This window comes from Carassius gibelio, chromosome B9 (assembly GCF_023724105.1).
Source record: "Carassius gibelio isolate Cgi1373 ecotype wild population from Czech Republic chromosome B9, carGib1.2-hapl.c, whole genome shotgun sequence".
Lineage (NCBI taxonomy): Eukaryota > Metazoa > Chordata > Actinopteri > Cypriniformes > Cyprinidae > Carassius > Carassius gibelio.
The window spans coordinates 19,388,660-19,677,017 of record NC_068404.1 but is presented as its reverse complement, the minus strand read 5'-3'; the positions used below and the strand labels follow the sequence as shown (position 1 = coordinate 19,677,017).

Below are 288,358 nucleotides of genomic sequence, written 5' to 3'. Positions count from 1 at the left end.
GTATTTCACCTGATTACTGTTAATTGAAGCCAGTCCTGATTTTGGCCCAGAAGTGTGCCTCTTTCTTTTTCTGTGATGTCCACTTGAGTGAAGATGATGTTTCACCATCTAAAACAAAAAAGGTAAGTCATTTTCTCTCAGAAATCGTACAGAGATCCCATGATTCTGGTATAAAAGACAAGGGAATTGTGATCATTGAATCGACACATGCCTGCAATATCCTTTTAATTTCTCACAAGATACCAACATGAGGCAGTGTTGTATTCTGTCCTTTCACGTTATTAAACTGAAACCAATATCAGCTGCAATTTTTCATTACTTAAACTGAAATTATTCGCTCGTCCAATTTACTCACGCTCTTCTGTGAAACAATCCTCCTTTACTGAGCTTGCACACACAGCTAGGCTACTTGCAAAAAAAATATGTTGTCAGAAAAAAATAAAACATTGTATGTTTTACACATTGTAAAAGGACGTACATCATTCCTCTAAAAATGTTGTTTTACATTTAACCAATGATAGAACAAGGAGTATGAAGAGATATGCTAAAGTCTTGATATATTAGGTGCGAGTTGAGTTTCCATGTTGAACACTTACGTAGCAATAACGCCCTCTTGTGGCCGAGATAGTTGCTGGCCTGTTCTGGGCTTGAGCTCTCTATTCTTTTTTTACATTCTATAGAAAGATATTATTCCTTCTTCTGGGGAGCACTACAAGAGATACTATAAAGAATGTTCATGAAGTTACCCACAATGAAAGTATATATGAGAGCTATCAAGCTCCAAAAATGTCTACACAACAAAAGTCTAAAAGGGTTTGTTCACCCAGTAATCAAATTTATGTAATTAATAACTCACCCTCAGGTCGTTCCAAACCAGTGAGACCTCGGAACACAGGTTAAGATATTTTAGATTTAGTCTGAGAGCTCTCAGTCCCTCCATCTTAATGAAGGCCAGCTTTCCTACACCATAAATGACTCTCATGTTTTAATGATTTTCTGATAAACATTTTATTAAAGGTATATTAATCTGCCAAAAGAAATTCGATATAGGGCACCATTAAAAAAGCGTTAGCTAAATGAAAATGAATATCTTTATATCTTTCTAAGGGCAAAGATATGTTCTTGTGTTGAGTCTGGGTAACATGCTTACTCAAATAAGATCAACAATGGATTTAGATTATCTATACTTATCATGGACATTATCATGTATGGCCTGACAGCCCCATCCAGAAGTAAGTGAGGTTTATGATATGTCTCTGCCTGAAGCAATGTGTGTGAATCTACAGGCACACCCTACATGAATACATCCACCAGATGGCAGCAAATTCTATAAGAAACAGTGGATGCAAAAAACACTAAAAATCCAGTTAGGGTACACAACAAAGTAACAGACTTGCAACTAACAAGCCCTTTCTTAAACACTAGAAAGGTGCCTAGAATGCCCTAAAGAGTAAATATGGAGTGTCTCAAAATCTGGAATACTTGCACATGCTGCACTGTACTGTATTATAGTATCCGATAAAAAAAAAAATATTTTGTTTATTTTGTATTGCATACAACAGTTCTTTCAAATTAAATAATATTGAGTAACTTACATTTCAGTGAAAAAAGGCCAGTTTATTCGCAAAGTTGACTTTGCTTGATAGCAAACACTGAACAGAATAAAAGCAGGTCTGGATCTCCGTAAGTGGAGTTTCCCGCTCAAAGCCTGCTCTTGTCAGTCAGCTTCAGATCCACTCCGGATTTTCCATTTTCTGTTTCATGTGCACCAATGAGTGAAACAAACACCACAATTATGAAAACGTTTTTATAAATTGCTGACAGTACAATACTGGACAATGATGTAATTTGCAGAATTTACACTTCAATTATGAGACTACAGTCTTTCACATACATTGATTTATTTGTGGCGCCAGCCACATCTTGCAACAAAATATAAAGCAGTGATTGTGAGCAGCGAAAACCTCGATCTCTACCACTCCAACAGCACCTCCTGCTGGCAGAGAATGAATCTGAATATATACGTACATCGGTACATGCCACCACTGAACTATGGTCACTAATAAATTCAACTGTATAACAGTTTCAAGGCAATTCATGTTAGAATTAAACCACAATAAATATAATACATATTGCCGTTACACTTATCTATACATAGTAAATGAAGTTATTCAAGTGGTTGTTGACATCCTATCTAAAACGTGATTTAGCCAAATAATAATAATTATAGTAATGCTGCCACTCTAATATGTCTTGCAATATCCGTATGTGTATAAGTTCTGTGCAATCCTCTTGTTCAATATTCTCGGGGTCTGAATTCGGCTCAGATTGATATATCCTAAAGCAATAGCGAAGCTATTGAGTATCACAGTCCCACCCACAGCCCGAGAGAGCTCTGGTGCCGGAAGTAAATTTCCCATTCATTTCTCCCATTGACTTTCGGAAAAATCTGTATCTAAAGAGTTTTAGAGCATGTGTGAGGAAAACCAGCTACAGCTGAACTCATAAGCATATAACATATCATTTCGAGTGAAAAAATTAAGAGAAAATCCCAAAAAAAGTCAAAGGTACAAGACTGTGTACATATTTTCATTTCGAGCGCAGGAACTACTCATCCCATAAACCACCGCGCCTCATTGAATTCGACTGAAGCCACAACCGCGAACGAGCTTCCAAATGCTTATGACGGCATGGATGACGGCCGCCCGCGCGAACTTTTTCCTCCAGTGAATTTTCTCATGGCAGCCATGGAGATCATGATTGTACTGATAAGTCTAACGTACAAAAATGCAACACAGGTTTTTTTTTTTTTTTTTTTTTTTTTTTTATTAATGATCTTCAGTCTTAAATTATCTGCTGAAACGGGGCGGGGCTACAATGAATAGTCTAAATTAGTGAGCAATTTCAGACGCTGCAAAACGAATGTTGAGTTCTGGAACTCCGGCTGACCAATCAAATTCGAGGGCCATGAAATAACACTATTATATATATATATATATATATATATATATATATATATATATATATATATATATAACATTTGTTTTAATATTTTTAATATTTTATTAAAATTGTGTAATCGAATGTAAATACATTTTTAAATATCTATTTGTACAGTAATGTTGTACTGTTAAAATAGAAATATGAGCTCCTCCTGCTGGCACTCTTTACATAGCACGCAGATGGGAGCCTCGGTGCATTTACCCCAGTGTCAATCATGATAGGAGGCGGGGGCGGGGCTGAGAATGCTTTGAACACAGATGCGGAGCGGCTCTTCTGCTGTGAGCGGAGCGCCAGTGAGACGAACAGAACCATGACTGCGAACGCATACGACGTGATTGTGATTGGCGGAGGCATCTCAGGTTAGTGTCATCAAAATAGCGCATAAAACTTAAGATAATCTCATTGCAATTAACCCACTGTTCAAGTAACTTTATATCACTGAATATTACAGGCTCCTGGTAGTAATCCTGAGTTATGATCTTGGTTATTGAGTAAAACGAGGCGCGCGACAGACCCGTGCAGAACCACTATTCCATTTCCTAAGAAGCTTAGACACCTTATAACAACACTGTACCATTGCTGCGTTTAAAATAATTATGTATATTTACGTTTTAAATAGGACTGTGTTAGTTTGTCAAGAGGACAGGGTTAGTTCGCGGTGTCACCTGAGCTTGCTCTTCCACTTCCGTGACATGATTATTTCATATTCATAACGCCAGAGGCAGAGGCAGTTAAGTGGCATGCAACAGTGTAAGCTTCTAGTTATCTATAACATGCACGTATGTGTGTAAGAACAAGTGTATATTTTTATAAATCCCTTGTTTACCTTCACTAGCTCATTTAGAAAAGTCCTGCAATATGACAAATAATTTTTTGAAAGAACTATTAGTTCAGAATTTCTACTGTTAGGCTAGCATCTAGCATACTCTGCATGTATAATAATTATAAAAAATATGTATTTTTGTTTATAATAGGTTAATCTAGATATCATTAGTTGCTAATTTTTTAATGTAAACTACCCATCCATACTGCACTTGCTCTGCAATACTTGATTCTGATTGGTCAATCACTGCATTCATCAAATATTTCATCATAATGACCAGCAATCTTGCATAACTGATCATTTATCATTGTGATCTTGTTTTATGTCTCCAATCATTTTAACTGTGCATTTGAGCTCAACAAATATTTCATGTCCACTTATTTATTTGAAAAAAATCTTTAGAAAATCTTGTTATATACAACTTTTTCTGAAGACATGGGCATTTCACACCTAAAACTATGTTTGAGGTTATTTCATGTGTGACGTTGTATACTCAATTTTTTTTTCTCAACTATTTTTTATCCTTCATTATTTAATAATCGTTTTACATACAGTTTTAATCACCTTATATTCAGATATTTCTTTAAAAAATGTAGAACAAGACTGTTTAAAAGGAACTAGAAAATGCCCAAATAATGTTTAAAAATTAAGAATGTGGTTAACCCAGAATATAATTTTTTCTTTATATATTTATATAAATGTTAACGTACAGAAAATTCCTTGAACATGCATCAGCTACACACATGTGTTGCAGTCCTTGCATGCACATACTTGCAATGCTCTGGTGCTCATAGTCTCAACCCATACAAAATCAGTGTGAAACATTGCTTTGAAGAATGTGTATGCAACTCAGAGTTAAATAAGATGAAATAAGTGTAGTGTTAGAAAACTAGTTTGCTTTGTCACTGGTGGAAATTGTGGTGTTATACCTAGGAAGTTTATTTTACATAGATTTATGAATATATTGCACTACAATAGGATGAAGTATTCATTAGAAAATTCTTATGTTGTAAGGATTCTGTTTCAGTCAGTCCTAGAATGTGACCAATTTTGTGTAGAGTAGCATAAAAGTGCAGCATAATGTCCTTACGGTAATGACCTGACAGGAAATTGCATTTACTTTGTGCAAACTGACTTGTTCCCACAGTGAATATTCATTATTATATACAGGCATGACAATTTAAACCCAGCTCAGAGGAAGTGCACACCGGATGAAATATTGCTTGTGTAAGAACAGCATTCTTGAAAACAGAACTGAGAAAAAACTGTATCAAGATGTCCTACCGATAACCGATGGAAACTTTATCTCTATGCATACAGACCGAATTGATAGTTTTGATTTTATATGATATGCAAGAAGACCTCAAAATCAAATCAGATGTTTTAGACTATATGCTGTATGTATGTAGCTCACAGTTTATTAACTCTTCATCTTAATAAGCTACTGATTAATCAAACTCAGACTTTGTTTCAGAAAATAAAGGTGTTTGCTGTGCACTGAACCAATCATACTACTCTGCTTGAAAAAAAGCTAATAAATGTAATCAGTCACTGTTATGTAACAAGGCCACACATGGTGCACCATGGACCCAATCCATCGATGTAGAACCTTTTCAACCTCAGAACTTTGATTCCCTGCCAAGTTTCTAGGAGTCAGTGCTTAACAGACTGCACTTTTGAGTCTGTAAAACATTTGTCGTTTATGCATGTGTGCAATATTGCACGTCATCGGTAGTGTGAAACTAGTTACACATTCACTCTCTGGCCAAAGGTGCAGTTTAATTAATGCAATGACATGTAAGTTATGTCTTATGTTCTGATTTGTGCAGTAATGCATTAAAAATGTTTATGTAAATATGATCCAGGACTGTCTTCTTTTGACACATGGAGTAGATAGAAAGATAGTTGTTGTTTTTTCCCCACAAATTGGCTGTCATCGTACACCCATTGAATACGTGGAGGTTTTTCACCTGTTGGCCTTTGAAGAAAATCACAGTTTCTTCTTATTCATAAAGAAAAGAAAATAAATGCAACATTGCTTCAGGGACCTTTTAATAAAGACCCGGCACTCCCTGCAAATCCATTTACTCTTTGCAAAGCCACTGGAGGTGCTCAGAGAGACACCATGTTGGCAGAGGTGGTAAACAAAACTGACAACTCATTTTTATGCTCTCTGGGATCCAAGAACACCTGACAGCAAAATGTGTATTTGTGTCTTTTGTCAAGCGCCACATGGGGTTGTGCTTGACATAGAAGAGAGACAACCGAAGCCTTTCAGCTAAACAATGGAAATGACATCTTTACTCTTGTGACCTTATTGTTTCATGTCATGGACTGAATTAAATTGTTGCAGTTTACATTTTATTCCCATGTTTAGAGTCGAAGTGTGTCATTCAAACAGTAGAGTGCTAGCAGCGCCAAGGTCATGGGTTCTATTTCCTAGGAACAGATAAAACTTGAATAAAATGTTTAAGTTGCTTTGGATAGAAGGGTTTGCTAAATACATAAATGTCATACATTTAAGCCATTTCTGCACCACTAGTGTTACCAAACAAAATTGGAAAATGAACTATATTTTCTGAAATATTAGTTGCTCTTTCCTGTGCAAACGTTGCTGTCAAGATCCTAAGATGTTTTATATAGTTGTCAACATGTTACAATGTAGTTTTTTGGATGTTCTGGTTACAAGGGCAATGTTTGGTGTGCCTTACTTGCCCGAAACAAAAGTCTGTTTTGCAGTTGGTTTCTAAAGGAGTCTCAAGCTATATATAATGTGATTCTTTTTTGTTTTTTTGCTCATCTTAAAATAAAAATGAGCACACCTATTTTCAGTAAGCCAGGCAGTTTGAGTTACCATCCAAGGTCCATAGCGCAAATTGCTTGGCTGTCACTGGTCAGAAAAACAGATAGTCCTGGCATAGACTGAACCAGTGCTGGACTGGTCCTTGATAGCACCACAGAACCACTCTCTGTTTCAACCCATCTGAGAAATCAGCCTGCAAATCATTTAGGGTTGTTTATGGTTCAGCTTGTATATCTGCAAAAACCAAGTGATCTCAGACCCCCCCTAAGAGGACCCAAAAGAGAACCATACTCAGTCCACTTCCGGAGGTGCAATGATGTCCCAATACACTTTTGGTTTTTATGGAGGTAATTTCCATATGTTCCTCTTGTTAGATTAAAACATATTTAAAGATAATAAATAAATAAATAAATCGACCAACTCTTAACTCTAACATTATAAAACAATTCTATTGTCATTTATGTAATCTACCAAGTCTAGCATTAAATGACAAAGAACCAACTAATGCACAGTGGAGATCAGACGCTTTAAATCAGACACAGATAAAATAGTGTTGTAAGATAATTTGATCATCATTTGAAAGCATAAATTCTAGCCTTGATTTGAATTAATTATCCACACAGAGAGAGAGAGAGAGAGATGTATGTTGTGTTTATGAATTACCTGCATCTGTGCGTCTCTCTCTGCAAACAATAAAACTGTGAGTTTAGTTACTTCAAAAACAGCAATTAGCTCCCCATCGATGAAAGAAATAATGTAACAGTTCAGTATCAAAGCTATTATTTTTAAAGTTGCAAGCATCGCTGACAATAAGTGTCCATGATCCTGTATGTTACTGTGTGTGTGATCTGCAATTTCTCTTGCTCACTCTGTGTGTGTGTGTGTGTGTGTTTGCATGCATCAATAAAAGCGACGCATTAATATGATGATTAAACTGACTTGTACAGTTTTAATGCACACCTGCCAGCCAATTAGAATCGAGTTTTCAGATAAACCATATTGTAATATTATATAATTCTTTCGAAAATCACTAAAACACAACAATTATGACATACAGCTAATGTTTTTTTTTGTTTTTTTAGTTAAGAAGCAACAAAATGTACAACTTATCTTCAAACTTGTCTGAGAATTAAAGGAAGTTGAATTAACCTAATGCAGAATGTACGTATTTGAAACTTGACTAAAAGACATTGTTAAAGCTCTGCAAATGTCTTTACCGGGGACATGATCAGGGATTGCCAGCTTTCCTCCTTCAAGTCCACTTTGTATTCCTCTGCTGCGTATAAGCTGGGCTCTGAGTTCTTATTTAGTTGTGGTGTGAACTAGGAAGGGTCTGAAATGATCACTTCCCTGCTGAAGATTACAAACAAACAAACAAAGAAAAAAACCTGGTTCTCTTCTGAGTCCACTATATTGTGAACACAAAAAGGACTGAGGTCACTTTCAGCTGGTTCCCTTTCTGGTACATTTTAGGTAAACACTATGTGAAAATAAACCTTAATGATAGTTGAATGTGCATATCAAGCTAGGAATGGGGAAAATATTTTTTTTCACAAAGTTAATTTATGTCTCTTTGTGCTTACATGTAGAAATAGCTGTCAGAAACATAAGCATTGGGAAGTTGTTTTGCTCAGAACTCTAGAAGGAGTTGAGCTCTCATGAGTTGTGCAAGTGGAGGGCAGGAATTCCACATCTAATTGTGGAGGCTGTTGACGCTGACACTTCCTGGAGAGTGTCCTGCCCTTGCTAAAGAACTTTGGCATTCCTGTTTTGGAAGACAGCCAGGAAAGGCCGGAAGCATGGATAGTCACAGGCCATTTCTGTGGAGTGTCAGAATGCGTGACTTTACATCAGGGTTTTGTGCTTATTGTGCATTGTGTGTTTGTGTATTGATGGCTTTACAAAGATATATGTGACCCTAGTCCACTAAACCAGTCTTAAGTCACTGAGGTATATTTTTAGCAATAGCCAAAAAACATTGTATGGGTCAAAATTATAGATTTTTCTTTTATGCCAAAAATCATAAGTATATTAAGTAAAGATCATGTTCCATGAAGATATTTTGTAAATTTCCTACCGTAAATATATGAAACTTAATTTTTGTTTAATAATATGCATTGCTTAGAATTCATTTGGACAACCTTAAAGGCGATATTCTCAGTATTTAGATTTTTTTGCAAATAGTTGTATCTCGGCCAAATATTGTCCGTTCCTAATAAACCATACACAATGGTAAGCTTATGTATTCAATTTCGAAAAAGACACTTAAGACTAGTTTTGTGGTCCAGGGTCACATACTGTATACTACCATTCAAATATTTAGGGTCAGCTTGTTTTTATTTGTTTATTTAGAAAAAAAAAAGAAATAAAAAAAATGCTTTTATTTAGCAAGGATGCATTGCATTGATTATAAGTGACAGTAAGGACATGAGGTTACAAAAGTGTCTAATCATTTTTTGGGGAATCTATTCATCATCACACAATATAAAAAAATGTATCACAGTTTCCACAAAAAAATATTAAGCAGCGAACTCTTTTACACACTGATAATGTAAGAAATGTTTTAGGATATTTTCAGGGAGTCTTCAGACCATCACAGGAATGAATGACATTTTACAATACCTTAAGATAGAAAACAGTTGTCAACAACATTGCACAATATTATACAGCAATGTTATAAGTTTTGAACAATTGAACAGTTTTGAATGTATTTTTGATCAAATAAATGCAGCCTTTCTAAGCAGAAGAGACTTCTTTAGAAAACATTAAAACCTAACCAAACCCCAACCTTTGAATTTATAGTGTACAAAATGAAAATACAGTTAGACATTGCACAGAATGAGCTGTAAAATAAACCAGACTTGATGCTGCTTCATTTCCATGAAGTTAAACTTTTCTCTACTTAGACCCAGCCACATTGGAAGTGAGTGCAGACACTCATGTTCCTGAACCTGCCATCTCTCTTAGACAAGACTTCGGGTTGCTTTTTCAGTTCAAAAGTGTGTCAACACCTCTTCAAAATATAGGAAACAATGTTTATTCTAGTAATAAATACAGCTGTGGATCTCTGAAAGTCGGTGTAAACAGACATTACAAACATTGATTTTTAGAGCTCGGGAACATTTTGATGAATTTGTAATCATTTTTTTTATATCTCCAGTCACTCTCTTTATGGTCCTTCTTTTAATACACCGTGATAAACCAAACATCTGAACTTGTATAAAGATGTCTACATAGTCCTAGAGAGCCAGGGAAATACACAAATGCCTTTTTGCAGTGTCCTCTAAGCTTGTGTAAACAAATGTCATTGGCCTGTTTTTTTTTCCCTCTCCGAGCCATGCAGAGACTGGCTTCGTTATGCAACTTAAGATAATACTGCTCTGTTCCTCTCTTAGACGAACAACTGTCCTTGGGGTTGCCAGGAGAACATGCCATTTCGCTGATCTCTCTGTAATTGCTTTTCAATAATGCATCTAAACATCGATGTTGCAGCCTGTTGGAGAAAGTAATTGCTTCTAGATGAGCATGAAGCATTAGGAACTGTGCACTCTGTCACATACATGTTTTTCCAAGTGATTATTTGCTGCATTCAGTTTAAGAATGGCTTTCCTTTCCTTTGTGTTAGATTGACTTGGTGCATATTTAAACCACGTAAAGGAATTAAGCATGCTTTAATGTTAACAGGAAAATGGATTAAAGTTCTTGTTTGCTGTGTTTTCAGGTCATAGGCCCAAGCATGTTGCAGCTGCACAGCTGAGGTTAGAGAGCAAACTTAAGAAAAAACTAAACTAAAACTAAAAAAAACTAACCACAAATATTGCTTCTCTAGTTTATTTCCCCTGATTTATGAAAACTTAGATATTGTTACAACCATGTGTAGTCAACAGTGTGACTATGTAGTCTATGATATCTAAAGTATGGAGATGTACATTCTTTCATTATATTTCATGCTTTTAATGCACTTAACAATGGTAATGCACTACAAATTAATACCATTGGTTTTTATTTAATAATGTATTTTTTTATTAATAATTTATATATTGGCTGCTATTGTATTTTTAATTGTTAACAATATTTTTTACATAGATTAGATGTCTTATGTTATCCAATGTTAAAGTGAATCTTTAAAAACACTAATAATTGCAATAATTCTGTTTAATCTAGCATAATCTCTATCATTTTTATACTGTGCATTATAATACCTAAATTCATGTGTAACATTTAAAACAATATATTTTAGATAATTTTTCGGTTTTGATGTAAATTATTATGTCTGTCCATTTCTATCTAGTCAACAATACTCTCTCAAAGTTCTGGATACTTTTGTCTTGTGCGATTAAATGATGAATGAGCTGCTTGTTAAAGCTGACATTAGTATTTTAATTGAGAAATTCCTTGAGGGATGAACCACAGACTTAAAGGTGGCTTGTGTCACATCTAATCTATGGCTTGTTGACTGATAATCTGTTGTGATAATGTGATTGTGCAATTACCACTACAGCTGACAGACATAGCCTCTTAAATGTGATTCTTCTTGGCCTGTAATTGTAGGTTTTATCAGGGTCCGTAAGAGTGCAAACAAAGCAATTAAGTTTAGATTGTGGTATTAATACAAATGGCAAATTGTAATTTGATAGAGTTCTAGACCTGACCTTTCAAAGGTACAGAGTTGTAAACTAATCCGGGACTATTTTGGAAAGACATACTGATGCAGAGCAAAGGTGTATGCATTGGTATAAATCAATATTCCTGATTTAAGGTAAGTTGTTATAAGATAACAATGCTTTTGCCAATGTCCTGAGAACAAAAATGTAAATAACATCAGTCTTTTTTATATTACTTGTTTGCATTTTCGACAATTGCATGCATTAATATGTAAAATATGCATGCATAATTAGTTGTGGATTTCAGCATGGAAGCAAACGGTAGACTTTTCTTTATAAAAACTACTTTTAATGCTCATTTTAGTTAAATATAGAAGGTTTGGTGGTCAGCTGCAGCACATAGTATTTGTGCAACAAGAGAAAAGTGCATAACCCTGTTCTTACAGGACAAACTGATGCTTCATAAGATCCAGTTCAGGCCTATAAGCTAGTATGTTGTCTGATTTACCGTCTTTACCTTTAGTTTGATGTCTTATTGAAAAGCCTAATCTTGTTATGTCATGTCAATTAGAGCAAGAGTGCACAGCCGATTCTTGTTCCCAGAGAGGTAATTGGTATAGATTTACCATGCCAAGCGACTGCATCTTTATATGTACTGTTGCTACGGAAACCCCATCCACCCTCAGACTCGTGTTTCCCAGTAAATGGCCCTCTGAACCGGCACCAACCAAAGGAGTGAATCCTAAATATTTTGTTTTATCATGGTCAGCTAAGTCTATATAAAATTTTACGTGATCAGAGGAAGTTTTTAGACCAAGGCACAACACAGTTGCATGTTATTCCATACTTCCACAGATAAAGTATAATAAAGCACTGCTTGTGAAATATAATCATTAGAAAAGATGTATTTTGTTTGTTTTTATTCATGTATAAATGCCACTCTTATTTTAGTTTCATGCTGCTTAACGTGTTGTTTAGTTCATATGCAACACCTTAAATGAAGAAATACGAGTGGATGTGGAAGGAGAAATACATTTGGTGGAAAATCAAAGAAAAAAAGGTCAAACTTTACTTTATCTTTGATTCTGGGAGATCAAAAAGAAAGGAAAGTTGTGAAAGTTCTGATTATCACGTCTATCATGCTGAAATCATGCGTTTTAAACCATATTATAATATCTTCTGATAGGCCTACGCATTTTGTGAGTAATAAAGAACTAAGTTCTTTTTCATGTCTTATCAAGTCAAGTCTGCTTTATTGTCAGTTCTTCCACATGTACAGCACATACACACAGATAATTGAAATTGCGTTACTCTCAGACCCTTGGTGCATACAGATAACACTAACAGAAGAGAAAATACAGACAGATACAGATTAAATGTAAAATACAACTATACAAATAAGGGCGTGTTAAAAAAAATTAAATACAGTTAAATTAAGCAGCATACAAGGCACATGGCAGATAGAGTCAAAAGCAATGAAGTAAACAAACAGTGCAGATAAACTGTTAGATACACACAAGGTTATGTTAAAAACACACATGAGTTACAAAAACAGTTGGTTATGTCTGTGAAGGTAAACGGGAAATAAATTATACTAGATCTGTGTGAGAACACTAATATACAGTAAATAAATCAATAAATCCACTGCTCTCTTGTGTCCTCTGAGGCTGGGACTTTAAATAGTATTCTGTTCTCATCTGTGCAGCCAAAGACTGAACAGTTAGCATGCTTTTATTGAACTTTACCCATGGCATTAGAACTGATACATCATTGTCATTTGCGAAAAACACAGTGGCCGTGGGTAGAAACATGCAGATTAAAGGGTGGTAATATTATAATAACTTTCGACATCATGGTGGGAGTGAAATCTGAGCTGAGAAATTCAATTTTTCAGAAGCTTGTAGAGAAAGGCTTGCCAAAAGAAAATTTACTGTTTTGTTCTTTTTCACGTTTTCTGGGGTGGTAGATGTACTGCAGACCTTAAACATTGAAAAAGTCATATTTTCTTGATATGTCATCTTTAATGTCTCCACCGAATCTTTGACCAAACGTAAGTTTTTTGCTTGAATGAGCATGAGTAACTGCCACTGTTACTTAGTCTGAAAGCATTTTGCCATTTTTTTACTCACATGTATGTCTTTGCATCATACTTGTTATTTCCTGGTGTTTGTAGAAACTATAGAACAATTATTTGTGTTATCTAAAAGGTTTGCAGTGTGTTTGATTTTGGTTAAAGTTGCAATAAAATTAAAGTAAGAGTAGATCATCAGCAGAACAGCTTTCTGTATTATGACCTACATCCAAGTAACAAAATAAGAAAAAGTAGGCCTAAAGCAGACTAAATGATCGGAGAAGTATGTAATTTCACTTGAAGTTCAAGATAATATTTAAGTGAAAAATTATGAGGTCATCAGTTTTTTATTTAAAAAAATCTTATGTATGGATGAATTGTTCACACTAAGATCAATAAAGTACATTTACTTTTATTCTTAGAAATCTTCTGCACAAAAAGGCTGAAAACAGAGCAAGTTTAATACTGAAATACTTGAATCAACTGGCAGGATGTCCAACTAAGAGACACAGTTGAATGACTGATGCACAGATGTGGGTCCCTACTGAGAAAAACATGAATGTAACCGGATATATGTGTACTTAGACCAACAATCAAAATATTTTGCAGTCTGAACACGAGAGTGTGACCTGTGTGAACGGCACCAAGTCTATACTGTGATCTTATAAAAGTCAAGCACAAATCTTTCTTAAGCTTGACCACACTTTGGGATGTTTACTGTGCTTTTACTGTTACTGTGTCGCAAGAGTTTATTGTAAAAGTTGTTTTTAGCAAACTGCAAGCTTTTTGTATTCGGTTCCACATGTGTTTGTGCGTGTTTACTTGGCAGAGTTCAGTCAGTGCTGCACTTGAGTGACAAAGACCACAGCTACGTTTCTGCCCACTTCAAGATTTTTTTCTTCCTTTCCTGACCATTTAATGTCTCGGAAAGAAGAAAATATCCTTCTGAGCCAGCCAAACATGCAAGACCAAACTTTCTCTCATAAGAGCTTTTTATTTTAAAGAAATATTTTCAATTCAACTGAGCAGTGACAAATAGATCATATAGATCATATAATATTTTATAGGCATCATATAGACAACCCTCAAATATGTGTGTTAGCGAGTAGGACTTTGCACTGTCCTTAACATGGTAGCATCAGATTAGCTGGTAATTGCATACACGTGTGAAATATGAGGTTGTACTGAATTGGTTCTTGGAGTATTTCTATTCTTTATCTCTTTGGGGTGAGATTGAATACCTCCTACTCATGCCACCTGGTTAAATAATCAGGTTTCACTGCAGCGTGTACGACAGTGAGCTCATTTATCATTCACTGCCTTGTTCAGTTCAAGTTAAATTTTTTTAGTCTGAGCACTAAAAACACATTCATTTCCAATATTTACAAACCTGATGAAAAGTACATTCTTCGAAATGCGTCTCTGTCTGAATGGTGGAAATTTGTGTGTTTTTCCAAATATTTAGATTTTGCACACCTTGTCCTTCTGCGGTAATTGTTTTTGAAGACTGTATATGCATGAAGGTGTAAAACTTTGTGGTGAAATGCCATAATGGACATGTGTAAACCAAATGGGCAGGTTTCATTTTCTTTTTCCTCACTAACAGCCACATTGTGCTGACACATTTCTATAATAACTGATTTATACATGTAATATTGGCTATGCTGTCTGAACAAACAGATCCGATTTCATCACTTGCTAAATGGACAGTCAGTCCTAAATACTGGATATGAAAATCAAATTGCCTTTGTGCGTAGTGTGTACAAATCCTTAGCGGTTTACATTGGATTTCTTTCTAGCTCTGTGGCTCGGCCAAAACATAATTTAGTAAAACAATCACTTCAGACCTGTCAGATATCAGACTTCATATTTGTGGCCATGGTTTGCAAGCCTCTGCAGTTTCTTTTGTATCTGTGCTGTTGCTGAGAGCATAAAGTGTGTGTGTGTGTGATGTAGATCACTGTTGGCCACAGAACCCAAATGATGGAGAGCATTTCAGATATTCGGCCTGTGTGTTTGGGTAAGCTGTTTGTCTGGGAGTCTGCCACTTTCTCTGTTTATCAAAGACAGTTTATAGTATTATATAAGCTTCAAAGGTCATGCTTTGACCTCAGATGTTCTTTGCTGCATTGTCACTTCACTGTGGCTGCAACAGAAAACAGTTTTATCTTTTTATTTATTTTTTGTTTGACAGGCCATTTTCAGTAGTGTCAGCACTATCCAATTTTTCAGATCAAATTTTAATCACATTAATTGCCATAAGGGCAAAAGGCAAATTATTATATATTTTTTTATTAGATGTGTGTGTGTATATATATGGTTTATATTTCCAGCATGGTGAAAAGTCATTATGCCATATAAACTTCACAGGAGCAGTAGTTTTGATTCCTCTGTAAGGAGAGGAAGTGATTATGTTTGTGTGTTCAGACAGGAAACTCCTGAGAGTTGGTGTTTGACTTGCGATTTCTTCTTGTAGGGAACCTAGTTCTCACTTGTGGCTTCTACAGTAGTTTTGAGCAATGCATTGGAGAAAACTGTTGATTTATTGCTCTGACACCATAATCACTGTGTAGGGGTTTTAATGTAATCTCACTGAAAGATGCAAAGATTTATTGAAAAATATTTTTAAAAAAAAGATTTTTTTTTTTTTTTACGAATGACACAAGGCTTCAACAATAGACTCTGAGAGACTTTCAGGCTGATTAATGGAGATGTCATTGTATTATTGGTTCAGTGCTGTGTAGTCACACAAATATTTTACATGTGTTGATCAGACAGGTACATGGGTTTTTATGTCTTGAAACTTCAGCATTTGGCTTTCTATGATAGACTACACCTTGCTGTTGTGATATTGGACTAATTATGTATTCATCTAGCAGGCTGTCAGATAAGGTGTTGTTGAATTTCGAGAATGACTTGTGATACTATAGCTTAGGAAACATCATATGAGACTGAAGTAATAGCTGATGAAAATGTAGCTCTCCCATCAAATGACATATTAAAATACATTATAATAGAGAATAGCTGTTTTAAGTTGTAAAAAGTATTTTACAAAATTATGATTTTAGCTGTATTTTTGATTAATTAAGAAGAGCCTGTCTACGATATATCGGTATTGGCATAAACACTATTTTTTACAGAGCATATAATGCAGATAAAATACTTGAAATCATATAATTATTTAATAATTACGCTCCATTGTTTACTACTGGCGAGCTGGATGAAACCTTTTAAAGCTTAAATCTATGGAAAACCATTAAAACTGAACCATATCTCTGTAACTGCATGGCGAATCCGCACCAAATTCAGGGGATCCCTTCAGCTCGAGGACCCCTCTCGAATGCAATCAATTGTATGTCTTGAGGCTCTCTTACAAATGAGACCACCACTGCACTGATAGCCCCCAGGGTTCGAAATTTACGGGTGGTTTAATTCAGGGTCTGGCGCCAACCGATCTAGTGATCTCAGGGGGTTACCAATGCACAGAGGGTGGCATTCAGGAGGGCTTCTCGTGCTGAAGGGATCCTCAGAATTTGGTGAAGATCTGCACAGCGCATTTGCGAGATAGTGTCGCCAGTCAATACTATGTTCAGGCAACATTTAAGTGTTGTCTTATTTGACCGTAATGCCCTGCGATGTGGACTTCACATGAAATTCTGCCACGATTCAAGTTTCAAGGGAACATACACATGATATTCAAAGAGCATTAAAGTGCTCTAGACGTGAATTTTTATTGTATTTATTTACAGAGGTAGCCTATATCATGCCACACTTCACACTACTTTAGTTTTTGTTTTCCTAACTGTTTTGTGGCAGTTCCTGCAAAAAGTTTGCAGGGCAAGTGAGAAGTACAGGCCAAACAAGGTCTTGTATTCAAAAAAAAAAACTTGTTGGTTAACTCTGCAGATTTCCACAGAATTGGAAACGCCCACTATTCAAAAAGTTAGATACATCATCTACTTCTTGCATGTTCATTACGTGTTTTGGCTAATTTGATTTATATTTTCAGTTCCTAATATGAATATACAGTTTGACTAATTTTACCAAGCCAGAATTCTGCATCATTAATTTATAAGTTGAGGTGAATGGAAGACATATGCTACAAATAGTTTACACAAAAGAGGTTTAAATATGTTGATGTTATTTTTAGCTGGTCAGTCATGATATCACACACAATAGAAAGCCAACAACAGCACTGTCATTGGTAACTACTCTACACATTCAGACAGGAAGTAAGTTGTCAAGACAGGAACAACCTTTAATATTATCAGGGACATGAACAGTTTGAAAGAAAAATAAATTATTTTTAGACCACAGACTGCTGGCATCTCATATGTACTCTAAATCTCTGTCTTAGCAGTTATCCAAAGTACCGAGCTGTGCTGCTTTTGACACAAGTCCAAATTATTTTCCCTGTCTCTCTTCATCACTTCCTGTCATCTTCTGAATAAACATGTTTTGACAAAGACCAGTCTAGCAGATATTTTTGCATATACTATGTCTACAGAATATTACAGTCTGCATTTTTATATTCCCAATTCACAGGTCTGAGTGCCGCCAAGCTGTTGGTGGAGAGCGGCCTGAATCCTGTACTCCTGGAAGCCAGAAACCGTGTTGGTGGAAGAACCTACACTGTTCAGGTGAGATATCTGAAAACATCTGAAGCAAATTAAATTACTTCATTGCATGACACACGTTCTGTGTCGGCCACCGTAGCTTCTCTGAAGGGAGGGATGAGCGGGGGACTGAGACGTTGGCTGCAGTTCCCAACCTCACCACTGGTTGCAGCTAGAAATTACACAGTGCACCTTAGGGCTGTCACTTTTGAGAAAAATCTAAATCGAATGGATATCGAATATCATGCAATGTATTTACAATGTTCCCCGCGGTGGAGAACACACGTTCGGAGCGCACAGACGTGCCTGTCTACTAGATATTATTCGCTTGATTTGATCATGGGGCTACGCTACAATACGTCTAGAGTGCCCTCTACTGGGTAAGATGGCAAAGAATAAAATAAAAAACAAACGGTCTAATCATAGACTGTAAAAAATGCGCTAAACATGGCATTTTAAAAACTGGGTCGTTTATTTATAGTTTGATTACGGATATTTCACGTCATGTTCGAATGCATATTCGAATATCAAATAAAAAGTGACAGCCCTAGTGCACCTTTAACTGATTTTAATTGCAGTGTAAATGCATTTATGCAACGTTTGCATTCAACAATCTATGTAAATACATGTAAATGCCACTTAAGATGCAGTTTCTGTGCCACTTTTGCACTGCAAAAATGTATATAGTTAATAGTAGTTTATCTGGCATATTGGATTAGTAACATATTTATTGATTAAATGAAAGAATTTTTGACAAAATGTGATGTATACATCTAATGAAATTAGGGGAAAAAATGCCCCTAAAGTTAAATACACTGTTTTTCAAATAATTTGGCTCAAGTCAGTTGTTCACAACCACAGCGAGTATGTCGAAAGAAAGGGGAAAGTCAAAACTGAGTTTCAAGTTGCCAAGTGGGAGGCTGTCTTCACATGGAAGGGAATCTGCTGTCTTTGCACACATATTCTAACACTTCCTTTTTTTTGTTTTTCCTTTTTATTTTTTGCTCTCATCGTGGCTTGTAGAAATTGTTGTTACTATGTCATTGTGAATCTGTGTGCTTTCAGAATAAGGAGGCCAAATGGGTGGATCTGGGAGGAGCGTACATTGGGCCCACTCAAAACCGCATCCTGAGGATAGCCAAACAGTACGGCGTGAAAACATACAAAGTCAACGAGGAGGAGTCTCTGGTTCACTATGTGAAGGTAAACCTCAGTGAAGGCCTACACATGTAGCAGCTTAGACTTCTTACCGAATCAAAAGCAAAACACCTGCGGAATTCAAACAAGATTTTTCCCCTGCCTTTAAATCCAGCTCTCTTCACAGCCTCAAGCAAGAGCTTCGACTAATAATATGGCCTTTTGTTTGAGCACACTCATGTCTTAATGCACAGGAAGTCAGAGCTAGCCCCGGTTTGCTCAGCTGAACAGGGCTGAATACAGAGTCCCTCCTTCACATTAGTGTGCTGCGCTCAAGCCAGGAGATGCTAATCGCTGCCTGAAGGAAATCTGTAATATGGTTTCAGATGTTAGGAGTGGGTAAGAAGGGTGGAACTCAAGAAACCAGCCTTCTCTTCATTCTGCCTTTGAGTAGACACATTGCTGCCCCTAGCACATGCACGCTGCATGACCTTATTAGATTTGGCTGTATACTCAGTGTCTTCTTCGCTCTGGCCCTGCTATTACAGGTATAAATCACTGGATTCTTAGTACTGCTCTTTATCATGTGGGCTTTACTGCTTTCTGTGGTCATATTTCATAAGGAAAATACAGGTTGTTTTGAAGTTATCATGGTAAATCAAAGGGGTTCTTGAGATGGAGACCAGGAAAACAACTAGCTGACTCATACTCCAGAAGGCGGTGTGCACGAAGGGGAAGGTCATGGTGGAGATTCATTGGAGTTTTCATTGTAGATTGTGTCAGGATGAAACTGGATTTCAGTTGCTGTGGAAAAGACCCTTTGGCATGTTTCCCATGATCTTTCGATTTTTCCCAGTAGAATAGTCAACTGTGTTACACCATACCATCAAATCTGGACATTATCTATCTAAATAGTTGCTTGAAGCGAAATATTTATAAGATCTGAAACTTTAACTTTGCTTTCCGGATCAATATCCTAAATCGTCTGAATATTTTAAAATCATGAATGTGAAAGTACTAGAATCTTGTTAATGAGAAAGTTCACTCAAAAAATAAAAAAATAGTTGTTCCAAACCTATATGACTTTATTTTGTCCATTGAACACAAAAAGAGAAATTTTGCAGAATGTGTTGGTTGTGCTTTTCTGTGCAGTTACAATGAATAGTGCTTTCTAGCTTTAAAAAGCAGCAAAAACATATTATAAAAGTGGTCCAAATGGCTGTTCCGTAATGAAACATGATAGCTTGTTGTTTCAGTGATCTCTTAAATTTGGTGACCTCGCTGAGTCAGTGAGTTGAATTTGAGATCAGTGAATAAGTTATATAGACTTTCTGAACCGATTTTGTGTACCTGAACCTAATGAGTAAACCATTCAATTATGAATCAGACAGGTTTTTTTCTCAATATTTCCTGCTAATAACTTTGACACAGAGCTGTTATCATAACTCATAAACAGAACACTTCAGATTATAAGTGCCTTTACTGTCAGTTTTGATCAGTTTAATGCATGTTTCTTGAATAAAAGTATTCATATCTTTTTAAAAATCTTACAGACCCCAAATTTGAACTGTGTTTTTGATCTTTTGAGTTACAATTCAGTGCCTCGTATTCCTGCTGGAGTCATTTCTGAAAAAATGCAAACCCTTTGAAAAACAATCCTTGGTTCCCTTTCCTTGGTTTGTGCAGTTTGACAGCACAATGCCCTGTTGAAAAAAAAACAGCATATGCTGGTTAGATATGTTTTGAAGCATAGCTGCTGCTTTGAGCTGGTTTAAGATGGTCAAGTGCTAGTCCTAAAATGGTCCTAAGCAACTACTGTAGCTCCTGTTCAGGACTAGCACGAGACCAGCACTTGATCAGCTAAGGACCAGCTTAAACCAGCAGCCATCCTTCAAAACATATCTAATTTTTCAACAAGGGTCATTGTCAAAGTCAACATCAAACCAGCATTTCCTTTTTTTTCAGGTTTTGTTAGAATTAACACAAAGGCAGTAATGCAGAATGAGGTAGACACCAGTAGGAGGCTATAAACGCATGTAGGCATATCTCATTGATTTCAAGGCTTTATTTGTGGAAGAATGCATCAGCATGGATTCAGACATCTGTAAGAAAGATGCTGTTCAGAGGCTCAAGGATACTGCTTGAAAATAAAGGAGAGTGTTGTGCTAACATCACACTTTCATTTGGCTTCTTCATGTCAACTGAGACTGTAATGGTCTGTCTTGCTAAAGGCTACTTGTTGTGGTTTAAATGGAATGAATGTGAATGTGTCTGTCCTAATGATTAATGATGTGTGTGTTTGTGTTAGTGTGTGTTCTGAAGGAGCGGTCCCCTCTCTCACCATTATCTCCTGATCGGAGCATCCCTGTGGGTTACCATGGCAGCACTCCTCATCAAAAGACAGTCGCTATCGGGATACACTCTCTGTCTCTCTCTCTCACACGTTTTCTCACACCATGATGTCTGGCTCGTCTTTTTTATCAAGGGCGTTTCCTTCATAACCAAATCGTTTCAGTCCACAGAGGCACACATGCAAATGTCTGGTGACAACCCACTAATTAATAAAGCTAGTGTACAATTTCCAATCAAAACTGCGGATTGTTCAGCAAATTTTGAGAGGAGAAATCCAGTCATTTTAAATAGGAAGCCATGCAGTCTGTAATTAAGTGTCAGTGTGAAAGATTTTCGCAAAGGTTGTGAGCAACGGAAAGAAATTTTGCACTTTAATTGTTATAGGTCACTAATACAATTATGTTTTGTCACTGAGGAATGAATGAATGAATCTCTATTGAGCTAGTCTGTTGACTTAACAACAGAGGTGCAATTCACCTCTTGAGTTTGTGCTGGATATTATCATTGTTTCGCTGAACTTTGTCCATTTTTCTGCATAGTTTTATGAAAGAGGCTCATATGGTAGTTTTATCAGCCCCTCACGTAGTCAGTCCAATCTGCTCCTGCACGCTTTGTTGAAAGTTTTACAACCGCTTTTACAGTATCACCTGTTACTCTGCAATCACGTATTGGCCTTGAGCCAGTATTAGCCAATAAGGGCCATACAATGAGCAGACCATTTTATAATTAAGGTGAGCGTGCGGACAAGGCGCCCGTGTAATCAGCTTTTCTATAGCTGTAATCCTAAAGGCCAGACCCAGTTTCCCCTGCTCTGCTCTTTCTGGCAGTCTTAGCATATCAGTATGATTATGATTGAACAGTTGTGCAAAGGCAGTGTTGTTAAAAATTAATACAGCCTATTGTACAGTGTTTGCATTACTGTGCGTTTACAGTAGTGGTTTCTGAGCAATACTAATAAACCACATTATTGCAATTAATTATAATGATATGTAATATGTGTATAGTTTTACTGTTAATACCTTAGTATTTTCAAATGTAAAAATACTAAACAATACTAATACTAAACAAATTTGCAAAAAAATAGGCATTTTTCTAAGAATGAACAATATATAGGAAATGTTTTGGATGTTGGTATTAGATATTTTATCGGTAGATTTAGCTTAAATTTTGCCTTATATACCTTATATAAAGGTGCTTAATATTATTTATATATTATTTTAATTATTTAGACAAAGTAGTGTAGTATTTTTTAAATCAGCCAAAATTATCACCATAACAAAAAAAACAATTGTAAGCTGTATGTGTATCGGTCAATATCGGTGCAAAAAAATGCAAAACATTGTGCACAGCTGCTTATAATGACTTCTATTTCTTCAAAAGAATATATGTTCATTCTGTAAAAAGTGAGGATGATACATTTGCGTTAGACAGGATGTGGTCTCATTTCATTGCTTTGTAACCGAGGAGGGCAGTAGAGCAGTATGAGGTTAGTGATAGAGAGGCTTAGGGTCTACTCTGGGTGAAAAGATATCATAAGAGATGCACTCCCATCTCCACCTCAATTCTGTTGCCATGGGAACAGACCTGTTGCTAGATGCTGAGCAATCCAGTGTCCTCTCCTGCATTGGTCTGGCAGGCTGCCAAATGATATGGAAATGTCACAGTCCCTTATTTAGCTGAACATGTTTTCCTGGTGTTAGTTGGTTTGCAGATGCAGATGGCTAAGTCACATGAATTATACATACTGTATGCTTCTTTGAAAACCCAACTTAGGCCAGGGAGACCATTTCTGTAAGATATACCAGTTCAACTGACATTTCTGGAGAAATCTCATGCATGTTTCCCATCAAAAGTGTAATGTAAATTTGAACTGAAAAGGTCATGGGTTCATGGGTTTGATTGCCAGGGAACGCATGAACTGTATGAATGTAAACCTTGAATGCAATGGAAGGCACGTTGCATAAAAGCGCAAGCTAATGGATAAATGTAAATGTATAATAAAGCATGGTTATTATAGTTTATAAATATGTCAAGTTCAGTTTCCTTTTGTTATTGTTAATATAATAGGCTAGATTTGAACCTTGTAATACTGGACTGCTAAGTTGTGATGTCTTTCTTTGATTTTGATCATGTTTCATCTTCTTTAGAGCTCCACGAGAGCCAGAACTGCCTTAGTGCCCACTCAAAAAGGAGCATGTTGTCCCTTAGTTGTTGTGCGGTGGTCTGCCATTTGAAGTCTTCAATCATTTATCTGTCCTACTAAGTGCATTCTAGTCCTACTCAGAAACCACTTTGGTTCCCATCAAATCAATTTCTGCGAGCAATAAAATAACAGGGTTTTGCGAAACGTTGTGTTGAAAATGCACAAATCACTATGACATGACAAATTGCTCGGAAGTGAACGCTGGACATCAAACCCAGGGTTGCGTGTGAACCGTTCTAGGTGACAGGTTTTTGATTTTGTCAGCAGTTTTTGACTAGGTTGCCTGATTCAGTGCTAAAGTAATAACCTTTAGCACATTTTCAACTGTCCATCTCAAGTCTTCTTTATCAGAGATTTCATTTTTATTATCATTATGGGTTGAGCAATCTTTAGTGGCTTTATGTTGAAGAAAAAAAAAAAATTGAAACGCAGTGCTTCCTCTTTGATGTGTAGTTAAACATTAATCAATCAGCCCAGTGGTGCTTATTTAAGAGCCCCACAGCAACAGAGCAATCCAGGTATGAAGTAATGTCTGCATATAGTTACGCCATTGGCCAGCCGCAGAGAATGATCATACTGACTAAGCGTTTCCACTACTGTGGGAAACAAGCGATGTGTGAACAGCTTGTGTCATATAGCTGCTGTTTGCCAAAGGCTAATATTGTCATTATCTGTGATTATGAATTTCACTGAATTAGCATTATCATTAATGTCTATTTACCCCCTAATGAGCATATACATATTTTTCCTGGTCCTAATGAAGAAGATTGTCACATTTTTATGTGAAATTCATAAAATCTTACTGAGATTTGATAAGGTCGAGTTGTTTCTGATCTTCTGCTTGTATTAACGTAAACTGTAAAGGCTGTGAACAGAGGCCCTCCATTAACTGATTTGTTACCAAGCCAGGCGAAATGCAGTTACGTATATTTTAGGCAGCAAAAACCATTTTCCATTCCAGACTGGTTACACTTCTAATGATAATGAGGTCATGATGGCTATGATAAAGACATTACGTCAACAATGACAAAATAATAATGACAATTTGCATTATTTGGCGCTAAGGTAGTCGATTTCTTACGGACACTGTTTCTTGTTTCCAAGGGCAAATCGTATCCGTTCAAAGGGTCTTTCCCTCCAATGTGGAACCCTCTTGCCTACCTGGACTACAACAACCTCTGGAGGACAATGGACAAGATGGGAATGGAGGTAAAGGCCATTTTAATTCAGACTCAATCTAAAAAAGTCCTTTTACTGTTCCGTATACACGATACTTACCTGCAGTACTTATTGAATGCAGCCATAACACTGCTGTTATATATACAGCACATCACAAAACAAACACTCAACCATACAATGCAACACATGTAATCTGATTCCCAAATGAATGACTCATGAGTCGATTCATTGTAGTGAATCAAACACATACAGTGTTACCAGTATAGTCTGATTTCCTGAATAAATGACTCTCTAGTGAATTGAACACAGACAACACAACAAGTGTCTGTAAAGTCTGTATTTTTTGTGAATCAAATGCAGTGCAACATCTGTAATTCTTGCTCTGCATTTAAGCCATCCAAAGTGCACACACACAGCAGTGATCACACACCCGGAGCAGTGGGCAGCCGTTTATGCTGCAGCACCCGGGGAGCAGTTGGGGGTTCAGTGCCTTGCTCAAGGGCACTTAAGTCATAGTATTGCTGGCCCGAGACTCAAACCCACAACCCTAGTGTTAGGAGTCAAACTCTCTAACCACTAGGCCAAGACTTCCCACAATTTTTTTTTAAGTAAATCAAAAACATACTGTGTAACCAGTGTAGTTTTATTACTGAAAGAAATACCCTAATACAACACTTCTTTTTATTGAATCAAATGCATACAGTGCGACAAGATTTCTGAATGAAATACTGTGGTTAGTTAGCTCTTTAGTTAATTGAATTAAAACAATGTAGTCCAATTTATGAATAAATGATTCTAATGCATCCTAGTAAACAAAATACATACAGCTTAGAAGTAACTGAGAAGTAAATCTGGGAAGTTGTTAATACAAGTATGCACTTTGTCAGCAGTATTTTATAAATTATGGATGAAATATGTTACTACATTGAGTTCTATATTGTTTAATAAAGTGCCCCTATTATGGGTAATGAAATGTTCATATTTTGTTTATTTGAGTCCCTGAACAACAGGGTGACATGCATGCAAGGTCAAAAAACACTTTCATTGTCTTATAATATGCATTTATTTTTACCATACTTCTTCAACGACACATTTTTCCAAAATCCTCCTTTGCTTGACACTAATCTGCAGTGATTGGTCCGATTGGTCTCATTGTAATTTCATCATGCCTGTAATGCCTGATAAAGCTGAGTTTCTGAGTGCAGTGCTGCTTTGTGTACAGTGTTACCAGGGAAACAGCTATTTTTACTGCTCCAAAAGCAGCACCTAGTGGCAAAAAATAAATTAGCATTTTCATTCATATCGACAGAAAAAAACAACAAGTGGGAAGGCAAGTATGCTAATGTCTCATGTTGACATCAACATAAAATGGCTTGGGATTAGTTTTTAAAAACAAATAATTTCAATGATTCAGAGTGGACTCTTTCTTTTGAGAGACAATGGGTCTTATCATACATGGCGCAATGCGCGGCGCAAGTGTTTTTGCTAGTTTCACAGTTCTCATTTTCCCATCCTGCAATGCATTGTTTAAATGACAAATGCATTTGTGTGCCCATGGGCTTGCTGGTCTAAAAAAGAGGTGTGTTGGCACGTTGCTATTTTGAGGAACTAGAAATACCCTGCACCATAGATCTACTCAAACCTGATCTAAAGTCTGGCGCTGTCACGCGGCTGACGAGACGCAATATTGGCGCAAAAATTTGCAGGATGTTTTCATTCGCTTTAAGCTGTGTTACACACACTGCATAGCAAGGTAATTTTAAAAAATCCACAATAGGGGCAAAAAATTAAAAAATGAACACCTTTTACCAGAATTGTTTTATATTTATTTTTGAATTAAATTATCTCATATTTTTGGCAATATAATTTAGTTGTTTCTTAAAAATAATCGTTATTGGAACTGGAAGCAGAATTAATACAAGTGAATAAACAGACTGAGTCCCTGATCACAACTGTGCACTTTAGATTCCTAAAGAAGCTCCATGGAGGGCCCCTCACGCGGAAGAGTGGGACAAGATGACCATGCAGCAACTCTTTGACAAAATTTGTTGGACCAGGTACAGAGAATGGACCAATTAATATCAGGTATTGTAGTGGCATATTGGCTGTTGATGGCATATCTCTTCACCCACGGATTACTTGCAGCTCTGCTCGTCGCTTTGCCACTCTGTTCGTCAATGTGAACGTGACCTCCGAGCCCCATGAGGTGTCTGCTCTGTGGTTCCTTTGGTACATCAAGCAGTGTGGAGGCACCATGAGAATCTTCTCTACCACAAATGGGGGCCAGGTAAGCCTTTAAACAACAGATTAGCTTCAAGAAACTGTTGGCCTGTTGTGTAATGTTTGTATACTGTTATCTCGGTTGGTTATTTCTCTGTCGAAGACCAGAGTTAATTATATGCCAACTCCACGACATTAATGTTTTTGCAGCATGTTTGTGCATATCTCTATGGCTTTTTTACTGCACCAGTGCTTGTGTTTACAGTATAATTAACATCTGTGGGAGAGTGAGAGATTGGCAGGCCGAGGGAGTTAGAGATGGGGGGGGGGGGTTTAGTGTCCTCACTCAACAGCGTCTTTTTTTTTAAATATTGGCAGGCCAGGAAATCAGGTGATAGAAATAGTGATATAAATCAAGCTGTAGATGTTCAATCCAGTGGTCCTGCCAAGTCCAACAGTCATTGTCACTGTTCAGTCTGTACTCCTAATTTAGTTAACCACAGCTCTCAAAATGGGTATGTTGAAAGGCAAATAATGGACTTTCTGTGGAAGAAAGAGAAATGTTTTGCTGTTACAGGTAGAGAGGAAGGGTTACATAAAATTAAAGGAAGCGTTCACTTAGAAAATATTCAAACTGCATATTTATATATATTCATGTCAGACATGTCATGCCAGGTTTGATGTCTGTGATAGATTGTAGCTTTTTGTTCTCAACCAATACTTTATGACAGATACAATACAGTGTAGTTTTTTTTTGTGTGTGTTTGTTTATATTTTTGTAAATTTTTTATTTTTTTTGTTGCTTTGTGACACAATAACTAGATCATTATACAAGATTTTATTTAATATTTTAGTATATTAATATTACTATTTATTATAATTAAAGAAAATATCACTTGGTGCCATCTACTGGTAGACCTCACATTAAACAACCAGTAACAAAAAGTGAGAATAATGGTAAAACAGTATTGACCTTAAAACAAACTATCATTGTTTCTCCCAGTCATAATGTGTAAAGTATTCACTGTAATTTTTCAGTTAAGCCACTGCAATACTCCTTATAGGGGAGTATATTCAATTTGTTTATTAATCCATGATACTTTTTTTTTTATTATTTATTTGATTATAGTATATAATTATAGTATACACATCTCAAGAGAGGCTGCCTTGTGTCATACCCATTCATTCCTGTGTCACTGAACTGATTATGTAACAAACCAAAATAGTGGCCACTGTATCTGGGTCACATTTATAGCAGGATATTTCTAGCAAATGTGATGGTACACAAATAAAGCAAATACGAGTTTTGTTTTATTAAATTGATAACAACATGTTACGTCTTTGATCTTTAATTTCCTATGGAATGACATTGTCAATAAACTGTTCTGATCTGCCTGTTACTGCTCTTTAGCCTGTTTTATATTCTTAATGTGTCTGGTAAGATACGTGCACGGTGGGCAGTATTATACAACGCTGTCATAATTCTATCTCTGAGAGACAGAGACCCCTATTGGCGAATTAATGAATTGCAGTCCTTGTTTAAATGTGAGTGTTCATTTGTGTTAAACTGATCATTTCTGTTACATTTTAAAGTCTGGAAACTGTCCAATATGACAGGAGCGCAAGTTTGCCGGAGGTGCCAATCAGATCAGCGAGGCGATGGCGAGAGAGCTGGGTGACCGTGTGAAGCTGGGCAGAGCTGTCTACAGCATTGACCAGACTGGAGACCTGGTGGAGGTCAGGACCGTTAATGAGGAGATATACAAGGTGAGAATGTGCACAAATCTCTCCATGGCTGTGTCCTATTAGGCATGGACTATTAACATACTGCTTCCAGCATATTACAAAGTTTATAATGCATACTAATAATCAAAACATAGCATGGAAAAGAATGCAAAGCTAAGAAACAAATTGCACGTTTTTCCACTCTGTAAGTAGCAAATCATACCCCATATTTGCAAGTACAGAATTATTTATAATATACACACAATATACATACCACATAAATGGTAATATGGTAGTGTGCTAGTGACAGAGCTCCTTCTGAGTAAGTAGCACTTTAGATTATTTCATGCTAAAACAAATGTCCCACTTTTGGAGTATGTATCACCATGTATGTGTATAAGCTTGGTGGATTGTAATCAGTAAGCCACTCTTCATCCCTCTGTCCTGGCCACATCCTCTTTCCTGTGCTGAAAGCTTATTAAAGGCTGCTGTAGAGCTGCTTAAACCTCTGGGGAGGAACAGTGGGGACGACACTGGAACCACTATATTCAACTATATATATATATATATACACACTACTGTTCAAAATTGTGGGGTTTTGTAAGAATTCGCTTAGACAGACCAATACTCTGTGTATTATTAATATTTTACCATGCAATGTATTCGTGTTATGGCAAAGCAAATTGGTTCCATGCAATTTCAGAGAGGTTTTGATCTTTTGAATCCATTAAAACTCTTTTTGTTATATACAAAGGTAACAGAGACTGATGTGATTTCAGTGAAATCCATCAGATAGAAGGGACCTTTTAATGTGTGGCATTCCCAAAAAAATCACTTTAAATACGTTGTTAATGGACACAGTGCTGATGATTTCTAGGGTTTGATCATGCCTCCTATAACTTACTGAAATAGTCCTTTTAACACTTAACTATCTGAAATGATGATGAATTAGCAAAATAGGTCTTTTTTTATGGATTTTCTTTTTCTCTCTTCTTGTAGGCCAAATATGTTATACTTGCCATACCACCAAGCCTGAACTTAAAAATCCATTTCAACCCTGAACTACCGCCTCTGAGGAACCAGCTCATTCACAGAGTCCCCATGGGCTCCGTCATCAAGTGCATGGTGTACTACAAAGAGAACTTCTGGAGGAAGAAGGGTCTGTATCACTTGTCCACTTTCCACTACATAAATCACTTGAAAGCCAATTACAAAAGAATCTTGGGACTGAAGTGGCATTGACTATTGAAATAAATCTGAAACAAGCTTAATAGATAAATATGATATCGAATATGATATAAAAATAATATAAAAGCACATTCAATGATTCATAAAAACAAAAAGAATAAAAGGAAAACTGAAGATATAGAAATAAAAGCTCATTCAAAATATTATTAAAAACTATGTATGTAAACAATGCTAACACTGGCTATGACGTGTGTTTGCTAACCCAGGTTATTTTGTTTTTTTCAGGATACTGTGGCACCATGGTGATTGAGGAGGAGGAAGCACCTATTGGTCTCACTCTTGACGACACTAAGCCTGATGGGTCTGTGCCTGCTATAATGGGGTAAATAAAGCACTGAGCTTTCTATCATAGGATGAACATAAATGACTAAAAATATAAATGAGATCCTTCTCTTTACAGTTTCATCCTGGCACGAAAATGCAGGAAATTAGCCGGCCTGACGAAAGAGGAGAGGTAGATATGTAAACTGTCACTGCACCTGTGCACACTTTGTGCTGAAATGCTTATTCTTACCAGAATGTTGCCAATCATTTCAGAAAGAGAAGGATCTGTGAGATTTATGCTCGTGTGCTTGGCTCAGAAGAAGCATTAAATGTGAGTCTTCATGACCAGTCACAGATCTCTGTTATCCTCTAGTCTTATCATTTTTAATAACTTTTCATGCTTTGTTTTTGTGGTGGTGTCTCCTTTAGCCTGTGCACTATGAGGAGAAAAACTGGTGTGAGGAAGAGTACTCTGGTGGCTGCTACACGGCCTACTTCCCCCCTGGTATCATGACACAGTATGGCAGGTTAGTGCACCTCCAGATGGTTCGACAGTATGCTAGCCTGATGGATTGACACGAGAAGTGACCGTTTGTCTCTGTTTTAGGGTTCTGAGGGAGCCGGTGGGCAGGCTGTACTTTGCAGGAACTGAAACGGCCACAGAGTGGAGCGGTTACATGGAGGGGGCCGTGCAAGCTGGAGAGAGAGCCAGTAGAGAGGTGATACTAAGATCCAAGAAAAAAAACATTTCTGCCCAAACTTGCTGTTTCAACAGGAAATATATCAATGCAGGAAACAAAAAGCTCTCGAGTTTGAAAATCTGTCATTGAATTCCATTATTTGCATGTTCAATAGGATCTATCTAAACCATCTATTTAACAACGTGTCGCAATCTGTTTAGTTCTACTTCATTTTTTGCATATATTCATGCTTCATTTTCTATTTCCAACACATCTGTCAGTACTTGGATTCTTATGCATAATTGTGTTGGATTGTTTTATTACCACAAGGGTTTCTCGTATCTGTATTAGCTTGTCCTAATTTAGCTCTTGTTTGTACAAAGGTTTAGGGGTCACTTTTTGTCATTTGCTCTAAATGCTTTTCATGTAAATGTTAATTTCTGATTTTAAATATTGCCATCTGTTACTTAAAGGAAAAACTCAAAATGCCGTATGCTTTTCTTTTCCAGATTTTGTGTGCAATGGGAAAACTCCATGCGAGTCAGATCTGGCAGTCAGAGCCTGAATCATTGGTAAAAAAAAATTGCACTTTTGAATGCACTTAAGAAACATGTTTTCATTAAATCCATAAATATAATTCCGTTTTGGATCTCAAACAAATTCTACACTGAACACTTTTCCCCAGGATGTCCCGGCCCGGCCATTTGTCACCACATTCTGGGAAAGGAACTTGCCATCGGTTGGGGGATTCTTTAAATTCATGGGCGTGTCCTCCTTCCTGGGTCTGGCCACAGCAGCAGGACTGGTCGCTTACAAGAAGGGGCTCCTCCCACTTTCTCCACCTGTTCTCTGAGCTGGCCTTGTGATTGTGGCGTTTACTCACCTGATCACGGTCATAACGCTGCCTCGGTGTGTGGCATGGTTACTTAGATGAGAATTGACATACAATTGCTCAGTCATAGTTAAAAATTAACCAAGTGATTATTATGGAATAATGAGTAGCTACTAATTGTTAATGTGGGAATTTTTGCCCTGTCAAAGAGTTCACTAGCCACATTAAAGGAACCGAACGTGTGACATTCCACAACCATTCATTATGTCTGTGAGAGCGTGTGTGTTTTTCACCAGTCTTATTGATTACCTCTGCTAATTTCAGGTGCTGTTCTCAGGAACTCGTTAATTAACCTTCTGAAATATTGAAGTTAACATTACAGAGATTAGATTAGCATTTAGCAATGCATTTTATGGTACTCTATAACAGAGACTTTGAGAATATCTTCTCTAGATCACTACACAACACAACACAGAAGCTGTATTAGCTTCAGCACAATTCACTATATCATTTGTGAGAGAAGCAGAGGCTGTTCATATCACATGCATTATTGATTCTCAACATACAGTGTTACACAACAATTAGTACATACTGGCTTTATGTGTCTGTTAGTATAACGAAGTGAAGTCTATCAGTCGTAGAGACCTGATTTGAAGGTTGTCCCAGTGTTTTATATAATTTCTAAAAGCTGCTGTGTGATTGAATCATATATGAAAGCATTTGAATGTACTTTTACATCGTCAATGTTTTTCATGTATACTTGAAATATAAATTTGTTTTCAACCATCCATTGTTTAATAGTTCTCCAATTCCATATATTATTAATAGTAAAATAAAAATGATAAAATGTAATTAAATGTTAATTTGGAGAGAAATGTAAAACCTGTTTATCTCAATGGTTTGACTTTTTCTTTTTTTCCCTCATCTATCAATCTTGAGATAGATAGATAGATAGATAGATAGATAGATAGATAGATAGATAGATAGTGTCCCTCACCTTCATAGTAGTAACCTGTGCAATATTATTTACAGAGTAATTATACCATCATGTATGATGATTTATTAAAGTATATGGCATTCATACACTCTTATATATATAATTGCAATTAATTGAAAAGGTCATGCAGCCCCATACAGATTAGAAAATAAAATGTATTATGTGTGTAAACCTGAAGTGTGTACATTTTGTTGTTCCAAAGATGCATTGTAACTGTTGTTTGTGGTGCCTTAATCTGATGTAGTATTCCTCATTTCTCAAGTGCCTCTGTGCTGATGAGCTTCTCCAGTCTTGAACATTGTCTCTGGGTCAGTCACCGGCTGCTTTAGGTGATGCTTTCTAAAAACGAGCTCCTTTCACAAGAGTTAGAAACAGCATTTTTGGTCAGAGCTTTGTGAAGCTCTTTGACTGATAAATCTGCATTGAAGCACCATTCAAAAACCCACAGTCATCAGCATACAATGGAAGGCTTTCACAACTGCTTCCTGAAGGAGCCACAGATGATCCAGGACTGACAGAATCAGAGGCTCCTGACTGTTGACTAATGTTTGATAAGAAAGCTTTCTATCTGTGACCTACATCTTTGGTTAGAATCTGGTCCACTGTGAACTTGTAATGATGTGGTGACACTTTTGTCCTGACATGTTGTATTTGCTGTAACTCCTCCACCTGGTGTGCTAGTGAATTGTGCCTCTGTGTGTGTTCTGATAATGCTTTTCCGAAACCACATAACATGGCCCTGTTTACCTAAAATATGTCGTTGCCTGCTTCAGTTTGCATAGCTGCCCTGCTTCGATCAAGCCCCTTTTGTGTGTGAGTATCACAATGTCCAATGGTCCAGTCTTGTAATTGCATTATTTGATCTCTTTGTATAAATTCCACGACTGATAATAAAAGTGTGTGATTTACCACCAGACCATGCATATGCCGTTCTTTTGTTATTGGGATAATTGCTATGTTCTCATCTGAATTACTCCCCTTTAAAGTCACAAGCTTCTTGATTAGTGTGATGTCCTCCTTCAGGGTAAAAAGCAGATGAGGCTCTTCCAGCAGAGATGAGCTCATTTCCACCACAGCAGGACATGAACTTATCCACTGATTTAAGTTCCTTGGGTTACATATGGAAATACAAGTTAATAGGCAATGCACTTCCTTTTTTAACATCTAACAAACTGTTACAACGTTTGCGATAGATAGATAGATAGATAGATAGATAGATAGATAGATAGATAGATAGAATCTTCACCACTTATTTTGACCCTTAGAGGGTGCCAATGTCTCACAGTCATAACTAAAATTGTACCTACCCCCCCATGTGTGTTTCTGTCTTTCTTTTATATTATGACTATTGTTAAAAATGCTTAAAGAAATATTTGTTGTTTTCTTCAGGCAAAGAACTTTTTTGAGCACGTGCTGAAAATTGCCTTCATTCGAGTGTGTCCTTTGTCTCGTTTCGGCAAGGAAATGCAGATTATCAATGGCCATATGAATAGAAAATCGAATAATATTTGCTCTATGAAAACACTGATAAGCGAGAAATTAGGAAACGAGATATTCGCCTCGCCAATCTGCCAAATGTTATCGCTTCGTCGTCACTCCCTACAATGTCTCTCACCGTCACAGCTAAGAAAGTTCAAAAGGAGCGAAGCATCAGTGTTGTGTAGCGATAAGGGATGCTGCTGCGCCTAATGATACTTTGAAGTTGTGAATGCTGAAAATGGGTTGAAGTGCAGAGGGGGGGTGGAGGGGATGAATATATTTGTGCGATAAAGCACTGGATAAGACTCTCCTCCAGAATGGAAAGGAGAGAGAAAAACAGAAGCTGCAACACCAAATATCATCAAACGGGGGAGAGCAAATCCCACATAAAAGGAGTAAGAAAATTTCCCGGAAGACACAATTTAGAGATGACCTGGGGTCCTTATAAGAATTTAGCCTTCATGCTAAACTGTTATTTGCTACTGTATTAAGGAATAAGGTACGAGGCGCTGTATAATTTCTTCAGAGAAAAGCCTGAAACCCCTTCAGCTGTGACTATTGTGTGTCTATTCGGGATTGTGGGAAATTATAAGCAAGATGCATTAAAAAATGACCAGACAAAGACATAAAATTATGTCATTAATGACTCACCCTCATGTCGTTCCAAACCCGTAAGACCTCCGTTAATCTTCTGAACACAGACTACCTTGAAGATCTTTTTCTTACCTTTCTGGACATGGACAGTATACCGTGCACACATTGTTAATGGAGGGACTGAGAGCTCTCGGACTAAATCTAAAATATCTTAAACTGTGTTCAGAAGATGAACGGAGGTCTCACGGGCTCTGAACGACATGAGGGTGAGTCATTAATGACATAATTTTAATATTTGGGTGAACTAACCCTTTAAAGGATGTTACAAAAGCACGAGCATCATTGAAGCATTTTGAGTCTTGCAGCCTATATCTCATAGATATATAATTAAATAAATACTGTAGTTCTTCTGACTCTGATTGGATGGGAAATGTTCTGTGACCGACTTTGTATAAATTGATGTACTGCAAAGACTACTGTTCTGCTAATTTATTATTTGCTGTTGGAATAACAGTTTTTATTATTATTATTAATGATTAATGCAACTATTTGACATACTATTTGATCAGTACTAACTGAACTGATGCTGAGATTGCTGATTAGTTCTCTTGATGTCTTGGAGGGCTTCTAAAAAAGTTTGAAAAACTTAGAATTAGAGTGATCTTCGAGAGTTCATATCAGTGGAAATGCTCTGAATTCTGCCACCATCTTTTTAACAGCATTCACAATTGAGTCATGCATTATTTATTTGCTGAATAAGTAGGCAAATGTCGGCCATTCAAGGTCTATTAAAGTTCAATTGTATGTTCAGTGGATTGATTTTATTTAGGCAGTGAATTTAATTTAGGACCGTGAGAGACCACAAACCAGCGTCTGATTGAATTGAGACTGTTCATTTTTAATGCCTCTCACGTCCTGATTGACCGGAGAATGTAAAACTTGCCTCTAGCATTCAAATGATGTACTAATCTTTTGTGCTGGAATAAGATCTCCCAGCTAGGTGAGTCTCTTTGAGGATGAATCCTCTGTTTGTTTGTGTGCATGGGTTAGGCACATATGAATATTTAGAGCCTTAAAAGTGCTGTCTAAATGTCCCACTGCTGAACATTAGGACATTTACCATCTGCTGTTGGATCAAATCGTGTGCTGTTTGCCGAGATAAATGGATGATATCACACTAAATGTTGTGTTTCAGTTCATCTTTTCAATGGCTCCTAGATTATCCATACATGCCCCACAACATACTGTATATGACGCCATTTGAGTATGAATTATTTTCATCAAGTATGGAGTGAAAGATTCTGTTTTCATTCGTTTAAGCGATATGATCAAACTTGTGTCGTAAATCCAATTCAACTTTAAACTAAAAAGTCTCAAAGAGGTATTTGGTAGACTTCAAATTCTCTTTCAGCTCCATTTTCTTCTTGATCTATGCTTGTACAATTTTTGTTCTGAAATGTAACAAGAGTATTTTAGGGCTTTGTGAGGAACAGGGCTAAGTATTAGTCAACAAGTGGTTTTAACCCATAGATATGGAGTAAAAGCCGCAACACTTAGAAATTGACTGAAATTTGGATTTAATTTAATCTTTACAGTAAAATGCAGAATCATGTATGTACGTACATACTGTTTATACATAAAGAAAAATCAAACCACCTGTTTCTCATACTATAATAAATAAATCAATAGGGATTTTTCAATTAAACACATTTTGCCATACTTAATTAATTCAATAATTAAATAACTAAATAAATCGTACGGCAAATACGCTTTATCCCTGGTTCATGGTTGGATACTGTACAGTCCATTCTGCTGGATATACACTGAAGGCATGCTTTAAGTCACATTATTGCTGGGCTAATTAAGTCTTTCATATTTGGTGTCTCCAGAGTGATTCTGAATGAAAGAGGCAAACAAAGGAGGTCGAATGTGACGTGCAAATAATTTGGCCCATAATGAAAATGTGAGTTCTATAATAAAGAAAACAGAAGCTCAGGCACTGGACGAACCCACTGGGGAAAGGGTCAGCAGTTCCACAGACAAACTGAGATGCTGCTTTAGAATAAAGTGTGTCAAAAGAAGCTAGCACTAGGAGGGTACCTGCTCATTCATTTTTGTCTTATATGTTATCATATTAACCAGAAGACTCTTATAGACAACATTAATTCATAATGTTCTGTCATTGTTTTTCCCACTGTTTTCTAGTTTTATTTTAAATTATTGTTCTGGGTCATTTACAAATTAAATGCGCTATAGTTTCTTGATTTGAATGTGTCCACAAGTTAAAACTGGGGCAGCAATTCATTGTGTATCCGTTACACATATGTTTGAGCAAGTCTTAAGCGGCTCACTGACAGATGAGAGCTGTGAGTGGGAGTTTAGAAGTGACAAGACAGATAGAGATGTGTGAAGGCAGCACCAGTGAGGAGTTAATCACAAGCACAGTGTGAGTTCAGACAGCTGAACATTGGCCAGCGGCTGCAGGGGGGATCCTCACTTCTTCCCTGGACTTGCTATCATGAGTCTGCATCTATATAACAGAGATGTTGCCAGAATCTGTCAGAACAGCAGGCCATAGCAACATGACCATACACACAAGAAATCATGTTCACATACAAACACTGAATGCAAAGACAGAAATCAAATAATATTTATAATCTATATGAGAAAACAAAGGGTTAGTTCCAAAAAAAGTTTTACTGACCCTCAAAGCATCCAAAGTACCATGTAAGGCACATTTTATTATGAATGTGCTTGCTTTATTTGAATACTTTTGGACTGTTGAACAAAAAACACCTGCTTACTCCTATTCTAACGCTTGGAAGAGCAAGGGTACTTTATAATACACACCCGATTCCAAATAAGTTGGAACACTGTACAAATTGTGAGTAAAAAAGGAATGGAATAATTTACAAATCTCATAAACTTATATTTTATTCAGAATACAATATAGATAACATATTAAATGTTGAAAGTTTGACATTTTGAAATGTCATGCCAAATATTGGCTAATTTTGGGTTTCATGAGAGCTACACATTCCAAAAAGTTGGGACAGGTAGCAATAAGAGGCCAGAAAAGTTAAATGTAAATATAAAGAACAGATGGAGGACCAATTTGCAACTTATTGGGTCAATTGGCAACATGATTGGGTATAAAAATAGCCTCTCAGAGTGGCAGTGTCTCTCAGAAGTCAAGATGGGCAGAGGATCACCAATTGCCACAATGCTGCGGCGAAAAATAGTGGAGCAATATCAGAAAGGAGTCTCTCAGACAAAAATTGCAAAGAGTTTGAAGTTATCATCTACAGTGCATAATATCATCCTGGAACAATCTCTGTGTGTAAGGGTCAAGGCCGGTAAACCATACTGGAAGCCCGTGATCTTCAGGCCCTTGGAAGGCACTGCATCACATACATGAATTCTACTGTAATGGAAATCACAACATGGGCTCAGGGATACTTACAGAAAGCATTGTCGGTGAACACAATCCACCATGCCATTCGCCGTTGCTGGCTAAAACTCTATATGTCAAAAAAGAAGCCATATCTAAACATGATCCAGAAGTGCAGGAATTTTCTCTGGGCCAAGGCTCATTTTAAATGGACTGTGGCAAAGTTGAAAACTGTTCTGTGGTCAGACAAATCAAAATTTGAAGTTCTTTTTGGAAAACTGGGATGCCATGTCATCCGGACTAAAGAGGACAAGGACAACCCAAGTTGTTATCAGCACTCAGTTCAGAACCCTGCATCTCTGATGGTATGGGGTTGCATGAGTGAGTGTGGCATGGGCAACTTACACATCTGTAAAGGCACCATCAATGCTGAAAGGTATATTCAAGTTCTAGGACAACATGCTCCCATCCAGACATTGTCTCTTTCATGGAAGACCTTGCATTTTCCAACATGACAACGCCAGACCACATACTGCATCAATTACAACATCATGGCTGCGTTGAAGAAGGATTCAGGTACTGAAATGGCCAGCCTGCAGTCCAGATCTTTCACCCATAGAAAATATTTGGTGTATCATAAAAAGCAAGTTGTGACAAAGAAGACCTAAGACAGTTGAGCAACTAGACGCCTGTATTAGATAAGAATGGGACAACATTCCTATTCCTAAACTTGAGCAACTTGTCTACTCAGTCCCCAGTTACAAATGATGGTGGCTTCTCTCGCTCCTGACAGAACGGTGTTTTCATGTTTTTTTGTCTTGTGAGTTGCGTCTACTTGTATTTAAGTGCACACACAGCTGTGAGTTTCTGCTGGATGTCAGCAGAACCACATTTTTAGAGTTAAACTCTGTGCACGCCGAAGAGCTGCAGGGCCTCGGTCTGCTCCAGAGGCCTTCATCATCACCGACCCCTACTACTGCATCTCGCCCACAGCAGAGGTGCCACAAGCATCAAGCATCAAGCACAAGTGGATGTATATGGGCTTGGCTAAATGCTAACCCACACAAGCCAGCTATCCCCACCAATGTACTGGCTAACATATGCTCTTTGGACAATAAACTAGACTACCTCCGATTACTACGTTCAACTCAGAGGACTGTAAGAGACTGCTGTGTTTTTGTGTTCATGGAAACATGGCTTAGCAACAGCATTCCAGATGGCGCTATTCAGCTCAATCAGCTGACATGCTATCGAGCGGTGCTGCGATGCTGTCGTGTTCTGCAAAAAATGCTCACCCCTGGTGGAGTTTATGATTATTAAGTACCAGCCATTTCTGTTTACATTGCCCCGAACAACAACAACAGCAACAGGAACAATGCACTAAATGAACTTTACCAGCACATCAGTGAGCAGCAGCTGGCGTTGTATTCTGAATAAAATATTGAAATTTTAAACTTCCACATCATTGCATTCTGTTTTTATTCACAATTTGTACAGTGTCCCAACTTTTTTCGAATTGGGTTTATAAAACTCTGATTGGATTTGTCTGAAAGAAGAAAGTAATATAATGTATATGTAATATATACATATAATGTTCTTTAAAATGCTTTTCATGGTAAGAAAGAGCAAAAGTTTTTTTTCTGCATACATTTTTTTTTTTTTTTTTAAATGGATAAACATACTGTAGCTACTTGCCGTTTCAACCATTTTGCATTTGTGCTCAGAATAGAAAAAAGTATCATCTGTGAATTCTCATATTTAGTAGTAATCATCTATGCGTGACATACTGCACAATAGGCTATGATTAGCTTTCATTATTGGAATGCATTTCATTGAAACATGTGTCCCCACAGTTTAAACTTTCTCAAATGCATCAGAACTCTTGTGGCTGCTAATGTGTCACATATGCACCTGTCTGCCATCTGCAATAATTTGTTTGATGTCGAATTAGTGAGTAAAGCTTAGAGCTAGCAAGTAGAACAATGGTTTTTCAGTTTTTTACTTATGCACAGTAAGTTGATTTGATTTTAGTGTTTGCTAAGGTGGCTCAGTGCACAACACAAAGAAACAAGTCACAACACAACGGAAACATCCTAATGAAAAAAAAATATATGGTAATATACTGCAAAATGCAATATATTACATAATACATTTCCATATATTGGAAACTAGTGTTTATATTTTTCAATATACATTTATATATGTACACTTTGTAAGATATTTGAAGTAAAATATCCAAAAAATCACTAGGCTAGTGTTATATATTTTGTCCAGCTGATTACTAACAATATCTCTAATGTTTTCAACTGCTTGTAAATCATGAGAAAATTCCCATTCTAAACAGTGACACAGGGCAGTGCAGTCGCCTGTCAATGACGTTAGTTACCCTTTGTTTCCGCCTTTACTGACGTAGAAACCACATGATATTTGTATTATGGACTAATGCGGAAGTAGCTTTGCGACAAACTTCAACTAGAAAGAGATGCCGATCTCGCTTGTGTTTTACTCGACAGGTGAGTTGTTTTGATTCGTATCTTTACAGAAAACGTATGCTATTATAACGATCAACAAGATTAGTATTATGGGGCATAGACGCCAAACGCAGGGCATCGCATCTCTAGACCCGCACGAGGACGCGTCTGATGCATAGTCTGATCCTGTCTTTGCATTGACTTTGTATGTAATCTACTCGCGCAAATTGTTGAACTCGCGTTAAATCCATGATTTATCTTTCCGTCTGCGGTTGGGTAGAAGACAACGAATCCCATCATTCCACGCTCCTTCTTAGCTTCATCAAACCACGCGATTGTTATTGTTTGGAAGTGCGCCCTCTAGTGGCAGGTCATACAACCTGTACCTTTAATTAACCCTTGCATTGAGTTCCTCAATGAGGTTAAAATTATATTAGATACACCAGTATAGATCAGAGTCTGGAGGTACTTGCATTGCCTGTGTAACAGGGGCTCTCAGAGCTGTGGGCTGGTTGTAGTTGAACGGGCACTCGAGGTCAGACTCTGAGACATGGCGATACAAAACTTAACTCAGAACACGAAACTCTCAAATGGAAAAAAAAAGAAACTAAAGTAAAAGAACAGAAGTAAAGTTTGACGAGACTAGGTGGTGTTTCTTTTCATCGTGGCTACGTAGCAGCAGGCGTGCAGGCGAAGCACACTGGAACTGCGCTCAGAGAACGCTAAAAGTCATGACTAAAAGCAGCAGCTGAAAAGCAAATGCTGAAAGCTAAAAGCCGAATTTGGTGGTGTCCTGAGTATTTAAACTGGCCTTTTGGCCACACCTCAAATGTTGTCTTGACCAATTAGATATTGTTTTTTTTCGGGGTATCATAAATCAGATGTTATCTTATCAAGCACATGGGCTGAATTTTTCTGCTCTTGCACGGTATAATTTTGGACATGATTCCTATAACAAGAATATGATACATTTGACAAAGAACTGATGGTCAGAAACGTTTCAAGCAACCAGATTCAAACACATACATACTAAACATGAATATGAATCTTTAAGTTATTCAATAGTTATTAAAAGACACACACAATAAGTGATTATAAACATGAAAGTCAAATGTGTGGGTTAAATATAAATGAATATGGAGTTAAGCAAAGGACTGATATTCATTTCTAAGTAATTTTAAGTACATTTTGGTCTATCTACATCTATAAAGGACAGTTCCTGTGCCATTCTCTGACAACATAAGGATGTTCTGTGGAGACCAGTGGTTAAAAGGTCCCCTTAGGAATTTCAGTCTGGTTCTGCTAGGTGCTCAATCCAATGACATTGTTTACTCTCATGAGTTCACATGTGATGGTCTGATGTGCGTCTCTTTGACCACCAATCTTGATTACTTGCCCCAAATTTGATCTTTTCTCCGAATTTAAATAATTGTTCTAGTGGTGTTAATGTTGAAAGCTGTTCTGTGAAAGAGTTGGTTGGTTTGTTATCTTGCTTCTGACTTGTGGCACTAGGAATGATTTACAACATCCTGTTGCCTTTCTGAGAAATTCGGCTCGTGTTTCAACCACGGCCCTGATCGACTCTTTAATTTGTCTGGTTCGGGACTGATACGCTACAATACCATAAATGATTGTTAAATATAAGCGATATCTATTTCAATATGTGTGTGTATATACTGCATGAATATATGGTGAATGTATTTTTACACATGCCATATATACACGTTCCATATTTTATCACATCCTCATATATATATTTATATATATATATATATATATATATATATATATATATATATATATATATATATATATATATATATATATAATGACATATAATTTTTATATATAAGTAAATATTTTGTCAAATATATTTAAATATATGAAAAGCAGCTATTTTATATATTGTAATATATTTAAACAATATATTATTCTGTATAATTCTAATATACCATTAATATATTACTATATACTATATTTACTATACTATATTTAGTCTACAATATATATATATTTATATCTAGCCTATATTTGGCCATTTACCCTCCCAATAAACATAACATTGATCATTTATTTCTTAATCAGTCATTACAATTATTAGTTTCAAGCATCAAGCTCCAGTCAGGACTCATACAAGAAGTGACAGCACCAGCACATCACTTTCTGTCCACTGCTTTCTGACAGCAGTAGCAATTTCATGCTAAATGCTCCTCTCATTAGAAACGTTTATTGTTTTTCATCAGGAGTTTGAGGACTTTTTGAGAGTAACCCAAAAGAGAGCGAAGTACATCCAGTGAACAAATCTCACTGTAAATGCGCTTGTGCACCCCCGGAAAAAAGAGTGATTTGTACTTTCTGTAAAACCATTCTAGGGATATCCACATGATGAACTGAAACAAACGTGTGCTGCAACATCAGATAGAATACTCTCAAAGGGTAAAGCCTCCTGAACAAAAGAACATTACTGAAATAGAGTGGGTGAATCTAAATTAACAATGCATGACATTGCCCTGGGGATTGGATTGGTCTGAACAATGCAGATTCACAAGGAAACAGAAGTAATCAAAGTGAAAAAAAAGAAGCTGGAGGAACAGATTTGCTCACGAGGACAACGACAATCTCAAACAAACAATAAAGCAGTGTAATGCAGGCCAAAACATTGAAAATAAAAGAGCAGAGCAGTGAAAAGCCTACTTAAAACAACATCCACTGCTGCAAATGGAAGAACCATGCAAATACTACATTGTATAAATAACATTTAGGCATAAAATATGTCTTAATAAACACATTCAAGTCTTTTGACTCATAATGTGAATGGCCTGTGGTTGCACTGCTTTTCATTTGGAAGCAATTACGTCCCGCTCCATTAGTTAGATGTTTTTAGCCTGAATTAGATCTAGCAGTAGGTGAGACCCTCCTGATCATCAGAGAAAAATGATCAACATCAATCAGGATGAGTTACATGTCAGACTCATTTATTTCTCAGTCATTAGCATCAGCATATCAGTGGGTGGATAATTGGTTTTCTGTTGATGGGTTTTTATGTCAAAGGACAAACAGAAGTGTACAATTCATTGATATTAGAGAGGGATGTTCATTTTCAACATGCCACAAGAAAATGCATTTTTCAGTTTTTTTGAGCAGTTCAGGTTACTAATTCTCTAGGTGTGCTGTTAGTGTATCAATTATACAATGACTATACGGGGACTGACTATTTTTAAAATAATTTGAGCTGTTTTAAAGGAATTTTAAATGCCTGATAATTGGTTTCATGTAAATACAGTTTTCACAGGGTAATCTTATCAGGTTTATCTCATTTGTTAAGTTATTGACTTATTCGGTTTTCTTATATTTGCTATGATTTGCTATGCCACAGCAGTTTATCCTACTTTTTCCAAGCCCTCTAGCAACTGTGACACTTGTTTGCTTGCATCTATTTATGACAGGTGAAATATTCCAAAGAATATTCCTTTGATAAAAAGAGCACTGAGCTTTCAAACTCTGTCTCTGAACTCTGTAAGAGATAAGCAATGAAAATAAGTCAGTAGAGAGCAAGAGTGCATAAAAGCATGCCTGCCTATAGTTCACCAGCTGAACATGCTGACAATGTCTGAGCAATATGAAATTACAGAGTCTAACAGCGTTTTGGATTTTAGAGTGGGGAATAATACTTGAGTAATATTTGCAGAGCAATCAATAGCTGATTGTTTAAAAATGTTCAGAGTGGGGATTAAAATACTGCAGATTCAAGTCAAAGAATTCATTTCATATTAAGAGATGTGCACAATAACCAATGAAACTGATTTTCAAGGAGGCCTTGTAATTCCTGGAGAACACCATCTGTTAGCATTTGCATTATTCTCAATGGCAGCTTGTCATGAAACAAAACCAAAAGTGTATGGATATGTCTCTATGTCAGCTCCAGCTGCGGTCTCCATTCTGAGTTTAGCTAGTTGAATTTACATAAGAGATAAAGACAAGAATGTTTACTGCAATAGATAATGCAACAAAGATCATGTTTTTCTTACTCATATTGAGTTGGCTGTTGTCGGAAAAATAATGATTTCTTAAGGGGGTCGTATGGTGTGATTTCAAGTTTTCTCCAAAATGGCGCTACAGTGATACAGAGGGACACAGAGGAGACAAATTGTTGAATAAAGTCATTTATTTGGTTTTCTTTGTGTTCCAAAGACGAACAAAGCTTTTATGACATGGTTGGTGAGGGATTAATGACAACATTTTCATTTTGGGGTGGAGTAACCCTTTAAGTGGGATTTTTTTTCTTATTAACTTTGTTTAGAGTAGAGTGTTCGCATGAAAACTATAAAATTTCACTTAAACTTAATTGCTTGTCTCCTAACTACATTTTGTCAACTCTGGCCCTTGCTTTAAGGCCCTTGTCTGTTAGCCCCGCCCACACAGAAAACGCACTGGACCGAAAAGCGCTATTCATGCAGATTAAACATAAAAACATGGATGAGAAGGGGCTGATTGTAAACGTTAAAAATAGTATGTTGAATTAAAAATTTCACAGGTTCCATAAGGGAAAACATAAACATGGCAAAGGATCACAAAAGGCAAGAAAATACGAGGTTTGGCTGTGCTTTGTGATGGGTTGTGTTGCAGACCTTGTTAGGATGAAGCGTCTGTCAGAGAAACAGGCCTGATTTCTTAGTTTATCTATTTCAGTGATGTCTGTCAGGTAGTTGAGACCTTTAATGCTTTGTATTAAGAAATGGTTACAATCAAGAGTTTCAATAACCATTTATTTTAATATTCATTCTGCAGTGAAAACACATCATTATGAGTCCATGGTTACTGCATCCTAGTGAATCATCTGTGTATTTATGTAGGCCTATATTTACATACATAGAAATAATCACTTTGCATTACCCAGGCCAGCACTTCATCTCATGTTGATATGTTATAATTGTAAATCATTCTCTGGAGTGCCAAAGAACATGATTACAGCTGTCTAGTATTTAGTAGGACAACTGGGTAAATGTTTGACACCTATAGCAGAAACTCTAATCACAGCCTGTTTCCGATGGAAGTTTAGATTCAGAACATATCATAATTACCTCAGAAAGATAAACATGGACATGTTATTAAATCCATCTCCCACATAAACAGCCTAGCATGTCTATTTCTCCCTCGCCCATCAGCTTATCACAGAAAACCAGGCTTATGAGGAAAAGTGTGTGTAAACTGTCAAATGTGATTCAAACATATGTGGGATGAGCCTTGAAACAGTTTGTGATAGCTTATTCATTTATTTTAAGTGGATCATGAAGAAGGTGCAAGTTGAACCTTTCCCCTTCAAAATAAATATAATTAATTAAAATGCATATAAGGAAATATACAGGTGCATCTCAAAAAATTAGAATGTAAAAGTTCATATATTTCAGCAATTCAATTCAGCAAACTTGTGTATTACATAAATCGTAACGAGTGGTTATTTGAGTTACTGTTGCCTCTCTATCATCTCTTACCAGTCTGCCCATTCTCCTCTGACCTCTGAAATCAACAAGGCATTTTTGTCCACACAACTGCCGCTCACTGGATATTTTCTCTTTTTCAGATCCATTCTCTGTAAACCCTAGAGATGGTTGTGCATGAAAATCCCAGTAGATCAGCAGTTTTTACTCAGACCAGCCCGTCTGGCACCAACAACCATTCCATGTTCAAAGTCACTTAAATCCCATTTCTTCCCCATTCCTGTGTTGGTGAAAGTTACTTTTAGAAATAATGCATTACAATATCGCGTTACTCCCTAAAAAAGTATCTAATTATGTTACTTAGTTACTTTTTATGGAAGGTAATGCGTTACATTACTTTCCATAAGAAGTTTTATTTATAGCAGATGTAAAAGCCGTTTCACATAAAAAAAAAAAATGTAATGAATAAACCTCAGGATGAAGGAAAAGTAAATTCATGTCTGTATAATACAACGCAAGTGAGGAAGGTTCAACATTCATCAGCAATAAAAAAAAAAAACAATGAAGCACAATTATTAAGTTTATCTAAAATCATTTTTTGCTTATTATGGTTGAACTGGATCATCAAACATTGGCAGCAAAGACATTGGTTAATAAAATGGGATTAGTTACATTTGTGTTATTTAACATTTTATTATTGCGTCATATTCTGAGTCTGCATTTTTTTAAATAAATTGTAATGAATACTAAATCAGTTTTGGTGAGGGGGTTGAATGAATATATATATATATATATATATATATATATATATATATATATATATATATATATATATATATATACATATATATATATATATATAGCCATTTATATACACGCACATACACACACACATATATACATACATACTTTTAAAAGGATGATCTATAGAGAGTGTATTATTAAAGACTTAATTTAGTTTTCTTCCCACATAATTGTCAATAATGTAAAGGTATCTGTTATGAATACTGAAAAACCATGACCAAGAAGAGCAGTTTTATAATGTCATGAAATAAACCCAAAAGATTGTCGACTACAGCTCTGCAGTTCACACAGTTCCAGAACAGTTGGTGTCTTCATGCTGGGTTCTGAAACTTGAGTTCAGTCACAGCTCAGCGACTAGAGGAAATCTCTGCAGCCTCACCAACTGTTCTCCTGCTCTGCAGTCAAAGATCTGAGGTTTATAGTTGTAAGTGGATGTGCAAATAAAATGAACATTTGAAAAGACAAGTACTTGTGAAGCAGACACACACACACACAAAAAGTGAAAAGTGGGGACATCTCATAGGCGTAATGGTTTTTATACTGTACAAACTGTATATTCTATCGCCCTACACCAACCCTACCCCTAAACCTAACCCTCACAGGAAACTTTGTGCATTTTTACTTTCTCAAGAAAACTAATTCTGTATGATTTATAAGCGTTTTGAAAAATGGGGACATGGGTTGTGTCCTTATAAGTCACCCTCTCCTTGTAATACCTGTGTCATACCCATGTCATTATACAAAGTTGTGTCCTGATATGTAACAAAAACAAGAGCACACACACACACACACACACACACAAACAAACATTGATATGCCCCTTCACTATTTTTGAATGCCCATGGGATCATTGGGTTATTTTTATTCTTATAATACATAATAGGCTATTGTTTTTTCTTGCTCTGTGTTTTGAGTGACTCCTATTGTAAGTTACATGGATTTGTCAGCAAGTTTGTAATAATTGCCAGCATTAAAGATTGAGTAAGTGAAATTCCTTCCACCCATTTGTTATTAAAGCCAAGTTTGAATCTCGTCCAATTACTTTTTTTAAACATTTTACATTTATTCCAATATAATAACTCAAGGCATTAACAACTTAAATAATATATTCTATTTGTGAACTTATGTTCAGCTATTCATTTTAATAGTTAACTTTTAAGCTGTTTTTTGTTTCAGGCCATTTAAAGTATTATTTTGAAGCAACAAAAATTGTATATCTAAGTGTGTGAGTTGTTTCCTTATTTTTAAAATTAATCTTTCCTTTAACATCATTATATTGTTCATTTAGACTGATTTGCAAAAGCTCACGAACAAAATAGGAAAATTTTATCGCATGAACCAATCACAGCTGATCATAACTAGTCAGATTCAGTCATATCACAATGGAGGCATTGTGATAATTGTATCTCCATTAGGAAAATCAATCTTACTTATGTTTCCAACTAGGTGAAAAATAGAACTATAAAATCTCTACCTTAAACAATTAATCTCCCTTTACTTAAATATATTCACTAATAACACATTACTGCTCCAGCCAATTAAAATAAGAAGACAAACTGTACCTGTCTAATACAGCGATCTTCAGTGTTTGCAGTTAAGTATAGAATGATTATTATGGGGAGTATAAGTATGTTTTTTGCTGGTGCCATTGTGCAGTAGCAGGTGTGAAATGCATGAGTGTGGGTCTGCTGTGTGAAGACTATTAAGAGCTCTAAACACATCCCTGAGTGCTTCTTAAAGTCTTAAATCCTCACCTTTAACTCATGATGCTGGTCCTTTACTGGGATACACCTGTTTTTCCAGACTGGAGGGGAATGGTTTGCTGAACAGTTCATCTGTTAGCCGTGTTCAGTGGATGACTGTCATTGACTGAGCATTCTGTCTCAGTGATGTTTAATTAAATGTCCTAAATATTAAGACCAGATAAAGAGAGATACATATGCAGCGTTTCTTTACTAACCGAGTGAGATTATAAATGTAATCATTTTCAAATTAAGCAGTTTGCTTACATTCATACTGGCACTTAAGATGCTTCACTCCATTGAATGTCTTTTGGTTCTCACATGTGTTGTAACAAGTTTGTTGAATTTGAATATCCAGAATCACAAATAACATTTGAAAGCAAAAAAGTCTGTTCCTCACACAAAGCTATTGAATGGCTGGAGAACACTTGGAATAGAAAGCACATGTGGTTTGGACAGCTCCCCCCCCCCCCCCCCCCCCCCTGCATTTGTTGTTTGAGGAAAAAAACAGTTTGTGCAGTTTGAAAAAAAAAGAAATAGGTAATAGTTCAAAATTGTGTATGTAATGAAAATCTCACTTCACAGCCTTTGATGAACTGTTTTCTTTAGTTTTGAAGGTGTGTAATTTTTCATTTTTAGAATCTGATGGCTCTCTAGCTCCTCTGGCATTATGGGATGGAAAAGTGCCATCCCTGCTGCTGCTTTTAGATTCTCAGCAAAAGCATTACATCATTTGGGATTATTGCTTACCGCATCATGTATACTGCATATGGATACACTTATTCATATGCATTTCTAGTCATCTTTTGACTTAAAAGATATTCAGATATTATGGGAAATGTATAGTGCTGTATGTGTGAAGTAGCAAAGAGTACATAGTTCATCCCAGCTGTTCATTAACTGTGAGTTTGCCAAAACATTGTATATGTGACTTATTTATACTTTTTTTTCAAATTAGGCTGAATCGCAGGAGTAGCAATTAAATTTGAGTTGAAACTTTCTGTTGGCCGACTGCCAGCACCATTCTCCTACTCAACTGCTCTCTGAGTTGCTATGGAAACTGCTCTTCTCTCTTTTCCCCTTTTCTATCCCTCTTACCTTCTTTTTACCCACATCTTCCACTTCCAAGAAAACTGGGTGGGTATATAGATTGGTGGCACAGGCTGTGTACAGAACAGGAAGAGTGGAATGTATCTCTATACTGCCCGCTCCCAAGGCCACGTCACTGGCCTGGCTGTTCTGAGCTGATCTTGTCTCCATTCTCCAGAAGCCGTTGTTGTCACTGACGAGGTGAAAACCACTTGGGGAGCTCTGACATTTCTAGCGCTGGAAATGTCCCTTCAAACCCACACAATGGAAAGCTCTTGACATTTTGTATTTACGTTCTGCATAATCTATCAAAAGTCAGTTCAACAAGACCCAGCGATGCAGTTCTCAATGGGAGTTAAAATGACAAAGAGAGTCAGAATACAAGTGGTCTGTTGTCACCTTGCATTTTGTTCTGCATAAAATCTGTGTGAGGCAGCTTTTGGTGCCAACCTGCCAAAAACACACTTGCCTTGAAATTTCTAGTAATCCTGAGCTTGATTAACTAATTCAAGTGTGTTTATTGTATTATGATTGGATTTTTCCTGTCCTGAGTTCAACTGAAGAGTTTAGGAAGGGTTTTCTGCTTAAGGTTAATGTAAAGAACGATAAGTTATTTCATGTATCACACCTACAGCAAAATGGAATCGTGGTAGGGCAGAAGTATAAGTGATTCATCATGCAGCTTATATTATGATGAAGTACAGAAGTTTTCTCTTTTTCCTGCTCATATTTTAAGAACTTTAACAGCATGTGGGATACACCTATAGTAAATAAAATAATGTGTTACTTATTTTATAGCATGACAAAGCCTCTGTGCATTTTCAACATCTTTCTTCATTAACAGGGGATTTGTTACTGAAATAAGATCTCATGGGTAAGGTGGTAAGGTACTGTGTGATAATGTTCCACAGCACCATCTGTTACACCACTCGCTTTGTTTGAAAATATTTGCAGTATTTAGTGAAAAAGTGAACTTGTTAGGTTGTTTTGATGGAATAAGAAAGCAAATGTTGTCATATCTCATTTTTAAAGGGGTAATCAGATGCCAAATTCACTTTACATACATAAACATAAATTTTGCATAAAACATAAAACTAAAGTTTACAGTCTGCTCATCACCCCATGAAAAAGAGAGGGGAGGGGTGAGCAGAGCTCATTAGCATTTAAAGAGACATGCAAGGAATTGGCTTGCTATGTACACAGCTGATTTTGACAAGGTAAAAGGGGTGTTTCGCTAACACTGAGAAATTTTAAGTCTATTATAGACTTTTCATAAAGACCCTAAAGAATCATATCAACTTGTGGAAAAAGGACATCCAATGACCCCTTTAAATGCAAATACTTTGATATAGCCTTTTCCTTCTCAAGAAAAGAAATATGACATCAAGTCATGAAACACCTATATATAAGCACACTTACTTTTCAAGGTAAGAGAGAATGACGTCAACTTCATGATAGCAATGAACCTGCCTTTATCATAACAATAGATATTCTCACTCTCTCTCTCTCTCTCTCTCTCTCTGTGACTATTTTCTCTTTCATTTCTTATATTCCATTATATAAAAAAGATTGTAAAATTGTATAATTCATAATCACTGAAAATCTATTTAAAGAGGGATTCAAAAGTCTGTGATCAATAGTGCTACTGTTCTAATTATTAATGTATTTATTTGCATTTGATGTGTTTAATGACAGCAGTACTCAAGCTGCATGAACTCCACAAATTTGTTTAAAAGCTGATGTTTTTGTTGTTGTTGTAGTTGTTGTTCTAAACCCCAGTCTTATAATTTCCAGGATTTCAATTTGAGTTTGAATCTGTGATTTTATGGGTAATCTAAGACTTTTTTGCCCTACTGTATATTAGGACATTCTCTATACATGATATTATGCAAATAGAACATGATCCAACACTACAGAGAATTATTCCTTTGAAGGACGACACAAGGCCTGTTGACTCATGTTTTAATTGTATTATAATCAGTTAAGCTGCCAATTCAGACTTCAAAACTGGGTTTTTCCCTCTCTGCAGTAAATTTCCCACATGTTCCTTTGTCATATTCAAATCTATGTTAATAGCACATTATACCCAATAAGAAAGCAGTCAGAGTGCCCCATTAACGTATACAGTAGTCACTGCCAAGCAGACACAGGCAATTTCCGTTAATTAGCACTCCTTGAAAATGAAGCTATAACGATGAGAACGACCAAGTGTTTTATTATAAGAAGCATCAGTGGGAATTGAGTCTCAGTTGAATCGTGCACCATACGCCGGTGTACCTGAGGCTGTATTACGTGTGCCTCAACCATCGAACACAAAATCATACTGCATGATAAATACATAATGTATCTTCGAACAGTCTGTTTTAGCATGATTTTTAATGACACTTAAAACATTTACAAATGTATTTAAGCTTATTGTGAGTGATCTGATGAATGACAGTTCATGTACAATGCTGTGGGAATAAAAACACTTTGTAATGTCCTAAATTAAGGACACTACCTTAATTACTCCCTCAGGAGCCTGCTGCTTTGGGGGAGAGTCTGTAAAATGTATAGTATGTGACTGTTTGTGGTTTATGATGTATAGTCATAATCAGTGGAAAACATGAAAAACTCTTTTCAATTTCTTTAAAGTGTGCAAATCTTAATAATTGAATAATTGAACATTAATAATTGAACATTATTTACAGCATTATTACCTGTAAACCACAGATATCCTCGAGATTTCTTGTTCCTGCTTTTTTCCCTCAGAGACACAGCACCTGCTGACTTTCACATTATGAATCACCAAGGACCACAGGTTCAGCTAAAAATCATATTTTAGTGTTGCACCAAAGAAAGAAAGTAACCTACATCTTGGATGGCCTGAGGGTGAGTAAATCAACAGCTAATTTTTATTTTTGGGTGAACTATTCCTTTAAAGGTTTCCCTTTCTCTTCATGAACAGACGACTGTTGTAACTGAATTCTTTGTAAGCGGATTCCTTTTTTGTAAATCAAAAATATGAAGCATGACACCATGGTCAGGTTCATGAACCAATGACTGTTATGGGGTAGATTTAGTGAATCAGAAACATGCATTGTGACCCGATTCACAAACAAAAATGACTCTTATTTAGACATTTCACTTTAGACATTCTGTTGACTGTAGTAACTTTGCAATTGCATGTCAAGGAGTCAGTTCTTTTTAAAAAAATGATGGTGACTGGGTTGAGTTCCTAAGATAAAAAGAACTGAAATATTTAGGTACTAAAATGTATCTTTAATTTAGGCCTAATATTTTACCCCTTTAGGTGTAAATAAAGTAGCAAAGGTGTACCTTTTAAAATAATTCTGGCCCAGGGACAGCTTTTGTACTATTTCACTTAGAGTATATTCCAAATCAATTGAGGGGTGCAAAGCAGTTTTTAGGGCATCTGTGAGGTAGGGCAAAAAGTTCACCTGTTCAAAGTCCCAACACATGAAATACAGCTTGGACTGATGCCCAGTAGAATTCATTAAAACATCACCGGCTTTCCCATGAGATCATTTCTTATGCTTGTCTGTTCCCTCACTGCTCAGTCCCTCTTATTTAATTAAAAAATGTTCAGTGGACGTCCATTTAAACACCCTCTTGTCTTTCATTACTCTTTTCATCTAATCTTGATTTCTGCCCTTTCTCAGCAGGAAGTGTCAGGTTTTGAAAACACTATAGTTTTGTGATAGACAGATTCTCAACACTCAACTCTGAAATGTGCTGTGATAGTCAGGCCACAGGAGATTTGGACTGAGACCAGTTTGGCAGCATAGGTTTATCTTGATGAGCAAGTAAACTCTGACTCTAAAGGCAGACCTGAGGGAATAAGCACGATTATAGTGTACCTGAACTTCCTGAACCACAAACTCAAGGAAAATTGCAAAACAAAACCAAAAAAAAACAAATTCTCAACAAGAAACATGAACTTACAGCTATGGTTTTAGATCATGCTGAGTGAATTAAGCTGTTGATGAAGCTTTTGTATTTGTTCCTAATTTGTTCTTGAAACACACTGAAGAAAATAATATTAATATTTGCAACTTAATAAGGACTTGATCCAAACTTGTCTTTTTGTTGGACGTTCAGTTACTTTCAGACTGGTGTCCAAATAACCTCATGTTTCTCTGTGGGTCACATAATAAATTGTGCTCTTAACAAATATTTATCTATAGCTTAAGTTGACTTTAATAAATGTGCAATATACCCCTCTAACAGGGAATGTTCTGGCAAGGTTCTCTCATGAGTAAACATTGTTCTAGTAATTTTAATAGAATATAATATTCTATATAAATTCAGTAGAAAAAATAGCAAAAAGTTGGATGCATGTAGCTTAGCTAACCTGTGCAAAATGTATTCATCATTATTTTATTTATCTATTTAAAACCTTTTAAATTATGTTTTTTTTTAAGTAGTAGTGTAATTCTTGTAGTGGCTGCAAGTATATACTATATTTTCTGCTTTTAGATGCTCCCTCATATGCATTTTACTAATTTCTCTTACCTATATAATAACTTCCAGGGTCTGTACTGTATTTTAATAGTGAGGAGACATGAGGTGTGTAATTTAATGAAGCATCATTGTGACATGGGCTCTTCAATGCACCATAATTTTGCACAAATGCTGCTCTGTCATTTTAATCTATTACACTGTTTTGTTGCAAAACATTATGTGGTCTTTAGACTTTGAGATATCAAAAAGATGCACAGAATTACACTCAATGTTTGGTAATCTGCACAGATTACCAAAGAAAAAACAGCATTAAGGGACCAGTGGACGGATTTTATTTTTTACAGAGCATCAACGGAGTTGTGTAAGTGTTTGTTCCCTGCATTTCGAAGATGCTTGTTTTACAAACAAGGCCCAGTTTGACGCCGGGTTTGCATATCGTTTATTTCTTAAGGATGATGCAATCCCAACGAAAAAGGGTCACAATCGTGTGTTGGAACCGCAGGCGGTGAGTAAAACTGCTTAAAATATCTCTACCTCCTTGTTAGTGCATCCCCTCCCATGCCGGAGACCCGGGTTCGAGCCCCGCTCGGAGCGAGTCGTTGCTGCTGCTGCTCTCATTCAGTTTCAGCCTCTGGATCTGATTCTGGATCATAAATAAACGGCTGAATCTGACTGTTAGCCATGGTTTGTTTTGGATGATGTTTTTTTCCTCAAGGTAATGTCTCAGCTTCCAAACGCTCTCAACTCAAAAGCCTACCGGCGCTCGTGATTCTTTAGCTCCGCCCACACGTCACGCCTCCAGCCGCTCGTGTTTTTCCGGGAAAAATCGGTACAGACTATCTTTCTCTTATGAATATAATATAACTAAAGACTTTTTGGAGTTATGAAGGATGCAGTACTACTCTATAGGTACTCAAGATTAACAGGATATTGAGTGAAAACGAGCATTTCACCCCCCCTTTAAATAGAGGGAGTTTATATCTGTTTCTTTAGACTATTTTGTGTTTTTAATACATATACCCCTAAATGGTAACCTAAAAACTACACATTAGCACTAACACACTTTCAGTCATATCCAGAACATTTCTTTTTCTTGATCCAGAAGTAGAAGTAGGAGGTCTTTTTTCTTCTTCTTTTTTTCAACTGTACTGTTCATAAGGTCCTCAGCTCTGGTAGATCTGTCTTTTAAATATCAATGTAGGTTTTTTGGATATGCTGTAACTGGTCAAATATATTTTTAATTGGTTTGCAGTACTGAAGGAACTCCCAGCCTCTAATGTATTCTTTTTTTGATGGTCTTCTGTTGAGTTGGAGCTTCACAGAGGCATTACAGATGAGATCCGTTACACACTGCTCCAGATGTTCATGCAGGGGGAGTATCACCTGTGGGCCAAACACAGACATGCCAGACACCAAGACTTGTTTTTAACAGTTTAATGTTAAAACCTTCAGTCTGAGTTCAGACTGTGGTGTGACTCCCTCAGTAACTTCACATAGAGCTTATGGCAAATTAATCACCATTATTATCAGAGCAGCATATTTGAAAGAAAAATGTGGCAAATCATGAATGGCTATTCTACTAATGTACTATTTCTTTAGCCACTGAAATAGAGGTCAGTGATTCATTGATTATGCTACACTTTAATTATCCACAGCCAGTGCTTCTAAAACAGGAATGATGTGCTGGTAGTTTTCTGACATTCTTGTAATTGATGTGATTTGATTGATCTCTTCAGTCTACTGACAGATTCTGGGGAGCAATGAATACCTTATAATGTACAAATTCTCACTGGAGTAGATCAAGGCTACAGTGTAAATTTACCAAAGTCTTTCCTCACAGATTAACGTCTAAACACTGGATGATTCCCACAGCATTTTTTGGCCATTTTCTATGAGATACATATAGAGCCATGGGGTTCAGAATCTTCTTAATGTCTTGTAAACCAGATTGTTTGGAAACCATCTGTGATATTTATGCAATACACTTTTGATGTATAGAACTGGAAGTGATATTTATTCAATTTCCCCACCTAAACTTGCTGTGTATATTTACACAAACATACACAAATTTTTATGATTTAATTTTTGAGAATTTTTAAATCTACACTTTAAAATCTCATATTGGTTGTTCATTCAATGCATTGCTTAGTTAAAAAAAATCTATATAAAAGTGTCTCCTGTTTGTGGAACCTTTAAAAGCTATTACAATGCATTCCTCAATGCGAATAAGAATTGTAAAGGATATTGTGATGGAAGCATAGTATATGTAATTTAGTAGTGACCACATGGGGGCAGCACCCATATGACGCTCCATTAATTCAACCTTTGGGTCACTGATTTAGTTTCTCACAGTTAATCCCCACTTTTTCAGGCCTATTTATTGTGCCATAGAGTTTTGTATTGTGCCTAGCCTTTCAACTGCTGCAGAATTTTAACAATATTACTTACATTTAGCAAACACTTTTATACAAAGCAACTTACAGTGCATTCAGGATATAGATTTTTTTTCTTACTAATTTGTGTGTTCTCTGGCAATTGAACCCTCAATCTTTTGCGCTGGTAACACAGTGCTCTACCACTGAGCCACAGGAACCACATTATAACCTGTAAAGTGAAATGATTACATTTTCAGGGGGGGTTTATGTTGTTTAATCTACCGTATATGCAAGAGGGCGCTAGCACATGTCAGGTCAGTCTCTCCTGAGACCCTGAGCATCAAAAGTGGTGATAAGCTTATTACAGCAAGTCTAATGAATTTATTATTATTAACCCTTTAGGTTACAGGCCACATGACTACTTTGCATCACAGAGGAAGGTAAAGTGATGCAAGAACTATCCTCTCTTATTCAATAAAACATCACAGGATGAGTCTTATTCATATATTTTTATCTGTAATTTTTTGTATTTATTTTCCTCCATATCCACACTCTAAAGGCTAAACCAAATGCTGTGATAGGTCTGTTTTTATTATTATGTATTAGGAAGGCTACCAATTATTTTTAGTAAAGTCATTGCCACAGAACTCTGGTGTGTGAAAGTGTATCTTTATTTACACAGTGTCATGGAAACAATCAATTAATAAACATAATGACATCTTTAACACAACAGAGTAAAAAGTTGGTTTATTTGGAATCGAACATAATTGAAAAACAACAAAAACAATCATGCCTGATTTGTGAATCAGTTTGATTGACACACTAAAAGATCTGGGTCTTAAGAATCATTTCTTTGTGAATCATATATCACGACTTGTGCTGTGTTTGGAAATCACTTCAGCGCACTCTTACAAGGTGGTATCTGGTGCAAAAGTTTGCTCCAACAAAGGGCAAATTTAAATTCAATTGAAATTCTATTTTTGCGGTAAGTTGACGTTACTCGAATGGTTGTTCCAAATGAAAGTTAGCAACTGCAGTGTCTTCTCCTTGCGATAAAAATGTTGAAAACCAAGGTAATATATTTGAGACTGAACCTATTTAATCAAAACTGATAATCAAGCCTGTAACGTTAACTGAATTTAAATATTTTCTGGTAGTCTTTTCGATATTCAACTCAAGGAAGTCTGATGTTGCAGGCACAGATTTCAGACACATTTATTCCCTCATGCTTTCTAACATTAGACACTTGGGTAAAGGCTGTGAGGGTAGAAAAGATTAGAGAATGATGATGAGCAGCAATGTTTCTCCCCAAGTTCATTTGGCTAAATGAGAATGAAACATTATTGAGCACATCAGGAAAGAGGCTACAGAATTTCCATAGCAATGCAATTAGAAATACTCTGCTTACTAATAATTGTTGCAGTGTCTTCATTATACATGCCAGAGGGCATAATGGGCTTTGAGGGTTTGTTTTCCATTTTCTCCCTTCAACCGTGTGCAGTGGTCCATCAAAATCAAGTCTGAAAAAACCCAAACGCCTGTCTTGTAAATTGGCTCTCCCAGTGTTGTTCTTCGGGGCAGCTGAAATTGAGCATATTAAGAAGGTGTGCTTTTTCCCACAATCCCCTGTCTTTGGAGACTGGAGGTGGTTTAATCAGATTGTAATGATCTCCTTGAGTGATAGTAGAGAGCAGCACAAAGCATACACCTAGGGCACTCCACAGTGTGAAACAATCCCTTGTGACAATAAAACATTACCAAGGCCTTGCTACTCGCCCAGTGATATACAAAGCACCAGAAAAAGAGGTCATCCCTGCCTCTGGAGACTAATTTGAGCTTTCTGTATGTGTAGACACGTACTGTTATAAACACCAACAAATTTTTTCTGCTATGGTAATTCTAGCTAGATTGACCAAACATGCCTTTTATAGAGGTGTTCAGGTAATGAGAATTGCTGGATACATGACCACTTTTGTTGCCACAGTTGGCTGAACATGTTGAAATATGTCTGAGTGATTTAAGTTTTAATTCAGAGGATTCCATTGTGGGACATTTCTCAGGGGAGGTGTAACAACAATAGAGGGGTCAGTAAGTCTTCCCTGTGGTGACTGAGGACCTGTTTTCCCTGTTGATGAATCTTTTAGGCCTCAAAAACACTGTTACCCAGTGAATATTTAAAATAGCAATGAACCATTACATCACAAGTGTAATTGTTAAATACTGTGGGGAATACATTTATTTGATCCTCTGCTGATTTTTCAAGTTTGCCCACTTACAAAGAAATGAAGGGTCTGTAATTTTTATGGTAGGTTTATTTTAATGTATAGAGACGGAATACCAACCAAAAAATCCTGAAAAAACACATTACATAAGGGTTAGAATTGATTCGCATTTCAGTGAGTGAAATAAGTATTTGATCCCCAAGCAAAACATGATTTAGTACTTGGTTCAGAAACTCTTGTTGGCAAGCACAGAGCTAAGACGTTTCTTGTATTTGGTCACCAGGTTTGCACACACCTCAGGAGGGATTTTGGTCCACTCCTTGTTCCAGATCCTCTCTAAACCCTTAAGGTTTCTTAAGGTCGTTTGGCAACTCAAAGTTTCAGCTCCTTTCACAGATTTTCTAAAGAATTGAGGTCTGGAGAATGGATAGACTAAAAGACCCATCCATGACCCATCTTAAATTTTCTGGCTGAGGGGAGAAGATTCACGTCCATGATTTTTCAGTACATGGCCCTGTACATTTGCCCTTCAGTTCAGTGAAGTGGTCCTGTAGCCTTAGCAGAAAAATAGCCGTAAAGCATAATGTTTCCACCTCTGTGCTTTACTGTAGGGACGGTGTTCTTGGGGTCATAGCCAGCATTTCTCACCCTCCAAACACGGCGAGTTGAGTTAATGCCAGAGAGCTCAATTTTGGTCTCATCTGAACACAGCTCTTTCTCCCAAGCCTTCTCTGAATCCTTAAGATGTTCATTGGCAAACTTTAAACGGGCCTGTACAGTGCGGGACCTTGCGGTCACTGCAGGATTTAAGTCCATTGCAGCGTAGTGGGGGAAGTCGTGGCCTAGTGGTTAGAGAATCGGACTCACAATCAAAGGGGCCAAGTCTCGGGGCCAGCAGGAATTGTGGATGGGGGGAGTGCAGGTACAGTGCTCTCTACACCCTCAATACTATGACTTAGGTGCCCTTGAGCTCCCTGGGTGCTGCAGCATAAATGGCTGCCCACTGCTCCGGGTGTGTGTTCACTGCTCTGTGTGTGTGCACTTTGGATGGGTTAAATGCAGAGCACAAATTCTGAGTATGGGTCACCATACTTGGCTGTATGTCACTTCACTTTTTTTTTCCACTTTTTAGTGTTTTTTAGTGTTTAGTGTTGCTTGGTGACTGCCTTAAGATAATTTACAAGCTCCTTCTGTGTAGTTCTTGGCTAATCCCTAAACTTTCTCATGATCATCCTTACCCTGTGAGGCAAGATCTTTCACAGAGCTCCAGACCAAGGCCGATTGATGGTTATTTTGTATTTCTTCCATTTTCGATTAAAATCACCAACTGTTTTCTCATTCTCATCAAGCTTCTAGCTGATGGTGTTGTAGCCCATTCCAGCCTTGCGCGGATCTACAGTCTTGTCTCTGATATACTTTGACAGCTCTTTGGTCTTGCTCATTATGGTGGGAGAGGTTGAAATGGAAGATACAGTTTGTGTGGACAAGTCTCTTGTACACCTTATGACCTGACATTAGGAGTAACTTCTTAAAGTGACAGGACTAATCTGTGTTCCACATGGGCACACAACCACATAACCAACCAACCAGAATTCTTGCTGATTGGCAGGGGATCAAATACTTATTTTACTTTCTGAAATGCAAATCAATATCTTATCTTTATATAATGGGGTTTTTTTCTGGATTTTTTGGTTGGTATTTTGTCTCCTTTTATCCTTTTATTATTTTATAAATTTCTTTGCAATTGGGCAAACTTACAAAATCAGCAGGGGATCAAATAAATATTTTCCCCACTTTAGATCTATTTAAAAAAATATTTTTGCAGTTAAAAGCTGAAAACTAAAAATTTGATAAAACTAACATAAAATAAAGCTAAATAGAAATATAAAATATTAATAAAAATGACACAACAAAATTATTAAAGTCAATAAAATTGAAATAAAAAGTTTGTTAGTTAGTTAGATGACTGAGTCACACCTTCATTAAGGACTGCATTACCCACACCTGCATCAGATCCCCAATCACTACACCTGCCACCATCACCTCATCACCCTCTACTATATATAAACATTCACTTTTCACACCCTTATTGTCTGGTCTCGTCAAGGTTTACCCATACCTTATTCCAGTGGTGTGCACAGCATCTTTAATCGCCAGTGCCCTTTTTGGTCCAGTCTGTGCCCTCGGACAGTGATTTCTACTAAGGGGGATCTCCCAGGATGTTACTTAGCCCCTGTCCCTCTGGAGGTCTGTGGATGCCACTGCCTTATTCCTTTCCTACTCACCTGCATTCTCATGTCTTGACATCTTGTCAAGTGGAAAAGAAATGTTACTCCTTACCTGATTCCCCTGCCTGTCTTCACTGTCTGCGACAATAAAAGTTGTTGTTTGTTTTACCTTTAATACTTAAAAACATAAATTTAGTACTTTCTTGTGCTCAAGTAAATCTTTGAATTACTTTTGAGTAAGAGTAATAGATTTAAGAATTAAACGATATTTAATATGAAACGTAGTGCAGTAGAAAGTACAATATTATTTTTTGGAATGTTATGAAGTAAAGTTTTCAAAAAAAAAAAAACCCACTCTGATAAAGAACTTGAAAAGTACTTTTACAGCAGAGTAAAAATGCTTCATTACTGTATGCCTGTAGTCCGCACCAAGCTGTCTGTTTCTCCAAGGTCTCCTTCTGTAGTGTGACAGAAGACTAGTTCGTAAGATTGGATTTACAACATGAATACCCTCCCCCTTCTATCGGACCAGCTATACTCTTTTTCTCAACATGGCCTACCTTTAGTGGAATATGCCCAGGAATTCTTGGAGCTGGCCTCTGCAGCTAATTTGAAGGATGAGGAGTTGATGACTTTCACGTAGGTTTGGATGGACCATTTCACTCACTGTTGCCCTGCAACACCACTAATTGCACGTTGGAACAATATGTTCTATGCCCTTCTACTAAGCCAGTCCACTTTGGAAAAAATTGCTCAGCCTTCCGGTAATATCAGCACCTGTCATGGCTACCAGTCTGCTTGCAACAGGGCTGCTGACCTTCAGTCATTATCCGCCATGGCCGCCGACCTTCAGTCATCACCTATCAGGGTCTCTAACCACCAGTCCTCACCCATTATGGCCGCCGATCCTGAGTCCTCACCCATTAGGTTTGTTGAACTTCAGTCATCAACAATCATTGCCTCTGATATCACACATTATGGCTGCTGTTCTGAAAGCATTACCTGTTAAGGTCACTAGTACCAAGTCAGAAGTCAAAATGGCTACCATTCTAGAGCCTTTCCAGTGTCCAGTCCAGCCCGTGGGTTCGTTCCAGTCCCAGAATCCAGAAGTGAATTTGCAACAGTGTCAGCTCCAGTCCATGAGTCCGCTCATTTGATCAAGTTCAGTCTAGAATCCACCACAGTCAAAATAATTTCAGAGTCTGTTCCTACCCCAGAAATAATTTCAGAGTACGTTCCTACCCCAGAATTTAGTAAAGAGCCCGCTCTAATCTAACCCTTGAATCTGCACCAGAGCCCATTCATACCAGTGAGTAGACGCCAAGTTTACCTTCAGTCCAAAAGCCTGTAAGAGAATCGCATCCAGACAATACACCCGTCTCAGAGCGCAGCTCCAGATCAGTTCAAGCTCCTGAGCTCCTGTCCAGATTCGAGCGTGGGCTCCCGGCCCCAATCAGTTCCCAGTAAAGGCTCATGCCCCTAACCAGAAATCAGAGCATTCTCCAGCCCTCAACCAGAGTTCACTGTCGGCCTCAGCCTCGGAACAAGGTTTAATGTCGGCTTTCCCTTATGAAAGAAAAATATATTGCAGTATATTGGAAAATATCATGTAATATATTAGGCATATATTCTTATATATATATTAATTTTTTTCCAATATATTGCAATATATTGAAAGTGGCAATCATTTGTATATTTTGCAATATATTATATAATATATGTATCATCAATATATTATTAAATGTATTCAAATATATAAAATATTAGAAAATAAAAAGGGAAAATAATATATTACAATATATCACAATATATTTTCCTTTCGTTAGGGTTAGTCCCTGACTAAGTGTCAGTCAAGTGTCAGCTTAAGCCCCCGACAGGTGTCCAAAGCAGACTGTACAGTACAGACTCCTCCCAATGATCTGAGTCCTACATGGCCAGGACTGCCATTCTCTCTTCAGTTGGATAAACAACATCTTTGCCACGGCCAGGAGTGCCATTCCCATTGCTGTAAGAATCAGCCACCCTATCATGGCCCGCAGTACCATTGCTTCTTCAGTCGGATTGAATTTAAATTCAGTGTTCCCAATTACAACAATACAATTAGCCTCAAATGTGCCAAACAGAAGACTCGTAGAGTTTGCGTTTTTCACTGCCAATTGCAATATCAACGTAATTATTAAGTTAACTGCTGCAAAAAGTCAGTCTTTCTATTGACATCTTTGCATGTCACAAAATGGCTTTCATCACAAATTGCTGATCATTCACTGTGGTTTCAAGTGATAATTGTCTAGAACGAATCTGTTCAGCTGTCAGAGAGAAATAACAGAGAAACACTGAGACAAGAGCAGAGAGACAGTTGAATTATAAGGTATAGGCAGTCTTTAGGCTTAAGAGGATCATGTAAATCTCAAACCTTAAAAAATTTGTACTAAATCCAAATAACCATATAATTCTACCGAGGGAGACCCCCCCCCAAGCAATGTCGTTTAGACCCTGCACCACTGGAGCAAAGTCATCCAGGAGCTCAGACAAAACCAGCCTCTGGCGCACACATACAATTCCGCTATTTCTGCCATTCACCTGCCACCATTGGCCAGGAAAAGGATATCAAATGCACTGGAGGATACCAAATTTCCTCTGTCCATCACACTCAGTGCCTGAAACGCATTGTTTGAAAATCAGCTGCCTTTTCAGTGTTGTATATTAATCTCAAACTCAGTGTACTAGTAAAAAAGTAACAATTTGACATTTAATAAATCGGTATTCTATTTAGCATTTTAAATACATGCAGTCATGTGGTCATTGTGTGCGTGTGTGTATGACTGTGTGTGAGTTAGTAGTTTAATCTTTGAAAATTACTGCAGCTGAGTCAGCTGACTTTATGCCAACATCAATGAGGCTATGATTCAACTGTTTTTTTAGGACTCTGACTATAAATTTACAATGAGAAGTGACTGAATGATTTCTAGACTGAATGAATGGACTCAATGTAGAAAATCCAATTAGCTCAAGTGTATCCCACCAATCATCAGCTACAGAAATCAATGCAATAATTCAAAGGCACTAATGTAAAAAGTGCAGACAAAACCCAGAGTAATGCATTTCAATCTGCTGCCTTTGCCAACCTTAAGTCAGCTTCCTTGAATTGGACTACAAATACACCGTGGTATACCATGAATTTATATTTGTAATCTTTATTCACCTGTGTATTAGAACCATTAATTTTATTTAATTTGGCCATTATTAAAAATAAAATGACACAGTATAGCCTACTAACTAACTAAATGATTAGATTTGGATTAGTATGGTTCCAATACATCTAAACATTATTATTAATAGCTATTAGTAGGCTAGCCTACTTTAAATTCGAATTAATTTATTTTAGATAAAAAATAAAATTTCACTCTTCCAATTACTTTTAAAGATACTTTTTAAAGATTACATTATATTCATATACTGCACATTTTCTGTATTGACGTATAGCTAGTAAATAAAAGGTTTCCAAAAGTAGAACGCTTCGCATCTATCAATGTACACACACTGTATTAAGAAACGGTCAGTTTGGCAGACAGTTTCTGAGACGCCTGTTCGTCATTTTGGCTCAAGCCGTAGTGATGGGTTATGCATGAGTTCCGGAATACAAAAGTCCTGCAGGAGCCATTACGGCGTGAAGGAATCCAGTTTCATAACCTTGAGTGGGAGGAGTTTGGGTTTTCGGGAAACTGGGAGCAGCAGCGCTGGAGTCAATGTTGCCAGGTTCGCGGTTTTCCCGCACATTTGGACTATTTTGAAAATGCAGTCGCAGGGAAAATTGCAGAGCCACATGTTGCGTATTTTTGGGCTACTTTTATCATGTACCGCGGCTGCCTAAAGTGTATCTATATACAAATAAACATTAAAATAGATCCTACTAATGTGTATTATACTTGTAATATATACCTGGCAACTTAAGAATGGAGAGGATGCCATATCACAACTTGAGTTTCACCCAGAGCACAGCAGATGTTAAAGGGGGGGTGAAATGCTCGTTTTCACTCAATATCCTGTTAATCTTGAGTACCTATAGAGTAGTACTGCATCCTTCATAACTCCAAAAAGTCTTTATTTTTATTATATTTATAAGAGAAAGATAGTCTGTACCGATTTTTCCCGGAAAAACACGAGCGCCTAGAGGCGTGACTTTTGGGCGGAGATAAAGAATCACGAGCGCCAGTAGGCTTTTGAGTTGAGCGCATGTGGAAGCTGTGACACAGATCCAGAGGCTGAAATTTAACAAGAGCAGCATCAGCAAAGGCGGTATGCTATGTGGTATGTACTGAAACTGTATATATATGCTTAGCGGTTTTGGAAAATGACTAAGTTCCACTTTATGGCGTCTTTTTTTTTTAAGCTGTACATGTGGAAAGTGCAGTTTGATGACAACATTGCATGTTGTTTACTTGATGTGCTTATGCGCTGAGAGCTAAGTTAACAACACAGAGATATTTGAAGCAGTTTTACTCACCGCATGTGGTTCCAACACACAATCGTGACCCTTTTCCGTTGGGACTGCATTATCCTTAAGAAATAAACAATGTGCAATCCGAAATGCAGGGAACAAACAAAAACACTTGCACAACTCCGTTGATGCTCTGTAAAAATAAACTCCATCCACTGGTCCCTTAATGCTGTTTCTCTTTTGGTAATCTGTCCAGGGTTGTCTTGCCCTGGCAACCAAAAACACACTTCTTTTGTGACTTTTCGCGACGCTCTCGCTCTGATCAGGCTGTGCTCAGCCTCTCAGTGCTCTGCTATACGGGAGCGCGCGCTCTTCCGGCAGAAGAGCGCGCACTTAGGACCCATATAAGGAAATTCCGCTCCATCTAACGTCACACAGAGCCATACTCGAAAAAAACTTTCCGAAACTTGTGACAAACCAGAAGAGGTTTTTTTGGAACAAAAATACTCCTTCAAACTTACAACTTAATTTTTGAAACTTTGTCCATGTTTAGCATGGGAATCCAACTCTTTAACAGTGTAAAAAACTCAGTATGCATGAAATAGCATTTCACCCCCCCTTTAAGTTTTCTTTTTTAGACATCAGAATTAAACACGACAACAACCAGTCAAAACATGTCGCTTATAAGTCTGCTTATAAGTTATAGTTTTGTCTACAAACTAAACACACGTGAAGCTCACAGTCATTTCAGCATTTGCCTCGCACTTCATGAACTTCATCTCCAAAGCCTCTGCGAGAGAGCTGCTCACCGTATCTTCCCGACAAACGTGCAATTTTTTTTTACAGAAATATGTTACCATTATATAGTACTTCTCAAAATAATAGGCTAATACTATTACTATTATTTGTAAGAAATATAATTCAATCAAAATAGTTTTCATCCATGCTTTAATATCAAACATAGGCTACCGTTTTTTCGTGCATCTTATTTGAAAATAAAGTTGCAATGTTTTTGTTGTAAATTAATTAATTGTTATATATTTTATTATAAAAAAGTCATGCCTATATGCATTCTCAAAGCATTTCCTTCCATAATAATGGTAAATGAATAGTGTGATAATACATTTTAATATGAAAAAAAATATTGTCATAATATTTCTGGCCATATCACCCAGCCCTAATTTTAAATTTTATCATGAATGTGCTGGGAATTAAAATGAAAGAAAGGTTAAAATAAAAATAATAAAATACAAATTAAATAATATGCACATACTACATATTATATGTCAAAGTCTCGCTAAGATTCTAAACATAGAATAAATAAAATCTAAAAGTTTATTTAAAGGGTATTTATGGAATAAAGCAGCTCTCAGCTGTGATTGGACAGGGCAAAAATTGGGCTAGTTTTCGTTCCTTTTGGTCGGGTTTTGAGAAAGCGTTGGCTGGAAATTTCTCTAGGACCTGGCAACCCTTGGCTGGAGTTGTGCGGGGAACTAGAGCAACGGCGGCGAGCAGGGAAAAGCCTCGCGCGTCTCAGCGAAGCCCTGCGCGTGGGTAGAATGAGTAGAATCAACTGAACTGCGCACTTTTAATAACAGCCTACATTTTTATCCCAGAAACGGCGTGTAGTTCTTTTTTGGGCTCGACAGAATCGAGTTAGTTAGTTTAGCGTTTAGTCGACTTAACCCACTCGGTTCTCTGACTTCAACAGCGATTATTTTGGAGTTGTTTTTAACGTTTGAATTCCCCCAGCCTCGAGTGGAAGCGGGATTAACGTTAAGGGGGCCTGGAGAGAGGGAGGAGAAGGTGGGGCACAGTGAGTCAAACGGACCGTGCGCTCACTACTGTCCGTCCGCTTCAACCGAACCAACAACGGATATTTTTCCTTTCATTAAAACTGACAGGAATCAATAATTTCCTGTTTGTCGGAATTTGGAGAGCGGTAACGTCGGCTGTCAGCGTTTCTTGGCGCCGCACGTTCCTGGTACTCTGAAGTATCTACGCTGTAATCCTCTGATATATTTACCATTTGGACGGATTTTTCTGGTGGAGTGTAAATTCCCCGGTCTTGTTGGACCATGGCCGACGACGACGTGCTCTTTGAAGATGTTTACGAGCTGTGCGAGGTCATTGGCAAGTAAGTGTCACGGTTTGATTACTTTTATAATGCAACACAAGCAAATGTGCATCTGCAATTCGAGCTTCGTCTTTTGCATTTTGTGTCTTATGTCAGATGAGCATAATAGTTGTCACTGCACTTTCGGTTGTTGTGGTGCAGTGCTGCTGTCGAACATACATGACAGATACATCCAGTCTTAACTCTTCAAAAACGGCATGTTGTCTGAAGCAGGAGGAATGGGAGTGGCGTGTGTGAGAGATGAGATAAGTCTGTACTTTCAGCATTCATGCAGGTAGATCATTCACAACCAGTGTACAAAACAGGAGTGATTTTGCATAGCTACACTTATTGCTGTCAGCACTGATGATATCTGCAAAGGATTGTGATGAATAAACCGTGTCATATGCATTTTTAAAGGAGATTTAGGTGTCACCTGACATTTGGGGTGTTAACTTACATCCAGAAATCAGGTTTGTGCTTGTAGTCATGCTAGCCTGTGGTTATGTTATTGGTCATTGTTAATAGCCACTGCATGTCTTTTACTTTGAATGGTCAGTATTGGATGTCTTTTGAGTTCTGGCTATCATAATGAGTTGTTTAATTTTTAAAATGCAATAATGTCCCAAAATGGGCATTAATGTTTCATCCAATGTAATGTAATTTGCTCCAACATTCGGTAGAGATGGACTGCTTTTTTATGACATATAAGAAGCAAATTAGTTGCTTCTTAACTAATTTAGTTAAGAGGAGTAAGTGTCTAAAAAAAAGTATATTCAGTACTGATTGTAATATTTTCTTTTGCTCTTTGACACAATATATATATGTGTGTGTGTATGTGTATATATATATATATATATATATATATATATACACACACATACATATATATATATATATATATATATATATATATATATATATATATATATATGTATATATATATATGTATATATATATATGTATATATATATATATGTATATATATATATATGTATATATATATATGTATATGTATGTATGTATGTATGTATGTCTATTCTAATAATTAAGTTTTATATTATTTGTTTTGCTCATTGTTATGGTCATTATTGTTGGACTCAATATCGAACAACAGATAACAGATTTGAGAAGTTAATAAAAATCAGTCACACCAATTATCTGTAACATTTAGAAACACTTTCTTTCACACAAAATAAAATATATTTTTGTTAGTGGTACCTAGTTGACCGATATTTGTGGTAAGTGTCACATCAATGCAATAGTAGTACAGCTGTAGCCAGGCTTAAAGTAATAATAAATGAACCTTTTAGGGAATAAAGCTATAGGGATCTAACACCATAGAGATTAAAGTTGTTTCTGATTGAATGCTTTGTTAAGCCACATTACGAGTTTGGTGACTTTTTGATGTGAAGGGCACTTCACATGTATCAGCAGGCCTGGATCCTTTCATATAAAACCGAAACACAGTTATCTTCAGGTTGTAGATGTATTTGTGGAACTATTGTTGTTATAAGACAATCTCATATTTTTGTGTTATATAACCAGGTTTTTCTCCAGCTGTCACTGATATGCAAGTGTTTGCTTGAGTTTTGATGTAAAGAATATAATGCATGTACTTTTCCAATACCATGTAATTAGAGCTCCCAACATGGCACTCTGGTACTCAGAGTTTGTAATTAGAAGCAGTTTGGTACATGTAGCTGTCTCATAATTACAAAACAACATATAGTTAGCATATGCATTGCGGTGGATTCTGCTTAAACTATATTTAGGTGCATATTATAAAAATTTGGGTTTAAAAATATTCAGGCAATCAAAATTTGCCAGTGAAAAAAAGAGAAACTCTGTTGATGGACTGTTTTCATATCGTATATTTAGATACAAGGATATATTTACCTCTGCCTTGTTTAAAAAAAAAAAATACCTGTAGTACTGTAAGTTTTGTTTACAGGGCCTTACAAGGTTGTTCTGCCATGGACCGATTCATTTTCTTTCAAAGTGATGCACATACAGTACACACACAAAATTGAAATCCTTTTTATCTGTCTCTGTGGCTTGTCACTGTCTGTGATCCACTTTCTTGTTTCGTGGCTACCCTGAGGCCTCATAATGGTGTTTGGAGGTAAAGAAAGGAAAGAGGATGCTGTCCATTAAGCAGGTACACTCCGACTGACACTGCTTCCCTCCCTAGGCCAATGTGAAGCCATGCTCACACCACAGGATTTTGGGCTGGATTTAGTCACGGACAGTGACACGGATTTTGACCAAATCAGTGCTCGTTAAGTATGAGCAGGTCAGCAATGTGATCCAAACCTGTCTTGAACTATAACAGACGCTATGACATTTTCAAACCTGTTTGATATTATCGGCACGTGAAAAATAATAAATAATGAAAACAAATTGTTATTTTTATGTAAGGCTTATTACTTATATAAGCAATACATTTTACTTAAAGCATCCCATTTTGTCCCAGGGCTTGAGAACCTGTGCCCTAGTTAGGTACACGCAGAAACTCGTGACCGATGCTTGTTGCGGCGTCACCATTTAGTAACATCATTGAATGCTCCTGGAAAACGTATTGTCAGTGTCAGTCACAGCCTTTTAATTGCTGTTTTGAATCCAGCAATGATTTATTTACAAATTATAAGCTCTGATTATGACAAGTGTGGTATAAAAGCTTTGTTTATTAGAGGAATAATAGGTTAACTGGAAAATATTAGATCGCGACCATGCCTCTGGATGCCGTTCGAGCCTATGGCCTTCACTTATGTCGTTTTGTTCTGGTTTGCCGGTTGGTCACAAATTTCCACAAATTCAATAACATTTAGGCATTGTTTCTGTTCCTAAATCTAAATCTTTACAGTCTAACCCTCTAATTTCGCAGGTTTATTTTATTATCTTTCACTTTTAATCACTGTTTTCGCACAATGTTTTCGCATCTCTTTCTGTGGTAAACATGGAAAGGCAAATGAAAGATTTCATGAATTAAGAATTTGCTCGATTTATTAATTTGTTCCCTTATTTCAGTTAAATCATGGGTTATTTAGGGAGCAAAATTAATGAAACATGGACAGTTGCCACAAATTAATAAGTAAAAGGGATGAATTAACAAGGATGGCCTTTCTGTCCTGTGTCCCGCAGCCCTACAAAGCAATTATCTGGGGAAATTATTTAGTTACTACATTTCCTTTGCTTTCCATGTTGAATAACTTTTGTGTTGTTTCTATTTTAATGTACTTTTAAAGTTTAAATCACATTAAAAGCTTCATTTGTACATTGTGAATGAATGTGCATTTATATACCGTCACATCACTCACAGCCTCTCGCATTTTTGTAGTCGCTGTTGCGTTTGTCATAAAGCCCTTTGTGTTCAGACACCTATGAGACCAGGAGCTCTACATTCATCTTGCCTCAATGTATCTTTGTCTACGTTTACTTCCTCTTTATAGTTAGGTATCAATGTGTGCGCAACAAGACCATTTTGTGTTTGAGCGCCACCAAGTCGTGTTTTACTGTAACTCAGCAGCTCCAGGCATGTGAACAAAAGCAGCAATCTCATTGGTCGGCCAGTTTTTAACTCGGCCAGTTTTAAATAAGGGTGCTCCGATTGATCGGTCGCCGATCATAATCGGCCGATAATAGCTTTTGGATGTTTGATCGGCCGTCTCTATAAAGGCCGATCCAGAAAAGCCGATCAGATGACGCAAAACTCGCGAGACGATTTTTTTACGCGGTGCTAAAAATGGCTTCACCGGTCTGGCAATTCTACGTGGTGTGCGAAAAAGATAATACATTAGCAATCTGCAACGTGTGTACCAAGCAAATCCCACGAGGCGGAAAGCACGCAAAACATTTTAACACCACCAACCTCATCAGACATTTGAAGGTTAGTCACGTAAAGGAATATGAGCAGTTTTCAAAGTTAGCTAGCGCAAAGAGAGAGCGAGACTGTTCAGCAACTCAAGCGCCACTCACTCAGCTGTCAGTAACAGAGACATTTCAAAGAAAGCAACCCTACAGCAGGGACAGTAAGAAGCATAAAGAGATATCAGACAAAATAATGGAATTCATTTGCCTAGATCACCAGCCTCTGTCTGTTGTGGAAGACGAAGGTTTCCAGCGACTCATGTCCTATTTAGATTCACGTTACACTCTGCCAGGGCGTAAATATTTCACTGATGTGTGCCTGCCGCAGTTATACCAAACCGTGTTTACATATGTCGACAGCCTTATGAAGGACAACATAACATCGATTGGTTTCACTAGTGACATTTGGAGTGCGAGTGTATGCCCCATGTCCATGTTGAGCCTCACTGCGCAGTTCATTAATCAAAACTTCGAACTACAAAAAGTTGTTCTACATTCTCAAGAGTTTTCAGGGTCACACACCGCAGAGGCTCTTGTTGCTGCATTCAGCGACATGTTTCAAGCATGGGGAATCCCGAAGGAAAAAGTGCATGTTATTCTAAGGGATAACGCAAAGAACATGGAAAAGGCCATGAGGGATGCCAATCTACCCAGCCTGCCGTGCATGGCGCATTCACTCCAGCTCGCCGTGACCGAGGGAGTCATGTCACAACGCAGCATCGCTGATATAATCGCTTCTGGAAGACGCATCGTCGGTCATTTCAAACACTCCCCGCTTGCTTACTCACGACTTCAAAGTATTCAGAAACAACTGGGCCAGCCTATCAAGAGACTACAGCAAGATGTACCTACCAGGTGGAACAGTACTGTATACATGCTGCAGAGTCTGCTGGAACAGAAACGTGCCCTGTGTGCTTATGTAGCCGACTATGACTTACCCTCCATGTTCACCAGTAGCCAGTGGAAATTAGTTGAAAACATGATTTCGCTACTCGCCCCATTTGAAGAGCTCACGCAGCAGATCAGCTCATCCACTGCATCGGCTGCAGATGTTATACCATCCATCAGAGCTTTAACTCGTCTTCTTGAGAAGACAGCAGAGACTGACCACGGTGTAAAAACTTCAAAAGCCACGTTGTTGGAAGCTGTCCAGAAAAGATTCCGTGACATTGAATGTGAGCGCCTGTATAGCATTGCTACAATCCTCGATCCGAGGTGAGAAAACTTATTTTACACATTTGTTTGTGTGAGTGTGTGCGCGCGCGCGTCAGAGCGAATTAAAGAGCATGCAAATGAGTATTTCAAACGTTTTAATTCATAACTGATAAAAATATATATATTTTTGACTATTCTAGTAAGCTCCTTAATTCATATAGCAAGAATAGGCATATTTGGTCTAAATGATTGATACAAGAAGCTATTATTACTGAAATAGTGTAATTGTGTTATTTTGGGTAGGCTGGTATTTCCTTCAAATTCTGTTAAATTTGCTGTAAACATGAGCATTTAGAAGAGTTATTAATAATATTAATAATAATAATAAAAAAAGCATATTTTTTGGAGTATGCTAGGCTGACTAATCATAGCAAGAGCCAATCATAACCTTCAAAATTAAATAATAGAACATTTTCTTAGTATAGATTTTCCATTTTTCTTGTAATTTCTCTGTGCTGTTACATATTTCTTTTCTAACATGTAGCAACTGTAACCCAATAATTAAAGTATTTTTGATTCTGATTTTTGACAAATTCAAATTCAATTTAAATAAATTAATGAATGTTTTGTTTTCTTGTAAATAAAAGGTACAAAGACAGATATTTTTCTGACGCAGTCAAGCCCCAGATACGTGGACTGCTTTCTAATGTCCTGGCCACTGGATTGGAGCAGCAGGATGGTGAGGCGAGTTTGGCTGCAAGCGGGTCCGGACCCCCAGAGAAAGTACCACGAACCGGCTCCTTGCATGCTATGTATGCTGAGTTGTTGGGTGGAGATCAGGAATGTGGTAGCAGTGAAAACAGCAGCTCAGCATCATTGCAATTGAATTTCTACCTGTCAGAGCCAGTTATCGCTCAAAGTGGACAGCCACTTGTTTACTGGCAGAACAATAAAAGCCGCTTTCCCGCTCTCGCACAAGCAGCACGCACCTACCTCTGTGCACCGTGTACAAGTGTTGATAGCGAACGACTTTTTAGCACAGCAGGGAATATTATTGATGAGAAGAGGAACAAGCTGTCAGCCAAAAATGCAGAGATGCTTATATTTATAAAGAAAAATCTGCCATTGATGCTTAAGAAGTAAGCTTTGGGCAATCTAATAATCTCTATCCCCCCTCTCTCTTTTTCTACCTCTCTCTTCCTCTCTCTACCTCCCTAAATGCCCACAAAATCTGAATGAGCATCTCAGAAAGCTGTTATAGATATACAGATAAGGAAGTTGTTAGTTATTAGAATGTTTTGTTGCTGTGCACTTTACTACCTGTGCTCCTTGAAATGGTGTTTTACAATAACCAATGTCTGACTGACTTAAAACAATATTTTGGTTATAGCCTTTTTTGTTGCAGTTTTAAAAGTAGCCTAAAGCTAAATTTAAAGACTCAGATGTTATGTCTTATCTTATTTTATTTATATATTTTCCAGGAAAGTTGTATTAGTCAAGTCCTAAGTTGTTCCTAATAACCAAACACATGCTGCTAAGTTAATTTGTTGGAAATGTTGCTTCCAAATAAATACACAGTTGTCAATTCATGATGCGTTGTCTTCTCTTAATTGTAATACTTAATGTGCATTGTTGTTAAATATTGTTAAAAAAAATTATGCTACATGATAAATAGAAGGCTTCAAATAGACCCTGTAATCGGTGATCGGTATCGGTATCGGGGGATACAGCTTCCAGCAATCGGGGATCGGTGATCGGCCCCAAAAATCCAGATCGGAGCACCCCTAGTTTTAAAATATATATATTTTTTAAATTATGCTTTTACGCCTGGCATTTTGCACATCTGTCAGTGTGCACACTCACATTGGCACCCTTTGATTAGTCACAAGTAGGGCTGTCACTTTTGTGAAAAAATCATTTTCGATTTTTAAGACATAAGTGTTCATTGAATCGATTGTAAAATCGATTTTGCATGACTAAAAAAAAGACGTTTCCTTTTTCAACGTCAAATAAGGGACGAGCGTAAAGAGAGTGCTGCAAACGCACAAGTCAGCAATATTTATTATTTATTGGCATGACGTTTCGTGCAGAATAACAAACAGCAAAAAGCAAAAAGTATATGTGCAGAGGGGACGGCTGCCATAACAAAAACATCAGTGCAGGCTTCAACCCGGCTGCATTTATGATTTAAGCAATTCAAAAATCTCCAAGACTATTTAAAAAAATGATTCAATGCATTTCAAACAACTGTTCAAAAAATTAAACTTTAAATGGACTTGAGAATAGGCCATGTGTGTGTTTTTTATTGAACGTAACCGACACCATTACAAATTTATTGGACAGGAAAACAAGTCAATCAACATTTTCGGGGTAAAATAAGTGCACAGACCAATTGAAGGGCCAGTTGATCGTCCTTGCTTGAAGAAATGGCCTACAATCGCTGTAATTTCTCGAGAAAATTAGAGAAGACTTATTTTCACTGATTATTGGGAACGCCTCTTTACTGAATGTTTTGTAGTGTGTGCACCTTGTTAGCATTGTGTTGTGTAGTATGCACGCAGCTATGACAAGATGACGACAGGTGAGAAGAAATCTTGTTGCGTAGCGTGAGCAACACAAGTGATTCGGCTAGTCTTTCAGTCATTTAGCATGAGCTTGCCATAAGCTCAATAAAAGATGTGGGTGTGTGCACGTGCTGTGTTTATGTCTGTTATTATAAACGGCACAGATTGCTAATACAGCACAGGACAAAGAGTCAGGGTAAATGAACCAGCCAGCAGTGCCATATTTCATTGTTATATTTTGTCTGACCTCTCGGTATGTTTGTTAAACACTGAAAGCTGCTACCTTCCAAGTAGCCGTTTATATTGTGTTATTCAAAGCAAAACTGACATTTGTTTATTTTTTACATTCTCATGTTCAGGACAGATGTTTGGAAATCTATTCATTGTTTTTTTACAGCCATGGCAGATGGCTTTGCAAACTATTAGGTGCGGACACTAGTAGTATGCCAAAGCACAGAGCTGGATAAAGTGACTGAATTTGGCTCTGTATATATTGTTACTGGTCATCTACTGTAATGTACTACTTCCAAGTGGTGGGCTTTAAGTCCAGAGTGATCGTGTTTAGGGATGCACGATAATATCGGCACAACATCGGTATCGGCCGATAAAAGCTTAAAATGACCATCATCGGTATCGGCCGATATAAAAATTTCTGCCGATGAGCCAAACCGATATTCTCCAAGTGAAATAATTGACCTGTTTTTCAGGTGTGAATGTCTGTCTACATTTGTAAAATAATACATTTATGGTAGAATCAATACAGAAGAGATACATGGATTTCTCTTCAGTAAAATTAAAGTTTAAATATATCAGGCGAAAATGTTTATATATATCGGTATCGGCATCGGCCAAAATTATTTAGAAAATATCGGCATATCGAATATCGGCCAAAATCCAATATCGTGCATCCCTAATCGTGTTGTTTATGCTCTATTGCTTTAGTAGTCTCAGAATGGTGCCAGAGCATCTTAGCAGTCTGATTGAGATTTGCTGATGCATGAAACCATCATCAAGCAGCCTGAACAAGAGTTTTAGGCCACAGTGTGCTGCACAGCAGATTTAGCTCTGTTAGACCTGGCAGTGCAGCCTAGCAAAACACGCTTCAAGTGTTTAAATTCTAAAGACTACTGTGTGAGTCTAGGAAAGTTTTAACATCCAGGTATTTGATATAACATATTTGTCCTTAAGAAACCTTTTCATACAGTTTTCTTTTGTCCACTGAGAGTGAGAGCCATAGATAACTTTGACACGGTTTCCTGCAGGTTAGTCCCCACTGAGAACAAATCAAACTATCCCGGTCTCATAAACCCCCAGGATTCTGCTGGATCCTGTTGTGAAAGCACCACAAACCATAAGTAATTGACCTTCATTTATCCCTAGCTGCAGAAGAAAAATCTTGTAATAAAGGCAAGCTCCCCCCACACTTCACCTCAACCCCTCAAAACAAGTGTTAAAATGTAAATTAACAGCATGCTTATAAGCATGTTGTCTTTAATAGTGTTTTTTTTATGAGCGTGGGAAGGGGGGTAATGAGGTCAGTAAGAGTGTGTCACTGACTTTGTTTCAAGGCTGACTGACACACTGACCCAGATGAGAGGGTAAGATCACAGAATCGGCTTGCTTGAGCATCTAGCTTTGAGCAAAATTTTGGGAGTGTGATTAAGTTTGACAGTGTTGTGACTTATTTCAGCTTTATGTTGTTATGAGTTGAGTTTTGGCAATCTGTGCCATGGTGGATGCAGACAGCAGGTTGTTATTTAGTGAAGGCATTGTCCCTCAGGTTTTACCAAATTTTACCTTCCTTTAATGTTGTTAGGATGCACTGTGAAATTAAACGTGAACGGAGACGGTTTCCTCTGCATTTCGTCATATTCCTTCTTCAAGCACACTATTTTTTGTACCATGTATTGAATTTTAATTTCTTGTGTTTTCATGGACATTCTGTTTAAACTGCATTGCTTAATGTAGTTTGTTTAGAAGACTTTGTAACAGAAATGAGTCGAACCAGACAAATCAAAGAGTCTATCAAAGCAGTGTTTGGAACACGAGCCGAATTCCTCAGGAAGTCATAAAACATTCTGTGCCACAAGTCCCAAGGAAGATAACCAACCAACCAAACAACTTGTTCACACAACAGCTTTCAACATTAACACCACTAGAACAATTATTGACAATTTTAATTCACAGAAGAGATTGTCAGATATGTTGTTCGTAATCGAAATGCAACGCTGGACATCACATGGAAACCCATGAGTTAAACACTTCCATTGACTTCCCCCCCACCTAGCAAATCCAGACTGAAATTCCTAAGGGGGGGGGGGGCTTGTATCCTCTGCTCTCCACAGAACATCCCTATGTCAGAGAATGACAAAGAAAATGTCTTTTTGTACATATATATATGGACCAGAATGAACTCAAAAAGACTTCTAAATGAATCAGTCCATCGCTTCACTCCATATTCATTTATGTGTAACCCACACATATGACTATCATGTTATAATCACTTATTGTGTATGTTTTTTAATAACTATGGCATAGCTTAATGGTTCATAATTATGTTTGGTATGTGTGTGATCGAATCTGCTTGCTTGATATTGTCCTGACAATCATTTATTTGTCAAATATATCATAACCTGGTAATAGGAATCATGTCCAAAATTAGACCCTGCAAGGCAGGAAAATTCGGACCACATGCTTGGTAAGATAAACATATGATTTATGATACCCCCGAGCCAAGACAATTTCTGATTGGTCAAGACAACATTTGAGGTGTGGCCAACAGGCCAGTTTAAATACTTAGGACACCATAAAATCTTTGCTTTTAGTCTCTAGCTGTGTTTTCTGCTATTAGCCATGTTTTTTTTTAATCACTATTCTTTGAGCGCGGTTGCAGCGTGCTTCAGCCTGCAAGCCTGCTGCTACTCAGTCACGATGAGAAGAAACACCACCTTGTCTCGTCAAACTTTATTTCTTTTCTTTTCCGTTTGAGAGTTTCGTGTTCTGAATTAAGTTTGTAACGTCGAGTTCAACTTCAACCAGCCACACAACTCTGCATCTTCAATCAACGCCCAAGCACGGGCTCCCCAAGACGTAATTTCAGCGACTACTGAACTTCTAGCCAATCAGCGACATCGGAAACCAAGGCAATGTACCCTCAGACATTTGTACTGGTGTATCTAATATAATTTTAACCCCAATGAGGATCTCAATGCGAGGGCTAATTACATGATTGATGGTTGTTCATGTCTATGCAATTTAACGTATTGCTGTAAACTTGGGATTCCATATTTCCATTCTCTTAAACTCATCTTTCCCTAACTTTCGATCTTCCTGCAACTTGTGTGAATGTGTGAGTGCGTGCGTTTATGTGTTCGATTAGTTTATATGTCTTAGATTTATCTAATAAAGCCTTATTCATATTGAAAAGAGAAGTATCTTGTGTTTTGTGCTTACAAGTTAATGTCTTAAACTGCCGATCTTGTTACTGTGCTAATTGATAGTTTTCACTATAGTTTGGATATAAATATCCAGCGCAGATTTGATGTTAAACGGCTTGTTCAGTGAATCGCAGGGCGTCTCAGTGATCAGCCGTGAAACAGTGATTCTGTTCAAATTCCCTTTAAATTATTAAATGATTCCCTTTGAGCTAAATTGACCTGTTTCCGTTACAACTTTTAAGCATCACCTGGCGAGTGTAGTTTGGGCTCCTCCTCAGTGCATCTTATAAATGTTGTCTTACACGCTTATAAAGGGGCTTCATGATGCCACAGAAGAACCTTTTTTGTCTAAATGGCTCCATAAAGGACCTTTAACATCTAAAGGACCTTTACATTTCACAAAAGGCTATTTGTGGAGAAAGAAGGTTCCTTATATTATAAAAAGTTGCGAAAGAGATGGTTCTTTGAAACATGTAGACAACAGGTTAAGTAAAAATATTAAAATGCAATAGCGCATAACTATAGCAAAATGCTCCTCGATATAGTTATTTTTCTAGCTGACTGATGAGCGAATGGACACCGAAAGGTTATTCTGAGGCCAATTTATATTACATTGAAATGTTTATAAGCTTTACACGTTTCCCGCAGTTTAAAACATTGAATGAGCTTTTACACACAGCATTTCAGTAAGTTGTTCTGTAGACTCGCTTATAAAATAGCCTACCTATTTTGACAGGGAAATGCAACAAATAATATTGTTTAAATGTTCTCTCTCTCTCTCTCTATCTCTCTCTTTCTCTACGTGAGTGTGGGAGAAAGCGACAGCGATTTCACACTAGAGTTTACGGTACATTAAATACAGGTGCGCTGCGCATTATGGCTGCACGATATTGGGAAAAAATTACATTGCAACATTTTATCTTTCTGCGAAATATATTGCGATATGAAATCAAATGGAATATATTTTTTTTACAAACAAAAATGTGGTGAGCACACTTACATTCTCATTTTAAATGATTTAAACAGAGTATTATTTAAATACGAGTAAATTATTTTATGATATGGTTTGAATTGTTAACTAACATGAACTTACCACGAGCAATACTTTTGTCACTATATTTATTAATCTTTGTTTATCTTCATTTATAAAAACACAGCTGTTCATTGTTTGGTAATGTTACTTCACAGTGCATTAACTATGTTAACAAATACTGTACAACTTTTGATTTCAACAATGAAGGCTATAGCCTAAATGTTGAAATTAACAATGTTGTAGAAGTGCAGTTTAGTTATAGTAAATGTTAAATAATGTAGTTAAATTGTTTAATAAATAAAACATTATTGTAAAGTGTTACAGATTTTTGTATGCACCAATTCAGACATCTCGTGAGTTCAGTTTTGGACAGGTCAGTTGTTTAAACCATTCATTAAACTGAATCGGTTCAAAGGAGTTATTAGTTCGCGAATCAGACATGTGCGGCACGCATTGTGTAATTATCTCTGCAGTTTAGGATATCGCACAAGATTTGACAACACAGAAAACATTTCATCACTGGATAGTTTTTTTTTTTGACACCATCGTGTCAATTGATTTTGATTAATCTGCGCGAGGGAGAGAGAGCAAGACAGCGCTCGTGTTGTTTGAAGACAAGGTGAGCGTGCGCGCGCGGCCGGGGCTCTATCGCTCTCTCTCTCTGCTCGTTCTTATATGTGCCCTGTTAAAATGACAGAACTTAAAAACACATGCAAATGATAAACTTTCACTCTATGATGGTTAAGCTGTGCATTTAATCCGCGAATCACATTTGTCAAGGGCCGGGGAGCAGCTGGCACGTACAGTTAATGAATAACAACTACGACAGCCTACATCACACATCCTGCGATGTGACTATTGTGGATTCATACATCGCGATATTGATGCTTAAACGACACATCGTGCAGCCCTACTGCGCATCCATTTAGGAAAAAAAGTACAGATCGCCTGACGGAGAGTCAGTGTTCGCGAGTGAACATATATCTGTGCTAAACTTATGCTTAGCCTCCAACTAACACACTCTCGAGTAAAATCTGAGAATTTATTAGCCATTGGCTAATATTCGACATCATTTAGTAGCCAAAAGGAAGATATAGTCGCATGTGCGAGTGATTTACTAGCAATGTAGAGGGTTGGCCTGTGCTCTTAACATTATTTGTTATTATTTTCTGTTGAATTGTTTAATTGGCCCTAGTAAGCCTTTTGCACTTGATTTCCTTGATAATATATACCTCTGTTTGATTATAATGTCTCCAACTGATGAGACAAAGCCCTTCATATTATATTACTAAAGAGGATATTTCTAGCTCACCTGTGAGGGCCGTAGTCTCTCTCTGACTGCATCGGCTTTAGGCTCATTCTTTCCCCCTGTCAATCACTGCTGTGTCTACTGCCCCTGAAGCTGCTCTCTGATAGACCCCAGCCCTTATCTCAGTCTGGATGCTACACAGGACATTTGCCTTATTGACTCTACACAGACATACCAAACTGACCCACTGGAGCTGCTGAGGCAGACACTACAATTTTTTTGCTTTTATAAACGTCTTTTCCTTTTTTTCCCCCCTTTCTCTCTTTCATGGTGGGCCTTTTGAACTGAAGTCATTTCCTGCTGCTTTGCCAAGATACACAGCAGCCTGGGCCGTCAGCTCAAAAACGGCTGGATTAAATTTAACTATATTTCCTAGGTAACCACTCAGCACTATTTTACTGCGGCAGTGAGTCAGAGGCAAAGTGAATACAGTAGTCCCTGACCTGAAGTGGTGCTTGCTTTGATCTGGTATCTCACAATGACAAAACAATGTGAAGGATGTCAACTTCAGGACATCTATAATGGGGAATGGTTCTTTATGAGGGTGACTCTTGATGTTCACACATTACCGGGAAAGTGGCCTTTATCCTGTGTATGTGTGAATCATATTATTATAATTATGACTTCTCTGTGGACCGTGATAAGAGGAAGCACAATAATGCTGTGACTTTTTGCCAGCCACAGCTCAGGGGAAGTTGGTAAATCAAATATATACAGACCTCACACTTTTGCATGAGAAAGATTAAAAATGCTAGGTTTTTCATATATTTCATTCATATAGTTTACACTTGTTTGTTTCATGCATCTGAATTGTTAAAACATCTCCATTTATACTTCACACATAAATGTGTCGTCGCAAAACCGATATAAATCCGATCTTCAAATCCTGCGCTATATGTAAATTTAGCGTAGTTTATGTCAACATGATCAAAAGATAAATGCTGCATTCTATTCATTAACAGCTCATTTCAAGATCAAAGCCTGCAATAGGAGAGCGCGCAACATCAGCACTGGAAAGATAGGTTAGTTACACTTCTTTTAGTAAAGTTGATTGTGTGTTGAGCATCTGCGTCTTTCAGTTTCATTCACGGCAGTTTGCGCGTCAGCTTGCTGAGGATGAGCTACTCGTCCATGGCAATGCGCATTGCATTAGCGCTGTCATATGACTATAATGTCATACAGCCTATAACATGCTCTCACACGTTTATTATTTTAAAGTTTTGGGAGGAGTAAAATTAGCATTTGTGGTTTCAACAACCAGATGCATTTACACCGTCCTGGACCACCTCCTGAGGTGGTTTGAGTGATCGGATTTGTATCCATTTAAATGCGTTTCGGAGGGCATTTACATCTGGTCTTTTCACGATGGGATAGCTATATCAGATCAGAAAAAACGCATGAAGTGACGAGGTGTAAACAGGACCATAGTGTTCATTTAGGGCAGGGCTGGGCAGCTTCGTACCTAGAGGCCACTGTCCTGCAGAGTTTAGGTCCAACCCTAATCAAACACACCTCAAAATCACTAGAAAGCTATAGGCAGGTGTGCTTGATTAGGGTTGGAGCTGAACTCTGTAGGACGGCAGCATCTTGATCATGGCTCATTCATAATTTACAGGGGTTTTAATGTAGCTTGTATAAAAGCGTTTGAGCGCTGGCATGAGATTGCCATTGTCTTTTGTATGTGAGCCACCAGTGAGCCCATATGGAGGAGATCCCATCATTCCCCATTGCTCCTCTCTCTCTTCCGTCTGTCCCTCTGGATGTCCCTTCTTTATCTCTCTCTCTTTCTTATCCTCATTTCCTTCCTTCAGGCCACCTGTCTCACAGTCCCCTCTCTCCCGCCCTATATTCCATTTTCGTTATGCCTGTCCCTCTCAAAGTGCCAGTTTTCCTTGGTCATGTGATGTGCGTTGGGTTTGTACCCCAGCCCCATCCATCATCCAATCAGTTCTGCGTGGTGTAAGATCACTTTGCTAGCACTTAAACTGGTCGTAGTTATTTCATAGGCTGCTAAACACCAGATGATACAGAAGATGCACATTCATATGACTTTTTCCGACCATAAAAACAGGCTGTGCAGTTTGCCAAAACACTGCATCTGTTAGTGTACAGTTTTCTGTATTTACAAGAAGTAAAAAAGAAAAAAAGTATATTTGATTAACCTTCATACAGTGGCTTGAAATTTCTGAAATTGCACTCAAAAAGATTACTCAGCTTTAAAGTTTGTAGGTTAATATTGCAGTTTCTTTGTTTTTTTCCCTCTCCTGTGTCCTCTTTTCAAGGAGAGCTTGCTCAGACTTCATGAAAATTGTGAAGTTCTGATGCCATGTGATGATAAACCGCTCCATTTGACAATGAAAAATGTTACTTCAGTTCAGTAAAGAGCAGAGTAATATATTTAGTTGGGTAGGGACTGCATCTCTGAATGCTGAAAGTCAGATAAAGGATGTGTGAACTGACATTAAGTTGCATTATATTGTGTATTTTGTCTTTCTAGGAGTCTGTCAGACTACTGTGACCTCCGACTTTTATTTTCCTCTGAGTAGGGTAAATTCACCAAAATCTACATTGAGACATTTTTAGTGCACAAGATATTGGTTTCATGTTCCGAGTTACGTTAAAATTAAATATTTATCTCTCACAAAAAATATAAATTGTATTTTAAATGATAAAAGCATTTAAATTAAGATGTACATCATTAAATGCAAAAAGTCTGGTTGTGCTAAATGGTTGCATTTTTGTACACTTTCAACCCCCACTGTTGTGTAATAAATGTGCTTCCACAAAATTTACAATTTGCACTTGCTGTCAGGGGTGTTTTCTTGTGTTCTCAGATCAGTTTTATAGCTTTAATAAAACTCTTGTCACTGACTGACCACTGTACGTAAATCAAACACCCTGGTCAAAAGCTGCAAGGCTTGGAGATTAAATATATAAAGAAAGGTCAAAAATCAGTAATCATACTGTCTTTATACTGATAACCTATATATTAACCTATAGTATTTTCACCAGCTAGAAATGGTTTTAAGTTAGTTTTGACTATCTTTTACTGTAGTGTGTCAGTAGGAAATTTTCATTTTCAAACATTCATTTTTGCCATTAATTGTAATAATCCAGTGAGATGATTTTATTTATTTTTTTAGTTTTTTTTTGCACAAGGAGTCTGGCAACAGCCAGTGCTCCACACAGAGATCTGATCTCATCATCATCCAGTGTGTCTGTAATGACATGAAGAAACAGAACAAACTGAGACAGACTAAATCCAGAAGAACTGTGGCAATGTCTCCAAGGCTGCGTTTACACTTGGCATTAACATGCGACCTGTATCCAGATGTTGTCCATATAAACATTGAAAAGACAAGTGTAAATGCACTTCTGATCGGAATGTTATCCGATCAGCTTGTCCTGGTCCAGAGGTAGTCAAGGACGGATTGTGATCGGATCTCAGTGTAATGTAAATGCAATCCAGCCATCGTATCTTGCATTGGCAGGTCGACATCACACAACCCCCCCCCCCCCCCCCCAACACTTCTCTCGCGAACTGTCAGAAAAAAAACAGAGAGAACACCCGTGTGGAGACTAGTGGGACTCCTACACTTATTTTTGATTTTTAAAATGTAAACGTGCTGTTTTCTGATGATCCAATCTGCTTGATCGGATCATAGTGATTGCATGTTAATGCCAAGTGTATACGCAGCCCAAGATGCTTTAAGAGACCTAACTGCAAAGCTATAACGGATAATGGAGGATCCTCACAAGACCCCAGATAGCAACAGCAAATTGAACTGTTTAATGTGAAAATTGGCAGGCAGTTTTCACACCAAGATAAAGACTGTAGCTCAGTCAATCAGCACCTTTGCTAACACTTCCTAAAACAGTTCTTTAAATAAGCATAGAAACTCCAGGCTTTCCTAAGAGCCCTAACCAAACTGTTTTGCAGTTCCCTTTTATCTTCGCCCCTCTGTTATTAATATGGCTTATTTAGATGTGTATTTATCTATTTATTGTGAAAGTGCCTGCAGAAATACCTTTAGATCTTCTTACGGAGAGTGCGGACTGAAATGATTTAGCGCTGATCCCATGGGCACTTGCTTCCTGTTTGGAAGAGTGATTCTTCAGGAAAAAATAGCCTGTAATCTCCTGCCTCTCTTACTATCGCTACAATCAGAGCTCAGTCTGACTGCAGATACTCTAGGACTTACCATCAGCTGACTGATGAATGCTAATAAAAAATAGTGGATTTTACATGTTGCATGGAAATAAGGCTTATTCTCTTAGCTGAAACTTTACCCTTTTCATAAGTAGTTTGAGTCTTGTGTCCTCTTCCTCATGAATCATGAAGTCACGTTTTCTACTACAACCTTTTTGCATGTAAATATTTTTGCAGTAGGCTAATACTTTTTCTTAATTCAAACTGCCAGTAAAATCTCTTCAGCTGTGAAGTCTGTGTTGCTACTTTTGTGAACCATATTTTCACGGTGCATAATTAGTCTGAGCGGATGGAGTGCTGCTTCCAATCTGCCTGGATGCGAAAAATCCAGAGACAAATAGCTCTGCGACACTCCCTTCTGCCCACAAATCACGCTCACGCTTGGCTAACCCCTTCCTATTATCATTCCTCTGTAAGTATATCTCCCTTCTTCTCATTCATCTTTTACAGATCATCATTTTTCTCCTCTGCCTCTCCTCCTTTCATCTTCCTTTCATTTTGAGTAAGATTGATTGATTGTCCAAATGTGAGAATCACAGTAAAATTATAGAGCTCCTGCTTCATATTTTGGGCAAAATTGCATCTTCAGATCCTGTTAATGGTCTTCACCTTGTGTTGTTTGTTGTTGGTACTTCTCTCTCAGGAGATAGACACAAAAGGTACTGCTGAAGACATACCTTTGCACAGTTTAGTCAGTAGCAGAGATGTTTCTTGGCCCGCTCAGCAGCTCACAGCAGCAAAAATATGGCTAACCGCTCAGTTGTGCTCATTACCCACGCAATGTCACTTCCTATTCTTTTGTTAGTGCTTCAGTTTCCCTCTAAATAATTTTCACTGGGAGCCTCTTTCTTCCTCTACACCTTTTTAGTCTTTTGCACCTTTTCTCTCTAAAAAGAAGCCAACCTTCTGGGATCTAACTTCATGTGTGACTTAAGAAAAGCAGGTCTTCGTTGTCAGAGCAGCTCGGGCTAAAGAGCTTTTGTTATAAGGCAAGCTACTGAATGTCAGGTGTATAACAGCAAAGCTCCCGGTCTGTCTTTCCAGTCTAACCTGGATTAGAAATTTCACTGCTCCTATTAGCAAGATCTCTCCATTATCCCTGTCAGTGATTTGAACACAGAGCCTCGCAAGAAATAGACAACTCCAACCTATATTTATCTTTTCAGGGATGTCAAAAATAGGCTTGTAATCACATTTACCCAACCCAGGAAAGGAAAGGTGAGGATTACTTGGGCAAAGAAGAGCTTCCCTTAAGTCTTTAACTAAAAACATTTGCTGTTGTTGCACTATTCAGGTGTGGGTTTTTTTTCCCATACGTTGCATTCTTGTGTCCATCCAAGCTGTTTTTTCATTTGTCTATGGTTTTGAACATTTTACTAAACAGGCTTGTTTGACTGATAGCAACACATCTTGTGCCACAATCGCTGTGCTTTTTTTTTAATGTTAAAGACTCCTCAGGACACCTGTATTTTGCTTTCCCTGTGTTATGTATTGTTTCTGTTTTTTGTTTTTTTTTAACGTAGAAGCATGGACACGGAGGATGGCCCCCTCAGGCTGCTTGCCCATCTTTAGTAAATATGGCAGAGTGCTGAGTTGAACCCAATCAAAGCCTCCAGGGTTTATCGCCTCGACCCAAATGCACACTTATCTGGAGGCTATCGAGCTGTGTCTAAGTCAGTACTGGCAGGCTTGTGAATGTAGTAATTAAGTGTTTCTCATCTGGAGCTCAGCATGTCTCGACAGGTCCGGAGTAGACCCCCCCCCCTCCTCCTTCTTTACTAGTTTCTCATCTTATCACATAAGGCACATATGGTTCTTTCACACTGTGTTCTGGTGCTTTCAGTGTCTAAAAGTGGCTTGTTTTGCAGCAAATGCTGCTTCACACAGGTTTGGGTCAGTTATAACATGCATTTGGGAATGCAAACTATCTTCCCAAACTTGTAATGAGAAGCTATTATAAACTGGATGTTGTCAACAAAAGAGGGCTCCCTGTGGTTCTCTACCAAAATAAAAACTTGATGGTTTAATGTTTTCAAATTAAGAAATGAAGACTGAAAAAAAATTAGTATTATAATTTTAGTTTAGTAAAATATTTGTTTTTATTTTATATACATTTTTGTATTTTACAGTGAAATATTGCAATAGTAGTATTTACATGAATTCTTTATTTGTTTACTATATTTATAGTAATAATAATCATAATAAAAGTAATATATACTTATATATGATTGTACAGCACTTTAGCTCAGTGTCTTGTCTCCATATGGAGTAGAGGGTGTAATGAGATGCCTCTGTCCTCCATCTGTTTAACACAATAGTGTGTAGGGTGTAAGAGGTCAGACACCAGGGCTTAATATTACTGGATGGGACAGGAAGTGCCTTGACCTCAGTACAATGATTGTCCTTTGTAGATGTGCAGATAAAAAGCTGTTCATATTTGCCACAAAACATTCAAACCTTCACAACTTGCCACAAATAAATAAATAAAAGCAAAAAATAATGGAAGATCAGATCATCCAGTAATTTCCCACACATTTGTTAACCTTAAAACATAACACAATGAGGTTTAGAATTCAGAATACAGGTAAACTCCTTCATATTAATACAGTACTTTGTGCCCTGTTTTTTTTTTTTTTTTACAGTGTCTAGGCCTGGGCGAAAAATCGATTGAATTAATTAATTTGGATTTTTTTGTTACAGGCGATTTAAAAAATAAGTAAATCGAGTTTTGTGTAATGGCGCATTTTTAGCTCCCCGGAGCTTCCGTAGCGTTAGTTTCACATGGCAGTATGGCAAGAAACAACAACATCATAGCACACATGAAACAGCAAGTGACAACATGGCTACCGTTGAGAGTTGGAAGTTTGTTCAAAAAGAAAGGAATAAAATCATCTTTTGTTTGGAACTGGTATGGGTTTGCTGCGACAGACGTGGAGCAAGAGACCCCACGCTGCAACATTTGCCTAAAGCCCATCGCAGTCAAAGGCAGCAGCACCACAAATCTATTCTTTCACCTGAAACCGAGACATCCAGCCGAATATGAAAATGGGGGTTACATTTGTCTTGCTTTTGATTAGAGCTGCTCCAATCACGATCGGCCGATCGTTAATGCTCATCTCGTCAGTAAAGCAGTTCTCTAATCAGCGGTTAATTCCATCAGGTGCGTGGTTTCACATCGAGCAGCTGTTACTACACGGAGCCATTGTTAACTGAGAAGATACACAAATCCACTTCATTTTCAGCATTTATTTGCGCATCTTCTCAGTTAACAATGGCTCCGTGTAGTAACAGCTGCTCTATGTGAAATCACGCACCTGAGGGAATTTACAGCTGATTAGAGAACCGCTTTACTGACGAGATGCGCATTAAAGGGGGGGTGAAATGCTATTTCATGCATACTGAGTTTTTTACACTCTTAAAGAGTTGGATTCCCATGCTAAACATGGACAAAGGTTCAAAAATTAAGTTGTACGTTTGAAGGAGTATTTCTGTTCCAAAAATACTCCTTCCGGTTTGTCACAAGTTTCGGAAAGTTTTTTTCGAGTATGGCTCTGTGTGACGTTAGATGGAGCGGAATTTCCTTATATGGGTTCTAAGTGCACGTCTGCCGGAAGAGCGCGCGCTCCCGTATAGCAGAGCACTGAGAGCACAGATATTCACTGATCAGAGCGAGAGAGCGAAATGTCACAAAAGGAGTGTGTTTTTGGTTGCCAGGGCAAGACAACCCTGCACAGATTACCAAAAAAAAAACAGCATTAAGGGACCAGTGGATGGAGTTTATTTTTACAGAGCATCAACGGAGTTGTGCAAGTGTTTGTGTTTGTTCCCGATTTTTCCCGGAAAAACACGAGTGGCTGGAGGCGTGACGTGTGGGTGGAGCTAAAGAATCACGAGCGCGAGTAGGCTTTTGCGTTGAGAGCATGTGGAAACTGTGACATTACCGTGAGGAAAAAAACATCCAAAACAAACCATGGCTAACAGTCAGATTCAGTCGTTTATTTATGATCGAAGATACGAAGATGATTGTTTTACAAACAAGGCCCAGTTTGACGACGGATTTGCGTATCGTTTATTTCTTAAGGATGATGCAATCCCAACGAAAAAGGGTCACGATCGTGTGTTGGAACCGCAGGCGGTGAGTAAAACTGCTTAAAATATCTCTGCCTCCTTGTTAGTGCGTCCGCCTCCCATGCCTGAGACCCGGATTCGAGCCCCGCTCGGAGCGAGTCGTTGCTGCTGCTGCTCTCGTTCAGTTTCAGCCTCGGGATCTGATTCTGGATCATAAATAAACGACGGAATCTGACTGTTAGCCATGGTTTGTTTTGGATGTTTTTTTCCTCACGGTAATGTCACAGTTTCCACATGCTCTCAACGCAAAAGCCTACTCGCGCTCGTGATTCTTTAGCTCCGCCCACACGTCATGCCTCCAGCCACTCGTGTTTTTCCGGGAAAAATCGGTACAGACTATCTTTCTCTTATGAATATAATAAAACTAAAGACTTTTTGGAGTAATGAAGCATGCAGTACTACTCTATAGGTACTCAAGATTAAGAGGAGATTGAGTGAAAACGAGCATTTCTCAACCCCCCTTTAACGATCGGATGATCGTGATCGGAGCAGCCCTTTTTTTTATTAAATAAAAGCAAAATTTGCTTTAAGTTGTCTGCTGTTTGTATTTATTGCTTTCCTTAAGTATGGGGGAAAATCGGAAAAAAATCGGAAATCGAATTAAAAAAAATAAAATCGGAGATTTTATTTTTAGGCCATATCACCCAGCCCTAGTGTTGTCTATTAAACGCTGAGAAAAGCTGAAGGTAACGCTCTCTCTCATGCAAATATCAGATCTCCTCTCAACGTCTCTACATATCAGTTTCATTCCTAGACCATATGCAAACGCAGACTCAATTTTTATTTATTTTTTTAAACCAGTGTCATCTGGAAAGTGAGGTCACTACCACCTAATTTTCCTTTTACCGATGCACCACATGGGTAAATACAGACTTCCTTGTCAGCATTATAGTATTTACATGTCTCTGTCAAATATTTGCAGTCTCCTCTCCCTCTGCAGATGTTTACAAATGGGATTGAGAGGAGACAAGAGCCAGTGCGCTCCTCAATTTCAAATCACTTACTCCCTCTCTTTCTCTGTCTCTTTCATTGAGATCTAGAAAAACATGTGTTTAGACTTATCAGTCGAGATGGAGCTCCTGCAGTCAGTTGCTTCAGGCCTTATTAACCAGCAGATGAACAAGACATAGGACTGTCTTTGGGTTCGCTAGTCACAGAAAACAAGGTGAAGGGATATCATACCCAACACTGGCACTTTATTACAGGAAATTAGTATGTAAACTTTGGTGTAAAGTTTAAGTAGTCATTTTAATTAATGTATTTGTTTTTGACCAGCCCTATCATGTGAGGATGTCAATACAGTATTGCTTCATGTGTCTACATTCTTAAATAAAAAAAATAAAAAACCTTAGACTTTTGTCAAAAATGGCTCTTTTGGATTCAAAATAGATCATTTGTTTAGACAAGTAAAGGTAAGTTAAGTGACTTGGTGTCACAGTGTTACACATTCTAGTTTCTGTTAGGTGTGGGTGGTATATTGAGTTTGTACAATATGTCAATATATTTTTAATAAGCGATATGTTATGAAGCAATACCGTCAATATCGAGTTTGAATCGCATTTGAAAAAATATCTAGGGGTGGACAGAGACTGAACTGCTGTGGAGAAACTGCGTAAAACAATTTGTTCTAAACATGTGACAAGCTTTTCAAGGGCTTTAAAAAACTTGTATGATATAGCAGTTTATAGTTTTTTTAAATCGACTTGGCCCATCAGATGCTCTGAAAGAAAGTCTTCATGTGCCAATGACAGATATGTTTAATGTGTTTGAGATGTGCTGTTTTCTTAAAATCCATTACTTACATTTCACGGGCATATTCTCCATCTGTAAATGTTAGAAAGCCTTGGAAATATTTCCATTTTGCTGTCAGAGATGCATGAGCTTTCTGCTTTGCGGTGCTTTCCACTAAACTTCACAGACTTCATTTAGAATGTGTCGCTGTGTGCATAAGGGTTGTGACGGTGATGAGATTTTTCCCACCGGTTAATTGTGATGTCTGTTCTCTAACTGAACTAAATTATTATAATTACTATTAAAAATAAACAAAACAAAGGTGGAGGTGGTGCCACAGTGAGCAAGTGACATAACCGGTATTGCAGCTTCACACCGTTAAAACCATCTATCGCTGCAACCCTTAAACTAAAAATGTGCCTAAATATTTGTAATTGGACGACAAATGTGGTAAAATTTTAAACCTACAATTAAGTGTTTTTGTATGAAAGCAATAACTGTAAAGTGACTCTAATGGGGCAATCAAAACAGCCGTTTTACTTAAATATTCTGTGCTTTTTATTATTTAGTTTAGTAAATTTAATTCCTGCTTATTTTTAGATTGCAATGTAACAATGTTAGAATGTAATGTGACGTCTGTATTGTGTTCATTTAAGAACAACTTAACATTTTGATTGCACATTTTTCTCAGGTCAGCTTACTCATGTTTTAGGGGTCGTGTCCTAATAGTTAGAGAGTTTGACTCCTAACCCTAAGGTTGTGGGTTTGAGTCTCGGGCTGGAAATACCCTGACTGAGGTGTCCTTGAGCAACGCACTGAACCCCCAACTGCTCCCCGGGTGCTGCAGCATAAATGGCTGCCCACTGCTACAGGTGTGTGTTCATGGTGTGTGTGTGTGTGTTTTCACTGCTGTGTGTGCACTTTGGATGGGTTAAATGCAGAGCACGAATTCTGAGTATGGGTCACCATACTTGGCTGTATCTCATGTCACTTTTAGAAAGGTTTTTATTTATTTATTTAATTATTTATTTGTTTGTTTTACTCACTCATTTTGGCTTTGGCCCACTATTATGCAATAGTATATTTTAAATGTGGCTAACTTCATTTGAATAGACTAGTCTTTGCATGAGCTCAGTATGAAATGTGCTTCGGTCAGTATTTAATACTTTCAGCAAAATTAACACAGTGCTAACAGGCCCGCTCAGCAGTTCTCACTATCCTCTTCTGAGATCAGACGAGAAGCTCCTCTCCCAGTGTCAAACTGCTCCACACTGTGTGCTCCATCTTTGGCTAATAATTTTTCTTTGCTGCATTTTTCTCAGATGTAGCAATAAAGCAGAAACTGTTTTATCCTTTATAATTGATGGAATTTTTCAAACCAAGAGCTTTCAAGTGGAGGTCAGTTTCTTGAACACACCACTAACCTGATTCTGCACACACTGAGAGAGAGACAGAGAGAGAGAGAGAGAGAGAAAGAGGGTTTTAGTTTATGGTTTTAGTTTCAGGTAGTGATAAGATGACTCCTGGGTAGCATAGATGTTGAAAACATTTATGTGTACATACTATACTTAAGCACTTGTGATTTACATGTTCAGTGATTTACAATATTCAGACTAACAGTTCACTGGTTATTAAAGGCAGGATTTGTGTTTTTTAAATCTCAGTCTCTGTCTGGCGTGGGTGAAATACTTATAATGCTTTAGGTGAGGTACAATTCATATTTCTTCATTAAATAATAACTGATAAAGTAATTTGAGACATAATTTCAAAACAGCATGAGTGAATCACTGTGTGCCTCTCTTTATCTCTCAAAAAGCAAATGGCTTCATATCACATCGCATCTGCCCTATAAGCGAGCTGCACACTGCAAAGTTGACATGGGAAAGGTCACTTGCACTATCAAGGCAGTGTTGCGTCATCACTAAAGTTTATAAACTGCATTTTTTCTTTTTAATTCTTAACAGTGTTTAAACCATTCAACGCTTTCCTGGAGACCGTGCACTCCTGCACACTTGCAGCGCACACACATAATAACGCCAGGTTCACATTACTTTGTTTGCAGTGCGTCTGGTGCGTATTTTTTTCTGTGCTCTTGTTAATGGATTAAAGTTTTCACACTGCATACACGGTTGCAGTATGGCAGTGCGTTTAGGAGAGGTGCGTCAGCAGCAGTGCAGGGATTGTTTCCGCACAGAGTCCATATTTTGCTATGCTGCACGCACTGAATTAAAGTAACAGCACATCGTTTGCAGTAAATATGAACATGCATTGACAAAATGTAGCAATTACACCATAACTGCATATAATTATAGTCTACTGTGTTTAACAGGTAACACATAGGCTATGGCTTTTTGGCTAGGTTTAAAGGAAAAAAAACACTTTTTAAATAAGGCAATAATTTGAATGTGCTTAAAGTTCTTTACTGCAGGATTGCTTGTAATAATTCAATTCAAATGAAAAGGCAGTAGAGCTGACGGTTTCTGTCAATGGTAAGTTTTAATTTAGAATTTTTGTGATAACATAAGAAAAGTAGTTGTTTAAATGTTTTAGTTTAAATGTTTTGCTTTAGCAATTTAATATGTAAATCTAGAAGTAAATGCATAAGTAAAAAGCATTGAATAATTGATGAAAGTTTGTATTACTGTACTGTGTAAAAAAATGAATCACAATTTTGAAAAAGCATTTTGAATAACAATGTTTGGATTTAAAATGAAAATAATGGAAAACATTTGTGTTTGTTGTGAACAGCCATGGATCAGGAGCAGACTCCTGTGTGAAAGCACAGTCCGTGCTGCTTCTGTACCGCACATTAGAGGTGTGAACCTACACTGGTCTCACGGTTCGGTTCGATTACGATTATCAAGTCATCGATTCAGTTCGATTCGATTATCTCGATGCATCACAATGCATTGATGATGCACTGCATCCTTATTTTTCAATTTTGCTTCACATGTATACAATTTTGTCAATAAATACAAGCAGTTAGATATATGAACTGAACCTTTAATTTTACCTGAAACACGCTTCTTGAATGTATCAAACATCAAATAAAACTCAAGTCTGGGCACAGAAGACAACAGCAGCATTAGATTAGAACACACAAATGTAAGTACTAAAAGTGCATAATGCAGGGAGTGTACTTAAATACTTATATAGTGCAGTGTACTTTCTTGTAAAACATTTAAATATTGACAAATGTATAAACATGAAATTAAATTACAAACCAAAATAAACAAGAGGCCAAACCTACTTGAATATAATCAATATACAAAAACCTAAATCTGCACTTCAGCAGTGTTTTGGATTCTGCCCAAAAGCCTGGAGAGTGCGCCCACTTTAAGCGTGCGCTGGGATGCCAGATTCAGCGTATGCGCGAAGCATGTTACTAGGGGGATTTTTCCGAATTGAGCTGCAGCGATCATGTTCGACGCATTATCTGTTACAAGCACTACATCCTTATGTGATAGCTGCCATTCATCCACGACATGAGACAGTAGCTCTGCCAGATGAGCACCCGTGTGAGACTCATAAACGGCTCTCGTTTGCAGCACATGAGACAAAATCTTCCAGTTATCGCTAATGTAATGTGCCGTTATTGTCACATACGACTCTGTCACGACCGAAGTCCAGGAATCACATGTTATTGCAACTCGATGAGCTTGGCTCATTGACGCCATTACCTGGGCTTTGGTTTCGAGGTAGAGTTCCGGGATAACTTTTTCTGAAAAGTGGCTGCGAGAGGGGAGCTTATATCGCGGCTCCAGTGTTGTTAACAGGTGGCAAAACCCGGTGTTTTCCACTACAGAAAAGGGCCGTATATCCTTTGCAATAAAAGATGCCACTGCTCTGGTAATTCTCTGCCCTCTCACTCAGTTTGGAGGCAACGTTGATATAAGTTGATCAATTTTTGGCTGAGCTGGATCCACAATGGCACTGACAGGCGTTTGCAGCTCGGGGTGAAAACGACTGACGTGGTTTCTCATGTTGGTGGTATTATCCCCTGCATATTTTATTTTTGCGTGACATGATTTGCACACAGCGTGTGTCTTGTCAAGGTCGGGCTTACCGTGTTGTTGATAAAAGCCGAAATGTGCCCAAATGTCATCTTTTAAAGTGGTTGGAGCATTTTTTATTGCCCGCTCAGGCGTTTCACCTCCCTCTGCCATTGTATGCCGCGACTAAGCACACGGTGCTGACGTCGGAAATGCGTCAGTAGCCTACATTATAACCGGTTATGGGCTATTACTGAACTGAAACCGAATCGTCCTCGTCTGCATCGCGATGCACCGTAGAAACGATTAATTTTGACACCCCTACCGCACATGGACTACACACTGCAAACAGAGTATGTGTGAACCTCACATACAGCTCACAAAATCAGGTTTGCACTGCTATTGTCCAACAATTAAGCTATTGTGCAACAATTATGCGATTTGTAAAAACAAAAATACAGTGCATGATCAAACATTTAGGTAAGATAAATAATATATATTTTTGAAAAATGTCTAAAAAATACCCACCTTCACCCCTCAAATGAAAAAAAAAATCCTCTCACAGGAGTCACCTAAGAGAGGAATTAATTTTCAAAAATGAAATTCAGGCCCTGAATAAATGTCTAAAAATCTTGATTGGATTGGATCACCACTATAAATAATTTTCCATGATAAAAAAGAAGGCTTTAAAAAGATCGGTATCAGTGATCGGATCGTTAGATACTGATTTCTGCGATCGGCCTCAAAAATCCTGATCCACAAGTATTACTTGCCATTTGATTTCCATATGTTTTTGTTGTCTAATATGATTTCAGCATAAGCATAAACTGAATAGAATAAAATCATCAGTATTTGATATGCACTGTTTGATGTCCCACGGTCTGCAGGAATTTTAAACCACCAACTGCTGAGCATTACATCAAGGTCAGGGAGCGTTTCACTGCCGTTATGTGGCATCTTTACTCGAAGGATACATCCTTGACTTGTTATTTATGAAGACAAACAGTTCTCTGTTCTTCCAGAGAGTCAAACAGGCACCGGTTTCTGTTGTTTAGAGTGAAGGAGGTTTGAGGCTCACTGGGGCTGCTGTTGAATGACTGATGTTTTGTTTACTCAAATGTTACTGAATCTTCACCATTTCATTTGCATTGCTAAACACAACAGACTGCGTGTCCCCCATCTCCCACTCGCTCTTTGTGTGTGTTTGCACCGATGCAAGTTTTGTACCACTGCCTGAAATTCATGATGTGGATTCTGCTTATCAGTGGTAATTTAACCTCTCTTGTCCTTACCTGACTTTGTGGAGCAAGCTGTATTATTACTCACAGCTTGCTGTGTGCCCATTGACTTTTAAATGGGATAGTCCGAAAACAATACGAAATACTACCTTGCCTTGATGGATGGCTTACATATAGCTTTCTATGTGCCTGTGGAGTTGACCTACCAACGCTAGCTCACGGCCAATTCGTACGAATTTGTACTACCTCACTCGTACGATTTTATACGATTTGTCTGAACCCCAATGGCGGTTAGGTTTAGGGACGGGGTTCGGTGTAGGTCATTCGTACAAATTCATACAAATTGTGCAACTCGTAAAATACGTGCGATTTGGCAACAATCGTATGAATTTGTACGAGTGTGGTCGTATTAATTCGTACGAATAAGCCACCTTGTGAAAAATTTACGAATTGCCGTGAGATCGGGTTGGACCTACACTACATAAGTGCAAGATTCAGGTCACATTAGTTTGTAGGAGATAATTTTTCAGTTAAAATGTAGTTAGAGTTTATAGCAATGATTATGATCATACACTACAGTTAAAATATTGGAAATAAATGCTGTTCTTTTGGACTTATATTCAAAAATATTAATTTACACAACTGTTATCAACATTGATCATAATGAAACTTTTCTTGTGCTCCAAAAATAATTGGCATATTTCAATGATTTGAACTAATTACATTTTAAAATACATTCAAATAAAAAGTTACTTTAAACTGCATTAATACTTATTACTTCTTAAATATTATTCATCAAATACGTCTTTTACAACATTTCCAGAAAATTATTCACCCTGTACTTTTGAACATTAGTGTAAATTTGTTGCCCTTTTCAAGTTCAGTGTGACCCACAGCTGTTGAAAACACCATAAAAGTATGTATGTTGATCCGTTAATGTCATTGTTAATAAAATATAAATGTAGATATGTCACATAGGCAGTTTTTTTCCATGGGTTTTCTTAGATATTCACAGGGACTAGTACTGATTTGTGTCCATCATGAGTGTAAATAAGAGGTGAGGGTTTGCATGATGTTGTTTGTGCATGATCACCATGGAGACCTCTCCTCAAGCCTGCAAGCAGATGTTGTGACGGTGCATTTGCTCAGTCAGATTGGCTGGCAGGAACCTGTCAGAGCACATCAGAGCAGTGAGAACTCAGCTAAACACAAAGGAACTGGCACCTGCCTGTCACTGAGGTGCCGGTGCAGTTGTAATAATTAGCTTAGCTTACTGTACCTCACTCTGTGGCCTGTCTATAGCTTCAATTTGTAGCACTCAGGTTGGTACTGTATGTATAATACATGTTAATTTTTTTTAATGAATGTTGTAAATATTTTATGAATCTTGTCAGAGTGATAATTGGGCCTTTTATTGAGTGGTTCCTTTTCATTATGAAGGATCGTGCACATGAGTTTTAGAGATGTGATGGCTTTTTCACAGTTCTTTTCTCAGTGCCCAGATGTCTGACTGTCTGCTAGTTTGTCATTATTTGATGAATAATAAGCTCAGGGTCGGAGAGGGACTCATTTTCAGCCCTGGAGTTTCATGCCTTAGACCAGCCCACTATAGTCCATGACTGACTATATTAAAGTAATCAATATTCAAGAAAATGCCTCCAAACTCATTTGAAAGTACTTCATATTGGATCAGTGTCCTTGAGCTCGGGAAAGGCGCTATATAAATTAAAGATAATTATTATTATTATTATTATATTATCAGGGCAATGACCCAAAACACCCTGCCAGCTCAGTCAAGGACTTTATCAGGGCAAAGAAATGTAGAATCTTAGATTGCCCAAATCAATCTCCAGATTTAAATCTGATTGAACATTAATTTCACCAGCTAAAGAGGAGGCTAAAGACAGAAACTCCCCAAAACAAGCAACATTTGGAATTGGCTGCATTAAAGACTGGAGAAGAGCGTTTCAAAGCATAGGACCAAGAGTCTGGTGATGTCTAAGGGGTTGCAGACTCACTGCTCTGATTGCATGCAAGGGATCTGCAACTAAATATTAGCTTTTAATCTTTTACATCTGCCTTAAATTCCAATACTTATGCTCACATCAAATAGTGGGATGAACTCTAAAAGTGCTGTCCTTTTTATTTGGTAAAACATGTATGTGTCAAAAGACCTAATAATAAAATGGGACATTCTGTAGTTTTGTTGTATATTCATCTTTTAATCATATTTGCAAATAGGGTTGTAATGATATACCGGTATGACAATGTACCGTGATATACCGTAATTCCTCAAATAAAAGCCGGGGCCTTTATTTACCTGAACTGCAGAAGGTAACAGGCTTTTATTTGAAGCAGGCTTTTATTAGAGGCAGGCCTTTTTTTCTAATTCCATCTGTTTGATAAGTAATTGTTTTAAATAACCTGTTTTAAATAAAAGCGATTGCGTTCCAGTGGACAGAGATCATAACATTAGCACAGAATCAGTTCAGAATCAATCACCAAAAGAATCAGTTCGGTTCAGACGCGCTCTGTGTGTCTGTCTGCTTCAAACTGAATCAAGCATGCACAGTATCATCAGCTCCTCGGTTCTCGAATTGGACGTGTCTGAAGCTAAATGCTAATGTCTGTACCATCTGTGTTTGTACTGAATGCAGGCTACTTAGTGTGCAGTTACTGACGTTAATTTCAGAATGTTACGGTTATTGTTTTCAATAGCCAAAAGCCAGTTTGGCCCATTAAATGCCAAATAAACATCTTGTTTATGCACACTTTCCTTCTTTCTTGTTTGTTGCTTAAAGATAAAAAAAAATCGGTATCGGAATCGGCCATGAAAAATCATGATCGTGCATCCCTAGTCTATAGCTTTCATACAGGACACTCCTTTGATGCTTTAAATACAGGACGATTCCGTATTATACTGAACATTAACCTGCAGTCTGCAAAAAAATGATAAATAAAAATGTGAGTGCAGGCATCTCATAAGAATAGCATATCTCAACCCCAGTGGTATGACAACACCGGTCCCTCATGGCCAGAAATACAGACCGGCTCATCCTCCCCGGAATCCTCCCAGTGCTCCCAATTAGCAAATGGGCCCTGAATAAGATGTAATTGTAGAAACGAAGCGAATAAAAATCTAAAATTTTATCTTTAGCACAATGCAAGCACAGTTGAACTGCATCTTTTCAATTCAAGAAAGCATTTAAAAATCTAAATATGTTTTTGTGATGTAGCTATTATTTTATGAAGACTTAAGGAATTAAACGAGCTATAAAAATGTATGTCCCAAGTGGTTAAATAATATTTTACTTGTGTCAAATTGTTGTAAGTAGTTCAGACCAACTAGGCGTCACTGTAAAACACTATTAATCTTTTGATCTTCCTTTTGAAAATAAACTTATAGATCAGCATAATTTGTGTGTTTGTGAACATGTGTTCACAGATGCATGCTTTTCAGAGGGCAGCAGGTGTTTGACAAGCATGCTATGGATATCAATCTGAATGATCAACAGCAGGTTAATTGTAATCTGGATTCTTTCTCTGGGATTTGGACTATTTACCCTCCCCTTATTTATCACAACAAAAGGTCTAAGCAAGCGCACAACACTGACAACGTATGCGAATATCCCTTATTTATAATTCTTTATAAATCTGGAGATGAGCTTCTCTATTATAAATCTAATCTGATACTGCCTAGAGAGCAGAGTGACCCGATGACCCATATAATTGCTTAAGGGGTATTCAGTGACTGTGATTTGCTCTAGCAAAGTGACATGGGCATCATTCTTTTTCAGCCAGAGTTGACGTATTCCACTGAGCTCAACTTTACGCAGTTGAGATAAATACCAATGGAAGTGCAGATAAGTAATTCACAGCTTGATACAGCTTGACACTATGACAGACTAGTATTGCCTACTAGAAATCAACAGCACAGCATTGTTAGCAACCTTTAGTAATTTAAATCTGTGTGAATGTTTTTTTTTTACCAAATCCCTGGTTGATCCTGTTACTATTAAAAATTGTAACTATTATTTTAATAGTTTTTGTGTTACCCAGCTCCTGGTTCAAATGTAACAACCCAGTGTTTGGTTTTTTTTTTTGCAACTCCTGGGTCAAACGTAACAACCCAATGTTTGGGTAGTTTTTGTATTACTCATCCTGGGGCAGACATAACCCAGCAGTTGAGTTATAGCGGGGATTTTGCGTTCTGTTATGGAGAGAACTGTTCTTTTGCCATCAAATTGATGCATTTGTCTTGAAAATACAGGTTTGTATACATTTTATCTATAAAATCGTTACTGTGTTGTATATCGTTCAATTTTTATGAGAGCAATATACAGGCGCACGGTATGAATCTCCTTTTATGAGGGTCGTGGTCTTTTCACGTGATGGAAAAGCCTGATGCTTTGCATAAAGTAAATGATATTATTCATAAAGATACAGAATACAAATAATTTGGATATTGAAATATTTCCTCAGAGCTGTTTAATGTTTGTTTTTGGGCGGGTTATAAAGGCAATCACAGTACATTTCAGCTATAAGTAAAACGTAGGGTGGCGGCCTCAGCCGTGAGCAGTTCCCCGCTGAACACGAATCCTTGGGCACAAGAGCCAGCACAGTAACAGTATGGCCATCCTTAAAAATATTTTGGTTTGCAGTAATAGTAAATTTGTTTTTTAAGGTCTATATTTTTCAATGTAAAAGAAAAAAAGTTAAATTTTGGTGATGGTGATTACGTAGGTATGAATTTAAACAAATAAGCATATCATGACATCACTGACTGGGTCTTCAACCCATGCCTTCAGGCGCATCATTGCAAACCTCATTTCGATGCAGGCTATATAGACCACAAACAAATTGAAATCTTTGTCAAAAACATGTTTATTACTCAGGTGAGAAGAAAAAAAATGAGGTACTGTTATACAGTTTTACTTGCATACATCGCTAGGTGTCAATGCAACCTACAAATGAGAGACTGTTTACTTTTTTTTTTCTTGGGTTGTCACATTGAAAAAAATCCTGTTTGATTTGAGTGACAAGTGTTCATTGAATAGATTGTAAAATCGATTTTGCATATTGCATATTGTCTATATGCATTTTATACAGCAAATAACACCAAATATAGGTAAATCCACGGACAACAGGCAGGACGAATGTAAAGATTCAGTATATTGGTAAAGACCAATATTTCTGATGATTTACTGGCGTGAAGTTATGTGCACATTGCACAATGACAAACAGGAGTGCAACATTCTCGAAAAACAATGAGCATAGTGGATTGCCATAACAATGCAAAACATTTACTGCAGGCTTCAACATGGCTGTGTTTACGATTAGAAATGTCAACAACAACAAAAAATCGCATACGTACGTAGGCGATTCTATCCCGAATCTGTATCTGTATGCATGAGACTGTCTGAATACTGACAGAATTCACATTTCTTTTGTAAAAAGAGAAACACTGTGCAGAAGTATTATTTGCTGTTATGAGTGTGTTTCTGAAGCTGCAGTTGATGTTTGACGTGTGTCCCAAAAAAAAAAAAAAAACCTGGACGCGCTCCGAGAGAAGGCCGTTAAAATCTATTTCCTATTTTCGTTTTCGAAACTTGTGTTGGTCCAATTGATTCGTGCAATAGATTTTCAAAGTTTTAGATTAGACGGGAGAAGGGATGGGAAAAGATCTGGGCATAGTTTTTCCAGAACATTGTGCTGCTGAGTTAAAGTGGTGTCAAGCTATTTTAATGAAATTTTTAGATGTATTACGGTGCCTGAACCTGTATGACTTTGAACAGTGACCGCGAACATGTGAACATTTTGTTTACAGCAGGCGCAGGCATCATTACCAAGAGAGAACCGTTGACTCTGACAGTGAATGAGAGTATGAGACAAATGGAATATATTATAAAGGAAGTTGTCTTGCAAACCAGTGGTTGTGTGGGTTATTTTAGGAAAGTTTAGAAGATTTATTTATTGTATGAAGTAAAAAATAAACTAGTTATATAGTAAAAAGAAAAATGAATAAACCATAGCCGGGTTAAATCAATCCATTATGTTGGGTTAAATAAACAACCCAATTTGCTGGGTAAAATTAACCCAAGATAGGTTCTGTCCTATATTTACCCAGTCTTTGGGTCAATAATTCAAATTGGGTTGTTTTTAACACAGTGTGTTTTAGAGTGTACAATTTAATAATGGCAAAAGGGATTTTACTTATTTTTCAGAGTAATTAAATGAACATAAACTACTAATTATCTTATTTTCAATAATATTATAGTTCTATTATTTATTTATAAAAAAAAAAAAGGAAAACTAGTCAGCAGCGTTGTGATTTAAAATGCTGCTGAGGGACAGTCATAGACTGTACAAAACATGGACGTAGTGTCCGTGACGTCACCCATTGGTTTCCGAAGAGTGTTTTTGAAGAGATAGGGGGCAGAGGCGACCATCACCATCTTGGCAGTGCGTCACCGAGAACTTTAAGGCTGAATGTAATTTAAAAGGATGAGTTATAAAAAAAAATCACCCCCCTCACAGTTGTCACTGTATGAATCTTTATTTAGGTGTATATGTGTATATATATATGTGTGTGTGTGTGTATATTAGGAAAGACACTAATGCACTTGTGGACACAAAAATATTTGCTCTATTCTCCAGTGTACCTTTATAGTGTTCCACTTACTTCACCAGGCATTATGATTTTAGGGGCAGACAGGACTAGATGGGTGTTTTGAGAGTCGAAGGGGGTTTTTGCAATGCATCATTTCTTTTCTTTATTCATTGTGTCACAGTGACGATGCATTGATACGCATTGATTTGCAGTATGTTCATTGTAAAAGTAAGACATTGTCAAAGTCAATGTGGAAAGAACAGATCTGAGTCAACTGCAATCTCTGACAGATGTGTTTCTTCAGAAGAACAATATAAAAGCTCATCTCCCTAAATTAATCTCCACAGTCTTCAGTTTAAGCCTCTGATTGAAGCAGTTGCTGCTCTGAGAGTTCTAGCTGAAAGTATATCCCTTTTCATAACCTTTGTGCCAAAACTGTATGGCATAGCACCTAACAAAACAAAGGGATGTTTTCTTTGATCTGTAGCTGGAAGCTGGGTGCTGAGCCGGGGGTCCCTTAGCGTTTCATTAAAAGTTGAGGTTGTGGTTGGGACCGTCCTGATTTGCAGTGGTGTGACCCATCTGTTGTATATGTGGGCTAATCTTAGCTTTAGCCAACCACCAGGGATTAAAGAGAAATAAGTAAGCCTCCGCTTCGCCACTGCTCTAGGACTGCAGGCGCTGTACCATACTGCTTCCTGCCTTTCCAGACGACATTTTTTACTTCTTACATGTTCGCTTACCTTAACTTGCTCTTCTGTGACTTAACTCTTAGTCAATGCCACAGTTTGCACACAGTGCATTTTTACGAACGCCACATAAAGAACTCCATGTAGATTTGACCAGTCTGTAAATGAGAGATCTTGAGGATTTTATTCAGAAATGCATTGTGTTTCCCTGCGTGCTTAATGACCATGATCACCCAAGTGACCCTTGACCTTTATCCATCCAGGGACTTAATCCGTGGATCTACAATGGTGTAAACATGCATAAAGCAGGATTAAACCACTACACATGTGCTGTATTGTTCACTTTAACTACTTCTTTACCTTAGTATTCTGCTCAAGGCAAGGTGAAGAAGTGCTGCTTCCGGGTATTAGGAGTAATCCAGTGGTTCAGGGCTAATGTTTTAGGTGAGGTCGGTTGTACGTGTGTGGCTGCACACTGAAATACCTTGTCTTTACTTCGTTACACTTTTCACTCTGACAGAGATCTGAGAGCAATGTCCTGCTGCTTTATTGCTGTGGGGCAGAGTTACAGAGTTCCCCTTCGGGTCTCACAGAGTTCATTATTTACGGAGTTAATAAAGATTGCTGGAAGTGGGCCTTCCTTCCTTCCACATAGCTTGGGTGACCTCAGATGGAGAAGACTTGCTTGATCTTGGAAAAAGTTCTCTTGTTAGCACAGTCAGTGATATATTCTCTCTCCTCGCCGTAGTCTGAAAGCTCTTTTGTCGTGCTATTATTCTCTTATTCTCATTAGTCTTCTTTTTTTTTCTGCATTTGTCTGGTTAGCCGGGGAACTGCTCTGTGTCTAAACAAAACGGCCTTTATGTGAGAGGAAAGGCATTTCTTCAATGGCCCATATTGACACAGCACCACTTTCTGTGCTACATGTTAATGGACTGCATTGACCCCCAGAAGAGTGTGATTTATCTGACCAACTCCTGTGGGAGCTGAGCTTGAGCTTCATGCAGAATTTTAGATCAGTAGATTTGAGTCTTTGATTCAGATGTCAAACCATGACATTTAAAGAGTTACAAAACACAGAATCAGATGACGTGGTAGGCTGCTAGGTTCTTTAGGGATTCATTTTTACAGTGTTATGGCCTTAATTAATTAACCCCCCCCCCACACACACACACACACACAATTTCTGTAATCTTACATTTAGAAGTCATGAAAATATCATAAATAAAATTTTGCCTTAATACATAACCCAAGTCAGTGTTTCCCACAGCCTTACACTCTATTTGTGGCGACACTCCCCTGCCCCCATATATAAACATGCAAATAATTTATCAGAGAGGGAGAGATAGAGGTTTCTCCGGTAACGGCTGTATACAAAGCAGCGCTGAGCTCACAAACGCTGTTTTATGAGGCATTTCCTTGCAAGATGGAATGAAGATGACATCGGAAATTTTCTGAAACCAGTAGTTTTTTCTTCTGAAATACAGTGATATAAAAACACCCACACCGGTTTCTGATTTTGAAACTTGCAGTGCTCATGTTCATTCAACGAAGTCAAAGCCCTTTGGAAAATCTATTTGTGGCAGTCAGTTTTGATATTGTGGTGACTCGGCACAAATAAATCAATGTATGGGAAATCCTGCAAGTGATGCAGGGCCTTGACACTGTTTGATAACCCACACCTGCCCCGCACCCACAGTACTTAGCAGAACACCCAACCCACCATCCAACAGAAGCACTAATTTAATTCCGTACCTGACACAACCAGTTGGACATAAAGACCATGACCTGAACCGCACCCACATTAAATACATCTGGTAGACAAAATGAACTGCTGCGCATCATTGCTGTAATCTCACATGTCGTACTCACAGACAAAGAGGCGAGGTGAAGTTTGAATTTATCTGATGATGCACCTTTACACTGCATGGCATTGCCAAAACTGAGTCTATGCCTCACACTGGCTCACAGACTTGTTTTCATCCGTGTTAAACGGATGGTTCACCAAAATGAAATTCTGCTGAACCATACCCTCAGATAGGGCCCTATGAAATCGGTTTTATTTTTCCCAAATTCTATTTTTTCTGGACTGCTTTTAAATGCTTAAATAGAATTTTATTAATCAAAAAGCATTCCTCAATCATGAAACTAATACTATTTAACATAAGTTTACTAAAATATGAACAACATTTAATTAATAAAAAATGGGTTAATATGCAATGTTTTATTTTTTCCTTTGTTTTGTATTATTATTTTTATTTATTTTTCTTTGTTGCAAAAAACTGTCTAAGCATGTGTAATTATTTGAAAGCATAATGTGTATTTAAATTTTTCTGATTATCAGATGAAGGCAATAAACATTGATTTCACTTTTAATCAAATGAATGTTAAACAAACTAAATAACCTTTGACAGGGGTTTACTATTTCGGGTTGCCATGAGGACCTTTTAAGTTTCTGTGTGTATATGATATGATGATAGTTTTACTCAAATCAAATGGCAAAGTGCTCATGAAGTACTCTCAGAGCAGTTCTGGTGGTGTTGTTCATATAAAGTGGCGAGGGTCACACGTGCTTCAGTATGTGTGTAGTAAATGAAACCTTGCATCTGTGCAATTTGTTTCTTCATTAGAATAGATTTAGAGAAATTTAGCATTACATCACTTGCTTAGATCCAATAGATCCATTTTTTTTGTGAATCCAAACAGCTGATACAAATGATGCAGTAATCCACATGACTCCAGTCTTGTCAAGTGAAAATCTGAACTATTGCTTCTGGCTGAAATAAAAATCCTCCAGTAGTATTATTTTTCTGTCCATTTGAATGGTAAAGTGCCCTGCAAGTACTGTAAAAATAATTTTTTTACTCACTAAAATAACCCTGATAATATCTCTACTAGCTGGCCATCTGTTTGGTTGATGATATGGAGATCTGCATTTTGTGCTGTGACATGTTCAACATTATCTAGTGTTTAGTGTTTTAGTTAGTGTTTTTTTTTTCCGTTCTTACACAGACATGCATTTACTGCAGACATCCTTTATGTGCAATTCCATAGTGCTAATCCCTATTAAGCTTTTCTACAGTATGCTCTTAATGGGATTCTATACAGAAGCAGTCTTCCAAAGAGAGCTCAGAGAGTCGCTGCAGATCTACAAAAAAAAAAAAAAATGCACACAGAAAGAAAAGGAGTAGTTGATGAGCTAAGCAGTGTGCCCAGCCCTTTTTGAACAAATACACTCTCTTATCAAAGTCTTCTCTCTGTCGAATTCTTGTTCCTGTTCATAAAACAAAGGTCAACCTTTCAAACATCCCTGCTGTCTAGCTAAAGGCCACAGACTGCTGCATGAGCTCACAGGCTTGGCACGTTCTGTTCCTAAACTTTCAAAGCTTGGTTTTGCAAGACACAAACACACACAAATATTCTTTGCTTTTCCAATTTTCTAGAAACACATCAACGGTCTAGATCTTTTTGTCGTACTGGGCTATCAGACCATTTTGGGTCGTGAAGTATTTTGTAGGTGCTCAGATGATCTTAAGAAGAGGTTCATTCTTTATTCAAGAAGGAGTTTAGAGCCAGTTATTGAGTTTTCATTGATTTTCTGCTTTCCACTTGTCCGTTCCCATTTACTATCTGGAATGCTGATTGTGTACGAATGGATTTAATGAATTTTTTAAGAAGTGGTTTGATGTTGGTGGATGTGGACCATTACAACTCAAGAAGAATTTTTAACAAGTGATCCATGTAACGCTCTATTGGAAAAGTGTTTTCTAGCTCTTTGGTCTGAGATGCTTTTATCTGTAAGGCAGACAAAAGAGTGACTTTTCATTCTTACATTCGGGATACAGTACAATAATAGAAATCATTAGGCATGTAGCAATTGCATTTACAGTTCCATAACAGCTTCATAAATGAATTATTTTAAATATGATTTAGAAGCCATTTTGGACCATTTCAAGTCACTTAGACCAATTCAGATGAAACACATTTTTATTTTATTTTGACTGATCCAAATGAAAAGAATCTTGTAGACATCTTTTAAAATATTATAAATGTTTTACTGCCAGTTTTTTTTTTTTTTTTTTATCAGTTTCAAACGTTCTTGCTTAACCCTCTGGAGTCTAAGGGTATTTTTGGGGCCTGGAGAAAACTGTAAATTGTTTTTATAAAAATCTTGCTGACTACAAACCTTTGACCGCTAACTGTTTCTCATCTTGTTTTTGGTCTCTTCTAGTGCCTTTCACTCATGTCTGTCAGTTGTCTTGATGTAAGACAACTTTACCTGCCTAATGCGACACACTTTTATACCCAAATGCAATTGGCCAGCCACTCACAGCCTGACCCTGTTGAACCCCTTTAATGATTTTAAGCCTTTCTTTCCTGCGCTGAGAATGTGTAACTGTCACTGTGTCACTGTGGCAGTCCAAACACATGCCAAGCATCTTCCTTTTCTGTTTGTTTATATGGTCTTCAAATGCTTTAGTAACTTTTAATTAGCATTCTCTCTGAGGGAGCCTGGTCAAGAAACTGGTCCTGTTCCTGGGTGAATCAGTGTGAAGACATATGGCATAAGGCATGACTCATTGTGTGACTCCACTGAGAGGGCTGAATGTGGGCGGCCTTTACATGACATGTATTTTGTGATCACATGGATTTGTTTGTTTGTTGCTGTGCATCTCGCCAATTTTAGTGCTCTCATCTGTTAGAGCTCATCTCCCTGAAGGACATGAGCTAGATGTGTAGCGAAACAGGACAAAACAGGCAGATTTAGTTTTAAGATTGAATTTACTCAGACCAGTCACTCGAGTTTATTTGCTCCATTTGATATGAAAATAAGTTAAACATTTTGCCTCACCTCACTTCATTTTGTATTCCATCACTGAGCCAAAAAATATCTCAACTGCAGTATAATGTTGGCTTATTTATCTTGCGGTTGTTGTTTCTTTCTATGTTCTTTAGGGCCTTTATTTTGTTCACCAGTATTGTGCACCGCACCAAATTCTGCATTCACAATACATAAAATGTAGCTCATAATAAATGGCTATTAACATGTAGGTGAGAATTAATAAAATATATGCAATTGTACAAATGAAACTTGTTTAAACTAGTTTAAATCCGATCCACATCAAATAATTTGTTGAGTTACAAAGCTACTTCATTCTGTCTCTTACAGGAATAGCTGCTTGTTGAGTTTAGTGTGACCTTGCACTGGCATCTTATTTACTTTTTATTTGCTTGCCAGTTGCCAAATGGAAGTGAAATTTGGAGAGTTTCTTGCCAGTTGGCCCTCGCTGATGGAAGTCATGAGTGATTAAAAATATACAAACTCTGTACTAAAAGTCTGTGGCGACTTTCATGTCTTCCTAACTTCCTCAGTGAAAAATATACTATGTGGGCCTATGTGAGGAATATTAAACCAAACACATCATATTAAACCAAAACACATGAAGTGTCCCATAGAGACAAAAATCTATATAAACAACACTTTTTTTAATAAACAGTTGCGAAATAGTAAATATTCACCTGCTGGGAATTTTGAAACTTCTGGTAAGGGATTTACAGAAATGTGTGTGTTCATCAGATTATACATCCATACATCAGCATGCTTCTTTTGCAGATTTGATGATTATCTATACGTCACATTTGATGTATCACACAGGTCTTGATGAGTGAGTCACTCTCGTCTGCTTGTCTCCTCTGCACGCTCACCTTAAGGCTCTTGCTGACACGCTATTGCATGTGGCTCTTTGAAATCAAAGTGACTGTGGTGTAATATGAATGTAATGTGATCTCTTTCTCCTTAGGCAGACCCTGCACCCCCTCCTCTTCCTGATGTTTCCCCATCCCTCTTGCCGCACATTTTCATTAGCATCTGTGACAATTACGGCATCCATTCCTGTCAGCAAAAGAGAACAAGGTTGAAAAAAACCCTGAATAATGCATTCAGCGGGATGTGTGGTTTAATTTCTGGATCGTTTTTCCTCCAGCTTCGTTCCTGCCCTCTTTAAAACTCTTAATCTCCCTCTCAAAAGAAGCAGTGTGGTGCCCATTGTAATGGTGGTGTTATTGCAGTGCCCCCACAGAAGAGGTGCCAGTGAGAGGAAAGCTGACAAACGAGAGGTGTCTGATTAAGACGGAAATGCAAAAACAGAATTACTCTAATAAATGTGTTTAGGAAGGTTAAGAGAGAGAAGAGTGCTATTAACAATACAAAAATAATATTTCGACATCAGAGGGAGTTTCTAGTGTAAATGGAATGTGTGCTGAATCAGTCACATGTTTCATAATTGATCAAAAAAGCAGTTTGATGTGTAAGATTTTGTATCATAGCAGCAGACTCGCAGCCACCAGGACCGCCATTGGAAATGAGCTCAGCCTAGTTGGACCAGACATCCTTGTCCTGTCAGCACTTTCTTTACTCATTAATTAACAGATCCGGAATTAATTAACTAAGCCCTGAAGCTTCTGTTCTTATTTAGCCCTACATGTCACGTTTACTGTTGTCTGTGGAGCTTGTCTGGATTAGGTCAGAGACAGTATAAGGAGGAAGAGATGGACAACTTGTAAACATTAACAGAAGAAAATACATTGCTCAATATAACAACCGTTTCAAAGCAAGTCCAACCTTTCTTTTAAAAGTGCCAATCTTTTGAGAGATGACGTCTAATAAATGGAACGTCTATTTGAAAAATAGCTTTTTCGTTTTCAAAGATGTGAGCTCCAGCACTCATGCAGCTACAATAAGTTTTTAATGAAGCAAATTCAGTGTTCCTTTGTTACTAGTTCTAAAATGTTTTCGAATTAGTTATGGAGGCTTGGGCTCAACTGTTAACTTTAGATTTGTAGATTTGTAAAAAAAAAAAAAAAAAAAGAGGGCTTTTAAAGACTTACCTGTGTTGTTTCTTACACACTAGTGCTGATCTGTGTTTCTGATTAATTACTTAGGCTCTGGTGGCCCACCATGGTCTAATCTGTCCTGCCACAGATTCATAATCTTGTAATAATATAAAAGATCTCTTAAATGTTGTATTTTCAATTAAATTCAATTTATTTAATTTCGGTCCTCACAGACAATCAGTCATACAAAAATAAATAAAGTTGTACATAATAACTGAAAAAGTGTAGGCTGAAGCCTCTGCTTATTAGGCCTACCCTTTGTACATAATTATCAATCAAATGAGGGGCACTTTTTCACTAGTAGTGATTAATACAAGGCACACGTACATATACAATGTATATAAAGAAAAGAATATATATATAATACCCGTTAAATTAAATAATTATTAACCACCTTGTTTGTAAAAATTTTCTTGAATTTACTAAGTGAATTACACAATATTAATTCCGTATGCAAATTATTCAATAGATTAACCCCTTTGACAGATATGAATCTATTTTTTGTATTAGTTCTTACCCTTATTTTTTTAAACATATACATTCCTCTTATTCCTCAGGTGTATTTTGCACCTGTATTTTTGGGAAAGCATCTGTGAGTCAAAGTAAAACCGAGCTAAAAGTAGTAAAAAGTGTTGATTTGATTAAATAAATAATTATTTCAGTTCGGTATTGTGTTCACATGAGCACGATTCACAATTCTGTGTATTCAGCAATCGGCTTGTCATCTCCGCATGTGCTACCAGGTTAACCTGCTTTTTCAACTCATACAGACAAAATGATTTGGGAAACACTGGGACACATAGTTTTTTTTTTTTTTTTTAAACAAATTGGCCTAATAAAAAAAGAAGAAATGACTTGACTCCTCTATGCATACCAATAAGTCCTTTATAAACCCTTGGCCAGCATGTCTTCTGCCTGTGATTCACAAGTGAGTTATTCTGGCCTGACATGATAGCATAACCAATGGGCTTAGTGGGTTTTTCACTATTTGACTTCTTGAAATGGTGTATAATGTTTGTGCAGGCATGTTCATGTGTGGCACAGATGTGACAGGCACGTACATTTACCGCTCATTCATGCAAATCTGAGTCTGATTGATTTTTATTTTTTTTTATATTGCAATTGATTTAATAATGCAATTGAGTTAAGTAGTTACTATTATTTTCTTTTTTTGGTCCAACTTGTTTTCTAAATCACAGAGCTCATTATATAGCATATTAACAATGCTTTAATGTATATTAAGTACTTTCTGTATATTATGCGGGTCTGTGTAAATATTTGTCAGACATATTTCTTTGGTGCTGTATTTTTAAGCAGCTTGCATATTTAAGACTGTTACGAAGTATAAAATATGGCAACATTTTATACATTTTTATACAAGGCATTACACATCAATGGTTCCTCTGCAGTGAATGGGTGCCGTCAGAATGAGAGTCCAAACAGCTGATAAAAACATCACAGTGATCCACATGACTCCAGGCAGTCGATTCATGCCTTGTGAAGTGAAAAGCTAGTTTAAAAAATAAAGTAAACATCTTGATGGAGTTTTAAGTTAAAATTCTAAACAATGATAGATTTATCACATAAAGACACCAAAGGGTGAACATCCCCTCAGAAATATGTCACATTATAGATTAAAAACGAGTTATGATGAATGTCATTTTGGGGGACTCAAAAGCTTAACTGCTGGATAACAAAGTATTTTAAACATATAGCATCTGAAAACACACTAGTCTCATGGCCCTCGTGGGACAGGGCTTATTCTTTTACTCATTGAAACATGAGCCTTTATGATCTGTGTTCAATGAGCTGGTTTCTTTACAAAGAGTAAATACTCATCTGCTCGCTGAAGCCTGTAGAGTGAAATAAATGTTATGCAATAGCCTGCTGTAATCCGTTTCAGACACAACATGAGGATTCACACTATTGCCGTGATAGAGTGATGGAGTAAAGGCCTGTGTGTTTAGTCACTATATCCTCATGGGGGGAAATGAAGGATGGCTGTTCCAGTGGGTTTCTCTGGTGTTCTTTAAAGGGCTTTTTCCCCTCATTAAGGTTTATGGACTACAGGGTGGCTAGACATCTCCAGGCCAATATACTGATCACCCAATACACACCCAGACTAGTTTCCTATTAACTGGGCCGTGTCAGAGGACAGGATATCATGTGAGTAAATAACTCATTGATTTCAGAATGGTGGCTGTGTGAGACAGGCGCTTTTCTTTATCACAGTGGCTATATTTGCCTTAGTGATCTACAGTCACTGCTGGCCTACTTTAAATGTTGGCTTAGTGATACTTTTTAAAATTTTATTCTTTCAGTTTGAGAAGCTCTTTAAGCTTCAAAATTATTAGCTACAGGTTTGAGACGTGCTAGTATGATTTCTAGTTATTTAAACAGGATTAACTATCCAGTATGCCTGTATGTTACTGGTTACCCAGTGAATTGAAATGTCTTGAATTAGCTCTGAATCTGAGTGGAATTGAGCTCCACCTTTTGTAAGCTGGAGCACAAGAGCCCTGATATGCTCTTCAAAGATAAGCACACTGCTATAGACTTCACACAGCTGCCCAGCTTGTTTTGGCCATCATCACTCCTGCCAAAAAGAGTTTAAACCACTGCTGATGTGCTATTTCTGCTCAACATATGAATGCTAGAATTACTCCCTTAGTCAAAGCCCAATGCCCTTATGTTTCAAATCAAAACAAGGCCTGCTTTATGCACTACAGTCTTCTGTGGTTGCGTTCCAAAATTAACTTTTTTGCCACACCTGCCACATGGCTCTAGTAAAAATCTGCTGCCCATAAATATTTCTTACGTATCGTATAGCTGTGTTTTACATGATTTTATTGAAAAATGTGTCCATATTACAATGGAATTAAGCTTGTCCATCATAAGAAGCAAAAGCCATTATTTGGTTTCTTAGATTTTCATTTTGGTGGGTTATTACCACCTGGAATAAAAGCTTTTTAAAGCACATTCGTATTTCTTCGATGTGGTTTGCACTTCTGATTATGATAAATAATGATTATTTCAGCTGGCTAGCTCTAATTATTACTTGCCCTTCCATTTTCACTGACCGTAAAAGAATGATCGATTGTTATTTGTGTCGTTGTTAGCAATTAGTTTTAATATTTAGTGGAAATATTTGTGCTTTTACTAAACAATATTTTATTTTTCATTTATTTCTTCACTTTAACTTTTTTTTTTTTATATGCAACAAGGAAATTATTGAACCTTTAATAAATTGCAGTTAAACTGTGAAAGTTTCATGATTTCTGAATTTTAGGCAGGCTTTTATTTTAATTAAATTAAATTTAACCATTAATACAGTGTCTAGAAAAATTAAAATGGAAAAAAATGAATTTGGGAAATAATAAAACAGAATTTGGGATATTTGGGATAGAATTTGGGTGCCGGTGTGGCTGAAAGCCTGCCTTTGTTTATGGTCGCTCCTCACCTTTTGTACAAATCTCTCATAAAAGCCAAAGAGAAATAAGCAGTTTAGTGCCAGAGGGGAGAAATGCCTGTAGTTGTGTTGTTAGCATGTATTGCTGTGTTGCCAGAAGACAGCTGCTTCATAATGTCAGAAGAACGAAGCAATTAGGCTTGGGAGTCTGGCAGCAGTCTTGTTTGCTAAAATCAGCCCTACATGATTTTGAGTCATACATGTTAGAATCACAGCAGTGACGCACATGCATGGTTTTCGCATTATAATGAAGTGTCTTTCATGTTTAATAAGCTCATTTATGCATTTAAAAGCTGTTAATGGTCTAGAAACCTGCTGGACGGTATGGCAAAGTAGCTATAACGAGGAATGGAGACCGATTATGACAAAACACATAGCTCTGACCAATATTAATTAATTGACACTGGCTTCAAATGGCTTGTGAAAATGGGAGTCACTTTGGTTAGATCATTGTTTCAAAAATGAAAACGTTCAAGATTTTGTTACACCGAAGAAAGGAAGTCATACAGGTTTGGAACAACATGAGGAACATCATTTTGGGACTATCCCTTTCTGTGTGAAAAGAACTGTATTTATCTCTTTTAAACAAGACTGACAGCTGTGTTTTGCTGCCGTGCGAGTGTTGTCATAGAGTCCCTCCCCTGAGATGCTGTAAACTCATTTCTCTCTGCTGCTGTTACCACATTAATGACACATGCCCCCCCCCACCTGACTATCTCGCTGGGAACGATCGGGAGATGCTGCAAGACAGATGATGTGCTCTTCAGCGCTGTGTTAATCGGATCCCATTAGCGAGCTCCTGCTTTATGTATTCATCTCAGTGGACCTCAGATTCAATTGTCTGAAAAGAATTAAACTGAAAGATGTTGCTCAGTTGTTTAGCAACCATGTTACATAACAACAAATGCTAGTGCTTTTAAAGCAAGGGCCCCAAAGATATCTCACTATGCAACTTTTATGGAAAGTATGAGCTAAATGTTTTACACATTACTCTGTTTGTAACACCTGTGTGGTCTTGCTAAGTCTCGCTCAGCTGGTGTGTAGCATCATTTTATTAAGACTGATGACAGTCATGAATCCGTTTCACTTTAGTAGATGTTTCTACCATTCCTGACAAATTGAGTCATAACACTTAATCTTCTTCAATTATAATCATTCAGCTATCCACTTTTATTTATCCATGTTATTATTTAGATTTATTATTGATTTTGCAATTCTGTTGTTATATTTATCATTCTGTGTTTAAGTTTCCTGTGCTGCTGCAAACACTGTGCCAGTTTTTGTGGAGCCCTTTTTTCTTTTTTTAAAATAGCATCATTTTATGTCGTTTTTTTTTCTATTCTTCACTTTTATTATTCTAACTTCTAAAAGATAGTTTCCTGTACTGCTGTGTGCTCTGTGCCCGTTTAAGCACATGCATTTTTCACATAGTATAATAGCAGAGCCATTTAATGTCACAGTGGCAGGGTTAAGTATTTTCTCTATTGATTTGCAATTTGGCAAACATTTGTAGTAAATCTCCATGCTGATCTTATAGAGCCCTACATGCTGTGAGAGATGCTGAATAAATATTTACTGGAAAAACAAGCAACCTATCCTCACCATGCCATATGCAACAGATCTAAGGGGCTATGTATGAGATTAATGTGGGTTGCATTCTCTGACATTTTGTTTTCACCCACTGGTTTGTATGTTATCACAAGGTTTTCTTTATGCTCTCTAATCCAGCTTTGACAGAAAATTATTTGGCCACTTTGTTTTTAAATATGGCTGTTGACATGCACCTCAAGTAAAATGTAGGCATGGAGCCATATTCATGTTTTCTAATATTTAGTGGCATTAGAAATGCAACCCACTGTTGTATTACGAAGCTGAACAGCATGTCACCTCTCACTTATTGTTTCTGCCCTGTGGGAGCTTGTGCACTGCTCATGCTGCCTGTCACTCCTTATTCTGTTTCAATGTTTACCCAGTATAGAATATCTTTTGTTTGGCTTAATTTTCATATATCTTTTTTTATTATTTATTCTTTGTTTGTTTTTCTAAATGCATTGCATTTTATATTCATTCATTCATTTTTTTATATATCCCAGTAAAATAAACATTGAGTTTAGAATAAATACTATTTTTCCACTTAAAATTACAAATATTATTCAAGATATTGTATTTTAAAAATTATCACATTAAAGATGCTTTAGAATGATTGGTAGTTTTTTTTTTTTTCACGTAGCATTGGAGGTCATAGGTGAGGAGTTTGGTGTTGCTTATTTATTTAATGAGAGTTGCCATCAGTTTGCCATATGGTCCTTTACACATTATCCACCCAGGGAGGGCTAGCGACACATGGCTGGCAGAGCTCCTCAGCCTCTGATATCAGTTTCATGACTTTCTGTGTGTTTATTCACAGCTGCGTGTCATAGGATGCCACCCACATAATTTGTCTTGAGCAGAGTGTTCTGGATGCCTGGCCTACATCAGTGTTACTCCTCTGACCTAAGTAGTAGTAAATCAAGCTTGACTGTCTGTTTGAAAAAAATTATTAACAGTCCCATCATTCCTTTAACCTATGCTCTAAATGCGATCGGATGGAAATACCAGGGCCTTAATTTGTCAAAATGAGGTTTGTGTTCTAGGTTGCATGTGAAACGAGAAAGAGGCTGAAATGCTCTGATCTACAGTGACATGATTGGAGGGACTGAGTCATCTGAGATGAAACCTCTGTGTTGACAGCTGGCTCTGTGTTATAACACTCAACGCACAATGCTGCTATTTTCATCGCTACAGAGAGTCTGGAACTGAGGTAGCACCTAAATCCACACTGAATGCTGATTTAAACCTCAACAGCAGTGCCAGTAATCATTGTTTTAAAGGGATAGCCCATCTAAAATGGAAAATTACATTTTTTGAATGGTTTACCTGCCAGTTAATGTGAGGGAATAAAAGGGGTCGTATGATGTTGCTAAAAACAACCTTATTTGGTGTAATTGTGTTACACATCTTAAAAAACACACATTATTTTCCACATACTGTACATTATTGTTTCTCCACTATGGCCCGCCTTTCTGAAATGCGTAGATTTTTACAAAGCTCCTCAGTCTGAAAAGCGAGGTGTGCTCTAATTGGCCAGCTATTCAGTGCATTGTGATTGGGTGCATACCTCAAGGGTGTGATTGAAATGTTACGCTGCCCCCTTATTATACTGTGATGCATGTCCCCGTCAGAACACCATCATAACAAGACAAAAACAGTAAAGACCCATTACAAATGAGCTATTTGTTGTAAGTGGGACATAATATACCTCGTTAAATAAATAGAATTCACATCTTGCACACCTTAGTGCACTTGAATGGAACATAAATGTTCGCTTGGAACTGGAATCATGGCAGAATACCATGTGATGTCCACTTCGCAGGGCACTTACATTCAAATAAAGCAAACTTCTTTTAGTTGTGTGCTCATTTGGAAGACCAAACAAAGTAGCTTCACTTTCACAATGAAACACAGTGTCTGTCTCCACAACAATACTACAGCGAGAATAAAAGTTATGCCACTTTTCTTTGTGTGAACATTTGGGTGGCTTTATGAAAATCTTCCTACATTGTGATGTAGATGTGTGGGGGCGTGTTTAAACGAGGCATTTTAACAGGATATGGATAAGTCTAAACTTTTATAAAGAATATCTATTTGGGTTTGAAACTTTTAAGTCTTTGCAACTTTAGGGATGTTATCTATTTACGAACAGCTTGTAACACTCCACAGAGAGGAAAATTTGAAATCGCATCATATGACCCCTTTAATTCTGCAGTAATGAGCAGCATCTGTAGAAAGAGCAGCATCTTATTAGTACTTGATGTCCAACCTAAGGTCAGCACACAGGAGGCATGTTGACGAATTACTGGCCAGCAGCTCTGTCACATTCCATGGGATTTAGGTGGAACCAAAGGAGTTTTTTTCTGTAGGGTCACACAATACCAAAGAGCAGCCCCAGGGTATCATAATCTGTACATATTAGAGTGCAGAGGAGAGCATAAGACTTCTTTTTGAAGTAATAGTTATAAAATGTTATTTCTCCAGTATTATCCAGACTCTGAAGACATTGGCTGGAGTTTTTAGCAGACAGTATTAAACCTTCATTATATATTAATAAGTCTAAAGAAACATTAACAGTAAATAATCTGTTAGTTCTCATTTAATTCAGCTTGAAATTAACTAATTAATGTAAGCTATGCTTACGTTTTTGTGGTCACCTCATTACAATGGATCCAGTCATCTGATGCTAATAATACAGTAAATGGCATTCTGGCAAGGTATCGTATTTATATTTAGTTTTCCAGATGGATTCTCTAATCACAACAAAGCAAGCTCCCTTAAATTTGTGAAGGACATCTGTGAATGTTTTTTTTTTCTGCAAAAAAAATATTTCATCAGTAGAGCCTGATTAGATAGAATATTATAAGGGCAGATCAGATGTTTTATCAGGCTATTATTATTTTACATTGGTATGTGACTGTTTGGCCATTTTTATAAGTAGGTCTTTCTACTTAAAGCTGCAGAAGGTAACTTTTGTAAAAATATATTTTTTACATATTTGTTAAACCTGTCATTATGTCCTGACAGTAGAATATGAGACAGACAATCTGTGAAAAAAATCAAGCTCCTCTGGCTCCTCCCAGTGGTCCTATTGCCATTTGCAGATAGCTATCCGCTCCCGGTAAGAAACAACCAATCAGAGCTGCGGTCTGGAACTTTGTTTGTGTTCAAAATGCAGAAAAATTTATATAATAAGCGAGTACACCATGAATCCATTTTCCAAACCGTGTTTTTAGCTTGTCCTGAATCACTAGGGTGCACCTAAAATAAGTGTTTATATTCGGACTATTTTAGATTGCTTCGTGGGTTTCGCGGCGGAGTAACCCAGTACCTTTGTGATTCTTCATAGACATAAACAGAGAGAAGTAGTTCCGGCTACGATGTTCTTGCGCAAGACGCAAGCAGTTCTGTTTATTAACCGCTAGAGCGTCAAAAGTTACCTACCGCAGGTTTAAGGAACATACCACTTTTTTTTTTAAAGGCTCATTTTCCAACTCCCCTTGAGTTAAATGAGTTTTACCATTTTCAAATCCATTCAGTCGATCTCTGGGTCTGGCAGTAGCACTTTTAGCTTAGTTTAGCATAGATCATTGTATCTGATTAGACTGTTAGTATCTCGCTCAAAAATAACCAAAGAGTTTCTATATTTTTTCTATTTAAAACTTCACTCTTCTGTAGTGTGTACCAAGACCAACTTAAAATTTAAAATTGCGATTTTGGTACATGGTACGGCAGCAAAGTTCCTCAGCCTAGAAAATCGCAATTTTAAATTTTCCGTTGGTCTTGGTAAACACTACAGAAGAGTCAAGTTTTAAATAAATATAGAAACTCTTTGGTCATTTTTGAGCAAGATGCTAATGATCTAATCAGATACAATAAGCTATGCTAAGCTAAGCTAAAAGTGCTACCACCAGACCTGGAGATCGGCTGAATGGATTTGAAAATGTTTAACCTCCTGGAGTCTAAGGGTATTTTTGGGGCCTGGATAAGTTTTGTCATGCCCTGACATTTGTGCCTTTTCAGTTTCTTAGAAACATCTAAATGGCTAAAGTCTAATCTCACTGTAATCAGCACAAACTGGGCTATAATAATATGTGAGCAGCATGTATGTACATGATTGTGTTTTTGAGAAAGAAAATGTTATGCGTCGTTAGTGAAAAACGAAAAATGTTAAATCACTTGAATAATGCAATAAAACACATACAGAACATTGGTTCCCAGGATTTTTGAGAACTGGAGCTTGTCGTCTAGAATTTTTCTTTCTAAATTTTGTGAAAATCATCTTGTTTACTCACTCACAGAAAACAATATATTGATTAAAATTATCTAAGACACTTTTTGTTAGTAAAAGTCTTATGTGAGTAGGCGTCAACTATCATGAATATCATTGTGATTTACACCTGAGAAGACAAAGGCCTGCATAATGAGCTGCATGACAAGACACTGTTAATGGGGATTTTCACAATTAGATATTCACGGGAGTAAATAGCTGTTATGGCAACTGTTTTTTGATTAATTGTCTAGTCCTACCTGAGATGCAGTCAAAAGACTATGTCAGGCAGATTATGACTCCTGAATATTTAACCTCATCTAACAAGAGATGTTTCAGCATTTCTATGAAATGGATTTATTGTCAAAGTAGTGCTGAGGTAGAGCATTTTATGAAGAGGGAACATGTTCAGTTTTTAAGCCACAAGGATCATAGAGGAATCCTGATGGGTTCCTGTGTTTACATAAGAATGTCTGTCCTTGGTGCATTTTATGGTTTCCAAGGGAACTAATTCAGATCTGACTATGAAATATTTATCTAAAGAGAGAAAAGAACAGGAATGTTATTATAAATACCAGAAAATCTCAGTTTAATTAAAGCTTCATGGTTAATGTTGAGAAAGGCTTGATTATTGATGTCCCCTTTCTAAAAAAATAATACATTTAAAAAAAAAATCACACATAAATCACACGATTAAACTAGTGTCTCATTGCTCAACTAAAAGAGCATTGTTCAAAGTGCCAGTGTTCACACTCTTCAGGAAGTCATATTAAACTATGATAGTATTTTAAAAACACATAGTCTCAATTTTCTTTCTCTCTCTAGCATACTCTCTCTCCTCTGATCAGAATCACAGGATGGGAGTTTGCATTATTCATTCCTGGCGGAAGATATGACAACCAGCCCATAAATCTACAAGCTCTTCCTCTTCTCTGACTATGATTATGAAGGAAAAGAGGAAGCCCTTGTAAAAGCATCAACAATAGACTGTCTACCTTGTATACAAGTCACAGTGACTTTTTATGTCTTATAGGTATAATATAAAAACATAATAGGGTTGTGTGAGATGGCCACTAACAGATAAAAAAGTATAGTATAGTTATAGCCTAGATTTGAACATTTTCTAAAGAAAACAATGTTTCAGTGATGCTAAATTAGTTTATATTAGTATTATTTATATACTAGAATTGGTTAATATTTATTACATTTGTATATAAGACTCTGCTACTACTAAAGTTAAATTTTAATAAATCTTTATTTTTAAAGGAATAATCACAATTGTTTTCTTTTTTATTCAAACAGTAAACCTCGGTTGTGCAGCTTTTTTTTTTTTTGCCAGAAAATAAAAGGGTTTTTAATTTGAATAGTATGTATGAAATTGTTTTATGCCTTCATCTGTTAAGAACATTTTATATGGCAATATTATAATTTTAAAAGGGTATATTTGGTAAAAAAGGTAAAAAAATACAGGCCTGTGGCTCTTAATTTTCTTTTATAAGCATTTGTATTAAAACAATATTCCCTGAAAGTAATCAATATATATATAAGAAAATCTAGAATCAAATCGTGAGCTTGTGAATCGAAATTATATCGAATCGGGACATCTGAATCAATACCCAGCCCTAATTTGTACAAGTTTTACTTTGTTAAAAGTGGTAGCAGTGGTTTTTAATGTTGCCATGTTGTTGCTTGGTTGTTTTGAATGTTTGCTGGAGTTGCATTGCTTCAGGTGGCATTTACACTGGCAGTGATATTTAGTCAAAAAGCTCATTTTAAGGCAGTTGGCAATCTATGTTTGAAACAGATGCAATACATGGTCAGATTGTACAAGTCAGAATGAGATTCAGTGAGAGACGGTGTGCATTTGTGATGTGTTTATCATGTGTGTCAGTCTCTGTTACTGATCCAGCTGTGGGATCTCCTCTCAGATGGACAATTTCTAAAGGACAGGATTTCAAAGAAATCCCTAAAGCCATTGCTTCCTAGAGGATGCAGTTTACCAGAGCATGAAAACAACCGTTTTTTTATTCTCATTCCCTCTCCTCCCTGTGGCTCATCACAGTTTTTTCTAGATTGTGCCATTGGGAGAAAAATAAAGTGGTATTGTCTAGAGTGTGGTATTGCTAGAAGTAGAATTTGAAATGAAAGCTACTAACGTCAGTGGCCGTGTTGTATATTGTCCTTTTATTAGTTTCACATGCGGTTTTATTGCTGAATGACATGCATACTTACAGTTAGAGAGCACAACACTTGTCCTCTGTCTCTCTGCCTCTCTGTAAAAAGACACAAAGGTGACTTGACTGGCACAGAAATGTAGACGTAAAGCAGCACTGAGACAAACAATGTTTCTCTGTTCACAAGATCAGCACTGTAATCAGAGCTGGACCATTAAAGCGCTTAGCATTGTAGAAGTACCATTCTAACCGTGTACCTTGATAGGTGACCATAAGAGAGCTTTTTATTTAAAGAAACACAGTTTCAAGAACTGAGACAAGTAGAGCTAAGGAATCCAAAAATGCAGAAGAAAGAACATTAGTGATGCACTGGTTACTGGTTTTCATAACATTGGCTTTATTTACTTTATTAGCTCATATTGCTAGTCTTGATGTTAACAATTAATTCGTACACTGAAATAAAGTCGGCAGCATAATATATATATATATATATATATATATATATATATATTAGGGGTGTCACGATTCTCCAAATCCTCGATTCGATTGCATTTTCGATTCTAAGGTCACGGTTCGATTCGATTCTCGATTTTTACATTTATTCTCTTTAAAGCACAGATTGTCATTTTTCAAACTAGACTTTTATGTAATATAATATCTGTAATACCTTTGTTTGCAATGTACCACATTACACTGTCAAATTTAAAACTTTTATTAACAACATAATGTAACAATAACTTATATCTTTAGTCAATTGAAAACTTAAAATAAACTGCCATCCAGTTTCTCTTTTGTAAGTGCAGTCACAAAAGATGACATTCAAGTTCATAACAAAACAAACAAAAACAATAAAAAATGACTAAACTAACCTTCAAATATTACGATGTATCTATTTAAAAGATTAAAGGGGGGGTGAAATGCTCGTTTTCACTCAATATCCTGTTAATCTTGAGTACCTATAGAGTAGTACTGCATCCTTCATAACTCCAAAAAGTCTTTAGTTTTATTATATTCATAAGAGAAAGATAGTCTGTACCGATTTTTCCCGGAAAAACACGAGTGCCTAGAGGCGTGACGTGTGGGCGGAGCTAAAGAATCACGAGCGCCAGTAGGATTTTGTGTTGAGCGCGTCTGGAAGCTGTGACACAGATCCAGAGGCTGAAATTTAACAAGAGCAGCATCAGCAAAGGCTTCTCTATGTGGTATGTACTGAACCTGTATATATTTGCTTAGCGGTTTTGGAAAATGACTAAGTTCCACTTTGTCGTCTTTTTTTTTTTTTTTTTTTTTTTAAGCTGTACATGTGGAAAGTGCAGTTTGATAACAACATCGCATGTTGTTTACTTGATGTGCTTACGCACTGATAGCTAAGTTAACAACACAGAGATATTTGAAGCAGTTTTACTCGTGCAGTTTGATAACAACATCGCATGTTGTTTACTTGATGTGCTTACGCGCTGATTGCTAAGTTAACAACACAGAGATATTTGAAGCAGTTTTACTCACCGCCTGCGGTTCCAACACACGATCGCGACCCTTTTTCGTTGGGATTGCATTATCCTTAAGAAATAAACGATGTGCAAATCCAGCGTCAACCTGGGCCTTGTTTGTAAAACAAGCATCTTCGAAATGCAGGGAACAAACACAAACACTTGCACAACTCCGTTGATGCTCTGTAAAAATAAACTCCATCCACTGGTCCCTTAATGCTGTTTCTCTTTTGGTAATCTGTGCAGGGTTGTCTTGCCCTGGCAACCAAAAACACACTCCTTTTGTGACATTTCGCGACGCTCTCGCTCTGATCAGTGATTGTCTGTGCACAGCCTCTCTCTGCTCTGCTATACGGGAGCGCGCGCTCTTCCGGCAGACGCGCCCTTAGCACCCATATAAGGAAATTCCGCTCCATCTAACGTCAGACAGAGCCATACTCGAAAAAAACTTTCCGAAACTTGTGACAAACCGGAAGGAGTATTTTTGGAACAGAAATACTCCTTCAAACGTACAACTTAATTTTTGAAACTTTGTCCATGTTTAGCATGGGAATCCAACTCTTTAACAGTGTAAAAAACTCAGTATGCATGAAATAGCACTGTCATTCATTTAGATTTATATATATATATATATATATATATATATATATATATATATATATATATATATATATATTATGTATGTATGTACAGTATGTGTGTGTGTGTGTGTGTGTGTGTGTGTGCATCATTACAGTCTGTAAAATATGTGTATCTCTTATTACAAGACTGCAATCACTAGCAATCAGAAGAATTCCAGTTAATCAAGTATCTACAAAAGATCTACTCTATAAACAATGCATTAAATTACATTAAAGACAAAAATAAATTAAACAAGCAAAAGAAATGATTACTCGCATGTATCTGGTCCACTGATGAAGTCATGGGTCAAGTCAAGTGAATTATTACTCATTTTCTAACAGGCGTCGAATACTGACTTTAGGAAAAGGGGAATAACCAATGACATTTGAGATAACAACTAAAACAGCAAGCCCTACCCCACAACTGACAAAAATAAAATTGTTCGCGCGAGCAGAGGTGAGATGATCGAGCGCGAGGATGTGGGGAATGAGCATGCGCGCGCGAGGGCTTGTATTGCGCGCAGAGTACATGTCACGCGCGCGCGAGAGTTTGAAATGAGCTCGCGGGCTCCCGTTTCTTCGCATCCGATTCAGTTTTCCTCTCGCGGAAGCCATATAGCGCGCGCGCCAGCATCAGTTGAATGCTCGGTTATTTTTGTCATTGATTTGCCGTCATACAACATGGGGGCGTGGCAGCATCGACGATTCCATTTTTTAATTCGAAGTTCGAGACTGTGACTTAATTTCGATCGATTTCGATTTAAAATCGAAATCGTGACACCCCTAATATATATATATATATATATATATATATATATATATATATATATAATTATATATAAATTGTTTTGATGTACAGTTTTGTTTTTGTTTATGTCTAAGTTTGAGCTGCAGTTCTATACATTTTCTTTGATAACAGGTGTAAGTTATAAAATGGTGACCAGGAGTGGACATTGGGAACTTTTACAATCTTGATTTTAAAGAGATTTAATTTATGAATAGGGGAATCGCTTTTTTACATCCAAATGGTAAAATGTATCTGCAATGGAGCAGAACCCAAATGCTTAAGTGCTGTTTTAAATGGCCTAAATTATCAAAATAAATGAAATGAACAGACAGCTCTGTGTAACGTGTGCTGAAAAGAGTAAGAAATGGCCAGCAGCTTGAGTAAGAAACGGCCCGCGGCTTGAGTGAGCGGCAGCCAGCGACTATAACAAGAAACAGGTGGCGGGTTCGGCGAACCACATGCGACGACCCCGGGATAGAATCCACTTTGTCCACAGTGAAAGCCGATTCGGCGATCCACAGCACGAAGTTGATATATTTCCTCAGCAACTAGCATGGTTCAGCTGTAGGCATGACGAAGCGGATATGGTGCTCTTTTGGAAGGCCAAACAAAGTAGTTTCACTTTCACAATGAAACGCACAGCTTCTCCACTAAATGGCGCCGGCGGCAAAAGCGAGAATAAAAGGCATGCCTTCTTTCTTTGCGTGAACATTTTGCCGGCGTTTTGAAAATCTTCCCACACAGTGACGTAGATGTGGGGGCATGTTTAAATGAGCCGTTTTAGTGGGGCGTGGTCAAGTCTTAACTTTTATAAAGAATATCTCTTTGGTTTTGAGACTTTAGTCTTTGCAACTTTACAGATCTTCTTTATGTACCAAGAGCTTCTAACACTCCAACGATATATATATTTTTTTAAATCGCATCTTATGACCCCCTTTAAAAGTAAAATGATGCGATTTGCTCTAGGGGTGCTCCGATCACGATCGGCGATCGTTAATGCGCATCTCGTCAGTAAAGCCGGTTCTCTAATCAGCGGTTAATTCCATCAGGTGCGTGATTTCACATCGAGCAGCTGTTACTACACAGAGCCATTGTTAATAGAGAAGATGCGCCAAAAAACGCTGAAAATGAAGTGGATTTGCGCATCTTCTCTATTAAAAATGGCTCTGTGTAGTAACAGCTGCTCGATGTGAAATCACGCACCTGATGGAATTAACGGCTGACTAGAGAACCGGCTTTACTGACGAGATGCGCATAACGATCGGCCGATCGTGATCGGAGCACCCCTAATTTGCTCCATATTTTACAAAGGCCAACACATAGTTGAATCAACAAATACGTATTTTGCACTGTTTATAATACTTATCGCAATTCTAATGAAATCGGTTTCATAAGAAGTGTCATTTGCATGTGATTGCATTTTTGTTACAAACCTGTAATAATTACTTTCTTCTGTTAAACATAAAAAAAGATACTTTGAAGAATGTGGGTAACCAAAAGGTTTCTGGTTCCCAGTGACTCTTGATTTTACTCTGAAGTTACTGAGGGCCAGAAGCTGTTTAGTTTCCCTCATTCTTTAAATGATCTCCTTTTGTGTTCAACAGAAGAAAGAACTTTATGTAGGTTTAGAAAAACCTGGGTAAATTATGACAATTCAGTTTTTTTGTGGTGAACCATTCCTTTAAAGTGACACACATCCGTGCTTCTAGAGGTATAGGCCTATTGTTTTATTAAAATGTGGATAGTCTGTTAATGTTATATTTCATACATTAAAGCTTAGTAGACGTAATTATTATTTTAGACATTATTAGACAGATTAATAGATTATAGGCATATATATGTTAGACCTTATTTATCATTTATATAATTTATATCGGTCATTGAGGTGCTTTTAGAGTTTCACATTTCCCTTACGAGTGAACTAGTTGAGACAAAGTCCAAATATAGCTTTCTCCAAAAGGATTTTATCATGGTAAATATACATAGAAGATTAGCAGCTGAGCAGTCAGTTTATGAAGACATGAGCTGTTTCTGGACTGGTCAACTGAAGCACAGTTATCTGAAGCATCTCCTTCATTGACTTCCATTAAATGGAATAGCCTCTTGTCTTTCGGTTGAGTGTTATGTCTTTTTGAGCAGACCTTTAAGGCTTTATCGGAGAGAGGTGCTCTGGATGCTTGTGTAAGAAAAGGAGAGCACAAAAGAAAGAGAGGTGCCTGCAGTTGTCTCACCTCCTGTTCCTCATGAGTTCCTCTCAGAGCATCTGTGCTAACAGCACTGTGCTCAACTAAACTACTGTTATTCATTCAAATGTACAGATCCCCAGTTCCGTGTATGTTTGTGTATGAAATATTTTGACTAATTGAATTATGCTTTCAGCTACCATTAAGACTCTGAACACCGTTTGGCACATTTTGCAATATTTCTAAATCCATTCCACAGAATTATGCAGATTTTTCTCTCTAAATCAGCTCAGAAAATGCAAAAAAGATTCCATCTGGGTCTACTCATGAGGAAAGTCACGATTTGGATTGGTCTCTCACTTCTGAGATACGACACATTCAACACAAACTCACTCCACTGCCAGATTCTTTATGCAATAGCACTTTAAAGGGATAGCAAAAATGAAGTTTGTTTTTTCTAGGGAACGTTAATTAATTTAATGCTGCTGGACAGTTAGCATGGATGCTAAGGAGGTTAACCAGTGAGTCAGCACAAATTCAAATGACGACATCACGGTCTGGCCATGAAAATGTATCATCTGTGTTTATTAACTCTCACACCTTATCCAACTTGTATTTTATGCCATCATGTCAAATGATACATCATGCAATGCACCAATTTTTTTTTTGCCAAATTTTCACTTAGCTGTTAACCCGCCTTTGGTGACTTGAAGAAGCCAAATAAATATTTCATTGACAATTGATCTGAAGGCTCTCCTAACCCGCCTGGCAGAGATTACTTTGTAATTCTAATGAGAAGTCGTGTGTGTGTGCGTGTGTGTGTGTGCGACAGTTCTCACAGACAAGCCTCTGGGCCGGTGCTGTAAACAGACTTTGACCTCCCCACCCTGCTCTGGTTAATTAGGCCGGCTTACGCAGGGTTTTCAAGCTTTGGGATTTCATGTTTCAGATGAATACATAACAGATAAAATACACTTACATTTTCTTTTTAAAACAATTGTTTTTGCTGTTGCTTAAAGGGATTGAAAATTCATTTTCATCAGTGGAACTCTAGAAGAATGTCTCTTTGTGTTTCTGTAGCACATACAATAAAAATCAACGGGGTCCAATTTTAAGCCTGTGACAAACCAAAGAACTTACAGCACTGAAAGCAAACTGTTTTCTCCTTTCTTTGCTCTGTCTGTGCTAAAAATGTGGCCTTGTTTACACTGTGAAGACTACAGCGAACGGCCAACTAGCAAACATTTGTTTTTCACCTGTGAGGAAATAGTTACCAAAAGAAATGACAGAAGTCTCTATTCGTCCTTCAAAAAGAGATCCAGAAATAGGACTGTGGATATACAAACAATGCAATGTTCATTTGCTTGAATATGAATCATAGTGATCATGTTCTTCATTTCAGAAGTCATACCATGTCATTAAGAAAATATACACATATTGGGATGCTCAGGTAAGATGGAGATGTACAATTAGCTTCTGTGTGCACTCTTGACAATGACATTTGCTTGCTTTCATCACTTTCGTTTTTCTTCTTGTGCTGGGTCACTAAGTTGAACAGCCAATCAGAGTGATCCATCTCACCGACTGCCCAATGGCGATTCAACATGTTTCAAAAAGTAGGTGATGCGGTCCAACTATAGTGCCGGCAACATGGAACACCACAAAACCTGAACAAATACTCCCAATGACCGCTTGCTTTTGGCCAACAACTGTCTGTCTGCTGTTTTTTAGACCCCTTTGGCTTCCATTGTATGAACACAAACATTGTTATAAATGCATTTTATCATAAAAAACTAAAGATCACAATATAATTAAGATTTAGTTTGGGATTGTTTCTATTAAGCAACCGCTCAGAAAATGCCCTGACAACCGCCCATAAGACCTTAGCATTATGGCTGTTTGTTTTGTGTGCTCAAGTGCCACTTTTCTAAAGAACATTTTGATTCATTCATAATGACATTGCATGCCATTTGCTTTGCAGAAACATGTAATTAAAACTTTGGCAATGCAAAAACACAAGAACCATCTTAAGTCTATATTTTTCCCATGCTTTTTAGAGGATTAATGAGTGGAGTGGAATATGTGTGTCTTGAAGGGATGTTTCCTGTGTCTGAGTGCAGTATTCTCTGCTACACTAATGCTGTTTGCTCAGGTCATTGATGCCCAGCCATGCACAGAGCAGAACCACAGGAAATAACAAGGCTCTTCTGCCGCCAGCACTGCTTGATCCGATGCGTGGCGACAGCCATTTGCAAAACAGTGAGTTTCAAACACATAGGGATTAATTCTTTTTGCTTAATTGAATAATTATAGAATATGCGCCAGCCTGCTTTTCATGTCTCAGTGGCTGACTGGAATTCAGAAGACCCTTGTGGAGGATTTGTGTGTACACTAACCCTCCCAGGACCCCGTGTGGCTCAATAATGCACAGTGCCAATGTTAGGGGGCCCTTTGTGAGGACAAGGGTTCAGAGACGCAAGTTTCTTCACCCAAAAATGAACATTTTGTTGTCATTTAGTCACTCTCAAGATCTTCCAAACCTTCTTTGGTTGAAGATATTTGGAAGGAAATTCAACAGTTGCTGGTGGGAAAATGCTATGGAAGTAAACTAGCAAATTAATCATTTCAAATGCATTTTGAAAGCATTAAAAAACATTTTCTACTAGCATTTCTTTGTGAATTCAAGTACTGGTTGAGACACACATTAAAGTGACACTGTGGTAGAGGTCATTACAGTGGGGCCTTAATGATACACACTGGAACACCACTGAGGTTGAATAGATGTTAGTGAATGAGACTTTGTCACATTTGGCCTTTTCTACATTTGCATTTCAGTTCATAATGTTCGGAGGATGTTAGCATGCTGTCAAGCTCTTTGTGTACAGTGATGAAGTGCCTCGGGACACCCTGCTTGGCAAAGTTAGGGCACAATTAAATCAATAGGTCACAGATAGTCGATCAATTTTGTCAGCAGGGAGTTCATGCATGGCTTTTCGACCTAAGCCATGTCGCTCTGTCAACATTTGCTTGTATTTCACTCTGCCTAAAGAGTGTTTGATATGGCACTGTGTGCCTCTTTAGACCTTCAGACAGAGACACACGCTCTGCCATCAGTCATGTGTGAATCATATCAGACGTGTTTGGATTGTTTTCTTTTTTTGCCCCCCTGATGTGTGTTGCACACATACACAAGTATTTTATATACTTAATATTTGACAACTAAATAAAAGGATATATATAATATCTAAAAATATTTATTATTCAAATTCTAACTTGAATTTTTAATCCAAATAAATAATGAAGCATTATAATAATTTTTTTTTGATTACACTTACATTCAGTTTTTCTTCTGAATAAAAATAGAATAAAAATACATTTATTCAGCAACAAATTCAATTGATAAAAATGTACAGTAATGCTGTAAATGGATTCCTGAAAAAGTATCACCGTTTCCTCAGAAATACTGACAGCATGGCTGTTTTCAACCTTGATAATAATAAAAATGTTTCTTGAGCACCAAATCAGCATATTAGAATTATTTCTTAATGATAACGGGCCACTGAAGACTGGAGAAATGAGGCTGAAAATTCAGCTTTGGCATCTGTTACATTTAAAAGTTATTAAACTACAAAACATTTTGGTTTTAAGATGTATTAATATTTCTCGCCATTACTGTATTAATAATAAATACATTTTAAAATCTTTACTGTTAGTGTAACTGTAATAGAAATTTCTACTATATGTAGTTTAAAATATACTGTGTTTTGCTTCAACAGGTATGTGTTACCCTCTAACCAGACAGGACCATAGAATGAGACAAATACATTCCTTGTAGAGAAAGTGTCTTGTTATAAATCCAGTGGAGTATAATCTAGGTCTATCATGAATACACATCGAGGAATATTGTTCATAAGTCTTCTGGGAGCAGAGAATGACCGGAGGGCATCATGACTCTCTTGTAGCCGTCACACTTACTGCATCACTGATTTGATCGGTGCCTTCCTAATTTTAGCTCTCTAGAAGATCGGACAGTGTCAGCTACATTTCAAAACCTAGTGAGCTTCTGATCTAGACAGCTTTTTTTTTTTTTATAAACCTGTGATTGCATCAAAAAGGTCGACAGTTTACTAGATTTTGGGAAGCAGCCAGTGTCATTCACACACACACACACACACACACACACACACAAACTTGCGTACAACAGGAAGACAGATGTAATGGGATTTGTAAGGTTACAGATTAATACAGGATAGCAGTAAAAACGGTGAACATGTGCAGTAAAAGTGCTGAGTCAAACCTCTAGCTTGTGCCTATAAGCGAACCAAAAACACACACTGAGTGTGTTTGAAGCGCAGGCCTCCGCACAGGATGGAACGCTGTTCCTCTGGCCTTCTTCCAAAGAAGAAAGGAAACAGGTTTGCAGTAAAGAGTGGTAAGGTGGTAGAGGCCTGGAAATGTGATTAGGGTGTCAGCAGGGCAGTGAGCAGACGGATGGCAAGGCTTGAAATGGAGCCCTATGTCTCATAAATATTCTTTGGGGGAGGCTTTATGGGGTAATACAGACTGCGTGATTGTGTCATGGCCATGCAGGTCACACACACACATGCATATATGCTATTTGTTATATTTGGACGGCATATACTTATTCTTTATTTTAACTTTTTAGATTCTGTGTGATTGTATTTTTTATGCTTCTGTTCTTCTACATTTACACTGCAAAAATACAGAAACACAAACTTGCCTGACCTCATGCCCTGATGTAAAAGAGGCAGTTGGATAACTGATGAAGTATTGTATAGGAATAAAGAACTGGCGTGGCCACAGTGCAGTATTAAGAGTAATAAGTTGTAATTTTCTCTCTTAGTAACAAGGCATGAGATATTGAAGTGTGATTAGATGTCATGGAGTGGTCAATCAGCCTCCCGGTGAGCTGAAGCACTTCCAGCCTTTGGTTCTCACCCAGCCGTGACCTCTAATAGTCCTGGTTTAATGAAGCTGTAAAGTCTAACGAATTTAACATCAGGTTGGTAGAGGCTAGTTTGTGATCTTATTCATTTTACTGTAACACAATTATAATCCTACAAAACACAACCAGTTTTTTTTTTGCTTTTTGACATGAATAAGGTCACAATAAAAAAAAGTAAAAGTTTAATGTTTGTTTTCTATTTATTTATTATACAATTAACAAAAGAAAATAAGGATTCTAACACTAGCTTGCTATATTCTGTTTTCTTTTTATTATATAATAATAATTTTTTAAAACCTTGCTATGTGTATAGCGTTAAGCTAACTGAGACTTGTCATATCCCTTGAATATCATTGCTCTTTTTTATTTTATTTAATTGCTTCCATTGTCCTCACTTGTAAGTTGCTTTGCATAAAATCTTCTGCTAAATGATTAAATGTAAATGTAATGTTAAAAAAACCTCACTATTGATCAGGACTTCCTACAGACTGAAGTGTCTGACACTCCATCCTTCTTACAGAATAAAAAAAAAATTCGCTCATCTTTTGTGTGGCAATAGGAGCTACACACTGCATAATTACTGGTGATGTATGATTTACGATATTATCATAGAGTCAGTCATTTCATTCATGGTCATTGTACTGGTATATTGCGACACCTCTAGTGTAAAGTATATTATTTTGATTATGGTGGTATATAATGTTCTTCAGAAGCTTTTAGACTTTTTTTAAACCCTGAATTGAGTGAGAATTCTGCTAGTTCCTCAGTATCATGATGTCTTTTTTAATCCAATACTCGGTTTCTCTTGCTAAGTGCCGCAGGAGATCGAGAATTGAACGTTTGAGTCTGATTACATTGAAAGGGTTGAGACAGATTACCTGTCTCTGATTGTCAGTGGAGTGGGCTCTCTCCTTTATCTCTTTCTCCCGATTCCTGTTCCCTTTAAATCTGTCACGCTGGCACAGAAACCTGGACAGACTTACTGCTCATCACCCACAGCGCCTGCCATGACACTTCCTCTATGTAAAAGGGCAAATAGAAGACGTTAGTTTCATTCTTTCTCATGTAGATTATATTCACTCAAAAGATTTATATAGATATATATTTTTTGTCTTCTTGGGAGAGCTCACTTCAGAACACCTTTAAACCTAATTCACAGCTTTTCTCCATTTGCTTTACTGATTTGTATTGTTGAACCAGTCCATACCAGTTGGGCGTCAGTGTTTAATCTACACCCTGCCACTGAGGTTGTTGATGCCAGCTGGAGGCTGTAATGATCTTATGTGCTATGGCCACTGCGGAGAGAGGCACAGCAGGCATTGCATTGGGCAGCCCGGGTCTCCTAGCCACAAGGACAACAGATCTCTCCACGCCTGCTCCATCAAGCTTTGCCCTGGCAGCAGTGCTTTCTGATTAGCTGTGGCAGCTGTGGCCAACAGGGCGGTGTGGCCAGCTGGCACAGGTTACCTGCTCTATAAAGAGCTGGAGGACCAGGAAGCAGAGGAAAAAGAGAGAGACAACATCATCACATATAGAGCCGTATGCACATGTTGGTTTTGAGCTTATATGTGGATCAGGACTGATGGATAATTGTTTTTGAATACAAAGAAAAAATATATATATACTCAAGTGTTCACATCCAAAACCCAAATTGGGTTCATGTGTAGGACAAAAAAAATCAATAAATGAAAAGAATGAATGCACACACAAATTACAGTTCCAGATAATTTATTAATAAAATAGTGCAACTTTTCATCCATTCAGATTGTGCCTGGCTGACACACCCATGACTGGAAAAACATAAACTTTCTGGAGATATAAAACCACTGTGAAGACATCTATCCTTTTTTACAATGCCCTTGTTGAGATGTAACAGTATGACTTGATGTATGACTTGATGAGAAGTGTGTGTTACACACATTATGCTTTATATATTTATAGCATGTTTTTAGGGCTGGGACAAATACGTCGAAGCAAAATATGCGCATCGATTCGTCAACCTGTTTTTATTTCTCTTAAAAACGTTTGCAAAACGTTTACCTTATGTGCGCTGAATATACGCGATGGCTGGATCAACATTCTGTCCAACGTTATATAACCAATCCAGGGGTTTTTCTGCATTGATCTTTTTTTTTTTGGGCGGCTGTCAAAGCCTTATTTGATCGGTGAGTGATTGGCGCGTACGAGAGAGAGCCCCGGCTGCATGCGCATTCACAGTCTTCAAACAACACGAGCGCTTCTTGCTCTCTCTCTCCCTTGTACTTAATCAAAATCATTAACCATGATAGAAAAAGGTCTATCAAACAACATGAGTGCGGTCTTGCTCTCTCTCTCTCTCTCTCCCTCTCTCGTGCATATTAACTAAAATCATTAGACATGACAGAAAAAGGGCGGAACGCCAAAGTTTCACGTGGAGCATTCAGAGATTTTTTTTTTCTCCATGACAGGCTGCTGGCTCCCACTGTTAATTCTTATTTATTTATTTTTTTGGAAAAGCACTCTCTGTATTAGCTTAAAGCCCTCAAGTTTACATTGGTTACTGTATTCTTTCAATTGCTCTAAACAAGTATTTTTGGTGAACTTTTTTTATTGAATGCTAGACATCAAGTTGTTGTTATTTCATCTGAAAGAAGAACTTTTTTTCAGTAAGCTAGGCCCTATGTGGTCAGTAAGCTTGTTTCAGTAAGCTATGTGTTTTCAAGGCGTCAAGGTTTTAATGAATGCTATCTCTATACAAAGTAATGCATTCTTAGTCAGTCTTTTATTTTGTAATTTTAAGAGCAATTAACATATATTGCAATGTTAAGGAATTCATGTTTTTTTAATTCAGATATGTAAATCAACATGTATAAATTGTTAGTAGTCAATTAATGGGGAGATAATCGAAACCGAATTGGTCTGAAAAAAATTAATCGCTAGATTAATCGTTTAAAAAATAATCGTTTATCCCAGCCCTACATGTTTTAAAACAATTTTTCTTTAGAGATGCAAAGAAAAAAAAATCAACTGTGTGTTTGATCATATTCATTTGCAACACGGTGGTTATATTTTTATCTAAATTGTATGCAGATATGCCAGTAATTTTGAAACTAGCTTTATTTTTTCATGGCTGGGAACATTCAATACAAACTGAGCATTTCTTCTAGTGCCCTTCCGCTTCTTGTTGTCTGTGGAAATTAAGTTTGAAAATGTTCACCATCCTAGCATACTGTATGTATCCTCTTCATTTATTTGCTGTGGTAAATTCTTCTACAGTGTGTGTAGTTGTACTGTATGTGTGTGTATTGGCCAGTGCAGACAGGAAATCATTAGCACAGTCTGGGAGGAAAGGTGATTAGAGTGACGCAGCTCTAATGGAAGCTAAGGTTGCTGTCTGCTCTGCCACAGACCCCTGGGGAGCACCCGGAGCATTCATCTGCCTGTCTGTCTGCTGTGCCCTGCTCTCGTCTCCCTGTCTCCCTGTGCTCTAGAGCTCAAACACCATGACTTCCTCCTCTGCTTTGGCTTTCTCTAGTTCAGAAACTGGTCACTCTGATTTCACATCAGTTTGACTTTGCTCACCTCACAGGTTTTTTGATTTTCTGCTGAAAACCAAGATGCTCTTGAGGCAGTACAGTTTAGTTTACAAAGCTTCGTCTGACCTGCGATCAGTTCTTGCCCTCCATCTGTAGGTTGCACTGTCAGACAGGGCAGGCCTTCCCCCACACTGTGAACTAAACAGGTGTTTGGTTATTGCTCTGTACCTATGTGGTTTGGCGGTTTATTATTGCTCGAATCTCAGCAGTGTAAGTTAGCGGGGGCGAGCACGTCTTTGAACAATTGCCTCTTCCTGTGATGCTGCCAACGTATTGTTTTTTCTTAAACCACCAATGAAGGGAGACGTCAGAACAGAGCAGAACAAATAGACGAGGAAAATGCCACTTTACCTTGGAGGAAGAATCGTTCACAGTCAGGCTAAATGTTGAGAACAGATTCTGTAGATTTCTATAGAAATCTTTAATATTTACTTTTTAAACTTAAAAAAAAAAAACGTGCAACTCCTATCTTGAGAAAATATCTCTTTGAGACTGCATAACAGTATATTGTTTGATTTTTAAATCAGACTGTGGGTTATTAAAGTCTTTGCATAAGCTTATGGCTTAGCCAATCAGGATGCTTGACAAAGCCCCTGCAAACACATTTTGCCCACTTAAAACTCGCAGAGAGATTTAGGTGAACTGCAAGATTTGTCGTCCTCCGAAATAGAAGCCATTATTTTAAATTGCAAAAGTATTTTAAAATGTAACCGTTTTACTGTGTTTTTGATTAAATGCAGCCATGGCATAAGAGACTTCTGAACTTTTGAACTGTAATTTATTTAATTGTTTATTTATTGCATTCAGAACAATACTCATTAGTCTAAGAACAAATATCTCGATAAGGGTGACAGCTGCAATCAACATTTGAACAAACATTATGCTAAATATATCCGGGGGTTAAGATTCAGTTTATTTTAAGGTTATTTTTGTTTTTGTTTTTTTTTGGAGGTTGAGAGAACTGTCAAATCTGTGGTGGTCTTACACTGGTGCATATTCAGTAAACATGTAAATATCTATTCCATTTGTCCAGAAAGACAAGAAATAAGACCAATCCTTTGTACCAGTGACTTTTGATCTGACACCATGTAATCTATCTCAAACTGTGGTACCGTAGGTGGCCTTCTTTTGACTAACAACTGTTGGAGTGGTGCAGTTTTTCAATGCTCTTCTGTTTGTTTTCATGCCATTAGGAGAGTAAAGAGCTGATGCACATGTTTGAATGGAGCACCTGTCCCATGATGCATGTGATATCTGTGTGTGTGTGTGTGTGTGTGCTGTGAGTGCCTGCGCTCAACAGTCTGGCGATAAGAGACTGAGGGGAGGAGAAGTGAAATGAGCTGCTTTATTCTGCTGAAAATATGCTAATGAAATTCACTTAGGCTTCATTTCCCAAATGTTTGCTCTCTTCTCTGAAGTAACTCTTGATTTTAGATTTTTTTTCTTCCTTGGAGGGAGCTTTCCTGTATTGTTCTTCTGACTGCCACGGACATGAGCTAATCTTTTGTCCACTATTCGAAGAGTGTCTAAATTTGTGTGTGTGTGCATACTTGAAATTAAGGCATGTGACTTGCTGCATTCCCAGCATCAGCTGCCAAGCATTAAAGATGTCTGCTGTCAGCGGTAGTGGTCTAGAAACACTCATTCTGCTTTACCTTCATGCTCTTGCTTTTCAGGCTTCAAACTGTACTGTAGATTTGTTTCTGATGGCTGTTTCAAAGTTACATTTTATAATTTCATGGAAAGGCAATCCAAGATTAAGTGTGATAAGCTCAAGACATTTACACAAGTCTTGTACCTTTGTCTTTTTGTCTGATTTGCAAAAACTTTTTGCCTCAGGTTTGTACTGTTGTTTTTTACTTTGCGGCTGGTTGGTCTGGTTCGGTTCATACGGAGCATCTAATGGGACATGGTGGTGGAAAAATATCAGAATGAGTGAAAAAAACATTTACATTCTCAGCAGAACAGAAGCATTTCCCTTCCATATAGAAAACATGGCTTAATGAAGAATATAGAATTAAAAGAATAAAAAGAAAATAAGAATAAAGTATAATATTCTATAGAAATTATAACAAATATATTCTGGATACATACTAGCAGATGATGCATATGAGCTGAATTGCATTATAAACGTTTTCTTCCCCATAGAAAACCACGCTTAATGTGGCTCAAACACCGGTATCAGCATCAGCACCATCTTTCGCGCGGCAAGCCGTAACTTGGAACAGAGCTGCTCAGTCTCTGACTCTTTGTACCAGCATCATAAATCAAGCAGTCAGCAAAAGCAGTCTCCACAGCGCCTCAGTTCTCCATTGTGTGTTTTTTGCAGGAAGAATGTGGGTGGTATGTGAGTTTATGTGAGTTTCCCCTCACAGCCCTCTTATTTCTCCACTTCACTGAAAGCTATTATATCCACTCACTGGGCCATGGACAAGCATGCTGTAAAACACATGACATTTACAGTACTGACCTCCTTTTGTGATGAATTCCCTTTGTAAGTGCATGGAGGGACGTTCTTTAAATCACATTCCTGGGCTGGATGGGGATTCTGGACTGAGGAGCTGGACTGGCAGGGTTGTATGATGCACATAACTCACCTGTTATAACTCAGCATGCCTGTCTCTAAAAGCCTTTCTCACACATGTGGATGACCTCAGCTGCTTGTATCCAGACTGACGACATTGTATTCTGATGTGTTACGGCTGAGCATTAAGGGCTTGGAATATCAATCCCCTTTCTTTTTCTTTTCTTTTTTACACACTATAGCAGTTCAGTATGAGAGTGAACCATCTGAGTACACCATGCATTGTGAACAGATTGTTAACATTTATTTATTATAATTGCATATAAGACCTTGGACCTTGGTTACGTTTTTCTGCATGTCAATTAAATTTTTTTTGACTTTGACAAACCCTGGGCCAATGCTATTGTTCACAGAGCAGATGCGTGCAGTGCACTGGTTACTCTATCGTGCAGCTGCACTCCTCCAAGGCTTCCTGAATGTGTTGTGGAGAGCCGGAGCAGTATCGCTTCTTTCTGAAGACCTCCTTTACACCGTCTGCATCCAGCTACCACTGATCTTCCGGTCTCCATTGTGGCTCCAGTGGCTGTGATCTTTGTAAAATTAGCTTCTGAGATGCAGATTTCCTTTTCTTTTTGTAACATTTCCTTTTTGAATTAGCAGTTTGAGTGGGTTTTTATTCAATCCCCATTTTTTTCTCCTCCTTCGCCTTTCCTAGATGGTAAGCGATTTAGAAGATGATTTTCAGTCTACAGCAGTTGAAACTCAAGTGTTGGAATGATGTCAGCGTCTTCATCATCTAGATTTACATCACACTCTAATGAAATCTCTACTGCTCCGTCTGTGAACACAATCAGTCAAGCCCTTTATCACTCACGGTTAAATATCAGCTAATTCTGTCATAAAGTGCGGGTCTATGTGAGTGAGTTCTTGTGTTAATTATGTGCCTTTTTGCACAACAAAGTTTCATTAATAAAAGCACAAGACATTGGACACTTTTGAATACAAATCTGTTTCATATCCAGTTATGAAATAATTGTAAATCATTTTATTTATATTAAAATTCACTATTCTGAAGCCACATACGAGAACGTTTTTGAAAAACTCAAGCACATTTGATGCAATTTATCAACTAATTGTTGTAATTCTAACATTTTCTGGTAATGCTCAGTTTGTTAGAATTATTAAAACTACTGTTACAACATTTACCTAAAATCCACTTAATGCCACTATTATTTTAGTAAATGGGTCATATGATGATTTTTTAAAAGATCATTATTTTTTGTATTTGGTCACACAGCATATCCCTAACACTAACTGCGGTTACTAAACATTTGGGGCGACAAAACGCAAATATTTACACACAGTGACATAGACATGGGGGCGGGGGGGCGTGTTTGAATGAGCCATTTTAGGGGGGCGTGGCATCATATGACCCCTTTAAGCAGTTTAGATGAACACACTCCCATGCCTGACAGAAAAACTATTTTCTGGAATGCAAGTTCCTCTTATCACTTGTTCTCTGTTTTACTACCTCTAGTTCCCATATTTACTTCTTTCTTTGAAACACTAGACGAGTTGGCTTTGCTTGGTGTTTATGGTTTTTGTTTTGAGTGGGTTTTGTGAACATTAATCAAGACCTAAGCAAGCATTTGACATTCTTCATTAAACTGCCACATTGTTTGTTACAGCAGTGAGGTCGTTCCATTTGTCCATTTGTTTTATGCATTGACCTTAGTAACTCATATCGACACAGTACATGCACTAATTCATGTACACACACCTGTGCAAAGACAGACCCTTTGCCTAATGTATAACACATGCTGTTTTTACTCTATGCTTTTGAAATGACAAGGAGTAGCCTTGGGCAGCAGTGGCATGGCCATTCAAACTGAAGGGGAAAAAGTCGATTTTTAATGAAGATGATGTTGCACGATTGTCATTGCAGTGATTGCACAATTGCAAATATTGTCAGTACGTTTTTCTTTACCTTATATATGTTATTATTATTATATTATTTTTTCTTAAGTACAATGCTGAACATTCTCTGTGCAGTGTGGCCATGTTTGACCGACATGCAACCCTGAGCTGCAGGTACCCACGCACACATGCCGTCTGAGGAGTTATTTTCCACAGGAGAAACCCTACACCTACGCCATCATCTCTTGCTCACTGTAACAGATCCCAGATGTCACAAAACACCAGCGTTCTTCCCCTGCCAGCCTCCCCGCTGTCTGACCGATACTCTCATCCTCCACTATATCCTCTTCTGTACTTCTCTTTTCTCTCATCTTCCTGCGTCACATCTCTCTCTGTGCTTCTTTTCCTGTTTTGACTCTACTTTCCTTCCTCAGCTCATATTTCTGCCTGCCAGCACATCTCCCCCTGTCATGCTCTGCTGCAGAGGACATCTCCTCTGTCCATCATTATTTATGATCGTTCAGCACTCTTGCACAGAACGACACTTCAATGAAATATTCACCTGCTCAACATGCTGTAAAGTGGTTTACCCAGACTTGTTTATCCTGTGTCTGTGACCTGTGCCCACTGTTCTCATGTCTGCACTGGTCTTATCTAATCTGCCTGCTTCTTTCTGGCACCAAACATGGCATCCCTGCTGGGTGCTACAGCATGTCGCTGCTTGTGCTTGTCATCTAGCAGCTGCTGTGAGCGAATGGCCGATGCACACTTACTGCACCATTTCGATTGGCAAAGGCTCCCATAATGCTATGTTAAATCAGCACAGCAGGGCACATCACAGGTTCCTCTCTGCACTGGTTTTTGTCAAATGCATTTTTCCTTTCCACTGAATATAGTTTAGTGTGTCTTTGAATAGTGAAAATGTCCAAAGATCCCATTGACATACATAATATGGATTCAAAAAATACTAAGATGTAAAGAAAAGAAATGTTTTTTTCTTGGAGCTCCTTAAAATAGATTTTGGTAATTATTTAAGTGGTAATGATTTTCAACCAGCTTTGTGTTGTTGTGACATCTGTAGTATAAAGTGAATAAGGAATGTGTATTACTTGTTACCTGCACCAAGATTGTGTTTATTTGAGCTGCTTTAAGCAGAAGAAAGATTTGTTGTCATTGCTGATTCTATTACTTCTCTGTTTAATACTGTAAAGCTGCTTGAAAACAAACGCTGTCATATAAGTCGCTATATAAGTAAAGGTGATGAATAGACATGATCAGGATGTCTCCATTTATTTGTCAGCAGAAGTTCAGATTTACATAGCCCAGGTCTTTTGTGAAAACTACAGATCGTATGTACACATTTTTGTTCCCCTGTTCATGGATAGACTGACTGAACCCAGTGAATTTTGGATGTATGAAGTTGTTCTACCTTGTTTATACCACAGGAGTTGTTTCTCCTGTTTTTTTAAAAATGCATTTATACTGCCATAGACAACACACTTTTATTAAAACCCCATGCTGTCAGTGGTGACTTATCCATTTAAACAGATGTGATTTTATACTGGACAGCTATTTTGACTATTTTTCCTACTTTTATAAGTTATTATGGCTGTCAAGAAGAGCTTCTAGAAACAGTTTGATGAGCTTTGAAACATTTGATTGTTAATATCTTTGTTGGAAAGGAAATTTAGAGACTGGACCAGCAAGATATTCCTCAGTCAGCATTATTTCCCCCCCACAAAAGGAAGAGTCAGTTGGTTTAACCTGTCAGTGGACATCAGACTCCACCGCAACTCCTTCAGGACTTCAGGACAATTCATATAAATGCATACCATCTGATGCCTTGAATAAACAGCTCAGTGCGTCTGGATATTTTTTGCATTTGTGGTTGGTGTTAATACATAACATCATGTATGTGATTGCCAAAAACAACATGAGGACCATGACCGATTGAGTAGATAAAGCCCATTCAGATGTTATGGCGCTTCTGAGTGTCATTTATCCACAGTTCCAGCAGTTTAGCATGGCCGAGTCCAGCTCTGAGCCTCGCGTGGCTGCACCTCGGCTCTCTGCCAGTAAGCAGCTTTGCGCTTCACGCCATCTGCTCCGGCAGTTTGTGTTGGGGTAAACACAGCCCCTCTCGCACCCGTATTAGCAAGATACAGTGATAATAATAAGCTCTCAACTATCTCTTCAATTTGCATTCTTCTCCAGTTTGCTGGCATTGCAACTTTATAGCTTAATCAGAATAGACTTGTGCTTGAAATGCAGATATTTTATTAATTAAGAAGTGTCTGCTTGTTTCTTGAAGGTCAGCAGACTGGTGTAAGTCGCAAAGGAAAGGACACGAGATTAGATTTTTTTTTGTTTAAACATTGGGTGCATTTACATGCACAGTCATAAAACAATTATTTTTAATAATATGACATCATGTAAGGTCATGTTAACGCCTCAAAACCATGTTGTTTTATAATGTTAAGGTCATACAACACATTGTGATCTGATTAGCTACATCATAATGATGATTTCTACATCTCATGTAATTTGGGTTTTTATAATGAGCTGGTTTTTGATTGAGATGAATTCTCTATCACTTGGTTGAGATGTATAGTTATAAATCCTTTATCGTTACTGTTATTGATGGTCTTGCTGGTGTTTCTTAAAAGCAATGAGTGACAAGACTGATGGTGCACCCATTCATCGTGATCTGCCAGACAAGACCTTTTAACTTTGTGGCTTATTGCTTTAGTAAATCTCAGAAAGTGCTCCGCTTAATAACTCAATTACTCGTGACTTGTAGGACAAAACTCCCCAGCAGTCTGTGTGTTTGTGAGCTTTTTACATTTTTTAAATGTGTAAGTTTGAGTGAATGAGAGAGGCTTGATCTGTGTACTTGGCTAACGCTGTGTGTATGATTTGAATGGCTCTGAAAAATACTGCCTTCTGTCCTGTGCTGGCAGCGTAGATTAATTTAATATATATATTTACACTACTGTTCAAAAGTTTGGGGTCAAGATATTTTTTTAAGAAATGAATAGTTTTATTCAGCAAGGATGCATTAAATTGACCTAAAGTGACAGTAAAGACTTTTTTCAGCATTCAGTTATAGCACTGCTTCTCTCTCCAAACACTCCTCTCTTAAACTCTGTCCTCCACACGTTCACTGCACCTGCAGTTCATTAACAGTTCAGCCAGAGAACTTGGATGACAGGAAGACAGCAGCCAGCTTGAAAGTGTTCTCTGCGGAGCACTGACCTGGGAACTGTACAGAGAGAGGTTCTGACAACACATATTTCATAAAGTCTGTCTATTTTTATGTCTGGAAATCTGTGGGTCAGAGTGAACTGGGTCGTCTCTAATAAAATGTGACTTGTGTACCTGAGGAGGAGGGTGAAAAACTCTTATTAACTCGGCAGCAGTAATTTAGAGAATAAATGTCAAGTTTGAAAATGTGGCCATGCTGAGCTTAAAGTATGTAAATATTACACCAGCTCATTTTCACTCACTGTAGCGAAAAAAAAAATACATATTTTACTGTAAAAGAAAAGAGATAATCAGATCTGTCAAGCTTAGGAATAGGAATATTTACATTTGGATGAAGTTTTATTAATTTGTGTCTGATTTATTTTAATTTGTATTTTATTTGCATAATATGAGAATTAAAATGTTCCTCTCTTTAATGTTTTTTTTTTTTTTAATCAACTGACTGCACATCATCTTTACCGATACGACAAGCACAAACAGGTCTCTCTGCTGCCATCTTTCTTCAGGCCTGCTGAAACACTCAGAGCTCACGCTGAGAAGTGTTAAAGGCTTTGGGAAATCAGATCACAGTTCTTCACAGAGAGCCAGTCTCTCCCCAGCCTCTACTCCCTGCTGTTCCTCAAACGCTCAGTCCGCACAGGACATTCTTATCATTCTCATTGCTGATGTGAGCATTTCTTCATTCCTAGAAAGAGGCCAGGTTTTTTACTTCAGCCGCTGACACTCAGCTTGTGGCTGTCAAACCACGTGCGGCTCTAATGACGTTGTTGAAATGGAAAATCTCACTTTCCCCAAAAAAGCTTTTCCATATGAGGCGTAATTGTATTAATTAATTGTGGGTACTTGGTCTTGCTACATATTAATATCAGTTTTTTTTTTGGTTTTGTTTGTTTTTTAAGAATTATAGCTGTGTAAAGATTAAATCATAATTTAATTTCAACAATTTAAAGATTTGTACATCTCATTTACTATAATTAAATTGCAACATGGCCCATCTTTATCCCAGAATGTGCCGGAATCTAATTTACATGTTTTTTCTTTTCTTTTCAGGGGGCCGTTTAGTGTGGTACGAAGATGCATCAATCGGGATACAGGGCAGCAGTTTGCTGTGAAGATTGTGGATGTGGCCCAATTCACCTCCAGCCCTGGCCTGAGCACAGAAGGTACAGTAAAACACTTGTTTTTCCTCCATAGGTGACGATTGTGAGAATAATTCATCAGCTGTGATCTTTCCAGAGCTCAGAATACTCAGTGTTATCTCGTTAAGCACTCAATTATTTACATAGAGCTGGAAATGAACCAGACAGGATGTTGGGGTTTGTCATGATTTGATCAACCACTCTCTTATCAGGACCTTCTGAGAGGAAATCCTGAATGTCTTCACCACCAACTCATCTCCTAATCATCTGCAGTTTTAGTGACTAATACAGCTGTCCAACATGTTCTGTGGAATTAGCATCGCTTTGTTGACGTGAAAATAGAAGTGCTGCTTGGCTGTTACATAGAGGTGCATGTCAATAAATTAGAATGTCGTGGAAAAGTTGATTTATTTCAGTAATTCTGTGAAGACTCGTCAAATTGTGAAATTCGTGTATTAAAGGAGTCATATGATGTGATTTCAAATTTTCCTTTTTGTCTTCGGAGTGTTACAAGCTCTTTGAATAAAGTGGATCTGTGAAGTTGCAAAGACTAAAGTCTCAAAGCCAAAGAGATATTCTTTATAAAAGTTGAGACTCGTCCACGCCCCCCTGAAATGGCTCATTCTAACATGCCCCACATATCTACGTCAGTATGTGGGAAGATTTGCATAACGCCACCTAGGGCTGCACGATTCTGGATAAATTGAGAATCACGATTTTTTGATCTCATATAGAGATCACGATTCTCCTACGATTCTTTATTATTATTATTACTATTAACATTATCATTATCACAAGTATATAAATTAATTATTTTATTTTGCAAGGATTCTTTAAATTGATCAAGTGTGACAAAGACATTTATAACAAAATATTTCTATTACACACAATTATTGTTCTTCTGAACTTTCTATCAAAGAAACCTGAAAAAAATCTACTCATCTGTTTTCAACATAATAATAATAATAATAATAATAATGTTTTTTTTGAACGGCAAAACAGCATATTAGAATGATTTCTGAAGATCATGTGACACTGAAGACTGGAGTAATGATGCTGAAAATACAGCTGCACACCACAGAAATAAATTACATTTTAAAATACATTCAAGTGAAAGCAGTTATTTTAAATGGTAAAAATATTTCAAAACTTTACTGTTTTTGCTGTACTTTGGATCAGATAAATATAGTTTGGTGAGCAGAAGAGACTTTAAAAAAACATTACACATCTTATGGTTCAAAAACTTTTGACTGGTAGTGTATATATAATATATTTAAAACCCCAGTTTTTTTAATATTAGAATGATGAAAAAGTTGTTTAGATCACTGATTCAACGACTCACTCATAAACCTACTACACTTGTTTCATTTCTGGATGAATCAGCGTTTTTGAACGATTCTTTTGAATGAAAAATTAATTCATTGACAAATAAATTAAGACACTTGTCGCCACCTATTGGTGAAACAATGCAATCGACACAAACGTTATTTAAAGCACAGTACTTTCAAAAGGGGATTTGTTATATTTTGATCGCTGCCATATAGACATCAATGTTTATATTTAAACTATAAACTTTATCCCAGTATTTCTGTGATAATATAAATGACTGTAAGACAGATATAATACTGTGTAGTTGAAAAGACTGTTTGTGAAGATGTTTCTTAACCAAACATGGTAAGAGCTCTCTCTGTGTCAGCGGCAGTGCGCGCACGGATTTGAATGATCCGGTAAGACTTTGTCAAAGGTTTAACAGACTCGGGGAATCGTTGTCTTTTAGAAATGAGATGGAGAGGGTGTCTGAATCGAGATCGCGATCTTTTAACGATTAATCGTGCAGCTCTAACGCCACCCAGATGTTCACTCAAAGAAAGAAGGCGCACTTTTTATTCTCGTTGTAGAATTGTTGTTCCCAATGTCGCCATGTCGTATAGACACTGTGTGTTTCACTGTGAAAATGAAACTACTTTGTTTGACCTTCTACAAGAGGACGATATCCACTTTGTCATGCCTGGGGCTGATGCATGCTGGTCACTGATGAATACATCAACTTTGCACTGTGTGACGTTGAGAAATCGAAACTACTTTGTTTTTGCCTTCCAAAAGAAAACATGACTATATGTTTATAATTGGTTATGTTTTTGTCTCATTGCTCCAGCCGGACAAGGCTTAACAATATGTTAACAGGAGTAACATTTCCGGGGTTTTTTTTTTTTTAATATCGATATCGGCCGATAGGTTTTGCTGCTTGGCCGATGTGTTTGAGGCGGAGCTTTTATTTTGATGCCGCTGAGTGTGACAGTGCCTGAGCACACACAGTGCTCACACACTCTCTCTCTCTTTTTCGTCGTCTTTAACAGCTCTGACTAATACGGAACAAAGTCTGTCTAATAATCAGACACAATGGTTAAACAAAGGAATTAATGTATACAGAAAGTATTATAACGATTGCTTTTATATTAGGCCTATTAGTTATAGAAAGGCAAACATTATAATACTTTCTCGTTTGCCATCAGCATTAAGCAAATACACATTAATATAATTTAAACAAAACGTCTCAGGTTTAGTATGTAACCATGGTTACTCAAGGGAACAAAATGCTGTGTCGGAGAAAGATTTGGGGAACACCCTTCAGCATGACCGGCCCTGAATCTTGTGTGTAATCAGTCCAATGGATGGGCGAGACGTCATAGGCTGGTGACGTCAGAGACCAGGAAGCTGTGTGTGCTGTGAAACCGTCATTTAGCCTGTAGGAATGAAGCAAGCGCCGGCAGGGATGCCAGAAGTATAACCCCTAGACGCAGCGTCTCGTTCACTCTTAAACACATTTTATTACTCCAAATACACAAAATAATGTTATTTTTAGCAGCATCATATGATGAACCCTTTAAATAAATTCAGTGCACACAGACTGAAGTAGTTTAAGTTTTTGGTTCTTTTAATTGTCTTTTAATTGTTTAATTGTCTCAACAAATTAAAATACTTCATAAGACCAATAAAAAAATAATAATAATGAATCGTTGGCTTTCTGGAAAGTACTGTATGTTCATTTACTGTACATGTACTCAATACTTGGTTGGGGCTCCTTTTGCTTTAATAACTGCCTCAATTCAGCTTGGCATGGAGGTGATCAGATTTTTGTACTGCTGAGGTGGTATAGAAGATTTTCTATGGGGTTCAAGTCTGGTGAGTTTGCTGGCCAGTCAAGCACACCAACACCATGGTCATTTAACCAACTTTTGGTGCTTTTGGCAGTGTGGGCAGGTGCCAAATCCTGCTGGAAAATGAAATCAGTATCTTCAAAAAGCTGGTCAGCAGAAGGAAGCATGAAATGCTCCAAAATTTCTTGGTAAATGGGTGCAGTGACTTTGGTTTTCAAAAACACAATGGACCAACACCAGCAGATGACATTGCACCCCAAATCATCCCAGACTGTGGAAACTTAACACTAAAATTCAAGCAACTTGGGCTATGAGGGCTATCCTCCAGACTCTATGACCTTGGTTTCTAAATGAAATGCAAAACTTGCTCTCATCTGAAAAGATGACTTTGGACCACTGGGCAACAGTCCAGTTCTTCTCCTTAGCCCAGGTAAGACGCCTCTGATGTTGTCTGTGGTTCAACAAATTCCTTGACACGTCTGTGTGTGGTGGCTCTTGATGCCTTGACTCCAGCCTCAGTCCATTCCTTGTGAAGTTCACTCAAATTCTTGAATAGATTTCGCTTGACAATCCTCATAAGGCTGCGGTTCTCCGCAGCTTCTTTGACAATGAATGTTTGTGGCTCCTTGTGAAGTCTTCTGGACAACTGTCAGATCAGCAGTCTTCCCCATGATTGTGTAGCCTAGTGAACCAAACTGAGAGACCATTTTGAAGGCTCAAGAAACCTTTGCAGGTGTTTTGAATTGCTTTATTTGATTAGCATGTCACCATATTCTAATTTATTTGTTTGTTTTTGTTAAATGTGAGCCAAATGTGAGCCAAATCATCAAAATTAAAAGAACCAAAGACTTAAACTACTTCAGTCTGTGTGTACTGAATTTATTTGTTACACAAGTTTCACAATTTGAATTGAATTACTGAAATTAAATTTTCCACAACATATTATAATTTATTGAGATGCACCTGTATATACGTAATGCCGAGAGTGGACAGCATGTGTGTTTTGCTGAGATCGTGGATAGGCCTGCTGATCATACAGTGGAGTACATTACAATGGGACAGAGGAACCTTGAAGACCTGACTTCTTACACCTTAGGGAGGTTTTAACAGCAGAATGCTTGAGTGTTTTCAATGTGAAAAGCATCTACACAACAGCACTGTTTTTTTTTTTATTTATTTTTTTTTATTTTTTTTATGTTTTTTTTATTTTCGTTTATGGTGCAGATTATTCTTTTTCTGATTTAATGATACTGAAGCCTGGAGTAATGGATGCTGAAAAATCTGTTGTTTTTTTTGCTATTTTTATTTATATGTATATATTTTTTTTATATATTCATTAGTGTTAGTTCTACTAGTCGGCTCAAAAGAACTGTGAAAAGGGTGTCACACCTGAGAAATCTTTCCTCCCTACAATGCCATCCTCTTCTGTTTAGATCACATTGACTGATTAAGAGTTGATTAGACGACTGCCTCTTGCTCTCATTTTCCTGTCACATTTCAGCTTCCTGTGTTGGCAACAGATCAATGTGAAGCTTGTCTAAAGGACAGGAGTAGTACACAAACATAACTAGACTGAATCGAGATGGTGTTAATGAAGTAACCTTACCCTCTTAATTTTTGTGGTATGTGTTTTTGTGTGTAAGATTTTGCAAAAACAACTAGTGGACCTTAGCTTAGTCAGCCAGCAAGACTGACTGATATACTCTGTGTGTGCAGTGCTGAGGTTGGAGTCTGCAAGTCTCCCTTGAGATAGACAGATTCACTGTACTTCCTCTGTCTCAGTGAGGGTGTGTATAAGCATGGAAACATAGCTGAACAGTTTCAGCATGAATTCTCTGAAGACTTTCTCTGAATTTCTTTGGGTAGGATGTTATGTACGCATGCATGTGAGAAAGAGATCTTTGCCCAGGGCTTTGTGTTATCTCAGTCCACTGCTAAACCACTGTCTCATCACTTCTGGGTTTCACAGTCTCGGCAAACACTCAGCCCACCTCCCATCTGTCTTCCTCCTATGTGGGAGAGAACAACACACTCATGCTGGTATTTCAGAATTTACTGTAAAACTCATGAGAGTCAGTGATTAAAACATAACTTTGATTTTTAGATCACTGTTACCTTTCAAATGTCTATTCTTCTCTGAGTTCAGGATAGAAACAACTATCTTTGCCTCCTTGTAGAGGTAAACGAGGACTCTCCATAGGCATAGTGGTTTTTATACTGTATACATTTTATATTTGCTCCACTTACCTTAAACCTACCATGCACACAAAACTACTTGCAATAAAAGAAAAAGAAACTTTAGTATGTTTTTAAGTGATTTGGTTTATGGGGACAAAGGAAGTGTCCTCATAAACCATGTTTACGTTGTAGTACCTATGACATTATACACATTTGTGTCCTCATAAACCATACCAGAAACCGTGCACACACCCTCGTCTCTAACATTACAAATTCTCTTATTGAGTGAAACATCTGTAGTTAGGGATGCACCGAAATGAAAATTCTTGGCCGAAACCGAAAACCGAAAAAGAGAAAACCAAGGCCGAAAACCGAAACCGAAACACCGAAAGAAATTATGCCAATTATTAGTACCATTGCATTTATTGCTATGACCGTGTACTAACTTTACTAAAATTAAGACATTGCAATTGTATAAATTAATATTAAAGTTTCAAAGATAATTACAATTGATGCAAATATTTATTAAGCACATTGCAACAATGCACAGTATAAAATAAAATTCAAACTAAAAATGTATCCCACTCATGTGTATATTTAATAATAATGTACAGGCCTACTGGCCTGCAGAAAGGTTTTAAAATGAACAGTTCTCTCATAAAAACAAAGTGCATTTAGGTGAAGTGCATTTGAAATTTTTCTATGTAGGACTAGAAAGTGCATTACTTCTCCAGTTGGCAAGACTGTTATCACTTCTGGGGATGGGGACTTCAGACAGATAACCATCTAGCTGTTGAGCAGTTGAGCTTGTCATCTGCCTGACATTTGAGAAATATTTGACAGAGTGTATTTAAATAGGGCCAGGGCATAAATAAACATTTTTATCAAATTAAAGCCGAAATCTAGCATAAATACGGCTACAATCTGATATTATGTATGTATGTTTGTGTGTGTGTGTGTGTGTGTGTGTAGTAGCCTAAGAAAAAAATAGCCAACGTATTATTATTATTTGAGGCACTTTCGTGCAGAATTCCAATGAACATATCAGACAACGATGGTGCATGCCCCTCATCTGGTGCAGAGACCAGTCTTTTTTTCTGCGCTCTGATCTGTCTCCTGCGCTTGGCGCTTCTCCGTCTCCACGCGGGTTCTCCGCATCCAGCGCGGCCTGGATCATTTCTCGTGCGCGCTGCCTTATTTCCGCATCCAAGTAACGTTAATGGTCTTTATAACGCGGATCAAGCACATTCGCGATGAAGTGCAGAGGATCCGAAAAGATCTCAATGAGACGTGTGCTAACAGACTCTATAAGACTGTACTTTTCTTTGTTTTTACTTCGTGGTCCGTCTTAATCTCTTTGTTAGGAGACGTTTTAGTGCTGCGAATAAAGGAATACGAAGAGAGAGAATGTTCTCACTGGTGTTAAGTGAATGTTGCGTGGAGCTCGTTGTCTGCGCTATGCAGGTGCACGTCGCGGTTTCTGTTTGCGTCATCACAACATTTCGGCCGTGTTGTTTCGGTGATAAAAGTCTATCGGCCGAAAACCGAAAAGACCATTTTCGGCCGAAAATTTTCGGTGCATCCCTATCTGTAGTGTAGAAGCTTCTCTTAATTTAACTTTTAAGTTCATTAGCTATATTCTTTCAGGGAGATATGAAACCAAGAGCTTCAAACACCATAAAACACAAATTTTCCACCTGGGTACAACAAATTTCTTAGTGTTTTTTTTTTTTTTTTTTTTTTTTGTAACTGAAATGTGGACTTTGTAATGGAAGGTAATTCATCTTTTCATACTAGAAGCATCAGCACTGCACAATAACTTCCAATCGGAGCAATTGCTTAATTAACAATGAGTGACTTCGGACCTTTGATATTTTTATGTGGCTGAGGCTACCCAGCACAATGTCCTGCAATAATGTCATGTCATATATCGCAGGCTGACACTTAAGTTTCCAAATTTTGCACTTGTTTTTAATTGGTAAGATTATCTAGAAAGAAAAGAAAGAAAGGCATGGTTTCCTTAGAATCTTCCATTACGATGTTGGTCTCTTTTTTTACCTCTGGAAACCTTGTCTTTCGTTATAATTAAAATCATTGCACCCAGACCTGTGGAATCTCATCATAATCTGAAAAATCAGCAGGGGCACACAGCCTGGTAATGAGGCTTGTAGAAAAGTAACACTTCCCATAATTAAGTGACATTACTGACATTTCATCTAGAGATTTTGCTCTATGGTTTTTCTTTTGAGATAGTGGATATTTTTTCCACTTCTTACTCGTATTTCTTACATGATCTGTCCACAAAACACCTGCTTACATAACCTGGCATCCTTATCTGGGGGGAAAAAAGTCTTGTTTAAATATTTCTGCAGATTTAAAGACATGTTATGTATAAAGCTCTTTTCGCTTAATAATAAAATATGGTGGTTAATATATATGGTAGTTTTGTGGGTGTGGGGTTTTGTTGTTGATTTTTCCCCTCTACTGTACTATGAATAAAAGGTAGTGAAAAGCAAAGAAGTGCCATTTGTAGTACATGTACAGGTGCTGGTCATATAATTAGAATATCATCAATACGTTTTATTTAACTAATTCCATTCAAACGTGAAACTTGTATATTATATTCATTCATTACACACAGACTGATATATCTCAAATGTTTATTTCTATCGATTTTGATGATTGTAACTGACAACTAAGGAAAATCCCAAATTCAGTATCTCAGAAAATTTGAATATTGTGAAAATGTTCAATATTGAAGACACCTGGTGCCACACTCTAATCAGCTAATTAACTCAAAACACTCGCAAAGGCCTTTAAATGGTCTCTCAGTCTAGTTCTGTAGGCTACACAATCATTGGGAAGACTGCTGACTTGACAGTTGTCCAAAAGACGACCATTGACACCTTGCACAAGGAGAGCAAGACACAAAAGTTAATTGCAAAAGAGATTGGCTGTTCACAGAGCTCTGTGTCCAAGCACATTAATAGAGAAGCGAAGGGAAGGAAAAGATGTGGTAGAAAAGTGTACAAGCAGTAGGGATAACCGCACCTTGGAGAGGATTGTGAAACAAAACCCATTAAAAAATGTGGGGGAGTGGACTGCAGCTGGAGTCAGTATTTCAAGAACCACTACTCACAGACGTATGCAAGACGGGCAAGATGGTTTGGGGTGCCATGTCATTTGCTGGTGTTGATCCACTGTGTTTTCTCATGTCCAATTTCAACACAGCCATATACCAGGAAATTTTAGAGCAGTTCATGCTTCCTGCTGCGGACCAACCTTATGGAGATGCAGATTAAATTTTTCAACAAGACATGGCACCTGCACACAGAGCCAAAACTACCAGTACCTGGTTTAAAGACCATGTTATCCCTGTTCTCAATTGGCCAGCAAACTCGCTTGACCTTAACCCCATAGAAAATCTATGGGGTATTGTGAAGAGGAAGATGCGATATGCCAGACCCAACAATGCAGAAGAGCTAAAGGCCAATATCAGAGCCACTATCAGAGCACCAGAGAGCAACCTGGGCTCTCATGACACTTGAGCAGTGCCACAGACTGATCGACTCCATGTCACGTCGCAATGCCGCAATGCTGCAGTGCTCTTACTTTTCATTTTCATACTTTTCAGTTGGCCAAGATTTCTAAAAATCTAAAAAGTAATATTCTAATTTTCTGAAATATTGGATTTGGGATTTTCTGTAGTTGTCTGTTATAATCATCAAAATTACAAGAAATAAACATTTGAAATATATCAGTCTGTGTGTAATGAATGAATATAATATACAAGTTTCACTTTTGGAATGGAGTTAGTGAAATAAACTTTTTGATGATATTCTAATTATATGACCAGCACCTGTATCTGTGCATATTTGTAGTATCACCTGTATACATAAATCTGTATGAAACACTGTACTACTGTTGGTACATCCCAAAGCTGAACGTTTTGTGTTGTATAGACATCAGCTGGGGGGAAACTACACCGTCATCTGGGCCACCTTTGTGTTTGTAGCACCTTAAGGTCATCGTGCCTGCTGCCAGCCATCTGTGACAAATCCTCTCAAAACTCTATAAAACCTGTGTTCTGTGTTTAGGACCTATAAACGCACACACTTTTTGTTTGCATGAGTACAGTGTTTTATAATAGCCACACTTAGGATATCGATACACTGGAGTACAGATGCTTTCATGTACCATTGTAGCACTTACTGTAAAGCACAATGCTAGGGAAAGCCCATAAGGGCCAGTTAGATCAGATGAGACTGATTCTCTGTTACTGATGGACCGAGATGAACAAAAAGATTATATTCAGTGTGGTTTTAGTTTCTGAAAGACAGATTGAGGTTTTCTTAGGTTTTCAGATGTCTGAATTGAAGCTCATAGCTCAAGCTCACCTCAGCTTCCATATGTACTTTATTCAAAAGGATATAATGTAAATTAAAAAAATACATTTTTGAATTTATTTATAATATGTTATATTGTTATAATTTATGATATTGCAATTTAGGAAAGAAAACAATCTATTTTTGTACTTTATAAATGTTGTTACTTTGTAGGCAAGAACCCGGAAGCTTGTTAGCATTTTAGCACTTCTGGTTCCATCGTCCCAGAGTCAATGGGTTTTTTGAATGGGAGTTAGATTAAATCCCCAAAAATAAGGTCCATGGTTCACACAAGCTCAAGATACTTTCACGTTTTATTCTGCAACATAAAACACACGGTTAACGGTTGCGTTTCTGACATAAGGTGGTTGCTAAGAAGTTGCTAAATGGAACTATAGGCTCTGTTGGAGACATTAAATGTTATAATGCCGAGTGGTTTATCAAATTACAGTGTTTTCCAATTGTAGTATATTTTAGTAATTTATAGTACAATTAATTTTCGAAAATAACCAATTAATAGTTTCCCGCAATTTATATTTACTGTTTTTTTCTGCTGTTGAAACGAAAGACTTTGGATGGAAGATGATAGTTTTATCACTTTCCTACTGATGTAACGCAGCATAGACTCTGGTTCTGAAAAAAGGGGAAACTCATGATTATTCTTTGTTAATGCCACATTTACTAGCTTAGTCACGGAGAAAGTGAAACTTTAACCATGCATAGCGCTTAAAGCCACATTAAAATTAAATGTTTACGGCGACATGAAGCTGGTTAGATTGAGGATTTTCTAGCAAGGATAATATAATAACATTTTGTCTACCCCCTCTAACAAAATGAAAGCTGAAATGTGGTACTTCATTCACTAAAATAAGTTTAATCTTACCATATCCAAAAACTCGCTCACTCTGCTGTTATTAAATAGATTAAGTGCACTAGAATTTTATTGAATAGTATGTGGAGATATGTTTTTATTTTAAGTATTTATTGACTTTTAATAAACCTCATGTCGAAATGTATAGAAGTCCGTGCTATCATATGTCCTTTAGTTATGATTATTTAATTTATTCACTAGACTATTTATTGCTAGTGTCTTATTTCAGTTTTAGTTTGGCTCAAGATTTGTATTTATTCCAGTTTATATGAAAAGGTTAATGTAGCATGGACTACAATTCATCCACAGAGTAAATCCTTTTCACTGAACATGATAAAAATAAGTTTGAAAAAGTTGTCGAGAGCAGGTGGTGGTGACGTTGAAGGCGAGCGACCATTGTGCTGTAATTGGTTTATAGCCTAAGTTTAGCTAAGTTCTGCAACTTTTATTCAGGCTTCAAAATTAAAAAAAGTTCTATTATTTCGTGAAGATCATCTCAATGGACAAAACGTGTAAGTTTCATGAACAATTGTTGAACACAGAGCTTTTTTTTTTTTTTTTTGATAATCCAAAAGCCTATGGAAAAATCCTATTTGGCTTTTTGAACCAGTGTGATGCTAACAGCCGATCGGCCTACAAAGTGACGTCATCGTTTCCCCACTCTTCATTCTTCCCACAAATCCATTCTTCAAAACGCCTAGCTTTGTTACATCTTTGTCGAGTGTTCTGGAATGTTGGAGTCACTCATTTTTTTTCTGTGTACTGCAGGACTGAATCAAATATCTTTCATTCTCCAGCCCTCAGAATCATAGATAAAACCTCACATTTAGAGTGGCAGCTGAACAACTCTCTCTGTAGGAATTCTTTCATTCATGCTCTTTTGTTTTTTTTTCAGCAAATTCCTTGAGAAAATGTGTGGTCTTCAAGAGGGCCGCAATCGAACTTTAGTGGGGTCCTATTGATCTGGGGCAAAAAAAGAAGAAGAAATGTGTCCAGAATCAAAGGGAATGTGGCTTCCGATAGGCAGATAGATATGCTCTTTTATTGTCTTCCCTGCAGGAGATTCTAAAGCCTCCACCATAGCACACGCAAACAGCCGAATGTAAAATGCCATTATCATCATCATCATCATCACCACTGCAGAGCTACAAAATTTCTTCTGCAACAAGAGGTTGTTTTGAGGTTGCCGCTACCTTTCCGTTTAGCTACACTATTTATATAATGCTATTTTTGGAAAAGAGATTGTTTTGTGTATGTTTTTCAAAGTGACTCCATTCAGGATATTTGCTTTCCAGAGAGGAAAGCCTCCTAACAGCCTGTGGGAAATCCACAATTATCATTTAAAAGACCCTCTGTTGCGTTTCATGTTTGCTTCTCCGCAACGTTTGTATAAAGTCACCAAAACATGAAAAGATTCACTCAGAAAGCTGCAGAAGCAGAGGTTGTTAGACCAGGTGAACTGTTTTTCTCTACGGATCAGATCTGTATGGTTTGTTTCAATGTCATTTTTTTTCTTTCTCTCCAGAAGCCTTTAGCATTTTTTCAAAAGTTGTTTCTTTTTTTTCAAAACTGCTGTTGGGGCAGCCTTGTTTTAGAGGACTTTCTTAGCTCTACACAGACTTGGAAATGCATATATTTAGTTACCAAATGAGTGCAGGACTGAAGGGGATATATCTGTAGTACTGGGTGCTAAAGCCATGCATGTGTAACCCGTGCCAGTGGTGGGGTGGACACCACTTCACTTGCGCTGTTATTATTACAACACTTAGAAGACAATTAGGCTGTTCAACAGCCTGCTTAATCAGCCAACCTGCCTCTAAAGAATGAGAGATAGAGCCAGAGGATACGACAGTGAGGGAGGGAACACTTCCTAGGCCTCTACTGGTAATCAAGCCATTTATTATACCTTAAAGATTAGGCCATATGTACCCACATCCTAACTGGTTTTTAATTGGATGTTCTCATCTTAGCCTCTGTCTTGTTGTTGTTAGATTAGTACAGTACATTTTGATAATGTTTGCTGAGAAAAACATCTTGGCTCTTGGCTGAGCAGCCCACCTCTGTACTGTATGTCTGAAATTATTCTGAAGCTTGGTATCCCACAAAGAAATGTGAAATATGGATTTTCATTATCTATTTAATAATTACAATATAAAAAATGCTGTAAGATGCTGTATTGATTTTTTTAGGTCTCCTGTGCTCTTCAAGTCATAAATCAAGACACAACTGATGGTAAATGGCTGTGTTAAAATGTAATTTGTCTTTTAATGCTCTAGCTGTACCTTAGCACCTCCAACATGCTGCTGTCTGCCTCTCAACCTTGACACTTACCAGACACTGAGAGATCACGGGAGGTGTGTGTTTACTGTATGTGTGTGTCAGCAGCTGAGTTTGGTGCCATGTGATCTGCAGAGGCCACACTGAGTGTGTGAATGCTGCTCGGTGAGGAGTCCCTGCCATCCATCAGCGCCTCACATGAATCACATGCCGACTGCTGCTTTCTCTCTTTCTCTCTATCTATAACAAATTTGTGAGCGTGTTAACTGGCTCTTTATGATTTGTCTCATGATTTGGACATGATGTGAAATCTATGCCAGTGTGTGAACTCACAGCATGGACAGGTGGAGCTTGAAAGAAATCGTCAGTGCATGTTGTGGATTGAACTCTAAACATCTCTTTATTTATAATTGGTTGATTTTGACTGAAATTAATCTCTTTTGTTTTGTTTTTTTACTGCATGTCTGCAAGTGTATTTTGCACACTTTATTTTAAGGTCCAGTTCTCGCTATTAACAAACTACGAATTTTGCCTAAGAAAACTAATATTTAGTAAGGTAGTTGTTAATAATGGGCATTGGGAATGATTAGGGATGTAGAATAAGGTCATGTAAAATAAATGCTTTATATGTAATAAACAGCCGATATGTTACACTGTAAAAAAATAATTAGACCTCTCCAACTAAAATTTTTCTATTGACTGATCACATCTAAAAAATTTTATTTGGCTAACCGAATTTGTGTGAATTAGTGATCACATCTAAATGTGTTTGTAAAGTTTCATCTGAAGCATATGGACAGAAAACAGCTGTCACAGTATGCGAGTACTAAACTAAGTTCAGCCAAAGACAGAACAGTTAGCATGTTTTGATCAATCTTTTACCATGGCGTTAGAACTGGTACAATGTTGCAAAATCAAAATGATGATGCCGTGGGTATAAATTTACAGATTAAGGGGCGGTAATATTATAATGAGATCCCTTTGCCAAGGAGCGAAACCAGATGCGCTTGTTTTTTCAGATGCTAAATAGCCATTTATATCCTACCCCACCACTGATTGGTGTTCTCGTCCTTGACTGACTGTTTTGAGTTTTTATTTGAGATATTTGACAGAGAAAGACGTGTGTTGGATGACTCTAAAGCTTTGCTTGAGGTCTTTGCTTTGGTTTTTGGGGGGGCTGGGATGGATGTGATTTCATAAATGCTTCAGGGGTCAATCTGGCTGGTTAGTGGAACTCAGCGTCAGGTGACTCTCTGATACTCTGTTTGATGGATCACTGTTTACTCAGGTTAGTGACAGTGCTGATGTGATGGAGAGAGGCCACATATGCTGGAGTCGTGGCCCAGCATAATTATTAGCTTGGAATTATTCTCCAGCTCAGTCAGCACACTCACAGACCTCCTATGGTTTGTTCAAATCCAACTGGCTGACTTTACATGAGCAGAGTTAAACAGTTTTTTATTATTCCCCCAGGAAAAAAACATCCTAAATTGACAAAATGAACACTTCTGCGGGAAAACTCATAAATGTGAGAGGTTTGTGGCATCAGATCCTGTTTGGTGCACTCAGCAAAATAACCAGTTCTTTTGGTTAAACACATTTTTTCAGTAAATTCTTCCCATTTAGGCAGAAAGTTTGTAAACTGAAAAAGATGTATATTGAATTAGATTTATTGATGATATTCAAAAGTGGTTCCATGTGAATAGTTTGCAGTAAGAAGGATGTTTTTCCCCCACACAAACTTGTACTGATTTTACACATAATACAGAGACACTGTAGCACTCTTTTAACTGAGTCAGCGTGAGCGGAGCCCTCCTGCATCACCTCTCTGAAGGTGGTCCTGACTGCACAGACCACTGCTGACTTCACATCTCTCTGCTCTTTGCACACCTGCATTGCTCTCTCCTCCTGATCTGTGTCTGAATGCTGATTGGTCCACGTGTTTGCATTTAAAAGAGCTGCCTATGCTTTAGGGATATTTGACTTGTAAATTAAGTATTTGGATTCATGGGTAGGGTTATGAAGTGCCGTAAAATTAAAACACAATAAAATTAAGCAACATTGGGATTGTAATTGTCTTAATGTGCTTTTTAAAAGGCTGTGAAGTTCCCCACTGACTGTGTCATTAGAGTAGTTTCATGAGCCTTGATTCATTTCTGTGAATCAGATTAAATGGACAGTTTCAGGGAATTCATTCAACAGATTCAACAGTTTGTTTGCATCATCAGTAAAAACATGTGCCCTGCATCATCTTTCATTTATTTAAATGTTTGAAAAAAATATATCTAGGAAAATAATAATGCTGTTTATTGTGTATTATGCATTAGTGCTGTGTTCAAAATATGGATACGATGATATATCGTCACAGAGATTTGACAATACGAATATCGGTACAACTGGCCCAGTATTGATATTGTGGCACATGCACAGCAGTAGACAGTGCTTAATTTGAATACAAGAACACCATTTAAAATTGAGTAGAAAAGTGCAAAGTCTCTAAAATATACTGAATAGAGCTTAATATATAGGCTACAACAAGGTTTAATCAGGCAACAAAGGAACAAAACCGGGGTTGCCTTATATAAAAAGATGCGCAATACTGAAATATCTGTTAAGTGTGTTACTTATCTTTGTCAACCTGGCAACCCTGTGCACATGCTCTCTTTCCACTATAAACACGCTTGCTTTCTGAAAACACCTGTTAGCTTGCAGTTTAGCGATCTCCACTTCAATATTCTATTCTCAGAACATTGTAATTCATCAAGTGTTTATTTACACGAGAGAGAGAGAGAGAGAGAGAAAAGAAGGAGAGAGGCTGTGCACATATGAATTAAATCAGTTTAGTCACATTTCTCTATTAACAGTGAAGCTCTGGTTTTAATTCCTTTAGAAATGATGATTTTACCAGCTCCTTGTTAAGAAAGACAATGGAACTCTTGTGTCGATGTTTAAAACATTTAAAATGAGAATGTAAGTGTGCTCACCCTATTTTTGTTTGTAAGAAAAAATTAGATTAGATTTCATATCGCAATATATTTTGCAAAAAAATAATTTTTTCCCAATATCGTGCTGCCCTAATATATATATTTATATATATATATATATATATATATATATATATATATATATATATATATATATATATATATTGTGACGAGTCAGCTGCCTCCTCCCTGATTGTCACCGGCACCCCGTCCTAAATCGCCGCCCTTCACCAGGCTCCCGACTGGAGTGGGTGTGTGAGAGGAGGGGCGCTGTACGAGTCAGGGCTGGTGGCGTGTGATGGGGCACACCTGAAGGAAATGGAGCCTCATCACCGCCACTGTTTAAAAGCCCAACGCGCCTCTCCTCAGGAGACCGGTCTCTTCCCCGTGCATGCACGCTGGTGTCCTCGTGGGTCCAGGAAGGGTGCGTTGAGGGACTCCCGCGCCACAAGAGACGTGAGCAGCCGGACCCGCGATCCGGAGGAGAACCGCACCCGTTTACACGGCCGACGGGCCAGGATGCCGGGCCGTCCATCCCCTACCAGCGCCGCGGCCGACGAGAGAGATGCGGCCGCTAGAGGAAGCCGCCGCCCCTCGCGCCCCGGACCAAGGAGGGGAGCGCGTGCGGCCGCCGGACTCCGCCCCTTACCTGGACCCTTCCTCCATGAACACTGCCCGACCCACACGAACCCCGCAGCACAACTAGGACACCAGATTCCCTGTTATTTTGGACACTTTCCCCTTTTGGCCACTTTTATTCCCTGTGTTTTATGATTTCTGTTAATAAAAGCCTCTCCGAGGCCTGACGCCACGCCCACTGTGTCTGTCTTGTGCTCCTCGCGTGACAATATATATATATATATATATATATATATTCATATGAGTACATTACAATATAAATTTATTAGAATGAGTAAATTATTATTTATGGGCTTAAAAACAAAATGCAAACAATCAGAATGTTGTACCTGGTGGGGAGTGCCCAATGTATCGTGATATGTATCGTATCGTGACCTATGTATCGTGATACGTATCATATTGTGGCCTCTGTATCATGATACATATCATATCCTGACTTTGCTGGTGATACACAGCACTATTATGCATAAATTTGCATATAATTTTCATTGTATTCAGAAGGTTAGAAAATGAATCAACATAAATGTATAGATATAATTAATCGTTCAATGACATGAACTTATGTTCTACACTGCTGTTATTCTGTGTTCTACCACTAGGGCAAACAGCTCTTTTGTGTGTTGTGTTTCATTATCACTCTTTTAGACTCTTTGACAGTTTCTTTAGATTCAGTATCTGTTCTGATAGAATGGAAAGCTCTGGAATTACAGCAGTAAACTACAGTCTCCAGTGCCAGCCTGAGCAAACAGGGACATTTCATTCATCACATTGGCTGTAATTATCTTTGCTGAGTTTTTTCCTCTTTGAATCTTCAGGTTCAGCAGCACCGTCCACCTTAAGGGCTTTTTAAATGTCATTTTTATGGCTTCCAGGAAGACATTATGAAGCTATAAAAAGCATGCTGGGACTTATAGCCTTATAGCCAGTTTGTTCTTATAGTATGATCTTGGGCAGAAATTATCTATCTATCTCTGTCTCTCTTTCTCTGTTTATCACCAAGTCTAGTACACTTTGGCTGTGTAATCATTGTTTGATTTAATTTGTCTCCAGAATTATGATAACTCTTATAGGGCCAAAATACACAATGTCATTTTATATTCTTTCATTTAATACATTTAACAACATTGTAGATATTGTAATACTCCATATTTTATAAATTTCTGTGAATCAGTTCAAATGGTCTGTTTCAGGGAATTAATCCAATAAGCAATTTTTATACACATACTTCTGATTAATGAGGCATAATGCAAACAAACAATTGAATCATTGTTTTGAATCAGTGCACTTAAACAGTCTGAACCGATTCACTGAAATGAACCAAAGTTACCAAATCGAATGCCTATTTTGCTACTGAAATTTAAATCAGAAACATCTGTCTTAGTATTATTCTCACAAGTTGTGAGGATCAAAAAAGTCTTAACTAATAACCTAGTAAAAGCACATAAAAATCACAACAGTATTTATGATGTAACTCAATTTTATATTGGTGGCAATATATTACATACAAAATATATCAACAAGCACAAAGTTTCAGATCTTTGAACTGTGTATGGTCGCCGTTTATTAAAAAGCTGAGAATGTAACTTTTGTCTCCGTATGTCATTGTCTAATTTTACTTGGTTGATGATTATTATTTCCTTTTCAATTAATATAAAGTCCTCATCCTGAGGCTTAGGTTTGGCCAGAATATCTGTACTCTTGCACTCTGTGCAACCTTAAAAACTCTCATCTGCTTTCAAAAAGATTGCCATACATTTCATTCTTTATAGAGCAAGAGAGAAGGAGAGAGGCTTCATTGTTGCCACTGAATTGAGGGTCTTTCTTGCAGTTATAAATTGCCTGAGTGATGGTGAAAATATTTCACCCTTTTATTAGTTATGGCGCTGTGTGAGTGATGGACCTCATTCTTCAGCAGGTACCCTATGTTTCACAGACTAATGTAATTGTGTGTGCACAGGTTGATTTGCCTGCTTATCTTCATAGTGTGATATATACATATAGGTTCATCTTTCTCATTTTTGGCTCTTTATTTACCACATCAGAGTGACTTATTGTTTCCATATTCTCCTCTGTGCCGCTGTATCACATATGTGCTATATTGCAGTAGGAGGACATTAAATGTTAATGCAGTTAAAAGAGAAACACATTCTCAAAAACATTCAAACCGTTAATGTGCAGTATATCTTTCCCTGGTGTATGAAATACCCCAGAATAGCTGAACGAGACAGTATCTCTGACACACAATCTTTTGTAAAAAATACTTTGCATCAGACATGAATGGATCTGTGTCAAATAAGAGAAGGTAAAACCTTTAACTACAAATGTTCCAGTTATGCTGTTAGCTCAAATGGGGTATTTTGCACTAACTGGATATCACACAAAGCATTGAAGCTATTTCAGCTTAACTGTGTCATGATTTTGCATCATCCCACTTCAAATGGCTTTATACATGTGACATGAATGCACAATGATAATGCATAATAAAAACAGTAAATTTTAATCTGTGCTGTATGTGTTATTATTATAACCTGGTGTTTATTGTAGAAAATGCTCAACAGATTCATCTAATTTCTTGTTATAAATTATTTTTTTTACAGAACAGAATCAAGGTACTTAAAGTACTTAAGTTGGTTATGTTCATATTATGCATAGGCATATTACATTATGTATTTTAACATTGTTGTTCATTAAAACCATATAATTACTTGGTTTTGATATTTTATTTGAACCAATTAGTATTGCCTCATCATTAGGGCTGGGACAACGCGTCGAGGTCATCGATGACGTTGACGCAAAAAATACGTCGACGCAAAATATGCGCATCGATTCGTCGACCTGTTTTTACTTCTCTAAAAAAACGTTTGCAAAACGTTTACCTTATGTGCGCTGAATATACGCGATGGCCGGATCAACATTCTGTCCAATGTTATATAACCAATCCAGGGGTTTTTTCTGCATTGATCTTTTTTTTTTTTGGCGGCTTTCAAAGCCTTATTTGATCGCTGTGCCTGACAGGGCGCGTACGAGAGAGAGCCCCGGCTGTGCGCGCACACTCACAGTCTTCAAACAACACAAGCGCTTCTTGCTCTCTCTCTCCCTTGTGCATATTAATCAAAATCATTAAACACGATATAAAAAGGGCAAAACACCAAAGTTTCACGCGCGCTCGTGCACTCAGTCTTCAAACTACTCAAGCGCTGTCTTGCTCACTCTCTCTCTCTCTCCCTCGTGCATATTAACCAAAATCATTAGATACGATAGAAAAAGGGCGGAACGCCAAAGTTTCACGTGGAGCATTCAGAGATTTTTTTTTTTCTCCATGACAGGCTGCTGGCTCCCACTGTTAATTTTTATTTATTTATTTTTTTGGAAAAGCACTCTCTGTATTAGCTTAAAGCCCTCAAGTTTACATTGGTTACTGTATTCTTTCAATTGCTCTAAACAAGTATTTTGGGTGACCTTTTTATTGAATGCTAGACATCAAGTTGTTGTTATTTTCATCTGAAAGAAGAACTTTTTTTCAGTAAGCTAGGCCCTATGTTAAGGAATTCATGTTTTTTTTTCATTCAGATATGTAAATCAACATGTATAAATTGTTAGTAGTCAATTAATGGGGAGATAATCGAAATCGAATCGGTCAGAAAAAATTAATCGTTAGATTAATCTCTGAATCGAAAAAATAATCGCTAGATGAATCGTTTAAAAAATAATCGTTTATCCCAGCCCTACTCATCATTAATTTATATATAAATAGTTCTTGTTTCTCACTTGTAAATTAATTAAAAAGAAAATCAGTTTGAATAAAGAAAGCAATAAATTTGCCATAGTATCCTTTCAGATGTTAAAGTTGTCACAGTCATTGCATGCTTTGCAAAAAGTTTTTTTTTTCTTAAACCCCTGTATATTGATTAACCAATAATTGATAGTTTGTAGAAGAGAATGTTGTGAAAATTATTGGGAGTAAAGCAGGGAACAGGAGAAAGTTGCCTTACTTCTTGTACCATTGTTTATTGTGTCAGGACACTTGTTCTAACTGTTACTAGACCATGGCTTTGTCATGAGGCACTGCCCATTTCTTCAACACACGTTCACACTAGAGATCGACCGATATGGGTTTTTCTATAGCCGATGCCGATGTTTAGAGTTCAGGGTCAGCCGATGGCCGATATGTGCTGCCGATTTTTAGGGCCGATATCTTGGAGTTTTCCCCTTGATTTGCATGCTAAAATGTCACACTAATAATAAGTGGATGCACAACACATTTTTTCTGAACCTATCATAATTTATTGAGCACTGACTTGAACCATCTCTTCATTCATCTTAATTTAGTGCACTAAAATTAATAAACTGACCAAGTATTAAATATATAAAACAGGTAATATATATATATATATATATATATATATATATATATATATATATATATATATATATATGTCAATCATTTACATAAAAGTTTTAGAGCATTTACATTTATCAAGTAGAATTTTTCAAGTTTGTTGGAACATAAATGTAAACTTAAATATACATTTAAATAAATACAATTTTAGAAATAAAAATCAATTAAACTGAAAAATATAAAAAAATAAATAACAGTAGTGCTGCAAAGACACTAGCAACCAGCAACATTTGTGTTTGGTATAAATGACACAGAACACCTAAAGTGCATTCTAATTTCGAACTTACATCGAAGTCTGTTCATTATTAAAATAAAGTAGAGTCAACCAAACATTTAAAAAGTTACACTGGTCAGTTTAAATACACCCTATACTGGTCCTCTCTGCTGTTATGCAAAGGACGTTTTTGCTCATGTGAAGAGGATGATTTTTCCGTCTAGTTTACATTAAAAAAATATTATAGTTTAACATTCAGATACATTGCGAATATGGAAACATTTGGATATGTGCAGAACGAGACGTGAGCAATAACCTCCAAATACATCTAGTCAAACCCGCGCTCGCTCGTCCTCGTATGGACTTAGTGCACATGGCATAATATCTTCTTTTTAACATAATAATAAGGACTTCTCATCTCCCAGTCTGCTGTGATGAAGTGTGCAGTTATCATCACAGAGCTCTCCGTCCCCCTGGACGTCCACCCGTCTGTCGTGAGCGCAACAGAGGATGCTCGGGATAGCTAATCCACAACTTTTTTCTTCTCCTGTTCATAAAGATCTGGCACAATCTTTTCACTCTAACCTCTTTCCTTCATCATTATATCTGACAGGGAAGCCAAAATGCGCGGGGCGTTCAAGCTCCTCCGCTCGGCATTATCACTGAGTGTGGACTGAACATGCGCAACTTTTTTTTTTTTTTTCATAAATCAATCCGCGGGTCACGCGTATGCCGAACTGAAGATATTGATCTGAACGGATCACGGATCAATGATGATCCGTTGCACCACTACTATAGTGTCATTTGAAAACATTGCAGTTGCGTTTCAAAATACAACAACGAGCACCACGAAACCATTTAAAGAGGCGCATTCAGCGGTCTCCTTGACAGAAAACATTCAGCAAAGTAAAATGATCTCAAACGTATGGCGCGCTCTCTTCATTTTATCAAACGATCATAATCACATTTTTTCAATTTACAGTCCTGCTACTAGCATTTTATTAATACTAAAACCCCTTTAATTCAGGTGAGAAAGCTTTTTTTCCAAGTGGCTTTTGCACATAATAATAATACCGCTGCAGACGCATTTTGCAGCATTAAGGTTACTACTTGATCGTTAATTTAAACGACAATCGATCATGGAAATTATCAAATATTGACATCCCTAAATACAAATGAGTTGGATGAAAACTGCTTATTGTCTGTATCAAACCATGCTTCCGAACACATGTGATTCACCATTCTGGGCAGCTCCAGGACGTCTGTCTCTCAGAGCGCGGTGCTGTCTGTGAGCGGGGCGGAGTAACGGAGCCCTCAATCACGCTGCAGTGTTTGTGAGAGCTGACAACTTCTCCACCCCATTTACAGAGTGAAATTCTCTGACTACCTTTATCTCGCAGGTCTGTTGTTGAATCTTCCAAAAGCTTCACATGCAGTGGCTGTAGCAGCACTTTCCACCGCGCCAATAACACGGGGCTGCCCGCCGACGTGCCTGACTTTAAATCGGCGCTACTAAACACGGATATTGGCCGATGCCGATATATTAAAAAATGACAAATATCGGCCCGATATATCGGCCGAGCGATATATCGGTCGACCTCTAGTTCACACACAGAGTTCATAGTGGAAGATAAAGTGGGTTGGAGTCCAGGGGGACAGCAGAAGGTCAGCGGTGTGTCTGTGTTTGTATGTATCTGTCAGAGGAGATGAGCAGATTCGTTCAGGTGCTGGACATCTGCCGTTAGCTCAGCCCCTGCTCTTCATACTGCTGGAGCCAGTCGACATGTTTTATTACTCTGAAAAATTGCGGCAGCTCAGTTAACCATCACAAGATAGCCCGTAAAATCTTCTGTGCTTCGCCAAGAGTGTCATGTACTTGGTGCAGAGTGTGTTATGAGAAATTTGGGCGCTTTTAGAGACTTGTAGATACTCATGGGAATGTCCCGGGGGAAGGCTCCAAGAGGAAGCTGGACAGAGATAGAGAGTATCAAGTGTCCAGACGGTGTGGGAATGTTGTGCCAAACTGCCTCTTCTCTGTGAGTAAATCTTTTCCTCCTCAGATAATCAAGCTGCATCTCAGTTTGCTGTTGCATCATATTAAAGCTGCACATCGTCCTCTCATCATGAGTTTCCAGATTTTCCTATAATTCCCTAAGCACCCCACCCTTGAAACACAGGCTTCAAACACCTGGAGCAGACAGAAAAGGTGCCACATGATGACCTGTACCATTCAGATATTTGTAACTGAATGAATTCATCATTTCTTTTAGCTTCAATACAAAGTAAATTGTAGAAACCAACTCGGCTTAACTGCCACAGCATTATTCATCATTGAGATTCTTAATGATTCTTAATATGTTATCCTTATAAATGTCTTGGCCACCACTTTTGAGCAGTTTAATCCGTATGAAAGATTTATTGTTCTACTGACCCCACACTTTTGAACAGTAATACACGATTTAGATAAATGCAGCTTGATTTGACATTTTGTTGTTTTTAAAGCATGATAGCACAAGCAGAGTTTGCAAGCTAAACATTTCAAGTTGAAGATAAAAATGTCTGTTCTGCAAAGAGTAGTGGAGCATAGTTCTTGTCAAGTGTCATAAAAACACTTTATTTTATGGCTTTTATTATGGGCCTTATTTTTTCCCTGTAAAACGTGATTTTGCTCTATTGGCTCCCATAACCTAAAATCTCATCTGCAATGTTTGAGTGGTGGTTTAGATAAAGAAGATCTATGCAGTAGTCTGTGTAAATCACTCAGGGGAGTGTCTGGTTTATGGCTTATCAGTAACCAGCATCTGGGCTGGTCGTTCTGATTGATGTTCGCTCGATTGGATAGACTACTATTACCTTTTGTTCTCACTGATGGAGAGCAGGTTCAACTGAGCAGATGTTGGTTTAAATGTTAGAATGTCATTGTCAAATATAGAAACAGAACATCCATCAACTGAAGTTTTGCAGTGAGTGGAACTCAGTGAGTGTGATTTGAATTAGAATGTGTGATGTGGTTTCGTTTGCACTGCAGCAAGCTGTCCTCACACAGTATTGACGGTATGTGTCTCCTCCAGTCTGTGTAGCTTCACTGAAATCTGCAATGATATACTGTACAGTAAGAGGGATTTCCCTGCTCTTGCCAACTGGGTCACAACTGATGAAACAAGTCAGGAAAGGGGGAGGACTCTCCACTAGGGATGAAGTGTGTAAGTAAAAAAAAAAACAGAGTAGTTTTAGGAAAGAACAAGGTACTAATGCATGCACATTCTGTGATGCATTTTGCTATTCCGAGTCATGGTTTATGTGGTTAGCATGTGTCCCAACACTCTGAGGTGCACATTTCCTGTTCTGTTATGTCTGCTCTGTGTCTTTTATGCAACGCTGATTGTTTCATGGTGTTTGAGCTAGTGTACATTGATGTTTTAGCTTTACCAAGCTCTCTCTCACATGCTAATGTCACACTAATAGGTTAGTCTTTAATATGCTTTATTTTTTTCTAGCTCCACAGCCTCTCCAAGTGTTTGATAGTGGAATTTACTGAAAGGTAAAAAAAAAAAAGGTAATATAAATAAAGGGATTATTTATCTATTTGTTTATTCATTTACAAATATCAAGAATTGCATGGGTCAGAGGACTTGTCATAAAACGTTCAATAATTGGATATTTTAAAAGATTTATTAACCTTGTCATGAAAGTCTATATTTCATTTCCGGTTTCCTGGACTTTGCACTGGTTGCACAGAAGGAATTTGATGTGGAAGACATTATATATATATATATATATATATATATATATATATATATATATATATATATATATATATATATTTTTTTTTTTGTGTGTGTGTCTTTTTATCCTTTATTGAATTACTTGTAATTCCTTGATCTATGCAAATGAGACCCCTATATATGTGAATCTCACATTTCATTCACGGCACCAAAAAGTTTATGTGGAACTTAAAGGGGTCATCGGATGCTATATGCACTTTTACAAGTTGTTTGAACTGAAATGTTTGTTGGCAGTGTGTGTACACAACCACCCTATAATGTTAAAAATCTGTTTTTATATTTTTTTTATCTCATTAAATGATTTTCCCCTTTGTCAAATCGAGCAGATTTTAGACGCATATGTGTAGTCAAATCGAAAGGCAGATCGCCTTTTCTAATAATGTGCTATTTAGCAAGTTTCAAGGTGAATGTGGCAAAAGTGAACAGTCCCTCAGCGAGTGGCTCAGAAGAGAGGGGTGGGGTCAGCAGAGCTAACTTGCATTTAAATGAAAATACTACAAAATGGCTTGCTCTGAAAAGAGGGTAAAAAGGGTGTTGTTTTATACTACCATTGAGAAATTTTAACCAAACTACGTTACAGACTTTTCATTAAGACCCTAAAGAATCATATCAACTTTTGGAAATTGGCATCCGATGACCCCTTCAAGAAGTTGAGGAAGTATGAAACCCACAGCATGCAAAGACTAATGTGCTTCACACATACAGAATACTTATTCATTGTATTCACATGGCTCATCTGGCTTGTTAAACAACTGTTTTTACTGTCTTCTAATGGCTGTGTTATTCTTGAATGCCAACAGTTTTAATTACAGATGAGAAGAGCAGCAGTGTGTGTGCGGGGTCGTCCACACAAATGTCTGTTTGTGCACTATTGCACATTTTTGCTATTTGTGCAAAGTCCTGCATCTGAATTAGTGTATGAACTAGTTTTAGTAGTGAAAGATGCAGATGTGAAATTTGGCGTTGACCTTGACTTTTTTTTTTCTATTAAATTGGGATATTACAGACAATAAATGTCTAAATAAAATTAGATCATTCTTTGTTTCAATTTAGCATTTTTATCAAACCTTTGCATATGAGTATTATCGCTTATTATTTAGTAGAAAATTAAAAACTATCTCTGATTTATTAAGCATAGTAATTCTGAGTGGCTTCCTGGGTGAAACAATATGTACTTTAAAAAAAATCTTTTTGTCTTCCTGTAGATCTGAAGAGAGAAGCAAGCATCTGCCACATGCTTAAACATCCTCACATAGTGGAGCTTCTTGAGACCTACAGCTCTGATGGGATGCTATACATGGTGTTTGAGTTGTAAGTTTTCATTCTGAGCAAATCCGCACTTGTTTTAACGTTCCTTTATTCTTTATTTACATCAAATATTAACACATCCATGTGGTTTTAGTATATGTGAAAGGAATTTCAAGGATATTTTGAAGCATATTGTGACAAAGTTAGGTCAGTGAGTTCTAAAAAGCATCTCAAAACAAGGCATAAACATGCTGTGCTCTGTCCTGTGTAGCCTGTGTTTGTTACTCTCTCAGCAGGTTTGGAATAGGGTATAGGTTTTGTTTTGATTCCAAAATGCTAAATGCTCATATGCTTATCTAAAGTGCAGAGCTTTTCTCAGATAACTTTCATGCAGTGTGAGCTCTTATCTGAAGAAGCGCAGCTGCCTCTCAATGAATTTTTTTTTTTTTAAGGCCTTAAGAGACCCGAGTCGACACAAAAGCAGGGTCTTCCAGAGCTTTGCTGCCCCCTGGAAACAACACCGTTACGGTCTTAGTGTTAACGCACTGGGAAAATGTTCAATCAGAAAAGTGTTCATTTCTGAAAATTGCCATTGTTAACCCAGTCCATATTTCATAGTTCAATTTGTGCTCAGAGATAATACACAAGTATCAGCGAAGCAAAAATCACACTTGAGACAGGCCTTGCAATAAATGTCTCCCACACTGAAAGTTACGAAATAACACCACCATCCAAAAAATTGTTTTTAAAACTCTTGTTTTCAAAGTGCCCATGTTATGGGTTATGAAAGGTTTATATTTTGGTGTTGGGAGTCCCCCCCCCCCCCCAAAATGATTTGTTTACAGCATTACCAGGGAGACAGCTATTTTTACCACTCTAAAAGAGGCACCTAGTGGCAAAGAATTAATTTGGATTTTTATTCAGACCAACGCGATGCTAATGTTTCACTACTCTCGTTTCAATGATTCAGACTCGACTCTTTCTTTTGAGAGACAATAACTTTATACATGGTGCACTTTCAGATTTTAAACTTTGCAAGATATTTTCATTCACTTAGAGATGTTACACACTGCATGAAAGGTAATTTTCAAAAATCCATAATAGAAACACTTTAATATAAACCCCTATGGGGGGAATTTGGATGAAATGTCAGTATAGTTGGAGTCAGACAAAATAGATTTTTACTTTTGTCTTACAGATTTATAAAGTTAAACCAGAAATAGATTTTAAAACTGATTGTGCCAGTATTTGACTTTACATTGCTGATGAGATTCCTGATTTGTTCTGTTTTTCAGCATGGATGGCGCAGATCTCTGCTTTGAGATTGTGAAGAGAGCAGACGCTGGGTTTGTTTACAGTGAGGCAGTAGCCAGGTAAATACTTCTGAGCATGTTCATACATTTCCTGTTCCTGTGCTGTTCTTAAAACCCCTTTGCGGTCAAAGATCGTCAATGGCCCCAGATTATTGTTGTTTCACTTTCACAGCACGTTAAACATCACACTGTGAAAAATTGTGCAATCAGTAGAAAGATTAAAGACTCTAGCTTCGATATTTGACCACTGTTGTGGTAAAACATTGTTGCAGTAACAGTAATTTAGAAATTTATGTCAGGAGTGCAAAATAATAAATCCGTATTATGGCAAATTTTGAATATAAATTCACCACCCATTCATGTTCAGTCACGTCAGCAGCGGTTTATTAGTGTTCACATAGATTCACTGAACAGCATCGGTAAGGGATTATTGTCCAAAGATACATTTACATGGAGATATATAGATATGTTTACTCTTTTACATCATATTTCTTCAGAGAGAATTTGACAGATAATTAATTTTTCAGACAGAGATTTAAGGCATTTTGAAAACCATAAAGAAAATGTGCATTCGAAATTCTAATTCGTGCAGCGCTGTGAAAGACTACAAATAGTATATTTTAACAACATTAAACAACCAAATTCCACATGTGATCATAAAAGGAAGTTATCACAAACACTGGTTGGTGGTTTGAAGTGAGTTTTGAGTAAAAGTGTAGTAATAGTTTCACAAATTGCCTTATGTAGCTTGATGCTAATGTTAACTCTAATGCAGCTACATACAGTAGTAGGTGCGGTTCTTCTTTATAATGCATTTGGTCATAATAATTCACGTAAGGTCATAAGAATATGTTTTGTTGCATTTTTATAGTAAGAATTTGCTCTGCGTGTGTGATCACGGTGTGTGTGTTCACTGCTGTGTGTGTGAACTTTGGATAGGTTAAATGCAGAGCACGAATTCTGAGAATGGGTCACCATACTTGGCTGTATGTCACTTCTCTTTTCACTTTCAAGAGCTGTGGCTTGGTAAACCTTGAAATACCAGAAATAAGGCTAATAATGGCTGAATAAAAATGAAAGAATAATGATGAGAGAATAATGCGGATTATGTCTCATACCTGGCCGATGTGTGAAAGGCTTGTTTTGTATGAACAATAGAATCATGAATGGGGCAGTTTGCTGGTCCAGACATGAGATAATAGCACACAGGACAGCTTACAGGGGTCATAAATAAATTGTATTAGCCTTCTCTAAAAACACACATGACATGGTCTTAGAAAATGTTTCATAAAATTCACAGTTTTAGAAATTTTATTAATGCATTTTCAAATGAAGCATTAGGAGAGCTATGGCATTAGCTTCATTATTTTTCTAAAATTATATCCTACATGAATACAAATTTTTTATACATATTTGTATTTTTGTTTTCAAGGTTGATCTTAAACATCTCTGTTATCATAACAGTAATTCTGATTCTTGGATAGTAAACTTTGAAGTGTCATATGTTTATTATGTTATAAATGTTGTCATCATTTATTCACCATCATGTAGTTTCAAACCTAGTTCCATTTTCTTTCTTTTCAGGTAGACAAGGCCAATGAAGTTTGAAATTAATATAGGTTTCTGTCTTTCTCTGCTCTCCTTCTTTTTTAGTCATTACATGAGACAGATCCTAGAGGCTTTGCGGTACTGCCATGACAACAACATCATTCACCGGGATGTGAAAGTAAGTTCAGTGGTGACTAGTGCTTAAGATGACTGCTCACCAAAGCTCTTTGTGTTACATATTGATGTCTTAGCAGTTTTCAAACTTTTGCAACTTCCCCCTTCTATTGTATGGTTGCATCTTACCATAGCATTGTAAGAATACACAAGGCTGTTCTCTTTTCTTATTAATAGCCTTCAGCTGTCATTACTAGGAAATTAAATGGGAAACTGATATAAAGAGATTGTCATATGATGATGCTAAAAACATTATTTTGTGTATTTGGTGTAATGAAATGTGCTTGTGTGGTTTAAGGTTCAGGCTGCGCCAGGTAATCCTAAAACCATGTCTACATTTGTGTTCGGAGATACGTCAAACAACAGGCGCTACTACACACTGCTCAAAAATAGCTATTGAATCATCAGTGTCAAATTTTTTAAATATGTAAATGTACTTATAGACTGTGAGTCAAAACAGCCTGTAGTCTACTCTCCCAGGATCAGGAAACAGTCCTCCATAAAATGTGCTGCACACATCTGAATATTTGGGTTGAACTGTTCTGGAACAGTGTTGTAAATACAACTTAACCACTGATTTCTAGTTGTGTCCTCTTTTGGAAAACCCAAAAAAGTAGTTTGCTTTAACAACAAAACATACAGTGTCTAAACAAAATTGCAGCAGTGGTGGCAGCAACAATAAAGTTACACCTTCTTTCTTTGCATAAACATTTGGGCGGCGTTAGGCAAATCTTCCCACATTATTTCGAAAAAATGGTGGTGTGTTTAAATGAGGTGTTTTAAGAGGACGTGGGTGAGTCTATATTATATTTTAGTCTTTGCAAATTTAGGGATCTTATCTATTCACAAACAGCTTGTAACACTCCAAAGAGAAAGGAAAACTTGAAATCGCATCATATGACCCCTAATAGAAATATTAACTGATGTTTCAACAGTCGCCCACTCTTACAGGTACTAAGGGAAAATGCTTAATATATGCTGCTATACTAATAAAATTATCAGACCAGGACATTTGGTTTACTTACATTGAAGAAATGTGCCATTTAAAAAAAATGTTGATTAACCAATGTGCCAACTGTGGAACCCCCCCCCCCCCCCCCCCCCAATAGATAATGTATTATACAAAATGCATTAATGCTTTGTACAGTACATACACATTTTTAAATGATACAATAAAAAAAAATAGGCCTATGTGATTTTTGTTGTTTTTAAATACTGTATTTTCCACTCTATAAGGCGCGCTTAAAAGCCTTTAATTTTCTCAAAAAACGACAGTGCGCCTTATAATCCGGAGTGCCTTATATATGGATCAGGGCGCTCTGTCAAAACGTTGACATTCCCTTTAGCACAGCTCCATCTAGTGGATGCATAACGCAAACCCAGTCAAACGTTTGACTGCAGTATCTTCTATTCTATGCGCCTTATAATCTGGTGCGCCCTATATATGAAAACAGTTCTAAAATAGGCCATTCATTGAAGGTGCGCCTTATAATCCGGTGCGCCCAATAAATACGGTAAGTAAACTCAGCTTCATTGTTTCTCTCTCTTTGTCTCGCTCTCTCAAAATGGCCATATTTTAGAAAAAAAAATCTAGTAGTTTGCATCACTGGATATAGCTGTCGGTCATTTAACGTTTCTATTGTAAACATATTTGTTTACGTAATTTTTTGCAGCTTCATCTTACCTCGTTATCTTTAACGTTAAACTGACGCTTCGTGCTCTGCTTGTCAACAGTAAACCCCGCCTGTTAGAACGTTAGACCTTTGATCTGAAGAGCCTAGTATGTGCAGAGGTCATGTGCGCATCCGTAGACTAGTGCACACACTTTAATAGTATTTATAGCTCCTTACAGGCTGTGTGACTATTAGAACTTATTAACTCAAAATGTACGTCAGTATGCAGTATGTCAGCGATTTTCCCTCAGCGTGCCATAGGTTGCCGACCCCTGGTATATGTGATATGCAAGAGGAAATTAAGCATTTGCATTTGCCTCAGAGAAATGCAAATCTACCATCAACTGCCTTAGGGCAATCAGATCTTATTAGATCAAAGATGATATTGATGACTAGGGGACTGTGAACCATAATTTTCTCCTGTCACCCAGTCTTCACCTGTATTTTACTACATTGTAGGAATCATTGATAAAAAAGGACAAAATCAACAAAGACATGTATAATGTTAATAAAGAATTATATTTCTAATAAATTGTGTTCTTTTGAACTTCATTCATCAAGGAAGATTCTTCCATCAAAGGTTTCTTACTCAAACATTAGCATTGTTCTTTGTGAATTGCATTGTGTTTTTAGTGTATGCACCATTGATATGATACTACATCAATCAACTTTTTAAGTATTCTGTCTGGATACATTTAGACTGAGATTTGCCTTTTAATTTGACTGATTATATTCTGACAAAATGGCTTAATGGAGCTAGCTATCTGGCTGAGATTAGATGCAAAAGCAAAATAGGTAACTATAATCTTGCTATTTTATAGAAGTAATGATGCTCACGTTGAAGCTCCTGACAGGCATTTACTACAGATATTTACAGTCTGTAAAGTAATAGCCTTTAATGCTGCTGTCATTAGAAATGTAGATGCATACCTACTCCACCATGCAACATAACCTTCAACATAGTCATATGTGTGCTGCAAAAAAGTGAAAAAAGTTTTGCAAGCACACATACTTTATTTACACAAATCAGGGTTTTTCCTGGCTCAAAATGAGGTGGAGGTGGTACTATTCTGATAATGTGCACTTCAATGATTAAAAATAATTAAAATTCTAAAGTTACATTTTACAAAAACAAACCTGTTGAACATGAATTTAAATTAAACATACCAGCTGAAATGGGTCCTTTTGTATAGGTGAACATATACCATAGGGTTGTTAAACATTTCATGAAACTGAAAATCTTTTTCCACTCCTTATAGTCTCTTGGTCCACATTGCATTGACCCAATATATGTTTATCCACTTTAAGTGTCTTTATAGAAAACTAAATATTTTGTTACAACTTTAGGTGAATTCTTCTGATTAGTGTTGGGCGATATGGTCATTTTTCAGATCGTCATATCGATAGCCCGTGAGATCGATGATACACACGATATTATCATGCATGGGCGGAGCAAGAGAGAGACTCTTTGTTCTTTTCATAGCATAACTATTGTATTTGGTGTTTTAAACCACGCATGTGCATGAGAGAGAGCCTATGGAATCACCAATAATAAAAAATATACTTTAAAACATACTGATAAACTAACATTAAATATAAAAAAAATGTATTTAAAACAGCTAGTTCATATATAGTTGGACGCCCTTGTCATATCGCGCGTCCTGTGACAAATTTGCCACATCTGTGCACGAATGTTTTTAGTCTAAAAGTTCTGCAAAATCAAAATCTGCAAAAAGTCCAACAGTTTAACACTACATAAACGAACACATTAAATATAAAGTATTCAAAACAAGTGAGTTCATATATGTGGATATTCATATACAGCTCTACAAACCGCGCGCCACATGACGAGACCGACGCACCGCCACAGAAACAAGAATGAGATGCATTCTGACATAACTTTGGCATTAAATTCAGCTAGTGAGGGCTCGTTTAAAATATTGCACACATATAGGCCATTTAGTTTACTTGTTAAAGTGCAATGAATTACCTTATATCTGCAGACGAGTTACATCTGTTTGTGGATGGAGACTTTGTAAAGGTCAAAACTATATATTTTGCATGCATCACGTTATAGTGCGGTATGCATGAAAATAATAAATGGCGGCAGAGCGAAATTATCATCCATAGTGGTTCTCAAATAGTCCTTCTACATTGTCAAGAAGAAGTTAAGTGATCAGTCTTTAAGAGAAGGACTACGTGAGAACCACTATGGATAAGTTCGCTCTGCCGACTTGTTATTATTTTGTCTTTTAATTTGTAAATCCAAGAAGGAATTAATATCAAGTGGCAAGTGACATAAGCGGTGGCAGGTGACGTAAGCAGTTTTCAGCTCACCACACCACGCCGCGGTAGTATAAAACCATCTTGTTCCGTCAAAATTACTGGAGTGAATAAGGAGTTGGAATGCGAGTATTGAAAACGACCATGATAGACTATTATAGCATCTATTTAGCATATCATTTATAAAGTTATTTAGATTATTTCGTGTAGCCTATGTAGTTAATTAGCATAGTTGTTAGTGTAATGTTAGTATTGTTAGAAGCATAGTTAGTTAGTAGCATAGTATTGCATCAGTAGCTTCAAGTTGGCGTATGTGTAGTGTTGCTGGTTGCGACAGCACTGCTGGACTACATAGTTTTTCAGTAGACTTTAAAATTAGGCGCCAGTGGTTGCATGCACTTGGCCTGGAAGACCGCGAGTTCCGCCTAGAGTTGGAGTGTGCAAACTGCATTTTATGAGGTGGAAATGGGCTTCTCCACGCATCTCGCGCTGAAAAGTGACGCGGTGCGGAAGTTAAGACCGCAGTTTGAGCCACCAGCTCGAATTGATATGGCTCAGGCCACAGACACCTCAACATCCTCCACTTCGGGTGAAGGTGGGGGAGAAAAGTCCTCTACTTCAAATGAACGCTCTGTTGCAAAGCTACTTGCGTCACTACAGTCACTCCATTTTAGCGACTCTGACAGCAGCTGTCAATTAATCTGTCACTGCGGGTCTCAGGTTCACGCCCCACCCACTCAGCCCCGCCCTCGGTTCGTCCCCTCTATCTCCACTTTGCTCTGCCCACTTTTCAGCATTTTTCAAATATTGCCAGTGGGTGGAGTCAGGCTCTGACCAGGGATTTAGTTACCCTTTAAATATGTGGGACACCAACTCCTCATTTTCCTCCTTCAAATTTCTGTTCTAATTTTTCCAGAATCCTTTTTAATAGTTAAATTGCATTGTATTATCAAAAAGCATGTTTGATTAATTAAAATCATGGAACTTATACAATGCCACATCAGTTTATTAAAAGTTTGACAAAGATGACATGTTTAGAGTTAGGGTTGGGTATCGATTGTGTTTTATTCGATACCGGTGCCATTTCGATACTTTTAAAACGGTATCGGTGCCTAAACGGTGCCTGAATCAATACTTCTATAAAAATAAATAAATAAAATTAAATAAAATAAACCTTAAAAGGATAACATTGAAGTAAAATAAATACATAGCATTCACATGCTCCTTGGATGCTCTCATTTCCCAAGCTTCTCTTACTCTAAGGCTAATAATTACAAAACCACACATAATGTTTCTACTGTATCTCTGAAAATAATGATATTTAGTTCGGATGAGTGCTGTCAGTCACTGTCTTTAATCAGTTCTGTGAATGACTGCATGGAAAATCTTTATAAAGTAGCAACAATTTCGTTTGTAGGCACATTAGTATTTTCACCCCAAAAAAGGGTTTTAAGCAAGTTATTTATATCATTTGCTTTAGTATGTCAGAAGAAAATATCAGTTTACATTTCCAAAAATTCATTTTGCCATACATTTTTAATATTAATCTAGTGAGATTGTTGAATGCACAAGCAGTCTGACAACAGATTGCCTAAGACTAAGACTTTTACACAGTAGTGTATGTATAAAGTGCGTATAATTAGATTAAGTATATTGAAATAAGTGTAATTAAAGTATGCGTTCATATGTGTTATGGGCTCGATTGTTGCTGGAGGAAACAGCTGTGGTGTGATGAGCGGTGAACAGAGTGAAATCTTTACAGTAGACGAGAAACTGGTTGCTCCCTCGTGACCTTTTGTAAACTGTATTTATGACAAAGAACTGCACAGATACAGATATTCTAACAATCTGTAGATAAACACAAACCATGTGTCCTCTGTTTATGTTTGAGTCCGCTCGCACTGCTCCACCGTGGTCTGTGGATTGAAGAGTGTGCTGAAAGATGGGGAGGAGACCGGTCTGCTGCCGTTTTCATATGACATTTAAGTGGAATAACTATGAGGCGATCGCAAATTTGTGTAAAGTTTATGGAGTTAAATGCTATAGCCCAGCTAAAAAAGGCTAGCGACGCCCATGCTTCTTGTGTACATTTTGGAGAACCAGGACAAATATTTCAATAGATCACTCAGGTATTTAAGAGGCACCGAAATGAGACACTGAAATCTACGTTCTGATTCGGTTCAGTGCATACCGGTTCCATAATTCTTAAAATAAGAATTAAATGTTTTATTTAATGAGCGTTGCGCGCACTTCAGTGTGTGTGTGTGTGTGTGTAGTAAATTGAACCGTGTATCATCATGCATACAGAGATAGGATTGCGTAATAGGAGTTAAGTTCATCATATCGTGTTAATCAGTGGAAAAATAATAGAAATTATGATTCTGTGTAAAGAAATATCAAGTAAACTTGTATAAAATATCTGTATTTTTCCAAATATGAACTTAAGGCTATAATAGAAGCAATTAAGTGATGCTTGCACTTGACTGCCTGCCTGAGTTTTGTCATCAACCAGTGGCAACACAAAATTTTGCAGAGGCGGCCGCCTCATTCTCTATACAGGAAAAAACGATGCAACTAAAGTACAGTAATGGAAAGTTCATCACATTTACCACAGTAGCCAGCATTCAAATAGAAACAGGAAAGGGGGTAAATGTAATGTAACAAAAATGGAAGAAACAAGCAGCACTGCAAGACCCTTTAAACCCATTTAAACCCACCGACAAATAGCAGTTTGCAGTTTGTAGTTGTCATTTTCCTTTTGTAAGTATTTTTCTAGATGTTACCCATGTTATATTTCTCAATAACATGCAAGTAAACAACCAAATAAAGGATTTCAAGATAAAAATAAGGTATTCACTTTCTTCCTATCACACAATAATAGTGTGTGATTAATATTGATAAAAAATAAAAGGCTGTCCTAGTATTAAATACAAATAAATTAATTTTATAGTAAACTTTATTAACTTAAAATAAAATGCTAATATTTACTATTACTTTCTTTGTTTGCCTCTTTAAGGAGAATCACTTTATGTATTCCCCATTTTTAAGTTGCTTTGGATAAAAGCGTCTAAAAATAAATAAATAAAAAAGCGTTTTCATCATATTCAAACTTAAAATCAGCAGGCTTTTTATTTTGGCAAGGCTTCCGCATTTAGCGCTCCTGCTGATGGCATAGCCTAGATTTATTCTTTCAGATTGAAAATGAAACCAACTTACAGTTTGTGATCTAAAATGGTTGTGTTAATTAATTGTGTATTAAAAGCTGTCAACCATGTCGGTACACAAATGCACTGTAAGAACCTATTCATATAACGCATTTCTTATTTTGGTCGTGCATGCGGAACTGCAGACCACTTATGTGCACCCCTGTAAATAAACCAACAATCATGGGTGTAGCCTACAAATGATACTTATTTAAATAATCATATATTTTAAGTTTAATCAATTTGACCTAATCAATATGTGCCTATTCATAGTTTCATAGAGTTTCCTTCTTCTGTTGAGCACAAAAGATGTTTTGCAGAATGTTGCTAACCAAACAGTTTGAATGCATAATTTTCTTTCAGGTATACCCTTTTTATTATATAGATGTAATATTTTCTTAATCCTATTTATTTTTATTTATTTATTTTTAATTAAGTTTTTGATTCACAATACCCTGTTGGGTCAACTTAATGGCTGCACTTTGTTCTGCACTATGTTCCACCATTTTAAGACAAATGGATTCATTGTGTTTTCATATTCAAGAGATTATAAGCTAGAAACAACTTTTTGGGGGGTTTGCATTGAATGTTCTTCGTCTTTTATGCATAATTAATTTGTTTATGAATAAAGATTGATCTGTTGAAAAGTTATTTTGAGTTAGATGCCAAATGCTCCTCTCCTATTCAAATTTTATATTGAAGGGGTGAATACAACATATTTCCCACTGGCAACTATAATTGCCGCACATTCAAATATGATTTTCAAGAAAATAAACGAAAACCTTGGGAAAATAAATGCAGAACCTGTTCAGATAGGACACCATTAACATGACAATATGCATGAAACCATTTGAAAATTGTGGGCACAAATGGGTTAACAATAACATGTTATAAACAACATGAAATTAATCTAGTTATTAAAAGTAAAAAATGAGTCATCAAAAATCACATCAAAGGTATAGTTTCACAAAAAAAAAATTTGAAAAATGTTATTCCAAATGTTTATGGCTTTTTTTTTTTTTGTTGTGTTACAGAAGTAGCAACATATGAGAATGAGTTTTTGGCTTAACGCTCTATTTAAAACTACACAAAGTACTCCAGCAAAAAAGTGGTGTGAGAATGGAAGCATCAGTCTGACTTGTAGCTGCTTTTTAAAACATCTGGTTACTTTATAGGGACTTGCAAAAAGCTTGTTTACATTGAGTTCCACTGTGTACCACTCCACATATTTTATAAAGCATTTCTTAGCACTGCATCATTTTACAAAAGAGTTCTCACCACTTCAAGTCTATACTGAAGAACAATGGACAGGCAGAAAAGAGATGCCCATTTATTTAGCTCTGTTCAGGAAGTTTCTCCCGTTTCTTCTTAACATTTATCTGTTAGGGAATATCGCTCACAATGAGACTTTTTTGTGTCTATGTACAGTTTCCTCTCAAGTAATGTCTAAAGGCATGCACTTGTTGCCTGAGATAACTGTCCCATGTTAGACTTTGATGACTGACTGTCATTTGCGCTGACGCGTGATCTCAGCAGGCTAAGCACATGAATACGAAACGTCTTGTCCAGCAGGAAGTACATGATGGGGTCTGTGCTACATCGTAGAGTTGCTAAACAGAGCAGGATGCTCTTCACCTCCACGTACATGGACAGTGGATGGCAAGCGTCTTCTGGAGGTGATGCAGACCAAGTATGCTCATTGACGATATGAACGAAGATGGCTTTGTAGATGTGGTGCGGCAGGAGGCAGACCACCAGCACCACTATAATGACAACAATATTCCGAAACACTCTTGCGTAGACTCGCTGGCTGTTTGAGATGACCGCGCCTCTCCTAGACCTCCAGATGTGCCTGATTACTGCCATGTAAGCGCATAAGACCAGCAGGAAGAAGACAAAGAACAGTGAAATGGCCACTAAAGCAAAGGCACGAGATCCTTCCCTGCCAACCTCCACTGCTACACTGTAACACGCTTCATTTCTGTCGCTGTCATCCACACTCCTAGCCTCCCTGATCGAGTACAGCACCACAAAGGATGTTACCCCTATGGTTACAGTGGCCCAGGTGACCATGCACAGCACATAGGCCAGTTTGGCATGTCGTTTTCGGCAAAGGAAGGCACCTGGTAAAACATTGAGCCATCGGCTTGGACGGTCAGCATGAGAGTGTTGAATCAGCGAGGCAAAGCGACTGAGTGCCACACAGCTCAATATCATCACACCAATGCAGATGTTGATGTGGATCACTGGAGTTAGACCACTTATTGCCATTTGGCACATGGTGTCTTGCCGGCGCCATTTGGTCCCAAGTGAGTAGTATGTGGCCTGGAATGGCATGGTGAGGCAGAGCAGCAAGTTTGAGATCCCTAGATTTATCAGGTAGATGTGAGTGGATGTTTTGGTGGCAATTTTGCGTATGAACACCCAGAGAGAGATAGCATTCCCTGGAAGACCAGTGATTGACATAATGGTGTAGATAATGGGCAGAACTACACTTGTAGTGGACGTTTGGCACAGGTGAGATTCAGCATGTGAATCGTTTGCCATTGAGCTCGCAGAAAAAGAGATTTCCATTAGCTGAGGAATGAAACAATTTAAAAGGTTATGTTATTGTAAAAAATTTGTTAAGGACAATTTTTTTTTTTTTTTGTAAAGATTTTACTTAAAACCAAGGGGTTACTGTTAGTACACACAGTGAGTGGTTATGGCCTTCTAATGAAAACCTGAGTTTCTTTCTCTTTTATTTAGAGAAGTAACTTTGTATATTGCTTGCATTCCTGTAAATAGTTTAACCCAAATGCAGAAGCTGCTAAACCACTCTCACAATAATCTCTGGATGATATCTCAGGAGATTTTACATTTAAAATTGAACACAAATAACATTAAGTTCATTTGAAAAGGAAAGATATCTAGCTTTATATAATGTTGGCAGATATTCTGTAGTTATACTACATAGTAGTAGAGTTTATACAGCATTTCACAGCAACCACATCAGCAAAACAACAAAAAATAGGTGTTGCATATTTGTTTTCTTTAGTCTTTTTCCTATTATTATCCTTATATATGATATGTAAAGTTAAAGATATGTGGACTTTTCATAAAAAAAAAGATTTTACTTTAAAATGTTCTTTACTTTTTCAGTTTTCGTATTGGTGGAGATGGTACAAATGAATCTCAAAAATATCTGATGTTGTTAAATATTCACAGTTTCTAACATAAATAGATTTATAAATAGAAAGAAAATTAAAGCAGTTGAAACATTTTACAGTGTTTTGGTTTTAATTTTGAATGTCTAATTTGTGAAGCAATATAAGAGGAAGATGACAATGCATAATATATTCATGTAATAGACTTACCTCTCTAAATGCAGTCACTGATGTGTGTCACAGGCATCTGTAAACTGCTTTTCTTTGGAGCACCTCCCTAGACTGGCTGTCTAACGGAAGTGACGGTCAGAGCATGAGAGATGTTCGCTCAGTTCTCTTTTGCAAGGTTCCTTTCACAGAAGCACTTGCCTTTGATAGCACAACTGCTGTGAGACTGTAAAGGGTGCTTTTTGTTATTTAACCATTGCTTCTCAACATAGCTTAAACAAATTTTAGTAGATTTTTAAATAATTGGCACATGCAGGAAAACTATTGTAAACTGGTCTGTCCCCTGACTGTATTGCTAGGATATATGTCAAGGTTTTTAATGGTCTCCTCACGATCTCTTGTGGTGGGATTGACACATTGCAGTTGAAGTACTATACAAAACAAATGCAAGAATAATGCTGAAACATCAATTTTATGAAGTATAATTTGTTGTAAGTTTAGCACACAACAATACCTGAATGCGGATTCCATAGCTGTTCTTTCCCCTTATATATTATATATATATATAAATTATATATTATTATTTTTATTTTTTTTGCAAAACAAACATTAATTGCAGCTCTGCGTGGTTACTAGTTAACATGTCAGTGACATTGAAAACAAAACAACAATAACAACTGTACTGCACCAAGACATTCAAGGGATAAACCCATCACATAGTAAATGTAAATGATTCCCAGATACTCAAAAAGACATGCTCTTTCTTTTCCTTCCAAATGCAAAGTCTTTCCCAAATCCATGACACGCATAATAAAAGCCTCAGACTTCCAGTGTTGTAAAATCAGACATCATCTTGATGAGGGATACCACTCGTTATTTGGTAAGGCCCTCTTCTGGCAAAACCACACCAAACACTGCAATGACAGGATCAACCTTTATAACTCTGTTATATACCCTAGAAAGATAACCAAATAAAAAAGTTCCAGAAAGTGGTGAGTTTGTGCGGCTGAACATTTCAAATGTAGGTGATGTCTCTGGAGAAAATGTAGACAACCTACTTTGGGCAAAATGGTGTCTGTGAACAACATAGAATTTTAATGAATGCAATTTCACTGTGCAAATTGTGTGCCTGCGATATTTAATACTATAAATTAATAAATACAAAAGCAGATAGCAGAACATGCAAAGCCTTACTAAAATAAGTTTAGTTGTCATTAATACAGAAAAATATACTTTGTAAAAGGTATGTTAGTATGCTGAGGTAGCGCACTACCATGTAAACTGGTTTTACAAAGTTTTGCTTCTGCCAAACAGTAATAGCAGCAAAACACAGTTATCCAAGGTTCGCATGAGGTAAGCATTGCTGCATGCATCACACAGGAAATGCAGGTTTTTTTGCTACTTTCTCAAAACTATGATGTTGGTTGCTGGTGGCTTAATTCAGTTTCATTTTTCTTAGTTTCTTCAGCGTGTTCTGTGATATTTATAGTATGTATGTGAGGTGTGTCCAGGGTCTTGGAGATCTCAGTTTTGGGTTTGACTCTGTGGTTGCGATTGGCTCGACAGCACCGCAAACGAAACACCAGCTGAAGGACGGGATGCAGGCAACTGCTCAGAGCTGCAAAGAGCATGGTGCACGTTTTAATCTTAAACTCTTCCTGACATTTTTTATGCTCTGATGTTAATAAGATGATCCTTTGCACATGGTAGGGTAGGAAGCAGAGTACAAATATTATGACCGAGGCCAGGATCTTCCTGCGAACCTTCAGACCCCCTCCGGGCCCAAATCCAGTGCCGACTAGACTTCCTCCCCTTATCTTCTGCAGATGGAAGACCAGCAGGCTATAGCTGACCAGCATTAAGCACGAAATGAAGAAAAATGTTGACACACCTAAGCTGTGGATAGTATTGAACTGATCTTTATAGACACTGTAACTATTGACAACTTGGTCAAAGCAGGTTCCATGAAATTGTAGGCTCAGTTTGACCCCCATGCTAGCATACACAACTGTGATGACAACCAACCAGGTAGAAAAGCAGAGGATCCAACAAGAGCGTGTATGTTTAAAGATCTGAAATATGGCGTAGCCTGGTTTAACCACTGTGGTATACCGATTAATGCTGGTCCACAAAAGGAAACACATGTTGCAATAGAGGTTTATGTAGAAGCAAGAGAAAATGATCAGCTCGAATGCATTGCAGGCTGGAGTTTCAGATAACCAGTTGGTTTTTTCTTTGTAGTAGGCTATTCTGAAGAAAAAACTGCAGCCCATCAGCAGGTCTGACATGATTATGTTCAAAGTGAAGATGTTAGTGGGTGTCCTCTCTGATCTCCAAAGATCCACCAAGACTATTCCATTGGTTGGAAGGCCCATGACAGCCAAAGCCAGATAGAGCCAAGGCAAGATGGTTTCATGGCTTGCTTCAGGCTTTATTATGCATGTGCTAAAGAAATACAGAAAGAAGGAAATGAAAACAAGAAACTTGCAACTTCTCATCTTTGAATAGAAATAAGCTTATTTTTATCCCGACTCTTACTCTTGAGTTTAATCTTACTCAACAAGTCTGCATATATATGACACACACACTAAATGTAATGGTTTTTATTCTGTACACACACATTCAATAATTTTTTTGGGGGGGACATTCTATGGATGTAATGGATTTTTCTACTGTACACACACATACAATTTTTAGGGGGATGTTGTATAGATGTAATGTTTTTTCTACTGTGTAATCTGTATTTTCTATGCTTATAACCTAACCCTACACCTAAATACCCCTTACCGATTTTTTCTGCTATTTCAGGTCTTGATTTGTATCCCCCCTATTTACTGGTACGGTTACTATACTTGTGGAAACACTTGAACCCCATTACGTAGTGAATGCACAGAAAACAGGTCAAACGTTTGGGATCATTGGAATGTTTTTGAAAGAAGTCTCTTATGGTCACCAAACCTGCATTTATTAACTACCAGAAGAAGAAAAAAAGATATTGTAAAATATTGAATTTCATGTTTCTATAATTAATTACATATGAATATAATAATTTATTGTCAAATTGTCATAATTATGTCAGATTAATGTAGAAACAAAAAACATAAGATTTTTAAATGTGTTTAATGGCTTCTTTTTACTAAGTAGCTTATTAGCATTTAAAAGGCTTTTAAAAATGTAAAAACTATTTTAAATTAGCTTAAAACAATCTTCACATTGGGGCTGCAACTAACGATTATTTTGGTAATCGATTAGTTGGTCAATTCTTTTTTCTGATTAATCGGTTTAAAAGCCCTATTTCTTTTATTTTTATTTTACTTACAAAAACACGCTATTCCACATTCTGCCCAATGTCCTAAAAAAAAATGTGCCAACTGAATGCTATGAAAACACAGAGTGCTTAATTTATAAGACCTCCTGTCATAAGAGAAAACACAAATATTTTAGGAATCTGTCAAAAAAGGATTATTCAAAAAAATTTCACATAATAACAAAAATGGCCTCCTTTGCCTTTGATAAAGGCACATGCACTTTGATCACAGTCAGTCTCCTTTTACTGTCATTCCCTGTAAAAACAGTTCCTACTCTCATAAATTAATCACACTACATGTTGACATTTAAACCTAAATATAAATGTTAAACAACATATATTTCAGCACAATCAATGTTTTTGCGCTGAATATTGTCTCCCTCACCTCTCTGTGTTCTGTTTAACGCTTGCTGCTGCCGCACTGGCGCTCTTTTCAGTAAAGATTTAAAGGGGATTTCAAGATTTCCTTTCTCTTTGGAGTGTTAGAAGCTCTTGGTGCATGAAGAAGATCTGTAAAGTTGCAAAGACTCCGATCCAAAGAGATATTCTTTATCAAAGTCAAGACAGACACGACCCCTTAAACGCCTTGTTTAAACACGCCCCCACATATCTACATCATTATGTGGAAAAATGTGTGTAATGCCACCCAACTGTTCATGCAAAGAAAGAAGGCATGGTTTCAGTAACCGCAGTTAGTGTTGAAGCAGCCATGTCAGGGAGATGCGGTGTATCTCTAGGGTGAAAGCAGAAGCGCTTTATTTGGCCTTCTGAAAGTAGATGCATTTAGGAATCTTTAAGATTACTTACAACAGAAAAGCAACGCATTTTATGGACAAACCGTTGAATCTGGAAGAGGAGATAATTCTGACTTTGCAACGACAATCTGGTTCTTCTGAATCAGCTACTGTAAGTATATTTTGTTTTTAGTTTAAGGATTTGCTACTGACTGTTCAAATGCGGATGTGTGTTTGCACACGTACGTGTGTGTGTGTGAGAGAGAGAGAGAGAGAGAGAGGGTCATACAGTGGAGTCAACTGTCTTAACCGACCGTGGCTTATGTACTGCAAACACATAGGAGCTTCATCACTGTTTCTGTCACGTGACTCTGTTCCTCTTTTGGGCTTGAACTCATGGTTAAACAAAGGACATTATTAACAGTCTTCACATTTATTTTGAAAGATGAAGCTAGCGTTTCTGGAAAGGGGCGTTACACCTTTATGCAAAAAGGCTTGCGTGAATTTGTGACATTTACAGATAAGGTTATGACTGTTAACTGTTTTACGCCAAGGACACACACATATCTGTAAAAGCACCTGACAGGGAAGCCATTATGCTTATGCATCAGCTTGAAGCTTAAAATAAAGATTTATCATGTTTTGGGCAGCTTGGATCCATTACTTTTCCTGCTGGAGCTCATTCTAATTCTTCCAATATTTGTAGAAGCATTTTGTCCAAAGAAATGCATTATTCAGTGCTGTAATTTGATGCGACCGGCTGCAGTTGTACGTGCACTGTGGGCAGACCCGACTAATTGATAATCAGATTTAACGATTTTATCGATTAGTTGTTGCAGCCCTACTTCACATAAACTAAATTGTATGTGCATTAACTATAAATTGTATGTAAATTAATTCGTATTCAACCTACAGAAGTTCTCAGTGTGTTTACTGGTGGCTGTCTGATGGAGCTTTCTCTCTGTGTGCGCGCGCCGGATGCCACACATGTTCAGAGAGAGTACCTATTTAACTTCTCTTTTTTTTCCTTTTTTTTTCTTATCATGCTTGATGGCATGTTCATATAGTCAAGTGTAATGCTAGCCAAAGGTGGTCAAAAAAAGATGATGCATTATTGTTATTTTTAACTTGTTAAAGTATCATGATGTTTTTTACTTTAACAGCCCTTTAAAAATGCTGAATTTTTTTGCAGTCATTACTCCAGTCCTTAGCATCACATGATCCTTCCGAAATCATTCTAAGATGCTGATTTGGTGCTCAAGAAACATTTCTTTCTTTATTACTTCTGTCTTCACAATGTTAAAAACAGTTTTTGCTTATTAATATTATTGTAAAACATACTTAATTCAAAAAAATATTTCGGGTAAGAAGAAAAAAAGACTTTTATGAAGCAAGGATGCAGTAAATTGAAGGAAATGACAGTAAAGACTTTTATAGTTTTAAAGAACATTTCTGTTTCAAATAAATGCTGTTATTTTGGACGTTCATCAAAGAATCTTTATTAAAACTGATGTAACCTTAACAGCCCGATAGTATGGTGTATTAAGAATAATAGCATCTATGATTATGATGTGGACACAAAGCATGGCAAGATTGAATCAGTGAAAAAGAATAGTGGATATAAACTAAAAGTGAATGATAGACATCAAGCACTAATAAAGGAGTGTATTCAAATGACACAGAACTACCACAGCAAACCCCAATATTCAGCTTGAACCCATTAAAGAGTGCAGTTGATCAAACTAATCAAACACTTCTGAAAGTGCTAAAAGTGACCTGAACATTATCAAACCACTGTTTTGGAGAGAAGAGTAAGAAACTGATTCCTCCCTCCTCATCTCTGAAGCAGCTGGCCGATATAGAAACAGATGTCAATTGTTTTAGTCCTCCTTTATCAATACAAGAAACGTCAGCTATTGAATTCTAAACACTTCAATAATTGTTGTAAATGTGCTGTAAGGTTATTACTCTTACAGGTCAATACCAAAAAATTATATTGGCTGGAAACACACAAGCTAACCTACCAATCCACATGATAAAGCATATGCTGCAGAACAAAATTTATCATTATTATAGTCTTAACACCTCCAGTAAGAACATGTAAGATGCAAATCAGTGTACCTTTGATTACCGCCTGTACTATTGATTTCCATGGAATGATTTGTGAAGTCCCCTTGCATAGACATGATGCTGGTTCCTTTACTCGTCGTCTTCTGAAAGTCATGTTCATGACGTTTCACTTGCAGAAACTTGCCTGTGTGAGCTGTTTGTGGGTGGGGCGTGTGCTTCACATAGGAACAGTGTATCTTCACTTCTTACCACATCCTGAAAACATTAATTTCAGTGGCACAGTTTGCACCAGACTCAGGCATTTGTTTCCTTTCTATCAATTTTGCATAATTAATGAACTAATAATTAATTAATATACAGCTATAATAAAACTGACATAAAAATATTAATCTTTGTGTATGCATTTAATGTTTTTCAGTGAGTAAGCATTTTAAATGATCACTTGTGCTTTTTCCATTTAATATTAAGCCACTTATAAGTAGAGCCCCCCCCCAACCCCTCTCTCTCTCTCTCTGTCTCTCTCACTCTCACTCTCACTTTCTCTTTTATTGTGCCCTGCTCATGTGAATGAGGTGTTTTACCACTAGGGGGCCCCCAAAGCCCTGTGCTGTTCTTTCTGCTTGTTAAACCCATTTGATTTTCTCATGGTATGGTGTCTGTGTGTATGACATTGTATCAGTTGAATTGCTGTTACAGTTCTTGTATAAGTTTAATAGGGTCCTTCTATATTTACACAGTATATACAGTGGATTTAGTTCATTACAAATGATCCCAGCCATGGTTGCAGCACATAGAATATGTGTTTGTTCTTAGAAAAGGACAGAAAGAAATAAGCATGTATTCATGTGAGCAATTTAGAGCCCACTGATCATAAACACATACTCTTGAACCACAACATATCATGAATAAATTACATGCTTATTTTATTTGCTATATTATGTATAGAAGCAATCCAAACAGCTACGACACCGTAGATTAAATGGATTGTTGTTAACTAACCCTTTACAGTAAGCTTCAGTTTGCTAACATTATTTGATGCCTTAACAATTATTTAACTGCATTCATTAATATTGGTTAGTGATAGTTTTAAAAAAATATAGTAATACATTTTGTAACATTTAAAATATATATTGAATTTTAATTAAAAATTTTAATTTATGCATTTAGCAGACGCTTTTATCCAAAGCGATTTACAGTGCATCATGTGTTCTCGTGGAATCAAACCCACAACATTGCACTTGATAACTCAATGCTCTACCAATTGAGCTACAGGAACACATTTCAAGATGTATAAATTCAAATGAGTTTATATGTAATAAACATAAAATAACAGTGAACATACTTATAAACTAATGTTTTATGTTTTATAATTATTTAATTAACCTAGATTAATAAATGCTTTAAAAATCTAGTTTTTTGTTAGTTCATAATGCAGAAAAATAATGTTGAAGGGCATGTTAATTATTTTTATATGATCATTTTTTTAAATGCAATGTAACTTTTATTTAAAAAAGGTAGTGTTTCTGATGAATGCCGTACACATGTAAATATTCACATGCTTGCAAAATAAAAAATATTTGCTGTACATTTATAGATGACTTATATGTTTTCAGAACATTTATAGCATCACTTTATCTGTTGTTTTTTTATAGTTTGAAATCCTGAGCGTTTGTCATAGGCACAACTGCACTGGCATTTGGCAGCTCTTGTGGAGTGTCAATAGAACTGATCAGTCCTTTGACATTTTGCTGACAGAAGCTGTTACAGATGAACTTCAGCAACACTTTGCGAATAGAACTACAGAACAAAAAGTACATGACTGGATCCAGACAGCTATTAAAAGCAGACAGTAGCAGAACTACTTCATTGGTTTTATCCAACGCACGTATCGACTCGCAACGGGGGTCTTTTGCTATCTGTGACATGATATAGAAAATCCTTGCCAAGTGGTAGGGCACAAAACATATAGTGAAGAGGAAAAGCACAAAGAAGGACTTCCATGCTGTTTTGTTGTACTTGGCAGCATTTGGGAAATTCGGTTTGTTTTTGGAGGTTGTTAGGAGGTTCATTCCAATCTTTGCGTAGGAGATTACCAACGCAATGTAGATCAGCCAAAACATACCCACGATGGCAAAGTTGAAATAGGCTTTCCATTTGTATTCATGCAGTGTTTTGTATTGGAAGCACTGGGTTGAATTATCACCCCCTGGATTAAAAAAAAATAGGCAAGTGCCACAAACGGACGCCACAGCCCAGATGACACTGCAGAGAAGCACGCTCCATCGGCTGTGCAGGAACACCTTCCTACAGGACGACCTCTGGAACTTCAGATAGCGATCTACACTAATGAGGCCCAGTAAGACTATACTAATGTACATGTTCACGTAAAAGATAATGCCCACCACCCTGCACAGTAATGGCGGCAGCACCCACTGGTCATTGTTGGAATGGTAAACCACTCGGAAAGGCAGGCAGATCACGAGGAGCAAGTCAGCCAGAGCCAGGTTAATGAGGAAGATGCGAACGGAGTTTTTCTTCGGATGTACTCGCAGAAACACCCAGAGAGCCAGCAGGTTCCCAGACAACCCGAACACGAAGAAGAGTGCATAGAAAAAAGCCAGCGGGGCCTGCAAGCTGCTGTTGTCCGTTATACATTTTCTCTCGGTAATATTAGACATGGTGGTTGTCTATGTGATGGGGAGAAATTGAGTATAGTTTTTTTGTTTTTGCATGTGTATAAACCATAGAAGAAAAAAAAAAAAGATAGATGTCATTATGGTATTTTCAAAAGAATGTGATGAAATGCAACAGAGTGTACACTATAGGTAACTGGAGAGTGACTTACCTTGTGAATACTGTCCATTAGAGAACTTATCTGTGTTTCCTTTTGAATGTTTCTGTCTAATCTCAATTAAGATCTCTCTTTGTAAGCTTCCTTTTTAAGCGCTTCCTTTTTTAGTTCCTCTAAACTCTTGCGTGGCTCAAAGCACAGCTGTGCATCAGCAAGCATTAAAACAAAGTGTGCAGGCGCTTTTAAAGGGGGGAGTGCATGCCTCAAAACCAAATTTTAACTCCTCCTTACTTTACGTGATCACCCAAACAGACTGAGGAGGGCTGTTGAACAATTAAAACAATCATTTTATATAAATATTTAAACATCATTATATTATCTTTTTTTTTTTTATGTTTCACTCATGGATGACACTCCACTTGTTGAGCTTTGATAATTGAACATCAGTCATGTTCTCTCATTATAAGGTTTAATGTTGTTTAAACACACACACACACATACAGTTTGTATGTTTATGTTTCTTTTTTCTTGACTTCTATTTTAAATTATAGTGTGGTCTGTGCAGCACAGTAACATGTCTTTGTATGTTTGTTTTTTGCAGCCACATTGTGTGTTGCTGGCATCAAAGGAAAATTCTGCTCCGGTGAAACTTGGTGGCTTTGGTGTGGCTATACAGCTGGGAGAGTCCGGATTAGTGGCTGGAGGTACTTGGAAAACCCCCTGTTATAGGATAAACCTGTAAAACATGGACATTTCCTGTGCGCCTGCACTGCATGCTAAGGGCTTTAGTGCATGCATACAGAAACTTCTAGGCAACAAGTTGCGTATGTAGTAAAAGCATGTTATTGAAGCACAGACTTTATATAGGAAATTACGTATTTTCATTTGTTTTGGCTTGAAGAACTGAAACTCTTCAGCATAATGTTTCATTTGTATCACAAAATCTAATTATCCATACAGTTCCTTTTTTATGCATTGGACATAACTGTCACTCTGTATCACTTCACAAAATGAGTCATGAATTTTAAATCATTCAGGCAATGACTTTGGTCTGATTTATGAGCTCTCTTGTGCTTAATTGTTCAAACCTTGTATCAGTGACGGCTCTTTTGTATGTATTTGAGTGGATGCTCACGTCGTCTGTGTTGCAGGCCGGGTGGGCACTCCACACTTCATGGCCCCTGAAGTGGTGAAAAGAGAACCCTATGGGAAACCTGTGGATGTTTGGGGATGCGGAGTCATCCTGTTCATCCTCCTGAGTGGCTGCCTGCCCTTCTATGGCACCCGGGAGCGTCTGTTTGAAGCAATCATAAAAGGAAAATATAAGGTAGAAGTTTTATAGCAAAGTCTGTTAATATTAAATAAAGACATGCTGGCACTATCCTCAAGGCCTTCAAAAATTGGCTGAAGTGAGGTGAATGCTGCAACATATACTGATTTGTGTAAGGTCTGAGATAAGACAGCGACTTAATACACATAAATCACTTTCAAAAACTAATGTTTCAGCATTTGGTCGATCCCTTTCTCACCAGTGCATCAGAGCCGGTGTCCTATTTGGCTCCTTTTCATTTGTCTAAACTGAATAAAGACATTTTAGGGCGCGAAAAATTTACTGAACACTTACCTGATCTCGAAACAGGAACTACTAACATCAGATTATAATCTCACCACTTAAACTATTCAAAACAACTTGGTTGGTTCCAGTTCTCTAACTTGCACAGAGAATGACAGCTAAGACTGTTGGTTTTTTAAGTCATTAATACTAAGTATTATCATTGTCAATGGAAGCGTTGACAGGTTCTGTGCATCGGTGCTGGTGCCAGAATCATTTTGTTGGAAGAGTGCTATCAGAAGAACTGGGTTTGTCCGTTTATGATGCGTTTGCTGTACAGATGAATCCTCGGCAGTGGGGCCAAATCTCAGAGAGTGCCAAAGACCTGGTGCGCCGTATGCTGATGCTGGACCCTGCAGAGAGGATCACAGTATATGAAGCTCTCAACCACCCCTGGCTCAAGGTATCAACAGCATTCAAGAAACATTGTTCATGCATTAATCTGATTGTGAAATAAAAGGATTACAAACATTTAATTTTGAAGCAAGTATTATTATTATTATTAATATTACTGTTATCATTTAAACCATTTTTGAGAATTGTATGGACTTGAGATGTAATTCCTTAATGAGACGAATTAGCACCATTTAAGTGTGCATTTCATTTCAGGAGAGAGACCGCTATGCCTACAAGATCCACCTTCCTGAGACAGTCGAGCAGCTGAGGAAGTTCAATGCCAGGAGGAAACTCAAAGTGAGGCATCAGCTCTTTACAGTCTCTGCATATTGTTTTAGCAGCTGCTCTCATGCACGATTCATGTGAATGTTCTGCCGTGTAAACTAAGGACCGCATAAACAAAAATTAGGGCAGCCACAGGAAATTAAAGCACATTAGATGATCAATATCTATGGTTTGACAGGGTGCAGTGCTTGCCGCAGTCTCTAGTCACAAGTTCAACTCTTTCTATGGCGACCCTCCTGAAGAACTGCCTGACTTCTCTGAGGACCCTACTTCATCAGGTACTACAGAGATCAGCTGCCACCCACTCCGTCTTCCTGAAGAGATGCTTTTATGACAGTGTTTTGGTTACTTTGATGTTATCTTTCTGACAGAGAAAAAGATAAAGCTTGTTAGTAGCATGCTAAGAGTAGCATCACAGTCAGTAAAGCCCTCAATTTAGGGATAAAAAAAAAACTGGTCTCAATATTTCATCTCGCTGCAGGCCAATAAATAGACAAAAAAAATCACATACAATTGCAATGAGAGAGTAACATAAGTGAGAACATCATTAAAATTAAGTGTGGGCTCTTTTGACTTGAAGCACTGAGCAGATGCCCTAGGAACTGCTTATCAATGCCCTGACAGCTACCCACAACACCCTCTTATCATGCTGGGGAGCTCTGCATAGGCAACCACCATTCTGTTTTTCTTAAAAAGTGAAAGAATGATTTATTTTTGAGCAACTATCGCAGAGGACATTTTTTGTGTGTGTCTTGTTTAAATAGACCTGTACATTGCACATACTCTCAAACAAACCATCAATGGTTTGGTTTAAAATCTGGTTGATGTTTCCTGTTTATTTCTCTTAACATCTGTGGTAACATTCTTTTTTTTCCACAACACTAAACAGCAGAGGTGGGGGGCTCGAGTCACATGACTTGACTCGAGTCTGACTCGAGTCACAATTTTCAACTTGCTTGATTAAAGTATGAAAATGACTTGACTTGACTTTGACATGAGAACAAGTTACTTGAAACTTGACAATGACTTGGATGTACAATAAACAATCAGCAATAAAATTAACAATAAAAAAATATACATATATTGTGACATCAGCACCACTAATCAGCATCTGTTTCTTTAACGCTGCAAAATTCAAACCGCGTCAAACATGGTAGACATGAGTCGAATAGGAAATAGGACTTTGAAGTGGACCGTTCCGATAAAAAATTATTTCCCAGATGCAAAATATGCAAAGCAAGAATATCCAACACAACAGCATCAAATTTCATTCGACATTTCAAGAACCAAAGAAAGGTAATATTAAAGTAATCTCTTTATAGTTAGTTTCATTAAGATCTATAACGATTACTAATGTACATTAATGAATTAATCTTTTATGTTTGTCATAATTTGGCCTTGGTTGCATATGTTTTATTACTTATTAGAAATGTGACCATTATCATTACTGATACGTCTCATAAATAGATGTTTTGGGGAATTTAGCTATAACAGTGGCATGAGCTGAATTGTAATGCTGGACGTGTCCGAAGGAAACAGTTCTCAGTTCAGTGTACTAGTGATCCGAAAACCGATGCTACCGGATCTTGACTTGACTCGTTCGTTCATTATCTGGCTCGACTCGGTGTTCATCTTCAGTTCTCTCTTCACAGCAGTGCTGTCAGTGTACTGTTTGAGTAAATGAATTACTCCGGGATATTGGTTTGTTTTAACTCAGAGGGAGTGTCAGCCACATTAAAAAAAGTTAACAGCTTAAGTCATTTGTGTATTAATGCGTATTGGAGACGCAAACCGTTTAAAACATTTCAGTTCGATTTGGTGAACTGGTTCAATCGAACGGACACTATAGTTCACAGCTTAGTGTCATTGTCTTGGCAAACCTTATTTTCTGTAAATGCAACACATTTTAGACTGTTTCAATTAAATTGAATTAGACGACTGGATTGTGTAAACAACACAATTTAATTGTATTATATATCAGATATTAATGTAGCACAAATATGCGTATTATTCATATATAGTAAATGTATAATGAATAAGATACATAATATTTGTATACAAGTATATATTTTCTGTGCAAAAATAAATATGTATTGAACAAAATTTACCTCTATTTATTTTAGTACTGACTTGACTTGAAACTTATCAGGATTCGCCTTGACTTGCTTAGGGTGAACGCTTGACTTGACTTGCTTGATTTATCTCAACTGTGACGTGAGACTTGACTCAAGACTTGATGATTAAGACTTGAGACTTGCTTGGACTTTACCATGTGTGACTTGTCCCCACCTCTGCTAAACAGCATTTAATGAATCACAATTTTTTATAAAAAGTTTCCCTACTTTATCCTTTAAGATATACACTTTCAGAAAAAAGGTACAAAGCTGTCACTGGGGTGGTACCCAAAAGCTATAAGAAACATCTTTGTACCTTATTTACCCCTAACTGCTACATATTAGTACCTTAAAGTGCCATATGACAGGGTACCGCCCCAGACACAGTTTTGTACCTGTTTTTGATAGTGTACTTGAAATATCATTTGTGAGTAGATCTACACAAACTCCTCTGATTGTTTTAAGAGTGTGGTTAAATCAGATCTCTATTCACATCACAATCATCTCTGTTTTGTTAAATTATGCTTGTTGCTTGTTTCTTTGCCGGCCACCCTGCAGGACTACTAGCAGCAGAAAGTAGGTGTCACCCTCTGTCCCCGTACCGACTTTTAGTGTTTGCCTGCCTCTTTCAAATCAAGTGAATGCTTTTCCTGAGTATTTAAAGGTCACAGTGTGTGGTCAATTGTGTTTGTGTGTACTTGTAAAGGGGCTGTGTCACAAGTGCTAGACAGTTTGGAGGAAATCCATGCGCTGACAGACTGCAGTGAGAAAGACCTGGACTTTCTACACAGCGTCTTCCAGGACCATCACCTGCACACATTGCTTGATGTAAGAGGCACACTCACATGTACATTTATCAGACGTTTTTATCGCAACTTATTAAGCGACATACTATATATATGTATATATATATATATATATATATCTCAGTATTTGTGTTGGAACCCACAACCTTTTACGCTGCTTGTGCAGTGTTCTACCACAGAGCCACAGGAACACCTTATACACAACCAGACAATTCTTCCTTCATTAAAGGGGTCATTAACTGCCTTTTTCTTATTTTGTACTGTTCTCTGAGGTTAACATCTTATAATCTTATCAAAACATAATTTAGAAGTAAAAAGCTATTTTCTGTCCTGTTTTTAATCCCCCTCATCAGAACGCTCTGTTTGAATCGGTGTGGCAGATTGTAGACTCGGAAGTAAACACCCACTGCTGTGATTGGCTAACGGTTGTGTTTGTTTGACAGCTTACATCCTGTTTAACAGACAAAGCAGTAGTGACAACGTAATTAAAAAATCACAAGTTATATGTTGTGGACATTACTGTCAGATCCAGCATTGTCTTTTAGTTTCAATCTTTTTGAAAATCAAATTATGCCTTGTTTGTAAACTAATCTGTGGTAAAATGAAGCAAACAGAGGACCAAGTTCTTACTGAGGTGGTCTGGATCTTCATTGAAATTAAGTTTATCCACTCTTTCCCTCCACTGGGTTCAGAAGGAAGGCAATGCAAAGACTGTGTTTTTCCACAACTTGACACTGCACAGCTTCTGGTCTTCAGAGTCATCTTTAGTGTCTTTTATTTTGAACTATTTACACTACATGCACAAATTGATGTGCAGGGCTAAACAGCTACTTCATACTCTTCTGCGGATGCGGTATTTAGCCACACTATTACGTCATAAAGTGGCACAATCCACATCCTTGGCAGATTGGCTTTAACATTAGAAATTTTAGACTAACAATGTAATGAGTTGTTTTTATAGTACAATGACCCGCTCTTACATGTCAAGGGAATTTAGATTTCTCAGTTCAAAACCCTTTTAAACCTCAGAAACTGATGTGTTAAGATGCTGTTAAATCTTTTCAATTTTCAATTTATTTATTTAAATGGGACAGTGCATATTCATGAATGTAAATAAGCCGGATTTAGCACAATGCTAATTTCCATCCGTAGTCCAAGACATAAACAAATACAAACCAAAAAACAAACAGACAATATACATTTCAACAAATATACATATATAGCTAAATAAACAATAAAAGTTCCTACCTGTTCCTACCAATAAAAGTTCCTCAAATTTTACCTGCATACTTAATGATTACATTTTTGATTATTATTCAGCCATCTTTTAAGATGTTTCTTAAATTAAACAAAAGTGGGGCTCTCTCTGCTTCACAGTTTCCAATTCAAATTCCAATTTGTGCAGCCTTTAATAGAGAGGACATTTTGTGCAAACAAAGATTTTCTAAATAGTACTTCACAGTCCCCCTCCCCCCCAGGTAAATGATCTAGTCTTCATCTCACTATTTCTCTTTTTGATAAAATCGCCCAGGGGTGGTGGGGCGATTCCATTCATAGATTTATAAATAAGACAGCTATTTAAAAAAAATTTAAGATTTTCAAAATTTAGTAGTTGATACTTCTCAAGAATTAGACAAAGGTGAAACGACTGTGGTTTCCTGTCAAATATTTTAACTGCTTTTTTATATAGTTGAACAATGGGTTTTAATGCAATAACTCCAGCAAAAGACCAAACTGTGAAGCAGTATTCAATATGAGAAAAATCATATAATATAGATACGATTTACCAGCCTCGGTTGTAATGTTAGATCTGATTTGTTTGTAATTTTGTAGATTACATTTTATGGTATTAGATTCCTTTTGTATGTGTTTTTTGAAAGTGATGTTTGAATCTAGTATAACCCCAAGATACTTGCACTGGGCTACCAGCTCCAATTCCCTCCCTCCCAAAAACACAGAAGATCTACTTCTTGTTGGTAATTGTTCCATGATTAGATTGCAGTCAGTTTTTAAAACATTTGGCTTCAGGTTTTTTTTTTGTAAACATCATCACAACGGTCTTTTTAGTATTAAGAGTAAGACGAATTTGATTTAGCCAGTTTTGAACTTTAGTAAGTTCAAAGGTTTGTAGCTATTATCTTTTCATCTTTGCCATGTATAAAAATCACATCGTCATCCGCATACATCTGGACATTACAGTCAGGACAAGCAGCTGGAAGATCATTAAGGTACATTTAGAACAATAGAGGTCCGATAATTGAGCCCTGCGGAACTCCAACATGATTGCTAATGGAAGGAGATTTAACCCCATCTATATTAACACATTTTGTTCTGTTTGATAAATATGATTGAAACTATGATATAGCATCTGTAGAAAAGTTAAAATGTGTGAGTCTGGTCAGCAGTACTTGATGGTTGACTGTATCAAAAGCCTTTTTAAGGTCTAAAAATACAGCTCCTACACAAGGATTCTTATCCAATAAATACTTGATCTGTTCAATCAGAAAGCAATTCGTTGACTCAGTGGAATGATTGGGCCGGAAACCGAACTGCATACGATGCAGTGGGGTAAAACCTTTATCCAGATGTTCAATAAGTTGTTTTGCTATCCACTTTTCAGCCACTTTAGAAATTATTGGCAGGATGCTAATTGGCCGGTAGTTGGCGACCTGTGTTTTTGCTCCTGATTTAAAGATGGGTGTAATAATGGCCTCTTTCCAAGTTACCCTTTGATTAATTGATTGATTAACCATAAGAGTAATAGGTTGTATCAAGGCATCGTTATGAGTTTTTAAAACGTTATTGTCAATACCATGGACATCCATAGCTTTGGAGTTCTTGAGCACAGCAATGATCTTTATTACCTCTGCCTCTGTTATGTTTTGTATCTGAAAGATGGGCTGATCTTCATTTAATAGTCGAGGTAAAATATTAGAAGGAACAAAGGACCTTGTTATTTCAGATATACTGTTTATAAAATAATTATTAAAAGTGTTTGCCACGATCGTAGGATCTCTAATCAGGGCATTATCCACGGCTAACTCAATGGTTTTAATTTCCTTTTTTATTATGTTTACCTAATAATTTATTTAAAATGTGCCATGTTTTTTTCCCCATTACCTCTTGTATTTTCTATAATGGAGACAAAAAAGTCTGCTTTAACTTTTCTTAAAGTTTGTGTAACTTTATTACGTGCATGTGTGAATTTTTCCCTGTCAGTGGACAAACCAGATTTCAGATATTGTTTAAGCAGTACATCTCTAATCTTTAATACATTTTTACAGGTTTGATTTAACCATGGTAAATTAATTCTCTTCTTAGCCCCTCCACTCTTGCTTTGATTATCTGACTTCGAACTTGTCAGAAGAATGATGTATAAGAATTTTTCTTCTTTATTTTCTGCTTTTGATAAATGGGCAAAAACCTAGTCTCAGCCTTGGACCATTCACAGACATTCTGATGCGTATTGCACACAGAAAAGGCAATAAGTTCACTTATTGTACTTGAAGTAATTAGCCATAGTTAACTTTGCCGTATTTAGCCATAGCTAAATGTTTTTTTAGTACCACAGCTGATTTTTTATTTATGCAATTTTTAGTGGCATCTTTTTTGTTTTGTTTTTTGTTTATTTGAGAGCTAAATAGACCTTCAATCATTGTTCTATGTTCATTCATTGCATCTTTCAATGCGTGTCACACATAGCATGAGTCTTTCTGTATTATGGCGTAAAGCGTTTTTTGTCTGTGTGAATAAGTGCAGCTGTGGATTCTCCCCACTTTCTCTATGTTTGTGCGTGTGTGTACCAAGGCCTCTATAGAGAGGCGTACAGCTCGGTACAATTCAGTGTGGATGATAGGGCTTGTCTCCATAGCCACAGGCCAGAGGAAAGCCGAGAGGAGAGCACGCCCCTTATGCCAGTGCTCTATGGGTAAGATTATCACCAGGAGGCTGTGAATGCACGTTGTCCCATTGAGAACTCAACTCCTATCCTGAATAGGGAGGGAAACAATGTAACCTATTGTCAGCCTAGATGCATTTTCACTGTTGCGGCTCCAGCAGTATCTGTCTATCAGAAGAGCTGCTCCAGACTTTACCATCCTCTCCATTCAAGCACTGCGTGTAACTCTACCTTTATGAAACAGGACAGAGGGGTTGAGATCCTATCAGGACCAACTTTGTCTGGAGTTTAACTTAGTTTTTTCTGGTGAGTAACCTTGGGTATTTTCTTAGCCAGACACGTTCTTTAGAAAGCATGTTCCTTGTTGCTGGGAGGTGTAGCAATTTTTCGCTTCATGTTACCATGAAATTTCTGTTCTGTTTGTGACATGTTATGAAATGCAGATTAATATATGAGAAGAACTGATACCCTGTGTGCCACACTCACAAATAGTGCACCATACATATTTTATAGATGTGTGAATATGGTATGTTTCGTCTTTTGAAGAACCACATATTAGGGATGTGGTTTGCAAGATCATTTATATTCAAATAAAACGGTACAGCTGAATGACGTCGAGAAGAAAGCACCTGCAGAAAACTGGAAAAAATTTGTTAATGAGTTGATTAAAACAGTTGAGAACTGTATTCCTCATCACTGAATGAAATGTATTTAATTATGCATGCCTTTTATGATAAATGTTTTGCAGGAGAAACTATAACCTACCTGTTCAGTTGTGATGTCTGTACATTGGCTCTAAACAAAAGAACACTGTTAGTGCAATGTTAATGTTTGTGGTTGAAAAAAATTATCCTTTACTCAAGAAGCAGAACATACTGTATTACCCAACATAATGGCCTTTTATTAAACATTGGTTATAATGTTTAGTTTTGTATTTAGCAATGATGAATTTCTAAAGGTCCTGGTCTATCTTTGCCTGCTGCAGTGTTTTTAATAGAGCACAGAAATCTTGTGATTGTTCATTTATCTATTCTCCCTTTTTTTTCAGCTGTACGACAAGATAAACACCAAGTCTTCACCACAAATCAGGAATCCTGCAAGTGACGCGGTTCAGAGAGCCAAAGAGGTGAGTGCAGGCTACAGTTACAGAAAGATGCCTTTGTAGTTATAAAATGATGAGGGCCAAAGAAGTTCCTAGCACAAGTTTAACTGAACTTCATTGTAGTGTTCGACTGAAACACTGATTTAAAAAATAACCTCTACCTGGAATACTTGTTTTTATGCTTACTTAAGAATATTTTGTAATCTCTTTTTAAAAAAACTAAAGTATGTTGATGTGACTCAAAACTGAATGGAACCATGTTTAGAAGGTTTGTCTTTTCTTATGTATGTGATCTGTTAATTCAGAAATGACATTTTAAATACTTAAATTTGATGAATGGAATATTTTGTGTATGTTGTTATTTTTAACTACTATTTTGTCTAGTCTATGTTTGCATTTGAAAACACCTTTTCAGGATGTTTAGAAAAGACTCACTGCATGTCGTACTCCTTTGCTTTTCTAGAAACAAAATTTCCTCACTGCATTGGTTTTTCACTTCTGCTTTGTGACTGTAGTTTAGTGCACACAATTTTTTTAAGATTTAGTCGTCTGTAAAACAGGAACTGCACTAAATTGTCATGTCTGAAAGCTAATTACATGCACAAAAAAACAAACACATTATGTTTTGCTTTGTAAATTTTAGACAAAGTATTTTACAGATATACAAATTTCAAATAGTAAATCACTTGTAGTCATTTTACTGAGGTATTTATTTATGGTCATTAGTTTGTCTTTTTTTTTTTTTTACTCAATACCATCTCTTCTCAAATCTTTTTTTGTTTTGTAGAATTTTAATTAAAAAAAAAACAATTATTAGTAATTGTGTAAGGTTTAACAGAAAGCTTCAAACAGAGGTCTGTTTTGTACTCAGTGCCTCTATGAATTTTAAGCTCAGTGTATGATTTACGTAACATTTACAGATCCCTGGTGGTCTGTTGCTTGTGTGAACACATGCCTGTTTTCTTCCTGGTAAATTAGAATGCATTTCAACCAGCTGCAGTTAGGAAGCCACATTAACAGTGAATGTGTTTGTTTGCTTTCACCTACTGAGTAGATTAGAAAAAATATAGAATAACTATAACTGTGTGGTGTTGGACAAAGCTCTTTTATCGCCTTTCATACGCAAGTGTGGCAGATTATCATTGAGAGCACAGACTGACACGACACCTCAAGTTACATGAATGTAAATTTTTTGAGAGAAAATGCATTTAGCTTGGTGAGCTTATCGTTCTGTTATTTGATGCGTGACTGTCTGTCTGCCTCAATGTTGGCTGAAGCATTTTCCTCTTTCTCTCTCCCTCTCTCTCTCTCTCTCATTTGCACAGAGGCCAATTCAAATTCTCACTAATAACACAAATAGACAGTGAATAGTATGCTAATGTTTCTGTTTTGTCTTTAACAATACATGAAAATATAGGCACAAACTTTTTATTAATCCTAGTTTCCAGTAACTTTACAAGCATTTCAACAAAATTCCTTGCTGGCTCTAAAGATTTAAAAGACATTGATCTAGAATTTCTGATGTAGCAATCTAAACGATTCATGTATTTTTACATTTATATATATATTTTTTTAAATATGAGGACCTAATTTATAAAAAAAACTCGAACTTCTGGTAGAACCAACAACATGTTCTCTGGTTACGCATGTCAGATTTCTCCATATAGTCTGTGTAAATCCCACCTCTCCTCAATCTGCAAGCTTGCATTCAGTTTTGAATGCAACCAAAATTACTTTCCTTCCGTCACGATTTGAAAAGCGATATTAAACTGCAGTTTCAAGAAGAGATTAATCCTCCACAAGTCAGTCAATTTTTTCTTGAAGTTGTTGTTTCACATTTACTTAAAGTTAGTGAATCAAAAATGATAATGACTTATTTTATAGCAGTTGCGTCAACAGAAGCATTCTGAGTATTTTGAATAAGTCAGAAAATCCTAACTTGGTGCTTCAGATACACTTGAGTGAACAAATGTGCCCATAAAGAGGTGAAAGTAATGTCATTTTGAATAGTTCAAACCATCTGCATACTTTAAGTTAAAAATAGTTCGATTCAAACTAGTCTTGATACTTGGTTCTGGTCTCAAACTCCCTCAGTGGTCCTCTTGGCCCTGACCCCTCCAAAACAAGTCTGTCTCAGCCACAAGTCACACAACCTATAAAGCTCAACCATTTCCTTTAGTATAGCACATCAAAAAGAAACTCAGGCCTGCTGGTGATTAAAGAGCTGTGCTCTCAAATAACCCTCCTTGGCCTCTTGCTTGTGATCACTGGCAATGGTGAAATGCTTAAGGATTATCCTCTTTGTATTGCTTAGAGCCAGCGGGGTGGAAACTAACCCATCACCTGAAACTTGCGGAGGTGGCATAGTGTCTAACTCTAAAAACTCAGCCTTCGACTCTGCTGCTGCTTACACAGACTACATGTATCAATTGTTGTAAAACTTTCCTGTGTGTGTCTCTCATGCTAAGACCTCCACCGAAGACGAGTCGAGCACGGCTTTGAAACATCTGGAATATGTAAGCTGCAGACATTTTTCCAATCTTATGTCCACTTATTTTATTTTTTACCACTTTTTTTAGAACATGCGGAAATTCCTAGGATTCTTGTAAATGTCTGAGCTTTACATTTAGTGATTTTGACTGGCAGTGAGGGTTTGACCATTGATTAGAGCTCATTAGAGATGATTAGTGTGGTCCAAAAGACATCCAGGATCCGGCGCTCAGCAGCATTCAGCGGGGAGTTGTGACATATCTGCAGTACTGTGCCAAATCACCCCCTCCCACCTGACCCGTCCCACCCCGCCAATGAAAGGGCCAAATGAGCCCAGACAGCAGTGCTGATTGGTCACATGGGGTCTTAGGGTCAGGCCAGAAATGTTTGCGCGCGTGTGTGTGTGTGTCTTCTGATATATGATGTGTGGGGTCTCAGCAGTCCAGCTCAAAGTCGTGTTGCAGTGTACGAGATTAAAAAGCAACATCTTTACTTACATCAAGAATTAAACACTGTAGAGATGACAGCCTGAGATGAAAAGCCTGATGACTGTCTGTCTGTAGGTACTGGAGGAGATTTCATGCTACCCGGAGAATGCAGACGTTAAAGAACTGAGACGGATTCTAACCCAGCCCCATTTCATGGTGAGTCTCAGCAGCACAGTGCTAGTTCTGTTGTTAAGCTCTTAGTAAACCCTATTTACTTTCTTAATGTAATTCATTTGTACATGTCATTCCTTGTAATATTTAATCAAAATGTTATACCTTGTTTTTTTCCTCTGAAACATCTTTTTTATGCTGGCATCACTCGTGTTGGCTATTTGATAAAATAGTAGCCAACAGCCAGTTTAGTCATTTGTTTTACTTTAACTCTGGTTACATTGAGGTACGAATTACCCCCTTTTCACCATCTTATTGATTCCCACCCTAACTTTTAGTATACTGTTGGAAATACACTAACATTCAAAGTGTGTGTTTTTTATTCTTTCATTCAGCAACAACATAATAAACTGACTAAAAATGACAGTAATGACATTCTAATAAAAAAAAAAAAAATGAATAAAATAAAATAAACTTCAAGCTTGATAAAATGTCTGTCAGCAAAACTATCTTGGAGAGCTTAATTAAAGGACTTGTATTTCTTTGAGGCTTTGTGTTGGATCTGTTTATTCAGGACGTTGTCAGCGTCTCGTTGTTTCACCATCTCAGACTTTGCTTTGCTTTTCTGTAATCCTCTTCTGTAATCAATGAGATGTTTGTTAGTCATCTGTATTGAGAGCATTATTTCTGTGTTCTTATCAGTGGGACACACAACCTCATGACAGATGAAGCAGAGAGTTTGCCCTTCGCTGTTTGTCAGTAAGGTTCATCTAGAGGCTTAGTTGATTTAAGTTTCCACACTTTATTTGGTATTTTATTTTCATGGGGTTGTATAACGAGGAGTGAAAACCTTGATCTTTCAAATAAAGAGGTGATAGTGAGGATGAGAATCATTCGTAAGATTAAAAATAGGAAAATCCAGAGCTAAATGTTGCATGGAAGTGAGTGAAATTAATTGCCTCTGGCATGATCCATAATGTAAGGGACTTATTTGGGGGCTTTTTTACATGATTTTTACTTCCACTTGAACTGGGGATTTACGACAGAACTGAGAGAGATAAAGAGGGAAGGGGTTAAAAAGGAGCTCATGCATTAGAAAACAAGACTGGGGTGATGTCAGCCTCACTAACTCTGAGTGTCAGGTCAAGAGTGGGGGGAGACCGAGAGGAGGAAGGTACCAGCAGGTACTAGCTGTTAAAATCCAGCATAACATTGCCCTTGATGTTTTTCGCACACTCTCATAATTGCACACAAGATACAGTATTAGTATGAGATGAGCTGAAGAAAAAAAAATTACCTAATGTTACTGAAGTCGATTACTTTGCATTATTTGAATGCTTGGCCAAAGAGATGTTGAAAAAGCTCTACCTCCTTTAGTGGACTTTGCTATCCTAGGTACAACCAAAAGTCCAGCGTTTAGTGACCTTAGGGAGCGGGATCTGCACAGTATCTTACTACAGCTTGTGTGTGGTTAGATGTTGAGTGTTATTTGAGTTTCCTTTTATTACAATAACAATAGTTCAAAGCAAATGTGTCATATTGCACATTCATCTGATCTGATGTCTGATCGTATGGCTGTTTGAGAGGGGAAAAAAAAGTTGTTATTATTATTACTACTTATAAGTGGTCTTTGACTTCTGTAAGTAGCATAAGAAAAATGGCAAGATATGAGACTTATAATACATTATAACTATGAGAAATATAATCCATTGTAAAAGTGGATGCAACGTGTTCATTGTGTTATAAATCATCATACTCTTAAAAGCTATTAAAAAAAAATAATAATAAATAAAAAACAAACAAAAAAAAGGAGTAGTATAAGCGGAATAATTGAATATAACCACAAATAAGTAAACATAATATATTAAAACTGTTCTTATGAATATTATTGAGATGATACAACATAATTCTAATAATTTAACGGCCCGGAGTCAATTATTCCGCTTATACTACAGTTACCACACCTCAAGACATCGATCAAATGATATATTTAAAGGGATTCATCCGGTTTTTGAACTTAAATAGCTATTGTGAGTAGGGATATTTCTTCCGCATCTCATCCAATGTCTCTTTATAGCTTTGATGGCATTCTAATGCAATTATTAATGAAGTTATTAGAAAGAGAGTGAGAGAGACAGAGACACACACAGAGAGAGAGAGAGAGAGAGAGAGAGAGCTTGTGTGAATTAGCTGTCTCATCACTAGTGAGAAATGTCATGTGTAGCCATTAAGTTGTTACACTATATAGGCTAAGTGATACAATTGCTGACAACACCTTTTTGTGCAAACTGTGTACAGTTTACTATGTGAAGTGATATGGATCTGTAATGTGGTCAAGAGAGCTTCCTGGAACTGTGTTCGTCCTGTGTTTCCCAGAAAATAATCGCACACCTCCGAACGTTCATCAGCCAATCAGATTCAAGCATTCAACGGCCCCCGTAGTATATGTTTTTTTTTTATAATACATTATGCGTTAATTACGATATTAAGCACCACAACTGTTTTCAACATGGTTAAAGAATTTGACTCCTAACCCTAAGGTTGTGGGTTTGAGCCTCAGGCTGGCAATACCACGACTGAGGTGACCTTGAGCAAGGCACCAAACTCCCAACTCCTCCACGAGCACCGCAGCATAAATGGGCAGTATTTGCACAGCCTTGATTGGTTACTTAATCATTGTTCTGTGATTGTAATGTTTTTTTTATATTGTGTGCTTGTATCTCACTCTTAATCACTCTTTTTTTCAGGCCTTACTTCAGACTCATGATGTTGTGGCACATGAGGTATACAGTGATGAGGCACTGAGGGTCACCCCACCCCCGACATCACCATATCTCAACGGAGACTCACCTGAGAGCACAAACGGAGACATGGACATAGAGAATGTTACACGAGTGCGCCTGGTTCAGTTCCAGAAAAACACAGATGAACCGATGGTATGAGTTCACAAATTTCCTGTACATGTACACACACATATATAAGCCTAAAGACTGCATAGCATCAACATTACAACAGTTTCTAGTGGTCCACCTTCAAAGTGTGCAGATGCAAGCTCTGCACATCGAATATCTTGTGTTGTCAGTCACATTTGGCACACCTGATCTGACGATGGTGTTGATTAAGCTCTCACGGTGGTTACATTTTATATCCACTTGTCAGTCAAACTTCCTGAAAGCCTGATTCTCACCACTGTGGTTTTAAACAAGTTTGTGGGCACTGTTACAGGGTATCACGTTGAAAATGAACGACTTGAACCATTGCATCGTGGCAAGAATAATGCATGGAGGAATGATCCACAGACAAGGTACATGCACCAAATGTTTTTTTCTTCAATACTTCACCCAACACTGCTATACTGAGATCCACTAGCCTTCCATCTTTCCTGTACATCTCCATAAACATATGATGAGTTAATAGGAAAGAGATCCAAACCATTCATCTTCACAAACCCCTCGACCCATATTCACATGTGGCAGGATTGAGGGCTTTTGCTGTCATCCCGTGATGGTCAAATTGCAAAATCTCCTTTACCCAAGCCTTTACCCACATGCCACACACACGCAACTATTTCCTACATGTTATGCAAGCAGGAAAACCTATTTTAAACCTTGTGCAGTTAATGTTGTCAAGTTTTTAATTTATGAAGTTTGTAAGACTAGTGAGATGTTTTAATACATTTAAAATGTTGTTTTTTTTTGTAACAAAAAAGGAACTTTGCATGTTGGAGATGAGATCCGGGAGATCAACGGCATAAGTGTAGCAAACCAAACGGTGGAGCAGCTTCAGAAGATGCTTGTGAGTAGGAACTTGTGTATTTTCAGCTCTAAAGTCATTTTAATCACCTTCAAGCTGTTTGAATTATGATTTTTAGACTTTCATTGAGGTATCCAGCAAAATGTCCAGAATTACAGGCCACAGCCAGTAAAGTGCACTAACTGTACCAACTGTAAAGTGTAATGGGTGTAATGTGAGAGACATAAGCGTTACAGAGCAGCTACCTGATTACAGTTAAATAAAATAAAAAAGACTCCTCTAAAATAAACATTGATTTCATTTTAAAAATGGCCACACACATTTATCACAGTGCAGATTAACAGTCTACTTTTTCCACTCTGTTCCCATTTGTGTTTTATTGTCCACTTTTTCCATTATTCTTTGAAATAAATAGAGCTATATGAGGATATATAGACATAATCCAGTAAAAATGCCCTTTTTAATAATTTTCCTTTTGTTTTTCTGTTGACAGCGGGAAATGAGAGGCAGCATCACCTTTAAGATTGTCCCAAGCTACCGTACACAGCAATCGTCCTGTGAGGTAATGGACTTCATGGCCTCTGCACTGTCCTCCGCTCTGTCTCTGCCAGTGTCCTCTCTCTGCAGTGCTGTGGTTTGCCTCCCCGGCCTGTCATGGCCTTTTGTGGTGGGGTTGATTGCCGTGGATTCTTGTGTTACTAACTGCCTGCCTGATGGCTGCGTGTTAATGCTTTTCTCCCCAAAAGCCTCCACCCTGCCAGACCTAAAGGCCTGGCTCAGTCACTACTGCACACCAATTTCACAACAAAGATATCGGAAGCCTAGCTTACATATCACCTGTGTTGAGGGAAGTCTAGATGTACAATGTGAGAATGTTCACAGACAGTGTTGCAGCATTATTCGCAATTTAAAAGCGAGTCTGTACCATGCTGGTTACAGAAATCAATTTTTCATAAGAGTCCCCTGCCATATCACACGAGTGAGAGGATGTTGAAATTAAAGTGGTCAGATTTCATGTGGAATTCCTTCAAGCACTAAATCTCTCAAGGAAAGGAAGATGTGTACATTCCGTTGGCTCCCCCTTCTGGTGGAAAGCTACAATGCAGTCTGGTGATCAAAACATTTTTGTTTTGGTATCTGTAACATTACCATGCTTTTAAAATGTCTATTTAATAACTTTAATTACAAGCAAATCTTTTGGTTTCCTTACATGATGTCCCCAATTTCGCACCGCAGTGTTGGCTAGTGTTAGTTTGCTCTGCTGTTTCGCTGACCTTTATATCTTATTACAGAAAGAATCCCCCTCCACCTCCAGACAGTCCCCTGCTAATGGCCATTCCAGCATTAACAGTTCTATCTTGGTAAGGATCCCAGGCAACTTCAAATAACAACCAGCTTCCCTCCCCAACAATCTCCTAATGTTGTTTGTGATTATTTTACCCAGTTCTTGCAGTCATACCCTCTTAATTTGCACCAAATGTTATTAGGTTTGTGTAATGTCCAGTTTTATGGTTTTGTTTTTCAAGTTTGTCTTAATAAACACACATGCAAAGACTAAACAAGACAGCGGCTAACTTCCATTGAACATAGTTTCCGTTATCTCAGTTCACAAATTGGTGTGCTCTGTGCTGCTGTAGCTCTCTCACTCTGAATACAGTATGTGGTCCTAGGAACACTGTACAGTGGACATGGGATCTACTATTATACTTTTTAATTCCTTTGTGTTAGCAGTGATGTATTGTGGCTGACAGCAAGCACAATGAAACTCAGTGGAGGCATGCAAAGGATTCCTAGCATAAATAAAAAGCCTGCATACTTTTAACAAAATGCAGTGAGATCTCCATTAGCACTGCATTTGAACTAGGGGTGGGCGATAAAGAAGTTGACATGATAAATCAGTATAAAAAATCAAATAGTATCAGTTTTGACTAATGTGTTTGGTACTATGTGGTTGAGAATGGGACTTAACCCTGTCCCTTTTAGTTACTTTTATGCTGTCAAACTCTCCTACTAGTTTAGTCTGCAAAAAGTTTTGGTAAGTGGAATTTATTTATTTAGATATATGGATATATTCTTATAAATATTATAAGCAGAAAAAAAATGTTTTAATAAAATAAGTATTTATTAAAAATATTTATTAAAATATTCAGATTGAATATAAACATACAATTATGGTAAGTACTGTAATACACAATAATAGTTAATAAATATTTATTAATTATATCATTGAAATATTCTTGCAAAAAAGTAAATGTACAGTGAGCTGCTTTTGTTGCCCTTTCCTGCTTTTATACTATATAAATAATTATAGTTTGCATAATTCTTTTTCCAGTAAAATTTAAATAAACTCTGTAAATACATATTTTGACCGTCCAAAATTTGAAATGACGTTTGCTAGTATCGCCCACCCCTGCTATCGACCCAGTGGGACCCACTTGGTGTTCTTCATAGAGGGGGTTAGTCTCCACCTCATGAACATGCTTGAATGGAGTGTGGTGCTAAAGCTGCTTGCTTGCTCCTTGCTTTCTTGTGTGTTGCTGTTCTGAGATTTACCCTCGACAGCCATTCTTCTCTTTTAACACATGTATACACACAGAATGAAGTAACTTTTGTGGTTCTCCCTTGTGAAGTTAGCATTGCTCCCAGTTGTTTTAACCAGATTTTTTTGTTACGTTTTGTTGAATGTATATTTCTCTTCATTGTTATCGTTATTAATTGTTATTTAATTGTTTCATGAGTCCTGTCTCTCCTCTGTAAATGGTCAGTCTCTCTTTCACTGCTGGGCTTTGCTTTACAGGACTTGCCGTCAACCATCCAGCCAAAAGGACGCCAGGTGAATAGAGCATCCATCAGTCTTAGCACCCTCTATTGACTAATGCTTTCCCACACTGCTTTTGTGCTTGAGATTGAAAGAACATAGTGATTCACCGCTATTAACATCCTGCTTCCTCTATCAGTTTTTGTACTAACGCCATTCACCATTAGCTGCTCTACAGACAGACTTGGTTTAGTGTTATTGCATTGCACTTACTCAACAACAACACTGTAAATGCAAAGTTATTATTCATGCTTTTTTTTTTAAAAAAGCTTACATAAATTTTAGGGGGATTATCATTTTAACATTAATTTTTATTTTTACACATGGGTTATTCTATGCGTTGAACCAGTTGAGAAAATATCAAATATCAAAATATGAAATTTGAATTAAATTTCACTAGTTTCACTGCATTTTACCTTTGTTCCATTTAAAAATAAATGTTTATTAAATAAATTATTTTATTAATTAAATGTTTTATTCATATCTAAGTTCAAATCTTTGTAGTGACGAGCATCCTCACAAACAATAGATAACACTAAAGATATGAAAAAGACAATTCGTTTTCTTAAAAATACCCATTTGAACCAACTTTTTACAAATCATATCAACTCCAAGGCAACTATTATTCAGACCCTGTTAACTTTTATCTTAGATAAAAAGGGACATGTTAGATTGGTGTGTCTGTCTTATCCTAACCCCATACAGTCTCATGCTTTTCTACTTGCCTTGGGCTACAGAGTGGTGTGTGTTTCCTCTCACATCCCATCTAGATTACCCTGCAAATCAAAAAAGCTGAGAACATGTGGAATCAGAAAGCCCATCACAATTTGTTCTTCTAATCTCTAGTCCTTGCCTTTAAGCATTGTGTCCTCATAGGATGAGAAGTAGAAAGGGAGACATACAATCAGCAGAGGGCGCCATCTGCCAGCACGGGTCCATCTGTGTTGCCTGAAGTGCATCACTGAGTGCTGGAAATGATCTGCTATGTTCCTAGTGATGAGAACAGAGTGATATATATATATGAACGATATCTCCACCCTGCTTTGTTCCATTTTATCAACCCATAACTTTTCGGAACGTTAGCTTGTATAGCTGCATTCTTCATCTCACCAACCCCAATAACAGTGCCGTATTAATGCCGCCACAGTGCCATGATATTGCATGATGTTTGTAATACTCTCATGCCCTAGATCTCCAGACCTCCAATCAAGGATAAATTTTCCATACAGGTAAGATTTTAAAGAATAAGCCCAATCTGCTTCTCTGAAAAACTGTTGTGTAACCATGCAAGTCCAAATGTAGCAAGGACTCAGAAACAATTACATCACCAGTGTGAAAATATAACATTAAGCTCGATTTTTGCAACGTTTGTACTTAAAGGCCCCTTTCAGTCAGTTCAGTGTCATTTATTTTTAATCCAGGAGTCACACACCACTCTACCCTCAGACTGCAGTTCAGTACTCAACTGCACTAAATGTCCAGCAAGGACTCGTAACTCACTCTCATATATACTTACATGCATCATCAGTTTGCCAGCATGCTCAGTTTTCATTCCCTGCAGCTTTAGCCAAGCATGCCTATCATCTCAACTGAAACCTGATCTCCACTTGTACCTTGACCTCCAGTTGCACCTTAACCTCCTCTTGTACCCTAACTTCCTTTCCTGTGCTGTGTCTGTGCCACTGTAGGGTGTTTCTGACTTCGACTTATGTCTTTTCTCAGATCTATGTACGGGCGCAGTTCGAGTATGATCCGGTGAAAGATGACCTCATCCCCTGTAAAGAGGCAGGGATTCGCTTCAGAGTGGGTGACATAATCCAGATTATCAACAAAGATGACCATAATTGGTGGCAAGGAAAACTGGAAAACACCAAGAATGGCACAGCAGGACTGATTCCCTCACCTGAACTTCAGGAGTGGTGAGTTAGGTTCTTTCCTAGAGCAGAATCACCACTTCAGTCATTTCTTTGGTTTGTATGTTGAAAACCAGAAGACTGTGATTGAGGTTGAAGGGACAGAAGATACAGTACTCAAAGATGTGCTATCATCAAGGCTAACAGATATGCCAGCACACTAACCACATGTACATCTATTTGTTTGTTTTGTTCTAGGCGGGTGGCCTGTATAGCCATGGAGAAAACCAAGCAAGAACAGCAGGCAAGCTGTACTTGGTTTGGCAAGAAAAAAAAGCAGTACAAAGACAAATATCTAGCAAAGCACAACGCAGGTAGAGTTTCCAATTGGCTTGCTGCACCTTCCCTCTCTCTTCATACAGACAATAGCTAGATTTTGGTCAATCAGCTCTTCCTTATTGGAGATCTAAGAATAGGCTTCTAACACTGGTGTGAACGTATGACATCACAAAAAATAGCAGCTCTCAGGGAGATGTAAACAAGTATTGATTAATGATAAACATTCACTTTTAAGAACTTTTCCCTTAAAACAAAATAGGGTCATTCTTAAAATGACAGCCTGTTCTACTTAGAAGTAAATTGATATACAATATAAATCAATACAGTATTCAACATTAATCTGATAGAATGCATAGGACATTATAAAAATGTAATAAGATTTTATGCATTCTACCAGATACATGTTGCAAATGTTGCAGTGTGCCATTAATCAAAATAAATACGCTTTATTTTATATTTTTATATATATATATATATATATATATATATATATATATATATATATATATATATATATATATATATATAAATGCAGTTCTTTTTAATTTTCCTAAAAGATGTATTGTTATATGTATTGTTTATATATATATATATATATATATATATATATATATATATATATATATATATATTAAAATAGAAAATTGTTATAATATTTCACAATTAAAATAAAATTCAAATTTAATCAAATAAGAGAGACTTACAAACATTAAAACCTTTAAAAACAAACTTACCAACCCCAACCTCCAAACCCAACAGTTTTTCCAATTTAATATGACATTTATTACAAGTATTGTAAATTGAAATTACACTCTTAAAATTACACACTTGAAACAAGAGAATTGTACACACTGCAGGTATTTGGATGAATAAATACGGTATCTATTTTTTTAATTAGGATTTGTTTACTATACAAAAATATTATTTACAGGGTTGGCATATTTAGATCATAATTAAAGAAGATATTTAGTTCATTACTGACAAGCATATCGAAGAAAAAGATAAAGTAATAAAAAAGAGGCTCATATGAGATCCACTTTATGGAATGACCTGGTAAATGAATCTCTTTGTATATGATCAAATGCTGGAATTGACTGTTTGTTTGTTTGTTTGTTACATCATTACTGTTGTCAGATACTCATATGATCAGAAACACAAGAGAACTCTATGTTGTTGATGGCCATTGCTAACTCAGACCAGGTGGAACACTGTCAGGAAGAATGCATGTATGTCTTTTTTACATCAGTGACAGTCTATCATTAGTATTATGTTTATATTAGTTCCTGCTTTTCAGCAATAGCAGACTTTACCCTCATGGGATGGTTGTCAGCAGATGTTGTTAGAAACGTCTTCATTGAATGATTTAAACTGTAGTTTCGAGGCTGTAGGGAGTGTCTCTGTGTGTCTAGTGGAAGGTATGGGCAGGTAACCTGGCCCTGTGCTGTCTGGTTCAAATAACCTGAGGTCCTGACTGCAGCATTTCCACAAATAGCAGGGTGACTTGTGCCAATACATAGCCGAGTAGCTGCATGTCTGATTCTGCCTGCTGTTCCCTGACCAAACAGTCCCTTAAGAGTCTTTCATTTTGTTTCAATTACCAAAGGGACTCATTAAAGCCAGCCACTGTGGAAACCTGGGTTGTTATCACTGATGAGCAAACCTGCATATATATACTACTATGCAACAAGTGTGTTTATGTGTGTGTTCTAATGGGGAATCCAAAGACCATAAGTCAGACACCCATGTTTTCTGTAAGAGTGTGTGGTTGCTGGTAAAGGACCATGGGAGAGAAAACATGTCTTTACTATGGGTAACTCATAAATGTCATGGATAAAGTTCATGTGTTCATCGTGGCTCCAGGTCTAAACCAACACACAACCTTCACTGGAGATGCACCTGTGTATGTGCTCTCAGATGTACTCCTCTTGTTTTCAGATATACTTTGACTGGATGCAGATTTTGCGACCTCTATATAAATCGATCCTGACACTATGAAAGATGGCAATTACATGATCTCGTTAGAAGCATGGTGAACCCCACCTCTTTTAACATCTTATATAAGCGAGTCGTTTTGGCTCAGGATCAGGTCACTACCTTCGAACACACAGGATGTTAAACAACACCGTCGTTCCTTCTTGTCAAGATCTCCCCAGTGGTGTGGAATAGTTTAAAGGTGAGCTTCCCAAAAGGTGGATTTGTTAGTTCCGCCTGTAGATACAGGGACTGTGACTCCACTGAATCATAAAGCCAGAAACTCATTCAGTTCAAGTATGCCAGTTCAAACTTTTCTTGCTACACAACCTTGATTCTGCATTGTTGTATAATGCAGTGTTTCTGAAGGAAGTTTATAATGCAGGTACACTACCATTCAAAAGTTGGAGGTCAGTAAGATTATTATTTTTTGATAACAAAGAAAAAGCCCGTTCAATTAATCAAAAGTGACAGTAAAACTTTTAACAATAGAAATATTTCTATTGCAAATAAATGCTGTTTTTTAGCTTTCTTTTTATAAAGTAATCATATTATGGTCTATAGAAAAAACAAAAACGGCACAAATGTTTTAAACATTTATAATATTAAGAAATGTTTCTTGAGCACCAAATCAGCATATTAGAATTTTTGCATCACAGGAATAAATGGCGTTTTAGAATATATTAAAACAGAAAAGAGTAATTTTAAATTATAATATTTCACTTTTTTACTGTATTTTTGATCAAATATAAATGTAGTCTTGGTAAGCGTAAATGTCAATCATCTTTAAAAATAAAAAATACCCAATTTTGTGGTGGTGCATGCATAGAATGTGTAGTATTGCAGTGTGTTTTGGTGAAATTTAATAATTCGCTTTGATTTATCATTGTACTAATGGCAAAGTACATTTTTGAAATATTTTTGATATTATTATTTCATTACTGTTCCCTGTCGAAACTGCACTCCCTGGTGCATCTTTCAAGTATTGAGTTGGATTCCCTTTTGCCTTAATTCTTTGTGGCATAGATTCAGCTGTTGTCTTATGCGATTAAGTTAGTCTACTAGTATCATGGCAATTGGTTTGAACACAGTTATACTGAGAAAGTTAAAGTTGTTTTAATGTTTAGTTAACAATATTTCAAAAATATGTTAGCCAAGCATTTAAATCTGCATTTTCCTACTTGCATCAAATGGTTCTGGCCTAAGGAGGCCCAACGGTAGATCTGGTCTGATCTGGGCCGCTGGAATCACGGTGTTCTCTGAGCACCCAATCACTTAGATGATCAAATAGACTGTGTTGTGTTGAGCACAGCTCCCTCAGCCATCAGCGGCGGGGAGCGCAGATCAGACAATAATCCCTCCAGAGCCCAGTGCCCCACTTTACTGAGTCTGATTTGAGCTCACTCAGCCAGTGAGGCTGGAAATGAGACTCTTTGGGGTATTACAGCCTTTTTCAGGTCTCATACAAATTCCTCCAGGATTATTTAATTGTCTGAAACTGTTTTGATTTTGTGGGGTTTGTCTAAGGCAAGGAGCATTGTAACAGTTGTGCTTTGGGCTTTTCCAGCTATAATGTGCAGGTTCAGATCAGGTTTTGAAGTAAAATAGGAATTTCCAATAGGAAGCAGTTGGTAAGGACTTGTCTTTCACAAGGAGAATTGCATCTTTTCAAGACAAAACAACAACATTGCACCAGACCTATATTTAAAGAGGTGTGTATCTACAGGCCAGAAAAGTGCTTCTCTCAGTTATATGTGAAAGCACAAGGAGGTCAGTTCAGTTGTGGCTTAGCTCAATGTGTGCACAATTTTGATGTCCTTTTAGCCCCTCCCTTTACTCTGTTCTATCCTAGTAATTTCAGAGTTGACACACATCTTCTCAATCCACTTTTCATTGTATCATTAAAAACCTACAAGATCATGTTTTTTATTTTGTCTCACACAGGTTTGTTCACACTGCTTGTTTTTCTCATAATGCACAGTTCATGCCACATACATGAATGAAGCATAAATATCATGCAGAGAGATTTGCTATTGCTTTTTGGCATGACTGAACTTACAATATTAACCTGGCAGATGAACATAAAACAGAAAAAAGTTTGGGATTAGTAGGTGTTTTTTGTTTTTTTTAAAGAAATTAATGATTTTATATAGCAAGGCTACTTTAAAATAATCAATATTGACAGTGAAGAAACGTACAGTGTTAAAAATGATTTCTATTTCAAATAAATGCTGTTTTTTAACTTTATTTTTATAAAGGAATCTTTAATAAAAAGAAGTATTGTTATGCTCCCCCATTAACTCTAAGGTTAGATTTGAACCCTAACCCCACCACCATGACTTGTTTCTTCTTTTTTCCCTGTCTTCCCATCCCTTTATTTTTGTTAAGATGTCAAAATATAATTGTACATGATACCCGCTAAAAGAAAACAAATTTTGTTGGAATTTTCTATGCCAATTTAGAAAACGGAATAAATGAAGAAAGAGGATGTAGATAGATAGATAGATAGATAGATATGTGATGATAGATGGATAGATTTTAATATTTCACATTATTTTTTCTGCATTTTTGTTCAAATTAATTAGAGACTTTTTTTTCAAAAACAAAATCTTACAAAGCCCAAATTTTGGAACTTTAATGTATACATGCATGAATCCTGAAGGAGGTGGGTTTGATGGTGGACACTTGAACTGTCCCTCTAAGAAAGCATCTAGTAAACACATAGCAAAGAGAGCTGTAATGATACAGAGCGATGGTAGAAATGTGTCGGCCAGTAGACATTTTGCTTTGTTTATACTCTGGTAGACATGACTATCACTATCATTTGTTAAGAATAATACGGTCTGTTGGCTTGTGTGACTGAAAAAATAAATAATATTATGTAGCTTTCATCTGCCAAGTTTTTAATTCACTGGATTATCTAAGAATAGGCATTACCACATGATTATGTAATATATACACGTCCACACATGTCATGATGTAAAGCGTTGCTGTTATAGAACATTACTCATATTGTGACCGTAAATTATAATACTTTGGCAGATTTTCTGAAACAGCTCTTAATTCCACAGTGTAATGGCTGCTTTCAGATTCCGGTCTTGATAATGCAAGTGCATTGCTGTGAATGTCAGAGGCATGTTTCATTGTTAGAGCGGCGACGTCTCGCATGCTCTGAAAGCGGCCCATCCAGAGCAGCCCGAGCTCACGGATGGCCATCATGTCTCTGTGCTTCCAGCATCACAGCTTTGGGTGTGCTTGTTGTTGTGTTTGTTTACTGATGTTCTGTTAACTGAGCCATAACTCAATGACCCCCTCCCCTGTCCATTTTACATGCTGTCTATCTACCAATGGCCTCTGTGCATGTAAGTAACTGTGTTGCTGTGCCATACAGCCTCTGTGCTTACCTCTCTCTTTCTCTGTCTGTCTCTGTCTCACTCAGTGCCCTTGCCACGGTGATTTTTTTTTAACCTTGAAACCGTCATTGCCTATTAGCAACCGTCATTTTTCTCAATCAACAGAACAAAGATCTTTTTTTAAGTGTGTGTTTGAATGTTTGTATGGTATTCGTGGTTTACTTTGTTGTGTTGTGCTTTGTGTTTTTAGTTTATTTTTAAGTCTGTATTCTCTGAACCCTGTGCACCTATATCCACTGACCCACAGCACAACATGAGGCTTCTCTGTGTGCAAATCCATTAAATATCCTACATATAAAGAGCTGCATACTCAAGGTCATGTGAAAGAGGTGCATGAATCATTTAAGGCATTTATTGAGAGAGATAGATGAGTGCTTGAATCACTTTTCACATGTAAATGACAGAGATGGCTCACGTTTCCCAATACCAAGTCAACTCACTGTCTCCTGCACACACACCGATGCCCCGCATGAACACTGCAGCCAGTTTTACTCCTCATGCAACCGAAATACCATGGTAGAAAAGCCTTAGTGATATAGCTTTGTGGTAGTTCACATAAGCAATAAATAATACTTTGTACTTTAATGCAGTCGTATTTCAGAGGAATCATCATTTTAGCCCATCTGACGGTTTCTCATTTTTATGCTAGCATTACTAGTGATAGAATGTGAAAATTAACTGGTGTCGGTTTCAACTTATAGCGATTAAAAAAATTTAAATAAAAACTGCAAAAAGCACTATAGAAGTAGTCCATGCATGCAACAATCGAGGCTTTGTGTGATGACTGAAAACTAATTGATAATCATCTTCTTAATTCTCCTTTGCACATTCACTATAAATTATGTTGGATAAATATGCTTCTGTTTAAAAGTTAGGAGGCCGTAAGATATATTAGAATGATTTCTGGCTGTTAGAAATTCAGGTTTGCCATCAAAGGAATAAATAATATTTTAGATTATATTAAAATAGAAAGCAGTCATTTTAAACATGTAACTGTTTTTACTGTATTTTTATACAAATAAATGCAGACTTGGTGAATCTTAGACTTCTTTTAAAAAAATTTACAGACCCCAAAAAACACAAAGCGGTTAAATCAAACATTAAGTAAATTTAAGCAGAATTACATCATAATGTACAGTGTTAACAAGTGTTATTAAAGTCATATTGTTTTTAAAGATTAACCGTGCATGAGATGATGGCAATGGTAATGTAAAAATAGGGGAATTGTGCATCCAGAATATCTCCATGTTTGACATTGGTGACAAGTTTGAATATGCAGAAATGCCAAGTGTGAGCGGCTGGGATGTGTTTTCTCAGCTCAGCTTCTGCGCTGCATTTGAACACACTGCTGCGGTGGAGATTGAATGTCAGTCAGACACAGTATTAAATCCCCCATCAGGCCTGTAGCATTACATAAGCGGCCTAAACACAAATTACCCAAAAACATCCCCCTTTCCTTTGTAAGAGTCCACATTTGTTTTTTATGTTTAAACCGTTTTTTTTTTTTTTTTTTTGTAAGTCTAATGACAACAGCAAACCGTTTTTGAAATTTAAGATCAATCCCTCCCTGCTATTAAATAATAATCTTGTGTTCGTTTTTGTTTTAGTGTTTGATCAACTAGATCTGGTCACATATGAGGAAGTAGTGAAGTTGCCAGCATTCAAGAGGAAAACATTAGTTTTACTAGGTATGTATGTAGATCTTGGTTTAAATCCACATCTTACCTTAGTTAGTTGGCATGAAGCACATCTCTTACATGTGTGGTTTGCTGTCGACTGCCAGGTGCTCACGGTGTTGGCCGAAGACACATCAAGAACACACTCATCACCAAACACCCAGACAGATTTGCTTATCCCATTCCACGTAAGAAACCTTCCCAAATCGATGTCTCTAACTGTCCACATGATTGCTCAACCAATTGGTTGCTGCTCAACTCAAACTCAAACTAATTTCTGTCCCAAAAGACACAACCAGACCTCCAAAGAAAGATGAAGAGAACGGCAAGAATTATTTCTTTGTATCCCACGACCAAATGATGCAGGACATCTCCAACAACGATTACCTGGAGTACGGCAGCCACGAGGACGCAATGTACGGCACGCGGTTGGAGACAATACGCAAGATCCATGAGCAGGGACTCGTAGCCATACTGGACGTAGAGCCGCAGGTCAACCTTTAACTGCCCTCTGCATTTATTCAGGAGAAAAGAAGAAGCTGAAACTTTATATATAGAAAACTGACTAATTTGATTGCATCTTAATCATAATTGAATACCATATCTCAGTTACAGTATATTAAGACACATATGATGGGGAGATATGATGTAGTGTAATAACAGTCTTGTGTTGAAATGTTCTCAGGCACTGAAGGTTTTACGGACAGCTGAATTTGCTCCCTATGTGGTTTTCATTGCTGCACCAACCATCACTCCTGGCATGAACGAGGTGAGATCAGGAGTTCTCACTGACAGAACAACACCTGACTTCTCTTCCTTCTTTCATTCAGCTACATCTCTCTTTAGCCGCTCGCTCTTTCTTTCTTTCTTGTTGCATGCACCTTTTTTGGCATGTTTTATAATTTCTTCTAACTTTCCTCACATCACGCTCAGCTTCCCAGATGGTGCAGGAAGCTGCCTGTGAGTATGACAGGAAGTCAACTAGATCCTAGTGCTTACAAAGCTCTTCCCAAACAAGTCCACTTCCTTTATGACCTTTATAACTAAGGTCAATTGGACAGAAGGCTGTTTTTAAGAAAACCCTGATCCACATCTTACTACTTATTACCGTTTAAAAGTTTGGGGTCAGTAGGAATTACATTTTTTTTTACATTTTTAATTTAAATTTTTTTTTTTTATATATATATATATATATATTTTTTTTTTTTTTTAAGAAATCAATACTTTTTTTTACAAGAATGCATTAATATTTTAGCAAAATCCACAGGAAAAAACTTGTTTTCCAATTTTCAAAAACAAATATATATATACATATATATTTATATATATATATATATAACAGTTTTAGACATAGATTTCTGAAGGATAGTGTGATTCTGAAGACTGAAGTATTATTATCTTTTATTATTAAAGAAATGTAGGCTTGGTGAAAATATCTTACCGACCCCAAACTTCTGAATGATATTGTATAAATACACTAGTACCATCCTTCCCAACTCTCCCATCCTCCATTTATATCTTAAGGATCATAACTGAACTTTTCTTACATGGGCACGTTACAAAAGGCCCTTTTTTCCCTCTCATCTTCACTTTTGCTTACTCTTCTTCTTTGTGCTGCAGGACGAGTCATTACAGAGGCTGCAGAAGGAGTCCGAGATCCTCCAGAAGACATACGCACACTATTTTGACCAAACCATCATTAATAATGAGATTGACGAGACTATTCGGCTCCTGGAGGAAGCCATAGACCTGGTTTGCACCACGGCCCAGTGGGTTCCAGTGTCCTGGGTCTACTAAAACAGCAAACCGACCTGTAACCTTATACCCTTCATAACCTCATACGTTGTGCATCTCTGCAAGAAGAAGGAAGAAAAAAAAACCTTGCAACTTTCCCATGATGCAAACAGAAGCCCACTTCTGAAGTCTAACAGCAAGATCGATGTACCTGCAGTGAGCCCAGTCTTGGCCCCTCACAGACTACCTAGACGTAGTGTTGTATTAATGAAAAAAAATCAATAAAATAAATGACTAAATATTGTCATGTCTATATAGCTAGGAGGCAACATTTTGTAGACGTTTGATTTAAAGAGACAGTATCCTAAATGATGCATTTTCCTGAAAGGAATATTTTAGTAGTTTGTCTACCAGTATTTCTGTTAGTACCAGACTGAAAGTGTGGTATTCCAACAGCAGAATCCTCACAGCTTTCATCTGTCCAGCCGTCCATTAACTCAGCCATTACACATAATCCCACATTATCCATGCGGCAGAGCCCAGCTGCTTTAGCACAACTCTGCCATTCAGCTTTCAACCCTTTGCCTTTGTTTGGTTTGTTTCTCCCATTTCACCCTCCTCTACACGTGGATACTGTCTCTCTAAAGACGCACATAAATGTTTTAGAGATTTGAATGAGATCTCATGCATGTGAACATTCACGAGCGTCCATGCTGTCAGTGTTAGCTGTGTTCAGACCGTCCCCCGCAGCAGAAAACATTCCATTCGTCTGGATGAACACATTCAAACAGGTGGAGCCGGTGACCAGGAGAGGGGGATAAAAAAGACCTATGCACATCCCTTGCATTTTGGCAACTTTGTAAACAGTTTATTTTTACCAATCATGTAGTAAAATGTGTTTGTAAATGGTCAACATTTTTATTTGTTGTAAGATTACGGGGTTCGGGATAAAAATGAGTTCAGAATTGTGTCGTTTGAGAGTATTAATGCTGATTCAGAAATACAATTTTTATTCTGTGCAGTTGTTTGAGGAAGAGGCCTGCAAACTGAAAAGACCACACGGTGTGTTCATCTGAATGGTTCTGTACATGACAAACTGCGCTGTGTAAATGGCTCTGCCGATGACGGAGCAGCTCTTCGGTATGAGCGTGTTTTAGGTTTTTTTAAATATATTTCCTTTTATGTGGTGAAGATTTCCTTTGTCTCTTCTGCTCTGTGTTGCTCATCCAGCTCAGCTCTTTTGCTTGGCCTCTCTGTGTGAGGGGCCTATAGAAAACTTTTGGTTCCTCTTCTACCGTTGAGTTTTTGTGTATTTTTCCCAGCAGCTGTGGCAGGTCGACTCTGTGTGACTGCAGCCGGGATCAGTGCCCAGTTATGTGTCTGAGAGCGACCGCTGGTGCTGTGTATCACACATACTTCTGTATGCAATAGAAACTGAGAGCTAGTGCACTGATACGTGGGTAAAGTTTCCTCTTAATCGACGCTAACTTTCAAGATTTTTATTTGAAGTCTCTTATGCTCACCAAGGCTGCGTTTATGTAATCAGAGAACAGTAAAACTGTAATATTGTGGAATATTACTACAATTTAATATAACTTTATTTTAATATTTTTAAACATCTCAATTATTCCTGTTAAGGAGAATTTTTAAACAAAATTGAAGAATTCTTTAAAGAATACAAAGCTATCTATCTATCTCTCTCTATATATAGATATAGATATAAAATTAGATTATAAATGTCATTACTGTCACTTTTAGCAATTTAATGCATCACTGCTGAATAAAATAATTCATAAGATAAAAAAAAAAAGTATTTTGGTACTGTCATAGAGGTAAATATAAACCTTTAAATGTGACCCTGCACCACAGAACCAGTCATAAGATAAGGGTGCATTTTTTTGAAATTGAGATTTATACATCATCTGAGGGTTTAAAAATAATCTAAATATTGAGATGAAATGAATCTCCTTTAAAGTTGTTTAAATGAAGTCCTTAGCAATGCATATTACTAATCAAAAATTAGGTTTAGATATATTTACAGTGGGAAATTTACAAAATATCTTCATGGAACATGATCTTTACTTGGTATCATAATGATTTTTGTCTTTTTGAGCCATACAGTGTATTGTTGGCTATTGCTACAAATACACCCATGCTACTTGTGTGCTTCAGGGTCACTTAAAGAAGCAGGATTTATTTATATTCAGATTCCAGGAGGCACAACTAAAGGGCACTTGGCATCACCTTCCTCTAGCTGGGTCGGGGTATGTCGTCGTCTCCTGCTCACTAACAAACTGTGTTCCTCCTGAAGAGAGCTGCTTCTCATCATTGTTTGTGCCACAGTCAAGAACAGGGGGTTGAAATGCTGCCATCCCAGTTGATGAATTTAAATAGTTACACCACAAATAGAAAAATAGACTTTAAATCTGGAAGAAAAAAAATATATAATAATGTACCATTATTTGTTTTAAGTAAATAACCTGACAATTATTAACCAATTATTAATAACCTGCATTAGTAACCGCTGCAGTACCATGAGAGCATACTTTTTCCAAACAGGAGCTAAACTTTATGAAAGCATATTCTGAGATAAGTTTATCTTGACATTTAGATTTGACTCTAAACACTGTTATTTTGAGAGTCGAAGGCGAATGCTGCCAGTTTAACACATCAGAGATTTAACAGCACTCTTTAAAAAACTTTGCACCTAGGAGTCATTTTATTGAGTGTTTTTGTAATGGTATTTATTCAAAGTATCTCAATCACACATGAACAAAAATCAGTGTTAAAGCACAATAACTAGGTCTCTTAAACAAATCTCATATATTTAGTAGCTCATAAACTGCTGTCATCATCTGTCGTGTATGACATCATCCTTCTGTGCACACTGTGCTCGGTATCGTGAAGATATATGATCATAACAGTAAAACACCATGATATAGCCAATCCATTTAGTTACAATATGAAGTAGCTTACGTTGCCGAGTGCACTTAAGCTTTATGGAATAGGAGGACTAATGCATTTTCCAGTACTGGAAACTTACCCAGTTCAATGAACCAAACAAAAGAGGACAGTGTGTTATGCCATCTGGTGAAATGATAGCAAGAAGCTTAATCAGATAAATCTCCTACACAACAAATGTTACAAAGTTACGCAACACAACATGTACAAATGTATTCATACTATAGATGCGTTAAGATGTCTGCAATCAAATCTAGATCAAAATATAATGATATAAAAACATTTGCGCCTCTAGTTGCATTTCTCACAAAATGGCCTTCAGTTATACTTCAATCAATCCTTTGCACTGGCAAAACAAACAAAAGTCCTTCACAGTCTTGTTTGCTTAAAACATGCTCCTTTCCCTTCAAAACCAGTTTCCATTTCTTTAAAGAGATGATCATCTCCAACTCCATGATATCTGCCAGAATTTCATTTTCAACATGAGAAAACCCACCGCTTCTGGCAAGATAGATCAAACGTCTCATCACGGACCCAAACCCAAACATTTCCCATACTGGAAAATTACTTCCACTCTTGGATGCGCTTCAATCCCTTTCGCTATTCACCAGACTCTCAAGAGGCATTAATGCAGTCAGTCTGGACTTGAATAAGAATCACAAGAAGAAACACAGACCGAGGAGCTCCAAACAGTCCACGTCCAGAAGAAACCTGACTCTCGGCAGGGTCCTGCTGGGTGCCGTTCCTCAGACCATCCGTGATGTTGACCATCTCCTCCCTCAGTTCCTGCTCTAGAAGTTTGGAGATGAAGCTGTTGAACTTGTTCTCCACGGTGGAATTCTCGGGAAGAGTTGTGGTCAGGTTGAGCTCCGGGGGATCCAGACAGGTGCCGTTCAGGTGAGCGAAGACAACTTCACTCAGGTCCAGGCCGGCCACAGAAGACGGAGATGCACAAGGAATGTCCCTCACCAACTTATAACTCTCCATCCACTCCCTCAACCACTCCAGGTCACAGGTACACTCCCAGGGGTTTCGAAACAGATACAGGCGGCCGATTAAATAGATGGGCTGGAAGACGGAGAAGGGTAGAGATGTCAGGTTGTTGCTGTTGAGGTGCAGCGTGATGAGGCTCGTCAAGTTCTCAAAGGCTCCCTCCTCGATATAGGACAGCCGGTTTCGGTCCAGGTACAGCACCTCCAGCTCCACCAGGTCACTGAACCATGCTTTGGAGACATTGGTCAACATGTTCCCACCCAGATTCAACATTTTTAAGTTGCTTAAGCCCTTGAAAGCCTGCTGGGGCAAGTCGACTAACAGATTATCGTTCAGGTAGAAGTTCTCCAGACGCACTAGATCTTTGAAGGCCTCGTCGTGGATCACGTTTATGCGATTCTCCTGTAAGTTCAGGTACTTGAGGTTGGTTAGGCCCAACAAAGAGTTGTAGGCCACCGCTTCGATCTTGTTTCGCTCCAAGTAAACGTGTGTGAGGTTTTCCATCCCCCTTAGGGCACCGGGAACCCGTCGAAAGTTGTTCTGGAAGCACAGCAGTTCCTTCAGGGAGATCTGCTCCAGGAAGATGCGGTCTGGCATGCTGAACAGGTTACAGTCGGAGAGGTCCAGACGCACCAGGCGCTTGAGTGCCGTGAAGGAGCGAGTGTGCAGGTAGCGGATGTACTCGTTGTGGGCCAACTTGAGCTCCAGCAAGTTGGGCAGCCCTTTAAATGCTCCCGGCGTGATGAAGGAGATGTTGTTGTGGTTGAGCGAGAGCGTCTTGAGCGAAGGCAGGGTGCCAAAGGCTCGCTCGGACAGAAACTTGATGCTGTTCTTGTCCAGGTTGATGGAGGCCGCCTCGCAGGGGAACTCTTTGGGCAGGTCCATCATGCTGACGTGGTCACACAGGATGCTGCAGCTCTTCTCCTGAGTACATGTGCAGCTTGGAGGACAAGAGCGAGTGCAGGCCCACAGGGCCAGGGCATGAGGGGGGAGGAGGAAGAGGAGGAAATACACTGCAGAGGAGAAGAGAAGATTAGGGAAAGAGATGTGTTGACATTTAACCACAATATGCAACTAGATAAACTGTCATCTTGTCAGTATTTTCATGAAAGCGCTGTTCTGAAATAATTCGAACAAAATGATTCACACATGGCATGTGAGTCATTCTCAAAAAGTGTTGATATTTCAACATTCACTCAAACATTGTTTAAAGATGTGACACTAATGATAGATTTAAATTAACCATGTTTTAAACACACACACAGGGTTTTTATACTGGACAAACTGTATTTTCCATTGCCTTATACCTAAACCTACCCCTTACAGGAAACTTTCTACATTTTTAGATTTTCAAAAAACGATTTTTCCTCATGAGTACCTAAACAAAAATGGCCATTTGGTCCTCATAACATGATCAATACCAGACACGCATGGACACACGCGCGCACACACACACACACACACACACACAGTTAAGGACATTAACTTTTTTTTTTTCTTAAATCAATAAGCAAACATTTTTTTTAGATTACTTGTTACTTTTGTTGACCCCAGTTGTTAGACCTTGCAATTGTGGTTATCCTCAGGAAACAAAACTACAAATGTAAATGGCATAAAAGAGGAGTAAAGAATGTAGGGGGCAATGAGGTTTTCAGGAACTTGAACAGTTCAAACTAACTAAAATACATATATTCAATTTGTAAGACAAGTCAAACTATTTCATATTGGGATAAGAAACCAGGTTACAAAGTGAATCCTTTTCATGATCAAAAACTTGATACTTTCAAATTTTAAGAAAGAATTCATCACACTGAACTGTAAACGGACACACTGATGAATCGGTACTGAATACCACACACACACACACCACAGGTTTACACTAAAACTGCATGAATGAATTGCAGAGAAATGCTAATATTTACTTGACACAAATAGCCTTTCATTTAACTTGCAGATAGAATTTCCAGGACTCTGTTATAATTATACAGAAACAAAATGCTAGTCATGTAGCAGAAGCAATCACTTTGCAAATGAGTCGTGCTCGTCCTCCCGGCAGTTCTGAGAAGATTACAGAGAGCACAATCAGAGACTGGAAGAATAATTTAATGTGTGGCCTCCCTCTGTCCTGCATCTGCTCTGGACACTGAAATTATGCTGATTAAGAAAGGGCAGATTAGAGATTACACAAACACAAGTCGTTTCCTTCAATTTGTACCAGTAGAGATACTGTATTTCAGGAGCGCATTGGAACCATTCTTTAATATAATGTACTCAAAATTGACTTTTTCAGCATAGCCTGGTTTAATTACAACTGCTCTTATACAAAATACACCAAACTGATTACACCAAGAAACTTAAAACAGCAAAAATACATGAACTTACCAGCAATAATGATGGAACACATCGCTGGTCCTTTCAACTGTGGATTTTTAAAATGGCATTTATTGAACATCTCATCACCAATAGAAGACGGAACATTTTATTCAATACCATTACACAAATAATAAAAAAATAACTGTTTAAGGATTAAAAAACATCAGGATTCGTCCCAACCTACTTACCAGTCGAGCATGTTTAGAAAAGTTTCTCCTGCACTGACAACTAATAAAAATAGATCCACAAGTTTGCCCACCACGACTGTATGGGTATGTACTGCTTCACTCCAACTGAAAATATGAAATGATTAAAAGTGCCATCGCTCACTTTGTGTTTGTATGTGTGCACACATCCACTAACATCAGCACTCCCCTTCAGAAAGCCATCACTTAATGGCAGAAAAATCCTGGGATTATAAGTGTTTAAAGCAGTACTCTGAAATCAAAGCGAGTAGAAATGACCCGCCGGGACTCAATAGTACATACAGATTACAAGCTCCAATCTTCTTATATAAACCAGAGGCCATGAGATACTGGAACAATGTAAACGTCTCAGGAAACATCTGCAAGTATGTTAACAACTTTCATTAGAGATCCTTCTACCACCTGGGTTTCACGTCAGGGAACAGTGAGGTCACTTTGCAATTTGGAAAGAGAAAAACGGAAATAAATCTACCGTGCAATTATAATTTAGGAGTAAAGAAAGCTTTTTCTTTTTTTTTTTTTATACAAGAGTAATCAGGCTTCAGTGGTGTGATGTTTAAGATGAATTATTGGTGAACATAATTTACCAAAAATTAAAATGTTGATAATGCACAAAAATAAAAAAAAACAGTGTCTAGTACCAGACTCTTATTTTCCAGTATATTGTTCCCATCTCCTTAAAAATATGCAAAAAAAAAAAAAAAAAAAAAAAAAAAAAAAACAACATGCAAGTTTAGAATATTTGAACAGTGGAAAAAAACTGGTGCTTTGGGGCATTTCATTTATAATTTCATTTTAACACCATTAGTTTAGTTTAGCCACTGGCACAGTTTACCCTGACATATCTGATGCAAGAACTACTACCTACCAATTTTAGGAAGAAGGCTTAATTTAATAATTTGAGCATGGCAATTTCCAGTCAGTCTAGTCCTTTACTACTTTGATAGTAATAATACATTTTATTTTTCATTACTCAGCAGTGACCAGCAAACGCAGTGTGACCCCCTGTAAGCAGAGGAAATAAAACAAGGGACACCAAGTAAAGAATGAGTTTCTATTTTGTAAATTAAACATTTCGATTTTAGATCACAGTGAGATCTGCCGTTACAAACGTTTGACCAAAGTTCTGCTACATCAAACACTTTAGAAACCATGCTTGATTCTAAGGAATTTGCATCAAACTTTTTATTTTGGTAAAATCATACAATAAATGCACAGCCGAGTCATCTCATGCAGTGCAGAGCCTAGAAGCTACGACATAAAGCAAATCCTAAATCTAAGGAGCTCTGGTGTCCTCTCTGGGAGCCAACTATTCTCCTATTTCCATCTGAATGGAGGGCAGGGGATGTGATTTTAGTATTTCCAACACACTTTAAGACTTATTGCTAGCATGGATACTTGCAGCTTCTCCTGAGCGGACTAATACCAGAGTCGCTGTATATGTAAATACAATAGAAATCAACCACAAGGTTGTCATGTGCCAGACATTGACAGAAACAAAACTTCAACAGAACCAATGCCAATCTGTAGGACAGAAAAAAAGCACACATTTGGAGAATCTGGACAGTTTTTGCACTGATACTTCAGTTTTGTTAGTTTAGTTCAACTTTTTTTTAATGCTTTTGAATCCAAACCTTGGCATTTTCCAGCACCCTCCCCCACCGCCCCTCCCCCGTTTCCAATTTTGAGAGCCAATTGGTAATTCCATAGCGACGTGTTGCCGTTAGGCCTTTAACAGCTGTGGAAACTGACCGAGTCCATTACGTCTGAAACATTAAAAAGCTCACGCTACCCCGAAATACAGAAATTTTCCACGCATACAGGTGACATTCAACATTCAAGTGCCAGTGTTCAGGTATTGTCTTTTGGTCAAGTTACTTGAAACTTTCAAAGAATCACTTTGAGGCTTATAAAAATAAATATTTCTCAAAAAATGCTTAATAAATTACACAAAACTAGCAGCAAAAGTAGAATCTAGAAATCTGTGTGCAAATAGCTAAATTCCCCACTGCTGATCGCCCTGGTCCCAAATAAATCCTGGTAAATAGTGAGAACCCTTCCCCTTTTGTAAACGAGCTGCATATCTCCGGTCTCCCGACACAATATTTGGAAGCGTGAGGACATGCACTCAAGACACGCACTGTATATATAAAACTTGAAATGTGCAATAAAAGAACTTTGTAAAACTCGATGGGCACAACGTACACGGGCCTAGACTAACTAAAGTAGCACCATTCAACTCGAAGTTCTCAATACTGTCAGTGCATCTGCTTGAATTCATCATTAAAAAAAAAAAGTCAAGGCACAACTCACTTGAGAAGAAAATCGATTGCACTTGCGATAAATGCCTTATTTCTCCTCCAGCCGACCGCTTCTGTCGGAAGCAGAAAACTGGCTCCTCAGCCAGTGGTTTAAGTTCGCATCTAACCTGATGAATTTCAGGAGCTGACAGCATTCGTATTCCTGGATACACAAGCTAAAATGGTGGCCTGTCTAAGTGCACTCACGTCAGGCCCAACGCAAAACAAACCCTCGGTTGGGATCCGCCAGTACCTCAAAATGAACTCTCGCGCTGCCTCTACCTATGAAAAAGGGAGCCATGCCTGCTGCGCAGCTTGAAAAGAGAGGACGTTTGTATTTAAAGAAAGCCTTCAATTCGTTCGTCTTCTCTCCTTGACCAAAAAACAAAACACTAGCATGCGTATGTGACCAAAGCGGTCATGAAGCGAAGGCACGGCCGCTTTGGTTCTGTGGTCCGTTTGTAGCCATTTGAACTTCACTTTTAGAATTGGCAGGCATTTTTTGTTTTGCTGACATTTGTAAAGAAACATTTTATCAAAAAACCTTGGAGTTTTTCAATAAATGGCATCTGCTTCTCTAAAATGTTGTTTCGAGAAAGAATAGTAGTAGTTAACAAAAAATGCTGCCCACTTAAGAGTGGCTAGCATGTGGTTCTTACTAGCTGCCATAACACTGTCAAGTCAATTAAAACAAGTGCAGTAAGTTCCAGCATTTGGAATTTTCAAACACTGCGTGTTTCCAATATTTCGTCATAAATATCACAACTGGAATGGCCTTTTCAAGACAACCATATCCCTAAAGAGGTGTCTTCTCCAGGACAGAGTGAGCAAAACGAAAGGAAGTCAGACTGATTTGTCGCTTGCGACACAGATGCTTCACAGAGTTCTTCTGCAAAGCGCCTGTGATGTGTCATACTTTGTGGCTTGTATTGTTGGCTTGTGACATCAGTGATAATTTGAAGTTCAAATGGAACAGCGACTATCTGAGTCACGTTATCCCAGTATTTGCCAAGGTTTGATTAAGTACAAGCTTTCAAATGCCTTTACAGCAAAAAAAAAAAAAAACCTAAAACAAAATTAAGCTCTTGGCCAAGTTCACTCGATGAAATTAACAAAACTAAATTCCTGTCTATATTCAAAAAGGCACAGTACATTTACATACAAAAATGATCCTCTTTTTTAACAAAGAAAAAGTCAGAAACGTAGGTGCTGTAATAGATCAAATACACAAGTGGGCATCCTTGTTATTCTCCTCCGGTTTTGCCACAGATCAGCTCCCTTTAGAATGTGGGCAGAGAATCACAGCGTGTAATGTACCGAGTTCATAAAGCTACACAGGGGGTAGAATCTGGCTATGATAACATGTGGTTTCAGTTCAGCAGACATATATTTAGTTGCCCCACCAGTCCACCTGGGCGTAGCTTCCTCCATAGTTTCCATAGTTGCCCCCGTAGCTGTCACCACCGAAGCTCCCAAAACCACCTGAAACAGACAAGGAGTTCAGCACTGACTTTATGGGAAAAATCAGGTTCTTTCAGGTTCTCTTATAATGTTATCAAGACTTTTACATCAATTAGAAGTAATAGGCTGTTTTCTGTCCTGTTTTAGAATGAACGCTCAACACTCTGTATGAATTGGTGTGGCGGGATGTAGACTCAGAGGTAAACCCCCACTGCTATGATTGGCTAGCAGCAAAAAATTTTATTGTAAGTTTATTCGTTTAGAATGAATTTTAAAGTTACCTAATTGAGCATGATTATAAGTGGCAAATCATAGGATGGGGTTTCAAGTTAAACTAACCCTTATTCCCTCCAAAACCTCGGTTTCCTCCATGGCCACCGGTGTTGCGAGCACCACGATTGCCGAAAGTGTTGCTGCCCCCAGCCATCTGGCGGTAATCCCTGGCCCCAAAGCCACCAGAGAATCTGCAGAAGAAGAATAACATCATGAACCTGGAAAATACACCAACCCACTGGGGAGATCTGGAGCGCTTGGAGGTTTGTGTACCTCTTGGGGCGTCCACGGTTGGTGCTCTTGTGCTGGTGCTCATAGGCTAGGTTCTCAAGCCAGGAAGGCACTTCCTGTTTGGCCTCCACCAAGATGTCCAGTAGATCTTTAGTGATGTTGCTGTTCTTATCATTAAAGAAGGATGTGGCCAGTCCTGAAATTAAATCAATATCTCAAACAGAGTTCCTGGCAAAAACAAGAAATGCAAGGAATTTCAGAAAATGACATCAAAATCTCACCAAGGTTTCCTACACGGCCTGTACGACCGATGCGGTGGACATATTCCTCAATGTCACTAGGCAAGTCAAAATTGATCACGTGTTTCACGTTGGAGATGTCAAGGCCACGTGCAGCCACCTATCAAGACAAAAACAGAATCAGATAAACAGGCTTGAGGAAAACCACAGGCTTCCAGTGAACTCACAAACTCGACTCACAGCGGTGGCAACCATGATAGGGCAGCGGCCAGACCGGAACTGGTGGAGAGCCTCCTCACGATCGCGCTGAGACCGGTCACCATGGATACTGGTGCAGGCATAGCCTTCGCGGTAGAGGAAGTCCTCAAGAGCATCAGCACCCTTCTTAGTCTCCACAAACACCAGTGTGAGAGAGTCTTTGCCTACAAAGACAAGAATAAGTCACTATGGATAAAAGCATCTTGCAAGTAAAGAAATGCTTCTGTAAGCTTAATCATCTGCATTCAATGCAATATTAAACAGCTTGCTTCTTTACCGTAGTCAAGATTTGCCATAATGGCATGAAAATGTATAACACACTGCATTTAATGTCCCACTACGTGACTTCATTCCCTCCCTTTAAGCTACTAAACCGCAACCTTCTGCTAGTCCTTGCTTAGATAATGTTGGCATGGTAACACGGACCAAAAAGACTCATCTAAAAGCATGAGTCTCTCAGTGCTGTGTTGCTATGGATATACATGAGAGCTTCACCAAGTCAGTCAGTCGCTGTTTCTTCATGTTCACAACCATAAATCAGTCTCATCTCTTTAGCCACATTTTAAAAATGGTTTCAAAATGAAATTTAAGATGATTTTAAAAAAAGGTATTATTTATAGTTGTAAAGAAAAATGTTATTCAAAAGTAAATGAAATTATAGAAGCCATAAAAAATAAAAATAAAATCCCATACCACCATTTATTAGAAATGACAAGATTCAAACTTATGCATCGGCATAAAAAGTAACGATGTAATGCATCGATTTTAAAAAGTGTGCATAGTACAAGTTGGCATCTGCCCCATGATACAGTGTATAACATTTGCATCTGTAAAAACTGATTTCTACATAATTATTAGTAGATGCCAAAAACGTGGGCAATAATTTGTGCCCTTTTTTTATGTGGATTGATTTCTCCTATCTAAACAGTTTCTCAAGTGCATTATATCACTGCTGCTCTGTAAATATGACATGTCACAACACTACGAAGACTGAGGCGTTAGTCAAAAAGTAAAAAAAAGTAAAAAAAGCACTTACATTAATTCAGATTTTGTCTGTCTGAACTAAAGAAACAAATGTGAAATCTTTACCATATTGAATTACATAGCATCATATATATTTTTTCTGTTGCATCATATTGCATTGAATCAAAATCGGATTGCACTGCACTGTAATGGGGTGAATCACATCTCATCGGTAGCTGCTTCATTATCAATCTTCAAATAAAACAATGTATCATATTGTTGGCTATACATGGCAATGCACATCCCTACAATTCATGGTATAAGTTTAAAAATCCAGTGTTACAATACAATAAAATCTATACACCCACATATATCATCAGACTGAGTTGACCAAATCAGTTATTCCTGCAACAAGCTATTAATGACCTGATGACATTTTAAAACAGTGGCCAATGGAAGGAGATTTACCTGTTGCATTGAGCAGGTCAAGAAGGAAGGAGCGCTTGTCATTTTCTTCAACCCAAACCACCTTCTGGGTGATATTCTCTGAGGTGGAGCCCACACGGCCCACAGCCAGGAAGATGTACTCCTCCAGAAAGTCACGAGCCAGAATCTTAAAATATAAAAAGGTACAGATGCAGTTCTTCATTGTGATCAAAAATTTTATTTAAATTCACAGTGACTCAAGTGTGCATACCTGGATCTCTTTTGGGAAGGTGGCACTGAACATCATGGTCTGGCGAGCACCTTTAGGAGGCATGGTGTCCTGCTCCACAATACGTCTGATCTGGGGTTCAAAACCCATATCCAGCATTCTGTCTGCCTCGTCCAACACCAGGTATCTACACAGAATGTATTAAGTTTTCATTTTTCGGAATTACCTCGTATTTGAGGTCAAAGAAAACCGACAATCTTTCTGCGACTTGATTTACTTACTTGCAGTAGTCCAGGCCAATCTTGCCCCGCTCCATCATGTCTACCAGACGACCCGGTGTGGCCACTAGCAGGTGACAGCCTCTTTCCAAATCACGGATCTGCTGCCCTATATCTGCGCCTCCGTACACCACACACGGGCGCACTCTGGAGCGGTAAGAGAACTGCAGAAGATGACAACAACAAACTGTGTTGAGACGAGCTGAATTTGAACCAGTTTTTGCTAACCTGTAGTAGGTCCACCAGAAACATACCTTTCTGGCCTCATCATAAATCTGAAGAGCAAGTTCTCTGGTTGGAGCCAGAACCAGAGAGATGGGATACTGCTTACGACGGAAGTACTTCCCATTCTCCTGCTTGAGAAAGACCAAAACAAAAGGCTTTCATGACAGAAGCAGAAATTGTTTCCGTCAGACTCCGTGCACAACTTCTGTCCAACAAAGTAATGTATAGTAACCTGGGTGCTGGCTTTGGTGGCCTGCAGTGCCTCTCCAGGTCCATCAGTGTAGATCTGACTAAGCACAGGAAGCAAGAAGGCTGCAGTCTTCCCCGAGCCTAAGAGAACGAAGCACACACCCGATGAAGCACATTGCTCTTCACTGCTCATACATCTGCACACTGAAGTTTCATCCTCATGGGACAGCCAAAGCCAGACTTTGCACATTCAATTTAGACAACAATGTGGTTTATTCTGACAAAGCCCTGCCTGCTGAGACAGGAAGTGGAAGGGGTACATTTTGAAAACTATGTTCAAGGATCTGTCAGTGAACTCTTGGCATGAACTTGGGCTCACAATTACTCATTTTACTCATGTCGATCAGAAAAGAATTTAGTTAGTCAGGGGGTCAGTGTTTACATTATGTAAATGACCCACAACATATAATGCAGCATCAGCAGTCTTTGCAGTTTCTACTTAAGTCAGCTAAAGCTACTGACATTGTCAAACTGTGCAAAGACATTTTTATCTTTGTTTTACTTTGTCATCACATAATTGCAAATATAGTTTGCCATTACAGTTCAACCGGCAAGCAATTTAAGACCATTTATCTCCTGGTAGACAGACATAGTGGTCCACTGTCTAATGACCCACCTGTTTGAGCACAGGCCATAAGGTCCCTCTTGGCCTTGATGATGGGGATTGCATACTTTTGAACAGGAGTAGGCCGTGTGTAGCGGGTCAGACTGATGTTGCTCATAATGATCTCGCCCATGTCCACATCATGGAACTGAACGACAAATAGAAACCATAATCCGCCGGTTCCTTTAGCAGTGTTCTACCTTATTTGTTTTGCCACTTGATTCAACAAGGCAGTATGATTATTAGGCTTACACTCTCAATATGCCCAGGACTGTTTGTTCCAGTGGCCTCCACAGGAATGTCATCATACTTCTCAAAGTTAATCCCCGTGTTGCCTCCAGAGAACAGCTCCCTGTCGTTTAGAGGGGGAGAAAGAAGACAAAACAATGGCTTAAACACAGAGACAGATGGACTCAGGAGACAGGACACACAGTGCGATTAACAGCGGGCCACTTACTGTTCCAGACGCTCATTGGGGGACAGTGGCTTTGACCAGTCCTCTTCATCTCTGGATTCTTCAACCCAACGACTGTTCCCTCCTGTTCCTCCACCAAAGCCTCCACGCTCATACCTGCTTAGAAACAGCACAGCACAATGAATACTCAATTTTTATATGATCTATTACTTCTGAGGATATTGAATTAACAGGCTTAATCAATCACCCTACTGTTTAGAAAAGTAGCGCATATAACCAACAAACCAAACAATCTGAGAATCACTTAACGGGTGTCAATTTAGGCACCAGAAGACCGATAAAACAGACACTATAAATCAGCAGAACTTTTCAACTAGTACAGCAATCTGGATTATCACATATCAGAGCACTTTTTGGTGGATTGGAGCTTAAACACTAAAATAAACACAAAAATGCCCATCTTGACGTGTGTCTTCATTAACAGTCTAAAGTAAACATACACAGTTGGGAGGTTGAGAACCTTTTACTCAAAATAGTTAGGTTAGTAAAATTTCAAAAAATTTCAAAAACAGCTGTTACAATACTGCTCTCTTCCTCACCTTCCTCTTGAGCCAGCTCCTCTATCATTGAAGAAGGCAGACTTCCCTCTGTCTGAACGCCCACCAAAGCTAGTGTAGGCATCTCGGTTTACCACAGAGTTCCAGCCTCCATCTTTGTTCTCATAACTGCCATAACCTGCAATTTCATCATGTTAGACGATTAAACATGTACAACAACAAAACAATCACTCTTCTATCATTTCTAAATTCTAAGACTTTAAAAACTGTCACCTGCATTATTCATTGGCTGGTTGAAAGAACCACCGTTCCTATTTCCACGAAAGCCACCACGTCCACCTCTGTCATTACGAGGAAGTCCATGGCTGAAGTTAGCAGTCCCATTCATACGACCGTCATGGTACCCATTGACAAAACCATTGCTGCGACCGCCGTCCCATCCTGGAGAATCTTTCAAAAAGGGACAGACAGGTAGAGTAAGTGAGGATACTGAGGGAATGGCTCAAATTTACAACTTAGCTCAAAGCCAAGACTGGTTTCAGTAATGGTGGAATGAGTGGCAGATGTGAAAAAGCCAGTAAGCTATTTGCTTCTACGGCAACAAATAAAACAATTCAAGTGAGTTGGGTGAACCAGAGAGACAGGTTCATGACACTGCTTAAAAAAAAAAAAAAAGAACAGACAGAACAATGGGCATCTCTGGGCAAAACTGGCACTCCTAGTGTTTACAAGACCATGTGCAAGAAAAACAACCAGTTCAGCCATCCAGTGACTGAAAAATCCAGTTTAAATCAACAAAGAGCACACACACTCCAAAAATCACATCAGGTGATCGTTTATAGAGCAATGTACTTTACCAAACAAGGTTGTGACACACACACAAAGAGAAACATCTTACAAGCACTAGAGCCTATACAGATGAATAACCATTTAAACTGGTGATCCTTTTCTGTCCGAAAACCACCAAAAGCAGGCCAAGCCATGCCATGGTTTGATACTCAAATTTACCACAGCGATCAGCCCAGCTGATAACACTGGCTGCGTCCTCATTTCCGTCGGTGGCTACACTGCTGTCGGTACGCGCAGGAGAGGCTGCAAGTGACACACACAGAAATTAGCCTGGACTGCGCTCATGCATACCCCACTCTTCATTACTCCAGTGAACAAAAACAGGGCAAAACACAAATAACTTGCATATCTGACTTCCTCAGATGTGGTTACACCACACAAACAAATATTAGCTTTCCAAACTTACTTTAAAAGAGCACAATCACTGGTGACCTACTTGCTAATCAGAAAGCCAAGGCATACTGTCAAACATACGATGAGGAATCATCAAAAATAACAACTGTGGCAGGCAGTAAATGCAATAGAGGTCAAAGTAAACAACAAACAAGTTGTTTGAGAAGAAAAAAGAAATAAAAAATGCATCAGGAGTTAGACATGGTGTCTCTTGGCAAGTATGAATCCAAACAATTGATGTGGCAGCAGCGAAACGTCAAAGCTCAGATCAGTTGATCTTGTGAACTGGAGTGAACAAATTATGTAGTGGTGTAGTTAGAGCTGTTAACATATGCATCACTTAAAAAAAAATCAACACAATTAAAGGATCAGTTCACCCAAAAATGAAAATTAGCTTGTGTTTTACTCACCCTCGAAGCATCCTAGTTGTATGTGCCTTTCTTCTTACAGACGAATCCAGTCGAAGTTATATAAATTGGCCTGGCTATTTCAAGCTCTATCATTGCAACCAGCAGATGTTATTTGATCAGTCTACAAGTGGTCAAATAAAGCGTGCGCATCCATAATAAAACGTGCCACACAAGGCTCCGGGGGTGAATAAAGGCCTGCTTTATGCATGGATTTGCTACGGGAGGCCTTTATTCACTCCCCGGGAAGATAGACAGATGCAATAATAGAGCTTGGAATAGCCAGGACAATTTTTTATATAACTCCGACTGGATGCATCTTAAAAAGAAGACAGACATACACCTAGGATGCCTCGAGGGTGAGTGAACCGCAGCCCAACTTTCATTTTTGGGCGAACTGACCCTTTAAGCATGCTATTGACACATAGCATTAGAACATAGTCTCGAGGAAAGTTCACAAACTTCAGCTCAAGGGTCTAGTTAAAATGCACTGATGTCACAGAGAGCAGCCAGCAGAACAGAGGGACGATGCAGAGGTCACATGCATAAAGAGGTACCACATCTGTCTGGCCAGCCACTAGTGTCGGTGTGATAAAATGAGAGCTCCTGGTGTGGATATCTCTGGGAACCTAAGCAGAGGCACAGGGCACTTAAAAGAAACCCATTCCTTCACAACGGAGGAGCATAAGAGCAAATCAGGTCGTTTTGAATAGTTACCGGTCCTAAAGTCATTCCATCCAGTTGGAAAGTTATGCCTATGTCTTTGGTTTCCCTCAGGGTGCCAACTCTGAGGATACTGTTTGGGAGAAACTTGAGAAACAGTTTCACATTGACATTGTCAGAAGATGGCAAAATATTTAAAAGCATTCAAAAGGAGTGTTTGTGCGCACGCTATTGCATACAAGCCTCTTTCCTATTTGTTCACATTTAGAGAGCCAATTAGAAAAGAGAAGAAAGGAGAGAAATGCAAGCAACCGCAGCTGCCGGGTAATCACAGGGAGCAGCCGGACAAAGCCACAAAAGCTTTGTGGACTCAGAACTGGCTCCTTCAGTTTCATAAAGTGTGAGGTTCACTCAACACTCTGAAAACTGACTTTAAACGTCTGGCCACAAAGTACTGGCTCTGAAGGCATGGAATTAAATTTTCATGCATCTTGGAAGCAAAGCACCTTCAGAAGAACCTGACCAAGACTTACAGCTCTGTACGGGTGCCACTGAATAACCGCTCTGTCTACCAGAGGAATAAGCATTTCCTGCTGTGAAAAAACATGAAGTCAAAGTGCAGAAAAACTCAACAATTGATCATAAAGCATTAACTTCAAGATAGATCTAGTGATCATTCTTAAGCGATGAAATGAAGTTGCTCATGTCAATTGAAATGGGAAATGATTTATTGAAAAAAAAAAATAATAATAAAATTCAAGAACTATTTTCACATGACAGTTATTGAATCGTAGACATCCAAGAAAATCTTAAAAGCGCCAATACGAAATTTTTCACTGAGTTTATACAGCAACTCAGAAGGCCAAAACACATATTTCAAAACCTAAATATTTGCCAAATTTTCATGCGTCTGCAAATTTCCCATTTTATAAAAAATTGTAGCATTTTACTCGTTTGTAATTTAAACAAGTATAACATACCATTTTTTGATGCTTCTTTGTTTCTCAAATGAGGAGGAATGTAACGCCCTGAAAGTAAAAATAAATATATATTTTTTATTTTATTTTATAAACTTGCATTTAAAATGTGCACTATAAACTTCCTAAAAAAATAAGTGCAAATAGAAAAAATACTATGCGGAGGATGTTTAAGCATTCAATCTGAATGTGGTAAATGCACTAAATTAGATAAATCACTTACGACCAGAGCCAGGACACTGTCCATCAGCTGGGTTCAAGTCTAAGACAGCAAGCTGAAAGACAGAAAGAGCAAAGTGGGCCACATTTAGTACACTACCACCTACAAATATATGCATGCCACACAGTCTAAACAGAAAACAGTACTGAGCCAGAGAGGAATTCCAAACCTCCACTACTTTTCTTCAATAGAACACAAAAGGAGATGTTTAACCTCAATCACCTTTATCTTTTTTTTTTTTTTTTCATAAAAATTAAGTAAAACATCTGCTATACAGCTTTTGTTATTACCTGGAATCACAAATCTTCAGCTTTTGAAGAAAGTCAAACAACTCCACAACAACATTAGGGTTGAGTAAACAAATGACAGTTGTTGTGACCACTGACAAATCTTAACATTTTAAACTTTATATCTAGGCAACTTCATTAACTTTCTTCATTAAAAGAAAGTTTTAAAATGCTTTGTCACAAACATCTTTCAGAGGGATAAAGTGTAATTAAACAACTTTGATCACGTGACTGTTTACATCAGCTATGTAAATGATGTCACATGAAATTAAGACAGTCTTTGTAGTCCTTTATATTTGACAACTGTATAAAAATACATCAACTCATTTAGAGCCTTTAAACTAACAGTAAATTGGTTCATCAAATTTCAAAACGGCTGCCAGAAATGTTTTTACAAGTCTTCATGGCCCCATCAAGCTATAAAGCCTGTGGTCATGAAACCACGAAACACTTCGAATTGGTAATATGGTTACTCATCTACAAATTGCTTAATGAATAAAACTCACTAAAACCATCATCAGGCCGTAATTAACAAAAATATTAATTCTTATCAAATTTAAAGGCTTCATGATAAACAGGCCGCAGACTCAAACGTCCGACATATTTCGACGTTATGCTTTTTTAACATTAACTTTACCCATCTCTAAAAAGACTAACGATTCTAAAGCGGTCACACAACTAATAGAAACTATATTTAGGGCTACGATGACGAAAAAAAAAAGTTGAAACGCTGATGTTGATTCTAGTAAGCCGAAATGCGGAAAATAATCTAAAGACATAAACAGAAGGCGTCGGCTATGCATCAAACAACACTTTAAACTGCAAAATGTGGATAACAGAACATAATTGTGTCATACTGTAAGTTATCTCTTGAATTTTATAATTTCAATGAGGGAAAAGATTAGAACACGAGGAACTGCGGCTGTGTCTCAACACCTAGTGAAGTGCCTTACTTGACAGCATTTCTGAGGCAGCACAAAGCTAAGAATGCTGTATATAAAGGCAGCCCACTAGGTTTTGAAACGCGTAGCGTTAGCCTGCGTGTCAAAGCGATTACAGAGCTCGCGTTTTAAAACACATTTTTCACAACCTACCTGCTGTTCTAGACCGTGTGAACCGTCGACGACCACATGACTCATAACTAAAGAGAATAAGTGAGGATTACTCCTTTATTTCTGAGAAGCTGTTTCTTTGTTGTCTAAAGGATTTCAGCCAAGTCTCCTTTTATACCGACGTCACTTGCTCCTTTTGTAGTCCTGTCCTTCTCCAAGGGCTTTTTTGTGCCAATACCACCGTAAGGGAAAAATAAAGAAATGTTTACGTGTAAGTTATCCCCCTTCAGCCCTTGTATTGGCAAAATAAACCCCGAAATGTGAAGTTTCTTTCGCGATGTCTGTGTGTTCTGCCTGCTGTGCTGATGGCAGCCCAGTGTGTGTGCGCTATGGCTGTTGGCTTCAGGCTAAATGCCATTGGATCAGCGAACGGAGGGAAGACGTCACGGAGACCGAGATATCGCGAGATGTAGCCGTCTCTTTTGCATACCGTGTCAAAAATACGTATTTTTATTATGTTCTGATCTTTTATAATCTTCCACTTTGTACTGAAGAACGTTTCTTCTACTTCTGGTTGGCACTTTTATATCCACGTTGATTTTTATTCACTTTATTTAGCACTTGTTTATTTCAATTTCAAATGCTTTAAAGGTAAATAAATCACTCCTGAACAGGTCATTTTTTAATTATATAGAAACACTGTGTGTATTTAGGATACATAAAATGCTAATAAATCAATGAATCAAAAGTACAACATTTGAGAATACAGAATAATGGTAATCAACAGATTTAAAAGAGAAACGTGATGGAGATAACACTGTGATTGAAATGTTCATGACTTAATAAATGACAAGAATTTGTCGATGCACGAAATGGACAAATTACGTGCACTGAGAGTCTTTTGTTGATAACAGAGACATATGTTTAATGAAGCACAAAACTGCACACATGTGCCATATTTTAGACAACAGACAACGATGAATCCATTTTAGTCCAATGCCTCTAACTTTGGCTATCTTTTTATACGTGTTCTTTTTTTCAACTTATGACGCTTTTAAGTCCCACTTTTCACAAGATTTTCAATTTGAATTATTTATTATTAATTTAAAAAATGACATTGATTTAAACTTGAATTGTAACTTTTTGTAATTATTAGTGGACAAATTAGACTAGTGTGCGTGGGAGAGCCTGCGGGTTTAATAAAACAGAAAACAACACGAAAATAAACAATAGCATATTTTTAAACAACAGACAACATGTTCAGCCTCTAGAGGGCGGGCCGCAGACTAGACAGACATCCGGGTACTTAATCCCCCCGCCCATTTCTCCGGAAGAAAATCCCCGTCGTTCCCTTCTACTTCCTCTTTCTGTCAACGGGGTTTTGGTATGAGAAACAATCTTCTGTGTCTCTGTTCAATCTGAATGCAATCACTGTTTAAAGTTCACCATCCACGTATATAACAAGCCGTATAATGTCAGTATAATATTTAAGGACACAGTGTTGCTGGTTTTGGTCTCTCTGTGTTTAAACTGTATGTGATATTTATAACAGAAGTGATGTGTATCCGCTGTCGTGATGTGGCCTAGACTCTGAAGACTCGGCGGAGTTTATTTCTAATAAACGAGAGTTTCATACATATGTTAACCAGCGGATAATTATGCGTTGTTTTTAATCGTGCGTGGGTTCGTTAGTGTATGAAACCGTTAACTACGAACTATTATAAAGTCGCTTATAAATTCATTATAGCGGCTGTCAGTGTGTTGAACGAATAGTTAAAGTAAACGTCACATTAATGTCATTACCAATTTCAGTGTCTGTATTCCTTGTATTAAGCAAAACAAGCAAATTTTTTAAGCAGTCTGACAGCGAATATGTGCATTTTAATTGCAGATTTTTCTTTGTAATGTGAATGGTGACCAAGTGAGTTGTAATGCAGGTTGAAATACTGCCTCTATTTAAATATAGCATTGAAATGTCTTGTTACATATGTTATTGCTTATTTGTACAGGCTGCGATGGGACGTGTGATCAGGGGACAGAGAAAAGGTGCGGGCTCCGTCTTCAAAGCCCATGTCAAGCACAGAAAAGGTGCTGCTAAACTCCGTCATATCGACTTCGCTGAACGTCATGGCTACATCAAGGGGATTGTGAAGGTAACACAGGGAAATAAATGAAAGCTTGTAAAGATCACTTGTCATCTGAAGAGGGAAGTTACAATGAAAAATGCTGCTTTTTCCTCTAGGACATCATTCACGACCCTGGCCGTGGAGCTCCTCTGGCTAAGGTGATGTTTCGTGACCCGTACCGCTTCAAGAAGAGGACAGAACTGTTCATTGCAGCAGAAGGCATCCACACTGGGCAGTTTATCTACTGTGGCAAGAAAGGTAATGTATTTTAAGTTGAGAATTGCTCAAACAAACATCCGGTCTTATGTGCACATGCTGATCAAAGTGATTGGGCTGTTATAGCTCAGCTGAACATTGGCAATGTGCTCCCCGTTGGCACCATGCCCGAGGGTACCATTGTCTGCTGTCTGGAGGAGAAGCCCGGAGATAGAGGCAAACTCGCTCGTGCATCCGGAAACTACGCCACAGTCATCTCCCATAACCCTGAGACCAAGAAATCCAGAGTCAAGCTTCCATCTGGATCCAAAAAGGTCATCTCTTCTGCAAACAGAGCTGTCGTTGGTAAGCAACCATGAAGGCTTTTGGTTGATAACCCTTTGTGTTTCTTGCATTGCATAGTTATAAATCAGATTTTATTTGATTTTAATTTTGTAAAATTCTTGGGCTTTTGTTCCCCCCTATCTTTCATAAAAGAACCATTTTCTTTGTGGTGCTTGCTGTTAAATTTCTCCATTGAAATATGCTGTGAACATAGGGATCTATATTGTGAGAATATAATTTGTGGATGTGTTCTGTAGCACTGGGTTTCTCAGATTTGAAGGGGTTTGTAACTTGGAACAGCTAATGATGACATTTTAAATTTGTAAAATTATTAAAAATACTTGAAAGTGAAATTACAGATGTTAAATCTCACGTGGTACTTTAAAATGTCAAAGAGATTCAACTCACAAAGTTTGGGAATCCTTGCTATAGCAAATGATTAGGGGTATTCCAGTTTGAAGTCTTAAGTCATTGCCTCTTCTTAAAGGTGTTGTTGCTGGTGGTGGTCGTATTGACAAACCCATCCTGAAGGCAGGTCGTGCATACCACAAGTACAAGGCCAAGAGGAACTGCTGGCCTCGTGTCCGTGGTGTGGCTATGAACGTAAGCAAACTTAATTTGTATTTCTATGTGATTCCAGGTAATTTCAGATTCTGATTTGTCATCTAAATGCTGGTTTTAAATCTGACCTGTGCCATTTGTTCTTCAGCCTGTTGAGCATCCCTTCGGTGGTGGTAACCATCAGCATATTGGCAAGCCCTCAACAATCAGGAGGGACGCACCAGCTGGACGCAAGGTCGGTCTTATCGCTGCCCGTCGTACTGGCAGACTGCGTGGAACAAAGACCGTCCAGGACAAGGAGAACTAATGAGCATCTTCATAATAAAATGTGTCCAAACAAATTTCATATGCCTCTTGAGGTCTTTTATCGGTTATTGTCAGTTACTGTTTTCATAGGAACACTGCACAACATCAGAAGCATAAAAACAAACACCAAGTTAAATCAAATTACCAAAAAAGTATTCGAATGGCTATTAATTTTACGTTTGTAATAGGTGAATATTTAGAATTTTAGAAGTTATAAGGGTTCCATTATAAAGAGTTTCTACTACCAGGAAAAAATTTATTTTTAAAGTAGTACACAGACCTGAAAACGTCTTTACTATTAATTTAATCTTTTACTTTAATTTTTAAGTATCAAATTATTCTTGAAACTTATTATACACATAAATATATAATACAGAACCTTTTAAAACATTTCTGCTTGTAATCATGATTGACATGGGAACATAAAAACAAACGTATGGAAAGTTACAGAATCACCCATTGGTCTTGAAGACAACATAAATCTTAGATGCAGAATAGATAACTTGTAATGACAAGAACTTTAATTTGATTTCTAAAAATACATTGTTACCTTCTGTGAGTCATATCCATGTCTGGGCAGCAAGACAAATTTTAGTGTTTTTTTTTTTTTTTTCAAGCAGTCCACAGTTGTGCTCTGTCTTCCCAGACTCGCTTCACTCCCTGTTGAAAAACTCTCACCCTGCACATATAAGTGAATCTCAAAAAAATGAGAATATTACGGAAAATTTCTTTATTTTTTGTAATTTAATTCAAAAAAGCAAACTTTCTTATATTCTAGATTTATTGCATACAAAACTTTTTTTTTAATTAAGTTTTTCCATAAGAATAAAAAAAAAAAAAAACTCAAAATATTACAGTTTGTGTGCAATGAATCTAAAATATAAGAAAGTTTTATTTTATTTTTATTTTATTAAATGACAAAAAATAAAGACCTTTTCAATGATATTTTAATTATTTTAGATGTATTAAGATTGGCCTTATGGGCTTGATTAAAACTGGTTAAGCATGGCAGATGGAACTCTGCAGCCTACCCAACAGGAAGAACAATTTAAGAGTGTTCTCAGGAATCTCAGGAAGTGTTTGCCTCAGACTATTTGTACTATAGTGTTTACAAGATTATCTGGATGTTAACATGATTTTGTGTGCAAACATTGGGTTTAAACGTAAATGTGATTAGATATTAAATTCCAAGAGATTTTTACAGGTTTTTCAAGCAAAAAGCCTTTCCTATAATTCAATTTTGTATTCCCAGGATTGTTGTATTCTGATGAAAATGTATACATGCAGGTTTAATGGATTTTATTTGTTGCCGTGTGTCTTTTCTAATCAGAGACTGCTTAAAAAAAAAAAAAAAATGTGTTTTTGGAACAGCAGTCCAAACTGGTTTAAAACAGGTTTAAGCTAATTCTTTTTAACTACAAGACCAAAACTAACAGGTTTAGAAGCATATCATTGAGATTCTATAAATGACTTGAAATATGTGGCCCTGGACCACTAAAGTAGTCAGAAGTACCATGTTTGCATATTTGAAGCAATAGCTTTCCTTACAATACATTATATGGGTCAAAACGATCGATTTTTCTTTTATGCCAAAAATCATTAGGATTTAGTAAAGACTGGCCTTATGACTGGTTTTGTGGTGCAGGGTCACATTTAAAAGTGTTGTCTGTCAATATTCTATGGACTATTATAAAGGCAATTTAAAATCTAATACCTAACCCACCAACACACATGGTTGCATTTTTCACTGTTGTGCCAATAGAACTACAGTGATTTTAATGTACTTGAACAATCGATATGAAACATCTCACAGCTTTGAATCTTCACAATAACGGACAGACATTTTCCCGATTTCTTTTCTTTATTCTTGAAGGGCGCAATGCTTTTCTCTATTTCTGTGCACAAAAACCTCACAAAGTGAAAGTCAACAGTGTGACTGTGGCTTCAGAATTCAATGTCACATCATGGCCAAAACAAAAGTCGGCAAAAAACAGGGCGAAGAACTCTGTACAGTCAATAATCTTTAAAAATAACACAAGGACAAAAATGTTCCTCTTAAATCAAATTCTATTTGTCTTTTAGTGAAATACAACAAAATAAATTCTATAAAATAAAACAGCAAAATATTTAAATATATGATGGGCAGAATATTTTCATTTGCAGGAGTATTTGGTATTTTTTCCAACAAAATCCAAGAAAAAAAGCATTCAAGTTACCAATTAAATACATACAGTATCTACTGATGTTTATACTCCTTTAATCCAAGAGACTTGACTAACTGAAGTTGCAACATGACTAACCAGCAGTTATTTTATGGTACAACTCTTGCTTTTACGTTCACTCTCCTTAAATAAAGAATCCCCAAACCGAGGCTCTTTTCGAGTACACGAATGCGAACAGGGATCATGAAGTCAGGCGACCCACTAAATTGCCAGGAGCTCATTTGTCTGAAAAAAAAAAAAGTCGAGACAAACAAGCAAACCGAGTTCTGTCCACTAATGTTCCAGTCATCCTGGCATAAACTGTTGCATACATTTTCTCTTTCTAAAATTCCTATCATCAAAACCTAAGCATTTATCCCACCAAAAAATAAAAAAGCCAAATATATATCCATGGAAACGTGTGCAATTGTAAAGCCACTTACTTCTTACATTGCTTCGGAAATATCAATCTAGAAAAGATATGGAGGAAGGGACCAACAAAAGGGCTCTTCTGAATCACCATGGAGAAAGTCGGCGCAGAATCACCCTTAGGCTATACTAGTTTGATGTGAAGCCATGCTAAGATGTTACAGCGTGTCAGCTGGAGCTTTCAAATTATTGAATTATTACCAGAAAAAAATAAAAAGGCGATAGGAATTTCCAGAATAAAGTTGCATCACCCCATTCACATCAACTAAACGTCAAGATCATAACCCAACCGTCTCATTGTTCACAAACTATGGCCAACTCTTGCTCACGAGGTGCCACGTCCGGTTAAGCTATGACATGAATATAATGTATGATCAAAAGCAGAATGACCCAAACGGCCCAAACCTTACTACTGAGCATGGGATAAAACAGGGATTTTTTTTTTTTTTTGTCTTTCACCATTGTATTTCTTTTTTTGTTGTTTTTCTATTTTCATAAATCTGCAGTCTCCCAACAGCATCACACACGCTGTTGCGTTCGAACAGTCAAAACATTAACATAGTATGTACACCTCTGTCTTGAGACAAGTGCGACAGGCCCATTTTATTATTACAAACAATATGCACAGTCCACTGCAAGTTACACTTTTGACAGTTAATACTGCAGAGCAGACGGTGAAGAGACTCTCCGCTCCAGGGTTAGAAATTGAGGGAAGCTGAATGTTCTGGTTACACGGGCTCTGGAGTAGAGCAGCATGGTGGGACCTGGCCTTGCTCTGGATTCGAGTATCTCTTCTGGAGAGCTCAGATGGAGGACAGTGTGACAACATTGTTAGTCTTTAGTCTGGCTGGGCGGCACCTCCTCAGGGGGCTCCCAGTTCTCTTGTGCTCGTGGGCCTGGACGCTGAGGGTTGTTGACGTGCTGTGCTGCAGGGCCAGTGTACGGCTGTGTAAGCGGGAGGTTATTCTGCTGAAAAGATGCAAGAACAATCATATTACTACATGACAATCGGAAGAATTTATATTTATGGTTTACTTCGACTTGGAGATGCCATTATATAACGACACATTGGACAAATCAAAAAAGTGCAAACACTCCCAACTGGGGTAAACAAAAGCCATTAGTCAGTGAAAACAAAGTGCTGTTTAAATGGATGTTCAACAAACTTTCATTCTTGAAATACTTTATTCAGGAAAGATGCATTAAATTGATCGAAAGTTAAACCGTAGTTACTTTAAATTATAATATTTGTGCTGCATTTGATCCAAAAAATGCTGCCTTGAGTATAAGAGACTTTTTTCCCAGAAGCATCTAATGGACCAAAACCTTTAAAATCTTTAGCCACGGACTCCCACAACAATCTTTCAAACCAGGAACACAGTGTCCCTCTTTTTTAATGAAATTTGATGTCCCAGTAAAGACACTACATGGGTTTGCAATTAAGAAAGTGCATTAAAGTCTTTGGAATCTCACAAATACAGGATGTGTTTAAGAGTAGCATGAGGTTTGTGTGACTGAAGCTCAGTACCGGTTGAAACTTTGTGCCTGGAGAGTGAGGGTACAGAGCAGTGTCCTCTGGAGGAGAAGTGTCCTGCTCATCGAGGGCCTCCTGCTCATCAGGCTCCTAAAACAACCATCACAAATTAAGTTGAGCACCAGATATAAAATTCAATATAAAACTATTTGCTTCATTCCAACTAACCAGGGATATTTGTGAACAATGTCCTCGATAAAGAGTCAATCAAATGGGAAAGTTCAAGGCTTTATCGGTTTAACGAACAAAGAAAATTATTAGGGGGACTTAGTGAAATCAAATGACAGATGAGGGACCACTATAAATGGACAACACAAACCAAACACTTATACTTGAATTTGATTCAACTGTTTTTAACTTAAGGAAGCTTCTGATGACTGACAGGAATTTGCCCACAGATGAACTGAATAGACAGTGGTATGACTAGAACACTAAACATCCTCCTGAACATTGTGTTCTTCCTCAACGTTAATCAGCAGAATGGAATAAAACTGATACCACATCCAAATTTGTATAGTCACACAAAAGCTTCTTCGTGCAGGTTGTTATCAGATTAGATGACCTGATCTTACATTCCCAAAATAAAATCAGACTCAAAACAAAAAAAGGAAACCACCACCAAACACAAAAATTACCTCCAACTCTCATCTGTACACTATAGCCAAGGCTTAGAGTTTTCGATCACTTAGTTACACATTATGACTTCTTGTTGTGTAGAAGGAAACAGTTTGGACACATTGAGATGAGGACGAAATAACAGTTGATTTTGTGTTGTTTTTGAGGGAGGTGGAAGATGGTTCTGTCTACATCAAGCCCTGTGAACACCAAAAAGTTGCGCAGATGGCACCAGTGTGGCCGGGCCATACGAGTCTTACGGTGTGCTGTTGTTGGCCTGTCACTTCCCCTGGCAAAAGTTGCTGTGTCGAGGACGGGTTCCGGCCAGCGTCCTCTTCAGATACCACCTCGTGCTTCGTTAAGTGACACTATTTTGAAACGGCAGTTAATATTGCATACTGTTTCAACAAATTATGCATCTATGGCTGCATACATTTAACATTTGTGGCAATTTGCTACTGATTCAACTTGATAAAGAAAGCACCTTATTTCTGCAAATCAATAGAAATGGCTTAAAAAAAATCTACGGCATAAAATCAAGTGTAAATGTAACGAAACTTAAATTTATGCAAATATCAACATTTGTAACTGCTTTGCGTTATAAAAATTAAAACCTGGAAATAAAAGTCGAAAACTCAAAGCCCTATCTATAGTTAAACATTTCTGGATTAGAAAAGACTTCCTTTTAAAACCTTTTCAAAATTATTTTCCAAAGGTTAAACGTTTGAAATGTGCCTGACCATCATTATACAGTCATAGTGAGAGATTTCAGTGCTAATTTCTGAAGTTTGAATAAAGTGTTACTCTACATTACATTAGGGGTTCTTAAAGGGCAACCATTCAGATATTTAAATAATTATTAAAACATCTCAACTAATGGGCAGAAGCACACATGCATGATTAGACTTTAAACATACTGGTGCTAATGTTGCAGACAATGAGGGGTGGCATGAGCCATCACTTACCTCTTCTGGACACAACTCACAGGCCTTGGCCAAAGTCATACGGGCACTGTGGGAGCGCTCCAGGAAGTATCCATTAGAAGTCTCATTACTCTGGACAGGAGGGGACCAGTTGTTATACGTGTACTGAGTATTGCCAGTGTACGGTCTCCGTTCCAGCTCGTCACCAAGCCACTCCACTGCCCAGGTCCACTTCCTTTTTAAATCTCCATTACTCTGGAAAGAGTAAACCATAATCAGTTTTTACATGCAAACACACATACATATAACATTCAAATGCAGTCTTTCATTATCAAGCAGACCTGGAGAATTTGGTAGGCCACTGAACAGTTGCTGAAAAGAGCCACCATGCATTTGATGCACTGATAAGCTCTCTTTTGGTAGTGATTTTTGGAGCGCTGAATGGTGTCAAAAAGCCCATCACGGTCATCAGGGATTCCCTTCAGCACATTGTGGATCCTAACAAAGGAAAAGGGCAGAGCAGGACATTACGATCCATTCAGGAATTTAATTAATCTAAAAAAAAAAAGGTAAGGATGCCTTAAGATTAAAGACTTCACTCCAGGAACTAAATTGCAGATATGAGTTTCTGGTTGTTCTGGGGCCTTTTCTTCATACGCCATTTCACATAAGAGACATTTGCTAAACAAAGTGGAAAGATTGACTTACCGGTGAGTCTGCCATGAGTCCTCAATAAACAAGATTTGAAGGAGCAAGTCCAGGTAAGGCCTTAACTCATACGTGTATGAATACGCCACCTATGCAAAAACACCAATGTTAATAACCATCTTCAGACAGGAAAAATACACATGCACATGGCTAGACGATACAGTGAAAAATATTATACATTTAACCTCGACATAAGTGTTACGGACCATTTACACAGATTCACAGACTCACTTCCAAACTCCAATAACATTATGCTTCTTCAATTTAAACCAGATGCTATTAAAATACTTGTCTAAATTCCATCATCACAATTTGCAAGAGAGATTGACAGCAGGAAAGAAGTTTAGTCCAATGATAGATAGTCTTTAGGAAACTTAATGGCCAAATGAAATGTGCATTTATAATGTAATTGTAATATTCACAATGCTGCTTAAATTGAAAATTGTCATCATCTTTTCAAAGACGAAGGCCGGTAATGCCTCTCACCTGCCACAGTAGTTCACTCAACACAGTGGAGGAAAACTGAGGGTTTTCCCAACAGCAGAATCTCAGCAGTTTGATAGTGTCCTCGGAGTTACTGCAGTCCTCGATAATCTTCTTCACATAACTGGTGCGCACAAACAGGATGTCCACCACCAGCTGCTGCAGAGGCATGATGGGAGCGGTGATGTTGGGGTCACCATATGGGTTTGGCAGGGGAGGGTTTCCTAAAAATGTCAACATGTGGAAATGTCAGCTCGTATCCTGGAAATGTCAGCTCATATCCTGGAATGTGGTCTGGAAAATGTTGGTTTTCAATGCAAATCTTTAAAACTAGTTTCAACAGATCAAACTACTAAAACATTGTGTTGGCTTGACACAAAAAAACAAAAAGGAAGTGCATCTCTGCTTGTTTCTCTGTAAATGCCCTCAGCTCCAAGCAATGCCAACGTGGCACTCAAGCCTGGAGATGGCTGTGTGTCAGTCAGTGAGTCCTGAGCAAGGATGTAAATCTTCATTGGGCAATGGGGACCAAAACTATGTGTGAAAGCCTACAGACTATTTTGTTATCTGAGTTAACACATTTTGAAGCAAAGTATAAAATTCTCACCATTGATTGAGGACTGCATACGTGAAGTCACATCACAGCAACGAATCAGCTGTGAGACGACAGTATAAAGCTTTCCAAGCTCAGCATACTGGTATTTAATGGGAGGGCCAGAGCCCTCATCCAGAGCCACAAGCATGAAGGTAGCTGGTACCCCAAGCTTCAAAAGCTGCGTCTTCTCTGCCAAGCCTGACAAAGAAATGGGAGTGAGACGGGACAGCACTATAGCATGAAAGCCCATATGAATGCAAGCCTTAAGGGTGGCGAGTGGTCCTTACCAAGGTTGGCATACATGACGAAAAGATTGAAGTACTGCTGCAGGTGACGTCCATGCTCAGAGACTTCCCTTCTCAGCAGATTAAGTACAGCACGGAACAAGTGCTCACTTAAACTCAAATTATCACAGCTCTGAGACAAAAGAACAAATAATGCAAAACATAAGAACCTTGTGGAGTGAGCTCCAAATTGTAGACATACCCTGATTTCCCATGTATGAGGGACGTACCTGACTTGAAGGTCCAGGTGAAGCAATGGGTGAAGGGCAGGGTCCATCTTGCAGTGAGAAATGTGCAATGAATACAATGAGTTTGGAGAAGGCTCCTCGGACCTCTGCACTGGGACACTCAAGCAGGTACTCTGAGAAGCGGTTCGGATATGCAAAGAGGACGTTGTGTGCAAACCAGTAACGCACATTCTTACTGTGCCGTAGCAAGATGCACAGAGCATCATACCTGAAATAAAAGAAACAAGGATCAACTTATTGTAGATAGATAAGGAATCATCTAACTGTTGAATAACAAAGGCAAGCACGTGCCTGATAAACTCAGAAATCACAGGCTTACCAATCACTAGCAGGGCCACGGACAATTTTCTTGGTGTGGAATCCAGTACTGAAGAGAAATCTAGCAGCCAGCTGTATACTAATCATGGCCATTTCTTCTGCATCAGGCAAAAGATGGTCTTGACCTAAAAGCCACAAAAGAAGTATCGTTACTGCTACAATGACTTTCACCATCCCCTGGAATAGATTATTCTGCAGCAGCAACAATAGGAGAATGTGTAATGATGTAAAAAGGAAACCCATTTACCAAACACGCACACACTTAGACGCTAACGGTAATATGCTAATATATATATGCCAACGTAGTGTGCGCACAAATGTTTTCTGAAGGATTTAGCAAAACTCAAAACAAAAAAACCAAAGTAATGGCTGCTGAATTACCTGCTGTGCCTCATAGGAATAAATTACGTTTTAAAATATATTAACTAGGGCTGGGCAAGTTAACGCATTGATTAATGGCAACAATTTATTATGAAAGTTTTGCTCACTGGCTCTGAATACACATACAGAAACCATGGGTCACAGGAGAGGTGGGATGTTGAGCCCAGTGGAGTTCATTTGTTAACTTTGTGGTTTATAATAAGTCGTTTGGGATGCAATAACATGACCCTCTTACAATATATTGCTTTACAGATCAATCGCATTTGCTGATCAGAAATGTTAAACGCAATCATGCTGAACATCAGAAATTCTGCGCTATGGCACGGTTAGCGCTCGCAGGCATACCACACCCAAGCCCAACTTTTGAATTCATTATTCAATTGTGCATAATGCGATTGATCACAATAAAAATTATAAAGAATTGTGATTGTAATATTGTACAATTTAAATATTTCACAATATTCCTTTAATAAAATTAAGCTACGCAATATTGCTTTCATTATCGCAGATGAATCACCTTCGATAATGAACGCGATATTGCATAGATTGTCAGTGATCTATGGCTCTATTGAATGCCGCTCCATTTGAAAGCAGGTGATGGCGATTTACCGCCAATCAGGGAACCAGCTTTACTGACGAAATGCGCATGACAAATCGCATGCAAAATATTGCCCATCCCTACTTACAATTTCCTCTAATGTTATAAATCACCAAATATAACTTAGCATTTAAATATAATCTTAAGGTATTAACAATTTTTAATATCAGGATTATTCCTCAAAGTCAAATTCTGCTTTTTATCAATTTTTAAGAGAAACAGATTGAAGAATGACAGCACATTGCAGCCCTGATCCCATCTGCAACAGTGGAGAATAGAGCAAGGTCAATGGCTGGATTTACCTGGAGGGGAGTTCAAGTAGACACTGTTACAGGTCAGCAGTTTCCTGATGAACTGGAAGTACTCCAAGCTGTACTGCATACGGTTGTGCATGAACTGCACATTTTGTTTGCGTACGCTGCGTTCAATAGCAGAGGGCATCTTCACCTGGTGAGGTTTGCTGGTCACTGTGAGCTCAGTAATGTATTTAACCAGCTCACTGTCCTTGTCCAACGTGTCCATACGCTCATAGAAGAGGATGTAGGCATTCCACCAGCGCTTCTGTCGCCTGTAGGACATGCGTTTCATCATGTGGTCGAAGACCTCACCCATGTACTCTCCACCAAAGCACTGGTTCTTCATCTCCTCGTCATCGTCCATCTTGCACTCAGTGACGTCTCCATCATCAAACTTATACCAACGGTTCCTTTCTCCCTCACCACCACTGCCGTTCCTCTGAATGATGTAGGAGTAATAATGACCTCCACTAGCCTGGCCTGAGTGGACCAGCACTCCCACCAAACGATAGCGAGAGCTGCAGGGGGGTTCCGGCTCTGACGGCTCATTCTGCTGGACCACCTCCTGCTAAGGACAGTTTCAAAACTTCAGCTATATAAAATATTACCAAATTGCATTTATTTAAATGAGACCATTTGAAGACCAGAGACAGACAATGCTGGTGTAATACCTCATTCTCTGGGTGCACATCAGACCCCTCCAGCTTGGCTACTCCAGCTACCGTATAAGGCTCCATGTCTAACTCCCGTGGGAACTCAAAGTAATCGTTGAACTTGATGGCACACTCTCGTTCCCAGTCATAATCAAAGCGTTTTAGCTGGATGGCCAGCACCGGAGGAAGCTTTTTAATGAGTAAACGCTTCACTGTGTCAACCTGTCATGTAGACACACCACCTTGAGCTTAATAGTGTTCTCTTAAATAACAACAAAGACATCCTTAAGATAAAGACAGAACACACACCTTCTTGTTGCATTTTTCACAGTGGTAGGCATTTGCACCCTCGAGTAAGTCTCCTTTCACATACTGCTCCATAGAATCGAGGAGATTTTGATGGTTTCTGATATCTACATTCAACGTCGTAAACGATTCCTCACATTCATATCTGAAAAGACAGCATGGAGTGTGTTACAGTGACACAAAGATCTGTGAAGGCAAAAAAAATAAGCAATATTAGATTTCCAATGTACCTGTGAGGACAGCCCTGACATATTTTCTGGTCAGCAAAAGAGCCACCCAGCACTTTGCTCAGCATGGCAGGGTGACCCAATGCTTTCAAAGCCTCGTCTAAACTGTCTACTAGCGAGTTAAAGAACTCCAGGGCATCATGCTGCTCCCTCAGATTGACCGGTTCACCCCACAACCTGCAGGAGGAAGCGATCGATTTAGAGAATAGTGTCTTGTTCAGTACTCTTAAAAGAAAGGAGGATTACACAAAAAAAAAGAGAGGATAAATTTACCGAAATTGCTTCCAGAATCCCCTAGGCACATAGTATTGCAACCTGGAGGAAGCCAAGTGTCCAAAAATGACCTGCAACTGCCGAAGAACCCCAATGTTGTATTCCTTCCTGTCTTCCGATTTACTGAGAGAAGGTTTGTCTTCAAACTGGTGTTGATAGCCAAACACTTCATCCCGGGGATCCACATTACTCTGCAACAATTGAAGCAAGACTTTCAATAAACTTGAATTGTTTTAAATATCACATAACGTTTAAAGAAAACTTTTGTTAAAATGCCCTCAGCTCCAAGGAATGCCCACATGGCATATACACCCCAGAGATGGCTACGTTTTTCAGTCACTTGGTAGTGAGAAAGGATGATAGTCATCATTGGGCAGCTCATCCATTAAAAAATATGCAAAATGCTTTCAATTTAATGAAATTAACTTCCATCAGAAACTGAAAGCACAACCTCTCCAGAAACAATCCAATGTGTGTGCTTCCACAACAACAAGCCCAAGAGCTGTATGCACTCTCGGGGTTAATAAAGCACACACCTGAGCTTAATTATACTGGGAAATGAGAAGCCACACCCCTCCACCTGAACTGTTCCCTAGGCAATCCTACTCCCATTTTTATTCACTGTGACTGGTACAGGTGCTAATGGCCCATTGCAAACTTCCTTGGTTCAACATGCAATGTGCCAATGTTATGGTTAACTCAAACTGTTTAAAGTTGTTATATAAATAAAGCTATATATATATATATATATATATATATATATATATATATATATATATATATAAAAAAAATATTAGATGAAAAATCTGTCTTGTTTTAGTGTATGTAAGAATTAAAGAACAGGAATTAAAAGCTAAATTTAATTAAAAAATCTAATTTAATACTAAAAATATATTGAAATAAAAGCCAATTCGAAACTGTACCAGTATATAAATAATACTAAAATAACAGTTAAGCACTTTTAATCTTTAACATTTTATATGGACCAAAAAGTGATTCAATTTGATTCACAGTCCATTGAAAGTGAACTCAAACCTATAATGGGAAAAACATGGAATATCCTAAATTTAAAAATTAAATAAACCTTGAGCACTGCGTGTTCACATTGCTCAATCTAAGTGAATCATACTGTGACCTCCTCCAGAGATATATATAATTCTCATGAACACAATGCAGTCTGAAACTCCAGAAATGAACCATGCTAGGCAGTACCTCATTATCTTGCTTCTCGTCTCCAGACATATCATCATCCACATCGCTGCCCGTGCCTTCGATGGCCAGAATGCCATTCCTGATGGGAGGAATCATGTAGAGCTGCTGGATCACCGAGTTCATGTAGCAAGTCGCACCTGCATTTTTCAGACCCACAAACCCCTTGGTGGGCCTTGGTCCAACTGGTGGTAAATATTCCCATTCTGTAAGTGGTTCACAACCTAAAGGTACATAAAAACCATTTATTAAAAAAAAAACCAAGTAAATAACTATGTATCCATGAAAACTGATGGGGTTGAGTGCACCATTTCTAGGAATCAGGAATCAACATTAGCACACACCTAAATAGTACATATCAGTTAGTGTGTCCACAATCTGCTTGAGATTTCGCACACATCCGACAGCAAGTGCAACCAGCAGTTCAAAGCCTGCATTGATGGTGGCTGGGGTGCTACACACAGGTATGGCCTGCTCAGTGGGGAATTCTCCACTCTTCATGTATTGCAAGTACACGTTAGATGCTGGGAACAGGAAGTCATCCATTAACTCCTATAAGGAGTTCATGGGAAAAAAAAGGAAGATCAGTTAGTCTTATTTGCCAATGCAGTCATAAATAGGAGATGTTTCTTCTGATGTTGTAGGCATCTAGTAAAAGTGGCCAGTGTTTACCACTGAAATGTTTACCTTGATAAGATTAGCACCTCCTTTTTCACAGCCAATGTGGAACTTCTTCTCTGGTGTCTGGAAAGCTAGTAGCTCTTTTGTGACACCAATATGACCTTCCAAAATGGTCTCCTCAACCCCAGGCTCTCCAGTCCTCTTCACTTCATCCTAAGACAAAAACAACAACAAAAAAACCCTCAAATTTGTACACACTAAAGTTTTCACTATTCTAATTCCAAAAAGAAGTTTAGGTAAATGAACATACCCGGATGCGCTTCAACCAGTCGATCTCATTGTTTAAGAGAACTTCTGCATTAGGAAGATTAATGTTGCTGTTATATGCATAGTTGAGTAAGTGCCTTAGAAGAGTGAAGTAATCAGCAGCATGCTTTGCCCGCTCTTTTGCAGTGCTCTGGAACACAAAAGGACAGGATAAAAATGACTACAAATTAGATGTTCTGAATTAACAACAAAATGTAAAAAAAAAAAAAACTCCAGCTCTGTCCCAAAGACATACAAGACACTTACACCTAAAACTGTGAAGAGGAGGGTGATGAAGAAGAGGAGAGGCCTATGGCCCATACAACACCGGGTGGCCATGAGGAAGAACTGTTCTTGGGCCATTTGGCGAACAGACCTAGATACAAATAATAGTATGCATTACTGTGTGCATAGTATGCACAAAACCATTCTATCCCGTTTGCTAAAATGACAAAATTCAGTTTGAAAAACGTTAATAAATTAATTTGAAGTTTAAACATTTAATACCTCACTTTTATAAAAAGAATTCCTGAAAACTACAACAAAAGCATATTTATTTTATTGAAAGTCAAATAGCATAACAGGAATAACAGTACCCTACTTTACGATAACTCACTTGCTCTGGCAGTGCAGCAGCAGATCTATAATGAAGGTTTGCCAGGCCTTTTCTTTGCTAAGTGCATCTAGTGCAGTGGGCAAAAGGGCGAAACACAGGGTCATGACCTCCAGAGCTTCACAGCACACCTGCTCATCTTCGGCATCAGGTTCATTGCCAGCATTGGTCTGTGGAAGAACCAAACATCGCAAGCATAAATATCGAGTCTAGGGCTGCATGATATTGGGAAAAAATGACATTGCGATATTTTATTTTTCTGCGATATATATTGTGATATGAAATCTAATCTGATTTTTTCTTACAAACAAAAATGAGGTGAGCACACTTACATTCTCATTTTAAATGATTTAAACAGAGTATTATTTAAATTAGAGTAAATTATTTGTTTGTAACTTTAGGATATGGTTTGAATTGTTAACATATTAACTAACATGAACTTACCACGAGCAATACTTTTGGAACTATATTTATTAATCTTTGTTTATCTTCGTTTATAAAAACACAGCTGTTCATTGTTTGGTAATGTTACTTCACAGTGCATTAACTATGTAAACAAATACTGTACAACTTTTGATTTCAACAATGAAGGCTATAGCCTAAATGTTGAAATTAACAATGTTGTAAAAGTGCAGTTTATTAATAGTAAATGTTAAATAATGTAGTTAAATAGTTTACTAAAAAGAACATTATTGTAAAGTGTTTCAGATTTTTTTTATACACCAATTCAGACGTCTCGTGTGTTCAGTGTTGGACAGGTCAGTTGTTTAAACCATTCATTAAATTTAATCGGTTCAAAGGAATCATTAGTTCACGAATCAGACGTGTACGGCACGTGTTGTGTAATTATCTCTGCAGTTTAGGATATTGCACAAGATATGAGAACACAAAACATTTCATCACTGGATAGGTTTTTTTTTTTGTTGTTCGACACCATCATGTCAATTGATTTTGATTAATATGCGCGAGGGAGAGAGAGCAAGACAGCGCTCGTGTTGTTTGAAGACGGTGAAGGTGAGCATGCGCGTACGGCCGGGGCTCTCTCGCGCTCTCTCTGCTCGTTCTTATATGCACCCTGTTAAACTGACAGGACTTAAATGTGTAAATGATAAACTTTCACTCTATGATGGTTAAGCTGTGCAATTAATCTGCGAATCACATTCGTCAAGGGCCGGGGAGCAGCTGGCCCGTATGGTTAATGAATAACGGATCAACTACGACAGCCTACATCACACATCCTGCGATGTGACTATCGTGGATTCGTACATCGCAATAAGAGGTGGGTAGTAACGAGTTACATTTACTTCGTTACATTTACTTGAGTAATTTTTTGAGTATATTTAAAGATGGGTAATTTTACTCTTACTTGAGTTCATTTTTTTGGGAAAAATCTGTACTTTTACTTCGTTACTGTGGGCGACGCTCCTCTCATTACTTTATCTTAATGCAATAAATGTTATAACTGCTTCAGTTTATTCCAAATGCGCAGTCTACTTTTCTCTGGACAATGAGCGATGCCTATTCGCGAATGATTCATTCTTTTGAGTCAATTCTGTTCAAAGGCTTGATCAAACCAATTGGCAAACGAGTGAATTGGTTCATGAATCAGTTTGAATGATTCGTTCAGTTTCCTGCCGCACGCGCTGAGCGTCTGAAGCGGTTCACTCAGAGTTGTAACGTTTAACATCAGCAGCGTTGAAAACGTTGCTATGGAACTGCACTGAATTGAAAGCAAATCTACAAAGGCTATTATTTGCTTGCGATGGAGATCCTTATTAGATGAACACCGCGTGTGCTGTCTACTGTTTAACAGGTAATAACTTGTTGGGCTACATTCTATTACAGTACACGATACCACTGTGACATTAGTTTGTTGTACGTGTGTGGCTTATAACAGAAGGGAGTCAAGTTGAATGCAGCTTCCAAAAGACAAAAAATAGCGGATTAAGATTTTATTAATTTTAATACAATCACACCGGTGCGAGTATGTTCAGCATATGATCAGCTGCTAAATTCAGATCTGTGATCGCTTGCTGGGCTGGCGTTGAGCCAGAGATAGATGCGTTTATACAGCGATGCGCATTATAACCAATCACACAAGATTCTGATGAGCTTATGAATGTAATGGCATTCAGATGAATCATCACTAAAATGCCGGTGCTTCCTTCACTCGCTCACTGACTGAATACCTCTTCATGGTAAATTCTCTCATCAGAAACAACAAAGTGCAGATGTGTGTACGAATCTATAATTAAGACAGTGTTAACAGTTTCAGTGATTTTAATGGGAGTTTCTGAGAGTTCAATATTGAACTCTAGACTGTCAGTGAAAATTATCTTTAATAATATAAATGTTATTTGCTCTCTTTCCGAACAATGACAGATTAGTAGCAATTTTTATATAATTAACTTTCAATGTTAAATTCACATTTTAAAGTCAGTCTTATTAAAAATGTTATGGCATGACACCTATATCTGTTACTTAAGTAAACAGGGTTTTATAATAAATTACATAAAGTGTAGTAAAGGCTGATGAAATATGTACATTTATACACACACACGTAACATACATTTTATCTATATATCTAAATAAAAATAGGCTCAGTATATATGACCCAAAGTAACTAGTAACTAACTACTAGAGTAGATTTTTTTTTATCCGATACTCTTTTACTCTTACTCAAGTAACTATTCAGACTAGTACTTTTACTTTTACTTGAGTAAATATTTCTAGAAGTACTTTTACTTTTACTTGAGTACAGTTTTTGGGTACTCTATCCACCTCTGATCGCGATATCGATGCTTAAACGACATATCGTGCAGCCCTAATTGAGTCCTATATAATATTCATAATATTGAGTTCATAAAAAATGAAATCACACCTGGGTTTTTTTCTTTTTTTAACTTAGCCAAGAACTAGTACCTTCTCATAGATCTTGCTGATCTCCTCATTAGAACTGAAGACGTGCTGAACCGAGCCGCAGCCAGAAGCCCAGACTATCTTCTGAACCGCTCGAATGACACAGATATCTGGGATGTACTTGGAGGCCTGGAAAAAGTTCTGGGTACAGGAAGAGAAGCACAAACTAAGAAAGCTGAGCCTGAAACATGAGGTGTTTCACTCTCTTTTTTCACATGCAAAGCAAAAGAGGTTTCAACGAAAACACTTTTGATCATTACAGACATTTAAAGATAGCTAAGGACATTTATTTGAACAATGCAAACAAACCAGTTTATGTAGGTGACAGTTGTGTGTTGTTGCATAACATACCTCATCCGAGATCTGTTGGGCGAGGCGAATGGCCACGTTCCGCAGCATGCACTCGGCTGAAGGGTTTGGGATATTCTGCAAGGCGTTCTGCAACACTAGAGCCTGGTCATGTGTGGTCTGGTTGATCTTTGAACAAATAAGAAAAAAAAATAAAAATAAAAAGTGTTATCTCGCAGATCCATGCTAGGTCTCTTATGTACAGTAAAGCAAGAAAGAGAGCTAGGAAACGGATGATAACTACCATTTAAAAGCTGGATCTCAAAAAGCTTGAAAAAAAAAATCTCCTCACCAAGGCTGCATTTATTTGAACAAAATACAGTAAAAACAGTAATCTTGTGAAGTTATTACAGTTTAAAATAACTCTTCCATTTGAATATATCTTAAAATGTAATTATTATGATGGTTAAAGCAGTCACATGATCCTTTAAATATCTTTTCAATGTGCTTTTTTTTCATGCTCAAGATACATTTATGATCATGAATGTTTAAAACAGTTGTGCTGCCAAATACATTTTTTGGAAACAAATATTAACATTTATGGGATCATTTTCTTTTCAGGATTCTTTGAATAGAAAGCTCAAAAGAACAGAATTTATTTGAACTACAAATCTTTGATAACATAATGTCTTTACTGTCACTTTTGTTCAGTTTAATGCATTCCAAGCAAAAAAAAAAGTTTTAACTTCTTAAAAAATAAAAAAATAAAAATACTGACTCCAAAATTTTTGGTAATAGCCCAAAAACCATGTATGTACAAAGTTGTAATGTGTGAAACACAGTTTAAAATGTAGCAAACTCTACCCGACACTGGTATAAAATTAAAATCATGTTTGTTTTTGTACTCAAACATTCAGTGCTTTAACAAAAAAATATAGCTTCACATTTCAGCTTGTGATTCAGGCAAAATCATGGTCAGTGGTATTTTCCAACCCTATTAGTCATACTAATACTGTTCCATTACACGCACAGAAATATAATCAAACACAGTCTAATAAAGAAAAAACTGCATGATCAAACTACATTTAACTTTCCCCTTTCTCATGGTTATTACTCCCTCATGGAAACGCTTCTGGAGTCTGTGCGAGTGTTTCCTCTCAAGACACTGTACACCCTTGACATTTGTGGAGCGACACAGGGCAAGCCAGACGGTTTTCTAATGATTGATGAATGTCAGGGAGGCTGAAAGGTTATGATCTTAAACAGAAATTAAACCATCAGTGCTAAACCTATAAAATTCACTCCGAATTTTTTTTTTGCAGTGCTTCAAACAGAACGCAGACTAGAGCTGTGCCAAATGCACTTTTATGAGATGAGGTACTGGACAAAAGTGTAAAGTGAAGCCCACAAGTGAACGCAGGTTAAAATTTTCCTCCCTAAGAGACGAAGTATGTCTCTTATGCCATTGCTACAGTTTTAAAATCCCAATATGTTATCACAATGAATTTATAAATGTGTTCCTTATAGAATTACAAGACCGAAACAGTTTTTTAATTAAGTGAGGGTATAAGTTGTGTACCTTTTCTGTAAAATAAATTTCACTGAAGGTATTGTGCCTATACTTTTGCAAGACTTCCTTGAAAGGAACAGTTAGCAGGAGCTAAAGGAAGGGCAACTTACAGGCGACACAGGGATAGTCCCCTCCACCACAGGCTGGCAGGCCTCTGCCACAGCCTTTACATGGCCAAAGCCTACAGCTGTGAGCAGCAGTTTGGCTATTTTTAGTGCGTTGAGATAAGCTCCCCGCCGGGTCTCCATGTCAGCATTTGGCAGGAAGTTATTTCTGGTGAGCATGCTCAAAACCAGGGGCAGGCCACCACTCTTCAAGAAGTTGTACTGGAAGTCACTCGCATCCTCACCCAACGTTCCACTGGCAGGCATGAGCAAGGCGTACACCACCTGAGACACACAGAAACATTGCATATATCACAGAATGATAGCACACAGAAAAGCCTTTAGGGAAGTGTTACTGTGCCCATTTTTGCTAATTAAATTAAAATATAAATATTATACCATTATGAAAACAAAAATCCTAAACTGAAATAAAAATAAAGCTAAATAATAAAAAAATATATGTATTTGTATATCCTTGTGTGTTTTTCAGTAATCTTAATGTGTTTAACGGTTTGCGCTACATTTTTGTTTACACTACTTATCTGTGCGTATTTTTATTTTTTATTATTACTATTTGATTCAATCAATCAGTTCAACAAAATAAAATAAATAAAAGGAAATTGGAAAGAGGAAATAATACTAGAATACATATATACTAGAACATACTATTATACTATAACACAACCGGCTATGTGTCTACGCTTGGCTAGTTTCATAAAATATTTTTGCATTGAGAACCAAACAAACCTCTATCAAGTAAAGCACTTGCGATGGTGATGGTCCAAAGAAACGTGAATCCAATGTGGGGCTAAGGCTGTTCTCGCCGAGTTTGGCGTGATCTAGACAGATGGCTCGCAGGTTTTCCACTGTGGCGTTATCTGAAAGGCAACAACAGTGAGCAATGAATAGAGATGGCAGATTGGTGCAGCTAGATGTCTCGAGCAGACATCTAATGAAGCATATAGAGCACCTGGAGGCATGAGCTTCATTAGAACACGAGCTCCATCCCGCAGGAGAGGCATGTTGAGATTACAGCCCAGGTCTGCAACTTGCCAGAGGAAAGAGATGTAGCGCAGGTGCAGGGACATTATCTGAGATGCAAAACATTAAAGGCAGTTATAATAAAAGCAGTAATAAATGGAATACTAAATCCAGACATTTAGAAAAAGGTGGGGGGGTGGGGGCTTCTACAGATCTCTCCACAAATCACCATGGGTGGATATGCACAATTTATCAACGCTGCTTCTGTCTAGATATTTTTCATGCCTTTGGATGCGCTCCCCTTTCAACAAATAGACTGTTTGGCTAAATTATGGCACAATGCTCACCACGCCAGGAAGACAGCTCTCCACTTCAGGGTTTGGCCCATCACTGTAGTGATTGCCATGGTTCCCAGGCGAGCCAGTCGAGGAGTCTGAGGAGCTGTCTGGACTGGAAGGCATATTGGCGCTGACCTGGGTGAGCTTGGCTGTGATGAGCTAGAGAGAGAGAAAAAAAAAAAACACCCTCATAACCTATAACATTTTCTGATCAAAAGTGCTGTTGAATGGAAAATAAAACTTGTGTGAAATGGCCTATTGAGTAAATTGAGAAAAAAACAGGGCAGATGCCTACAGTTTTATCTTTGAGGTTTAGCTGCCCGATTAGCTTCCTGTCATCTGCTGGGTCTATGATCTCTCCCCCTATGAACAGCTCAATCTTGGTGTGGGTGCTGTTGGCCTTTATGCGGTTCAGAATGCAGCGTCGCACAGAACCAATTGTGTCGTTGGTATGGGACCAAATATCCAGATCATCAACCTGTCGGCCTTGGTTTGGGAAACGCACAACTAGCGTGATATGCTTTCCTCGGAAAGCCCTTAAAAGAGAAAAATAAATCAATAAAATGTAATTTATTAGATTCTAGCCAACATATACAAGAGAAAAATACAAATTGATTGAGTTACTTTATGACAGGTTTGAATGGGTCTACCTGGACATGGGCAGGATGGTCCTTTCCTCATGGTAGTCACTGTCACACTCGGTTATATACTCTCTAAGCACAGTCAGCACTCTGACCATGCGGATGGCCTCCTGTCTGGCACAGTTAATGCTGTCTTTATCTCCGTCCAGCACACACAGAGTATCGTAGGAGGCTTTGAGCCGGTCAAAGCAAGACTGAATAAAATCCTCATGGATCTCTACCTGCAAACAGTCATATGACACATCTGTAATACAAACTCAAGAGCACTCCAACATTTATTACAGCAAATGATACGCTTTTCCTCTGTATTATTACCTGATTGGCTTGTAATTTTGGTCCGAGGTTTGTATAAATCTCTTTAAGCAAGTCAATTGCTCGGCTAGCAATGTCATCACTTCCTTGAATCACAACCTGTTAAAGAAAAAATATTTTTTGAGCTCAAGCTGACATTTAGGATTTGGCTCAATTTAACCTTGGACTAATTTTACCTAAAAATTACTTCTGGTGATATTACAACAGCATAACTGTGATGTCACCCAAAAATATCAACAAGGCAAATTTTCAACTTAGCTACTTGACATTTTGTTACAGTATAATGACTTAATTTCAAAATAACCAACAGACTAAAAACAGAAGGCATTTCAGATATGCAATACCCAACAAGGCGGCTCTGAACATCCCAATGAAGATCCAACAGACTCTTACCCTCCACAGGTAATCCAGCCCTATCAGCTCCAGGTCATCCATCATGTATGCCCGGCGTTTTGCCACCAGTTTGCCCTCCCTACAGTTGACAGCCTTGAAGAATCGTTCAAAGCATTTCATCCCATTCTCTGTCAGCAGTGAGGGGTCAAGCTGCAGTACGTTGTTCTCAAAAAAGTCCTTGTTGATGTCAGGGTCAAGGTCGGGTTCGTCGCCCATGAGTTTGGAGTACCATTTGAAGCAGGCCTCCCGATCGCACAAGAACACTGCGTTCTCCGCCAGGCACTTCCAGATCTGCTTAGCCTGAGGTGCGCACAGCCAGAGTTGCCCATCTTTCAGTAAGAACCTGAAAGACGAGGATATTTAGTGATTTGTTATTTAGGCGAGCCTTTAGAGAGTCTAACAACCAGCCGTTTGGTGCAGACCAAATCAATTTATCTTCAAACTGAAATTAGGTGCACACCGAGAAACTGTTCCTTGGTGTACAAGAAATTTGCCAATGACAACAAATAACTTGCCTGTTATACTATAATAGTCTAGTACAGACGGAACATTCTGTTTCTGTATAGTTGTGGTAATAAAATCAGAGGGATAGAAACAGGGGTAAAAAGTTGAAGTGAAAAACACTTTTCATTTGTGAAACCTTCATCGCCTAGCAACAGTGATAAACAGCTTATTCTGGTACACGCTGTGATACTCAGGTTCATAACAAAAATAAGTAGAGTTTGGAGACAAATAACAATGTGAAAAAAAAAAAGGATGGAATTGAATTTGGATTCTGCAATCTATGCAGTGTAGAGGAAGGTTGCTTGTAAAGTATAAATACCTCAAGAAATTAAGCCGCTCCTGGACCTCCTGAACATGACTATACCGACTTCCTGGCCTAACCGTCTGGGGATCAAAGTCTGAATGCTCTGATAAAACAGAAAACATTAGCACTGGTAAATGTTTAACATGGGCATAAAAAAAGGGGTAATGATATGCAGATTCAGATTTTTATATGCTTTTTATACCCATTCTCATTTTTACTCATGGCATTACATCTTGTAGAAATCGAAGTCAACACACACTTTTGAGATTTGCTAACTTCACCAAACCATATCTGTGATTTGCATTTGACAAATCGAGACGGTAATCATTTTTATATAGCTGTATATGACGTATATATAGATGCGTGTCAAAGAGAATCGCGACACCACAATTCTCTCGATTTCAAATCTGGGTGTTTCAAAATGGGTAGAAAAAAAATTCATATTTAGTTCTGAAACTTACAGAACTTACTTTTTTTCTGGTAAAGTAATTTCTCATGTGTGTAAATATTTAGCACATTTTGATTCTCCATTTCATAACCCCTTTTAATGAAAAACACATGAAGAGGTTTGTCCATATATACAAACAGTGTTAGCCTCACAAACCTTTCGAGAACTGCCTCATATTCTCCATGTATGCAGACAGGTTCTCTGCTACAAGAGTGACCAGTGCATGGTTGTGCTGCAGCTGGTTGATTAGGTCATGTCGATAAAAGACATGAGGGCTGCGCTGCGTTTGACTGTTAAGAAAGAGACATGACTGAATTAACCATTCCATTTATACATCTCTATTATATTGCAAGTTCTTCAACTAAATTGTATGAAAATGGGCTTTTTAGGTCTATAGAAACAATGTTTCTCTGTCCCTAATTGAAAGCTTAAATTCACATTAAAGAAGCATTAACCAGAGACGCCATCAAAGCAAAGGCAGAAAAAGAATTATTTTGTCATATTCAACTCATTGCAATAAGGTGTTGGAAAGTACTGGAAAATGTGAGTTCAGCTTTCTGCAATTTTGTTTTCTCCAACGGACTCACACGTTTAAAGCATCCCGAAGGAAGAGTGCACTAAATTGAAACCATATACCGAGAGTATGCATTTGTAAGTTTATGAAACGTAACCCACAGCAGCACTCTTACTGTAAGAAGCTTTATACGCATGAACCACGTCCATGGGCACTGATTGGTGATTTGATTAGATGGTGCAAGGCGCACCAAGCAGATTTTCATCAATTACAGATTTACTGAAATCCAAAAGCAAACTTCAGTTTTTAAATTAGTTATAATAATAATAATAATAATAATAATGATAATATTTCCCAAAATTAGCTGTCCACTTACCCCTCTAAGCTCTTTAGTAAGTTAATAGGTATTTTCTTTCTGAAAAACAACAGGGATGTGTACGATACATTTGCTACATTTACATGCTCTTCCTAAAATGTGTGGAACATTTTCATATACATATTCCTTGATTATGAGTAAAAATGTCTTTTAGTCCATTTTATTTTTGCGTACTAAAACAAGTATCGATGCAACTGATGGTTAAAGATGGTTGAGTCGAGGTGCATTACCTTAAATTCTGGGGGGCTTCTCCAAAGAGGCTACAGATCTCTCGTATTTGCTTCAATGCAGGAATCACCCATTTGTCATTAGTTCTTAATTCTTCTATGAATCTGTCTATCCACTGCATCTTTTGTGTGTCCCTGTCCTACAGGAGAACAAAAACACTGTCTTTAATTCATTGACCTCCATTCTATGTTGTTCCAAGGAACCAAAACATCTTAGAAAATGATTTTGTTTGGAAAATTCAGTCAATTTTACGGTTTTAATCTGAAAAGTTAACTAAATGAATAAAGCTGATCAGGATACCTGGGAGCAGCTATAGTCCAAAATTTTGATATGAGCGCTAAGGGCCTGGTCCATGATATCCACAGGAACATCATCGCTATGGGCCAAATTCCACAGCAGATTGAGCACTTTGTGAGCCATCACACCATCCTTGTCATCCTCTGCCAGTCGACGAATCAATTCCAGTAACTTCTCTCTCTGCTTTTTACTTGCATTAGTCCAGCTCTCCTATAAACCATAAAATGATTCCATTGAGGACAGAGATTCTGTAATCGGTTGGAATGCTAGTAAGGCACACAGAGAAAAGCTGAATCCTAATGAAACACCTACAAATGCTCTACTTTAAGACGATACTTTTTCTAAATACAAAACAATTGTTAATCGTTAGTTCAGTTTGAATAACCTTGAAGCAGTCAAAGAGATGGTCCAGCTGTTCAGGTGAGAAATCCCAGGCCAGCTTTGCAAGGAGATCATGAACATTCTTGACAATAGCCTCATGTTTCCCAGCCTGACGATACAGACACCATTATTACAATGACAAGCTGCTGCAAAGTTTACTAATAAAGCAGAATTCTAGAAGGGCTGCAAAATTAATTTAACATTATATAAATTAAGAGCGTGTCTCACCTGAGCTGCCCAGATGTTGTCCAGATCCTGGAGCGTTAGGGCCTTTTCTTTGATGACAAATCGCAGGATCTTCTCCAGTTTCTCCACATACTGTGGCTGATGAAGGCTGTCTCGCAGCACAATAGACAAAATATTGTTCTGCTGAATCCATTCCTGTGGGAAACAAATGCATGTTCAGCTAATGTGAAGATGCAGATCAAAGACTTTATTTCTGCTGCCTCTAAGCTGTTCACCAACAAATAGAACACCAAGTTTTGTTAACTTTCGATGAGAAAAACAGGAGAATGTTACGAGCTTTGTCATGCAAACTATTTGGTTAAGTAGTGCAGCATGACTTACTGCCATGCGTTCTGCCGTCAGCCACTCTTCCTCTTCAGGATTGCCATGTCGATGCGTGTAGTAGGAAACACTTGAAATCACCTTGTTTACTTCATTTAGTGCATTCATTTTGCCATTAAAAGAAGAAATCTGTAATAACCTGTAACAAAAACAATGTCAATGATCAAGAACAATCATTTAACTTGCTGCATAATGTCTTAAAACGAATTTTAGCTGATGTTCAGCTCACCTTAGAATCATTTTTAACCTAAATATCTCTAAATTCTTCACCGTTTCCTCTTGTCCTGGTACTCGAGAAGCCAGGTTCTTTAAAGATTTGATTATCATAGACAGGGCATCGTTTTTGGCTTCATTCTTTGCTTCCTTTTTCAATTCCTCATCGGTGAGGTTTTCTAGAAACTGGGGAACCATTTCTATGATGGGAAGAAAGTACTTCTTCACCGTTTGCAAAGTGAGAAACTCATAGCACTGTCCAAAAGGCCTGTAAAACAAAACAAGCGAGTCAAACTTGGAAAAACAGAAAAAGAAAGAAATCCAGGTTCCAGACAAATCAGTTAAATATGTTTGATCGTTCTTACTTAATGAGTGCGGCGATGATCTGAACATTCAGAGCTTGGCTGCTCATGAATCGATCATGCAGAATTTGAAACCCGTTTAACGTGCCAAATTTGTTTATTAAGTCTACCAACCAGCCCTGCAGGAAACAAATAAACAGGAAGTTTTCATCGAACAGACCAATAGACCAAAGCAAAATAAAACACTGAAATTCAAGCTGAAGGCTTGATTCATTAACAGGTAGTTAATGCAGAAAACATCTTTGGATCAAACATCATACAATTAACATAGAGGTTCAAATAGATACTAATGCATAAAAAAAACTGTGAGACTAGTAATACATTTCAATATTTCTTAAATTAAATTCATGACTTCATGAGGCACAAACACTCTCTCACCTTAGGAGAACGAGGGTCAGGTGGACGGGCAAAAAGCTCATCCTCCGCTAGCTGAACCCCAGCAGGCACCGTCTCAGAGGGCCGAGTACCATTGTAGATGTGGAACTTACAGTGGGGGTTGGTGGCCATCGCCAAGAGTTCTAGCAGAGGGAACCAGTCCTGAGAGAGCTTGGTCACACACAGCTCCACCAGTCGGTGGGCGTTATTAATGATGCACCGCTGCCAAGAGAATGAGAATGACACAGGTTGACATCCTAGAAGCATCGAGTATGTTTTGGGTTTAAAATGCACTGAAATGCAAGCATAGTTCATGATTTACAGTGAGTAGGAAGTCTTAAATGTAAAGAAGAAGAAAAAATAGATCTTTATTTGCCATTGAAGCTGATCCTAGAACAGCATTGGAAGAGCTAAAACAAGCCTCATATGAGAGCGATGACTCAGCGCTGTCCTAATACTGCCTCTGTTTTACTGAAAGGAGCTCTTTGATCAAAGCTTTGGCATTTCAATCACCCAGCCAAATAAGATGAAGGCAACCAAAATAACATTACGCTTCTTCACAGTCGCCCAAAGTAGTAATCAATTCTTGAGAGGTTAGTAAAACCCTTTAATGTGCAAACAAAAAGACAAAAATGTACTGCTGAAATGGAAGAAATTATGAAAATGGCACCATCGAGCAGGTTGCAGGACTTACATGGATCTCAAATTTCCATCCGCTAACAGCCTCATCTGTCAGTATTTTCGTAAAGGATATTGTCAAGCCATCTCTGAAAAACCTCTGGCATGCTTCACACTTGACATCAAGTCCTGGAGACAGAAATGAAAGGAAAACCTATCAGAGGCTGACATTTAGACAGGCTGAAGAATTCCTTCGAGAGCAAAAGTGGAAGCTTAAGATATCGCAGATAAAGGTAATACTGCCTCTGCTACTACTAAATACAACAATTAATTTAAAACAACAAGAATAATATTAAATGACCCAAAAATGTAAATGATTAAAGACCCAAAAATAAAGCATTACCTTTTTTACAAAGATCTATAGCAGCTTCAAGAAGAACTTCTAATTCACCCTTTGGTAAAACTGGAACGACCCAACGAGGTCTGTACAGCAAATGAAAAAACAATTAATCAACATAATATATCATTGATAAGACACAGCATAAATAAAAGTCATATCTTCATATCAATATCCTTGTAGTTCATCTGCAGTGCTTTGGATATAACGATAAACATAATTCAACCAAATATAGGATACGAGCCCTAACCTGTTGATCATGTCATCCAGCTTGGCCAGTTCAGTGTGGGGGAAAGCTGGCTCCTCCTCCTCCAGGGGTGTGGGACAGTCCCCCTGACCCTGGTCATCTGGTGGGCTCACAGGGGAGTTTTCATTGGATGAGTTGGGAGAGGATGTCTGCAATGCAAACAGTTCACAGGTTAAGAGAGAACGTGAATCAGATATGAAGAATGATTTTGATGCCATATTATGAAAAAAGGGAATTCTCTACTGTTCAAAAGTTCAGAATCAGATTTGAGTTTTATGTTTAAAAAATACTGAAAACAAAACTTCCATTACATTTTTTTAAGCAGCTCTGTTTTAGTAAATAGGGTCGATTTTAAATTCGAGACTAACTGTGGTGAGAACAGGGTTAAATGAAAAAAGAGCAACAGACAAACAGCATAAATCATTTAAATACTGAGGAATAAAATATTTATGATTTTTGAAGTATACCTTAAAATTTTTTTTTTTTTTTATCTATATGTTTTCCTGTTAGAAACTTTATGCGGTATAATTGACGGTGAAAAACAAGACCGCATTCAACAAATGTAAACCACCTTAATGATTCATGTATCTTAGTGACGGGATAATCCTTCAAATAAGCGAACAAAGTATGTATCCATGTAAGGGATTAAAAGAATGAAAGAGAAAGCGTTAAGAAAAGTGCAGCATGATTTAAGATGCTCCGAGTCAGTTTCCTGTGCTGTGTCAATGGATACATGTGGGCTGGAGCTCTGCATGTAGAGCTGAATGAAGCCCGAGGAACTTGGGAAATGTGGGGGTGTGCTGGAAAAGGCTCCTTCTGCTTGGCTGACCTATATAGCCAGTTTGCTTCTCATGTCTAGGCGCTGCAAATTTCTAACCAACTGGTGTGCTTTTCTCTGCCAGGCGTCTCATCCTCATTGATCCCTGTCTTTTAACATGCGCTCGGTGAGCGCAGGTTTAATAGATAACACTGCTGCAGTATATCCCTTGAGAACATAACAATTGCCCTCTGCAACATAATCAAAGGAAGCCGCTCATCTTTTCTTTGGTCATAATGCTGGGACGTCGGTTTTTTGACCACAAATACATTAAACCATTGTAAAAACATTATTAAATCGGAAACACTGTAAAGACAGAGATGCACTTGCTTCTGGGAAATCCAAATTATCAGTAAGACCTCACAAAATTGTGTTCATCTTCTGAAAATACATTTAGATATTCTCCCACCATTTTGTTGTCAAAATGTAAAGCTTCAAAATATTAAAGTCATCAAGAAAGAAATCCATATAAAATGAAGGGTTAAATCCAAGTCTTCTGAAGAGACACAATGGCTTTATATGATGAACAGATTCCATTTAGGCTTTTATTTACATATAAACATTCATCAACACATATACAAAGCACAACAAATATGGTCAACAGAAGCTGAACCTTGCTTGTCTGACATGTGACAACCAATTAATTTTCTTCTCTAAATAAGAGCCTCCATTTACCACATTTGTAGAGGAAAAATGACAGCGTATAAATAAAAATTATGGAGTATATTAAAATATCTCCCATTTATTTGGTGAACTCCCTTTAATGTCTCATTAAGCTAGACTATCTGCGTAATGTATGGTAACTTCACAGCATTTTCTTTACCACCCAATTAGAAACGAAGAGCAATCTGAGATAGATGGAAAAGCAAACACAATCTGTGGTTTAGTGGCAGGTGAAACTGAAATCAATATTACAATATGAGGCTGATAAGCAATAATGTAATTCAAACAACGAGGAAAAAGAATGCTGTGAACAACTTTCAGCCATCCCTGAAAATATCTATCTGTCCAAAAAAGTACTGGTTATTTCCGAGACATAACTAAGAAAATACTAAAAACTCCTTGCTTTTAGCAGTAGTACAAGTAATACAATTACAGGAAGGCTAAATTCAATTAATGATTACAAATAATTCAGAAATAAGCTTATGTTTATCTCTTTCTTAACCAAATATGTAATATGATAGAGGAGAGGTGTTTTTTTTTTCTTTTAATGGATCATTCTACAGTTACCTAATAATATTTCCCTCTGTTGACATCGGTTCCTTCTAGCTGTGCGTTCACACCGCTGGCGCCGAGAGCGTCAAAAATCGCTCTGGCCGCTCTGCTCACGACGCTGCAGAAAAATTTGTGAGCGCTCAGATGCCCTGAAGTAGATCGAATGCTTCATCTTGTATTTAAAGTGGCCGCAAAGCAAACAAGCTTGGTAAACTTCTGCAGACTAACCAAATGAGGGTAATGTTATAAGTTAACCTCATTAAATATTGTCGTGGACGAAGTATTAAGATCCTTTACCTAGTAATGTATAAAGCACTGTAAAAATACTCTGATGCAAGTAAAAGTCTTACATTAAAAAATACTACTTAAGTAAATATAATCAAGTATAAACATTACTTAATATAAGTGTAATCAGGGAAATTAGTTTAAAAGTTAACTGGGACTACAGTATTATTATTCATTATATCATTAGCTTATTATTCCCATAATATTACTGCAGTAACTCACCAGGAAAATGAACAATCTCAGACACCTGTGTCTACGTATCACTTTTAATTTAATTTTTATGTCCCTGTACACAAACAGGGACACATCATAGATTACTGCAAACCCAAAACAACAATAATCAACCCGTCCTATATTGTGCGGAGCAGCGTTCTCTGGAATCTTTTCAAGCGGTGGACTTCTACGTTCCGATTGGTTGCTGCCCAACCACGTCATAGCTCATTAAGCTCAAAGTTGCCTTGGATTTCAACTCTCCGACGCTCTCAACAACCAAGTCGCGGAGCGCCTCAACTCCGGCTTACATTGAAAACGATTGACTTCCGGCCACTTTGATGCTCTCGACGCTGGCAGTGTGAACGCACAGTAAGGCAGAGCACAATTACATATTTGCATCTGTGAGAGACAGCAAATTATTATTTTTTAGTTGGAAATCAGACAACGGATCATATGTGGTTCTAAGAACATAAAATAGCACAACGCTAGGGATATGCCGGTATGAAACTTTAATGTTGAAAAAATATTATATATTTCATAAACACCTAGGATGACATCAGGGTGAGTAATTTATGGCTTAGTTTTCATTTTTGTCTGAACTAACCCTTTAATGCTATAACATTCACAATGAGCAATAGCTACAAGTTATTAAAAGTTTTGAAAAGCATTGATTTTTCCAAATTCATTGTTCTGAAAAGTGAAGTGTACGCTGATTGGCCAGCTATCCAGTGCGTTGTGATTGGCCAAATGCCAAGTGTGTGATGGAAATGTTATGCCGCTTAACACTGATGCGGAGTGACCCGGCACGAGAAGACAAAACCTATAAAACCGATTACAAACGAGGCATTTGTTGCATTCAGTGGGGACATAATTATTGATTACAATGACTTGGACTGTCTTTTTAATTGTTGCGTATCACACTGCATTAACATAAAACCATGTCTGCATTTGTGATCGGAGAAACAAAAAACAAGCTCTAATGAGGCGTTCATTTTCTGCTGGTTAATATTCCAAGACGTGCTTTTACCCCAACAGCACTTGCATAAAATGGTTGTATGGTCGACGTCGGATTTTTGGAAACCAAAAACCCTCCTAACACCAGACAAGGCTCCTCTTTTTGCCACAAGTTCTTCTGTGTCACGTTCTACTAGTTCTGCAGCATCCATCTTTCCTGTAACGCCTGTTTCACACACACTCCGTCTGCAGTATGCAGTCTGCAGCACGGACTCACTGTGCTTTCACACCTGATATGCATCCGTTTAGTCCACAAACACAACATTTGTTCATTGGTTTTGATTTCATCATGCATTTTAATTCTAGGTTTGTATAATAAGCTGCTCAATCAAGCGCCAAAACATTTAAACACAATAATTATCCTACTTTTCTTGTTAAAATATTTAAAATTAAATCACCACAGACAGAAAGTCTCGTGCCTTTTGCATTTAAATTTCATATTTTTTCATAAATCGATGCTATTGGTCAGTCCCCACTTGGGTATGTTCATTTTACAAATTATTAACTAATCTAAAGTCTTAAGAATAGCTTAAGAGAATATCTTGTAACTCCATTGGACACTTCAACTGTTTGAGAAGTCTCGTAACTCCACCTCTTCTTCACACCATGGGAGATTCGCAGCATAAGAGTCGCAACGAATCCTCGTCAAGCAGCACGACCTCTGAGGTAAATATCCTCAAAACAATGGTTATTGATGATTCAGTTATATGAATTAAATAATAACAGTTTATATATATATTATTTATAACAGTTTTATGTCAAAGTAATAGTAGTGCTGAGGTGTAATGTGTCATTTCTGAGGATGCTAGATTCTTCTTTCTGCTAGGTCAAGCATTGGACGGTAGTTATCTTGTTGACTGAAATCTTCCATGGTTTTGTATCTGACGAGCAGAATGAATTTAGTGCACAAAAATTGCATGCAGTTGACTTAGTTTACCACTATGCATTGATTTTGTCATCATGTTTGGGAGATGGCTAACGTGATTTTTGTGGGGCTTAAAAAGAAATCTTGACCACCGCTATTTCTGTCGGTCGTCTGAGGATCGAAACTTAGTGCAAAACAATCCTCTGCAATGCAGACTAAACCCTGTGCATTGCAGATAAAACAGGACTGTAGCTTACAATGTCAAGGCATGCCATCATGTTCAACAAGTAGCTGCCTTTTCGGTCATGTTCATCACTTTAAGCAAGCTAGTTGGCTTCTTGCCTCGTTATCATACGTAAACATGCCGTTTAATTTAGGGAAATAATTTGACCTTTATTCATTTTATTTTTTGCAGCAACCATGTGTGTCTCCTTAGACTAGAGGAACTCTGTCAGATGCGGCCTTTATTCAGACCACCTGAAGATCAAAGAGCTGAAATTCAAACACCTCCAAGACCTGAAGGAAGTCATCCCAAAGGACTTTCATAGCTTTTATGACAATTTACTTCACTAGCTTAATATAGGATGCAGTATTAACTCGGTCAATATGATGGCAATGTTATCTGTGTTAAACTATGAAATCAGTTATTGATGCATTTCAAATATCTACTTATTACTAGGCTTATTATGCGTGTGCATTGAAGTGCAAGAAAATGTATCTAATACTTGAATTAAATTGGATGTTTTGGATACCACCATTAAATTATTGTTTTTATTGTTATTTTACTGACTTTAAGTTCAACTGTTAGGCCTACTTATAGACTATGCCTGTCTTTGCACTGTACATGTAAAACACCTCAAGTAGCAAGGTTTTTATTTATGGGAGAAAAAAAAGGCTCACTACTGGCACCAAGTAAGGCTCTTTGGATACAATAACGAGTGAAAATAGTTAGGTTAGATACATTTGACTAGACCTGTTTTGTTAAAAATCGATAGCTGTAATGCTTCGGTGCAGAAGGAAACCCGTGAGCATCGAAGGTAAGTTGGCGAGCAGATTAGACTAATTTCCGGCTATTAGACATCTTAATCAGCTCATCGTTTTTTTTGTATTGCATCACTTATAGCTCTCAAACCTTTAAAACAGAGTTTAGGAAGCTGTATGTAACCACATTCATTATCTTTAGTTAACTATTGAAGCCTTTTCTCGTCAAAAAGTTCAACGTGATCGCCAATTTTGCTTGCAGATTAAATTCTGCCTATTAGACAGCCTAGTCAGTTTATCGTTTTATTTTAGTATTGCATCACTCATAGCTCTAACTTTTAAAATAGAGTTTAGGAAGATGTAACCACAATCATTTGCTTTGATTAGCTCGTAAAGCCATGTCTCTTGTCAAAAGGCTCAACATGACTGCAGACTTTGATGAACACTGCTGGCAGCAGCGACGTCTGTGTCCGTACCATTCTTATCAATGAGAGCGGAAACTCGTATCTCCATGCTCCCAAGTCATAAAACTCGTATCTCCGATAAAACATGATTTTGGGGAAATGTTGTGTTAATGTTGGTACACAACAGTATATGATAGCAATATAAGGTATGATACCAATTTAACAATACAATGTTGAATATCTAAAAAAAATATCCAGGTTTTTTTTTATTTCCTAAAAAATTATGGTTTTGGAGATACAAGGATTCTGCCTGACAGCGACGATATGTACAAAAAGACCAAATGCACATGTGAACTAACTAAATTACGTGCTAATCAGAATGTGTAACTTCTGTTGTGGATGCACTCTTGGCTCTTCCCGCAACAACGCGCTGAAACATGGAAACCAAACCGAAAGTTTTATTATAACGGTGTTATTATAATGCTATATGACAATCTCAATCAGAGTTATTAATGTTGTAAGCTGCTGTTTAAGCTGCGTGCACTGTGCTAAAGATTATCACCAGCAAACTGAAGCACTCTATTAACCCTCATAGCTTAACCAAACACATTCTATGTGAGAAAAATCTGATTTATATGCATGAAATAAACAATATTACAGCGTTCAACTGCGCAAAAGACTGTAAATGCACAAGCAAACTTAACTGTGCTAGTCGTGTGGATCTATTGTGGATGAGCTCTTCCCTAAACAACGCACTAAAACACGGGTGAACAAAAATTCCATTACATTATTTTACAGTAGCTAATAATATCATTATTAGCTACATTATTAGACTTCCCCAATAATGATATTATTAGCTACTGTAAATTATTACTGTATTATTAGCCTGTGTTTTAGTGCATTGTTTAGGGAAGAGCTCATCCACAATAGATCCACACAACTAGCACAGTTAAGTTTGCTTGTGCATTTACAGTCTTTTGCGAAGTTGTACGCTGTAATATTGTTTATTTCATGCATATAAATCAGATTTTTCTCATATAGAATGTGTTTGGTTAAGCTATGAGGGTTAATAGAGGGTTTTTTTAGTGGTTAGAGAGTTGACTCCTAAACCTAAGTTTGTAGGTTCGAGTTTCAGGCCGGCAATACCACGACTGAGGTGCCCTTGAACATGGCACCAAACCCCCAACTGCTCCCTGAGTGCCGCAGCATAAATGGCTGCCCACTGCTCCAGATGTGTGTTCACAGTGCGTGTGTGTGTGTTCACTGCTGTGTGTGTGTGTGCACTTTGGATGGGTTAAATGCAGAGCAAAAATTCTGAGCATGGGTCACCATACTTGGGTGTATGTCACGTCACTTCACTTCATAATATGACAGACTTGCCCTGCGCATGTTGCAGTTCACTGTATTTAAATTTAATTTTTCCATTTATATTTCAAGCAATTAAAAAACATCATGGTGAGCAGGGAATAATTCATTATTTACCGGCTTTAAGATATCGGCCAAATTGTCTTACCTGTTCAATAATGATAACAAAAAAAATTACATTTATTGGCCGATACCGATATGGTGGCTGATATATTGTAGTGCCAATGATAACAATATTGTGCATATTCATTACCGTGATATATTGCACTACCAAATACCAGCACATGTCTACACAACGAAAGGTCACTGCAAACTTAATCGATAAAACAAATTCTATTCAGCGACAGTTTTCCTTCAGTAACAACAAAAAGGGATCAGAATGGAAAGGGAAAACTCAAAATGGAGCACTGACCTGGTTCTGGGGCAGGGGTGGCTGGGACTGGCCATCCGGAGCTTGGCCCTGACCGTCATTCCCTCCCACAGGGGAGCCACGGGTCGTGGCCGTCATACTCGAAACGGGGCAGATCTTTGCAATCTTGTCTGCTTATGTTGCTGGCACACCAGAAGAAATCAGTTTCTCCTTAGGAGCGACGGAGAACCGGCACACTTCTGAAAGTGAAAGCACCACCTGGGGGACTGGATATGTTGCAGAGACCATTGCATAACCTGAAAAATAAAGAGACTAACATCAGAATCTTTAAAACACACCTTTAACAAATGATTTCACATGTCTTTTATGCACAGATAATTTTTTTAATAATTTTATAGAGACTGCACTTAAAGAGCCCATTAAATATTTTAGAACTGAGTGTAAGAAATAAATGTAATTAAACTTTTATTAATTTCCATGTCCATGCTTAGACCTCATATGTTTTTATAATAAAATTAATGTGAATGTACTTCCTTTTCTGACATATAACCAAGTGACTAGAAAAAAAGAAAAAAAGAAAAAAGGGCGGTACTTGATTTTATCTATAGGGAATTGGATTGTGAAAAGTAGGTGTTGCACTTTGGAACGGAGCTAGACCAAAGGTGAGATAACTAAAACAATGTCTAAATTACTGTTTGACTATTGGTTAAAAGCACGTCACAGTAAGGCCTAACTGACAACAGCCAAAAAGGAAAAGGAGGAGCAAGTTTTTACATTATGATTCAAAATCACAAAGGCAAGACATGCACTGATGAACAACATGCACTGATGAATCTTGTGCAACAAGACCACATGTGTGCATTAAAATGTAAATAGGGTGCCATTTTGACTGTATTTGGATATTAAATTCAGGCTTACATTTAACTATTCTCAAAGCTCTTTATAATTCCATTTGTACAGATGTCAAGTATTTAGCATAAAAATATGTATTCACTGAGTTCAAATTAGTTTGGTCATAAAACTGAATGTCTGACATTTTTCACATTTAGTGCACAGACATGGAAGCACAGAATCGCTGTTCGGAAACAATAGTGAAACTATTTCTAGTGCCCTTATCTGGTCAAATATATTGCATAACAAAAACTACAAAAATACAAGATATATAGTTCAAAACAAGTAGCAGAGGTTTTACTTTTATAGTGCATGTTATACCTCCCATGAGGATGCTGCTGGCTAGTGCAAAGTGCATTAAATCATAGCATTCAAAACAGGTCTGGTTAGTACATAAATGCAAGGCCAAGTAAAGAAAAAGCAGTGCAGAGCACACACTAGCAGTGATGGAATGAAAGAGAAAAATATGAAGGACAACCACTGGATCTTTCTCATCAACACTTCTTAGCTAACTGGACGTTTTTCAGAATGCAAAGCATAACTGAAAAGATAAGGTGATGCTAAAACATTTAAAGACTTAGGTAGAAACTAAACTATGCCAATATAACATTATCTTGAACGTTCTACCAAATTCAACAGAATATATCAAAACTATTTCATTTTCTAGAGGCTGGGATATTTAAAATCAAACATGCTTAGCATTTCATTACAATAATCAGAGAACCTTCTTTTTTCATTTTGTGCCAGCTGACTCTCAAACAAATAAGGCAGAATAGCTGAAGCTTTACTAAATTATTTGTAATGTGCTAAACAAACACAAATTTCACAAAAAAAAAAAAAAAAAAAAACACTGAAGGCTTTCAAGCACTGATTTCTGTACAGTTAAGTGGATTTTTTTTTTTTTTTTTTTTTTAAATAAACCTCTTGGCACATCTTGGCTGCTGATCAGGATGATAATTCTTAGTGTTCATTAAAAACAGCCTTATATAAAATCAGTATTGCAGCAGATAAAAATTTAAATGCCTTCAAATCACATCAAGATTACATACAGTAATAGTCTGTTGAAAGACTGTTTGAAACTTTTAACTAACCTGCTGGTTTGGCAGTAATTATAAACATGCTACTATAAGCATTATGCATACAAAAACATTTCACTGAATCGATATGACATCACAATACAGAGACAAAACAATTATCTAATATTGATAGAACTCATTACAACAAACATTTTCACATTTGTCAAAATGAACCGCTCAGATGACTATAAACTGACAAGCGGAATATGAACCTACAGATTGACGTTCTCAGATAATGGAAAGAAATTAATTTTACTGTCACTAATAGCCAAATATGGGCGTTGCCCATACCGTCAATAGAAATATTGCTGCTATCAGAAATCACTAAAAATTCCACAAAACGGAACTGAACAGAAAAAATATGATATTGGCTGTATCTCAAAACACAGTGATCTGCCTACATAATCAGGCTGACACCCAAAAATGCTGTCAAAGTAGGGCGCTTACTAGTTTTTTCCTCTCAGCCAGTTTAAACGCTGCAAACGTGCCTACGATGCCCAAAAATATTGTCTAAGTGGGCAGCACACTTGCTTTTGAGACACAGCCATTATGTATTGGGCCTAGTTTGAAACTGTGGCAGTTCAGGCCCGTTTCCTCCTCCAAACACAATCGGAGTTACACCAGGTTATTTGTGTAACCAGCCATGCATAAAATGTTATTAAAGCTCTGAGGCTTCACATGACACCGTTTTTTAATATATAATCGTAGTTTATAACTCAAATAAGAGCGAAAGTGAATGTAAATACAGCAGCAGAAACAGGCTAACTCGCTAACGGCTAACAGCTGGACTCCAGCAAAACACAATCAGCTCGTGACAGCGAACTTAAAGCCATTAAAACATCAAAACACCCCTTATAGTTAGCAACAAGCTCAAGTTATAATTCACAAGCTGCCAAAAACGAAAAAGATTAACCAATGCAAAAAGACAACCGACCTGCCCACGTCAAAACCACTTGTTTAGCCACAAATCAACCACCTCAGACTGAACTGCCGTCAAACGCAAATGCTAATTAGCTTGAATAGATCAAATAATCGGCTATGCAGGTGAAGTGTGGGAGGATTAAAAATATGTAAGAAGTGACATATATCCAGACGTCTTTAAATTCGTTCATTGAGCTGTTCGAGCTAAGCTAAGTGAGCACTGACTTGCAAATCATCTGCTATTAGCCGCTAGCTTCCTTTAGCTTCACACACAACCCAACTTACCGAGAATCAAACTGGATCTTTCCGCCATACGACCCCAGATCGGATCATTTAAGTGCTGCTTTTTAATTACTCAGCCGAGTGCATGTGCCTGGCTGTCCCGATTATAAATAAAACGTCTGTGTTGAGATCAGATCATTGGTTTATTGTCTGCTGTTGGGTGTTTTTCCTGCGTCACCAGCATCGACTGCTGCTGCCCCCCTCCCTTAAACTGCCTCTAGCCGCTCTCTCTCTCTCCTGTGTCAGGCTGCTTAGAGACCCGTCACCGTGCTATGGATGGAAGTAAATGAGAAGTATATCCGTGCACGAGCTGCCTTGGACGTGTGACTCAGCTGAGCATGCGCGGTTTCGAGGACAGCTCGCCTACCTGACACCTGATTTTGTGACATTAAACAGTGTTGCATCGTTCTTCTTACAAAGAAACTAACGTTGTTGATTCTCCTGAATCTTTTTTATACTGGAAATGTTTCAAAAACTTTTTTTAGCAATAAAGTTGTAATATAGAAAATAAAATAATACATTTCTTATTAATAACAAATATTTATCTTAATAAACTATTGATCTGGCTTTTAATGTCCCATTGAAATTAAATGCATTATACACTTTTTTTTATTTGAGTTTCTGGAATAATTAGCAAAAGTATAGTTAAGGGGTGTAAAGACTGCACTTTAAAGATGACATTTTGAAATGTATTTTTGAAATGTTATTAATAAAAGGCTATGTTAAATTTGTTATAAAATATAGCGCAATACCAGGTTAAATACCATAAACTAGAAACAAACACTTAAACACAAAAATTACTGATCACATTTTAGAAATAATATTATCCTTTTAGGGTAAAAAAAAAATGAACTAAAAGTTGCAGCAGGAATAGAAAGATTAATGTATTTAAATTGTATATAATGTATATTTTCTGTGATATACAGCGAGTAAAATAAGTATTGAACACGTCACCATATTTCTCAGTAAATATATTTCAAAAAATGCTGTGTAATAAAATGGAATGATCCAGGGAAAAAGTATTGAACACGCTTACTGAAATGTATTTAATCATACAAATAGTTGTTAGATTTTGGGTCATTCTTCCACACAAACAGTCTTCAAATCTTGAAGGTTCCATGAGCCTCTACTATGAGCTCTGATCTTAAGTTCTTTCCATAGATTTTCTATTGGATTCAAGTCAGGTGATTGGCTGGGCCATCCTAGCAGCTTTACTTTCTTTCTCTGAAACCAATTGAGAGTTTCCTTGGCTGTGTTTGGGATTATTTTCTCACTGTGGTGTCTTGCATGGTGAGTGTGTATACAGGCCACCGTATGATGATCTCCATAAGTGGTCCTTGGCTGTTGGACACTATTCTGATAATTCTTTTCACTCCTCTGTCAGAAATCTTGTGAGGAGCACCTGGTCGTGGCTGGTTTATGGTGAAATTATGTTCTTTCTACTTTACCTTTATTTATTTTTTTCATTATCTTCCAGATAATGGCCCCAACAGTGCTCACTGGAACATTCCGAAGTATAGAAACCCTTCTGTAACCAATGCCATCAGTATGTTTTGCAACAATAAGGTTGTGAAGGTCTTGAGAGAGCTCTTTGCTTTTATCCATCATGAAGTGTTTCTCATGCGATACGTTGGTCATGAAAAACCTTTTTTAGGCCATCAGCTGGGACTGAACCAACTACAGTTAATTTCCACTGACTGGGTGAAGGATTGCTTTCTAATTACTGACAGATTTCCGCTGGTGTCTTGGCTTTCCATGCCTTTTTGCACCTCCCTTTCTTCATGTGTTCAAAACTTGTTTCCTGTGTCATTACACTTAATTACACAGGACAGATCTTAATTTCGTTTTCTTTGTATGTATGGATTACTTGAATTGTTACCAACATCTGGTGAAATATATATGTATGTATAAACATTAAAAAAAAAAAAAAAAAGCTCAGAAAAGATACATAAAATACAAATTAAATACATGAAATTTTCTAATGTGATAAACACCATGCACCTGCCTATTCGCACACTCACTATGAGCTAAAGGAAAGTAGAGTACTATGCAGGCAACATAAGCAATGTCTAGGAGAAAAACCGGTTGTATATGACGTTTTCCTGCATACTTGAAAGATTGGGTGATATCTTGCATGAAAGCCAACACATTAACATTAATAAACCCATGGAGTATGACATTATTTACATGGATCACACTTTAAAATCTGAAATTTGATGCTGTTTGTCTTGACACATGCCAAATTGTTTTATTAGATTAAATGTAATCAGGGCTGCAACTGAAACAGTTATTAACCCTTAATATATGTTTTGAAGAGTAGTTATGATACATGGATGTCACATGACCTCATCATTTTGAGTGGCATAAAGCAACCAATTTGGAAATAAAAGTGGTTCTTTTGCAGTTTTTTTCATTTTATGTGAACATTTCTGTCTGTCTAAAATAAAAATAAAAATAAATAAAAAGTTAAAATTGAGCAGCTAGTTCTAACAGCTAATCACACTAGAAATGAAGGGGGAATATTAGTATTCTATTCCGAATATAGCCAATCCACTTTGTAGACCAAAGCATTGATAAACATCCTTTACAACAACTGTTTGCTTTAAAAGAAAAAAAAGTGCAGTTGTTTCAACTAAATTCTAGCCTACTACAATGACCTGGTTGAATGAAATGCTTCATGGACAGGCCACCTGAATAACAGGAGTCACTCAGCTGGACAATCTCTGCTTGAATAGAGCTTGACCTCTACAATCCATCTGTGACAAGCATACAATTGATCGGTCACTCAAAAGCCTTTTGTATGGTGCAGAGAAACCCCCAATGCCTGACAAACTGTGGATGCCGGTTCTTGTAGTGTAAAGAATGGAAAAGACTAAAGTTTAGTCACCTGACTGGGAGAGGAAAGCATCTTCAGTATCAAGTCTGGGTTTTTCTCACTGCTGAGCTCAGCTGATATCAACGATGCTTTAAATATTCAAGCTCTTTATGACAACACA

At 37.6% G+C, this 288,358-nt stretch overlaps 10 protein-coding genes across 49 annotated transcripts; 4 read left to right on the top strand and 6 right to left on the bottom strand.

Moving 5' to 3' along the window:
• Positions 1-3,186: 3,186 nt before the first annotated feature.
• Positions 3,187-33,673, top strand: mao (monoamine oxidase). The gene is made up of 15 exons (XM_052565735.1): positions 3,187-3,362; positions 17,850-17,944; positions 18,986-19,123; positions 24,717-24,821; positions 26,757-26,848; positions 26,937-27,078; positions 28,629-28,778; positions 29,736-29,895; positions 30,210-30,306; positions 30,385-30,438; positions 30,522-30,579; positions 30,678-30,775; positions 30,856-30,967; positions 31,438-31,500; positions 31,614-33,673. Exons 1-15 carry the CDS (start codon positions 3,218-3,220, stop codon positions 31,779-31,781), a joined length of 1,677 nt encoding a protein of 558 aa, XP_052421695.1. The 5' UTR covers positions 3,187-3,217; the 3' UTR covers positions 31,782-33,673.
• A 33,274-nt stretch (positions 33,674-66,947) lies between these two features.
• caska (calcium/calmodulin-dependent serine protein kinase a) lies at positions 66,948-225,034 on the top strand. Of its 14 annotated transcripts, none has more exons than XM_052564421.1 (29): positions 66,948-67,629; positions 144,348-144,460; positions 170,532-170,637; positions 171,870-171,947; positions 173,541-173,613; positions 193,586-193,688; positions 194,136-194,311; positions 194,877-194,999; positions 195,206-195,289; positions 195,456-195,555; positions 197,950-197,967; positions 198,098-198,219; positions 203,144-203,221; positions 205,666-205,713; positions 206,251-206,331; positions 209,034-209,222; positions 209,512-209,590; positions 209,996-210,081; positions 210,533-210,601; positions 211,332-211,400; positions 212,837-212,872; positions 214,048-214,086; positions 214,580-214,776; positions 214,969-215,084; positions 222,056-222,121; positions 222,217-222,297; positions 222,399-222,601; positions 222,795-222,878; positions 223,730-225,034. In XM_052564421.1, exons 1-29 carry the CDS (start codon positions 67,571-67,573, stop codon positions 223,904-223,906), a joined length of 2,853 nt encoding a protein of 950 aa, XP_052420381.1. In that variant the 5' UTR covers positions 66,948-67,570; the 3' UTR covers positions 223,907-225,034. The 14 variants fall into 14 exon arrangements, with proteins under 14 accessions (XP_052420381.1, XP_052420391.1, XP_052420380.1 ...); XM_052564420.1 differs by having other exon boundaries at positions 66,949-67,629; positions 222,041-222,121; XM_052564422.1 differs by lacking the exon at positions 197,950-197,967 and having other exon boundaries at positions 66,949-67,629; positions 222,041-222,121.
• On the top strand, positions 71,377-74,414 carry LOC127964300 (zinc finger BED domain-containing protein 4-like). Its single transcript, XM_052564434.1, has 2 exons — positions 71,377-72,693; positions 73,281-74,414. Exons 1-2 carry the CDS (start codon positions 71,672-71,674, stop codon positions 73,774-73,776), a joined length of 1,518 nt encoding a protein of 505 aa, XP_052420394.1. The 5' UTR covers positions 71,377-71,671; the 3' UTR covers positions 73,777-74,414.
• On the bottom strand, positions 180,714-185,058 carry LOC127964301 (probable G-protein coupled receptor 82). Its single transcript, XM_052564435.1, has 2 exons — positions 184,125-185,058; positions 180,714-183,345 (listed from the first exon to the last, which is right to left on the bottom strand). The coding sequence occupies exon 2, from the start codon at positions 183,340-183,342 to the stop codon at positions 182,215-182,217; it is 1,128 nt and encodes a 375-aa protein (XP_052420395.1). The 5' UTR covers positions 183,343-183,345; positions 184,125-185,058; the 3' UTR covers positions 180,714-182,214.
• LOC127964303 (cysteinyl leukotriene receptor 2) lies at positions 185,206-190,416 on the bottom strand. The gene is made up of 2 exons (XM_052564436.1): positions 190,245-190,416; positions 185,206-186,527 (listed from the first exon to the last, which is right to left on the bottom strand). Exons 1-2 carry the CDS (start codon positions 190,307-190,309, stop codon positions 185,495-185,497), a joined length of 1,098 nt encoding a protein of 365 aa, XP_052420396.1. The 5' UTR covers positions 190,310-190,416; the 3' UTR covers positions 185,206-185,494.
• On the bottom strand, positions 191,091-193,256 carry gpr34b (G protein-coupled receptor 34b). The gene is given in 3 exon segments (XM_052564437.1): positions 191,091-191,841; positions 191,843-192,880; positions 193,039-193,256. Coding segments are annotated over 3 exon segments (1,086 nt in total). The 5' UTR covers positions 193,057-193,256; the 3' UTR covers positions 191,091-191,811.
• A 1,518-nt stretch (positions 225,035-226,552) lies between the features above and the next one.
• nyx (nyctalopin) lies at positions 226,553-230,607 on the bottom strand. Of its 2 annotated transcripts, XM_052565023.1 has the most exons (3): positions 230,359-230,607; positions 230,180-230,216; positions 226,553-228,810 (listed from the first exon to the last, which is right to left on the bottom strand). In XM_052565023.1, the coding sequence occupies exons 2-3, from the start codon at positions 230,199-230,201 to the stop codon at positions 227,420-227,422; spliced, it is 1,413 nt and encodes a 470-aa protein (XP_052420983.1). In that variant the 5' UTR covers positions 230,202-230,216; positions 230,359-230,607; the 3' UTR covers positions 226,553-227,419. The 2 variants fall into 2 exon arrangements, with proteins under 2 accessions (XP_052420983.1, XP_052420984.1); XM_052565024.1 differs by lacking the exon at positions 230,359-230,607 and having other exon boundaries at positions 230,180-230,241.
• Positions 230,608-231,416: 809 nt separating this feature from the next.
• Positions 231,417-244,339, bottom strand: ddx3xa (DEAD-box helicase 3 X-linked a). Of its 17 annotated transcripts, none has more exons than XM_052565006.1 (22): positions 243,975-244,330; positions 242,597-242,648; positions 242,377-242,424; positions 241,930-241,989; positions 241,451-241,543; positions 241,291-241,362; positions 240,093-240,176; positions 239,358-239,534; positions 239,127-239,262; positions 238,570-238,686; positions 238,365-238,464; positions 238,125-238,260; positions 237,492-237,589; positions 237,289-237,390; positions 237,038-237,198; positions 236,799-236,943; positions 236,570-236,714; positions 235,121-235,302; positions 234,923-235,040; positions 234,684-234,837; positions 234,477-234,601; positions 231,417-234,158 (listed from the first exon to the last, which is right to left on the bottom strand). In XM_052565006.1, exons 1-22 carry the CDS (start codon positions 244,017-244,019, stop codon positions 234,067-234,069), a joined length of 2,442 nt encoding a protein of 813 aa, XP_052420966.1. In that variant the 5' UTR covers positions 244,020-244,330; the 3' UTR covers positions 231,417-234,066. The 17 variants fall into 17 exon arrangements, with proteins under 17 accessions (XP_052420966.1, XP_052420967.1, XP_052420968.1 ...); XM_052565007.1 differs by having other exon boundaries at positions 237,289-237,387; XM_052565008.1 differs by having other exon boundaries at positions 237,289-237,387; positions 238,570-238,683.
• An 869-nt stretch (positions 244,340-245,208) lies between these two features.
• On the top strand, positions 245,209-247,500 carry rpl8 (ribosomal protein L8). 3 transcript variants are annotated; one of them, XM_052565262.1, is made up of 6 exons: positions 245,209-245,316; positions 245,942-246,085; positions 246,175-246,316; positions 246,401-246,619; positions 247,086-247,201; positions 247,308-247,500. In XM_052565262.1, exons 2-6 carry the CDS (start codon positions 245,948-245,950, stop codon positions 247,464-247,466), a joined length of 774 nt encoding a protein of 257 aa, XP_052421222.1. In that variant the 5' UTR covers positions 245,209-245,316; positions 245,942-245,947; the 3' UTR covers positions 247,467-247,500. The 3 variants fall into 3 exon arrangements, with proteins under 3 accessions (XP_052421222.1, XP_052421224.1, XP_052421223.1); XM_052565264.1 differs by having other exon boundaries at positions 245,294-245,406; XM_052565263.1 differs by lacking the exon at positions 245,209-245,316 and adding an exon at positions 245,660-245,853.
• A 1,807-nt stretch (positions 247,501-249,307) lies between these two features.
• Positions 249,308-285,680, bottom strand: usp9 (ubiquitin specific peptidase 9). 8 transcript variants are annotated; one of them, XM_052565241.1, is made up of 48 exons: positions 285,366-285,666; positions 282,235-282,488; positions 274,667-274,812; positions 274,423-274,502; positions 274,096-274,208; positions 273,405-273,623; positions 273,030-273,145; positions 272,681-272,932; positions 272,452-272,590; positions 272,113-272,265; positions 271,889-271,993; positions 271,507-271,713; positions 271,209-271,345; positions 270,979-271,017; positions 270,245-270,378; positions 269,656-269,743; positions 268,833-269,175; positions 268,443-268,538; positions 268,137-268,348; positions 267,782-268,022; positions 267,496-267,645; positions 267,138-267,258; positions 266,915-267,045; positions 266,174-266,452; positions 264,557-264,682; positions 264,209-264,346; positions 261,290-261,456; positions 260,941-261,049; positions 260,678-260,824; positions 260,434-260,580; positions 260,091-260,298; positions 259,750-259,970; positions 258,538-258,728; positions 258,268-258,441; positions 258,041-258,182; positions 257,750-257,953; positions 257,085-257,646; positions 255,805-255,928; positions 255,468-255,693; positions 255,241-255,370; positions 254,966-255,151; positions 254,362-254,582; positions 253,876-253,964; positions 253,509-253,665; positions 253,210-253,422; positions 252,505-252,612; positions 251,624-251,719; positions 249,308-251,061 (listed from the first exon to the last, which is right to left on the bottom strand). In XM_052565241.1, the coding sequence occupies exons 2-48, from the start codon at positions 282,328-282,330 to the stop codon at positions 250,927-250,929; spliced, it is 7,818 nt and encodes a 2,605-aa protein (XP_052421201.1). In that variant the 5' UTR covers positions 282,331-282,488; positions 285,366-285,666; the 3' UTR covers positions 249,308-250,926. The 8 variants fall into 8 exon arrangements, with proteins under 8 accessions (XP_052421201.1, XP_052421200.1, XP_052421199.1 ...); XM_052565240.1 differs by having other exon boundaries at positions 249,308-251,064; positions 257,085-257,643; XM_052565239.1 differs by having other exon boundaries at positions 249,308-251,064; positions 285,366-285,665.
• Between the last annotated feature and the right edge of the window lie 2,678 nt (positions 285,681-288,358).

What these genes read in the sequence shown, in the direction of transcription:
- LOC127964303 (XM_052564436.1), bottom strand. Translation starts at nt 190,309, where the DNA reads ATGTCTATGCAAGGGGACTTCACAAATCATTCCATGGAAATCAATAGT. An exon ending in AGTACAGGCGGTAATCAAAG is followed by an intron (nt 186,528 to 190,244) that starts GTACACTGATTT and finishes GTATTTCTTTAG; the next exon opens with CACATGCATAATAAAGCCTG.
- usp9 (XM_052565239.1), bottom strand. Translation starts at nt 282,330, where the DNA reads ATGACGGCCACGACCCGTGGCTCCCCTGTGGGAGGGAATGACGGTCAG. An exon ending in CCCAACAGATCTCGGATGAG is followed by an intron (nt 264,347 to 264,556) that starts GTATGTTATGCA and finishes TCCTGTACCCAG; the next exon opens with AACTTTTTCCAGGCCTCCAA. An exon ending in TGGCCTACCAAATTCTCCAG is followed by an intron (nt 253,423 to 253,508) that starts GTCTGCTTGATA and finishes TACTCTTTCCAG; the next exon opens with AGTAATGGAGATTTAAAAAG.
- LOC127964301 (XM_052564435.1), bottom strand. Translation starts at nt 183,342, where the DNA reads ATGGAAATCTCTTTTTCTGCGAGCTCAATGGCAAACGATTCACATGCT.
- mao (XM_052565735.1), top strand. Translation starts at nt 3,218, where the DNA reads ATGATAGGAGGCGGGGGCGGGGCTGAGAATGCTTTGAACACAGATGCG. An exon ending in GAACTTCTGGAGGAAGAAGG is followed by an intron (nt 29,896 to 30,209) that starts GTCTGTATCACT and finishes TGTTTTTTTCAG; the next exon opens with GATACTGTGGCACCATGGTG. An exon ending in GAGAGAGAGCCAGTAGAGAG is followed by an intron (nt 30,968 to 31,437) that starts GTGATACTAAGA and finishes TTTCTTTTCCAG; the next exon opens with ATTTTGTGTGCAATGGGAAA.
- rpl8 (XM_052565262.1), top strand. Translation starts at nt 245,948, where the DNA reads ATGGGACGTGTGATCAGGGGACAGAGAAAAGGTGCGGGCTCCGTCTTC. An exon ending in TGCAAACAGAGCTGTCGTTG is followed by an intron (nt 246,620 to 247,085) that starts GTAAGCAACCAT and finishes CTCTTCTTAAAG; the next exon opens with GTGTTGTTGCTGGTGGTGGT. An exon ending in TCCGTGGTGTGGCTATGAAC is followed by an intron (nt 247,202 to 247,307) that starts GTAAGCAAACTT and finishes TTTGTTCTTCAG; the next exon opens with CCTGTTGAGCATCCCTTCGG.
- caska (XM_052564420.1), top strand. Translation starts at nt 67,571, where the DNA reads ATGGCCGACGACGACGTGCTCTTTGAAGATGTTTACGAGCTGTGCGAG. An exon ending in CTGTGCGAGGTCATTGGCAA is followed by an intron (nt 67,630 to 144,347) that starts GTAAGTGTCACG and finishes TTTTCTTTTCAG; the next exon opens with GGGGCCGTTTAGTGTGGTAC. An exon ending in CACAGCAATCGTCCTGTGAG is followed by an intron (nt 210,602 to 211,331) that starts GTAATGGACTTC and finishes ATCTTATTACAG; the next exon opens with AAAGAATCCCCCTCCACCTC.
- nyx (XM_052565023.1), bottom strand. Translation starts at nt 230,201, where the DNA reads ATGTGTTCCATCATTATTGCTG. An exon ending in GTGTTCCATCATTATTGCTG is followed by an intron (nt 228,811 to 230,179) that starts GTAAGTTCATGT and finishes TCTCCTCTGCAG; the next exon opens with TGTATTTCCTCCTCTTCCTC.
- ddx3xa (XM_052565006.1), bottom strand. Translation starts at nt 244,019, where the DNA reads ATGAGTCATGTGGTCGTCGACGGTTCACACGGTCTAGAACAGCAG. An exon ending in GTCCTGGGCATATTGAGAGT is followed by an intron (nt 238,261 to 238,364) that starts GTAAGCCTAATA and finishes TTTGTCGTTCAG; the next exon opens with TTCCATGATGTGGACATGGG. An exon ending in AACCGTGGACGCCCCAAGAG is followed by an intron (nt 234,602 to 234,683) that starts GTACACAAACCT and finishes CTTCTTCTGCAG; the next exon opens with ATTCTCTGGTGGCTTTGGGG.
- LOC127964300 (XM_052564434.1), top strand. Translation starts at nt 71,672, where the DNA reads ATGGAATTCATTTGCCTAGATCACCAGCCTCTGTCTGTTGTGGAAGAC. An exon ending in GCTACAATCCTCGATCCGAG is followed by an intron (nt 72,694 to 73,280) that starts GTGAGAAAACTT and finishes TGTAAATAAAAG; the next exon opens with GTACAAAGACAGATATTTTT.